The sequence below is a fragment of the Anomaloglossus baeobatrachus genome, chromosome 5, assembly GCF_048569485.1.
Source record: "Anomaloglossus baeobatrachus isolate aAnoBae1 chromosome 5, aAnoBae1.hap1, whole genome shotgun sequence".
Classification (NCBI taxonomy): Eukaryota; Metazoa; Chordata; class Amphibia; order Anura; family Aromobatidae; genus Anomaloglossus; species Anomaloglossus baeobatrachus.
The window spans coordinates 530,656,271-530,881,189 of NC_134357.1; the positions used below are offsets into that span (position 1 = coordinate 530,656,271).

Sequence of the window (224,919 nt, forward strand, 5' to 3'; positions counted from 1 at the left end):
GTGCCTATGGGGCCTCAGGACTCGGTCCATCAACCTTTGAAAGGTTGCCGGTGCCCCGTGTAGTCCAAACGGCATATACACATACTGGTATAAACCTTCCGGTGTAGAAAACGCGGTTTTCTCTTTAGCGGCCTCTGTTAGCGGGATCTGCCAATAGCCCTTCGTTAAGTCTAGGGTCGTGATATACCGGGCTTTTCCAAGCCGATCTATTAATTCGTCGACCCGTGGCATAGGGTATGCATCAAATTTGGAGACCGCATTTAATCTCCTGAAGTCATTGCAGAATCTAATGGAGCCGTCTGGTTTCGGTATTAACACAATCGGACTCGACCAGGCGCTATGCGATTCCTCGATTACACCTAACTCTAACATGGTCTTCACTTCTCGGGAGACAGCTTCCCGCCGAGCCTCCGGTATTCGGTAGGGCTTTACCTGAACTGTTACCCCAGGCTCTGTTATGATGTCATGTTTAATGAGAGTGGTCTGCCCGGGCTTTTCCGAGAAAAACTCGTGATTGTTGATTACAAACTGCTTGACGTCGGTCTTTTGCCGCTCCGACAGAGTCTCCGCCGTCCCGACATCCGGTATGGTCTGCTTGCAGACCGGAAGGGCCAGACCTGCTGACAGAGCTGGACGGTCCTTCCAGGGTTTTATCAGATTCACGTGATAAATCTGTTCAGGCTTCCTTTTACCAGCCTGGTACACTTTGTAGTTTACCTCACCCACCCGTTCCTTAATTTCAAAGGGGCCTTGCCACTTTGCCAGAAATTTGCTTTCTGCCGTGGGGACCAGGATCAACACCCTATCTCCGGGTGCAAAAGTACGGATCTTGGCCCCCCTATCATAAATCCTTTTCTGTGCTCCTTGAGCCTGTATCATATGCTCTTTAACGATGGGCATCACCGCCGCAATACGGTCCTGCATTTGGGTTACATGGTCTATTACGCTTTTGAACGGGGTGACCTGTCCCTCCCAGGTTTCTTTAGCGACATCTAACAGTCCACGGGGACGTCGGGCGTACAGAAGCTCGAAAGGAGAGAACCCAGTGGAAGACTGGGGCACCTCCCGGATGGCAAAAAGCAAATACGGGAGTAAGTAGTCCCAGTTCTTCCCGTCCTTGTCTATCGCCTTACGGAGCATCTGTTTCAAAGTTTTGTTAAACCGTTCGACCAGTCCGTCCGTTTGAGGGTGATACACGGAGGTGCGTAACTGTGCTATTTGTAACAGCCTGCAGAGTTCTTTCATTACTTTAGACATAAAGGGGGTTCCTTGGTCTGTGAGTATTTGTTTTGGGACACCAACCCGACTAAACACATGGACCAGCTCCTTGGCAATGGTCTTGGTGGCCGTGTTACGCAAAGGGATGGCCTCGGGGTAACGAGTGGCATAATCCAAGATGACAAGGATGTGCTGGTGTCCTCGTGCAGACTTGGGGAGGGGTCCAACTAAATCCATCCCAATTCTCTCAAATGGGATCTCGATGATAGGCAGAGGTACTAAGGGGCTACAGAAACGGGGCCTAGGCGCAGACATTTGGCAGTCGGGACAAGACTCGCAATAGGTGCGAATATCGTGATGCATGCCGGGCCAAACAAAACAGTGTAATATCCTTTCGGTAGTTTTCTGGACCCCCAGGTGTCCCCCCATCATGTGTCCGTGTGCCAGGTCCAGCACTCTCCGCCTGTAGGCTCTCGGCACAACCAATCGTTGTACTGTGTCATCCCCCTTCTTCTCTATCTGATAGAGAAAGTCATTCTCCAGGGCCATGTAGGGGTAAGCCAGCCTAGTACCTGCATCCACCTGCACCCCGTTTATCATTTTAACATTTTTTATAGCCTGAGTAAGGGTAGGATCTCTCATTTGCTCACTTTGGAAGTCATCTTTCTGGACTTCCAAATTCAGCCAAGAGGAAGGGGGACAGCCACCCGTGTCCGCCTCTGCCCCGGGTTCATCGGAATCACCCGCCAGAACTGAAAAGGGGAACTGGGGGTTGTTTTCAGCGGATTCCTCCTCTGAACCCTCTTGTGGGGCATCCTCTAGTGGCTCCGGGCCCACACAAGGTGTGGGAGAAGGATCATCCGTGCGGCTACCCTGGGGTACTAATTGGTTCTCCCACAACTGCCAGAAGTGGGGAAAATCCCTGCCCAAAATGATATCATGCAATAGTGCTGGTACTAGTCCCACCTTATGATGCACAGACCCATAGGGCGTAGTAATGCAGGAGACCGTTGTGAGGTACGAGCAGGTGTCTCCATGCACACATGTCACAGAAAATTTATCTGACGGTCCCATCGGGACTGTTACCAGACTGGCCTTTACCAGAGTCACCACACTCCCCGAGTCCAACAGCGCAACAACAGTATTGCCATCAATGGACACTTCACACAGGTGTTTTTTCATATCGCCTTGACATGCAGCAACACACACTACCCGTGCAACCATAGCCCTGCGTTTTTCAAAGTCCGTGACATCACACTGCATCGGTTCTGCAGTTACTGGACAGTTTGCAGCAATGTGGCCCAACTCCTGGCAGCGGAAACACCTCACGGGCCCCTTGCTGAGACCATAGTTTGGCACCTTAGCCCTCACAGGGCCAGCAGTCCTGTTTTCCTCCTCCACTGCCTTAGGATATTTTCCTCCTCCCCATGACCCTGGAACAGTCTTACCAGATCCTCGTCGAGAAGGGGAAGAGCGAGGATGTGTAGCATCGTCCATAAGTCTTTCTGCCAAGGAATAACGCTCCACTAGATCCACTAGCTGATCCGCTGTCGTGGGGTTTCCATGGCTTACCCACCTCTTCAGAGATGGCGGTAGAGCTCTTAGGTATTTATCCAGAACGATTCTTTGTACCATCTCTGGCGCCGTCAAAACCTCGGGCTGTAGCCATTTCTTGGTCAAGTGAATGAGGTCAAACATCTGTGACCGCGGTGGTTTATCGGGCTGATAAGTCCATTGATGAACTCTCTGTGCTCGCACGGCCGTCGTCACTCCCAGCCGGGCAAGGATCTCGGCTTTTAGTTTATCAAAGTCATGCGCTGCTTCAGGCTCAAGATCAAAGTAGGCTTTTTGGGCCTCACCTGCCAGAAACGGTGCAAGCAAGTCGGCCCATCGCTCCTTTGGCCACTTTTCCCGCTCCGCCGTCCGTTCAAACGTGGTCAGGTAAGCTTCCACATCGTCCTCTGTGGTTAATTTCTGCCAGCACCGACTCACATGAATCACCCTCTGGTCAGCCTCCGCATTACTCTCCGGTACGGTCGCCAGACGCTGCGCCACCTGCTGCAAAAGTTGGCGGTCTTTAACCGTCGATTCCACCAGTTCCTTCAACTGTGCCGACATCAAGCGATTAGCCTCCTGCTGCACAGCTGCGGATTGTACCAGCGCTTTCACCACGTCATCCATTATGATGCGCTGTAACGTGCTGCCCGCGTTCTCCACCACAATGTGATAACACGCTCCGGGATCGCCTTTGCTGGGTTCAAAGGGCACGTATTCACCTCAGGCAGACAGCCGAATTCAAGGTGTAACTGACGCTTGGTCAGGTTTATTGCAGTGAAGCATAAACAAAAAGAAAAAAAAACACCAACAAAATAAATCCTTGCCTGTCCGGCACTAACTATACACAGTGTTATCCTAACTACCAACTGGAGGGCTTCTCCCTTCCAGCTAAACCATACAAACATCAGGCACTGCTCCTCACAAGTGTCTCCTACACAAACAGGCTTACTGTGTTCCCAGATGGAGACCCTCCCCCAACTTCCCAGATTCCTTTTACCTCCGTCCTTCACCTCCCATTAATCCATTAGTAGCCAGGTGATCCTGGCCAGGCTAAGTCACATAGGACCGATACCGGGGTGAGATATACCTGCCCTCATCCACTAATCCCACATGAGTCTCACAGGGGCCATTAGTATTACACTAACCGGAGGGATAATACTCTGTACTACAGTAGTGCAGGGCGTCACCGCAGCAATAACAGGCCAGATGTTATATAATGTGTATGGGGCCATGCGTATCCCAGTGCCTACTTAAGGGTACACTCACACGAGCGTATGAATCGGACGAGTGAAATCCGAGAAAATCTCTCATTGCACTTGGAGCAATGTTGGTCAATTAGGCAGTGCAGTTGGTCAACTTTTTTCTCAACCAGATTCTGTATGAGAGAAAAGTCGCAACATGCTGCGATTTGCTGCAGAAATCGTCTGAGATTTGCCAATAGAAGTCAATGGGTGCGAGAAAAAAACGGACGCCACACCGACCATCCTAGTGACCTTCATTTTTATGGATACATTACTATCATGTAGCACAGAAGACTGTCAATGGTCGTGTAAATGACTAATAGCTGCTGAGAAAAAAACAGATTGCAGACTGACAGCACACTGAGAACACACGGATGACAAGTGAGAAAAAATTGTCCTACTCTCCTGGATGAGAATGGGACTGTTTTTTCATACGTTCGTGTGAGTCCAGCCTTATATTGAGACACTGCACTAGGAAAACACTCCGGGACACAGCAGTAACAGCACCACCGTGAGACCAGCGGCACTGATGATGCTTCATTTCAGGGAGAAGCAGAGGCTGTGACAGTGACCACAGCCTCTGCCCCAGATGATTCTTTGAATATCCCAGCATACACTGGGGTACTCAAACGAATTGTCCTCAGACAAGAAATATCAAACAAAACACAGTAGCTGTTAGATAGTATAGTTAGTGAGTGGTTAAAGCAAGTGTATTAGAAAATAGCTTAGATTATGGGACTAAATAGCTAGAAAGTTAGGAGAAAAATGCTTTGCCTTCAGACCACTCCTTTAACACTCCAAATCTCTCCCATCTCCTCTATGAGATTTAGGCCACTGAATTTAGGCTCTATAGAAATAAAGGAGAAAATGGCTGTCTGCGTGTGGAATACAAAACCATAGTTTTTGCCCAATGGGCTTGTGAAGAATATGGGAGCTATAATGTCATGCCCAGCAACTGTATCTTATCTGGTCTGAGATTATAGACCTCCTATTCACAACTTGAAGCTGAAACAGGACAGCTGGCTCAGCATATGGTCCAGCATAACCAGCTTCAAAGGGAACAAAGCTCACGCCTCCAGCAGATACTGTAGTTAGGATATGTTTCTTTCTAGCAGAGTCAGCCTGTTCTAGAAGCTCAAGCTTCGAAGAAGCTCTTCAGACAGGATATGTAATTTCATAATTTCATAAGGAGTCATGGAATTACTGTGTATTTGAGGCCTACACAGATTATAGTTCATGGACCACTGGGACAGGACATACATGTACTTGAGTCCCGATTCTTCCTAGCACCATGGGGTAGGGAGTAGAGATGAGCCACCCCCCTAGAGTTCGGCTCGTCGAACTGAGGACAAGTTCGTCGAACATTCGACGAGCCAATTCGAACCCCATTGAAAACAATGCAAACACAAACACATACAAACACATAGAAAACACCTTCTAAGGTGTAAAAAAAGGTGACAAACAACTCACAAGACACCACAAACACATGGAAAAGTGACAAAGACATATACTCATGCGAAAACAAAAGAGCTGGATGAGTAAAAAGAGTAGGAGACACAAATATAGGCATGTCATGCCCTTCTAAGATCATGTAAAACACAGCAAGGGGACTCCAAGCAGAGTCTCCCTTTTTTCCAAAAATTGGGCCACACATACCACTTCAGTGGCATCACTTGTGCCCCAGTTGCAAACTTGACATGTTGATTTGCATCAAGCACATTCAAAAACACGCCAGCCGTAACTGTCCCCATGATGACACCGGGGTAGCAAAGTCCTTGCTGAACCATGACTTGTTCATCTTGGATCATTTTTAAAAACACAGCAAGGGGACTCCAAGCAGAGTCTCCCTTTTTTTCCAAAAATTGGGCCACACACCACTTTAGTGGCATCACTTGTGCCCCAGTTGCAAACTTGACATGTTGCTTTGCATCAAGCACATTCAAAAATACGCCAGCCTTTACTCTCCCCAGGATGACACCGGGGAAGTATAGTCCTTGCTGATCCATGACTTGTTCATCTTGATGAACGTTAGTCTGTCCACATTGTCACTGGACAGACGCGTGCGCTTATCTGTCAGCACACACCCAGCAGTACTGAAGACACGTTCCAAGACAACGCTGGCTGCGGGACACGACAAGATCTCCAAGGCGTAAGTGGCGAGCTCAGGCCATTTTTCAAGATTGGAAGCCCAAAATGAGCAAGGCTCCAGTTGCACAGTCATGGCATCGATATTCATTTGGATATACTCCTGTATCATTCTCTCCAGCCATTATGTGTCAGACTTCTTGTCTCTTGTGGCCGTGCAAAGGATGGGCTAAAAGAATTATGAAATGATTCCATAAAATTGCTGTTACCACCAGATACGGTGTTGCTGGTACGGTTTGACTGATGATGACGAGACAGTCCCATGCTTGGCAAGTTACAACTGGGAGATTCACTCTGTACACCACTGGTGTTTGGTGGAAAAGCCGAGCTAAGATTGCATAACAGCTTCTGCTGATACTCCTCAATACGTGCGTACCTTTCTATGGCTGGAATTATTTCGCCAAATTTGGACTTGTACCGGGTATCTAAGAGTGTGGCAACCCAGTAGGCATCATTACTTCTAATTCGGACAATCCGAGGGTCATGTTGTAGGTAGTGCAGCAAGAAGGCGCTCATGTGTCTTGCGCATCCATGCGGACCAAGTCTTTGCTGTGTTTGTGGCAGCGAGGTGATAACCGTGCTTCCTTCCTCTGACATCTCCCCCCAACCTCGAACAACCGAAATTTGACTAAGGTCTCCCTCATTTGCTGAGTCTACGTGCCCATCGACAGTTCGTCCTCCATTTCTTCCTGGGCTCCTGCACCTTCCTCAACAGTTTGGCTGCTACCATGCGCCCATGTTAATCCCTCTCCCCCATCGTCCCATACCTGCCGCCTTGGTGATGCTGAACGTCTGGACCTTGTAGATCTTGGTATCCCTTCCACATATGAATCCTCCTGTACTTCCTCCCCTTCCTCTTGTCCCACCACCTGACTCCGAATAGTGTTTAGCGTGTGCTCCAGCATGTAAATGACTGGAATTGTCATGCTGATAATGCCATTATCAGCGCTAAACATATTCGTCGCCATGTCGAAACTGTGCAGAAGGGTGCATATTGCCTTGATCTGAGACCACTCCAGCAGCGTGATCTGCCCCACCTCTGCATCTCGTTTGGCCCAGGCTATACGTCATAACGTATTGCACCAGGGCTTGGCGGTGCAGCCACAGTCGCTGAAACATGTGGAGAGTCGAATTCCAGCGTGTCACCACATCGAATTTCTGGCGGTGAACCGGCAGGCCGAAAGACTTCTGGAGCGATGCAAGTCGGTCAGCTGTACTGGTTGAACGGCGGAAGTGAGCAGAGAGTGACCGTGGCCTGTGCAGAAGCCCATCTAAGCCGGGATAGTGGGTTAAAAATTGCTGGACAACAAGGTTCAACACGCGAGCCATACAAGGCACGTGTGTCACCTTGCCCTGCGAAGGGCCGCACCCAGGTTTGCAGCATTGTTGCACACGGCCTTCCCTGGCTGCAGGTTGAGTGGAGACAACCATTTACTAAGCTCGGTCTCCAGAGCTGACCACAACTCCTCAGCTGTGTGACTCTTATTTCCCAGACATTTCAACGTAAAGACCGCCTGATGCCGTTGAGCTCTGCTGCCAGCATAGTAAGAAGGTGTGCGGGATTCCTTGTGCGAAGTTACAACACGGGTGGCCAGACCAGACAGGCTTTGGGTGGAGGTGGAGGACCCAGACGAGGTTGAGGAGGCAGAAGCAGTGGAGGAACTTCGACATACAGAGGGCTGACGCACAACTCGTGGGGACGGCAAGACTTGTACAGCAGACCCTTCTCCATCTCTCACCATAGTTACCCAGTGCCCAGTCAGCGACATGTAATGCCCCTGTCCATGCTTACTGGTCCAAGTATCGGTGGTGAAATGCACCTTGTCACACACAGAGTTTCTCAAGGAAGCGGTGATGTTGTGTGCAACATGCTGGTGTAGCGCAGGCACCCCTTTCTTAGAGAAGTAGTGGCAACTGGGCATCTGGTACTGGGGCACAGCGACGGACATAAGGTCTTGAAAATCCTCTGTGTCCACAAGGCGGAAAGGCAGCATTTCTGTAGCCAACAGCTTGCAGAGGGTGAAAATCAACCTCTTAGTTTTGTCATGGCTAGGAGGTAATGGTCTTTTAAATTGTCCACATCTGAGGGACCGAGATCTGGCTGCTGTGCGGAGACGGCATTGAGTAGGGTGTCCCTGGAAAACTGCTGGTCTGTGAGGAAAGTGCAGAGGGAGACATGATGTTGCCTTCATCCAAAGTTGGTGCTCTCGATGTCTGAGAGAGCTCTACAGCAGCACCTGTTTCCCCTTCCAAAACAACTGACGCCCTGGCAATCAAACTGCCTGTTGCGGTTAAAGAGATGGAAGGTCTGTGTCGAAAAGCATGTGTGACAGCTGTCCCCACAGTCAGAGGATGAAGAGCGCGCAGATGCACTTGAAGGGGCAGACGGTGGTTGGCCGTATTGTAGCACAGTGAGCTTCCCACTGGGACTTATGCTTGTTATTCATGTGACGGTTCATGGACGAAGTAGTCAAACTAGTACGTTTTTGGCCTCTACTTACAGATTTGTGACAAATCCTACAGATCACATGAGTTGGGTGATCCTTTGAATGTCAAAAAAGTACCAGGCTACGCAACTATTAGAGCCCATGCGACCTGCAGAGCCATCCCGACTTGTGCTCAGAGGCAGAGTTATAGCTGAGGATGCAGTTGTTGACGTGCGTCCAGTACTCCGTTTGTGTCCAGGAAGGCACAAGCTAACCTAGTCGTCAGTCGCATCCTCCTCCACCGCCTCTGCTGACCTCCTCGAGTGCCTGACTGTGGGTTGACAGTAAGTGGAATCTACAACCTCATCATCAACCTGTGTGTTTGCACTCCCCTCGCCCTCAGACCTAACCTCTTCCTGCCCTGACTGAGTAGTTAAGTTGTCATACCAATCAGGTATCTGAGTCTCATCGTCATCAGAGTGTTCCTCATTGTCTCCACCAAGAGGTGTTACAGTTTAGGAATGAGGGTCTACATTATACTCTGACACTTGGTCAACAGGGCCTGAATCTGACTCCCAAAGCTTCTGGGCATCACTGCAGATCATTTCCTGGTCTGTACTCACTGTAGCTTGGGAGCAGACCTCTGATTCCCAGGCTATAGTGTGACTGAACAGCTCTGCAGACTCACCCATCTCTGTTACATCATACTCTGCAGGGTGGGTGGAGACTTGAGAGCTGGTAGAAAGCAAATGCGATTGGAGTGACAACTCAGAGGACTGTTGTTTTTTGGATGTTGAAGTTGAGGTGGAGGAGAGGCCACTTGTTGAAGCACTTGAGATCCATTCAAGCATGTTGTTTTTTGTGCATCATCTACTTTTGTTACAGTTGTTCGGTTACGTAAAAAAGGGATTACATCAGATTGTCCACGATAAGTAGTAGACATCTTACTTTTGCTGGAAGATGGCCTTTCTTCAGCAGATGTTACTGTAGCTTTACCACCTTCCCTTTCCAACATGCCTGTTCCCCTTTCCACCAGCATCTGTCCTTTTGACACTCATTTTGTTTGTGACCAGATTGGACACTTAAAATGTCTTAGCAAAAATGGAGAGGTGGTGTACAATGCAGAGGTGGTCTAGCTTTATTGACAGCTGGAGAACCAACACTGACTATCCCTGACAATGAAACTATGGCCCTAAAACTGGCAGCACTTTTTGCAATTTAAAATAGCGTAGCAAAAATGGAGATGTGGTGTACAATGCAGAGGTGGTATAGCTAAATTGTCCGCAGAGGAACCCTAACGTACTATCCCAGACAATGAAAGTATGCCCCTAAAAATTTCAGTACTTTTGTCAATTAAAATTGCGTAGCACAAATGGACAGGTGCTGTACAATGCAGAGGTGGTATAGCTAAATTGTCAGCAGGGGAACCCTAACGTAGTATCCCAGACAATGAAAGTATGCCCCTAAAAATGGCAGCAATTTTGGCAATTAAAATTGCGTAGCACAAATGGACAAGTGCTGTACAATGCAGAGGTGGTATAGCTAAATTGTCAGCAGAGGAACCCTAATGTAGCATCCCAGACAATGAAAGTATGCTCCTAAAAATGGCAACACTCTTGGCAATTAAAATTGCGTAGCATAAATTGACAGGTGGTGTACAATGCAGAGGTGGTCTAGCTTTATTGACAGCTGAAGAACCAACACTGACTATCCCTGACAATGAAACTATTGCCCTAAAACTGGCAGCACTTTTTGCAATTTAATATAGCATAGCAAAAATGGAGATGTGGTGTACAATGCAGAGGTGGCATAGCTAAATTGTCAGCAGAGGAACCCTAACGTAGTATCCCAGACAATGAAAGTATGCCCCTAAAAATGGCAGCACTTTTGTCAATTAAAATTGCGTAGCACAAATGGACAGGTGCTGTACAATGCAGAGGTGGTATAGCAAAATTGTCAGCAGAGGAACCCTAACGTAGTATCCTAGACAATGAAAGTATGCCCCTAAAAATGGCAGCACTTTTGGCAATTAAAATTGCGTAGCAAAAATGGACAGGTGTTTAGAATGCACAGGTGCTGTAGCTAGCTGGTCAGCAAAGGAACACTAAGTTAGTATCCCAGACAATTTTAGTATGCCACTAAAAGTGTCAGCACTGTTTGCAATTAAAATTGCGTAGCAAAAATGGACAGGTGTGTAGAATGCACAGGTGCTGTAGCTAGCTGGTCAGCAAAGGAAGCCTCACTTTCTATCCCTGCCAATGAAACAATGCCCCAAGGAATTGCCTGAGCTGATGTAGCCAGACGCTGTGATATAAACCCCTGCACAGCGTTGGCACAGACTTGCCTAGCAACAATGGCTATGAACAGCTGTAATGCAGCCCTGAAAAGGGCTGAAATTACAAGTAATCCCTAATCCCTAAAGCGCTGTGTAGATTGCACTGTATGTCTATAGCGCACACAGCAGCAGCAGCAGGAGCGGGAGCGGTGACTGTCACCCACCCGCAGCAGACAGATAATGGCAGCGACGGGGAAAATGGCTGGGTCTTATAAGGCAAGGACATGTGACATGCACAGCCTATGACACTTTGCTGTGTGTGTGTCTGTGATTTGCTGACAGCCAGGCCCGCTCCACTGTACGCGCAGTTAGGGAATAAAAAAAATGTCGATCGCCATTCTTTCAACACTCAGCAGCAGCACTGATCTAAACTCCGTCCCCCCGCACACTATACGCAGAATTTTGATAATATCATGATTCACAGTGACTCACACTATTACAGTGAAAAGCCAGCTAGTAACTAGCTACGTTTTTTCCTGATCGAACCGTTCTCGAACGTAACTCGAACTGCCGAACTTTAAGCAAATCGTTCGAGTTCGTCGAATGACTCGAACATCCCCCAAAATCACTCGAACATGAAATTGGCGAACCATTAGAATCGAACATATCTCAACTCTAGTGGGGAGATATGTACAATGGCTAGTAGAAGCAAGGCTGCAAAGTAGTGTTTGGTCTCATGTGTTTCTCAACAACACGTGATGGTGTCTCCGCAGTGGTGGATGTTGATCTCCCTAAGGTCAACCATCCTTGCTCACATTGTCCTGGGATAGGGGGAGGAGGATTTAGTTCAGGGCTAGTTAGGAAGGAGGCCCAGTCACACCCACCTTCGGCAGTATCCCTGGATTAGGGATAGCTAAAGATCCCCTAGCCTGAGGGTCCACCTAGGAGCCCGGGTTCCTGCTATCCCCACAGACCCCATGACATTTTAGTTGACCATACTTTACCCTCCAGCATGGACCCAGTTGCTGCGCTATCGAGGTGAATGCAGACTTTGTGTCTTCGGGTGACTGAATTAAAGGGATGCATTTAGCAACAAGCACAATCCGCTACACTGGAGCAACCTGTTCTGGTTGCTGGATCACCCAAACCGAAACTGCTCCTCCCAGAAAGATTTTCGGTGGAGCCCAGCCGGTGTGTTACCTTTAGGAAAGAATGCAGATTATAATTCCATCTACGTCCCCACCCCACTCTTCTGGTAATAAGACACAGCGGATGGGAATTGTGGTCTCCTTCTTGACTGGGAACCCACATGCATTGGCTTTTTCTTTACCCTCAGAGTCATCAATTTGTTTTGTCGGTGGACGGATTTTTCTCATCACTCGGGCTCATCTATAATGATTCAGACAAAATATCTCTAGCAGAGTCTAAAATCCATTCACTGCAACAGAGAAATAAAAAGGCTGAGGATTATTGCGCCAAATTCTGGCAATTGTACGTGGACACTCAGTAGAACGACCTTGCGCTCAAAAAAACAGTTTTTCCAAGGTTTATCCTAGAGGGTAAAGTTGTTGATTAAGTATGAAACTCCTCCATCTCTTGAGTGTGCCATTGAAGTGCCCCACGGGGCAGACAGTTAAGCTACTTGTCGCCGGGCTGTTTCGGGTCGGGTCAGGCGTTGTCCCGGGGTAGCGTTGCCTGGTTCTGTTGCCCCGAGGCATATAGCAAATGGTGGGGGGAAGCGGGGTATTGGGGAGAGTTTGTCGTGACACCACCTGTGGTATGCGGCCAGTAGGAGCCGCCGTTGCAGGGTTCCTCTCCAGGGCAGGTGTTAAGGCTGCCGGGATGGTATCGCTCCCCACAGTAGGAGCGGGCCCCGGGTGGATGAAGAGGGTTATAATGGGGGGGGCGTGGCCTGGACGGCAATGTGAGTAGATGTGTTTGTGGAGCTCTCCTGCAAACACCCATGATAAATACCTGAACACCGCTGTTATCACTGCCTTAGCCAGCTGTCTGGAAGATAAGGTGGTGAGGACTTGTCTGGGGTGAGTCTGGGGGATGCAGAGCGGTGCCATGGTCCGTCGCAGGCAAAAAGATAATGGAGGTGGGAAAGTCCCAGGCTCTCAAGATGGTGCCATGATAAGGGAGGACGCTGAGAAAGCTAATGCAGCCTGTCAACAAAGAATGCAGGTCATAGCAAGGCTGGAGAAGTTTGCCTGGACTCCAGAGAAATCACTTCAGCATATAGATAACAGAGGTGAGAAAGGAGAGGAGGGGGAGGACAATGCCAGCTCTGATAAGATGGGGGATGGTGAAGAGCAGCAAGATAATACAGGAGAGATGGAGAAAGCACATAGTGCAGAGGAGGCTACAGAAAACCCCACTTTAAAGGACGTTTTTGCAGTGGTGTCTTTTTGTAAAGAAGCTCTGACTACCCTGACAAAGCAAATTAAGGGATTACAGGCAGAGGTTGCTGGCATTAACAAAGAGCTCAAAAAAGCAGACCTGAGAACAGGAGCTGTGGAGGAGAGAGTGGGGATAACAGAGGATCATATTACAAAACTACAAAAGTCTGAAAAAACATTTGCACAGCAGATAGCTGAAATCATGGCAAAAAATGATGATTTAGAGAACCGCTCTAGAAGGAATAACATCAGGATTGTCGGCATCCTTGAGAAAGCGGAAGGAAGAAACCCCACTGAATATGTAGAAGACTGGCTTAGGGAAAAAAATTGGGCTAATGTCTTATGCAAGCTCTATGCAGTGGATTGTGCACACAGAGTCCCGATGCAGCCACAACCAGCAGGCAGGGGCCCTCGCACTATGCTAGCCAAGCTCCTCAACTACAGGGACAGGGACACTATACTGCGAAAGGCAAGAGACATGGAGGATCTTATGATTGACGGCCAGAGAATTTCCATATACTCGGACTACTCCCTTTCTGTCCAAAAGCTACGTATGACTTTTATTGGAGTAAAGAGGCGCCTGCGAGAGATTGGGGTGTAATACTCAATGATGTTCCCAGCAAAGCTAAGAGTGACGACGTTGGAGCGGGTGCACTTTTTTACAACTCCGGAGGAAGCCATGCAGTGGTTGTACGCAAACGAAAAGCGGATCCGTTTGAAGGAATGAGCTGACTGAATCTGCAGTGTGTTGGAGAAGGCCGGCTGAGGCTCTACGACATCCTTAGGAGCTTACAGGGGACCCTTCTTTTTTTTTTTTTTCCCTCCTTCCCATTGGGATTGAGGTAGTATGCAGGGGGAATGCGAAGGGTTTGATGTGAGCTTCGCAGGACATGGGGACTGCCTAATTAGGCGCGGTGGTGGTGTTTACAATTTGAGATTCCAGTTTAATTACTGTTCGCCATTTTACTGTTATATTGGTTGAGTGGAATGTGATTATACATAGAAAGGGTGGGAATGGAGAATTGTTGGAAAAGGGACGAGTTTTAAAATGTGTCTAAGAGGGGAAGTCGAGGGAGGTGGGGGGGAATTTAGTAGGGATTATGGACCCGATGCTTCACGGGAGTACTCAAAAACAAGAAGGGGTGGGGAGCAGGAGGGGAGGTGAGCAGGGGGGTAGAGGCAGCATGGGGAGATACTGCAAGGTTTGATGGTTTTACTGGGTGGGATAATGGGGGATAGAATTAAGGTGTTGAGTTGCAATATTAGAGGGTTATCAGATAGGTCTAGGAGAGCGGCAATAATTAAATATGTTCTAGACCAGAACCCGTCAGTAATATGTCTACTAGAAACGCATCTAACAAAGGAGACAACGCATGTTTTAAATAGGAGATGGGTGCAGAAGGCCTATCATTCCACCTTTTCCAACTATGCAAGGGGTGTATCACTGCTGATCCATAACGCTGTACAATTTGAAGAGATAGAAGTGTATGTGGATAAAGAGGGACAGTGTGTGGCCGTCAAGTGTAAAATATTTGGCAGACTCATGTGTATAGCTGCAATATATATACCACCTCCATATATCAGTGCACCAAACTACGGGAGATAAGGGAGTTATCTGAGAAGGGGGGAGTAATTCCTTTTTTACTGGTGGGGGACTTCAATAATGTGATAGATCTGTACTGGGATAGGAGTAGTAGACATCCAGGATAGTTGTATGACTTCGTTTGGCACTCTTATTGGGGAACTTGGAATGGTAGATGCCTGGCGAGTGAGGAATGGGAGGGTATCCTGCTTCTCTTGTTACTCGGCTTCACATAACACTCTGTCCCGCATTGACATGGCTCTAGCTAGTGATCTGATGGATGCAATGATAGGCGACGTGCAATATCTGACAAGAGTGATTTCAGATCATAGCCCGATTCTAGTGTCCATACAACGGGGGATCCTGACAGGGGGAATGAGGGGAGAGTGGAAGCTTCATCCAGCATGGATCCGTCATATTAATATGGGGAATATAGAACGGGATCTCGGGGAATTCTTTATCCACAACGAGGGTAGCACTGGTCCCCTGGTGGTATGGGATGCGATGAAGGCATACCTCAGGGGGCTCCTGTTCAGGGATATCTGTAAACGTAAAACACACACGAGGCAGGATGAGAAAGATAGCCTGGAGGCCTTAGATAAGGCAGAGCTGGAAGCAATTCGGAGTAATACTACGGATGCGAATCAAAATCTTAGGCAGGCGCATGAACAGGTTAATAAGATGCTTTTGGAGAAGGCGGTAAGGAAGCAGGCATTCCAAAAATTACATTTTTATGAAGAGGGAGAAAAAGTTGGTCATTATTATTGGTCATAGCTGCAGCTCAAAGGAGTAGTTCATTTGTGCATGGTATGGACACGGTGGAGGGGACACAGGTCACTGAGGTTGAGGAAATCCTTGGGGTCTTTAAAGATTTCTATCGCATGCAATATTCTTCTAGCGGAGAGATGAGGGTGGAAGAGGTGGACTCATTTCTTGAGCGAGGTGAGCTTCTGGTGTTGTCTGTGGCGGATAGAGATTAACTGGAGTCACCTATTACTATTGATGAACTGGAGGGCGCTCTGCATGGCATGAGCAATGACAAGGCACCGGGAGCAGACGGGCTACCAGTTGAAATTTATAAACAGTTAGAAGAAATCCTATTACCCAAACTATTGAAAGTCTTTGAGGTGGCGGAGGGGGAAGGTGTATTGCCTGAATCTATGAGAGAAGCAATAATAGTAATTCCTAAGGAGGATAAAAATCCGAGGCTTCCAGACTCATATAGACCAATCTCGTTATTAACAGCGGACGTGAAGCTTCTGGCTAAGGTGTTGTCAAACCGGCTGACTGGAGTTATATCTAACCTAATACATATGGACCAATCAGGGTTCATGGCCAATAGGTCGACAGCTGCTAATATCAGGAGATTATATCTTAATCTACAGTTGCTGCCTGACAACCCTGGCAGGAGGGTGATCGCTTCGCTAGATGCCAAGAAAGCGTTCGATAGTCTTGAGTGGGGGTATCTGTGGAAAGTGTTGCAGCATATGGGTTTTGGCCCACGGTTTGTAAAGTGGGTGCAGCTGTTGTATAATAGGCCTATTGCTAAAGTTAGAGTTAACGGTATGACCTCCGCAGAGTTCTAGTTGCACCGGGGAATGAGACAGGGCTGCCCACTATCGCCGCTCCTATTTGCTATTGCAATAGAGCCTCTGGCGGCGGCCATTAGGAAATCGAAGGAGATCCATGGATTTAGGTATGGGCATTTAGAGGAGAAAATAGCTCTTTATGCTGACGATTTATTACCTTTCTTGGGGGATCAGTCAGCCTCATTGGATCATGCCATGCAGATAATAGAGAAATTTGGAGAAGTTTCGGGACTGACCATTAATTGGTCTAAATCGAGCCTCTTTAAAGTGGATGGGGAAGTAACCTGGACAAATGATGATACTGGGGCTAACAAATTGAAGAGTGTGGACGAATTTAAATATCTAGGTATCCAGATATCTCTGCCAATAGAAAAATACATACAGGTGAACTTATGGCCGCTTCTTAAAAACTTGAGAGCCAAAGTGAATGCCTGGAACAAGCTACAGTTGTCAGTTGTTGGAAAAGTTAATTTACTAAAGATGGTAGTAATGCCTAAACTCCTATACATACTGCACAATGCCCCTGTTTGTATTTCAAAGAAAAGATTTAAAGGGATAAACTCGCTGTTTAGGGACCTGGTGTGGGGTAAAAAGCAGCCTAGGGTGCGATTAGAGACTTTACAAAGGCCGAAAGATAAGGGGGTCTAGCAATCCCAAATCCGGAATTGTATTATATGGCGGTGCAATGTCAAGACCTCAGGGGCTGGTCTGATCGAGGGAAAGATGGGGGCATTAAAGAAGTGCTGGAATACATAGTGGGCAGAAGTCCATTGGTAATGGGACTAGAGGATGGTGCAGTGGGGATCTTGGGTGGAACGTCTCCTACAATGGCACTTATAAACAAGACCTGGGATAGGCTGAAAAGGGTGAGAGGGGTGACCCGGTTAACTAAGTTTACACCTATCTGGGATAACAGTAATCTCCCGGAGATTCAGAAAATGGGGAATATTGAGAAGTGGAGACGCAAGGGTGTAATATACATGCATCAGATATTGGACGGAGGAATTCTGAAATCGTTCCCACAGTTACAGAGTGAGTTTCAGTTGCCGGCGTCTGGCTGGCTCAACTACAGTCAATTAAAACATGCGATTGCAGCCCAAGCGGCTAAACAAAATGTGGACATACAGACTGACCTGGTGCTGGAGTATGTGTGTAAGGGGGGAGGAAGCACTAAAGGGATCATTTCTGGCAAGTATAAAGATATATTACATACCTTTCTTTTAGACTACCCAATTAAAACTAAATCTAAATGGGAGGAGGAAGTTGGGCCGATAACGGAGGAGGTGTGGGAGAGTATCTTAGAGTATGTCCCTAAACTTTCCATGAGTGAACCGGCCAGACTATCTCACCTATATGTGATTCACCGGGTATATAGGTCTCCTTTACTGATGTTTAAAATGGGGTTGAAAAGGAATTCGGAGTGTCCAAGGTGTCAGGGACCTGACGCAGGTATTTTTCATATGATGTGGTCTTGTCCGAGATTGGCCTCCTTTTGGACTAAGGTTATCCACAAGATAGGAAGAACATATGGGTGTGTCCTTCCCAGGGAACCATTGCTATGCATATTGGGATATGTTGAGGAGCTTGGGGTGGAAAATACTATGAAAATTGCCATTGCTAGGCTGCTGTATGCGGCAAGAAAGCTAATCGCCAGGTCCTGGATTAAAAAAGACCCCCCCGACCAGGGGAGAGTACATTTGTAAAGGGTGAAATGTATTCTTCAGCTGGAACAGGGAGTGTATGAAAGAAGGGGGAATGTTAAAATGTTTGAGAAGCTATGGTCTCCTTGGCTGCAATGTGAATAGGACGAGTGATGGACCAGTAAACTGGTCTGGGATCGGGATAGCCGTCGGAGACCTCTGATGTGTGTGTTTTGTTTTATTTGTGTTACTAGGTGTTCCTCCTGCACGTCGGGGTGAACGGGATGGTTGCTATACTGCAGTTGGAGGGTATTCTAAGTGTGTACTAAATGGGATGTAGTATCAGGGAGAAGTGTTGCTGCCGGGGTGGGGGAGGGGGCAGGAGGGGGAGTTAAAGGGGTAATAGATGTGATAAACTTAATTTGGATGCCGATTTGTTATTCTGTTATATGTATTCTGTTTTAATAAAAAAGTATCTGATTTAAAAAAAAAAAAGAGGGTTATAATGGCCGTTGGCGCCTAAACGCTGGGCGGCGGCGCTGGTAAGGACGAGCCAACACAGTCTCTGCGGGTTCAGGGTGTAGTTTACTCACAACTTCAGCTGCGAGCCCGGTCACACTGGTCACTGACGTGATGGGCTCTGATCAATCCCAGATCCGGTAAGGGGTCACCACCAGGGTTTTGAGAGAGAAGGACTGAGAGTCCTATTTCTAGGATGTCAGCCTCCCTAGCTAGGTACCCCGGCTGAGCTTCCGCTCCAAGCCCCTGGGTCCAGCAAAGTCCAAGTTTTCCAGAGGTGTGTTGCCAGAACTATGGTCCTGATGGGTCTGACCTTGATGTGCATGTGTTGTGCCTATTTCTACTCCAAGTGGAGCCCGCCCCCCAGGTAGCTGGCTTCAGTGACTGGGAAGTCCATGTTCGTATGGCTACCCCCCTGCCTACCCTGAGCCAACCCACTCTGTGTGAAGACTCCTGAGCTGTATGTAGTGTGTGAATGTGGAACACCGGTGATTAAACCCCCCCTTACCTGAGATAGATACCGCACCTTAATGGAGATGCAGTACCCTGTGGCAACCAGAGCCTCAGGGGTGCTACACCATGTCTCTAGTAATCCATATTGATCGCCGTTTACGGCAGAGGTCTCAACACGAAGGCTCTGGAAGGGGATTACTAATCACCATTATCTCCGGATGCCTCATCCAAGTCCATGTAGCTGGGATTGATGTCCCAAGGGGGAAAATTATCCTCTACTCCTGAAACTGGAGGATTTTAGTTTTTTTTTCTGTGGCAAAAAGGGACACTTTGTTGGTACTTGACCCTCCATGCCCAAGGAAAAATGGCTGTTAGGACACTTTTAGATCCAGGTGGGTTGGTAGATTCCAACCTGAGTCTACATATTTCCTCCAGGTGGTATCTTAACCCCTTCACCCCTGGGTGATTTTCTGTTTGGTTTTTTTTTTGCTCCCCTTCGTCCGAGAACCGTAACTTTATTGTTCCGTCAATCTGCCATATAAGGGCTTTTTTGCAGAACGAGTTGCACTTTTAAATGAAACCATACGTTTTACCATATAGTGTTCTGGAAAATGGCAAAAAAATGTAAAGTGCGGAAAAACTGCAAAAAAAGTGAGATCGCACAATAGTTTTTGGGATATTTTATTTAGCTTGTTCATTATATGGTAACACTGATTTGTCTGTGTGATGCCTCAGTTCGGTACGAGTTCGTAAACATCAAACATGTACAGTATATTTTTACTTTTATCTAAGGGGTTGCAAAAAAAAATTCACAAGATTGTCCAATAACAGTGGCATACTTTTTGCATTTTCTGAAACCTGTAGCGTTCTCATTTTTCGGGATCTATGGGTCAACTTATTTTTTGCGTCTCGAGCTGACATTTTTAACGGTACCATTTTTATGCATATGCTACGTTTTGATCACCTATTATTTCATTTTGTGCAAAATTGGCAGTGATCAAAATACGTAATTTTGGCGTTTGGAATTTTTTGTTGCCACTACGGCGATTACCGATCAGATTAATTGATTTTATATGTTGGTGGATCGGGCATTTCTGAATGCGGCAATACCAAATATGTGTATATTTTTTATTTTTTTAACCCTTTAATTTTCAATGGGGCGAATGGGGGGTGGATTTCAACTTTTAGGTTTTTATATTTTTTTTAATTTTTTAAAACTTTTTTTTTACTTTTATTTTTATTTTACTAGGTTCCCTGGGGACTATAAGGATCAACAGTCTGATCGCTTGTTCCTTTCTGTAGATCACCACAGCATTGCTCTGATCTGCAGAAAAGCTGCTTTCCTCTCGCACATGGCAGTCTGTCGGCAGTGAAAGTGCCTCATGATAGCTACAGGAGTCATCACGTGATCCTGCGCTACCATGGCAACCATCGGAAGTCACGTGACTTCTGATGGCGCCTGTTAAGTGAATGCTTACCGCAGCACGCTGTTACATCTCGCTGTCAGATTTTGACAGCGAGATGTCAGGGGTTTATATGCGCAGGTGGAACGTGGATCCACTCGTGCCTGGCAGACACACATTTCAGCTTTTCAAATCAGCTGACAAGTGGGCAGCCCGCGGGGATTACAGTGACACAATCCATGATGTACCCAGTACGTCATGTGTCGTGAAGAGGTTAATATTCAATACCCACTGCAGTTAAGGTTGGGGACTTAGATGTGTCCATTATGGTCTTTCTGATAGTCGTTTAGGGGCAAACATCATTGATGAATAGTTTGTTCGTGCTTCTCGGTTAAATGTGAAGGAGTTATCTAATGCAGCATGGATTTGTACCACCTCTTTCTCAGTAGGGTTTTGTTGAATGTGTACAAGGGCCAGAACTCAGCACAGGGGTACTCCATTTGGAGCTCATATCTTGTTACGTGCTTAAGGGAATTCCGGAACAAATATTTTTAGGGTTCCACTGGTTTGCATTAATAATCCCACGGTTGACTGGAAAACCCAAGACATACTTAACTGGAGCACGTATTGTAAAGAACACGGTCTAGACCAGGGGTGGGCAATTAATTTTCCCATGGGGCCGCATGAGAAATTGGGATTGGTTTAGAGGGCCGGACTAATATAATTACCTCAGTTCTACCCAATATACTACATCACTACACCCCCTCCATATACTACACCTGTAATAAACTACACCACTACACCCCTATATACTACACCTGTAATATACTACACCCCCATATACACCTGTATTATACTACACCACTATATAATACACCTCCGATATACTACATTACACCCCTATATACTACACCTGTAATATACTACATCACTACACCCCATATACTACACCTGTAATATACTACACCTCCATATAGTACACCTGTAATATACTACACCTCCATATAGTACACCTGTAATATACTACACCTCCATATAGCACACCTGTAATATACTACACCCCCATATAGCACACCTGTAATATACTACACCTCCATATAGTACACCTGTAATATACTACATCACTACACCCCATATACTACACCTGTAATATACTACACCTCCATATAGCACACCTGTAATATACTACAACTCCATATAGTACACCTGTAATATACTACACCTCCATATAGCACACCTGTAATATACTACACCTCCATATAGTACACCTGTAATATACTACACCTCCATATAGTACACCTGTAATATACTACACCTCCATATAGTACACCTGTAATATACTACACCTCCATATAGTACACCTGTAATATACTACACCTCCATATAGCACACCTGTAATATACTACACCTCCATATAGTACACCTGTAATATACTACACCTCCATATAGTACACCTGTAATATACTACACCTCCATATAGCACACCTGTAATATACTACACCCCCATATAGCACACCTGTAATATACTACACCTCCATATAGTACACCTGTAATATACTACACCTCCATATAGCACACCTGTAATATACTACACCTCCATATAGCACACCTGTAATATACTACACCTCCATATACTACACCTGTAATATACTACATCACTACACCCCATATACTACACCTGTAATATACTACACCTCCATATAGCACACCTGTAATATACTACAACTCCATATAGTACACCTGTAATATACTACAACTCCATATAGTACACCTGTAATATACTACACCTCCATATAGTACACCTGTAATATACTACACCTCCATATAGCACACCTGTAATATACTACACCTCCATATAGTACACCTGTAATATACTACATCACTACACCCCATATACTACACCTGTAATATAGTACACCCCCATATAGCACACCTGTAATATACTACAACTCCATATAGTACACCTGTAATATACTACAACTCCATATAGTACACCTGTAATATACTACATCACTACACCCCTATATACACCTGTAATATACTACATCACTACACCCCATATACACCTGTAATATACTACATCACTACACCCCATATACTACACCTGTAATATAGTACACCCCCATATAGCACACCTGTAATATACTACACCTCCATATAGCACACCTGTAATATACTACATCACTACACCCCTATATAGCACACCTGTAATATACTACACCTCCATAGAGCACACCTGTAATATACACCTCCATATAGCACACCTGTAATATACTACACCTCCATATAGCACACCTGTAATATACACCTCCATATAGTACACCTGTAATATACTACACCTCCATATAGTACACCTGTAATATACTACACCTCCATATAGCACACCTGTAATATACTACACCCCCATATGTCACACACTCTGCACCCCCATATCACACACACACACTACACCCCATACAGCCTGCACCCCCATATCACACACCCTGCCCACATATCTCACCCTGCCTGTACCCCAACTTACCCCTCTCAAACACTCTGCACCCCTTCACATCCTTCTGTCAGTCTGCAGCCCTCATATGCCACTCACCCTGCAACTCCATCTTCCCTCATATGCCTCTCACCCTGCAGCCCCCCTCCCCCTCATGTCCCCTCTTTTCTCATTACCAGTCATCATGTGTCCACATCTCCTTCAGGATTCAGTATCTTGCTTTCTGCCCGGCATCCTGTGTCTCCTCCCACACAGTCACATGGGCGTGACATCATCGCAGGTCCTGCAAGATGAATTATTCCGTCTGCTGTGCTGCTCCTTCTCCTGCAGGGCGGGCGGGAACTTTTGAAATGACACACGCAGCGCAGTACTGACAACGTCAGAGCGCGCGCGTGTGTCACTGACAATTAGTGCCGGCAGGAAACCGAGGAAAGACTCCTGCGTTCCGCTGCCTGCACTGACTGTGCGGACCTGCACAGGATCTCTCCCTGCTCGGCACGCTGCAGCCCGGCTCCACTGCACCGGCTGAAGACGGGCGGGCCGGTCACAGAGAGCAGGCGGGCCGGATGTGGCCCGCGGGCCGCCCCTTGCCCAGGTCTGGTCTAGACACTTGTATTTCAACAGTTTCCCCTAGTCCTCCAGATCTTCTCTCAGATTTTTCTTATGTGTTTTGAAAGGTTGTCAGGACTTGTCGCCGCACAGACCTCATAACTGGTCCAGAAGGTTGAAGCAAGAGGCAAAGTTGTTCAAGAGCAGACTGTATAACCTGTCGGGCCCTAAGAGACTAGCTCTTAAAGAGTATATAACTGAATGTTTGGCTAATGTACACATTAGGGCATCCTCATCTCCTGTGGCTGTGGATTTCTTATTTTTTTTACAATTTAAGATTTTATTGATTTTTCAAAGGAATACAATATTAGGACACACATCCATGCTGTATCAAATGATGCGAATCAAAAGTCAATGCGACACCAAGCCTTCGCAGGCTTCATAATATTCTATGGATGGCAGACATGGTACATAGATAATCATTTAAAACCTGAGATAATGATAAAACAAGAAGAAGAGGTTAAGGCAAGTGAAAGTCATAGAATCCAGAGAAGGAGGGGTAATTCAGAAGAAGGAGAGGAGAGATAGAAAGCAGAATGAGAGCAGACTGAAGCGACCGGGACTGATACAATGTCTGTTGAGCTAAGATTTGTCGAAAGAGTGGCGTAAGCTGTCTGAAAGAGAAAAGCCAGAGTGCCCCCATTCCGGAGATTAAATTAGTTCAAGAAATTTTTTACTAGATAGGAAAGATTCCCACTGGAACCATTTTGTGGCTGTCTCCACTGTCTGCCCTCGTGACTGGGCCATCACCATTTCCATGCGGTGAATCACATTTACCTCAGTTACCCACTAATCCAACGTCGGAGGGTTAGAATCTTTCCAGCGCCGAGGGATCACTGTCTTGGCGGCCTGAAGAAGGTGGCCCAAGATAGATTTCTTAAAAACCCTTTCCGATACGTTAAAGATATACAGTAAAACTGCCTCCGGGCGACTGGGCACTACAATCCCTGTGGTCCCCTGTATGGCTGCCAGTACTTTGTTCCAAAAGACTGACAGGCTCGGGCAGTGCCACCAGATGTGAGACATGGTGCCTCCTTGGGCTCCACATCGCCAGCAGGTGTCAGGTATTTCGGGGCACCATGCATGAAGGGACGCCGGGACCCTGTACCACCTGGAAAGTATTTTATAGCTGGTTTTTTGCATCCTAGTGGCAACCACGGACCTGTGGGTCAGGCGGAAACAATGCTCCCATTGATTCCCGGGAATCGTTTGATTAAGCTCTGATTCCCATGCTTTACAGAAGCGAGGAGGCGACACCTCTACTGCACTCGTCATAATCTTGTATACCCTTGATATTGCGTGGCGCGTATCAGAGGACCCAGTGCAAAGGTTTTCAAAGGGAGTTTGGGGCGAGGGGTGGGCCACGACAGTGTCTTGTGAGGTCAAGAAGTGTTTGAGTTGGGCATATTCAAAATGGAATGGTAGTTCCACTATATCAGGAACTCTTGTGTAAATACATTTACGTAGAAAAGTAAATATAATGGGAAAGATCTTAACTACAAAAACACAGGAGAAACAAAAATACAAAAACTACTGAACAAAACAGGGAGTAATAACTCCCTCTCTTACTTGAATAAATTGCCCTCTAAAAATAATGCAGAAAGAGCATTTATTGACTTGCAAGAAACAAATCGAATATTCTCAAACATTGATTTAGAAAAAGACAAAGATTTAGCAGAAATGCCCTTCAGTGCAAATTCAGCCCTTAACCAAGCCCAGACTACAGTATGAGAGCAAAATACTTATCAGGCATAGCTGCAGACTCAGGATGACATGGAGAATAAAACAATACAAAAGGAATGAAAAAGCCGCTGTAGAAATCATTCCTGAAGAATCCAAAAATAGCAGAAAAAGCAAAAACAAAACCTACAGGGAAAGGCAAAAGGGCATCTTCATATGGAGCAGAAACAATTATCACCGGGAAAGATTAGACAAAAACTTCCTTCCTATATCCCCCTATATCCCCCCAGGCTGGACTCCATAGGCTCCCTGAAGCAGTAATTATCTCCTACACCTGTCTGAGCGACAGATGCAGAATCAGACTCACTACCAACACTAGCCACCAGAGAGAGTCCAGAAACAGTCCCGGGAACAGCATCATCTCTGAGGATATTCACAACAGACGAGCTCTGTATGCAGCTACTGTATACAGCTACTGGAATGATCAGCCACTGGCCAATCAGAGGTCAGCAACTGATCACTGCAGAAGCTGTATACAAAGCTTGTCCCTGCGCAGTGCCTGGGAATCTGTCCTCTGATATAAAGAGCTGTCAGCAGCGGCCTCTGCTCCGGAAGCATTAAAGAAGCAGGAAACAGGCCACCGACAGGACAGGTGAGAAGAATTTGTCTTTATTTTTTTTTTGCGTGTGTGAAGAATGGCACAATAGGGGACAATTCTACAAGATTTAGCATTGATGCTGCATTGATGGAGCATTGATGATAGCAAGATGCTATAAGAAGAGGAGCAGGAAAGTGGACATTACTATACGAAGAGGAGCAGGAAAGGGGACATTACTTTAGGATGAGCAGGATGGGCGCACAATACTATAGGATGGGCATAAGGATTGGCACATTACTACATTATATGTGTGGTGGATGTGAGGTGAGGTGATTGTGCTGTCACCGATGAGAGGTAGTATCACTGCTCTGTAATTCCAATGCTGGAGCGATCAGTACCGAGCAGAATACTGACAGCCAATGAGTGTGCAGAGGGCGGGGCAGGACAGTGAGGGCGGGCGGTGCCCGCTCTGACTGTGAGGTCTGGCAACCAAGGAAAGGAAAAAGTCAGGTTTTGCTGAGCTGCAGGTAAATAAGGTGTCTGCAGAGAATAAAGTGATAATTCAAGAGGAACAAAAGTTAGAAAACAAATAAAAATAATGTAAGAATGTTTTATATGACATGCTCTTCCCTCTCTTCTCCAAGTACGCAACCCCCCCTCCACAAACTTTCACACCCTCTCAGAAATATTAAACACATTGATTTACATGCCCTTTCTCAGTCCCTTCTCCCTCTCACAGACATTGCATTTCTACACGATGCAGATGCTGCTGCAACTTTATACAACACTACAATCTCTGCAGCTCTCGAATCAGCTGCCCCCTCACTCACACAAAAACCCACACAGTCAACAGGCAACCCTGGCACACGAGGCAGACTAAGGAACTAAGACGGGCTTCCAGAATTGCTGAGCGCAGATGGAAGAGGTCTCATTCCACTGAGCACTTCAATGCATATAAAGAGTCCCTCACCACTTTCAAGTCCACACTCACTGCTTGCAAAATAAACCTACTTCTCATCCCTCATATCCTCTCTCTCTCACAACCCTAAACAGCTATTCAATACTTTCAATTCTCTCCTCCGTCCTCCAGCACCACCTCTCTCTCCTCTCATCTCAGCTGAAGACTTTGCCTCTTTCTTCAAGCAGAAGATTGACAACATCAGAGCAAGCTTTGGCCCACAATCACCACAGCCCCTCATCATAGCTACTCAGCCTTCTTCCTCCAAATCCAGCTTCTCCACCATGACAGAAAACAATCTTTCCACTCTACTCTCAAGATCACATCTAACAACCTGTGCACTGGACCCATCACACCTCATCCCCAACATCACCGCAGTCCTCATCCCAGCCCTAACCCATCTCTTCAACCTATCACTAACAACTGGTGTATTCACTTCATGCTTTAAACATGCCTCTATTACACCCATCCTCAAAAAGCCCTCCCTTGACCCATCCTCTGTGTCAAACTATCGCCCCATATCCCTTCTCCCCTATGCCTCAAAACTACTAGAACAGCATATCCATCTTGAATTGTCCTCATACCTCTCATCCTGCTCCCTCTTTGACCAGCTACAATCTGGCTTCCGAACGCATCATTCCACTGAAAATGCCCTAACTAAAGTCACTAATGACCTACTAACCGCCAAAGCCAAGCGATACTACTCTATCCTCCTCCTACTGGACCTGTCCTCTGCCTTCGACACAGTAGACCATTCCCTCCTACTACAGATTCTCTCATCTCTGGGCATCACAGACTTGGCCCCATCGTGGATCTCCTCATACCTAACCGACCGAACTTTCAGCGTCTCCAATTCTCACACCACTTCCTCATCTCGCCCCCTATCTGTCGGTGTCCCCCAAGGCTCAGTTCTTGGACGACAGCTCATAGAGTCCCACGGCTTCCAGTATCATCTCTATGCCGATGACACACAGATCTACCTCTCTGGATCTGACATTACCCCTCTACTAATCAAAATCCCACAACGTCTGTCTGCTATCTCATCCTTCTTCTCTACGCGATTCCTAAAACTTAACATGGACAAAACAGAGTTCATTGTCTTTCCTCCTCCTCACTCATCTCCTCCAACAAGCCTTTCCATCAAACTTGATGGTTGCTCACTCCCCAGTCTCACAAGCTCGTTGCCTTGGAGTAACCCTCGACTCTGCTCTATCCTTCAAGCCACACATCCAAGCCCTCTTCAACTCATGCCGATTACAACTCAAAAATATCTCCCGGATCCGTGCTTTCCTTAACCAAGAATCAGCAAAAACATTAGTGCATGCCCTCATCATCTCCCGCCTCGACTACTGCAACCTCCTGCTCTCTGGCCTCCCTTCCAACACTCTTGCACCCCTCCAATCTATCCTAAACTCTGTGGCCCGCTTAATCCACCTCTCCCCTCGCTACTCCCCAGCCTCGCCACTCTGCCAATCCCTTCACTGGTTTCCCATCACCCAACGACTCCAGTTCAAAACATTAACCATGACATACAAAGCCATCCACAACCTGTCTCCTCCCTAAATCTGTGACCTAGTCTCCCAGTACCTACCTGCACGCAACCTCAGATCCTCACAAGATCTCCTTCTCTGCTCCTGTCTTATCTCCTCTTCCCACAATCGCGTACAAGATTTCTCCTGTGCATCCCCCATACTCTGGAAAGCTCTACCTCAGCACATCAGACTCTCCCCTACCGTGGAAAGCTTCAAGAGGAACCTCAAGACCCACCTCTTCCAACAAGCCTACAACCTACAATAGCCCTCAGTCCAGTAGACCACTGCGCAACCAGCTCTGTCCTCACCTATTGTACCATCACCCATTCCCTGTAGTCTGTGAGCCCTCGCGGGCAGGGTCCTCTCTCCTCCTATACCAGTTTGTTTTGTACTGTTAATAATTGTTGTACGTATACTCTATTTCACTTGTAAAGCGCCATGGAATAAATGGCTCTATAATAATAATAATAATAATAATAATAATAATAATAATACAGGACAGATTAGTTTAAAAAAAATTTGGAATTTATGTCAGACAACCCCTTTAAAAGGGGTTATCCGGCTTATTTTGTCTTTTTCTTGTCATTACACTATTGGGCTACATTGGGGCAGGTAAGTAGATAGTGAATACCTACCTGCCCTGCTGTCAGCCCCTCTCCCTTGACTCAGAGCGGTCATTTGACCGTTCCTGCCATGATTTTGTTACTTCCTGTGATGTCACGACAAGTGTAGGAGCTTATGCCCTCCTTGTAGACGAGCATCACAGGAGACATGTAGCTGCCCTGCTGGTAAGGTGCAGTGCGTGGTGTCCCCGCCCCCTTTCCTTGCACCCTTCCACACATCCCATAGTGTAGGGGTCTCGCTGCCTGTACGCTGCATGCACCCCCAATGCCGCTTACAGCGTGTAGGCCCGTGGCCCCCTTGCTGAATTCTGCCTGTGCCATGCACTCAGCGCTGTATACCAGATGACTGATTCACTGGCGCTGCGCAGATGGGAGCGCTGTATACAGCTATGATCAGCCGCCGGCCACTCAGAGGCCAGCAGCGGATCATTGTAGTAACTGTATACAAAGTTCGGCTCTGCAGAGCGCCCGGGAATCTGTCATCTGATATAAAGCGCTGTCAGCTGTGGCCCCCGATGCCGTTTGTGGCATGCATGCCTCTTGCTAATCACAGCCTCTGCAGGGGGCTGTGCAGTCAGCGCTTTATATCACATGACAGATTCCCAGGAGTTCTGCAGACCCGAGCTCTGTATTCACCTATGATCATCCGTCGGCCAATCAGAAGCCAGCAGCTGATCACTGGAGAAGCTGCATAGAGAGTGCATCCCTGCACAGCGCCTGGAAATCAGTCATCTGATATAAAGCGCTGATTGCACAGCCCCTGCACCAGCAGCAATCAGCAAGGAGGGGGCTGCATCCGCAAGAGGCAGGACACAGGGCACCGAGGGAACGAGGACAGGTAAGAAGGATTTGTTTGTTTTTTTGTGCGTGTGAATAATGGCAGAGTAGGGGGCAATTCTACAGGACAGAGCACTGCTACAAGAAGAGGAGCAGGAAAGAGGCCATTACTACAGGATGGGCACAAGGAAAGGGGACATTACTATATTATGGGGATAGAAATAGGCACATTACTATACTATGGGGACAGGGATCGGCACATTACTAAATTATATGGACAGGGATGGGCACATTACTATATTATGGGGACAGGGATGGGCACATTACTATTTTATGAGGACAGGGATGGGCACATTACTATTTTATGGGGACAGGGATGGGCACATTACTTCATTATATGTGCGGTGGATGTGAGGTGATTGTGCTGTCACAGATGAGAGAAGCAGAATCACTGCTCTGTACTACCAATGATTGGAAATACAGATCAGTGATATCTCATCTGTGCAGCACAATCATCTCACATGCACCGCACATATAATGTAGTAATGTCCCATCTTTGCTGGAGCGATAAGAGGTCATTGCTGGGGCAGAATACTGACAGCCAATGAGTGTGCAGAGGGCAGGGCTGGACAGTGAAGCTGGGCAGTGCCATCTCTGACTGTGAGGTTTGGCACACGAAGATTTCATGTTTGGTTGAGCTGCATGTAAACAAAGAGCTGCAGAGAATAAAGGGATAATTCAAGAGGAACAAAAGTTAGAAAACAAAAAAAATAATGTAGGGGTGTTTTATAGGAAAATACAGCACAGATTAGCTTACAAAAATTTTTAGAGTTTATGTCGGAGAACTCCTTTAAGCAAAGAAAGGCCCAGCTAACTAAGACACAAAAGGATAGGATATATCACTGTGTGCAGCCAGCAAAAACCCTAATATACACCAACTCCTGATGATCAAAATTCCCTTAGAACCACACGATACTCCACCCACTACATCAGGGAACTCTTGTGCAAAGCACCAGTCAGGATTAGCATCCAAAAGAGGTTGTCACAAAAAAACTATATTTGAGCGAAAAAAAATGCAGAACAATGTTCAGACAGAGAGAAAAAAACTCACTATGCGTTTGTTCACTGAGAATAAACAGTTTCCATAGCATTTCAAAACTAATTGAAATAGAATCAAAATAAACATTGTACACAAGAGAAATATGCATGAATACAATTTAGTTACAGGAAAGAAGACAAAGTACTTATCCCAAGCTCCAAAGGCGAGATCAGGATGGCTTATTAAAAAAAAATAAATAAATAAATAAATTAAAAAAAAATAAAAAAAAAGGCAAAAATTGCATCCAAAAAGCAGACAAACTGCAGCAGAAAGCACTGGAGATCTCCAAGAGAAAAAAAAAAAAGCTGGAGGACACTGGCTAAGTATCCAGCGGGTCACAGGCACACGGCTAACATGACAGGAGGACCTGGTGTTCTAGACATGTTCACTGGAGCAAAACTGACACAGGAAACTATACCACTTTTCGTCAGCTTGAGGCAGAATCTCTTCCTTTACACACAAAAGGCTGGACATGATTGGCCCACTAGGGTTAGAGCTAAGCCCCGCACCTGTCTCAGTGACAAGCAAGGAACCTGACTCACTTCCAGCACTGGCCACTAGTGGGAGCCCAGAAACATCCTCAGGAAGAATCTTAAGCCCTTCACAACCAGCAACAACCAAACCAACAGAAACACCATCCATAAATTATATGGATCTGCTAGATGCGTATAGACATACATGACTGCTACATGCCCATAGACATACACGGCTTTGCTACATGCCCATAGACATACATGGCTCAGTTACATGCAAATATATACACACAGCTCTACTACATGAATGCTACATGCACATATAGATACACACAGGTCTACTACATGCACATATACACACATATCTACTACATGCACACTACATGCACATAACACAAACACAGCTCTACTACATGCACACTACATGCATATATACACAAATACAGCTCTACTATATGCCCACAGCTATAGCACCTACTACATGCACCTATAAACACACAGTTCCACTACATGCACCTATGGACACCCACAGCTCTACTATATGCTCCTATAGACATACACAGCTCTGCTACATGAACAGTACATGCTCCTATAGACACACACAGCTCTGCTACATGCTGCTATAGACAAACACAGCTGTACTACTACATGCACACTATATGCACCCATAGACACAAACAGCTCTGCTAAATGCACAATACATGTGTCGCGGGTGGAGGAGGGGACGCAGCGCTCTCCCACTGCTCGGGTCCGGCCGCTGCTGCGGCTGCCGCTGCTCGGTGGTGGCTCAAGCGGTGTGCCGGATCCCGGGGACTCGAGCAGCGCTCCTCGCCCGTGAGTGAAAGGGGTGGTTTTGGTGGTGGGGATTTGGTTATTGTTCGTGACGCCACCCACGGTTGTGGTGATTTTTGGTAACACCACCGCTGCTCTGTAGGGGGATCCCGGGAGCGGTGACAGGGAGCAGCTGAGTTGTTAGTTCTCCCCTCCGTGGGTAGGGGTTGGTTGTCCCGGGGCCCAGTGATGGGGTGGAGGATGGGTGCTGGCAGGCCGGTTGCGGGGCCTGGTGAGGTGCAGGGTCGCGGGGGCAGCGCTGTGCCGCACGGCATGGTGGTACTCACTCAGCCTGAGACGATGACACAGTTCTCGGTAAAACACACGGCTGGAAAGACGGTTCCCACGGACGGCTGCTGTTGCTTTTCCCCGGTAGTTAACGGTGACTGTCTCTTTCCCTGCACCTAGTACTTCTGTTGGTTCCAATGGGTTCCCACCGGTAACCCGCTCCCCGGCTTGGATATGGGCCGGAGGAGCCCCTCTTTGCCCGCAGGCGCTGGCCCTGAGAAACTGGTGCCTTGGCGGTGGCGGTGTCTCTCTCTGCTGGTTGGACTGTTGCCTTCAATCGGGACTTAGTTGTTTGGAAACCCGGAGGTCCGCTTCACTGACGGATTTGGCAAATTCACGGCGACTCCAAGCCTTGCCGGGGTCCGAAAGGCCCCTGCCAATGGTGCTGGCTTCTCCTTGTGTACCGGTCCGGTACCGCCGGGCCACCGCCCGTCCACGGTCCTTACGGCAACTCCGATAGGCCACTCCTGCAGACGGTCACCGCCGTCTGCTAACCTTGCTGTCTCTGTCCGGGGCACACACCCGGACGCTCTCTGTCAGTTGCTCTACTCCACTTCACTTTTTACTCCTTCCACTTTCACTTCCCTAGCTTAACTCCACTTTTCCCGCCTCCAGGACTGTGAACTCCTTGGTGGGCGAGACCAACCGCCTGGTCCACCCCCTGGTGTGAACATCAGCCCCTGGAGGAAGGCAACAAGGATTTTTGGGGTCTAGCTTTGATGTGCCTAACCGGGGTGTAGGGTGTGGTGATGTCATTACCTGTGACCCCTGGCTTGTCCAGGGCGTCACACATGCACCTATAAACATACACATCTTTGCTACATGCACAGTACATGCTCCTATAGACACCCACAGCTCCACATGTTCCTATAGACATACACAGCTCTGCTACATGCACAGTACATGCTCCTATAGACACACATAGCTCTGCTAAATGCTCCTATAGACAAACACAGCTGTATTACATGCACACTATATGCACCCATAGACACAAACAGCTCTGCTAAATGCACAATACATGCACCTATAAACAAACACAGCTCTGCTACATGCAGACAACGTGCACCTATATAGACACAGCTCTACCACATGCTCTATAAAACATACATAGATCTGCTACATGCTATATAGACAAACACAGCTCTGCTACATGTACTTATAGACACAATCAGCTCTACTACATGCTCTATATACACAGGTCTACTACATCCTGTATAGACACACACAGCTCTACTACATGCACACAACATGCATCTATAGACACACACATAGCTCTGCTACATACTCCTATAGACACATACAGCTTTGCTACATGCTCTATAGACACAGCTCTGCTACATTCACCTATAGAAACATACAGCTCTACTACATGCATTTATAGCCAAACACAGTTCTTCTACAAGCAGACTACATGCACATATACACACATAGCCCTACAACAGGCACATTGATTTACACACACTATACATTACCTCATCTTGCAGTTCCTGATTGGTGGAGATGAGGTGAGGAACCATTGGGACCTGCATGGAGGCTGCAGCAGTTCAACAGATACAGGACCTTCCAATTCACCTTTCCGGTCATGTAATCAGGCACATAATTATTCTGATGACCTGGAAAGTCCTGAATTTACTTGGGCAGAAGATTCTTCACCTTCTCAGCATCTACAGCCTCCGTTCTGGTCCGGAAAGATTCCTGTCCTGTTTTGTACCGATCACATAGATCAGTGCAGAGCAGGAGGAGGAAGGACAGCTCTCTATGAGCAGCCCGGGCTACCCTCATTACCCTGATGGCGACCCCGCCCCCTTGGGCCCGGTGAGCAGAGGAATGAAAGGGGAGGGGCACGGGCTGTCAGCGTACCCCATCCTGGCTTCTGCTCACCGGGCCCCATACAGGAATCACGGATGTAATGCCCTGTTGGCGGCCCTAGTTATACGCAAAATTGGAGAAGTGTGTTTTCGCCATTTAGGAACTTTTGGTTTTGGGCGATATAATTTCCACCTCTGGTTTTAGGATGGATCCCACCAAGTTAAAGCACTGCAGCGTTTCTTGGGTTTTGCAAATTATTACAGGAAGTTTATTAAGAATTTCTCTGCCATAGCCAGTCCCATGACTGACATGACTAAAAAAAAGGTAAGGACTTTTCAAAATGGTCTGAGGGTGCTTTGTACACATTTGACTGTCTAAAAAAATGTATCTCGTGAGCACCTGTATTAATACAGCCTGATGTTTCTTAACCTTTCACAGTGGAGCTTGATGTGTCAGAAGTAGGGATGAGAGCTGTGTTTCTCTGGGTCCTTTTGTTGATAAACTGTGTCCATGAGCTTTCTTTTCTAAAAAAAATTCTATCTTCGGCTAAACGTAATTATCATATTGGTAATAGGAAATTACTTGCTATCAAATTGGCGTTAGAGGTATGGCGACACTTTCTGGAGGGAGTTACCCATCCTGTTACAGTAATTACCAACCATAAAAATCTTCTCTACCTTTATTCTGCTAAGCGTCTTATACCGAGATAAGCACAGTGGTCTGTTTTTCAAAAGGCTTACCTTTGTCGTAACTTATCACCCAGGGTCTAAGTACATTAAAGCAAGTGCCTTGTTCAGGAGTTTTCGGGGTAAAGGTCCAGTCACACTAAGCAACTTACCAGCGATCCCAACAACGATAGGGATCGCTGGTAAGTTGCTAGGAGGTTGCTGGTGAGCTGTCACACTGCGACGCTCCAGCGATCCCACCAGCAACCTGACCTGGCAGGGATCGCTGGAGCGTGGCTACACGAGTTGCTGGTGAGCTCACCAGCAACCAGTGACCAGCCCCCAGTCTCCTAGTTACAGCACACATCAGGTTAATTAACCCGATGTGTGCTGCAGCTAAATGTGCACAGAGCAGGGAGCAGCGCACAATGCTTAGCGCTGGCTCCTTGCTCTCCTAGTTACAGCACACATCGGGTTAATTACCTGATGTGTGCTGCAGCTAAATGTGCACAGAGCAGGGAGCAGCGCACACTGCTTAGTGCTGGCTCCTTGCTCTCCTAGTTACAGCACACATCGGGTTAATTACCTGATGTGTGCTGCAGCTACATGTGCACAGAGCAGGAGCCGGCAGCACAGGCAGTGAGAGCGGAGGAGGCTGGTATCAAAGGTAAATATCGGGTAACCAAGGACAGGGCTTCTTGGTTACCCGATGTTTACATTGGTTACCAGCCTCAGCAGAAGCTGGCTCCCTGCTCACTGCACATTAGTTGTTGCTGTCTCGCTGTCACACACAGCGATCTGTGCTTCACAGTGGGACAGCAACAACTAAAAAATGGCCCAGGACATTCAGCAACAACCAACGACCTCACAGCAGGGGCCGGGTTGTTGCTGGATGTCACACACAGCAACATCGCTAGCAACGTCACAAAAGTTGTTCGTTACCAGCGATGTTGCTAGCGATGTTGCTTAGTGTGACGGGGCCTTAAGGGGCGGGTGGGGGTGGGGGGAAGGACTCTGTGAGAAACCTGTCCACATTCTTCAGAAGGGAGTGGTGGTATTAGCGCTCAGTCCTGAGGTGGAATCCTAGATTGCCAAGGCTCAAGGTGAGGCACTGTCTAGAGTTGCAGTTAACAAGTCATTTGTTACCCTGAATATGTCTTTATGTTCTGGGAGAGCATCATGATTCTGTTCTGGCTGGTCACCCTGTGGTGAAAGCTACTGTGGATCTCATATTGCATCGCATTTTGGTGACCCAGAATCCGGAGGGATGTGGTGTCCTATGTGCCTACATGTGCCATCTGTGCGCACTTTCAGGCATCTTATTCTCGTCCCTCTAGATGTCTGCAGCCTTTGAGTGTTCCTAGTCTACCTTGGACACACATTTCCACAGACTTTATTATGGATCTACCTTCCTCTGCTGGTAATACTTTCAATTTTGTTGTGGTGGATAGGTTTTATAAAGTGGCACATTTTATCACCTTACTGTCGTTACCCAATGCTAGTACTTTAGCCCATTTCATAGATCTCTGCTAAAGAAATATGTGGTTTTGGGAACCTTTCTTCCCTTACCTTTGCCTCCAGTCCTTGTCGATGGGTCATTGGAATTTCAGGTGTCCAAACTTACTGATTCTCATTTTGCTTGCTGATCCTTACCGTATTTGTTTCATTGGCAAGGTTTTACGCCTGAGGAGAGGACTTGGGTTCCAGCTGCACATATCCTGGTTAGGGCATCTGATCATCTTCATCCTGAGAGTCCCGTTCCTAAAGATCCAGAGTCCACTCTTAGAGGAAGAGGTACTATCACATGGAGTTTTGCGCAAACCTCACCGCCTGTCATGGCAGAGTTGGACTTAAATGACAGATTTTGATGTTCTGTCCAATAGTTTCTCTGGTGTCTGGGTTCTTAACAGGAAGATTCAGGCATCGACCTGTGGTGTGATGACTCATGGGAACGCTAGCAACAGTTAATCTCTGTTTGTCTGCTTACTCCTTTTATCACGTGTTGTAGGGAAGCCCATCACATCTGCTTACTTGGTTTTTAAGATGGTTGAATCTGTATACCCACGCCATCTATATTTTCAATGTTTGGCTGTGTGGTTTGGTGTCTCAGATTTGGTGGAGAAAATTGTGGTATTTGCTTGGTTCTGTTGTGAAGTTCGCCAACACCTTATTGTTTCCTCACTGATGTTGTTTTCCTCCTACTCTCTTACTGTATTCTGTGTGCGTGCAATGTGACAGAGTTTTGATTTCCCCCTGTCTATCCATTTCTGTGTGGGTTACCACTTTCCTGTCCTGGGATAGGGGGAATTAGATCAGGGCTGGTCATGAGTAGGGCCAGGAGGGAGGCCAAGGCATCCCCACATTCAGCAGTATCCCTGGGATTAGGGATAGCTAGGGCATCCCTAACCTGAGGGTCAGCCTAGGAGCCCCACGTTCCTGCTTTCCCCACAGGCCCCATGTAGATAAGCGCCAGGATTGGCACATCTAATGGATGCGCCAATTCTGGGGTGGCTGCGGGCTACTAATTTTAACCATGGACCTCCCCAGCCTGAGAATATGAGCCCTCAGCTACCTGCTTTATCTTGAATTGGTATCAAAATTGGGTATCAAAGCCAATACAAAGCACACAGCTGGGGACTGCAACCTCCAGTTGTCTGCTTTATCTGCACTGGGTATAAAAATCCAGGGGACCGCATGCCATTTATTTCCAGTTATTTTTATACTCCTTGTCGGGGACTCAGACACTAATGCAGGCGTCACACGAGACGATCTATCGTGCGATGCATCGTCGGGGTCACGGTTTTCGTGGCACACATCCAGCATCGTTTGCAACGTCGTTTCGTGTGACACCTCCGGGCGATGCTGAATCGGTCACAAATCGTGAGTCGTGTACATGTCGCTTATTTTTAAAAAATCGTTTATTTTTAATGGCGCCGGTTGTTTATCGTACCCGGGGCAGCACACATTGCTCCGTGTGACACCCCGGGAACGATGAACACAGCTTACCTGCGTCCCGCCGGCTATGCGGAAGGAAGGAGGTGGGCGAGATGTTTACGTCCCGCTCATCTCCGCCCCTCCGCTTATATTGGCCGATGGCTGTGTGATGTTCACTTATTCTTTGCCCTTGATGAAGTCATCCACGAGGTGACGATACGCGTGGGGCTGGTTCCTTCCCTCCCCCCTGCTTGCAGGTTTTCTTACTTTTTCCATGCAGGCTCCCAGATAGGTTGTCTGATTCTCACTTTCAGCTTCAGGAGGTCTCACTGTCTGAGCAGGTTCTTTTTTTTTTTTTTTTTCCTTCAAACCCTTGTTCTGCTAATGAGAATTATTTGACTTTATTTATTTAACAGATGTCAATTGTGGTGTTATCTTGTCCATGGGTGTTATCTCAAGGTAATTCCTTTAAGGGGTGCTTCACACATAGCGAGATCGCTGCTACGGCACGGTTTTGGTGACGCAACAGTGACCTCATTAGCGATCTCGCTGTGTGTGACACTGAGCAGCGATCTGGCCCCTGCTGCAAGATCGCTGCTCGTTACACACAGCCCTGATTCGTTTTCTTCAAAGCCGCTCTCCCGCTGTGACACACAGATCGCTGTGTGTGACAGCGAGAGAGCGACGAAATGAAGCGAGCAGGGAGCAGGAGCCGGCATCTGGCAGCTGTGGTAAGCTGTAACCAGGGTAAACATCGGGTAACCAAGGTGGTTACCCGATATTTACCTTAGTTACCAGCCTCCGCCGCTCTCACGCTGCCTGTGCTGCCGGTTCCGGCTCTCTGCACATGTAGCTGCAGTACACATCGGGTTAATTAACCCGATGTGTACTGTAGCTAGGAGAGCAAGGAGCCAGCGCTAAGCAGTGTGCACGGCTCCCTGCTCTCGCGGTTATGATCGCTGCTTCGGCTGCTGTGTTTGACAGCTAAGCAGCGATCATAACAGCGACTTACAAGGTCGCTGTTACGTCACAGAAAATGGTGACGTAACAGCGACCTCGTTATCGCTGTCGCTTAGTGAACCAGCCCTTAGACAATCATTTTTTTTCAATCTGTGACCTCCTGCTTACTACTGTCCCACCTTGGTTGTTTTAGACAACAGGTCTGCTTCTATTGATTTGTATATTGCTGCATTAGAGTGGGGGTCTATATTGTACAACTTTATTTGTACAAGGGCAGTTGGACCATGTGTGTTAACTATAGCTTTTTGCTTTTTAAATGTTTTTAATTGTGTTGTCCACCTTTCTTGTGCCATTTTTGCAAAATAAAATAATATTTTTTATGGTGATCCTCCTTGTATGACACATTCTTTTCTCTTTATATGTGACGTCGATCGTCCCTCCCCCTTCAGGAAGAGGATGTTCGCCGCCCACAGCGAGGTCGCTCAGCAGGTAAGTACGTGTGACGGCGATTTAACGACTTTGTGCGACACAGGCAGCGATTTGCCCGTGACGCACAAACGACGGGGGCGGGTACGATCGCTTGTGCGATCGCACGATAGATCGTACCGTGTGACGCCCGCATTAGTGTGAGGGCAACCATTCGCAGACACCAGCACAGAGGATTGGCGGAGGAACTGGGACTGCAATAAATCACAGACACTGTCACAGAGGGTGGGCGAGGGAAGCAGTGAATATTCATAAGATTTAATGAGCGGAACAGTGTGACAGCCATGCGAAAACTCACTAACTATAATTACCCTGCTTTAATTTCCATTTTGGTTCCTTTTGCAGCCTCCTAGCCCATACTTTTTATAAGCCTATGGGTACCTAAACTTTATAGCAGTTATATGGGTTTGAGGCTTGGGTTTAAGTTCGGGTCAATAGTGATCCCAAACTGGACTTTTTATTTAAGTTCTGCTGGAGATGCCGAACTCGAAAATCCGTAGGTTCACTCATTTCTAGTTATGATCAATCATAGATTTTTGCATTTTCAACAAACAGACAACAAACAGGGGAGGGCAATTAAAAACATCCTGGGGGTGGGAAAGGTAGTAACCAACCAAGGGGTTATTTGCTAGTGGGAGGCAGTGGGTTAAGGTTGTCTTCTGAATGGAGGTCACGATGGTAAGTGATTTTATACCTCTTGTTCCATCACCTATATTTGCTTATTTGACCATCATTGGATGGCACGGTGTCTCAGTGGTTAGCACTGCACTCTTGCAGTGCTGGGGTCCTGGGTTCAAATCCCACCAAAGACAGTATCTACAAGGAGTTTGTATTGTGTTTGTGTGGGTTTCTTCTGGGTACACAAGTTTCCTCCCACACTCCAACGACATACTGATACAGAATTTAGATGGTGAGCCCCAATGGGAAAGTGTTGCTGATGTACGTAAAGTGCTATGGAATTAATAGCATTATATAAGTGAATAAATATTATTATTATTATTATTTCCTTTGTGTATATAGTGTTTTGTCTATTGAGCCCCTATGGCAGTGATGGAGAACCTTTCACAGGCCGAGTGCCCAAAGTGTAGCCCTAAACCCAATATTTTTCTCCGAAGTGCCAACATGACAATTTAACCAATTGTATTATGTAAATAATTAATTAATTTTAACCTTATCTTTTCAGTCTTCTTTTCTCCCCAGCAGGATGCATCAAGCTTATGTGTGCTTACCACACATTGAAGCTGAGCCTCTCCCACTGCCCTTTCCAGACACAGCTGTTGGATTGATCTTTATGGAAAAAATGCAGAATATTAGACAGATTTTAGCATCGAATGCAATCAGATTTCACGCTGAAATCCACATCTACGTTTCAAAGTCTGAACATCTCGAAATCCCATAAAAACATACGAGTTGCTACCCTCCCCCTTTATTATGTAGTTATGTCCTCCTTCCTGTACAACGTCCTAGTAAATATGTCCCCCATCCTGATATATATTTCCTACATTCTAGTATATTTGTCCCCATACTAGCAAATGCACACCATCCTGGCATGTCCCCCATCCTGACATGTTCCCCCATCCTATCACGTTCCCCCATTCTGTCATGTTCCCCCATCCTATCATGTCTCCCATCCTGTCATGTTCCCCCATTCCGGTACACAGTGGGGTAACTAGAATCTGATTGCCCCCCATGCAGAGTTTGATCCTAGGCCCCCCCCCCATATGTTCGTCAGATATTTGGGCCATTGTAGCTTTCTAAATCCTATAAATACATACAAGTTGCCCTCCTCCCCCTTCATTGTGTAGTTATGTCCCCCATCCTGTACTAATTTCTCCCATCCTGGGCCACTTCCTAGTAAATATGTCCCCCATCCTTTTAAATATGTCCGTATATATGGTCCCATCCTGGTATGTACAACCCCTGGCAAAAATGATGGAACCACTTGGCTCTGAGGATGTTCATTCAGTTGTTTACTTTTGTTTAAAACAGCAGATCACAGACATGGCACAAAACTAAAGTCATTTCAAATCGCAACTTTCTGGTTTTAAGAAACACTAAAAAAACTCATGAAAACAGTAACGGTTACTTTTCAGGACCAAACAGGGGAAAAAATGATGGAATCACTCTATTATGAGGGGAAAAAAAACGGAATCACCCTGTAAATTCTCATTCCCAAACCTATCACTTGCATCAAATAAGACCTGCTCGTTCGTCTGCATCTAAAAAGGAGTGATCACACCTTGGAGAACTGTTGCACCAAATGGACTGACAGGAATCATGGCTCCAACACGAGAGATGTCAATTGAAACAAAGGCGAGGATTATCAAACTCTTAAAAGAGGGTAAATCATCATGCAATGTTGCAAAAGATGTCAAGTCAGCGGTGTCTAAAATCTTGACCAAATACAAACAACATGGTAAGGTTGTTAAAGGCAAACATACTGGTAGACCAATGAAGACATCAAAGCGCCAAGACAGGAAACTGAAAGAAATATGTCTCCAAAACATGAAATGCAAAACAAAACAAATGAGGAACGAATGGGAAGAAACTGGAGTCAATGTCTGTGACCGAAATGTAAGAAACCACCTAAAGGAAATAGGATTTACATACAGAAAAGCTATATAATAAAAAGATGACTGCCTGAAGAGAACATATAAATTTCCACAGTCATTGATGATATGGGGCTGCATGTCAGGTAAAGGCACTAGGGAGATGGCTGTCATTACATCTTCAATAAATGCCCAAGTTTACATTGAAATTTTGGACACTTTTCTTATTCCATCAATTGAAAGGATGTTTGGGGATGATGACATCATTTAGATGCATCCTGCCATAGAGCAAAAACTGTGAAAACATTCCTTAAAAGAAGACACATAAGGTCAATGACATGGCCTGCAAATAGTCCGGAGCTCAATCCAATTGAAAAACTTTGGTGGAAGTTGAAGAAAATGGTCCATGACAAGGCTCCAACCTGCAAAACTGATCTAGAAACAGCAATCAGAGAAATTTGGAGCCAGATTGATGAAGAGTACTGTTTGTTACTCATTAAGTCCATGCCTCAGAGACTGCAAGCTGTTACAAAAGACAGAGGTGGTGCAACAAAATACTAGTGATGTTGAGGAGGACCTTTACATCAAATACTTAATTAACCTTTTGATAAGGGATTGTGGGAAATATATCGATTTGCCTTACATAATTCAGGTTTCAGATCATATACATGACACAGATATAAAGATGGCCACCATTTCCTGTTATCCACACCTTCCTTGGAATGCAAGGAATGTCCAGATGAAAGAAGACCTCCATATAAGGGAAGACCCCTGGTCAAGCTACAAGACATCACAGACCAAACCATCAGCATGGATGCACCAGATGACGTCCCTCCCATCGTCATGGTTTCATCCACTGGAGTCAGACCTGCCCATCAACAGCAACACAGATCTCCCCATTCGCTAGCCCATGAACTGTCCCACTAAATGGGCATATCTGAACTTGTGTACGCCCCTAGCCTATATCAAGAGGACGCATGAGTCTCCTCTGTCTGTTTGGTGCCTTTTCTACTGTGACCAAGAAAAGATTACATATCCGACTGTGTCTGGTGTGGATTCTTTTATGCATGCACTTGGCCCATATCAATTCGGCCAGGCAGTAGGCAACTAGTGATCTCTGATTCGACACCCGGAAACCCTTGGAATCGGCAGTTGGAACGGCAGGACGAGCTCCACACCTTGAGAAAGGAGATTGATCGCCTCCCACTAAACACGGTGAGTCTGCTGATTTTTATAATCTGTAGTCTTTCCTGTGTGATCTCAGGGTGTGTGGCACTGATTGCCTGACTGTGTCCGGTTTTCAGGGTCTCTGTACACGGCAGACGGGTCTCACGGCTGCTGGCCATATTAATTGCGGAAGAACCATCACGTGTTTAGTTGCCTGTTTTGTGTTGCCTCGAGGGGAGATTGACTGGTAGTTAAGAGAGCAAGTGGGTTTTGAATTCTGTTAGTTGTCGCCTGTGATATGGTTTGTGGTTCTAGTGGAGACTTAAGTAGTTAATACGGTTTGGTACAAGACCTAGAGATAAAGCGCGGTTTTAATTGGCCAGGTTAGGCACGTGTTTTCCACGGACTCACGAGTCTGTGTTATAGAGGCTAGTTAACAAATTCTCCAAGAGAGGCAGGTTAACAGAAGTCTGTGTTATAGAGGCTAGTTAACAAATCCTCCAAGAGAGGCAGGTTAACAGAAGTCTGTGTTATAGAGGCTAGTTAACAAATCCTCCAAGAGAGGCAGGTTAACGGAAGTCTGTGTTATAGAGGCTAGTTAACAAATCCTCCAAGAGAGGCAGGTTAACGGAAGTCTGTGTTATAGAGGCTAGTTAACAAATCCTCCAAGAGAGGCAGGTTAACGGAAGTCTGTGTTATAGAGGCTAGTTATAAGTCCTCCAAGAGAGGCGAATCAGCCGGTATAGACACCTTGTAGTCAGGGGTGATACTAGGTGGTTTTATTTTTTGTATATTACGGAACGCAGAAATCAGACAGGGATCACTAGGCAGAACAAGGACTGGTTTGTAAGTGTATGCTGAAAACCCCAGGCTTTCTTTAGTGTTTCAGTTGTGTCATCTCCCCATCTTTTTGTCTGTTTTTGTCTGTTATTCTTATCTTGGTCTGCATAGAGAAAGATTGTTTGGTGTTGTTTATCTTGGGAGAGGATGGAAAAATTGATGAAGTTTTGTCGTATTGGCAGTAAGCCAAATTCAGATGGCAAATTAGACCCATGCACATTAGTTGCAGATCGTGAAGGGAAGAGTCATATAAAACAATGTAGAAAACTCATGAAATTGTGTGGGATGCCAGCAGGAGGAAGATTGCAGCCTTTAGAGTGGAAGCTTGTGTTAACAGAGAGAAAAGGTGTTTTGGAAGACAATGGATTGCTATCTGCGGCTTGTGCATGGGGAAGAGTTTCTGAAAAATTATATAGAGAGAACTGGGTAGAAGAAGTGAGGAAAAAGAAAGACAAAGTTTTAAATTATGTGTATTACAAGACTATACCTTGTGAGCGACCACCTCCATATAATGCTGATGCTGTGGTATGGACCTGTTCTGGTTGTAGTTGTAGAAATTCGGATGAGAATAAATTTTGTTGTGGATGTGGTGACTCTAGGCCGCAAAATGGTAGACAAAAGATATGTGCTACTTCCAGTGGTGGCCATCTTGGAGGAGGAACATGTGCTACTTCCAGTGTCGGCCATCTTGGAGGAGGAACATGTGCTACTTCCAGTGGTGGCCATCTTGGAGGAGGAACATGTGCTACTTCCAGTGTCGGCCATCTTGGAGGAGGAACATGTGCTACTTCCAGTGTCGGCCATCTTGGAGGAGGAACATGTGCTACTTCCAGTGTCGGCCATCTTGGAGGAGGAACATGTGCTACTTCCAGTGTCGGCCATCTTGGAGGAGGAGCAGGTGCCACTTCCAGTGGTAGCCATTTTGTTGAAGACAAATGTGCTCGACCCGGTGGTAGACATTTTGTTGAAGACAAATGTGCTCTCCCCGGTGGTAGCCATTTTGTTGAAGACAAATGTGCTCGACCCGGTGGTAGCCATTTTGTTGAAGACAAATGTGCTCGACCCGGTGGTAGCCATTTTGTTGAAGACAAATGTGCTCGACCCGGTGGTAGCCATTTTGTTGAAGACAAATGTGCTGTCCCTAGTGGTACCCGCCCAGATTCCCTCTACCCAGTAATGACCATTAACGGTCAATACTACATCCCTCTGGGAAGTGAACAGACATTACCCACATTTCCTGTCACAACGATTTCCAGTGAAGCATCAACTCTTTCCTCCACCACTTCCGCTGTGAATCCAGCTATCCTCCCACCTGGATCATCCCCAGCACCGACACTTTCTACTGTCACTTCCGCTGCTAATTTAGCTGCACAAACACAAGAATCACTCTCAGCACCAACCCTTTCCACTGTCACCTTTGAGGTCGATCCAGCCACACACTCACGTGAGCCACTCCAAGCAGCAACCTTTCCTCCCAACACTTCTGATGCAACAGCACTCTCACGCTCACGCAGTCTCTCTAATACCACTCCCGGTGCCTCGAGGGTCCTTTCACAACCGAGTGCACATCTGTATGGGACGGTAGCCACTGTATCAGATGAAGGCACAATTTGGGAAGGGAACACTAATAACACAGGGAGCATAGGGGGAAGGGAATACTGGCAACCAGTTCTTGAAAAAGAGATTCCAGAGGGACCTTTATTGGTGGTGGGTAAGGGTGACATAACAACAATGGAGACAGACGCTATTGTCAATGCTGCAAATTCTCATTTAAAACACGATGGAGGTATAGCTAGAGCTATAGTGGAGGCAGGAGGGGCGACTATTCAAGCTGACAGTCGAGTCATTGTTGAGTCACGTGGGCAGATAGCTATTGGGGACATAGCAGTGACTAAACCTGGCAGTCTTCCCTGTAGATTGATTATACACGCTGTGATATCTACTTTTGACCCCATGCATCCAGACGTTAGTACACAACAACTTCGCACAGCAATAACTCGCACTTTAGAATATGCGAATACTAGTCAGCAGATTGAAACCCTGACAATCCCCGCTATTGGTTCTGGCATTTTTGGATATCCCATTCATGCATGCGCAAGAGAGATAGTAGGCATTATAATGAACAAATGCAGCCCCCCAAACATTTGCTGTCTCTCTGAAATCAGGTTAATTAGTAATGAAAACCGGATAGTAAAAGCTCTCAAGACTGCCTGCCTCACCTGGACTCCACCTCATGATATAGGAACTGTTCAGTTGGAAACTCTCCTTCCAGGCTTACGACCTCCTCCTGCTCCTCTCATACAAGTGTCAATGCCCACATTCCCGCTGCCACCTCCAATCCCACCGCTGGCGCCATTGCCAATAACAGGAAATCTCACGTCTGGGGAACCCACCCTCTACGTCAAGTTTACACCACAACAAGCTGCTACTTTATTGAACCAGCTTCCAGATCCAGAAAAGCAGCCGATGCCTTTCTACAGAAGTATGCTTCAAATCCAGAGGAATTACTCTGCAACGTGGCAGGATCTTATTTCCCTGGCAAATCTGAAAGCGGGTGACGCGTACTGGCCTGTTATGGAAACTGCATTCAATGATGCTGCACTTGTCAGTGACACCATGTGGGACTCCGGTGTTGAGTTCTGTCAACAACTTAAAACATGGGCTTCAGATAAGCTGGCTGATCAGTCAACATCTTTTAAGGAGGTCACACAAGAACCAGGAGAATCAGTGGAGAGATATCATGCTCGTTTAACCCAAATGTTTAATGACCTCGGTTTCAGTAACCAAATTAAAATTCAACGAACATTGCTTGTCTCCTCTTTTGTTGAAGGCCTTCGAGAAGCCCTAAGGAAGCAATTTCAAGCAATCAGACCTGAATATGCCACATTGGATCCTAAGGATGTCTTAACGATAGCTAAGGGGTTCGAGAAAATACTCCCTGAGAAAACTACAACAACCTCAAACAAGAAAACCCACATTCTATGGACTGCTGTGCAGAATCAAAACCAGGAGCCTTCATTACCTCGTGCCAAAGTAATCTGCTTCAATTGTGGTAACCCAGGTCACTACAGACGTGATTGTAAAGCCCCTTTTCAAGAACTTAGATTGAGACACCGCAATGAGGACAATCGCAGATACAACTATTCTCATCGCAATGATCAATATTACGACCATCCATCACAAGCTCAGACTCATACTAACCACACTGCTGCTCTGATGCATCTAAGTAACCAATAGGACAGGGGCAAGCCCGTGTCCACTACTTTGGCTTCTACGTCTGGTCCAATAGCCAAAGTAACCATCAACGTTCAAGGCAAACCCTTACCGTTTCTTGTGGATACAGGTGCAGCCAGAAGTGTAATCAGATTACAGGAGCTGCCATTTCCCGATCTGATATCCTCTGAAGCAGTAACCTGTGTGGGAGTAGATGGCAAGCCTACTTCTAACAAGCTCACCCGAGAAGTACAGGTTGGACCATACGAAGATGTATTTATGCGCCTGGTGGTATCCCCCACTTGTCCCACTAACCTTCTGGGAGCAGACCTTCTCCAAAGATTGAGAGCGACTATCAACTATTCATCCAATGGTCTTACCATCACCATTACTGATCCGCTCGATCCGAGTGAAGAGTGTCAACTTCAAGCAGCACCTTTGCTTATGATGATGGACGAAGTCATTAATGCTGCCTCGGGTGTTCCACCAGAAGTGATGTCGCAAGTCCCATCTACTCTATGGTCCACTGGTCCTGAAGATATTGGACGTCTTGCTGTACCTCCGGTACGGGTCATTCTTAAACCCGGAGCTCAACTCCCCAAGGTGCCTCAATACCCACTCAAGTCTGCTCAGGAAGAGTCCTTGGGTACTCAAATTAAGACTCTCCTGGATAACGGGGCATTAGTTAAGTGTACCTCTCTCTGTAATACACCCTTGTTTCCAGTCAAAAAGAGAACATTGAAGGGAGAAGCCCCAAAGTACCGTATGGTTCAAGATCTCCGGGCTGTTAACGCAGCAACTGTATTGGAAAGTCCCATCGTGCCCAATCCACATACACTGCTGTCTCAGATACCATCGGATGCTACACGTTTCACTGTCATCGATCTAGCCAATGCTTTCTTCAGCGTACCATTGCATCCAGAAGATTGGTACCTGTTTGCCTTCACTTACCAAGGATCACAATACACCTGGACGGTCTTGCCACAAGGAGCACAGAATTCACCAAGTCATTTCTCTCAAGCCCTTGCCTCTTGTCTGCAGCCTTGGAGAGAGATGAACCATCAGGTTGTTCTCCTTCAGTATGTGGATGATCTTCTGTTGTGTTGTCCTGATCAAGCAGCAGCTGAAAAATCAAGTCTCAGTCTTCTACTTCACCTCGCACAGCAGAACTGCAAAGTGTCCCTCACCAAAGTTCAATGGTGTCAATCCAGAGTCGTGTTTCTAGGACACTGTCTCTCTCCAGGGTTAAAACATCTCACAAGTGGAAGAAAAGACGCAATTGAGACAGTTCCCCTACCAAAAGGAACTAAGCAGCTACAAGCTTTCTTGGGACTTATCACCTACTGCCGGCAGTGGATTCCAGATGCCTCCAAGTTGATGCAACCATTGTATGATGACCTCAAGATGTCTGCTTTCCCACTAAAACCAGAGTCTGTGGAAGCTTTTTATGCTCTTAAACAAGCCATACAATCTGCACCAGCCCTTGGAATTCCGAATTATCAGCTGCCTTTCTACCTGTTTATCAGTGAAGTAGCAGGACATGCCTCCAGAGTCCTAGCCCAGAAACATGGGGGAAAAACAAGACCCATCGGTTATTACTCTGCCCGTCTGGACTCTGTGTCTCAAGCTTCACCAACTTGCCTTAGAGCCGTACATGCTGCACATATGCTTCTGGACAAAACTTCAGACATCATCTTAGGACATCCAGTGCTCTTGATGGCTCCACACGATCTCAAAGCTATACTTGACCAGACTCAACCTAAACATCTGTCACTACAGCGTCATATGAGACTCCAATGTTCCCTCCTAATTCCGGATAATGTCACTCTTGTCCGCTGTACCGTCCTTAACCTGTCCACACTGCTTCCTCTTTCCAGGGGGGATATAGACAATGACAATCATGGTCCAGGAGAAGAGGCCTATACATACTCAGATGATCATGACTGTCTACAACAGATGCAGCAAGAAGCAGCCTCAAAGAAAATTGTGTCCGAAGACCCACTCCCGCACGCTGACCTGACGTTTTTTACCGATGGTTCCAGATTTGCAGATGAAACAGGAAGGTTCCATACAGGATATGCCGTGGTTACACATGACCAGGTTATCTCAGCAGGATCCCTACCACCACACATGTCTGCACAAGAAGCGGAACTTAAGGCTTTGACGCTGGCCTGTCAAGAAGCGGCAGAGAAGGTGGCCAACATCTACACGGATTCAAGATATGCTTTCAGAGTGGCTCATGACTTCGGCAGTATCTGGGCAGCCAGAGGATACCTAACATCTAGTGGAAATCCTGTAAAACATTCTGCTGCCATAAAAGAACTTGTGGCTGCTGTGGACCTACCTTCAGAGGTTGCAGTGATCAAGATTAAAGCTCACGGGAAATTAAATTCTCCAGAGGTGAAGGGAAACTTCTTTGCTGACAAAATAGCAAAAACGTATGCTGTGCACCCACCTGGGAAAGAAAAAGCAGTGGTGTACGTGTCTCAAGATCCTGAAGAGGGACTCCAGAGCTCTCCTATGAAGTTTATTCATCTACACCAAGACAAGGCACCCGATGATGAGAAAAAGCATTGGCAAGAAACAGGAGCAAAAAAAGATGAAGATGGAGTTTGGAGGAAGAACAAAAAGATCTGTCTACCCCGCAACCTATACCCCTCGGTGACAGAATGGGCACACGATATCACCCATAGAGGCAAGAACCAGATGAATAACTTGATTTGGAAGATGTATCTGGCACCAGGGATCTCTACTGTCACCCAAAACTATTGCAAGTCCTGCCTTGTGTGTGCAAAATGCAATCCAGCACCACCCCAGAAAGTTACTCAAAAACATTTGGCCAAACCACTCTATCCTTTCCAAAGAATTCAAATTGATCATATTCAAATGCCAAAAGTAGGGAAGTATGAGTATGTACTGGTAGTGACTGACATGTTCTCAGGATGGCCCGAAGCCTATCCGGTAACCAATATGACTGCCAGGGTGACTGTTAAGAGACTGATAACTGAGTTAGTATGTAGATATGGGGTCCCAGAGGTAATTGAGAGTGACCAAGGACCTGCATTCACGGCAGTATTGACGAAGGAGCTATGGACGTTTGTAGGAGCGGATTTGGGTCTACATACCCCATATCACCCTCAGAGCAGTGGAAAAGTAGAAAGACTTAATGGTACCTTGAAAAACAAAATCTTGAAAGCTAGTCAGGAGGTCAAACTTCCCTGGACAGACATTTTGCCTATTGCCTTATATTCAGTCAGAAACACTCCAAGGGGTCCCACTAAACTCACACCATACGAGATTCTTTTTGGGGGGCCTCCAAGGCTGGGTCAATACTTCCCACAACAGCTAGCTTTAGGAAGTGATACTCTTGTGAATTATGTTGTTGCCCTTGCTAAAGAATTGTCAATAACACATGCACGAGTTTTATCATCCATTCCATATCCAGATTCCAGTGAAGGTGTCCATAGTTTCCAACCTGGTGACTACGTGCTGGTAAAGAAGTTCACCAGAAAGACATCCCTGGAACCGAGATTTGAAGGTCCCTACCAAGTGCTCCTGACTACTCCCACTTCTGTCAAACTTGAAGGAAGGCCAACGTGGATACACGCCTCCCACTGCAAGAAGTTCACGCCTCCATCAGAGCCTTCTGCATAATGCCGCATATCTTTTACCTTATGTGTTACACAGTTCTACACTCCTTTGTAGGAGCACAACAGGCCGCGATCACCAAAGCAGGGGGGGTGATTACGTTCTGGTATAACACCACTACACATGTTGCTTCTTTTAAATTCGATTATTGTGATGTAGTACAGTGTGACACTCAATGGGCTTCCTCACCTTCCTCAATGAGTCAACCAGCACAATTAAGATCAGGACAACAATATATATGTGTTACAGGTGATGGTTGGGGACAAACATGTGGTTCATGGAGGGCAGTCGGGTGGAACACTGGGGGTATAGACCGAAGACAGCCCTAAATAAACTAGACTCCCATGGCAAACCTCTACTCAACAGGATGACACTCTCCCGTATAAAAGTCATCAAGCCCTGTGATACCATTGGCCAATGTAATCCACTAGTCCTTAACCTGGAGAACCCTCAACCTGGCGATAATGGCACCTATCTACTGGGCACATATGTATATGGTGGGTGTGCTAGTTGTGCCCATCTAGGGGTGTTCAGATTAGCGGACATAAGAGAAATGTCGACAAAAGATAGAAACACACACTCAAACTCCCTCTTGTTCCGTATTCAAAAACTTAATAAAATGATGGCCATTGCAAACCCCACATTTGAAGATATCCTTGCCGTCGAAACAGGGTACACTGAGACCAACTTATGGTTGAAGTGGATGAAATATACCGCCAATCAATATAATAAGTCTAATTGCTTTGTCTGTGCAGGGGCGAGACCCCATCTAGGATCTGTCCCTCTAGATCTTCCCCCAGATGTGGAAAAATGTTTCCTGAGTCTGTTCACTAACAAATCCCTTAGTGAATTAAATTGTAAAAACTGGAAAAAGAAATACCCCATAGTCACAGACACACCTAACCCAGGTCAAGGCATCACCATATATCCAGGAAAATACATCTGTTATACTAGCACTGAGGGGAACACATTTGTGGGTAATTTCACAGAGGGATATTGCAGCAGATATAGTAATGCCACCAGAGAGGACCTGGTCAACCAGACCCAGTCCATTTCTGATGTCTTCTGGATATGTGGGGACATGAAGATCAGAACTCATTTAGAAGGTGAATGGATGGGGGAATGCACACTAGCCAAAGCCATAATGCCCTTCTACATAGCAGCAGAAGGAGAGGAAGCCCTAACGTCAGAAGAGCTACACAGAACAAAAAGATAGACAAATCCCGAACCCAAAGGCAGTTTTGACCCCCATGTTTACATTGATGCTATAGGAGTCCCAAGGGGGGTACCAGAAGAATTTAAAGCCAGGGATCAAGTCAAAGCAGGTTTCGAGTCATTCATACTACCTCTAGTGACCATAAATAAAAATGTAGACTAGATCAATTACATCTATTATAACCAACAAAGATTTGTCAATTACACTAGAGAAGCTCTTCAAGGTTTGGCAGATCAGCTAGGCCCCACATCAATAATGGCATTTCAAAACAGAATGGCCCTTGACATGATACTGGCAGAGAAAGGAGGTGTTTGTAAAATGGTGAAATCCGCGTGTTGTACCTATATTCCAGACAATACGGGTCCCACTGGGAAGGTTACGGTAGCCATAAAAAAGCTAGCTTTTCTACAAAAAGAATTAAAAAGGAATTCAGGCGTAGAGGATCCCTGGGACCAATACTTTTCATGGATGAAGGGATGGCAGAGATGGCTGGCTCAGATAGGCATAGTGATCCTTGTTGTCTTAATTGTTGTAGCTATTGTTGTTTGTTGTGTTTTTCCCTGTATAAGGAAGATGATCGAGAAAGGAGTAGAAACGTCAGTCCCCACTTTCCTAGCTCAGGAGGTCAGCTATTCTATAGATATAGAGCAGCTAGGCCCCCTTCAGTCTTTCACAGTCCCCAGCTAGGCAGTCAGGGTAGGGCGAGTACATCAGGCTCCAATCGAAGTCTGTACCAATGGGGGCAAAGGCTTAGCATTGCTCGTATAGCGGGCAGCAAAAAGAAAAGAGTTGCAGCCAGGTATTGGAGACTGATGGGTTAGCAGTAGGGTCAGAAGGTTAATGAAGTATTTAGGGGGGACTGTTGAGGAGGACCTTTACATCAAATACTTAATTAACCTTTTGATAAGGGATTGTGGGAAATATATCAATTTGCCTTACATAATTCAGGTTTCAGATCATATACATGACACAGATATAAAGATGGCCACCATTTTCTGTTATCCACACCTTCCTTGGAATGCAAGGAATGTCCAGATGAAAGAAGACCTCCATATAAGGGAAGACCCCTGGTCAAGCTACAAGACATCACAGACCAAACCATCAGCATGGATGCACCAGATGACGTCCCTCCCATCGTCATGGTTTCATCCACTGGAGTCAGACCTGCCCATCAACAGCAACACGGATCTCCCCATTCGCTAGCCCATGAACTGTCCCACTAAATGGGCATATCTGAACTTGTATACGCCCCTAGCCTATATCAAGAGGACGCATGAGTCTCCTCTGTCTGTTTGGTGCCTTTTCTACTGTGACCAAGAAAAGATTACATATCCGACTGTGTCTGGTGTGGATTCTTTTATGCATGCACTTGGCCCATATCAATTCGGCCAGGCAGTAGGCAACTAGTGATCTCTGATTAAGAGTTCACCTTAACAATGATATATTGGAGGGTTCTTTTGTTTGTTTGGTTTTCATGATTCCATAATTTTTTCCTCTTGTTTGGTCTTGAAAAGTAACCGTTACTGGCTTGCACATTAAGTTTTCATGATTTTTTTTTGTTTCTGAAAGCCAGAAAATTGCGATTTGAAATGACTTTAGTTTTGTGCCATGTCTGTGATCTGCTTTTTTTTAAACAAAAGTAAACAACTGAATGAACATCCTCAGAGCCAGGTGATTCCATAATTTTTGCCAGGGGTTGTATATCTCCATCATGGTCCCATTCAGGTGTATGTCCCCCATTATGCCAATATTCTGGTATATATGTCCCCATCCTGGTATATGTCCCCATCATAGCCCCATACTGGTGTATGACCCCGGTCATGGATATAGCCTGGTACATATGGCCCTATCCTAGTATATATGTCCCCATCATGGCCCATCCTGGTATATATGGCCCTTCCTAGTATATATGGCCCCATCATGTCCCCATTCTGGTTTATAAGGCCCCATCATGTCCCCATCCTGGTATATAGCCTCGTCCTAGTATTGTTATGGACAAGATTATGAGTATATTAGAATTATATGGAGATATCCATAAAGAACAGGATTTAAGATGCTGTTTCAGACTGTGTACCCCACCTAGTTCTGCATTTGGACATAAGACTCAGACAGTCTGGGCTATTCTTGTGACAAGTGAATCATGCTGACATTGCTTAATATAAATGAGGAACCAAGCACATTACAGTAAATTGTATATCACAGAATAAGCTGTTCTACTTTATCCAATAGGAGACGTGTTACGTATTCTTGGCACCTAGCCAATAAGCCCGGTTATATATATTTGTACAATTTCCGGAATAAAGCAGTCTTACTTTCTATTCATATCTGAGCACGTCTCTGGTGTGGGTGAAAGAGGGTGGAATGCATGCTACCACGAGTGACTCATAATTTGGACTGCAGACAGTTTAAGAGGGATGCATGACTGAATGGCATCAACCTAAATTAAGGCCTTATCAGTATATGTCCCAAGCATGTCCCCATCCTGATATATAGCCCCCTATCCTGGTATATAGCCCCCCATCCTGGTATATAGCCCCACCATCCTGGTATATAGCCCCGCCATCCTGGTATATAGCACCCCCATCCTGGTATATAGCCCCCTCATCCTGGTATATAGCCACCTCATCCTGGAATATAGCCCTCTCATCCTGGAATATAGCCCCCTCATCCTGGTATATAACCACCTCATCCTGGTATATAGCCCTCCATCGAACCGTACACAGTAAAAAAAATAAATAATAAACGATTGTACTCACCTACCCTGCGCTCCTGCGATGCTGGCATGCCGGCAACTGACCAGCGTGAAACAACGCAGGGCATGACGTCAGTGTCATGCATGGCCACTTACAGCACTGGCAGCTGTCAGCATATTCTCTGCTCCCCATTCCCTGGATTGTGTGCATGGGGAGCAGTTAATATTCATGGCCTTAATTGGCGGCCGGCACATCGCAGTACAGGGACCCGATGGGTCTCTGGGCTGCAATGTATTTCAGTTGGATGTGTGCCTGAATCAGGGGCTGGGGCAGGTGAGCCCCATGCTCCCCCGGGTTCAGTCATAGTGGCGATCTCTACAACCCTGCTTGTACAGTCGCACATAGTTTAAAAAAAAAAATACCATAGTCACCTTCCAACACCCACTCCGCCACTGTGCGCCGCTGGGTCCTCAATTCCTGTGTGGGCAAAAGACGTCATTACGCCGGGGCCGCTTAGTGACGCTCCCGATGTCTCCTATGCAACAGGCCTGCAGCCTAGGAGAGGAGTGTCAGAGCAAGGAGAAATGTCTCCTCCACTCGAACACAACTATGAACTGCTATCGCGATTGCGCCAACAGTTGAAAGCGGATGGGTGAGGCGATAGCGTGCGTGCCGACAGAGAGGGCTCTGCGTGCCCTAGGTTCGCCATCACTGCCCCAAGGCAATTAAATATCCAATTTAACATTGGTTTGTTTTTTTATCACGATCCACAAACTCATGCGTATGTTATCTTGGTTTGTTACTTGCTACCATGCTAGTTTCTGGGCCGATATAATCACGCTACAGACAGGGCTTACCATATATCTAACAAGGAACTGGTGGCAGCCTTAAAAGCAGACTGGTCTCTGTTTCACTGAGGCTGAGGTACCCCGTTCATTAGACCATCAGTGTTGTGAGTGAGTGTCGAGCCACACTGGAGGTTATGTGGATCACCCCTCTCCTTTCCCGAGCCTGTGTGGACAGGAAGTGTTTGTGTAAAATGGTGCAAAGCTTGCGGGTACCAGCTGTGATGTACAGCAGTCACCGTCAGGAATTTCAACAGTGGGACGGTGCTATTCACTTAATAGTCGTTCAGGGCAGTTATTCATCAGCATCACTTTTTAACGGGTCTGCGGAATAAGTACCCTGAACGACTACCATTAAAACGCGTATCGGTGGTTGTTAAGGGGTAAACCCATCATATATTATTGTTATGCTATAAAGTGTAAATTTTGGAGGGTTCAGGTTATTGAGTCAATTGAGTAACTATTTAAAATCAAAATTCCCTTAGACTCAATAATATGGGTATTGAGGTATAGAGAACGGAAGCAGTTCCCAAAGATGGTGGAAAACCTTCTATATCGAAACGGTTTTAAAAAAAAAATGGATCACATCAGACTTTCCTACAAAAAGGTAATGGAGCGTAGATGTAAATAGTAGCTTACAACATAAGTTTATTATTGTAATATACATGAAGACATTTCTGCTGACATATAGATTGTGGATATAAAGAAAATTTAATAAATGGCAGATCACTAATATTGGGAGTTTAAAAAGGTTTCTATGCTATGTGACTTCTCTGATGTTTAACTAGTCTTGATTTTGCTACAAAACATTTCCCACATTGTGAACATGAAAAAGGTTTCTCCCCTGTGTGAGTTCTCTGGTGTATAAAAAGACCTGAATTATCTGCAAAACATTTCCCACATTCTGAACATGAAAAAGGTTTCTCCCCTGTGTGAGTTCTCTGGTGTATAACAAGAGTTGATTTCTCTGCAAAACATTTCTTACATTCTGAACATGAAAAAGATTTCTCCCCTGTGTGAATTCTCAGGTGTATAACAAGCTGTGATTTCTGTGCAAAACATTTCCCACATTCTGAACATGAAAAAGGTTTCTCCCCTGTGTGAATTTTCTGATGTCTAAGAAGCTGTGATTTCTCTGCAAAACATTTCTCACATTCTGAACATGAAAAAGGTTTTTCCCCTGTGTGAGTTTTCAGGTGTGTAGCAAAAGCTGATTTCACTGTAAAACATCTCCCACATTCTGAACATGAAAAAGGTTCTGCTCCTCTGTGAGTTCTGAGGTGTGTAGTAAGAGCTGATTTCACTGTAAAACTTTTCCCACATTCTGAACATGACAAAGGTACTGCTCCTCTGTGAGTTCTCAGGTGAGTAACAAGAACTGATTTCACTGTAAAACTTTTCCCACATTCTGAGCATGAAAAAGGTTTCTCCCCTGTGTGATTTCTCAGGTGTTCAACAAGATGTGATTTATCTGCAAAACATTTTCCACATTCTGAGCATGAATTCTCTCCTGTATGAGTTCTCTGATGTCTAACAAGATATGATTTTCTTGCAAAACATTTCCCACATTCTGAACATGAAAAAGGTTTCTCCTCTGTGTGAGTTGTCTGGTGGAGAAAAAAATATGATTTTAGAGCAAAACATTTCCCACATTCTGAGCAGAAGAAAGGCTTCTGGCTTGCGTGACTTCTCTGGTGCATAACAAGATATGATTTATCTGCAAAACATTTCCCACATTCTGAGCATGAATATGGTTTCTCTCCTGTGTGAGTTCTCTGGTGTGTAACAAGAAGTGATTTCTTTGCAAAACCTTTCCCACATTCTGAACATGAATATGGTTTCTCCCCTGTGTGAACTCTCTCATGTATAACAAGCTGTGATTTGTAGTTAAAATATTTCCCACACTCTGCACAAGAAAATCTTTGCTTCTTACTGTGAATTTTTTTACGCGTAACAAAAGACATTTTGAGGAACAAACCTTTGCTATATTCTGAACTTGAAAATGGCTTCTTTGCTTTAAGAGCAGCTTGATTTTTAATGCCTCTTTCGTGGCTTTTATTTTTCTTACTAGTCTTGCAGGAATCAGAAGATACGACCTCTTTAAAAGGATCAGATGATAGAACTTTGCTGTGAAGGGATGATGGGATATCTGGAGTAATGGCATTCACTTCAGTTATATCTTGTGTGATCGCAAGGTTAGCTGATTTAAAAATTGCATGTATTAGTTGTCCTTCTGATCTCCTGGTACAGTCACCTAAGAATGAAAATTATTATTTTTGCATAAAATATTTTAAATTATATGTATAACATTTCTAAAATATCCATAGAAACTGAAAGTTTTGTAGAAAAATTACGCTATTAACCAGTTGACAATGTAACAATAGACCTCAGAGCAGGAACACCGTTTGTTCATTCTGCCTCTCAAATATTAGAAAAATAAGCTAGAAAAAAATGTTATGTAGGTCAGAATGATATCAATAAAAAACTTAACCGATCCATAAATAAGTGTTGGAAAATGGCAACACAAAATTATTTTTTTCCCCTCAATATTCAGAATTTTGTTTCTTTACTGAAACAGAAAAAAAAGATCAATGTTTGATATTGCAGTAATCAGACTGATGTGAGAATTAGGTTTCCAACAATTTTTACAGCAAAAAGAACTCTGCAAAAGGAAAACTTAAAATTAAAAAATAAAAAATGGCAGAATTGCTTTTTTCGCCATTTCGTCCCACCTTTCTTACAGTACATTATATAGTAAAAGGAATGGAGTTATTCAAAACTACAACTTGTCCCAGGAAAAAAAACACAAGTGCTAATTAGAGATAGGCAGACCCGGACTCTAAAAGTCCGAATCTGTTTGGTTTCAAAGTTTCCAAGGTGCTGGGCCCTGGATTTCAGCTGTTTGTTCTGGATCCAGCACTCGAGAATTTTAAAAAATAATAAAGGAGAAATAAAGAAAATAAGAATGAAGCAAGAGCTTCATACTTACCTAGGCCCCATCACAGCTGTAAACTGCTCCCGCTCTGCTGTACATTGCTCCTGCGGCCTCCGGTCATTATTGCTCGTCCATATGCACTCAGCACTGCTTTCCTCGCCCACTGGCCGGCCTGGCCTCTGAGATTGGTTGCAGTCAGACGTGCCCCCAGCCTGTGTGACCATGTCTGAATGCAATGCAGTCTGGCTCATTCATTCTCCCCGTTGAACACACAGGGGGCAGTCATGCTTTTTGGCTGCTCGCTGTGACAGAGATGTAGTTGAGCTGGAAAAGCCGTGAGACCTCGTGTGGATTACGTCGGACCTGTAGAGTGTTTAGGGGGTTAATAAAGTGGTGAAAGAGCGTGCTTTTTGTATTTTATTCCAAATAAAGGATTTTTTAGTGTCTGTGTTTACTTGCTTTCACTTACAGGTTAGTGATGAGGGGGCGTATCAGACGCCTGCCATCATGAACCTAGGGCTTAGTGACATCTATGGGCTGTTATTAAGCCCTTTTTACACCGATTGCCGCTGTACCAGGGCAATCGAAAAAAGCTGGTTAAAGCAGCAAACTTGTCACATCTAATGGATGCGACAATCTCGGGCGGCTGCAGGTTGCTATCTTTACGATGGGGAACGGCCAATAACCGTGGCCCTCCCCAGTCTGAGAATACTAACCACCAGCTCTTGGGCTTTATTTTGGCTGGGTAACAAAATTGGGAGAACCACAAGCTACCGTATTTTTCGCTTTATAAGACGCACCTGTTTATAAGACACACCCCCAAATTCGGTGAAGGAAAAGAGAATTATTTTTTTTTTAATGTTAAATGGGGTCCATCTTATAATGCCAGTGTCCGTCTAACAAATCATATAGGGTATATGTCCCTCATAGCCCCCATCCTAAAATTAGCCCCCTTAATCTGGATATGGCCCCCTTATATTGAATATAGCCCCCTTGTGCTGGCACACGTTCCCCTGTGCTGCCTATGGCCCCCTATGGATTGCACACGTTGCCCTGTGCTGCCTATGGCCCCCTATGGATTGCACACGTTCCCTGTGCTGCCTATGGCCCCCTATGGATTGCACGTCCCTCTGTGCTGCCTATGGCCCCCTATGGATTGCACATGTTCCCCTGTGCTGCCTATGGCCCCTTTGGATTGCACGTCCCCCTGTGCTGCCTATGGCACCCTATGGATTGCACACGTTCCCCTGTGCTGCCTATGGCCCCCTATGGATTGCACACGTTCCCCTGTGCTGCCTATGGCCCCCTATGGATTGCACACGTTCCCCTGTGCTGCCTATGGCCCCCTATGGATTGCACACGTTCCCCTGTGCTGCCTATGACCCCCTATGGATTGCACATGTTCCCTGTGCTGCCTATGACCCCTTTGGATTGCACGTCCCTCTGTGCTGCCTATGGCCCCCTATGGATTGCACACGTTCCCCTGTGCTGCCTGTGGCCCCCTATGGATTTGGCCCCCTATGGATTGCACACGTTCCCCTGTGCTGCCTATGGCCCCCTATGGATTGCACACGTTCCCCTGTGCTGCCTATGGCCCCCTATGGATTGCACACGTTCCCTGTGCTGCCTATGACCCCTTTGGATTGCACGTCCCTCTGTGCTGCCTATGGCCTCCTATGGATTGCACATGTTTCCCTGTGCTGCCTATGGCCCCCTATGGATTGCACACGTTCCCCTGTGCTGCCTATGGCCCCCTATGGATTTGGCCCCCTATGGATTGCACACGTTCCCCTGTGCTGCCTATGGCCCCCTATGGATTGCACACGTTCCCCTGTGCTGCCTATGGCCCCCTATGGATTGCACACGTTCCCTGTGCTGCCTATGACCCCTTTGGATTGCACGTCCCTCTGTGCTGCCTATGGCTTCCTATGGATTGCACACATTCCCCTGTGCTGCCTATGGCCCCCTATGGATTGCACATGTTCCCCTGTGCTGCCTATGGCCCCCTATGGATTGCACACGTTCCCCTGTGCTGCCTATGGCCCCCTATGGATTGCACACGTTCTCTGTGCTGCCTATGACCCCTTTGGATTGCACGTTCCCCTGTGCTGCCTATGGCCCCCTATGGATTGCACACGTTCCCCTGTGCTGCCTATGACCCCTATGGATTGCACACGTTCCCCTGTGCTGCCTATGGCCCCCTATGGATTGCACACGTTCCCCTGTGCTGCCTATGGCCCCCTATGGATTGCACACGTTCTCTGTGCTGCCTATGGCCCCTATGGATTGCATACGGTCCCCTGTGCTGCCTATGGCCCCCTATGGATTGCACATGTTCCCCTGTGCTGCCTATGGCCCCCTATGGATTGCATACGTTCCCCTGTGCTGCCTATGGCCCCCTATGGATTGCACACGTTCCCCTGTGCTGCCTATGGCCCCCTATGGATTGCATACGTTCCCCTGTGCTGCCTATGGCCCCCTATGGATTACATACGTTCCCCTGTGCTGCCTATGGCCCCCTATGGATTGCACAAGTCCCCCTGTGTTAGATATCGCCCCCATGCTGCTGCCCATAGTAAAATAAAACACTCTTTCCTTACCTCCTGCAGCGCTGATCTCCCTCCTGTCTCCCTCCGTGCTTCTCTTCCTCCACTTCCTGGTTCTTCGTGCCGGTCATGTGATCGGCACAGCAGAGTGAGATCATCGCTGCGTGCCTGATCACAGTGGAAGCAGAGACACCGGGGAGAAATGCTGGAGGGGGTAAGTAAAGCTTTTTTATTTTAGAATGAGCAGCAGCATGGAGGCCATATTTAACACAGGGGGGGCATGTGCCATCACAGGGGGGCACAGGGACATATAATATGCACCGCTCCCCCAGCCCGTCACTGCGGTGCGGTTTCAGCACCATGGAGATGGACAGCGGCTGTGCATATTATATGAGCGGGAGCAGGAGATCTAACACTGCCGCCAGCTGCCCCCAACTCCCCTGGACCCTGCAGTGTATATATATATATATATACAGTCATATGAAAAAGTTTGGGCACCCCTATTAATGTTAACCTTTTTTCTTTATAACAATTTGGGTTTTTGCAACAGCTATTTCAGTTTCATATATCTAATTACTGATGGACTCAGTAATATTTCTGGATTGAAATGAGGTTTATTATACTAACAGAAAATGTGCAATCCGCATTTAAACAAAATTTGACCGGTGCAAAAGTATGGGCACCTCAATATAAAAGTGACATTTATATTTTGTAGATCCTCCTTTTGCAAAAATAACAGCCTCTAGTCGCTTCCTGTAGCTTTTAATGAGTTCCTGGATCCTGGATGAAGGTATATTTGACCATTCCTGTTTACAAAACAATTCCAGTTCAGTTAAGTTTGATGGTCGCCGAGCATGGACAGCACTCCCACAGATGTTCAATGATATTCAGGTCTGGGGACTGGGATGGCCATTCCAGAACATTGTAATTGTTCCTCTGCATGAATGCCTGAGTAGATTTGGAGCGGTGTTTTAGATCATTGTCTTGCTGAAATATCCATCCCCTGCGTAATTTCAACTTCGTCACTGATTCTTGCACATTATTGTCAAGAATCTGCTGATACTGAGTTGAATCCATGCGACCCTCAACGTTAACAAGATTCCCAGTGCCGGCATTAGCCACACAGCCTCAAAGCATGATGGAACCTCCACCAAATTTTACTGTGGGTAGCAAGTGCTTTTCTTGGAATGCCGTGTTTTTTTTGCCTCCATGCATAATGCCTTTTTGTATGACCAAACAACTCAATCTTTGTTTCATCAGTCCACAGGACCTTCATCCAAAATGTAACTGGCTTGTCCAAATGTGCTTTTGCATACCTCAGGCGACTCTGTTTGTGACGTGCTTGCAGAAACGGCTTCTTTCGCATCACTCTCCCATACAGCTCCTCCTTGTGCAACATGCGCTGTATTGTTGACAGATACACATTGACACCATCTGCAGCAAGATGATGCTGCAGGTCTTTGGAGGTGGTCTGTGGATTGTCCTTGACTGTTCTCACCATTCTTCTTTTCTGCCTTTCTGATATTTTTCTTGGCCTGCCACTTCTGGACTTAACAAGAACTGTACCTGTGTTCTTCCATTTCCTTACTATGTTCCTCACAGTGGAAACTAACAGTTTAAATCTCTGAGACAACTTTTTGTATCCTTCCCCTGAACAACTATGTTGAATAATCTTTTTTTTCAGATCATTTGAGAGTTGTTTTGAGGAGTCCATGATGCCACTCTTCATAGGAGATTCAAATAGGAGAACAACTTGCAAGTGGCCACCTTAAATACCTTTTCTCATGATTGGATACACCTGCCTATGAAGTTCAAAGCTCAATGAGGTTACAAAACCAATTTAGTGCTTTAGTAAGTCAGTAAAAAGTAGTTAGGATTGTTCAAATCAAGAAATTGATAAGGGTGCCCATACTTTTGCACCGGTCAAATTTTGTTTAAATGCAGATTGCACATTTTCTATATTAGTACAATAAACCTCATTTCAATCCAGAAATATTACTGAGTCCATCAGTTATTAGATATATGAAACTGAAATAGCTGTTGCAAAAACCCAAATTGTTATAAAGAAAAAAGGTTAACATTAATTGGGGTGCCCAAACTTTTTCATATGACTGTATATATATATATATATATCCCCCTATATTCGGCTTATAATACGTACCTGATTATAAGACACCCCCCCAAATTCGGTGAAGGAAAAGAGAATTATTTTTTTTTTATCTTATAATGCCAGTGTCTGTCTAACAAATCATATAGGGTATATGTCCCTCATAGCCCCCATCCTAAAATTAGCCCCCTTAATCTGGATATGGCCCCCTTATATTGAATATAGCCCCCTTGTGCTGGCACACGTTCCCCTGTGCTGCCTATGGCCCCCTATGGATTGCACACGTTCACTGTGCTGCCTATGGCCCCCTATGGATTGCACGTCCCTCTGTGCTGCCTATGGCCCCCTATGGATTGCACACATTCCCCTGTGCTGCCTATGGCCCCCTATGGATTGCACACGTTCCCCTGTGCTGCCTATGGCCCCCTATGGATTGCACACGTTTCCCTGTGCTGCCTATGGCCCCCTATGGATTGCACACGTTCCCTGTGCTGCCTATGACCCCTTTGGATTGCACGTCCCTCTGTGCTGCCTATGGCCCCCTATGGATTGCACACGTTCCCCTGTGCTGCCTATGGCCCCCTATGGATTGCACACGTTTCCCTGTGCTGCCTATGGCGCCCTATGGATTGCACACGTTCCCCTGTGCTGCCTATGGCCCCCTATGGATTGCACACGTTCCCTGTGCTGCCTATGACCCCTTTGGATTGCACGTCCCTCTGTGCTGCCTATGGCCCCCTATGGATTGCACACGTTCTCCTGTGCTGCCTATGGCCCCCTATGGATTGCACACGTTTCCCTGTGCTGCCTATGGCCCCCTATGGATTGCACACATTCCCCTGTGCTGCCTATGGCCCCCTATGGATTGCATACGTTCCCCTGTGCTGCCTATGGCCCCCTATGGATTGCACACGTTCCCCTGTGCTGCCTATGGCTTCCTATGGATTGCATAAGTTCCCATGTGCTGTCTATGGCCCCCTATGGATTGCACACGATCCCCTGTGCTGCCTATGGCCCCCTATAGATTACATACGTTCCCCTGTGCTGCCTATGGCCCCCTATGGATTGCACACATTCCCCTGTGCTGCCTATGGCCCCTATGGATTGCATACGGTCCCCTGTGCTGCCTATGGCCCCCTATGGATTGCACATGTTCCCCTGTGCTGCCTATGGCCCCCTATGGATTGCATACGTTCCCCTGTGCTGCCTATGGCCCCCTATGGATTGCACACGTTCCCCTGTGCTGCCTATGGCCCCCTATGGATTGCATACGTTCCCCTGTGCTGCCTATGGCCCCCTATGGATTACATACGTTCCCCTGTGCTGCCTATGGCCCCCTATGGATTGCACAAGTCCCCCTGTGTTAGATATCGCCCCCATGCTGCTGCCCATAGTAAAATAAAACACTCTTTCCTTACCTCCTGCAGCGCTGATCTCCCTCCTGTCTCCCTCCGTGCTTCTCTTCCTCCACTTCCTGGTTCTTCGTGCCGGTCATGTGATCGGCACAGCAGAGTGAGATCATCTCTGCGTGCCTGATCACAGTGGAAGCAGAGACACCGGGGAGAAATGCTGGAGGGGGTAAGCAAAGCTTTTTTATTTTAGAATGAGCAGCAGCATGGAGGCCATATCTAACACAGGGGGGGCATGTGCCATCACAGGGGGGCGCAGGGACATATAATATTCACCGTTCCCCCAGCCCGTCACTGCGGTGCGGTTTCAGCACCACGGAGATGGACAGCGGCTGTGCATATTATATGAGCGGGAGCAGGAGATCTAACACTGCCACCAGCTGCCCCCACCTCCCCTGGACCCTGCAGTGTGTATATATATATATATATATATATATATATATATATATATACAGTCAGGGCCAGAAATATTTGGACAGGGACACAAGTTTTGTTATTTTAGCTGTTTACAAAAACATGTTCAGAAATACAATTATATATATAATATGGGCTGAAAGTGCACACTCCCAGCTGCAATATGAGAGTTTTCACATCCAAATCGGAGAAAGGGTTTAGGAATCATAGCTCTGTAATGCATAGCCTCCTCTTTTTCAAGGGACCAAAAGTAATTGGACAAGGGACTCTAAGGGCTGCAATTAACTCTGAAGGCTTCTCCCTCGTTAACCTGTAATAAATGAAGTAGTTAAAAGGTCTGGGGTTGATTACAGGTGTGTGGTTTTGCATTTGGAAGCTGTTGCTGTGACCAGACACATGCGGTCTAAGGAACTCTCAATTGAGGTGAAGCAGAATATCCTGAGGCTGGAAAAAAAGAAAAAATCCATCAGAGAGATAGCAGACATGCTTGGAGTAGCAAAATCAACAGTCGGGTACATTCTGAGAAAAAAGGAATTGACTGGTGAGCTTGGGAACTCAAAAAGGCCTGGGCGTCCACGGATAACAACAGTGGTGGATGATCGCCGCATACTTTCTTTGGTGAAGAAGAACCCGTTCACAACATCAACTGAAGTCCAGAACACTCTCAGTGAAGTAGGTGTATCTGTCTCTAAGTCAACAGTAAAGAGAAGACTCCATGAAAGTAAATACAAAGGGTTCACATCTAGATACAAACCATTCATCAATTCCAAAAATAGGCAGGCCAGAGTTAAATTTGCTGAAAAACACCTCATGAAGCCAGCTCAGTTCTGGAAAAGTATTCTATGGACAGATGAGACCAAGATCAACCTGTACCAGAATGATGGGAAGAAAAAAGTTTGGAGAAGAAAGGGAACAGCATATGATCCAAGGCACACCACATCCTCTGTAAAACATGGTGGAGGCAACGTGATGGCATGGGCATGCATGGCTTTCAATGGCACTGGGTCACTTGTGTTTATTGATGACATAACAGCAGACAAGAGTAGCCGGATGAATTCTGAAGTGTACCGGGATATACTTTCAGCCCAGATTCAGCCAAATGCCGCAATGTTGATCAGACGGCGCTTCATAGTACAGATGGACAATGACCCCAAGCATACAGCCAAAGCTACCCAGGAGTTCATGAGTGCAAAAAAGTGGAACATTCTGCAATGGCCAAGTCAATCACCAGATCTTAACCCAATTGAGCATTCATTTCACTTGCTGAAATCCAGACTTAAGACGGAAAGACCCACAAACAAGCAAGACCTGAAGGCTGCGGCTGTAAAGGCCTGGCAAAGCATTAAGAAGGAGGAAACCCAGCGTTTGATGATGTCCATGGGTTCCAGACTTAAGGCAGTGATTGCCTCCAAAGGATTCTCAACAAAATATTGAAAATAAAAATATTTTGTTTGGGTTTGGTTTATTTGTCCAATTACTTTTGACCTCCTAAAATGTGGAGTGTTTGTAAAGAAATGTGTACAATTCCTACAATTTCTATCAGATATTTTTGTTCAAACCATCAAATTAAACGTTACAATCTGCACTTGAATTCTGTTGTAGAGGTTTAATTTCAAATCCAATGTGGTGGCATGCAGAGCCCAACTCGCGAAAATTGTGTCACTGTCCAAATATTTCTGGACCTAACTGTATATATATATATATATATATATATATATATTATATATCCCCCTATATTCGGCTTATAAGACGCACCCCCTACTTTCCCCCAAAATTTGGGGGAACAAAAGTGCGTCTTATAAATCGAAGAATACGGTATTTTTTTTTTAATTATTTAAATAATTAAAAGACAAAAAAAAACCCACATGCAGTTCCTCTTATTTTCATACAAAGCCAAGATCAGCGCAGGGCTGGGGCTGTAGCCTGTGGCCGTGGCTTTATCTGTGCTGGTATCATAATATGGGGGGAGCCTTCGCCAATTTTTTTTTATTTATTTATTTTTACTGTATGGGTAGATTCACACTAACTCACACAAGTGCACTCGGCCCCATGTAAGACAATGCTGCAGCTCACATCTGCGAATCACATCTGCATGTTGCGATTGTGGCCGGTGTTACCCTTACGTGTGACTCACGTATTAAGTCGCATCACTCGGCCTGCCACTCTCCAGACACAAGCGTGCAGCTGCATAGAAATACATGCAGATGCACGCTCCTATCCAGAGAGTGGCAAGCCATGATGGGTGATGGGTCTCAATACTTACGCGAGTCACACGCAAGTGTAACACCGGCCTGACTACGAGTCTCCTATTTCTCGCACCCATACAAGTCTATGGATGCGAGAGAAACATCAAACTACACTCAGATGTTATGCAAGTGTGCAGTACGTTATACGCACAGGCTGACAATGGAGGAGATGGGAGGATTAATCCCTCTCTCTCCTCCACAGCTGTGCCCTGATTGCAGGATCGAGTCACAGTCACATGACACTCAGCCCACGCTCGCAGCAGAGCCTGTGCTGAGGGTCATTAGCATATCGCATCCGATTCTCTCGCATCAGATGCCATGCGCCAGTGTGACCCCAGCCTACGATATAGACAAGCATAGTGTCTGTGAATGGAAGCAGTCAGCTGACATGCTGACACTCAGTGTAGGGGCACGGATGACTGCAACCAATCACAGGCACCTGTAGGCAGGAAAAGCAGTGTATACTCAAAGAAGGCTGCTCAGGAAGTGAATGTGCAACCTAGAAGCAGCTTGCCGCCATGACATAGCATGTGTGAGTACAGGGCGCTTGCTCCTATCTCCCTATCCCTTTTACCACATTTTTAATCTCCGGTTTCTGATCCAAATAGACTTTTTCGGAGACCGGATTCCGGATTGGAACCGGGTTTTTAAAAAAAAGATAACAGGGACCAGCCGGTCCCGGTTTCCTATGAGTCCGCCTAGCTCTAATGTTAACACGTCGACGTTGCCAGAAAAAAAAATTATGTCTCTTGGAAGAACACAAGGGAAAAACAAAAGTGAAAAATTGAGAAACACTCTGGTCATCAAAGGGTTAATCTCATTTACTCTTGTAATAAGGGGATGATTTTTATTTTCTGGCCTCTCAGACTTCACAATGGCGGCTCCAGTGAAAGTTCTTATATAATGGACATTTGTAGAATTCTTACAAAAAATATAATTCAGGCTCTTGAAGGTAAAATATTCGACCTTTATGTAATAATTTCTGTCCTTTCATTTTGATATCTACATCTTGAGAGGCATTTAGTAAAGCTCCTGTGGGTGGGCTGCCCGGCCCCATGTACTCACTGTGGATAATACTAATCTCCCGCATTTCTTACAATTACTCTGTACCAAACATTGGATAAAAAAGGGAATTATTACTGTCACAGATATTAAAGATGGACTCGTCATACAAGGAGGATTAGAGAACTCCGATTTCTTTCGTTATTTGGACTAAAACGTTTTATCAGTCTTCAACTCGGCTATTCAGTCTTCACGGGGGTCTGGTGGTAAGACTCCCAAAAGATGAGGTTTGGTGGGGGGGGGGAAACTTCCCCTTGCATTATCAAAGCGGTATACCTGTGGCTTAGTTAGTGGGTGTGATGTCCGTCTTGGTGGGCGTGGCCCGGCATGCAGCCCGTAACAAGCTTTCATTATGCGGGGTGTCTGTTGATCCTGCCCACTTTCTCTACTCCCTTCCACTAACTGCGGTCAGTCATGCCCAGTCACTTCCTGTCCCTGAAACTACAAGTATGCCAATTCAATTGCATTGATACCAAACATGAATATTTAAGTGATGGGAAAAAAAATCTGAAATTTGTAAGAAAAAAAAATCAAATAAGCTGTTTCAAGATTCATAATGTTTTTAGTTATCAGGATCTGAGGCTGTGTGAGGACTTATTGTATGCGCCATAAACTGAAGTTTTCACTCATACTGTTTTGGGGTAGATATAATGTTATGATCACCTCTTATTGCATTTCACTGTAATCTTGCTGCAACTAAAGAATGCGTAATTTTGGGGTTTAAATTTCCTGCTCATTATTCCATTTGCCAATTAAATTAATTTACACTAACAATCAAAAGGGTAACAATGTTTTGACTTTCAGACTCCATATCTCTCATCCACTACAGCTTTGAGCGTGAGAAAACCTTCATTTTACAGACAATCATCTTGGCTATCTCATATATAAATTTGACTTGCAACTTTTTAGCATATGATTTGTTATGTAAATTCTTTTCATGTCACACTTTGCTACTGTTTTGCTGCTGGTGTTTAAAAAAATCTTGTTCCTGTATACTACAAATTACAACCTGTTTTCACATTCCCTAATAGCTCAGTGTTATTAGGTTGATTCCCAAGCGAAAGCCAATGGTTCAAATCGAGGAGCAGCCATTAAGAAGATTTCCCAAGAAAAGAAGAACAGCATCATCCAGTTAAGCGATAGTCGTCTCTCGACCAAGAAAATTGCCAAACTGCATCATGTGGGTGCTATTACAGATGGAAGAATAAAAATTTAAATCCATCCATCCATTCAAAAGCCAAGAGGTGGACGTGCAGACAAAATATCGGAGTCAACAAGTCTGACACAACAACACGGCAGTGGAAGAGGCTCATCTGGTTTCTAGTAGTGAGATCACAGATGTCCTTGCAAGCACTGTGCGACGCTCATTACAGTAATGTGGAATAGTGGCCCGAAAAAAGGTGAAGAAGCCACAACTTCAATATCATCATAAAAATCAAATTGCTAAAAAGTAGGAAATGTGGATAGTAGAAGATTGGAGACAGGTGATTTGAAGCGATGATATGAAAGTCAATAGACTAGGCTCTAATGGGTACAAATAGGTCTTGAAGACATAAGGGGAAAAGAGGCTAACAGAGTGAGAAATTTAAGGAACTGTCAAATTCAGTGGAGGAAGCCTGATGATCTGGGTTGTTTCACAGCCAAAGGCATTGGATACTTGATCAGAATCGATAGTGGCCTCAATGCTCAGGTACACACGTGATCAAAATTGTTGGTACCCCTCATTTAATAAATGAAAAACACACAACGGTCACAGAAATAACATGAATCTGACAAATGTAATAATAAATAAAAAAAAACAACTATTGCTTTTCAACCATGTTTCCACAGAATTTTGAAAAAAATAAAACTCATGAGATAGGCCTGGACAGAAATTATGGTACCCCTGAAAATAATGTGACAAAAGGGACATGTTAAATCAAGGTGTGTCCACTAATTAGCATGTCTACAATCTTGTAATCAGGCAGTGGACCTGTATATATGGTTACGGAGTGAACGGATGCACTCTACATGGCTGGTTCCCACCGTGAAGCATGGAGGAGGAGGTGTGATGGTGTGTGGGGTGCTTTGCTGGTGACACTGTTGGGGATTTATTCAAAATTGAAGGCATACTGAACCAGCATGGCTATCACAGCATCTTGCAGCGGCATACTATTCCATCCGGTTTGCATTTAGTTGGACCATCATTTATTTTTCAACAGGACAATGACCCCAAACACACCTCCAGGCTGTGTAAGGGCTATTTGACTAAGAAGGAGAGTGATGGGGTGCTACGCCAGATGACCTGGCCTCCACAGTCACCAGACCTGAACCCAATTGAGATGGTTTGGGGTGAGCTGGACCGCAGAGTGAAGGCAAAAGGGCCAACAAGTGCTAAGCATCTCTGGGAACTCCTTCTAGACTGTTGGAAGACCATTTCCGGTGACTACCTCTTGAAGCTCATCAAGAGAATGCCAAGAGTGTGCAAAGCAGTAATCAATGCAAAAGGTGGCTACTTTGAAGAACCAAGAATATAAAACATATTTTCAATTGTTTCACACTTTTTTGTTAAGTATTTCATTCCACGTGTGTTAATTCATAGTTTTGATGCCTTCAATGTGAATCTACAATTTTCAGAGTCATGAAAATAAAGAAAACTCTTTGAATGAGAAGGTGTGTCCAAACTTTTGGTCTGTACTGTACGTGGTCATAATTGTTGGTACCCCTTGTTTAATGAAAGAAAAACCCATAATGGTCACAGAAATAACTTGAATCTGACAAAAGTAATAATAACCAACTAGAAAATAAAAGCTCAAAAATTTCTTAATTTAATAAAAAATTCAGAAACAACTCATTAAGGATGCTTTCACACTTGCGTTAAATACCTTCTGGCGCAATCCGTCCTTTTGGAAAACAGCGGAATTCGTCAACGGATTCCGCTATTTCCCATAGACTTGTATGGATGACGGATTGTGCCCAAAGTACCTGCGTTGCTTCCGCTGGCCGACGCTGCGTTGCTTCCGCCGGGCGGAAGGAACGCAACATGTAACGTTTTTTGAGCGGCGGAATCCTTTATTTTTCACTGCGCATGCTCATATTTTTTTTTTTAAATCACAGAAACTTTATTTTGTCTCTCGGTGGCCGAACGTTCAGCTGATCGCCCGGCAGCCGGCTTTTTTATTCCAATAAATTTTTTATTAAGGTTTTACATAATACAGGTTATATACCGCAACAAACATGCGGACAGTTGAAAGATTTGTCCTATAACAGCAGGACAATAAAATTCAAAGTAAAAACAGATAACAACTGAAAATTCTGCATAGTAGGGTTAGGGCATACAATTTGCAACATAGGAAGCAAGGGTAGGGATGATAGGTAATAAGATAACAGGTCCACCAATCAGGACTGGAAGGACGAGAATTTGGACACCACCCAGGGGGACCAGCGATTCCTTATTTTATTTTTGGTAAACAGATCTGAGGTCAGAAGGAGCTCATATTGGTAATGTTTATTGATTTTTTGGATAATTTCCAATTTAGAGGGGATAGTTATTTCTCTCCAGTAGTCTGCCAGACACATACGTGCTGCTATTAGAATGTGTGATACAATTGGTCTCAAATCGCTAGGGAATATATGTAAACCGATCCCCCAAACCGCTAGCGGACCGCTCAAACATCCAGCCAGGCCTGTAACTGAGGTAATAATGTTAGACATTTCTTCCCAAAAATGCCGGATGAGCGGGCAATCCCACCACACGTGCCCTAGGGAACCAACACCCGAGCAGCCCTTCCAGCAGGATTAGGGATAGGAACCACGGAATTTGGAAATCTTCAGCGGGATGTAGTACCAGTCAAAGTGAACTTTCTTAAGCTGCTCAAGATGATTGATACAGGAGGAATATTTCTGCAGGTTGCCAGAAGCGGACCACCATTGGTCTGGGGCTGAGGAGAAACCAAGAGCCCTTTCCCATTGTCTCATATATGCTTGTTTAGGACCATTGCCGGGGGAATTAAACACTTTATATACTACCGAGAGGCTGTGTTTTTGAGAGGAGAAAGAAGTAAAAAAAACGCTGTATTGGCTAGCAAACAGCATTATGACAGGATAAGGGAAATACACATGAATTTAAAAAAATGCCAAATTTGCAAATACTGGTAGAAGTTATTTCTGTGAAGGCCAAATTCATCCATTAGGACAGAGAAAGGTTTCAACTCCTGAATTAAGAGGATATCTTTCATGACCATAATACCATTCCTCACCCAATTGCCTAACGTGAGGCCATCCACATGAAGCTCCAAGGCTCTAATAGAGAGAGACTCAAATTTAAATCACCTGACGAGTAGAGACCAGATCAGACCAGTAAGAAAATGCCACTTTCATTGTCTGCAGGGGAAGAGAGGAGGCAAAGGAACTAAGTACTCGCGCCTCCAGTAGAACTCTCAAAGTCCCACGCGGGGCCAAGGATTTCTCCACAAGCACCCATTTGTGAGTACTAGAATCATCATACCACTCCCTTAATGCCACTAGAACTGCTGCTTTATGGTACAAATAAAAATTCGGCCCCCCCAGACCACCATGTGAATAATCTATAAAATAAGGTAGACATACCAACCCTAGGTTTCTTTCCTGCCCAAATAAATCTGCTCACAACTGCCTGCAGGAGAGAGAAACCACTTGGGGAACCTCAAGGGAAGACAACGGAATAAAAAAATAATTTTTGGTAGGAACATCATCTTAACTATCTGAATGCGCGCCATCCAGGAAAGGGGTAAATGTATTTGATTGTCTATGTCCTTTCGAATGGAATCAAGCAGAGTATTAAAATTCTGTTTGACAATATTGGAAAGTTTACAAATCCTTAGCCCTAGGTACGAAAAGCCGTCCTGGGCCCAAGTATATGGGACAAGTGAGGAGATTCTATCTCTAACAGATGGTGGAACATTAACTGAGAAGAGAACCGATTTTCCTTCGTTTAGCTTGTAATATGAAATCTTAGAAAATTCAAGGAGAGCGTTTTTGATGCCTATCAATGATCTTTCACTATCAGTGCAAGAGAGTATTACATCGTCTGCATATAGACCGATATTATGTTCTACAGGGCCTATTTTAACTCCAGAGATTTCGAGATTGAGCCTAATGGACTCTGCCAAATTCTAGGAGAAAGGGGGCAACTCTGGCGGGTCCCATTATTCAGATCAAATCTATCAGAATAGAAGCCTGCTGCACAGACCGAAGCATTTGTTTTTTTGTATAAGGCCATAATAGCACCCTTTATATTACCAGAGAAACCAAATGTATCCAAAACGGCGTCCACATAGCCCCAGTGTACCCTGTCAAACGCTTTTTCCGCATCTAGAGACAGGAATACATCGGGGATACCACTGGACTCAAGAAAATCCATCAAATCAATCACTCTTCTAGTGCCATCTCTAGCCTGCCTCCCTGGGACAAATCCCACTTGGTCAGGGGAGACCAGGGCCGGCAAAACCGAGAGGAGTCTATTAGCCCAGACTTTTGCGTATAACTTCACATCACAATTCAAAAGAGAGATAGGTCTGAAGTTACCAGGAGAGGTTGGAGGCTTCCCCAGTTTAGGAATAGTAGTGATTGTCGCAGCCAAGCTTTCAGATTGGATATCAGATGAGTCCCTCCATAGTGAGAACGTTCTAACCAAAAATGGAGCCAAGATGTGCGCAAACTGGCGGTAGTAAGAATTAGAAAAACCATCTGGCCCGGGGGCAGAAAGTCTCTTAGAGGAATTAATAACCCGAACTACTTCCTCCTCAGTAAAGGGGGCATTAAGAGCAGCCAAAGGCGTGGGGGAAGGTTTGGTCAAGAAGGGAATTTTGTTTACTTACCGTAAATTCCTTTTCTTCTAGCTCCTATTGGGAGACCCAGACAATTGGGTGTATAGCTTCTGCCTCCGGAGGCCACACAAAGTTATTACACTTTAAAAAGTGTAACCCCTCCCCTCTGCTATACACCCTCCCGTGCATCACGGGCCCCTCAGTGTTGGTGCCAAAGCAGGAAGGAGGAAACTTATAAATTGGTCTAAGGTAAATTCAATCCGAAGGATGTTCGGAGAACTGAAACCATGAACCAAAGAACAATTGAACATGAACAACATGTGTACACAAAAGAACAACAGCCCGAAGGGAACAGGGGCGGGAGCTGGGTCTCCCAATAGGAGCTAGAAGAAAAGGAATTTACGGTAAGTAAACAAAATTCCCTTCTTCTTTGTCGCTCCATTGGGAGACCCAGACAATTGGGATGTCTAAAAGCAATCCCTGGGTGGGTAAAAGAATACCTCAATAAAAAAGCGCCGAAAAAACGGCCCCTTCTTACAGGTGGGCCACTGCCGCCTGAAGGACTCGCCTACCTAGGCTGGCGTCTGCCGAAGCATAGGCATGCACCTGATAGTGTTTTGTAAAAGTGTGCAGACTCGACCAGGTAGCCGCCTGACACACCTGCTGAGCCGTAGCCTGGTGCCGCAATGCCCAGGACGCACCTACAGCTCTGGTAGAATGGGCTTTCAGCCCTGAAGGAATCGGAAGCCCAGACGAACGGTAGGCTTCAAGAATCGGTTCCTTGATCCACCTAGCCAAGGTTGACTTGGAAGCCTGCGACCCCTTACGCTGGCCAGCGACAAGGACAAAGAGCGCATCAGAACGGCGTAGGGGCGCCGTGCGTGAAATGTAGAGCCTGAGTGCTCTCACGAGATCTAACAAGTGCAGATCCTTTTCACATTGGTGAACTGAATGAGGGCAAAAAGAAGGTAAGGAGATATCCTGATTGAGATGAAACGGGGATACCACCTTAGGGAGAAATTCCGGGACCGGACGCAGAACCACCTTATCCTGGTGAAACACCAAGAAGGGGGCTTTGCATGACAGCGCTGCTAGCTCAGACACTCTCCGAAGTGATGTGACTGCCACTAGGAAGGCCACCTTCTGCGAAAGGCGAGATAGAGAGACATCCCGCATCGGCTCGAACGGTGGCTTCTGGAGAGCCGTCAGCACCCTGTTAAGATCCCAGGGTTCTAGCGGACGCTTGTAAGGTGGAACTATGTGGCAAACCCCCTGCAGGAACGTGCGGACCTGCGGAAGCCTGGCTAGACGCTTTTGAAAAAACACGGAAAGCGCCGATACTTGTCCCTTGAGAGAGCCGAGAAACAAGCCCTTGTCCATTCCGGATTGAAGGAAAGAAAGAAAAGTGGGCAAGGCAAATGGCCAGGGAGTGAAACCCTGATCAGAGCACCAGGATAAGAAGATCCTCCAAGTCCTGTAGTAGATCTTGGCGGACGTTGGTTTCCTGGCCTGTCTCATGGTGGCAATGACATCTTGAGATAACCCTGATGACGCTAGAAGCCAGGACTCAATGGCCACACAGTCAGGTTGAGGGCCGCAGAATTCAGATGGAAAAATGGCCCTTGAGACAGCAAGTCTGGTCGGTCTGGGAGTGCCCACGGTTGACCCACCGTGAGGTGCCACAGATCCGGGTACCAGGATCTCCTCGGCCAGTCTGGAGCGACGAGGATGGCGCGACTGCAGTCGGACCTGATCTTGCGTAATACTCTGGGCAGCAGTGCCAGAGGAGGAAATACATAAGGCAGTCGAAACTGCGACCAGTCCTGAACTAACGCGTCTGCCGCCAGAGCTCTGTGATCCTTGGACCGAGCCATGAATGCCGGGACTTTGTTGTTGTGCCGAGACGCCATTAGATCGACGTCCGGCGTTCCCCAGCGGCAACAGATCTCCCGAAACACGTCCGGGTGAAGAGACCATTCTCCTGCGTCCATGCCCTGGCGACTGAGAAAATCTGCTTCCCAGTTTTCTACGCCCGGGATGTGAACTGCGGAGATGGTGGAGGCTGTGGCTTCCGCCCACAGCAGAATCCGCTGAACTTCTCGGAAGGCTTGACGACTGCGTGTGCCGCCCTGGTGGTTGATGTACGCAACCGCCGTGGCGTTGTCCGACTGTATTCGGATCTGCCTGCCCTCCAGCCACCGCTGGAACGCCTTTAGGGCCAGATACACTGCCCTTATCTCCAGAACGTTGATCTGAAGAGAGGACTCTGTCGGAGTCCAGGTTCCCTGAGCCCTGTGGTGGAGGAAGACCGCTCCCCACCCTGACAGACTCGCGTCCGTCGTGACCACAGCCCAGGATGGGGGCAAGAAGGATTTTCCTTTCGACAAGGAAGTGGGAAGAAGCCACCACTGAAGAGAGGTCTTGGCTGTCCGTGACAGCGAAACGTTCCTGTCTATGGACGTCGGCCTCTTGTCCCATTTGCGGAGGATGTCCCATTGAAGTGGACGCAGATGAAACTGCGCAAAAGGAACTGCCTCCATTGCCGCCACCATCTTCCCTAGGAAGTGCATGAGGCGCCTCAAGGGGTGTGACTGACCCCGAAGAAGAGATTGTACCCCTGTCTGTAGTGAACGCTGTTTGTCCAGCGGGAGCTTCACTATCGCTGAAAGGGTATGAAATTCCATCCCGAGGTAAGTCAGCGATTGGGTCGGTGTCAAATTTGACTTTGGGAAATTGATGATCCACCCGAACCTCTGGAGAGTCTCCAGAGTGACGGTCAGGCTGTGTTGGCATGCCACCCTGGAGGGTGCCTTGACTAGAAGATCGTCTAAGTAAGGGATCACCGAGTGACCCTGAGAGTGTAGGACCGCCACCACTGCTGCCATGACCTTGGTGAAGACCCGTGGGGCTGTCGCCAGGCCGAATGGCAGCGCCACGAACTGAAGGTGTTCGTCCTTGATGGCGAAACGCAGAAAGCGGTGATGCTCGGGAGCGATCGGCACATGGAGATAAGCATCTTTGATGTCGATTGATGCTAGGAAGTCTCCTTGTGACATCGAGGCGATGACTGAGCGGAGAGATTCCATCCGAAACCTTCTGGTGCTCACATGCTTGTTGAGCAGCTTGAGGTCTAGAACGGGACGGAATGATCCGTCCTTTTTTGGCACCACGAACAAGTTGGAGTAGAAGCCGTGACCATGTTCCTGAGGTGGAACGGGAATCACCACTCCTTCTGCCTTCAGAGTGTTTACCGCCTGAAAAAGTGCATCGGCTCGCTCGGGGGGCGGAGATGTTCTGAAGAAACGAGTCGGAGGACGAGAACTGAGCTTTATCCTGTAACCGTGAGACAGAATGTCTCTCACCCATCGGTCTTGGACATGTGGCCACCAGGCGTCGCAAAAGCGGAAGAGCCTGCCACCGACCGAGGATGCGGTTTGTGGAGACCGAAAGTCATGAGGAGGCCGCCTTGGGGGCGGCTCCTCCGGCGGTCTTTTTAGGACGTGACTTAGACCGCCATGCAGAAGAGTTGCTCTGGCCCTTCTGTGACCTGTTGGACGTGGAGGAATGGGACCTGGCTGAGGGCCGAAAGGACTGAAACCTCGGTTGAATCTTTCGCTGCTGAGGTCTGTTCGGTTTAGACTGGGGTAAGGACGAGTCCTTTCCCTTGGATTGCTTGATAATTTCGTCCAATTGCTCGCCAAACAAGCGGTCGCCGGAAAATGGCAAACCGGTTAAGAAGTTCTTGGAAGCAGAGTCTGCCTTCCATTCGCGTAGCCACATGGCCCTGCGGACTGCCACCGAATTGGCAGATGCTACCGCTGTACGGCTCACCGAGTCGAGGACAGCGTTCATGGCGTAGGACGAAAAAGCCGACGCCTGAGAAGTCAAAGACACGACCTGCGGAGTAGCGGTGCGTGTGACCGCATTAATCTCAGACAGACAAGCTGAGATAGCTTGGAGTGCCCACACGGCTGCAAATGCTGGAGCAAAAGACGCACCTATGGCTTCATAGATGGATTTCATCAGGAGCTCTATTTGCCTGTCAGTGGCATCTTTGAGCGATGAGCCATCTGCCACTGATACCACGGATCTAGCCGCCAGCCTAGAGACTGGAGGATCCACCTTGGGACACTGAGCCCAACCCTTAACTACGTCAGGTGGGAAGGGGTAACGTGTGTCCTTAAGGCGCTTAGTAAAGCGCTTGTCCGGATATGCTCTGTGCTTCCGGACAGCATCCCTGAAGTTAGAGTGATCGAAAAAAGCACTCCTTGTACGTTTGGGAAACCTAAACTGGTGTTTCTCCTGTTGTGAATCTGACTCCTCCACAGGTGGAGTTGGAGGAGGAAGTTCTAGCACCTGGTTAATGGACGCTATAAGGTCATTTACAATGGCGTCTCCTTCAGGTGTATCAAGATTGAGAGCACCGTCAGGATCAGAACCCTGAGCCGCAACCTCCGCCTCATCCTCCAGAGAGTCCTCATGCTGAGACCCTGAGCAGCGTGATGAAGTGGATGAGGGTCCCCAGCGAGCCCGCTTAGACGGTCTGTGACTGCGGTCCGAGTCGGAGTCCTCCCCGTGGGACCTACGTGTCACCTCAGGAGCAGTTTGCTGCTCCAACTGAGGGGGGCCTGGTGTCAATGATTCAACAGTGCCCGGGGCCTGTGTTACCGGCCTGGACTGCAAAGCTTCTAGTATCTTAGCAGACCATTTGTCCATAGACTGAGCCATGGATTGTGAAAGGGACTCAGAAAGTTTCTCAGCCAACACTGCAAACTCTGTCCCTGCCCCCTGGACAGTGACAGCCGGTGGTTCTACCTGAGCCGAGGGTCCCACCAGTGCCTGAGGCTCCGGCTGAGTGAGTGTCACAGGGGCCGAGCATTGCACACAATGAGGGTAGGTGGAACCTGCAGGTAACATAGCCGCACAAGAGGTACAAGTTGCAAAATAAGCCTGTGCCTTGGCACCCTTGCTTTTTGCAGACGACATGCTGTTATCTCCTCTTAGCAAACAGTGAGGGTATATAGCCAAGCAAATACTGCGGCCGAGCAGAGCAAATGTATACCCAATATGGATATATATACACTGCGGCACCCAGGGGGGCCAGCACCTGTAACAGGTGCGGCTTACCGACCGCGTTCAGCGGTTGTGTGTCCACCAGATTCCCTGCCTGGGCCTCCCAGCGTTACAGAGCTCGTTCTGTATTCCTCCACCGGCAGAAGTGACTATAACAATGGCTGCCGGCGTTCTAAGGGGAGGAGGGAGCCGTGGGCGTGCCCAAGAAAGTGCGGGAATCTGGTGCCCCAGAGTAATGAGTGAGGGGGGAGGAGGACACTAAAGTATGCTCCAGCCCTCACAGTCGGCGTCACGCCGACCATCCCGCCCTTACCCCTGACTGGCAGGCCCGGGGGCGGGAGTTTAATGCACTAGGCCGCAAAAGCCGGGGACTAGATTTAATACCGCGGCCGGCAAGCAGGCGCGGCCGGCGCGGTAGCCCCGATCGTGACACAAAAACAGCAGCCGCTGCAGCATCTGAGATCAAGTGCTCCATGCACCGTCCCCAAGGGGGCACAGAGTACCTTTATGATGCAGGGCCCTGTCCCTGATGATAATCAGTCTCCTGTCCAGCAGATTCCCCCAGGGGCTGCGGAGGGAGCCCGGTCCCAGTGTCTGGATGACCGGTTAGGATCCCACTTCTCCCAGAGCCTCTAAGGGATGGGGAAGGAAAACGGCATGTGGCTCCAGCCTTTGTACCCGCAATGGGTACCTCAACCTTAACAACACCGCCGACATTAGTGGGGTGAGAAGGGAGCATGCCGGGGGCCCTGGGGCCCTCTTTTCTTCCATCCGATATAATCAGCAGCTGCTGCTGACTAAAATGTGGAGCTTGCGTGCATGTGTGCCTCCTTCAACACAAAGCATAAAACTGAGGGGCCCGTGATGCACGGGAGGGTGTATAGCAGAGGGGAGGGGTTACACTTTTTAAAGTGTAATAACTTTGTGTGGCCTCCGGAGGCAGAAGCTATACACCCAATTGTCTGGGTCTCCCAATGGAGCGACAAAGAAATTTAGTTTAGCAAGGAAAGAAGAAATGTCACCCTTCGTGGGCTGATGTGTTGACGTGTCTCCACCAAGGGTCTTATTTCGGACATATATCGCATTTTAATTACTCCCTACCCAGAAGACAAGCCAAATCATACATATATGAGTAAATGGGAGGATTTCCTTGGTGAGACCATTCCTTTATGTATGTGGAAACGGATTTGGGATACTGCCTCAAAAACATCCTCGTGCTATGTCTATAAGGAAAACCAGTATAAATTACTCATGTATTGGTATCACACCCCATCACTACTACATAAACTAAATCCGGCTATACCTGATAACTGCTGGAGATGTGGTACTACAGGGGGAGATATACCACACATATTCTGGGTATGCCCAAATATCCAATGCTTCTGGAAGTTGGTACAATCTCTTATTTACAAAGTAGCTGATCTTAAGATACCCTTAGATCCTAAATTCTATCTATTGAATATTCCACCTGTCCAGTTGGGGAAGAGAATGAAGCGGTTACTGTTACATATACCCAAAGCAACCAGGTGTTTGATTGCCCGTAACTGGAGGTTAGCCCATCCGCCCTCACTTAATGATCTCCATTCTAGGATCCAAGATGTGAGGAGGATGGAGTATCTATCCGCAATGTCAAATAATACGGTGGATAATTTTGAGAGTGTTTTGTCCCTTTGGGATACTTACTGGGCCAATAAAGAATGATAGCTCGACATGGTCCTGATGGAAGTTTGATATACTCATCCTCCCTATTCCGTCCCCTCCTTCCCTATGTCTCTTTGTCTAGTATTATATTGTCTGTCTTGTCACATTCTTTGTTTCTAATTTATTAATGGATAATGTGATGTGGGTCCTGATTTATAGTTTAAAATTACTGCTCACATGTTTGCGGGCCATATCCATGTATTTTCTCTTTGTTTGTTTTGAAAAATTCAATAAAATATTCCGTTATAAAAAAAAGATGAAATATAGTGTAAAAAAGGTCAGATGTAGGTTTCTGCAATATAGCTTACTGTTACTCTTGTCCACATGATCACACATACTAAAAAAACTAACGAACTTTGCCGGTCCCTGTACAGAGCTGTACAGAGCAAGGCAGAGTAAATATATACAGTTATGCCTGTGCTGCTGGGATGATGAGGCACACTAAGTGCTACGTCACAAACTTTATGTGCCACTCAGACTGCCACTGCTGGCCCTTACCTGATTTATCTTCTGCAAAAACTGGCATCAATGTGTACACCGCTCACAGCCAGAGAGACACAGAGGTCACAGACAGCATCTGACCGTATACCGCACATAGAGCCAGAGAGACCAACGTCACAGGCAGAGACTGATGAGGCGAAGCCAAGCGTTGCCCGGCCGCTTCTATTGAAAGTGCAAGAACAGAAAAGCTCCTCTCTCAATGAGAAGAGCTAGCTGCTTCTCTATAGGGTGGGCGCTGGGCCCCCAACCCTGCCGGGCCCGGTCGTGATGGCAACCTCTGTGACTGCAATTGTTACACCGCTGGTTGGCATCTGTCCTCCCCAGTCTTATTTCACCCTCCCAGGCAGGATTTATCAAAGGCCGATCAGCAAAGCTCAATATTAGAAATGTGTTATTGGTTCTGGATAAAATGAATTCTTTTCAAAATAAAAATAACAACACAGGTGCCCCAGCTATGGTAACAACTGATGCGGAGAAGGCCTTCGATAACATTAAATGGAATTGGCTATATAAAGTATTATCGAAAATGTTGTTATCAGGCTCTTTTTTTTTAACTATTTACATAACTTATACTCCTCTCCGCAAGCTCGAGGATATACTCCTGGATACCCCTGGCTTCTTATCAAAGCCCTTCCCATTGGAAAAGGGAACAAGACAGGGATGTCTGTTATCACCCCTTCTTTTTAATCTAGCCGTAGAACCACTCGTACGTATTTTGTCAAACCCAAGCATTTTTGCAGGTATCAAGATAAATAAAAAAACAATACCAACTACTTTTTTGGCGGATTATATCATTTTGTTGCTAGCTAACTCACAAGCACATTTACCGGGGATTAACAACCTTCTTAATGTATTTTGCTCTTACTTGAGGTTAAAAATCAATAATGACAACTGCAAACTACTCCCCTTAACTGAAGGAGGAAAGACTACCCTCCAAAATAGCCCTCTAGGAGGGATAGCCGTTAGACTGACGTTCATAACATACTTGGGAATTAAAATAGGATGAACACAATCATCGCTATATTCCCTCAACTATCCTCCCCTATTGAACAAAATTATTGCTCAACCAAAATCCTGGCAGGATCTTCCATTGACATTTATGGGTAGAGCTCATCCTATCAAAATGATAAGTATGGCCAAGCTGATGTACCAACTACAGACCTTCCCGCTGCTACTAAAACACTCCGATATTAATGCACTTAATAAAGCTTTTAGCCATTTTCTCTGGCAGATGTAAACGTGCCAAGATCAGTTTTATTAAATTCATGGCCTCTAAGGAGGATGGGGGTATTAATCTTCCTAGTGTTAGGAATTATAATCTGGCGTGTCACTTGCTATATCATAGACTGGATGCACAATAGACATACATACTCAGACTCTAATAAGACCATGCTCACCCTCTTAATCTGACAGCGATTTTACACTCTCGTTTTAGCTTTCTACCTCCTGCAATTAAGCACTCAGTAGTTTTCAGAGTTACGATATCTACCTGGAAACAATATAGCCTTTCCTTTAAAATATCAAAGCATCTTCCTTTGTGGTGTAATCCAGAGTTTCCCCATGGTATTGAGAATAAACTCTATGTGGTATAGAGCCGGTATATCTAAGATTTCACTATGCAATCAACAAAATCGAGGTGGTTAACAAACAGGGCGTGCATTGAAAAATACCATTTACACCCTTCCCACTATTTCCAATATGAACAAATTAAGCTCTCCACTATGTCCAATTTAAGGAACGTTATGTTTGAATGAAAACAGAATGAACTTGATACATTCTTCTACACCCAACTCCTTCAATATCAAAGTTATAAAGAATGATGAAGCCTAGATTATTGGGACTACATCCCGAAACGTTCTTCAAATACTGGAGATTACTTATGAACGATATCGATGTTCCTTCTAAGATAAGAGTGGGTTGGTCTACTTTCCGGAAAAGTACGACATAGTGTTCCAGCAGAACAAAGCACCAAAGCAGACGTCGAGATTGGCGAAGAAATGGTTCAATGACAATGAAGTAGAGGTGCTGGATTGGCCCTCAGTCCCCAGACCTCAACTCAATCGAAAAGTTTTGGTAAAGTTGAAGAAAAAGTTGTATACATACCCAAGTAAGTCAACCAGTATGCACTAATATTGAGAATGTGTAGAAGAGACCTGGGATCAGACTTTGTTTGAGAAATAAATACTTGAATCTGATTGAGAGCATGCCCAAAAGGAGTCAGGTAGTGTTGAAAGCCAAAGATGGATTTACAAAATATTAACAAAATATTAAAAATTAAAAATTAGATTTTAACCCCTTCCCGACCCTTGATGCACCATATGCGTCATGAAAGTTTGTGCCTTCCCGACCTTTGAAACACCGTATGCGTCATGGCGGGTTTCCGTTTCTGCAGCGCTGGTGACCGGGTTTACTGAAATGTCACCAGCGCTGCAGGTACATAAGAACTTGTAGTTGAGCCCAGGGGGGGTGGCTTTGCCCCCCGTGGCTAAGATCGCTCTGATTGGCTGTTGAAAGTGTCACTTTCACTTTCACATTCAATCAGAACGATTGTAATATTTCACCAATGAAACTTGGTGAAATACTACAATCCAGCCATGGCAGATGATGCAATATCATCTGCCATTGGCTGGAGCAGGGAGAGCTCCATGTAATGCCCCCCCATCTGATTGGAGCTAGCGTCCATGTGACGCTATCCCTCCAATCAGATGTGGAGGAGCGATGTGACCGGTGGGTGCCCTCCCCCTTCAGATTCATCCTGACCGTGGAGGGTGAAGACGGAGGTCCCCTGCTGCCGTCGCCATTGCGATCAACGCGCTGCCAGGTTCTGCCGCCACCGATCACTGCGCTGCCAGGTAAGATATGCTCCCTTCTGCTGTCCTCCGCTCCCCCTGCCGTCCAATTCCATCTCCCCCCACTCCCACCCCGATCTTTGATCCCCCCCATCGTCCGATTCCACCCCCAACTCCGTCCTCTGCTCCCCCCTGCCCTGTGATCCCTCACAGCTCTGCTTCTGACATCCTGCTGCCAGCGTGCTGATTACTGTGATGACCCCTGCTGCTGCTGCCAGTAATTAGCTCCTCCCGCCCCAGCTCTGTGATCGCCCCCCTGCTCCAGCTCTGTGATCGCGCCCCTGTTCCAGCTCTGTGATCGCCCCCCTGCTCCAGCTCTGTGATCGCCCCCCTGCCCCAGCTCTGTAATCGCCCCCCTGCTCCAGCTCTGTGATCGCCCCCCTGCTCCAGCTCTGTGATCGCCCCCCTGCTCCAGCTCTGTGATCGCCCCCCTGCTCCAGCTCTGTGATCGCCCCCCTGCTCCAGCTCTGTGATCGCCCCCCTGCTCCAGCTCTGTGATCGCCCCCCTGCTCCAGCTCTGTGATCGCCCCCCTGCTCCAGCTCTGTGATCGCCCCCCTGCTCCAGCTCTGTGATCGCTCCCTGCCCCAGCTCTGTGATCGCCCCCCTGCCCCAGCTCTGTGATCGCCCCCCTGCCCCAGCTCTGTGATCGCCCCCATGCCCCAGCTCTGTGATCGCCCCCATGCCCCAGCTCTGTAATCGCCCCCCTGCCCCAGCTCTGTGATCGCCCACCTGCCCCAGCTCTGTGATCGCCCCCCTGGCCCAGCTCTGTGATCGCAGCCCTGCCCCAGCTCTGTGATCGCAGCCCTGCCCCAGCTCTGTGATCGCAGCCCTGCCCCAGCTCTGTGATCGCCCCCCTGCCCCAGCTCTGTGATCGCCCCCCTGCCCCAGGGATCTCGCCCCCTTTCCCCAGGGATCTAGCCCCCTTGCCCCAGGGATCTCACCCCCTTGCCCCAGGGATCTCGCCCCCTTGCTCCAGGGATCTCACTCCCCCCTGCTGCTACTGGCTCCTGCCTCTTAGCCCCGCGCCTGACAGCTCCCCGCGCCTGACATCTACCCGCGCCTGACAGCTCCCCGCGCCTGACAGCCCCCTCCTGCAGTACAACGTTTTGCCAAACACTCGCACATACACACACGCACACTATAATAAAGTTTAGGGGATTTTTTACACATGCACACAGCACACAAAATGTCCCGCTCGTCCCAGTTACAAAGGGTGTACTCAGCTGAGGAGGCACATACCTCCCAAGCTGATATTGAGGGAGAGGACCCCCCTTTTCTCTATTTCTCCCACTCTTCCTCCTCCAGTGACACAGACTCGATGTCGCAGGACAAGAAATCGTCCGGAGGCCGAGAGGAGAAGAGTCGGAGGCCGGGAGGAGAACAGTCGGAGGCCGGGGGGAGAAGAGTCGGAGGCCATGGAGGAAGACATACAGTAACGTGTGAGTAACCCCCAACCTAGCGCTAGTGCACTAAACCACACACACACCAAACTGACGTACATTACACCAAACTAACCTGAAATACACTACGTCAGGTTGGTGTTTGTGTTATAGTGTACATCAGGTAGTGTGTGTGTGTGTGTTGTATACAACACCACACATATCAACCTGACACACACAAACCAGACGTACACTACCTTATACCACACTGCACACCAACCTGACATACACTGCACACCAGTCTCACTTGGTGTATGTTAGGTTGGTGTGGGTTGTATGTCAGAATGGTGTGTGGTGTATACTACACCACACATACCAACCTGATGTACACTACACCACACATACACATCAACCTGACCTACACTACACCACATACCAACCTGACATACACTATGTCAGGTTGGTATGTGGTGTAGTGTAGGTCAGGTTGATGTATGTGTGTGGTGTGTAGTGTACGTCAGGTTGGTATGTGTGGTGTAGTATATACCACACACACCATTCTGACATATACCACACACCAACCTAAAATACACTATGTCAGGTTGGTGTGCGTGATGTAGTGTATGTTAGTTTGGTGTGGGGTGTAGTGTACGTCAGGTTGATGTGTGTGTGGTAAACACCAACCTGACGTATACTACATTACACACACACACCAACCTGACGTATACTACACTACACACACACACACACACACCCCAACCTGGCATACACTACATACTCTCCATACGCCACATGATGTCCGTAAATATTTGTAGCTAATTTTCCATTCAAATTGTTAGCAGGACACCATGTCGCGTATGGAGAGCCCCTGTGTGCCTAAACATTGCTGCTCCCCCACAAGTAACCCCATTTCGGAAACTAGACCTCCAAAGGAACTTATCTAGATGCATAGTGAGTACTTTGAACCTCCAGGTGTTTCAGAAATTGATCCGTAAAAATGAAAAAGTACTTTTTTTTCACAAATTTTCTTTTAGCCTTAATTTTTTTCATTTTCACATGGGCAACAGGATAAAATGGATCCTAAAATTTGTTGGGCAATTTCTCCTGAGTACACAGATACCTCATATGTGGTCATAAACCACTGTGTGGGTGCACGGCAGGGCTCTGAAGGGAAGGAGTGCCATTTGACTTTTTGAATGGAAAATTAGCTCCAAAAGTCAAATGGCGCTCTTTGCCTTCCGAGCTCTGCTGTGCACCCAAACACTTGATTTCCACCACATATGAGGTATCTGTGTACTCATGAAATTGCATAATAAATTTTATGGTGTAATTTTTCCTGATACCCTTGTGAAAAAAAGCTACCTGGTTGAAATAACAATTTTGTGGTAAAAAAAATATATATATTTTCACGGCTCAACGTTATAAACTCCGGTGAAGCCCCCAGGGGTTCAAAGGGCTCACTAAGCATCTAAAAAAAATTCCATGAGGGGTCTAGTTTCCAAAATGGGGTCACATGTGGGGGAGCTCCATTGTTTATGCACCTCAGGGGGTCTCCAAACACAACATGGCATCCGCTAACTATTCCAGACAATTTTGCGTTTGAAAAGTCAAATGGCGCTCCTTGCCTTCCGAGCCCTGCCGTGCACCCACACAAGTGATTTCCACCACATATGAGGTATCTGTGTACTCAGGAGAAATTGCACAATAAATTTTATGGTGTAATTTTTCCTGATACCCTTGTGAAAATGCTAAATTTTATGGCTAAAGTAACATTTTTGTGTAAAAAAGTAAATTTTCATTTTTTCCTTCCACATTGCTTTGATTCTTGTGAAGCATCTAAAGGGGTAATAAACTTCCTGGATATGGTTTTGAGTAGCCTGAGGGGTGCGGTTTTTAGAATGGGGTCACTTTTGGGTATTTTATGTCACCTAGGCCTCTCAAAGTCACTTCAAATGTGATGTGGTCCCTAAAAAAAGTTTTTTGTTAATTTTGTTGGAAAAATGAGAAATTGCTGATGAACTTTAACCCCTTCTAACTTCCTAACAAAAAAAAAATTGTTTTGAAAATTACGCTGGTGTAAAGTAGACATATGGGAAATGTAATTTAGTAACTATTTTGTGTGACATATCTCTCAGATTTATGGGCATAAAATTTGAAATTTTGAAAATTGCGCAATTTTCAAAATTTTTGTCAAATTTCCAAAATTTTCAAAAATGAACACAAAAAAATATTGGCCTAAATTTACTACTTTCATGAAGTACAATATGTCACAAAAAAACGTCAGAATTGCTAGGATCCGTTGAAGCGTTCCAGAGTTATAACCTCATAAAGGGACAGTGGTCAGAATTGCGCAAAATGGCGAGGTCAGTAAGGTCAAAATAGGCTGGGGGCTGAAGGGGTTAAAAAGCAAAAATGCTAACAATGCAGTGACATGACAAGAATCTGCATAACTAATCCTATGCTAAATAGTCCTATTTATATATGAGATAGCGAAAATGATCGTCTATAAAATGTAGGTCCTCTCATGCTCAAAGCTGTAGTTGATGGTGAGATACGGAGTCTGAAAGTCAAAAGATCAAAAAATTGTTATCCTCTTTACTTGTTGCTGTACAGTGAAAATAAAAAAATCACGATCTATGAATGCCACCTCCAGGGTGGCTTTCACAAGAGTCTCGTAATGACAAGCACAGGGGTGACAACTTGATTGTGATATGGCCGGAGAACACCGATGATAAACCAGACACAAATAGTAACTGAGAAAAATCTGTGACTTCTCTACATTTAGTGGTTACTACTCACCTGGGTAGTTATCTTTAGGAATCTTCTCTTTACTCTGCTCATCACCCCTCACATATGTCTCTGTAGTATTAATATGGGTCAGATCTTCACCCTGAACGAAATAATGTAAAAGTCACAGACAGATGGAGAAGTCACATCTATGATCAGCTCTAATCCTGCCATCTCCACCATTCTCATTACACAAGTATAACACATATAATACTGGAGAATAAAAGAAGACTGAGCCCAAGACCTTCACAGCCGTCTACACATCATAGGGAGATTTCATGACACCTTCTCTCCATCTACCTGATGATCCTGAGGAACATTGGGATTTTCTTGTTTACAGTCCTGGGGAAGAAGAGGACGGGGACATCTCTCTGGTGTTGTCCTCTTACTGGATAGAACTGGAGGAAACACATACAGGGACTGAATGAATTCTTTACACACAGATAATTATATGTTGTATGTATTTAGTCCTGTCCATTACCTGGTGATGTGAGGGGCTGGGGAAACTCCATAATGACATCCTTGTACAGATCTTTGTGTTCTTCTACATACTTCCACTCCTCCATGGAAAAATAGACGGTGATGTCCTGACACCTTATAGGAATCTGACACATACAATGATACCGTCATCCCCCGATCCCTTCATAGCGTTACTGTATAATGTCCCAGCATTCCCAGCAGTGTCACCTCTCCAGTCAGCAGCTCAATCATCTTGTAGGTGAGTTCTAGGATCTTCTGGTCATTGATGTCCTCATGTATCAGGGGGTGAGGTGGAGGCCCTGTGATTGGGCTCAGGGGTCTTCCCCATCCCTCAGACACAGGGTCCTGACAACGCTCACTAGAGGTGTTCTTCACTACTGTGTAATCCTGGTTATGGAGACACATTAATAAATCTCACTACAGACATTTCCAGAGTCCTCACCTCTCCAGTTCTGTCCATCTGTTATTCCCATAGATAAGAATGGTGTAATGTGACGTCATCAGAATCTCTCACCTCTCCAGTAAGCCGGAAGAGAATCTCTAGGGTGAGGTGTAATATCCTCTCCACCATCTTGTCCCTGTCCCTATCCATCCTTAACGAGTCAATCAGGAAAATTCTCTTATATCGAAGATCTCCACTGAGAAGATTTAATATTGTAGGGACCTGAAAGGAAACATGAGAAAATTATAAAGAATCTCCTGTAATATACAATTACTAGAGATAATAAGAATAAATATGAGATATCACAAGTACATTTTGTATTCTCTCCTTGTATGGATCGGTACATAGTAATGAAAGACTTGTGTGTTGTATGATCGCATTATTATAAATTGTTGAAAAAAGTTAAAAAAGATTTTAAACAAAAATCTCCCACAAACATCATCATCCTCTATTATCCTCTACATCTGCTGTGCGGTGATTATCTCATATGTTCTGGGGTCATCTGTATCAAAGATGGGGCTGAGGATTTATCACCAGTGAGGTGGGGGGCCATGGGAACATTATAGAGTGTGGAGACAAGAAAGGTGCGCTGTACTATGGGAGGAATATGTGTCTCCATGTTTTAAGTCTTCCATAGTTGGGTCTATTGTATCTATCAGAAGAAAAGGAATAAGAAAGTTATTCTTAGAAAGTAAGAAAACAAAAACTCCTGAACAGTCTCAGTGCTGAATAGTGATGGCCGTTCAACACCGATCCGGCTCCATTCATCGAATGTTATCATTTATATGTATAAATACAAGTGTGGTGAATACAAAGGACGGCTCAGGACGTATTCTCTCCAGAGACAATACAAGGGACAGTCATTATGTGTGGAGGAAAGGCGATTCCCACAGCTAAATAGGAAAGGGTTCTTTACAGTTAGAGCAGTCAGATTGTGGAATGCCGACCACAAGGGGCTGTAATGGAGGGAACTGTAACAGCATTTATACAGGGCCGGACGCTTTCCTCACAACAAATGCTATTGTGGGTTATAAGTAATGTAGAGATAGGGAATGTAGAGGAGGAGAAAGGAGGACATGATGGCGCCAAGTCTAATCCGACCAAAGGAACTACGGGCTCTCACTAGGGACAAAATGGCCAAATTCACATAAGACAAAGCCCCAGAAATGCCCTGTGAGTGGCCGGAGGGCGGACGGGGACTAGACTTCATCAGAATAGGAGGATTTTACCAGAAATATCTAGAAATAGAAACCGAAAGAGCCGGAGCGACCATTACTAGCACTGAAGGGGTTAATGCCCCCTGCTCCAGTAATGGGGAATCTCCACCTACCTCCACCTGCAGAGCCGCAAATGAGCCTAGAAATGTACGGTAAGTGCTAGAGTGTACAGGCTCCTTTCAGGTTTGTGGGTGTGACCAGCTTGGTTGGTGCTTCCAGGACCTGTGATGATGTCACATGGAGGGGAGGAGTCAGGGGTCACATGGTCAGCTCCTCAGTGTTTGCAGGACTCTGCTGTGCTGTAGTGATGGGAAATCTAGTTCATTTTGGTGATTAGTTCAGTATTTCTCTCCACTCTGTCCTATGAGCTGACAGGAAATGCATCATGTGACCTGTGACCTAAATGAACTATATGAGCTGCTGAACTGAATGTTCTACTGAGAATGAATCAGGACAGTCTAGTTCACTGATGGGCAACCTTTTGAGCTTGGTGTGTCAAAATTCGCCAAAAAACCGAACATAACTTGGGTGGTGTGTCACCTTGAGAAAAAAACCATCATTTTGCGACATGTATAGTTTAAATAACAAATATGTATAATTATTTAACTTACCTGCTTAGTGACTTCTTTGTTCATCTGTCAGTTGGTTTCTATTGTTGGTCTTGCTATTATTTAACTTGTGTGGGGTGCCGTGAACTAAGATAAGTGAGGGGGAGGGGGAATTCTTCCAGTGATGGCGAACCTGTGGCACTCCAGCTGTTGCAAAACTACAATTCCCATCATGTCTTCACAGCCAAAGCTTTTGCTTTGAATGGCCAGGCATGAAGGGAATTGTAGTTTTGCAACAGCTGGACTGCCACAGGTTCGCCATCACTGATTATTTTTAGTGACTTTTTTTGTTGCTGAATTTCATTGGCTAAATGTTCAATTGAAGGTTAATAGTTTGTACACTTCAAGCCCAAGCAAGCGCTACTAAGTTCATCTGTCAATCTGTTTCTTTTGTTGGTTTTGATATTATTTAATGCTGAGAATAAGGTCTCACAAAAGTAGGTGGAGGGAAAAATAGTGAGTAAAGCCATAGCTATATTTTTCAGGGTGCTAAAAGTGTCTGGTAACCTATTCCAGGCACTCCAAATTTCCTGTTCATAGTGGCACTCCTCTTGATTCTCCAAGCGGCACCTTTCTAGATTCTCAAGCTTTGACCTCAAGTCAACAAACACCTGAGCCCAGATGCTGTCCTGAAATTCTGCAAGTTGCATCTCCAAATCATCAATTTGTATCCACTGGAAACCATTTCATTCCAAATTACTGTAGACTACTACATCAGGATACTTAATTATTTTCATGGTCTGTTCTAGGCTTCTAAGTTGAATCTATCACTGAACTGGTCAAGTAACGAGTCTAAACATGCTGGTACTTTATATGCAAGGGTTCCATTTCATTTTGTACAGCTGCACTGGCCTTCTCAAAATACTTTGTTACTCGAGGAAAATACTTATAAGTTTTAGTTTCTACATCTCGCTTGAAAATTTTAAGTTTACTTTCAAAAGCTTTTATGTATCCAAACATGACGTATCTATAAGGGATAAACGGGTCTCCAGTGACAAACTTCCCCTTAATTTAAACATATTAGTAACGACACAGACTCCAACTTTATTGCCGAATGGCCACAGCTTTATTCAACAGTATATATGTACCAAACTTGTGGCTCAACATGCCACCCCATTAACACCTGAACCTGTACATATATACATATTCTCCACAAAATGACACCTGATAGGTCCATCCGAGAGCCAAACCATCATTCCTATCCCCCGGCCGTAACCTCCAACCGGCCCAGGGGACCACCTCGGCCGTGACCAACCGACCCGAGGTGTAGGGTAATTAACGTTCCATCGTTAATTACCCCTCCCCAGAACCTGCAGGACCTCCGCCTACAAGTTCCCATCCAACTCAAAGCCACTCCCCCTGAGTGGCTTCATACCAACAAACCTACTGTCGGTACACCAAACCTCTCTGAACGGACCTATCACCCCGCTGTGACAACAACTCAAAAGAAAACAACATCCTTTTTTTTTTTTTTTTTATATATTTCACATTTATTTTCCATTTTTTATTAATTTCTTTTTTTTTTTTTTTTTTATATATATACTCTTTATTCTTTTTATTATTATTATCATTTTTATTTATTTATTTATTTATTTATATATTTCTTTTTTTTTTTTTTTTTTTTATATCATTGCAGGGCGGGTGGGCGGGACACGCTGTCTGTAGGTCAAAAGGGGCAGTGACCTCTGCACAGCCCCCTTTATACCCACACACCAACCCTCCCATATCTTGTCCCTCACCCAATCCCTTTTTCCGACTCTCCCACCAATCAGGCAGCCCCTATGTGCCTCCAACCTTAGCACTTAACTCTTTCCTACCCTAACCCTCCCGATCGTCATGGGCCTGTTCACCCCTATGGGGCTCTCTGGCCGTCTTGACGTATCTATAAGGGATAAACGGGTCTCCAGTGACAAACTTCCCCTTAATTTAAACATATTAGTAACGACACAGACTCCAACTTTATTGCCGAATGGCCACAGCTTTATTCAACAGTATATATGTACCAAACTTGTGGCTCAACATGCCACCCCATTAACACCTGAACCTGTACATATATACATATTCTCCACAAAATGACACCTGATAGGTCCATCCGAGAGCCAAACCATCATTCCTATCCCCCGGCCGTAACCTCCAACCGGCCCAGGGGACCACCTCGGCCGTGACCAACCGACCCGAGGTGTAGGGTAATTAACGTTCCATCGTTAATTACCCCTCCCCAGAACCTGCAGGACCTCCGCCTACAAGTTCCCATCCAACTCAAAGCCACTCCCCCTGAGTGGCTTCATACCAACAAACCTACTGTCGGTACACCAAACCTCTCTGAACGGACCTATCACCCCGCCACAGACCGGCCAAGTGACACCTTACTTGGCCCGGGCCCCCCACACCCCCAATGCTCGTTCCATTCCATCCTTCAAAACCAACGTCCACAAATCCAACCGCCATCCGTGAGAATGGACCCCATCACGCCTCAAATACTGCTCGGTGGACTTCTCCAACTCCTCGAATCGAACCACCAACCTCCTTTCCACGCTCCAAACCTGCCAATCGCCCGGTTCCATTTTTTCCCAGGCCCTGTGAATCTGATCCACTCCTAAAACGCCACTGCCTTCGGGCTACCATATCGGACCTCACAATCACAATGCCATGGAACGCCCTCCACAAATGAAGTAAGTCCAACTTGCTCTCCCTTTTAACTCTCACGCCGTCCACACTCCAAAGTCATTCCCCCCCACATGCAGCATTAAAACAACAGGTTCCTTGTCAATCCGGCTATAATACACCAATTCAGGGCGAACTCTACTCCAATTCATGCCCCGAACTCCGAGCCATTTCACACGGGCTTCCTACATCGCCGCTCCGTACGAAGAGACTGCCCACCAAACCATCCTCAATAAAGGACCCCCCCTGTCACCAAACATCACCTAATCAGATGTGGTCTAATATACAAACGAAACCTGGAGGAATCCCAGCTCCCAATCCACCGGGTCCAATCCTCACTCAGCCCCCCCACTTAGCCGCTTCGGTCGCTGCCCCAATCCGAAAGGAGTGGGACCCATAATCCCTTGGCTACTCCCCCGGCCCTTACTAAAGCCGTCTTCAACACTGCCATACTGGAATCACGATAAGGCAGATCCATCCACATGTCTAAAGAAACACCGGGGTAGCCACCCCACACCTGCAAGAATTCCGCCACCTGAACCACTGGGCATAGGTGGTGCCCTGGCAATTCAAACAATGTCACCAGACGTCCCCCACCTATTTGGTCTGTCTATCGAAAACCATACCGGCACTCGCGCCATCCTTACCAAGCGTAACAACCTCTATTAACAGCCCGCCTACCGCATGCCTGGCAGGGCTACCAAATTCTCTGATGCAGAAAGCCCCGAAAATGCCAATACGAAGGCAACCTTAAACAGCCTCGTACCTAATCGGACGAGCATATATCCCCCAAACACATCACCAACCAATCAACGACGGAAACAATAGTGGCCGTCTCCTGTCTCGCGACCACGCGTCCTTTGAAAACCCTTTATCCCCTACCGCACCAGAAAATCCTTTGCCACGTCCCGAACCCCTTGCGTTTTAACAAGAAGGCCAACACCGCCCAACTTGTAATCATCACCGAAACGGACCGGCCTGCTGAAAACTCCCAGCTAATCAATGACAAAACCCCCAGCATTCGGCCTGTCTAACCAAGCTCCATAAAATCCGCCTTCTCCAATTGCTCCCATTCCCGCCACACAGCCTGGTATCAGCACAAGTAGCCTCAGTCACCGGTCTCCTGATTCCCTCAAATGCTACCCGACGCCAGGTCACACAGGCATGCCGGGCATAGTTCTCCAACCTTGTCCGCTCCTGGCACCAGTCGCCTGAACCTGTGGAACTGAAACCGAGAGCGCATCAGCCACTTCACTTTGCACTCCGGGCACATGCTGCGCCACCACGCACCTGTTGAGTTCTAAGCAACCCAACACCAGATGTCTCAAGTAGCACCCCACCGGGGGCGATTTTGACGACCATGAATTGATCGAAATACACCACTGCCATGTCATTACAATGCACACCAAGCTTCTTGCCCGCAAATTCTGGGCCCCAAAACTCCATCGCCACAATGATGGGGGAACATTTCCACCAGCGCCAAATATGTCACAAACCCCTTTTTCCACCCAAAGCCGTGGCCATTAGCCCACACACCAATGCGTCCTAAAATTGCCCCAAAACCTGATGCCCCCGCCGCATCAATAAACAGTTCCAGCTGGCTATCTGATACTGCCCTGCTCACCCATAACGTCCGTCCGTTGTATCATTCAAGGAATGCAGCCCCACACCAGCAAACCTCCTTTCATTGTCATTGTCACTCTGACAAATAATTTGTAGCAATCACCCCTGCCATTGCGCTCGCCAGACGCCTGTTAAATATTGCCCCATAGGCCTAGTGCGACCGGCAAAATTCAACTTCCCAAGGACCGACTGAAATCCTGTAACCGCACCTTCTTAGCCCAGTGCAACAACTGCACCGACACCTTCAAAACACGCAGCTCGTCCTCCGGCAATCGGCATTCCATAGCTACCGTGTCAATTTCAATGCCCAAGAAACACAGGGACGTCACTGGCCCTTCTGTCTTCCCCCGTGCCACCAGAATCCCAGGCTTCCTGCAATGCGTTCTCATGTAAATAACAGCAAAGAACAAACCGAGGAGCCCACTGGGCCCACGCAAAAGAAATCATCCAAATAGTGTATCACTGAGTGGACACCCGCCACATCCCTGACTACCCATTCCACAAACGAACTGACGCTTCAAACTAAGCGCACGAAATAGAACAACCCATGGGCAGGCACTGATCCACATAGTATTGCCCATCCCACCTGCACCCCAAAGGTGGAAAAACTCTCCGGGTGCACCGGAAGTAACCGTAAAGCTGCTTCCACGTCCACCTTGGTCATCGGGGCCCCTTGCCCACTACCCACACTAACTCCAACGCCTTGTCAAACGATACATAACAGACCGCCGGCACTCGGGTGAAATCCCGCCGTTCACCAACAACCCAGCCGGGTAAGAGAGATGATGAAGGAGCCGATACTCATTCGACTCCTTCTTGGATACCACTCCCAGCAGCGAAAAACCCTCAAGTTGGGGAGTGACGGGTCCTGGACCAGAACCCGCCATCCATCCCGCTCCACCTCCTTCTGCAGCCGTTCCGTCACCACCTCCGGCTGTCCTTTTCCGGACCCCGCATTACCCGGGCGAAACACCGGCGCCCCAAAATCAAACGGAACCCGGAAACCTTCCATAAAACCCGTAGCAAACAGCTCCGCCGCCCGGTCATCCGGGTATCTATTTAAATAGGGACGCATCCCTCGACCCTCACTAGCGTCCTCCCTGTTACCAAAACCTTCCCCCGACTTTTCTTTCCCCCTGTGAAACACCTGGCCAAAGAGTGGGAAACCCCCACAACCGGAACACTCGTGTTTGAACTGACACGCTGCCCCCAAACTTACATTGCCCCTCACTAAATTTCCAACACGCCCCTTTCTTTTTCCCAGCCAAAGACCCGCCACTCGCACCCGGGCCCCTGGCACCACCTCAAAAGGGCTGCGCCGGAGCCGTTATCAAACGCATCCCCAAAACATATAACTTTGTGTTCCCACCAGATGCCCAGCCGCATAGCCTTCCAATGCCAGTTAGTAAACGTCCTCGGGATCAACCTACACCTCCCCCTTTTTTTTTTTTATCCTCCTTATCTTTTAGATTCACTTGCCTTCACTGTATCCAAATTAAACTTTTCCAAGGGAAGCAGTGAAAATATTTCCCCATACTCCCCTTTTCTTATCTTCTCCCTCACCTCCTTTTTTAAATGCACCCCTAACGGACTCCCAAAGCACCAGTAACTTCGCTCCGTGCCCTATCATCCAAACGCACAACCTCATCATCCTTTTCCACGTCCTCACCAACCAACGCCACGGCCGCCACGCCGTCCGCCTGACCTGCAACGACTGCCGGCACAACCTCCTAAGTCTCTACCTCGCGCACCGGTACCACCGGCAGCCACCCCGACCGTGGGACCCACCCACGCCCCCCGCCAGGGACCCAGGCCCGCTTCGACCTGACCGCTCAGCCGACAATCCCTGCAACACCCCTAGCAGCTGCCCCCAAAAAACCGCCCCGGGTAACCCCGACTGACCGACCGCACTAAAACCCCCAGCAAACCACTCCCCGCGGTGGAACCCCCCGTCCCCGCTAACACTACCCACAACATTAAACATATTGGTTGTTCTCTCACCGGGCTGCCTCTGAACCGAATCCGGAGCAGCCGTACCGCGAACATCCTGCTGCCGTTCATCCGTCCTGCCGCCTCCTCCGGTCCTTCTTCCTCGCCCGAATAAGAAGAGCTGCTGAAGTCCGCTGGGGGGACCAGCGAGGGGACAGCCCGCACCTTGCGGCCGTCAACCCCCACGGTCACCGCACCCTGCTCCTCCGTGCACCTCCTGTTTGTCCTCTGTTTCATGCCGCGGCGCGGCGTCCTGCCGCCATCCATCTTTGCTGCCCCCTCCTGCTGCACCGCTGTAATCTCTGTAGCTCCCGGTGGTCCCCCTCCCTGCCGACTGCAGGAAGGCCGTGCCTCTCCGTCCGGATGCCAGGAACACCCCCCAGCCTGATCCCTGCTGGGAGGTACCGTAAATAACAGACCGCCGCAAGGGCCCTGCCGACCGCATGACCCTGCCACCAGCCCCCTCCGACTACCGCTCCGATCCGTGCCGCCCCTCCATCTATGCTCTCTCCCCTGCCGTCTGCAGGGAGTCTCCCCGTCCGCTCTGTGGTGCCGGGCGCCACCCCCAGCCCGCACCTCACTGGGGGCTGCCGCTGCTCTGGTCCGTGGCCGTGCAGGCCGCAGACCGGAAGTAGGCCTCGCATAGGCTCCGCCCACCCCCGGCCCGCGGAATCTCCGACGAGGATTCCTCCCGGCGGCCGGAGACACGTCTGAAGGTGAGGTGCACTCCGCTGCCCCGGAGGGTCCCCGAAGGGGCTCCTAAATCTATCTTCTCCCCCCCCGACGGGGGAGTAGCGCTCCGGCGGTCGCGCCCGCCGAGCGCGCAGCGCAGGTCCGGGCGCAGGAGCAGAGAAGCCGCTCCAGCCCTGCAGACGCGTCCTCGCCGATGTCCTCAGAAGCCCCCCCCCCGGCTCCAGCACCGCCACCATTCTTCAGTCAGGGAGGCGGCAGCGCAGGGGGGACACGCTGTCTGTAGGTCAAAAGGGGCAGTGACCTCTGCACAGCCCCCTTTATACCCACACACCAACCCTCCCATATCTTGTCCCTCACCCAATCCCTTTTTCCGACTCTCCCACCAATCAGGCAGCCCCTATGTGCCTCCAACCTTAGCACTTAACTCTTTCCTACCCTAACCCTCCCGATCGTCATGGGCCTGTTCACCCCTATGGGGCTCTCTGGCCGTCTTAACGTCAATACTTTTGCCAAAACCTTGTAGCTTTAAGTTCAGTTCATTAATATGAACAGAGAAATCTGTAAAAAACATCAGGTTGTTGACCCACTTAGAATCATAGAGCTGAGGAAAGTTTCCCAGTTCCTTATCCTCAAGAAATACCTTAATTTCTTCAAAGCACTCCACAAAGCACTCAAGAACTTTGCCTCGGCTCAGCCATCTTACATTATTGTACATCAGCAGTCCACTGTAGGTGGAATCAACCTCCAGTAAAAGTGCAGAAAATTCTCGCTTGTGAAGGGGGCGAGCAGCTATTAAATTAACTATTTTTGTAACAACTGACATTAAGTCGTTTAAGTCAGTGAATCCTGCTTTGGCACATAAAGCCTCCTGATGGATAATACAATGAAAAGGCACAATCGGATGTCCAATACCTTCCGTAAACAATTTAACAAATCAGACTTTTTTCCCCACCATGTTTGGTGCCCCATCTGTCGTCACTGACACAACTTAAGGCCTCTATCACACGTCAGTGATTCTGGTACGTTTGTGCTTTTTTTTAAACGTACCAGAATCACTGACATACGCAGATCCATTATAATGAATGGGTCTGCTCACACATCAGTGATTGCCGCACGGAGACATGTCCATTTTTTTCTGGCATCACTGATGTCCCACGGAGTGGTGTGGTCCGTGAAACACGTGCCAGAAAAAAACATGCTTTTAAAATAAAAAACATTTTAACTCACCCGGCGTCCAGCGATGTCCTCTGCAGCCCGTGCAGCTTGCTGCTTCTGAGCCGGCTCATTATTGTCGCGCATATTCATGATGCGCGACACAGCCGACCCGGAAGCAGCTGCTGCGGGGGTCAGCGCCGGCCAGATGCTGCACCGCGGGAGCGATCAGCACCATGGCGAGCGGGAGCGGGCGCAGGTGAGTTGATTACTAAGTGCAATCACGGGCCACGGAGAACGGAGCCCGGATTGCACTTAGACAACCCACGTGTGCCGTGATTCACGGCACACGCAGGGACATGTGCATGTTTTACACGCTAGTGAAAAACGTCAGTGTTTTTCACTGACGTGTAAAACGGGCCTTAGAGATATCAATGCTTAGGTCACAAAATGTTTGCATAACAACCTTACATATTTCACTTCCTGATGTACTTGTTGGCACTGATACTAACATTATCAACTCTGCTCTCATTGTGGGACCATCAGAATATCGACCAATAATGGCCAACTGAGCATGTGATGTGACATCTGTAGTTTCATCAAGAGAGATCGAAAAATATTTACAATTACTTATGTCTCTTTTTAATTGATGTTGTACGTTTGTGTTCAGTCTCATTATTCGGTCTTTTATGATATTTCTACTGAGTGGTAACTCAGATATTCTCTTAATAATTGCATCTTTATTCTGCATATCATGAAATAGAACTGGTGCACATCTTAAGAGAGTTTCTTTAATAAATTCTCCCTCACTAAGTGCTTTTCCATGCTGAGCTATGGAGTGAGCAATGCTCAGACTTGCAGATGTTAAATTTGTAGAGCTTTTTACAAATTTAAGGATGGAATTAGATTGGCTCTTATGAAGGTGTAGCTGCCTGGAAATGTATTCCTTCCTTTCATCCTCACTTTTTTTCAAGAGCTGGGAATGATTAGTTTCAAAATGTCTATTATCAATAGAATAGACAATCAATGTCAATATATATTATTGTTTCATATAACTTGTTCTTTTTTTTTTTTTTTTTTTTTTTTTTTTACTGCACTATTCTAAGTCCTGTTGTGTATAAATACGTGACTCTTCAGATTTTGTGTTATACCATGCCTGATGAAGAGACCTGAGTAGTCTCGAAAGCTTGCAATTATTACCATCTTTTCAGTTAGCCATTAAAAGGTATCAACCACTGAGGACTCTCTGTTCTTTTAAACAATTTTTTTATCTCTACTGGCTAACACGGTACAAAGATATATTTTACTTGTATTTATATTCCACGTTCTGCTTACTACCGTTTCACTACATAGAACGCAAAATGATCTGCCATTTTTTTCTATAATGCCATACATCTCAGTCCATGTCTCTTGAAAGGGTCGGCTACTGCTACTACCACTCCCTTTACTTAACTTTGTTTTTTTAATTTTGTGGCTTCTCCATGAGAGGGGCAGTGAGTGAAGATTTATAGTTAGCCCTGCAGGCAATTAGGGGTTAACTAACCTAACTGACCATATGATGGCACATGTAACTGTCTTTTAGGAAAGGGTAGAGTTAATAAGCAGAAATAGGGGTTAATAAGGATGCACAACAGTAATGGTGGTGAAATGGAGTCTGTACTATGCTGCAAGATGGCGTTCCTTATGTAAATTAATGGCGGGAAACGGCACCCATAGCACAGGCCTCTTCCAGCTTCCCCCTCACTTATCTCAGTCATGGCCAATGACACCCCACAGTTCACTGGGTGATGGTTGCTGTAGTAATCACAGGGCCTGCAGACAGCAATCACAGGGCCTCCAGACAGCGATCACCTCAGGCCTCAGAAGTGCGTCCCCCGCGGCATTGCGCTGCTCCCTGCTGCACCAGCCGGAAGTTCGGGCCTACCGGAAGTCCCAGGACTAGACGCTCTGCGCCGGAGCTCTGTTGTTTAGGCAGCATTGCGCTGCTCCCTGCTGCGCCAACCGGAAGTTCGGGCCTACCGGAAGTCCCAAGCCTAGATGCTCTGCGCCAGAGCTCTGTTGTTTGGGCCTACAGACCTCCGGCACAGACCTCCTGCATGGCATCCAATCCGATAAAAAATTGGAACGGCTTGCCATGCTATTTAAAGGATGCTTAATTTCTATGGGGCCGCGGCCGCGTGCCACTGAAAATAACTACGCGTGTCAGCACTGACACGCGTGTCATAGGTTCGCCATCACGGGTCTAGTTCAATCTGATGCATCTCACTGAGCCCAGCAGCGCCACCTGTGGTAGTGCAGAGTACTGACTCATAATGAATGTGTATGAGGGAGCTGAGAAGCAGTTCAGCAGCCACCATTTTGAAAACAGAACAGGAGCCAGTGGAAAATATTTTAGCAAGACTGATCTTCTAGGCTACAGGAGGCTGCTCCTCTACAGGAGGCTAATCCTCTACAGGAGGCTGATCTTATCACACAGACAGGTGAGGGGCATGAACCACACACAGAAACTCTCTCTCATACACACATATGAGCTGTGTCTGTCTACTGTGCAATTTCAGCTTTTATTAATATTATTATTACTATTATATTTGTATTTGATGTGTGGTCTAGTGTTTACTACCTCCTTTTCCAGCATCAGGGGCTATAAAGAGCCAGTGTGAGAGCAGGAGCCTCCTGGAGCTGTAGAGGATCACTCTGTCTCCTCACACTGCTGTTTACTTCATAATGAACTAATCTCTGTCAGGATAGTGACTACATGAACTAGTTCACTCTGAGTAGTTAATTTTGAACTACTCACTCACGAACTACCCATCACTATTGTGCTGGGTGTTATGGGGCTGGATGAGGTGAAGTTTATGTGTGGTGTCAGGAGTGGTTTACAGTGTGGATGTAGCAGCAGAGCCGTGTGTGTGTGTGCGACGTGTATGGAGCAGAGGTTCGTGCATGTACGAGGTGTACGGAGCAGAGCCGTGTGTGTACGAGGTGTAGGGAGCGGAGCTGCATGTGTACGAGGTGTACGGCGCGGAGCCGTGTGCGTACGAGGTGTAGGGAGCGGAGCTGCGTGTGTACGAGGTGTACGGAGTGGAGCCGCGTGTGTACGAGGAGTAGTGCGCGGAGCCGTGTGTGTACGAGGTGTACTGCGCGGAGCCGTGTGTGTACGAGGTGTACGGAGCGGAGCCGCGTGTGTACGAGGTGTACGGAGCGGAGCTGCTTGTGTACGAGGTGTACGGAGCGGAGACGCGTGTGTACGGAGCAGAGCCGCGTGTGTACGAGGTGTACAGAGCGGAGCCGTGTGTGTACGATGTGTACGGAGCAGAGCCGCGTGTGTACGAGGTGTACGGAGAGGAGCCGAGTGTGTATGAGGTGTATGGACCTAAAATAACATTTTAGAGGTGATTTTCACATTCATATTTTTTCATTCCACTTTGTATTCCTTTCTGTCCAGCACGTGAAGGGTTAAACATTCCCGCCCGCAGTTGTGCAGTATATGGCTATGTGTGCACAGTGCGTTTTTCGCAGCGTTTTTGCGCGTTTTTCGGGTGCGTTTTTGGCCTCAAAACTGCATGACTTTGCTTCCCCAGCAAAGTCTATGAGTTTTCATTTTTGCTGTCCGCACACAACTTTTTTTTTAAGCTGCGTTTTTGAGCTTGAAAAAAAAAATGGACATGTCAATTCTTTCCTGCTCTTTTCTGCGTTTTCCGCCCATGCAATGCATTGGAAAAACGCAGCAAAACGCAGAGATCAAAAACGCAGCAAAACGCAGCCAAAAACGCACCAAATCGCGGTAAAAACACATGCGTTTTTGACGCGTTTTTTCGACGCGGGTGCGTTTTTATCGGCCAAAAACGCACAAAAACGCAGCGTCAAAAAAACGCAGCGTGCGCACATAGCCTATGAGGGGCAGATTAAGAATTGTTCTCACTTTTCTGCAGTTTCTCGACCCCCTCAGTCCATGTAAATCTGAATAGATCCTAAAGAAATCTGTTTTGTAAATGCCTTGAAAACATAAATAAATTCTCGCTGCTGAACTTTTAACCCTCTAACAACCAAAGAAAATAAAGCGACGTTAGAAAAATGACTCAGATATAAAGTAGATGGACGGGAAATGATATTTATTGATTATTTTGTGCAGCGTGACTGACTGCTATATGGATAGAAAAATGGAAAGTTTGAAAATTGCAATTTTATTTTTTCAAAATTTTCTTAAAAATTCCGATATTTTTTCAAATACACGCAAAGAAATAATATCTTAATTTACCACTCTTATAGTAAAAATGTATACCTTGTGTTGTTTTATTATTTAAGCAATTTATATTTCTAAATCTATAAATTTATATAGATATAAAAAGCAATAACGCTGGATGTTGTCTCTGTTATAGATGTCTTTGTCTAAAGTTTCTTTGTTACTGAAGGTCCAGAATATTTTCAAGGAATTCAGCAGGATTAAGAATTTACGATTTTGTTATTCACAACTGTCACTCCATTTTTGGTCATCTCCTCAGCCGTCCCCTATTCTTTGTGGTTTTAATAATCTGCTGTTTGGGCATCTGAGATTCAGACAAAGCCTGGTACATGTACATTGGCTGTGTGTTCTTGTCTCCAAAGCATTGCTATTAATTGAACCAACACTGGCAGATCTGGAGATCCCTTGCATCTCACCCCAAATTAGCTCTCCCAGGAAAGAGGTTTCCATGACAGAACATGGTGCCGAAACCCGGGATAGTTAAGTGGACCTCACTGTGACCCGAGTACAAAGACCTTCCCAGGAACCACTGAACAAAATCCACGGTAAGTAACCCTGTTGTGAATGTCATTCGAGTGGGTGCTGGTGTGGAGCTCCCTCTGGTGGCCAGGAATGGTAATGAAGCTGAGTCTGAATCTGTGACTCAAACAGGTGTTGGTATTAATTGGGAATCCAGGAAGTCATATATATATATATATATATATATATATATATATATATATATATATATATATATATATATATATATATATATATATATATATATATATATATATATATATATATATAGGTATATAGGAGAGCAGTTTCTGCTTAGCTGCTGCCAGTGATAAATGTTTGCTTCTGCCTCTGAAGATGGCTTGGAGTTTGTCCTTCAGTTTCCTCTATTTATCCTGCGCCAGAATTCACTCCAGATAAGTCTGCAGGTTTTCTTTTCCTAATTGCTGGTTTTGCACCTACGGGTGTTTGTGTTTTTTTTTTTTTCATTTTGTTCTGTGTTTGTTTTCTTGTATGTGAGGATCTTGCTCTCTGCTATTTTTGAGAGGGCAGTTCCTTCAGCAAAAAAGAAGTTTCTCCCGTTCTGATTTTTATTATTTGCACTTTTCAATATTATTTGTTCTGTAATTTTGTTTCTTCCCATTATATCTGCAGTTCTGTTTACAGTGTCTGTCACAAAAGTACCTAATATAGTGGGGGAAAGACAGTGTGGTCTTAGGTCTTTTTTCTATCAGGAGTTTGGTATTTTTTGCAGGGTTTTTTGCTGGCCGCAATCAGTTATCTTTCCTGTCTTGTTGTATCTAGTAAGTCGGGCCTCACCTTTGTTAATCTATATTTTCTGTGTATTGTGTTTTCTTACATCACCGTCGTTACATCTTGGGGCCTTGCTATTCCTTTGGGGACTGCTCCGAGGCAAAGTAGGATTCCTCATTTCTAACTTTGAGGTGTAGCTAGTTTCTCCGGCAGTGACGAGCTGTATAGGTGTGATAGGAACATACCACTGCTAGTTCTAGTGTTGTCCGATAGAGGATTGCAGTCAGCTTAGTCTCAAACTACTTTTGTGGTTTTTGTTTTTTCCTGATTAATGGGATTTTTTGTTATCTTAGACAGACTCCTGTTGTAGAACCTAAAATTCCCATTCCTGAATTGTTCTCAGGGGATGAAATATGTTATGGTGGGATTTCCTGTCCGTTCGGGTCTTGATGCCTCTATGACCTTAGCCATTCAAATTAGACGTTTACGCAATCGCAAAACAATATGTGCAGATGTATTGCTTGCGGAACAGTCTTCGGAGCTTATGCAGTGTGATAGGGTTCTCTCTAATGCTGAACAGCAAAGTTTTAGACGGAAAAATAAGTTATGTTTCTATTGTGGAGATGCTTTTCACACTCTCTCTGTCTGCCCTAAACGAGAAAAGAGATTTGCTCGTTCATTTACTGTGGGTACTGTGCAACCTAAATTTCTTTTGTCAGTCTCTTTAATTTGCTCATTATCCTCGTTTTCTGCTATAGCTTTTCTTGATTCATGGGCCGCCCTGAACTTAATGGATTTTGGGTTTGCTAAAAGTTGTGGCTTTCCCATGGTACCTTTGCAAACTCCTATTCCTTTAAGGGGCAATGATGCTACTCCCTTAGCTGAGAATAAACCCCAATTTTGGACCCAGGTGACTATGAGGGTTGCACCAGCTCATCAGGAGAATTGTAAATTTTTGGTACCACACAACTTGCATGATATTTTGGTACTGGGATTCCCTTGGCTGCAGACCCATAATACAGTTCTAGATTGGAGATCCTTATCTGTGGTTAGTTGGGGTTGTCAATGTGTGCATAATGACCTTTCTGTGTTGTCTATTTCTGCTTAGACACATGATTGCGTCCAAAAAGGGTGGGTCATTGAGACCTTGTATTGACTATCGCCTCCTTAATAAAATCACTGTTAAATATCATTATCCTTTGCCCCTGAAGGCATTTTGAGTACCTAGTGATGCCTTTTGGGCTCACTAATGCCCCCTGCATCTTCCAGTCATTCATGAATGATATTTTCCGGAAACTAATTGGTAACTTTCTGATAGTCTATTTGGATGATATTTTGATATTTTCTGATGACTGGGACTCTCATGTTGAGCACGTTCGGACCGTTTTTCAGGTACTTAAGAACAATGCATTGTACGTTAAGGGGTCAAAATGTCTCTTTGGCAGACAAAAAATTTCCTTTTTGGGGTTTAGTTTGTCCCCGTCTTCTATTGAAATGGATCCAGTCAAGGTTCAGGTCATTCATGACTGGGTTCAGCCTACTTCTTTGAAATCCCTTCAGAAATTTTTGGGTTTTACAAATTTCTGCCGTAAATTTATAGGCAATTTCTCTAGTATTGTTAAGCCTTTGATGGATTTGACCAAAAAGGGAGCTGATGTTTAGAATTGGACCCCAGAGGCCATTATGGCCTTCCAGGAGCTTAAATAGAGGTTCACTTCTGCCCCAGTCCTGCAGCAACCTGATGTTTCTCTTCCATTTCAAGTGGAGATAGATGCATCAGAGATTGGAGCAAGAGCTATTTTGTCTCAAAGAGATCCTATAACTTCCAAACTGAAGCCTTGTGCCTTCTTCTCTCGGAAATTTTCTCCATCTGTACGAAACTATGATGTGAGTAATCGGGAATTATTGGCTATGAAGTGGGCTTTTGAGAATGGAGACATTGGTTGGAGGGGGCTAGACATCAAATTGTGGTGCTCACTGATCATAAGAATCTGACCTACCTTGCATCTGCCAAGAGATTGAATCCTAGGCAGGGCAGGTGGGCTCTATTTTTTACGCGTTTCGATTTTGTGGTCCCTTTTCTACCAGGCAGCTAGAATACTAAAGCAGATGCCCTCTCTAGAAGTTTAATTGCTGATTCTCTTGATGTTGCGGAGCCATCTACCATCCTGAATGAAGGTGTGGTCCTCTCTGCCATTTCACCCGATTTGAGGTTAGCACTTGAGAGATTTCAGAGGGATAAACCTGAGAGCTGTCCTGTGGGGAAACAGTATGTTCCTGATCAATGGAGGAGTAGAGTTATGTCCGAGATTCATTGTTCCGTCTTAGCTGGTCATCCTGGGACTTTTTGGTACTAGGGATCTAGTGAGTAGGTCTTTTTGGTGGCTGTCTTTATCTCAGGATGTCAGTTTTGTGCAATCTTGTGGGGTTTGTTCTAGATCCAAGCCTTGTTGTTCACGTTGTTCACGTTCTAGCAGGTTGTTATTGCCATTGCCTGTACCTAAGAGACTCATATCGCTATGGATTTTATTTCGGATCTTCCTGTTTCTCAGAGGATGACGGTTATTTGTGATAGATTCTCTAAGATAGTCCATTTGGTACCATTGCCTAAGTTGATATAAAAAAGCAAAAAGGAAAAAATCATTACTTACAGCAAGATGGAATTGCAGCTGTATTGCCTGAGCAATATACAGCTGCAATTCCATCTTGCTGTAAGTAATGATTTTTTCATTTTTGCTTTTTTATATTATATATAGTGTAGGGACCTACAAGCATGAGGTTCCCGTGACGAGGGTTGTAGGCTTACGTCTTATGGCCATAACGCTAACAAAAAACCTCAAAAACTTTTTTGTACAGGATACAGCCAGGCCCCTTTTTGTTAGGCCTTGCTATCAGAGTTTCTGTCCCTACGTAGCGCGCAGTGGGGGTACGGCTTGGCAGCCCGCCTGAGCTAATAGTATGGGCGTCACCTAATAGGCTGCGGGTTTGTGACTGTGCGTCTGCTAGTGTGAACAGTGCTCTATGCAAGCCACCAGTGTGCAGTTTTACCATCCAGCCATCACCTCCTCCATATTTGGAAGTGAGTGTGAATGGCTCCACCTGCACCTGTGTTGCCTCCACCTAGTGGGGGTTTAGCTGTATCCTGCTGGAGTAGTAGTAGTCTTTTGGCCTGAGCAATATACAGCTGCAATTCCATCTTGCTGTAAGTAACCATTGCCTAAGTTGCCATCTTCATCAGAGTTGGTGCCCTTGTTTTATCAACAGGTGGTTCATTTACATGGTATTCCTGAAAATATTGTGTCAGATAGAGGAGCTCAGTTTGTGTCCAGATTTTGGAGAGCATTTTGTTCTAAATTAGGAATTGGGCTGTCTTTCTCTTATGCGTTTCATCCAGACAGAGAGCAAACCAGACCCTGGAAACCTATTTGAAGTGTTTTGTATCTGCGGATCAGGATGACTGGGTATTGTTTTTTTCCATCGGCAGAGTTTGCTCTCAATAATAGGGCTAGCTCTGCTACTTTGATGTCTCCGTTTTTTTGCAATTTTGGGTTTCATCCCAGGTGTTCTTCAGGGCAGGTTGAAGCTTCGGCAGGCTGAGGCTTCGGCCTGTCCGGGAGTTGATTCTGTAGTGGAGAGAATGCAGCAGATTTAGGGTCAGGTAGTGGACAAACAATTAGTCCCAGGAGAATGCCCAAAGGTTTTCCAACCAGCGTAGGACTGTTGGTCCCTGGTTTAAAGTTGGGGATATGGCTTGGTTGCCCTCTAAAAATATTCCTATAAGAGTTTCTTCTCCTAAATTTAAGCAAATATTTATTGGGCCTTATAAGATTTCGGAGATTATTAATCCTGTATCTTTTTGTTTGGCTCTTCCTGATTCTTTTACAATTCACAATGTTTTTCATAGTCTTTGTTGAAGAAACATGTGGAACCAGCAGTTCCCACGGCGGCGCCTCCTGATCCTGTGTTGGTAGATGGGGATCTAGAGTATGAAGTTATGAAAATTTTGGTTTCCTGCTTTAATACATGAAAGCTTCAGTACCTTATTAAGTGGAAAGGTTATGGTCAGGAGGACAATTCTTGGGTTTTTGCTTCTGACAGACAGGTTTGTTTGTGCCTTTCATCATGCCCATCCTGACAGATCCGGTGGCTCTGGTGAGGGTTCGGTGACCCCTCCTCAAGGGGGGGTACTGTTATGAATGTAATCCGAGTGGGTGCTGGTGTGGAGCTCCCTCTGGTGGCCAGGAGTGGTAATGAAGCGAAGTCTGAATCGTGACTCAAACAAGTGATGGAATTAATTAGGAATCCAGGAACTCCTATTGCAGATCAGCCTAGTGTATTTAGGAGAGCATTTTCTGCCTGGCAGCCGCCAGTGATGTTTCCTGCTGCTTTTGAAGATAGCTGGGAGTTTTCCCTTCAGTTTCTCCCATTTATTCTGTGCCTGAATATACTCCAGATAATTTACTAGTTTCTGTGCTTAATTGCTGGAATTGCACTTAAGGGTGTTTCTGCTTATTCCATTTTTCCATTTTGCTCTGTGTTTTGGTTTCTTGTTTGTGAGGATCTGTCTCTCTGCTTTTTTGAGCAGGGCAGTTCCTCCAGCAAGAAAGGGAGCAAGCTCCCTGTTCATGTTTGGATTATTTGCACTTTAGAATATTATTTGTTCTGTGATTTTGTTTCTTCCCATTATATCTTCAGTTCTGTTTAAAGTGTCTGGCACAAGAGTACCTGATATAGTGGGGGAGAGACCGTGTGGTCTCAGATCTTTTTTTCTATCAGGAGTTTGGTATTTATTTTTTTACAGGGTTTTTTGCTGGCCGCAAGCAGTTATCTTTCCTGTCCCATTGTATCTAGTAAGTCGGGCCTCATCTTTGCTAATCTATATTTTCTGTGTATTGGGTTTTCTTACATCACCGTCGTTTACATGTTGGGGGCTTGCTATTTCTTTTGGGACTACTACGAGGCAAGTTAGGATTCCTCTTTTCTATCTTTGAGGTGTAGCAAGTTTCTCCGGCAGTGACGAGGTGTCTAGGTGTGTTAGGAACATTCCACTGCTACTTCTAGTGTTGTCCGATAGATAGGGGATTGCGGTCAGTTTAGTTTACAGCTACTCTTGTGGTTTTGTTTTTTCCTGATTAATGGGATTTTTTGTGATCGTCCATGGTTACCAGTTCATAAAACATAGCTCTGCTACATGCACAATACACACTTCTATAGACATACACAGCTCTGCTACATTCACACTACATGCTCCTAAAGACACACATACCTCTGCTACATGTACACAACATGCGCTGACACATACAGCTCTGCTACATGCACCTATAGACACACACTGCTCTACTACATACACTTACAGCCAAACACAGCTCTGCTACACGCAGAATACATACTTAGTGCCACTGTGGGACATGAATATTTTTTAGTTTCATCACTGATATCATGCACTGCTTTACGGCTGTTGCTGGATAGCAGTATTTAAAGGGTTAATCCACCTTGATTGATTCCAAAAATTGGGTAATAGACAAAAAAACACCTCCTAAAAGATACATTTTATTCAATTATTAAAAAATACAAATGCTAAAATACTATGAGATATATTCAGCACCACTACAATTCAGACAACCGTCATGTAAGGTGGGTACAGAAAAGGAGGGGAAACAACTGGTGTGGTATTTATCTATATCAGCCGAATAGCTAAATAGCCAAAATGTTGTTAAATAATGGCCAGTGGTAGGCTAACAAGGGACTAGCTGTTCCCTCCCTTTCACCTACCTACTAACAGAGGTGCACCATATTTTTTTTGAGTACTCCTCATATAGCCTCTGTGGCGTCCGGTTATTACACCATGGATATGCGGTCTCATCTGAAGACCACCCACTGGGCCACTGCTGTTGTCCTATTGGATGCAGGAGCATTTGCATTTGTTAAGATGGCCCTATGTTTTATGGACCCACTACCAGTCCACTGATCTTCCCCTGATGAACCCCCCCAAAAAAGGGGAGAAATGTGTCGGGATTTTTATCTGGATATATCCCAGCAGTTGAGTTACCCTTTGGTGGGATGTTTACTATTTATTAAGCCTAAGCATATTGTTGCTAACTTTGGTTCCTATCATTATTACCATTTGGTATGTAGCCCTTGATTGATTTTTCTCTCTGGGTGATTGTTTGAGCTTATTGCTTTTATTGATGGAATTAATGTTCGTTGTTATATTTTGACCTGGGATGACTTGGCACTTTATTTATATCTTGGTGACGGGTGCCTACTTTAGGCAACAACAGATAATAGGGATAAAAGATGGAAAGCTGACGAGGAACGGTGGGTACCCAAAAACCTATAGTGCATCTCCATTGGTAGGTGGGTGAAAGGGAGGGAACAGCTAGTGTGGCGCCCCAGCACCTGGTTGCCACAACAGCGTTGCCCCCTCAAAAGGGTTAATACTGAGCCTGGAGGTAATTGGGGAAATCATTGTCCAGTAAGTACCAACATCCAACGCAGTTTCTCCCTCAGGCCAGCAGAGGGAGCTCTAAACCTGGAGTTCCAGGGAGCATTCCTCAAGCCTGACCTGAGGGAGGAGTTAGTGTTCAGTCTGTGAGGAGAGTCCAGAGAGTGAAGACGCAGAGTAGTGCTGTCCTGTGGACTGGGGCCTGGAGCTGGAATAGCATGGCCCAGTAAAGCAGGATTAGCAGAGAGGCACAGAAGAGAATTAGACATCGGAGTCTGTGGTTGCCAGGGTGTAAAACCCTTCCCTGGTAGCCGAATCCGAAGGGCAGGAGGACTGCAGGTCTCCTGGCCCGCAAAATAACCCGAGGTTCCAGCTGCATCCCCAAGGCCCGGTGTGGACTCCAGCAGAGAAGCACCAGAGAGGGCCTGCGCAGCCTACCACGCGGGAACGGGATGCACCACAAGTCCCAGCAGCGAAAGGGCCACTGCTAAACCTCAGACGCAGGGTCCTGTAGAAGCAGAGAAAGAGCAGGGAGTAGGCCTCATACTCGACTGGCCAAAGAGATGACCCCAGCTACTTCCAGGCCAGCCAGAGACCTCTACCACCTGTAACGGTCTCCCAGGACTAACCGTTTACCTAGTAAAAGAGGAGAAGGTAAAGAGACCATTGTTTGTGTCCGGTCCTTTCACCGCCCTGTCGGCCCTGCACTACACCGCAACTACATCGACACTTACAAGCACCAACCGGTGCCCCGGGGCCCAGCTCCACCTGTAGGGAGCAGTACCATCATTGCTGCCGTTCCATCACCCCCGGAGGCCTCATACAGCAGTGGCGGCTTAATAGCCGCAAACCACAGGTGGCGTCACGAATATTATAAACTTTAATCACCCCCAACACTGAAGCCATATTAATTGACTCCCGCCAGGGTCACGGAGTTGGGCCCCGCCACCACTGACGACCCCCGGACTAGTCCGGCCCGGCACCGGGTGTCCCATAGCCCTGGGGTGGGCGAGTCACTAGTCCCTTGTTAGCCTACCCCTGGCCATTATTTAACAACATTTTGGCTATTTAGCTATTCGGCTAATATAGATAAATACCTCACCGTCCTATCACCAGTTGTTTGCCCCCCTTTTTTGCACCCACCTCACATGATGGTTGCCTGAATTGTAGTGGTGCTGAATATATCACATAGTCTTTTAGTATTTTTATTTTTTCATAATTGAATAAAATGTATCTTTTAGGAGTTTTTGTTTTTGGTCTGCTGTATAATTTTCTCCTTTTTATATAATTTTGTATGGTTATTTTTTTTCCCCAAAAATTGTGGAAGTTACCCGTGGGTGACAGCTATGATATACAGCAGTCACCAGCAGGAATTTCAAATGTGGCACGGTGCTATTCGCTTAAGTTGTTTAGAGTTCTTATTTCTCAGCGTCACTTTTTAATTGGGCTGTGCAATAAGTACCCTGAACAACTACCATTAAAAGGCATATCATGGTCGTTAAGTGGTTAACCCATCATATATTATTGTTATCCTATAAATGTACATTTGGGGGGGGGGTGTCAGGTTATTAACACAATTTAGTAACTATTAAAAATGAAAGTCCCATTAGACTCAATAATATGTGTATAGAGAATGGAATCAGTTCCCAATGATGGTAAAAAATCTATATGTAAACTGTTTTAAAAAAAAAAAAAAGGATCACGTCAGACTTTCCTACAAAAAGGTAATGGAGCGTAGATGTAAATAGTAATTTACAACAATTAGGTTTATTATTGTAATATAAATAGACATTTCTTCTGACATGTAGATTGTGGATATAAAGAAAATGTAATAAATGGCAGATCACTAATGTTGGGAGTTTAAAAAGGCTGTCCTGCGTGACTTCTCTGGTGTCTAACAAGACCTGATTTCTTTGCAAAACATTTCCCACATTCTAAACATGAAAAAGGCTTCTCCCCTGTGTGAGTTCTCTGGTGTGTAACAAGAGCTGATTTCACTGTAAAACTTTTACTACATTCAAAACATGAAAAAGGTTTCTCCCCTGTGTGAGTTCTCAGGTGTGTAACAAGAGCTGATTTCACTGTAAAACTTTTCCTACATTCTAAACATGAAAAAGGCTTCTCCCCTGTGTGAGTTCTCTGATGTTTAACAAGAGTTGATTTATCTCCAAAACATTTCCCACATTCTGAACATGAAAAAGGTTTCTCCCCTGTGTGAATTCTCAGGTGTGTAACAAGAAATCTTTTCTCTGCAAAACATTTCCCACATTCTGTACATGAAAAAGGTTTCTTCCCTGTGTGACTTCTCAGGTGTTCAGCAAGACCTGATTTCACTGTAAAACGTCTCCCACATACTAAACATGAAAAAGGTTTTTCCCCTGTGTGAATTCTCTGGTGTTTAACAAGCTCTGATTTCTCTGCAAAACATTTCCCACATTCTGAACATGAATATGGTTTCTCTCCTGTGTGAATTCTCTGATGTTTAACAAGATATGATCTTCTTGCAAAACATTTCCCACATTCTGAACATGAAAAAGGTTTCTCCCCTGTGTGAGTTCTCTGATGGAGAAAAAAACATGATTTTAGAGCAAAACATCTCCCACATTCTGAGCACAAAAAAGGCTTCTGTCTTGCGTGAATTCTCTGGTGGTTAACAAGGTATGATTTATCTGCAAAACATTTCCCACATTGTGAACATGAAAATGGCTTCTCCCCTGTGTGACTTCTCAGGTGTTTAAGAAGAGTTGATTTGTTTGCAAAACGTTTCCCACATTCTGAACATAAATATGTCTTCTTCCCTGTGTGAACTCTCTCATGTATAACAAGCTCTGATTTGAAGTTAAAATATTTCCCACAGTGTGCACAAGAAAAATTTTTCTTCTTTCTGTGAATTTTTTCATGAGTAACAAAAGACATTTTGAGGGACAAACATTTCCTATATTCTGCACTTGAAAATGTCTTCTTTGCTTTAAGAGCAACTTGATTTTCAAAGCCTCTTTCATGACTTTTATTTTTCTTACTAGTCTCTGAGGAATCAGAATTTAGGATCTGTTTAAAAGTATCAGATGATAGATCTTTGCTGTGAAGGGATGATGGGATATCTGGAATAATGGCATTCACTTCAATTATGTCTTGTGTGATCGCAAGGTCATCTGATTTAACAATTTCAGATGTCAGTTGTCCCTCTGATCTTCTGGTACAGTAATCTGCTAAGAATAAACATTATTATTTTTGCATAAAATATTTTAAATTATTTACATAACATTTCTAAACTATCCATAGAAATTGCAAGTTTTATAGAAAAGTTACGTTATTTATGGAGACAAAAACAGTAGACAATGTAACAATAGACCTCAGAGCAGGAATGTGTAGAGCATGATGTCAACTCTGTTTGCTCATTCCGCCTCCCAAATACTGGAACAATAAGCCACAAAACAAATGTTATGTAGGTCAGAATGATACCAGTAAAAGACTTAACCGATTCGTAAATAAGAGTCGGAAAATGGCAACACAAAATGAATTTTTTTCTTTCCAATATTCCGAATTTTGTTTCTTTACTGAAACAGAAAAATAAGATCAATGTTTGGTATTGCAGTAATCAGACTAAGGTGAGAATTAGGTTTCTAACAATTTTTACAGCAAAAAGAACTCTGTAAAAGCAAAACTTAAAACACAATGGCAGAATTGCATTTTTTCACTATTTCGTCCCACCGTTTTTACAGTACATTGTATGGTAAAAGGAATGATGTCATTCACAAATTTCACTAAACTTGACCTGGCAATATGATTGTCCAGGTAAGTTGAATGGTATACTTGTAGTATTGGGGACCAAAAGTGACTGGGTGTGACCGGCTGAAGGTAATGGGTGAGAGCAGAGATAGTCGGAGTGTACACCCAGACATCGTTATCATTAATAATTCCACGTAGTCATGGAGTTCTTTATAAAAAAAGGTGATCTAGGGTAAGTCCCTCACAACGGGAGGGGGGGCAAGCTCCCCTTGCATTATCATACATACTTGTGGCTTACTTAGTGGGTGTTATGCCCGTCTTGGTGGGCGTGGCCCAACGTGCAGCCCGTAACAAGCTTTCATTACTCACGGAGGGCCGACCAGTAATGCCCACTATCTACGCTCCCTTCTACTAACTCCAGCCAGTCACTTCCTGTCCCTAATACTATAAGTATGCCATTCAATTACATAGATACCAAACACGAAGTTATTTTTTTTTTTAATTTATTTAAGTGGTGAAATAAAATTCAGAAATTTATAAGAAAAAAATAAATTAGCCTTTTCGCCATTTTCCCAAGATTAGTATCGTTTTCAGTTATGGGATCTTGGGCTGTGTGTGGACTTAATTTTATGCGCCCTAAGCTGACGTTTTCACTCATATTGTTTCGGGGTAGATATAATGTTTTGATCTCATCTTATTGCATTTTGCTGTAATATTGCTGCGAAGAAAGAATGCGTAATTTTGGTGTATGAGGAATATGACATATCAATACATGCCAATCCCTGGCAATCATCCATATTTATGCACACCCTTACCTATATTCAGAGGTCACTAAAACAGCATAGAAATCCAAGACCAAGATCTTGGAACAAATGGCACGTGGCAAAGTTAATTATAGCAAGGAAGCAGCCCTTGATTACAGCAAGCACCCCTGCTGACAAAAGTAATTCAGCTAGGGAAGTAGAAGTGCAACTGCAAGTTTCAGAGGAGCTTCAAAGGCGATTTGTCAGACATTGAGGCTCCTGTATAAGAAGTATAATATTGATGTGTGCGTAGCTCCCACAAATAGGGCAGACATATTTTCGGCCTCAGGGCAGCAGGATGCACGTCACACATATTTTTCCTTAATACTGGTACGTGCATATCAGCCCAAAATTACTAACTAGCCGAGGGAAGACAATAGACCCATCATATTTCCTAGCCATGGATAGGATAAAATCATAACTGGAAACATGATGGTAATATCTTCTATGTAGGAAACTCAAGAGGCGGAGATATGGGGAAAACTGCCAATTCATAATTTTCTGGAGCCTCAAGGCCCATTCCAGTCATAGGTCCCCAGGTGGGAGGCATGTGATACATGGATTCATAAAAATCAGAGCGGACATTTTGAAGATGTTCCTGTCAGAGATGTCACATCCAGTACACATGTGGGGAGTCCCAAAGGAACCCATGGCTCCACAGCGCCTTCCATGTAACGAGCCAGCACCAGGTCTAGCAACAAGAAAAGGTAACTGATTCATCTGTATATCTGTTTGCAACTAACTCTTATTTGAATCTGCATTCCCGACCATAGTCTCTGTACTTCTCATCTTGTATATAATGTATTATCTAGTGTGCCCTTAGGGCGATTAAATATATTATTTAATCTTGGGCTGTTCTTTTATCTCAATCCATGAATACCATGTGTGTGTGCTTGGTTCAGTATTACATGCTTTCTGGGCTGGTTTCTGGACAAATATAATAATGCTAACGGACAAGGCTTATATCCAACGAGGAACTGGTGGCAGACTACCTTGCAGGCAGGCTCTGTTTCACTGGGGCTAGTGAAAAGGGTTTGTCAGCCTGTCGGGGCTGTGAGCGAATGGGGTGTCGTGCAGCCACCCGGTCTCCCTCCCCATGCCACCCTGTGCTCGCGTGACAGGAGGTGTCAGTGTAACCCTGCGCTAAGCTGACCTTACGTACCCCTTGGGGGTGCTGAACGTCACGTGTTGGTGGTAGTGACAAGGTCATATCGCCTGGCACTGACATATTACAGACGTCAGTGTGGGGGTGCAAGATGAAGTTTCATCACAGATTGATGAGCAGCGGAGGAACATCTGCGTGACCCCCCCCCCGGCTGTTTTGTCACAAAATGCTACCAGTCTTGCATAGCCCTCCCGGCTGGGTTGATCACATGGTGTTTAGATTTTCTTCTCGTTATGCCATTTGCAATTTGGATTAATTTACACTAAATTAAAAGGGTAACAATGTTTTGACTTTCAGGCTCCATATCTCACCATCTACTACCACTTTAAGCGTGATTAAACCTTCATTTTACAGACAATGTTGGCTATCCTATATTTAAATTTGACTTGCAACTATTTAGCATATACAGTAATTAGTTATGCAAATTCTTGTCATGCCACTCCATTGTTACTGTTTGGGTTCTGGTGTTTGAAAAATCTGTTTCTTCCTGTCTACTACAAATTACAACCTCTTCTCACATACCCTAATAGCTCAGTCTTATTAGGTTGATTCCCAAGTGAAAGTCACTGGTTCAAATCAAACTGAAAACGGAGATAAAAAAGGGACGGGTTTTTCAGCCGCGCTATGAACCACTGAATTTATTCCCTGAAGAAGAAGGCAGTGTGCCTTTGAAACGCGTTTTGGAATTGACTCAATAAAAATATCTAAGGAATCTTCAACAGTGTGGTTCATAGCGCGGCTGAAAAACCCGTCCCTTTTTTATCTCCGTTTTCAGTTACTATTTCTGACGGGGCCGCAGCTGGAACCAGCTCAGCACTCCCATACGCTATCATAGGGGTTGTGACTGTCACAACCAGACCAGGTGAGTGCATCTCTCTTTCTTCTCATACCCTTAATATCGGGTAAGACCCTATTGCGCCCTTGTTTCCCCCACTTCAGATTGGTTCAAATCAAGGAACAGCCATGAAAAAGATTTCCCAAGAAAAGAAGAATAGAATCATCCAATTTAATCGATAGTAGTCTCTCGGCCAACAAAATTGCTAAACTGCATCATGTGGGTGCTATGACAGTTAGAGGAATAAGAAATTAAGTCCATCCATTCAAAAGCCAAGAGGTGGACGTCCAGGCAAAATATCGGAGTCAATAAGTTGGTTCATCACAAGGTCTATCAGTTCTGACGCGACAAACACAGCAGTGGAGGCGGCTCATATGCTTCATAATAGTAAGATCACAGATGTCCTTGGAAGCACGGTGCAACCCTCATTACAAAAATCTGGAATAGTAGCCCGAAAAAAGGTGAAGAAGCCACAACTTCAATATCATCATAAGAATTGAGTTTGCAAAAAAGTAGGAAATGTGGATAGTAGAAAATTGGACACGGGTGATTTCAAGCGATGATATGAAAGTCAATAGACTAGGCTCTGATGGGTACGAATAGGTCTTGAAGAAATAAGTGAAAGAAGGGAATTTTGTTTACTTACCGTAAATTCCTTTTCTTCTAGCTCCTATTGGGAGACCCAGACAATTGGGTGTATAGCTTCTGCCTCCGGAGGCCACACAAAGTATTACACTTAAAAAGTGTAACCCCTCCCCTCTGCCTATACACCCTCCCGTGGATCACGGGCTCCTCAGTTTTGGTGCAAAAGCAGGAAGGAGAAAACTTATAAATTGGTCTAGGGTAAATTCAATCCGAAGGATGTTCGGAGAACTGAAAACCATGAACCAAAAGAACAATTCAACATGAACAACATGTGTACACAAAAGAACAACCAGCCCGAAGGGAACAGGGGCGGGTGCTGGGTCTCCCAATAGGAGCTAGAAGAAAAGGAATTTACGGTAAGTAAACAAAATTCCCTTCTTCTTTGTCGCTCCATTAGGAGACCCAGACAATTGGGACGTCCAAAAGCAGTCCCTGGGTGGGTAAAAGAATACCTCAATAAAAGAGAGCCGAAAACGGCCCCTTCCTACAGGTGGGCAACCGCCGCCTGAAGGACTCGCCTACCTAGACTGGCGTCTGCCGAAGCATAGGTATGCATAGGTATGCACTTGATAGTGTTTTGTGAAAGTGTGCAGACTAGACCAGGTAGCTGCCTGACACACCTGCTGAGCCGTAGCCCGGTGTCGCAATGCCCAGGACGCACCCACGGCTCTGGTAGAATGGGCTTTCAGCCCCGAAGGAAGCGGAAGCCCCGAAGAACGGTAGGCTTCAAGAATTGGTTCCTTGATCCACCGAGCCAAGGTTGACTTGGAAGCCTGCGAACCCTTACGCTGGCCAGCGACAAGGACAAAGAGCGCATCTGAACGGCGCAGGGGCGCCGTGCGAGACACGTAGAGCCGGAGTGCTCTCACTAGATCTAATGAATGCAAATCCTTTTCACATTGGTGAACTGGATGAGGGCAAAATGAAGGTAAGGAGATATCCTGATTGAGATGAAAAGGAGATACCACCTTAGGGAGAAATTCCGGTACAGGACGCAGAACCACCTTATTCTGGTGAAAAACCAGGAAGGGGGCTTTGCATGACAGCGCTGCAAGCTCCGACACTCTTCGGAGTGAGGTAACTGCCACTAGAAATGCCACCTTCTGCGAAAGACGTGATAAAGAGACATCCCTCAGCGGCTCGAAAGGTGGCTTCTGAAGAGCCGTTAGCACCCTGTTAAGGTCCCAGGGTTCCAGCGGACGCTTGTAGGGTGGAACTATGTGGCAAACTCCCTGCAGGAACGTGCGGACCTGCGGAAGCCTTGCCAGGCGCTTTTGAAAAAATACTGAGAGCGCCGATACTTGTCCCTTGAGAGAGCCCAGTGACAAACCCTTGTCCATTCCGGATTGAAGGAATGAAAGAAAAATGGGTAAGGCAAAAGGCCAGGGAGTAAAACCATTATCAGAGCACCAGGACAAGAAGATCCGCCAAGACCTGTAATAGATCTTGGCGGACGTTGGTTTCCTGGCCTGTCTCATAGTGGCAATGACATTCTGAGATAACCCTGAAGACGCTAGGAGCCAGGACTCAATGGCCACACAGTCAGGTTGAGGGCCGCAGAATTCAGATGGAAAAACGGCCCTTGTGACAGCAGGTCTGGGCGGTCTGGAAGCGCCCACGGCTGACCCACCGTGAGATGCCACAGATCCGGGTACCACGACCGCCTCGGCCAATCTGGAGCGACGAGAATGGCGTGACGACAGTCGGATCTGATCTTGCGTAACACTCTGGGCAACATCGCCAGAGGAGGAAATACATAAGGGAGTCGAAACTGCGACCAATCCTGAACTAACGCGTCCGCCGCCAGAGCTCTGTGATCTTGAGACCGTGCCATGAAGGCCGGGACCTTGTTGTTGTGCCGTGACGCCATGAGATCGACGTCCGGCGTTCCCCAGCGGCGACAGATCTCTCGAAACACGTCTGGGTGAAGAGACCATTCCCCCGCGTCCATGCCCTGACGACTGAGAAAATCTGCTTCCCAGTTTTCTACGCCCGGGATGTGAACTGCGGAGATCGTGGAAGCTGTTGCTTCCACCCACAGCAGAATCCGCCGGACTTCCTGGAAGGCATGACGACTGCGCGTGCCGCCCTGGTGGTTGATGTACGCGACTGTATACGGATCTGCCTGCCCTCCAGCCACCGATGGAAAGCCAATAGGGCTAGATACACTGCCCTTATCTCCAGAACATTGATCTGAAGGGAAGACTCTATCGGAGTCCAGGTTCCCTGAGCCCTGTGGTGGAGAAAAACCGCTCCCCACCCTGACAGACTGGCGTCCGTCGTGACCACAGCCCAGGTTGGGGGCAGGAAGGATTTTCCCTGCGATAGAGAAGTGGGAAGAAGCCACCACTGAAGAGAGGTTTTGGCTGCAAGGGAAAGAGAGACGTTCCTGTCGAGGGAAGTCGACCTCCTGTCCCATTTGCGGAGAATGTCCCATTGGAGTGGGCGCAGATGGAACTGCGCGAAGGGCACTGCCTCCATTGCTGCCACCATCTTCCCCAGGAAGTGCATGAGGCGCCTCAAGGGGTGTGACTGACCCCGAAGAAGAGATTGCACCCCTGCCTGCAGAGAAAGCTGTTTGTCCAGCGGTAGCTTGACTACCGCTGACTGTGTATGAAACTCCATCCCGAGGTAAGTCAGTGATTGGGTCGGTGTCAACTTGGATTTTGGGAAGTTGATGATCCACCCGAACTGCTGGAGAGTCGCCAGAGCGACGGTCAGGCTGTGTTGACACGCCACCCGGGAGGGTGCCCTGACTAGGAGATCGTCTAAGTAAGGGATCACCGAGTGGCCCTGAGAGTGTAGGACCGCCACAACGGATGCCATGACTTTGGTGAAAACCCGTGGGGCTGTCGCCAGGCCGAAAGGCAGTGCCACGAACTGAAGGTGTTCGTCCCCGATGGCGAAACGCAGGAAGCGTTGATGTTCGGGTGCGATCGGCACATGGAGATAAGCATCCTTGATGTCGATCGATGCTAGGAAGTCTCCTTGTGACATCGAAGCGATGACCGAGCGGAGAGATTCCATCCGAAACCTTCTGGTGCTCACATGCCTGTTGAGCAGTTTGAGGTCCAGAACGGGACGGAATGATCCGTCCTTCTTTGGCACCACGAACAAGTTGGAGTAGAAGCCGTGACCATGTTCCTGAGGGGGAACGGGAATCACAACTCCTTCTGTCTTCAGAACGCCCACTGCCTGAAAAAGTGCGTCGGCCCGAGAGGGGGGCGGAGATGTTCTGAAGAAACGAGTCAGAGGACGAGAGTTGAACTCTATCCTGTAACCGTGAGACAGAATGTCTCTCACCCATCGGTCTTGAACATGTGGCCACCAGGCGTCGCAAAAGCGGGAGAGCCTGCCACCGACCGAGGATGCGGTTCGGGGAAGCCGAAAGTCATGAGGAGGCCGCCTTGGAGGCAGTGCCTCCGGCGGCTTTTTGGGGGCGTGACTTAGACCGCCACGCATAGGAGTTCCTCTGGCCTTTCTCTGGCCTGTTGGACGAAGAGGATTGGGACTTGGCTGAGGGCCGAAAGGACCGAAACCTCGGTTGTATTTTCCGTTGCTGAGGTCTCTTCGGTTTGGACTGGGGTAAGGAAGAGTCCTTTCCCTTGGATTCCTTAATAATTTCATCCAATCGTTCGCCAAACAATCGGTCGCCAGAAAACGGCAAACCGGTTAAGAACTTCTTGGAAGCAGAGTCTGCCTTCCATTCGCGCAGCCACATGGCCCTGCGGACTGCCACAGAATTAGCGGATGCCACCGCTGTACGGCTAGCAGAGTCCAGGACGGCGTTCATGGCGTAGGACGAAAAAGCCGACGCCTGAGAAGTCAAAGATGCAACTTGCAGAGCAGAGGTACGTGTGACCGCATTAATCTCAGACAGACAAGCTGAGATAGCTTGGAGTGCCCACACGGCTGCAAAAGCCGGGGCAAAAGACGCGCCTGTGGCTTCATAGATGGATTTCACCAGGAGCTCTATCTGCCTGTCAGTGGCATCCTTGAGCGATGAGCCATCTGCAACTGATACTACAGATCTAGCCGCCAATCTAGAGACTGGAGGATCCACCTTGGGACATTGAGCCCAACCCTTAACTACGTTAACTGGTGTTTCTCCTGCTGAGAAGCCGACTCTTCTATAGGTGGAGGCGGGGGAGATAGATCTAGCACCTGGTTGATGGACGATATAAGATCATTTACTAAGGCGTCCCCCTCAGGTGTATCAAGATTGAGGGCAACGTCAGGGTCAGAGCCCTGAGCTGCGACGTCCGCCTCGTCCTCCAGAGAGTCCTCAAGCTGGGAACCCGAGCAGCATGAGGAAGTCGGGGAAGATTCCCAGCGAGCCCGCTTAGCCGGTCTGGGACTGTGGTTCGTGCAGGAGTCCTCCACGTGAGACCTAGGGGCCACCCCGGGAGCGCGCTGCGGCGCGGACCGAGAGGGACCTGGAGGCGATGATCCAACAGGGCCCGGGGCCTGTGTAAGGACCGGTCTGGACTGCAAGGTTTCTAGTAGCTTGGCAGACCATTTGTCCATAGACTGAGCCATGGATTGTGAAAGTGACTCAGAGAGTTTCTCAGCAAAAACTGCAAACTCTGTCCCTGCCGCCTGGACAGTGGAAGCAGGGGGGTCTGCCTGAGCCGAGGGGCCCACTAGTGACCGAGGCTCCGGCTGAGCAAGTGAAACAGGGGTCGAGCATTGCTCACAGTGAGGGTAGGTGGAACCCGCAGGTAACATAGCCCCACAAGAGGTACAGGTTGCAAAAAAACCCTGTGCCTTAGCGCCCTTGCTCCTTGTGGACGACATGCTGTTGTCTCCTAGGAGAGTGATCACTGAGGGTATATGGGAAAGGGTAAACAACCCGGCCGAACAGAAAATATATATATATATATATATATATATATATATATATATATATATATATATATATATATATATATATATATATATATATATATATATATATATATATATATATATATATACATACTCCGGCACTCTAGGGGGACCAGCACCGGGTGACCGGTGTGGCTTACCGACCGCCCAAAGCGGAGTGTGTGTCCTCCAGATTCCCTGCCTTAGGTCTCCCAGAGCTGCAGAGCTCGTTCCTGAAAATCCTCCACCGGCAGAATGTTGTGTAAAAATGGCTGCCGGAGCTCTCAGGGGAGGAGGGAGCCGTGGGCGGCGCTATGAAAGTGCGGGAATCTGGGGGCCCACAGTGATCAGTGAGGGGGGAGGAAACATACAGGATGCTCCAGCCCTCCCCACCGACGTCAGGTCGGCCGTCCCGCCCTTACCCCTGACTGGCAGGCCCGGGGGCGGGAGTTATGCTACTAGGCCGCAATGAAGCCGGGGACTAAATTTAAGACCGCGGCCGACAAACAGGCTCGGTCGGCGCGGAAGTCCCGGTCTTCACAAACCAGCAGCTGCTGCAGCGTCCGGGAAACAAGCGCTCCATGCACAGTCCCCATGGGGACACAGAGTACCTTATAGATGCAGGGCCCGGTCCCTGAGGATACATAGACTCCTGTCCGGCAGATTCCCACAAGGGCTGCGGAGGGAGCCCGGTCCCAGTAAATGGATGACCGGTCAGGATCCCACTTCTCCCAGAGCCGCTAAGGGATGGTGAAGGAAAACGGCATGTGGCTCTAGCCTCTGTACCCGCAATGGGTACCTCAACCTTAACAGCACCGCCGACGTAGTGGGGTGAGAAGGGAGCATGCCGGGGGCCCCGTGGGGGCCCTCTTTTCTTCCAACCGATAAAATCAGCAGCTGCTGCTGACTAAAATGGGAATGCATGAGTGGATGTGTGCCTCCTTCCACACAAAGCATAAAACTGAGGAGCCCGTGATCCACGGGAGGGTGTATAGGCAGAGGGGAGGGGTTACACTTTTTAAGTGTAATACTTTGTGTGGCCTCCGGAGGCAGAAGCTATACACCCAATTGTCTGGGTCTCCCAATGGAGCGATAAAGAAAATAAGGTAAAAGACTGAGAAATTGAAGGAACTGTCAAATTCAGTGGAGGAAACCTGATGATCAGAAGTTGTTCCACAGCCAAAAGCATTGGATACTTGATCAGAATTGATGGTGGTCTCAATGCTGAGATATGAGATGAGTTACTTTATATACTGAAGTACTATGGGTATGAAAAGCGCAGCACGTTCCAGCAGAACAAAAAAACGAAGCATACGTAGAGATTGGCAAAGAAATGGTTCATTGACAATGAAGTAGAGGTGCTGGATTGGCCCCCACATTCCCCAGACCTCAACTCAATCAAAACCTTCTGGGTAAAGTTGAAGAAAAAGCTTTATACATACACAAGTAAGTCAACCAATATGCACCAATATTGGGAACGTGTAGAAGAGACCTGGGAACAGACTTTAAACAAGACATGCTTGAATCTGATTGAGAGCATGCCCCAGAGGAATTCAACCAGAATGGAAAGCCAAAAGGTGGATTTACAAAATACTAACAAAATATTAAAATGAAGAAGCAAAGCAGTAACAATGCAGTGACATGACAAGAATCTGCATAATCATATGCTAAATAGTTGCAAGTCAAATTTATGCATGAGATAGCCAAGATGATGGTCTGTAAAATGAAGGTTGTGTCACACTCAAAACTGTAGTGGATGGTGAGATATGGAGCCTGGAAATCAAAAGTTCAAAACATTGATACCCCTTTTGCTCATTACTGTACAGTGAAAATCACAATCTCCTATAAATGCCAGCTCCAGGACGGCTTTCACTAGAGTATTGTAATGACAAGCACAGCGATGTTCAGCAGACTCCTGGCTGTCATGGCATCCCATCCACACCCCGCAATCATGCTACAGATGCACCGAAGGGAGCGTAGAATGACACCACCTTCTGGAACATGTTACATGCAGCTATTAGAGATTGACCGTGCCATTTAGAAGGTTAACAGCTGAAGACAGAGCGCTGCTCCACCCACGGCTGTTAAAGGCAGATGAAGGATGAATAACACAGCCATCATCCAATAGGAACAATGTGAGCATCGGTGTGAGAGCCCGAATAAAAGTTAAGAGGCAGTATATGAAGTACCAGTACCTCATATGTCGGTAATAAGTTAAACAATGGGAAAAAGTTGTGAATTCTGCCAATTTTCTTCTTTATGCTTTATGTCAAAAGAGAGAATATTTCAATTTATGGTTATTCACAGGTTGCACCGTCCCCGGCTTTTATGCAGAAGATCACTCCAACAGAAGGACTTCCAATGCCAAAGTAGTGGGGGCAATTTTGGTTTAGCAGCAGAATGGTGACCACTTGATTGTCATATGGCCGGACTACACCACCGAGAAAGCAGCCACAGGCGGTGATTGAGAAGAATCTGTGACTTCTCTGCATTTAGTGGTCACTACTCACCTGGGTAGTCATATGTAGGAATCTCCTCTTTACACCACTCATCTCCCCTCACATATGTCTCTGTAGTATTAATATAGGTCAGATCTTCACCCTGAAACAAATATTGTAATAGTTACAGACAGATGGAGAAGTCACATCTATGATCAGCTCTAATCCTGCCATCTCCACCGTTCTCATTACACAAGTATAAAACATATAATACTGGTGGATAAAACAAGACTGAGCACAAGACCTTCACAGCCGTCTACACATCAAAGGAAGATTTCATGACACCTTCTCTCCATCTACCTGATGATCCTGAGGAACATTGGGATCTTCTTGTTTACAGCCCTGTGGAAGAAGAGGATGGGGACATCTCTCTGGTGATGTCCTCTTACTGGATAGAACTAGAGGAAGCACATACAGGGACTGAATTCATTCTGTTCATACATATACAGTGGCATGCGAAAGTTTGGGCACCCCTAGTCAAAATTATTGTGAACAGTTAAGCAAGTTTAAGATTAAATGATTTCTAAAAGGCATAAAATTAAAGATGACACATTTCCTTTGTATTTTAGGCAAAAACAAAAATTTTATTTTCATCTTTCACATTTTCAAACTAACGAAAAAGGAAAATCAGAAAATGAAAAAGTTTGGGTACTCTACATGGTTAGTATCTAGTAAACCCCCTTTGGCAAGCATCACAGCATGTAAATGCTTTCTGTAGCAGCCAAGTATCTTTCAATTCTTGTTTGAGGGATTTTCATCCATTGGAAAAGTCTTCCAGTTCTGTGAGATTCCTGGCTCGTCTTGCATGTACTGCTCTTTTGAGGTCTAGCCACAGATTTTCAATGATGTTCAGATCAGGGGACTGTGAGGACCATTGTAAAACCTTCACTTTGCACCTTTTGAGATCGTCTATTGTGAATTTTGACGTCTCTAGGACGTGTGTTTAAGAAATGTGTCATCTTTAACTTTATGTGTTTTAGTGGTTTTTCATCTTCAACTTGCTTATCTGTACGCAATAACAGTAATTTTGACCAGGGGTGCCCAAACTTTTATATGCCACTGTAATTATAGAACGTGTGTATTTAGTCCTGTCTATTACCTGCTGATGTGAGGGGCTGGGGATCCTCCATCATGACGTCCTTGTACTGATCTTTATGTCCTTCTAAATACTCCCACTCCTCCATGGAGAAATAGACAGCGACATCCTGACACCTTATAGGAATCTGACACATACAATGATATCGTCATCCGCTCAATCCCTTCATAGCGTTACTGTATAATGTCCCAGCATTCCCAGCAGTGTCACCTCTCCAGTCAGCAGCTCAATCATCTTGTAGGTGAGTTCTAGGATCTTCTGGTCATTGATGTCCTCATGTATCGGGGGGTGAGGTGGAGTCCCTGTGATTGGGCTCAGGGGTCTTCCCCATCCCTCAGACACTACTGTGCAATCCTGGTTATGGAGAGACACATTAATAAATCTCACTACAGACATTTCCAGAGTCCTCACCTCTCCAGTTCTGTCCATCTGTTATTCCCATAGATAAAAATGATGTAATGTGACATCATCAGAATCTCTCACCTCTCCAGTAAGCCAGAAGAGGATCTCTAGGGTGAGGTGTAATATCCTCTCCCCCATCTTCTCCTTGTCCTTATCCATCCTTGATGGGTCAATCAGGAAAATTCTCTTATATAGATCTGAGAGGATCCGATATTGAAGGGACCTGAATGGGGATAAATTTGAAAATCATAAAGAATCTCCTGTAATCTACAATTACTAGAGATAAGAGGAAATATATGAGATATAACAAGTACATTTTGTATTCTATCCTCGTATGGATCAGCACATACTAATAAAAGACTTGCTTCTAGTAAGATCGTACATTATATTATATTGTTGAAAAAAAAAGTTAAAAGGTTTTAAGCAAAAAAAATAAATAATAAAAAACAGAACTATTACTCTTAGGAATAAGAAGTATCCGTCATAAGGGCTAGGACACACGGCAAATAAAAAGGAGAGAGTGGCATGCGATAAAAAATAAAATCGCATTTCACTCGGACCATTGTTACTCTATGGGGCTGCTCCCCATGTGCGATTTTTTTTATCAGCCCTAATTGGACCGAGAAAACAATCGCAGCATGCTGTGGGTGGAATGCGTTTCATTTTCACTAGCACCCATACAAATCTATGGGTGCGAGAGAAACATCGCACTACACTCACATCAGCTCATAATGTAGGAGATGGAGAGATTAGTTCCTCCCCCTCCCCTGCAGCTGTGCTTTGATCGCAGGATCGCATCACAGTATAATGACACTTGGCTCACACTCGCAGGAGAGGGATATTAGCACAACGCATCTGATGCTTTCACATCGGATGCTTTCACGTCGGATGCTAAATGCCCATGTATCCTTAACCTTAAAGGGAGAACATACTCCCTGCACAATGTTGGTGAAATCCCCTCCATAACGGCCTCATTATCCTCTATTATCCTATACATCTGCTGTCTGGTGATTATCTCATATGTTCTAGGGTCATCTGTATTTCCATAAAGATGGGGCTGAGTATTTATCACCAGTGGGGGGGTGGTACCAGACTGTGGGGGTGGGGATAGGGAACTATGGGTACATTATAGAGTGTGGGGACAAGAAGGGGCACTATACTATGAGAGGAATATGTGTTTCCATGTTTTACGTCTTCCACAGTTGGGTCGAATGTATCTATCAGAAGAAAAGGAATAAGAAAGTTATCATTATTAGAAAGTAGGAAAACAAAAACTCCTGAACAGTCTCAGTGCTGAATAGTGATGGCCGTTCAAGATCGATCCGGCTCCATTCATCGAACGTTATCATTTATATGTATAAATACAAATGTGGTTACTACAAAGAACGGCTCAGGACGTATTCTCTCCAGAGACAATACAAGGGGCAGTCATTATGTGTGGAGGAAAGGCGATTCCCACAGCTAAATAGGAAAAGGTTCTTTACAGTTAGAGCAGTCAGACTGTGGAATGCCGACCACAAGGGGCTGTAATGGAGGGAACTGTAACAGCATTTATACAGGACCGGATGCTTTTCTCACAACAAATGGTATAGTTGGTAATAAGTAATGTAGAGTTAGGGAATGTAAAAAAGGAGAAAGGAGGACATGATGGAGCCAAGTCTATGGGTACTTTTACACTTGCGTTGTGCGGCATCCGTTGCAATCTGCCGCCTTGAGGACGGGCAGATTGCAACGGATGGTCTTGCATTGCATCCGCCCCGCATCAGTCGTTTTGTCAGTGACCGTCGGGAGGAAGGAACGCACAATGTAACGATTTTTGTTTGTGTAAAACAACGCACTCGGCAGGATTCCGTCGGAATCTGTTAAGAGGCATAATGAATGTCTATGGTGCTGGATTCCGTCGCCATGCATTTGGAGACGGATTCCAGTGCAGGATTCCGTCACGTTCTACTGAGCATGCTCAGCATGTCCAGCAGAACGTTCTAAATCGTTTAAAAGCACTCCTGGTCTCTCTCTGTCTGTCTCTCCCTCTCAACCCATCTCTCATACTCACCGATAACCGGCACGGCGCTGCACAGCTGTTACAAAGCTCCTGGTTTTGAAAATGCCAGCCGCTCATTACTCCATTTCGTATTCACTGCTTCCCCCGCCCACCGGCGCCTATGATTGGTTTCGGTCAGATGCGCCCCCACGCTGAGTGACAGCTGTCTCATTAAAACCAATCACAGCCACCCGTGGGCGGTCTATATCGTGCAGTACAATAAATAAAATAATTTTAAAAAACGGCGTGCGGTCCCCCCCCAATTTTGATGCCAAGATAAAGCCATACAGCTGAAAGATGGTATTTTCAGAATGGGGAGCCCCACATTATGGGGAGCCCCCTAGCCTAAAAATATCAGCCAGCAGCCGCCCGGAATTGCCGCATCCATTAGATGCGACAGTCCCGGGACTCTACCCGGCTCATCCCAAATTGCCCTGGTGTGGTGGCAATCGGGGTAATAAGGAGTTAATGGCAGCCCATCGCTGCCACTAAGTCCTAGGTTAATTATGGCAGGCGTCTATGAGACACACCCCATGATTAAGCTATAGTGAAAGCAGGGTGGATTTGATTTAAATCACGATTTAAATCACTAGTCAGTAAGGCTTGATTTAAATCAGTGATTTAAATCAAAGTTTCTACCTAAACTAGTTCTTGCTACTTTAACATGCAAGTAGTTGAAGATTTTTAGAATCACTTTTTATATTACTTTTTTCTCCCCAGTTTAATGGGTTAATCATTCATATTTGGACACCACTGTTCTGTTGTACTTAGGAAGGAGAAAAATAATCCTGACCTTAATAACAATTTAAATAGATTTATTCAACTGAAATAACAACATTACAGCATGTTATTTGCTTAAACAAACATCCATGTTTGTTAACTAATTTGGCTAAACAAAATATATATATATTTTAAGAAACTTAGACTGTCAGCCCAGCCGACACATGAAAAACTTAAATACTACTGTCCCTGCTGTCCTCTGTAGCTCACTTGTCGTCATCTTCATCATCATCATCATCATCTTCTTTGTTCCTATTCATAATCTGGAAAAGAAAAACAAGCTTTCCTGCTTTATTGGGTCCCAACCGATTTCTCAATTTAGAATGAATGAGTCCAAAGGAAGAGAATATTCTTTCAACGCCTGCAGAAGAAGCTACTGCTGTTAAAAGTGAAATCATTACTTGAACAGTCTCTAAATCCAAGCGCTTAAGTGACTTCCACCAGTTTACTGGTGTGACCTTCCTTAAAATATCTTCAGCAAACATATATTTCTTGAATGGTTCCCCCTTAGCTCTGAAGTTTATTATAGTTGGCATTAAAGATGGATGATTGCTGGATACCCATGTCATAGCTAACTCCTCTTCTTCAGCACTTAGGTTTTGACCCTGATATTGGATATTGACAATATTTGCCAAAAAATGAGCTGGAGTCAGTGCTTGTCCCATTCGTTTGTTTACTGCTTGTAATTTAATTCTGTCCATGTGTAGTTCTGTTTTTAAGTGTTCACTCAGTCCCTTCCAAATTTCAACAGCACCCGCAATAAAACAGCTATTTTTCTGTATTTTGTTTAAAGCTTGAGAGATGGGTTTCAGGAAGCTCAGCATATGTTCAACATTTCTCTTAAGCCCAATGTTGAGGATTTTGGCTGTGACAGTGCCATCTATTTTATCTCGATTTTCTTCACAAAGTGTCATCAGAATAGGCCAGTTTTTGATATACTGCTCAAAACAGTCCACCACAGAGTTCCATCTAACATCTTGTGGGAGCGTTAGCTTGGTTCCACCCATCCTTTTCAGAGCTGCTGCAGCAAAATGATTATTACGGAAGTATTTAGCAATTTCAACAACATTAGCCTTTATTTCTGGAACACTTAAGTCTTTGGCTAAGAGGTGCAGCAAATGAGCACTGCAACCATATGTTATTAGCAGCTTTGTATTCCCTCCCTGCTCTTCTAAATCTCTTCTCATCTTGGATACGTTTGCAGCATTGTCAGTGACTAAACTGCGTACTAGACATTTGAATTTTTGTTCACATGTCGTTATAGCTTTTACTGCCACTTCTTGTAAGTATTCTGCTGTGTGTGCATTTCCTGACGTATCAGTTGTTTGTGCAAGGAAGACTTTACCTTCTTCTGTTGTTATACAAGCACATACAATAGGATCATTGTGGACATTACTCCACCCATCAATACTTAGGTTAACAATTTTACCCTCCAGAGCTGTTGCACATTGCTCCATTTCTCTGTCATACACTTGATCCAGCAGTTTCCCTGCAACATCAGCTCTGCTGGGTGGACTGTATCCTGGTCTCAGTGACTGAACCATATTAATGAAATGTGGGTTCTCAGTCAGACGGAAAGAAGAGTTTGTTGCATAAATAAACTGGGCAATTTTTTCATCAATCAACTCTTTTTCTAATCTGATAGTTCTTATCACAAACCTATCTATGGTGGTTCCAGGAGGTAAAGGTTTTTTCTTCCTTTTGGGTGATGGTGATATGTGGCTGTGGGTGTTTGATGATGATGCTGCTGCTAATGAAGCACTATCCTGGATGGATAACTCTGAAACTGTAGAACAGGATGATGGTGATCTTGGAGGTGGATAGTTTCCAGAATCCATGAATTCCCCTAAACAAAAAAGTCAATGCTGTTATTTTATTGTTTATTATACAATTTCTACTTATTGTACACAACACATCACTGCCCCTTCCCCAAAAGGAATATTTGTTTTTCTTCATAACTGTACCAAATGACAGTAACATGCAGTAATAATAAGAAATATAATTTTTCTCACACATGACAGTTCAGTCTTTAGAAATAGGATTCAATAAAAATGTTTACCAACCTGAAGATCCTGCCTGTTCAGAAGTGTTTCTTTGGTCATCGTCATCACCGCACTTCTCATGATGTTGCCTCATTCGCGCCAGCAGGCCTTGCATCTCTTTGTTGCATCGTTTGCATTTTGCACGCATGCCTGCCTTACCGATAGGCGAAGGAGCTTCATTAAAATATTCCCAAACTGGGTCTCTTTTACGGCCTGCTGCCATTATAAGGAAAGAATGTAATAAACCTCAGATCGTACACACAAACAGATCCAGACTTGTCTGTCTGTGGCTATGCTGCAGTATTGTGCTCAAAGTTTCACTTTCATTTTCTTGTCTGCTTGCCCTTCCTCCTCCTCACACTTAGATTCACATTCTTTTTGTGTTGTGCAGCTCTATTCCACTCCAAACAATCAGAAACATATTGTCTAACTTCTTGGACTTGGCACTGAAGGGGTTGATTCTGTATTCATAGGTTTGTAGAACAATAGGATTAAGGTCTTTTTCTCAACTCTGTTCATGTTGTAATATTTTTGCCATGAAGAAGAGGCTGGGACCTCTGCGGAGTCAAATTCAGTTTTGAGAACTGCGTAAATAAAGTGAGCGTCTGTGATAATATAGGAGAGAAACTGCCCACTAATCCTACAGAAACCTCTGGAAGAGCATGGCATTGTGAATGTTACACATATACAGCCTTTATTCTACTGAGTTAAACAACTCAGCTTTATCTCATGATGGAAGAACCTTTGGATGGTAAAATATTTTCCTCAAAAAGCAGTTTATTGAAACAAATCCGATTTAAATAAAAAAAAAAATCCGATTTAAATAAAAAAAATCCGATTTTTTTGATTTTTTTAAAAAAAACATTGATTTTTATCCACCCTGAGTGAAAGTAAGTAAATACATACACCGAATAATCCTTTATTTGAAATAAAAGACAAAAAAACACCCTCTTTCACCACTTTATCAAAATCCCCAAATACCCCTCCAGGTCCGATGTAATCCACAAGAGGTCCCACAATGCTTTCAGCTCTGCTATATGAAGCTGACAGGAGCGGTCGTGGAACACCGCCGCTCTCTGTCAGCTCCACGCAGCAACTGTAGTGAATCGCGCTGTCAGCGGTGACGTCATTCAGGTAGTGCCGGTGTGTGTGCGGTGATGATGGGTTCGGTAGTGCCGGTGTGTGTGCGGTGACGATGAGGGCGGTAGTGCCGATGTGTGTGCGGTGATGATTGGGCAGTAGTGCCTGCGTGCATGCGGTGATGATGGGGGCGCTAGTGCCTGCGTGCGTGCGGTGATGATGGGGGCGCTAGTGCCTGCGTGCGGTGATGATGGGGGCGTTAGTGCCTGCGTGCGTGCGGTGATGATGGGGGCGCTAGTGCCTGCGTGCGTGCGGTGATGATGGGGGCGCTAGTGCCTGCGTGCGTGCGGTGATGATGGGGGCGCTAGTGCCTGCGTGCGTGCGGTGATGATGGGGGCGCTAGTGCCTGCGTGCGTGCGGTGATGATGGGGGCGCTAGTGCCTGCGTGCGGTGATGATGGGGGCGCTAGTGCCTGCGTGCGGTGATGATGGGGGCGCTAGTGCCTGCGTGCGGTGATGATGGGGGCGCTAGTGCCTGCGTGCGTGCGGTGATGATGGGGGCGCTAGTACCTGCGTGCGTGCGGTGATGATGGGGGCGCTAGTGCCTGCGTGCGGTGATGATGGGGGCGCTAGTGCCTGCGTGCGGTGATGATGGGGGCGCTAGTGCCTGCGTGCGTGCAGTGATGATGGGGGCGCTAGTGCCTGCATGTGGGCGGTGATGATGGGGACGCTAGTGCCTGCGTGCGGTGATGATGGGGGCGCTAGTGCCTGCATGTGGGCGGTGATGATGGGGGCGCTAGTGCCTGCATGTGGGCGGTGATGATGGGGGCGCTAGTGCCTGCGTGTGGGCGGTGATGATGGGGGCGCTAGTGCCTGCGTGTGGGCGGTGATGATGAGGGCGCTAGTGCCTGCGTGTGCGTGCGGTGATGATGGGGGCGCTAGTGCCTGCATGCGTGCGGTGATGATGGGGGCGCTAGTGCCTGCATGCGTGCGGTGATGATGGGGGCGCTAGTGCCTGCATGCGTGCGGTGATGATGATGGGGGCGCTAGTGCCTGCGTCTGTGCGGTGATGATGGGGTCTCTCTCAGCTAAAGAAAACTAAAAGAAAGCAACATGTTATTTCACAGGAATCCATTGCCTTTATTATCACACTATTTACAACGCATCCATCACATGCGTCACACAACGCACTGTGACGGATGCCGTTCAACACAAGTGTGAAAGTACCCTCATCCGACCAAAGGAACTACGGGCTCTCACTAGGGACAAATGGCCAAATGCACATGAGACAAAGCCCCAGAAATGCCCTGTGAGTGGCCGGAGGGCGGACGGGGACTAGACTCCATCAGAATATGAGGATTTTACCAGAAATATCTAGAAATAGGAACCGAAAGAGCCGGAGCGACCATTACTAGCACTGAAGGGGTTAATGCCCCCTGCGCCCAGTAATGGGGAATCTCCACCTACCTCCACCTGCAGAGGATAGCGTCTAGTCTAGAATGGAGTTGTTTCTCGAGGTAATGACGTTCCGGAAGGGGCGGGGCCTCAGTGCAGGGCAGATCTGTGAGCAGGAAGCAGTGGGGTTGAGTCTAGAATGTACGGGCTCCTGACAGGTTAGTGGGCGTGACCGGTTTGGTTGGTGGGCGTAGCGATTTTCTTTGTATATGGCTGCTCTGTGCTTCCAGGACCTGTGATGATGTCACATGGAGGGGAGGAGTCAGGGGGTCACATGGTCAGCTCCTCAGTGTATGCAGGACTCTGCTGTGCTGGGTGTCATGGCGCAGGATAAGGGGAAGTTTATGTGTGGGGTCAGGAGGGGTTTACAGTGTGGATGTAGCAGAGCCGTGTGTGTACGAGGTGTACGGAGCAGAGCCGTGTGTGTACGAGGTGTACGGAGCAGAGCCGTGTGTGTACGAGGTGTACGGAGCAGAGCCGTGTGTGTACGAGGTGTACGGAGCAGAGCCGTGTGTGTACGAGGTGTATGGAGCGGAGCCGTGTGTGTACGGGGTGTATGGAGCGGAGCCGTGTGTGTACGGGGTGTACGGAGCAGAGCCGTGTGTGTGGCATGTGTACGGAGCAGAGCTGTGTGTGTACGAGGTGTACGGAGCAGAGCCGCGTGTGTACGAGGTGTACGGAGCAGAGCCGCGTGTGTACGAGGTGTACGGAGCAGAGCCGCGTGTGTACGGAGCAGAGCCGCGTGTGTACGAGGTGTACGGAGCAGAGCCATGCGTGTGTCACATGTGTACGGAGCAGAGCCGCGTGTGTACGAGGTGTACGGAGCAGAGCCGCGTGTGTACGAGGTGTACGGAGCAGAGCCGCGTGTGTACGAGGTGTACGGAGCAGAGCCGCGTGTGTACGAGGTGTATGGAGCAGAGCCGCGTGTGTGGCATGTGTACGGAGCAGAGCCGTGTGTGTACGAGGTGTACGGAGCAAAGCCATGCGTGTGTGACATGTGTACGGAGCAGAGCCGCGTGTGTACGAGGTGTATAGAGCAGAGCCGCGCGTGTGGCATGTGTATAGAGCAGAGCCGCGCGTGTGGCATGTGTACGGAGCAGAGCCGTGCGTGTGTGACATGTGTACGGAGCAGAGCCGCGTGTGTACGAGGTGTATAGAGCAGAGCCGTGCGTGTGTGACAGGTGTACGGAGCGGAGCTGTGTGTGTGCGAGGTGTACTGAGCGGAGCCGTGCGTGTGCGAGGCGTACTGAGCGGAGCCGTGCGTGTGCGAGGTGTACTGAGCGGAGCCGTGTGTGCTGTGTGAGGCGTACTGAGCAGAGCCGTGTGTGCTGTGTGAGGCGTACGGAGCAGAGCCGTGTGTGCTGTGTGAGGCGTACTGAGCAGAGCCGTGTGTGCTGTGTGAGGCGTACGGAGCAGAGCCGTGTGTGCTGTGTGAGGCGTACGGAGCAGAGCCGTGTGTGCTGTGTGAGGCGTACGGAGCAGAGCCGTGTGTGCTGTGTGAGGCGTACGGAGCAGAGCCGTGTGTGCTGTGTGAGGCGTACGGAGCAGAGCCGTGTGTGCTGTGTGAGGCGTACTACGGAGCAGAGCCGTGTGTGCTGTGTGAGGCGTACGGAGCAGAGCCGTGTGTGCTGTGTGAGGCGTACGGAGCAGAGCCGTGTGTGCTGTGTGAGGCGTACGGAGCAGAGCCGTGTGTGCTGTGTGAGGTGTACGGAGCAGAGCCGTGTGTGCTGTGTGAGGTGTACGGAGCAGAGCCGTGTGTGCTGTGTGAGGTTTACGGAGCAGAGCCGTGTCTGTGTGAGGTGTACGGAGCAGAGTCGTGTGTGTCACATGTGTACGGAGCAGAGCCATGTGTGCTGTGTGAGGTGTACGGAGCAGAGCCGTGTGTGTGGCATGTGTACGGAGCAGAGCCGTGTATGCTGTGTGAGGTGTACGGAGCAGAGCCGTGTGTGTGGCATGTGTACGGAGCAGAGCCGTGTATGCTGTGTGAGGTGTACGGAGCAGAGTCGTGTCTGTGTGAGGTCTACGGAGCAGAGCCGTGTGTGTGGGATGTGTACGAAGCGGAGCTGTGTGTGTGCTGTGTGAGGTGTACGGAGCAGAGCCGTGTCTGTGTGAGGTGTACGGAGCAGAGCCGTGTGTGTGAGATGTGTACGAAGCGGAGCTGTGTGAGGTGTACGGAAATACTTGTGTACAACATGTGCTGAGCGGAGCTGCTTGTGTACGGATCCAGGGGCGTGCATAGAAATCATGGGATCCCATAGCAGAGTTTCTAATTGGGCCCACACTCCTTCCCCCTAAAAAAAAAATAAAAAATAATATTCGGGTGGGTCACAGAAGAGCACTCGTACTTCACAACTCTACGGCCCTGATTATAAAGTAATTTTCCTCCTGTTGAAGCCCCTGGATTCCCCTTTTATTGGAGCCGTAAGCTATGATGGCAACAAAAAGGTCCCCATAAACACTGTATGATCCCCCACAGTAACCTCCATAAGCAGAGTATGATGACCCTACTGTACCCCCCTTCAACTACCCCAGCAATGAATGGTGAACTCGACCCAGTAATATCCCCAACTGTGACCCCCACACAGCCCTCCATGCAGTATAATGGAACTACATATAGTATAATGGCCCCTACTATCCCTCCAAATAGTATAATGGCCCTCACACAGCCCTCCACACAGTATGATAGATCCCACACAAACCTTCACACTGTATATATGCTTGCATACAGTATAATGGCCCTCAAATAACTAGATAAAGTATAAAGGCTCCGTCATAGGCCTCAAAATAACATAATGGACCCCACAAAGCCTTCCAGATAGTATAATGGGCCACACATAGTCCTCCATAAAGTAATGGGCCCCACATAATCCTCCATATTGTATAATGTCATCCCCCATAGTCCTCCATAAAGTATAATGGGCCCCACATAGTCTTCAATATTGTCTAATGGACCCCATAGTCCTCCATGTATTATAATGCACTTCATAGTCCTCCATATATTATAATGCACTCCGATTATCCTCCATATAATTTAATGCACCCCATAGTCCTTCATATACTATAATACACTCCCCATAGTTATCCATATATTAAAATGCACTCTCCATAGTTATCCATATATTATAATGCACACCCCATAGTTCTTCATATAGTTTATTGCACTCCTCTTAGTCCTCCATTAAAATTCACCCCATATTCCTTCATAAAATATACAGCTCCCATATAGCATGCAGCCCCCATATAGTAGTATGCATTCCATATATTTTCCCATATAGCATTATGCATCCTTTATATTCCTCCATATAGTATTAAGCACCCCTTTTATTCCTCCATATAGTAATATGCACCCCTTACATTCCACCATATAGTATGATGCATCCCTTATATTCCTCCATATAGTATTATGCAACCCCCATATAGTATTATGGACCCCTTATATTGCTCCTAATAGTATTATGCACCCCTTATATTCCTCCATATAGTATTATGCACCCCTTATATTCACTAATATAGCATTATAAAACCCCATATAGTATTATGCACCCTTTATATTCCGTCATATAGTATTATATACCCCTTTTATATTCCTCCATATGGTATTATGCACGAATTATATTCCTCCATATAGTAGTATGCAGCCCCATATAGTATTGTGTGCCCCCATATAGTAATATGCAACCTCCATATAGTAGTAGTAGTATGCAGCCCCCATAGTCCTCTGGCCACCGTCATTACTTACTCATTTGTTCTCGTTTCCCTGCTGCTCCAGTCTACTCAGCACGTCCACTGTTCTACTGCTCTACACATCTCAGCACAGTGGCGTGCACTAGTGACATCACCGCGCCCCTCTGTGCTGGCAAGTCAGAGAGCCACAGACAGAGCGGGAGAATGATGAGAAAGGGAGTGCTCCGCTTCTTGTCTCATAATTACTTTCAATTGTATCGTGTATTTGAGCAGAGCCACGTGTGTAGGACGTTTACGGAGCAGAGCCGCGTTTGTGTATGGAGCGAAGCCATATGTACTGTACTAGGTGTATGGAGCAGAGTCGCATGTGTAAGATATGCGTGGAGCTGAGCCGCTTGTGTACGACGTGTACAGAGCCGTCTGTGTGCGACGTGAGCGGAGTGTACGACTTGTGCGGAACAGAGCCGCGTGTGTACAGAGCTAAAGCAACATTTTAGAAGTAAAAATTACATTTATGTTTTTTCATTCCACTTTGCACTACATTCTGTCAAGCACCTTAACGGGATAAAAAATTCCCAACAGCAGTTTTAAAATATTTGACAGGTGAGTTTATGAATTGTTCTCACTTTTCTGGAGTTTCCAATATGTCTGCCACTCAAAATCCATTTAAATCTGAATAGATCCCTCTCGAAATCGGTTTTGGAAATGCCTTGAAAACATAAATAAAATCTCACTGCTGAACTTTTGAAAGGGTTATCCGGCTTATTTTGCCTTTTTTTTCTAATTTCTCTATGGGGCTACATTGGGGCAGGTAAGAAGTACCTGCCCTGCTGCAGGGCCGGCGTCAGTACGCGGCGTATCCGGGCAAATGCCGGGGCCCTGGAGAGCTGGGGGCCCACTCGGCCTCGTCAGTTCTGCTGCCCCCGGGCCGAGTTCCGGGGACCGCAGTCCTTGGCACTGGAAACTGTGGCTGCCGGCCCTTTAAGGCCCGCAGACCACAGCGTTCACTGTGTTCTCCTGCATTGAGCATCATCTGTGGGCGGAGCTACCACCCGGCGTCCTGCTCGGTCCCACAGATGAAGGAGTCACAGTGCCAGCCAGCGACCCACAGCACATCGCTTCCCTCCGGCGCTGTGTGGGCCCCATCTGCACCGTGACCTGATCAGTATGTGGGACATCACTCCCTCCCCGCCCCTCCCTGTCCCCCCGTGCGTGTGTGGGCCCCGCAGAGCCGCGTGTGTGGGCCCCGCAGAGCAAGGTGTGTGTTTGTATGTATGTATGCAGCAGAGCAGTATGCGTGTGTCTATATGTATGTATGTTTATATGCAGCAGAGCAGTATGCTTGTCTGTATGTATGTATATATGCAGCAGAGCAGTATGCGTGTCTGTATGTATGTATATATGCAGCAGAGCAGTATGCGTGTCTGTATGTATGTATATATGCAGCAGAGCAGTATGCGTGTCTGTATGTATGTATATATATATGCAGCAGAGCAATATGCGTGTCTGTCTGTATGTATGTATGCAGCAGAGCAGTGTGTGTGTGTGTGTCTGTCTATATGTATGTATGCAGCAGAGCAGTGTGTGTGTGTCTCTGTCTATATGTATGTATGCAGCAGAGCAGTGTGTGTGTGTCTGTATGTATGTATGCATGCAGCAGAGCAGTATGTGTGTGTCTATATGTATGTAACAGAGCAGTGTGTGTGTGTGTCTGTCTATATGTATGTATGCGTGCAGAGCAGTATGTGTGTGTCTGTATGTATGTAGCAGAGCAGTATGTGTGTGTCTGTCTATATGTATGTATGCAGCATAGCAGTGTGTGTCTCTGTATATATGCATGTATGATGTGTATCTATGTATGTCATTGTATATGACTGTATAGATTTGTCTGTTTATATGTATTTTTGTGAGTTTGTCTTTAAATATGTATATGTATGTGTATGTATCTGTGTTTGTGTGCGTGTCTGCGTGTTTATGGGGCCCACTGGGACTCTTCCGCCCGGGGCCCACAAAAACCTGGAGCCGGCCCTGCCCTGCTGTCAGCCCCTCCCCCCCGCCTCAGAGTGGTCATGTGACCGCTCCTGGCGTGATTTTGCTGCTTCCTATGATTTCATGTCAACAGGGGCAGGACCGTGTTGACATGCAAAACAGCCACTGCATGTTACCGCCCTGCTGGGCGGGTACTGTGTGTGCAGTCCCTGCACCCCTTCCCTGAACCCTCCCACATATCAGAGGCAGCAGCTGCTGATGCATCTGAGGAATCTCGAGAGCTGCATACAGAGCTTGCATCTGAGCAGTGCCGGGAATCTGTCCTCTGACAGCGCTTTATATCAGAGGACCGATTCCCCAGCGCTGCTCGGACGGGAGCTCTGTATACAGCTAATGCAATGATCAGCCGCCGGCCAATCAGAGGCAGCAGCTGATCACTGGAGAAGCTGCATAGAGAACTCGTTCTGCACAGCACCCGGAATCTGTCCTCTTATATAAAACGCTGTCAGAAGCAGGACACTGAGGGAACGAGGACAGGTGAGAAGGATTTGACTTTGTTTTTTTTTTTGCGTGTGTGAATTATGGCAGAATAGGGGACAGTACTACATGACGGAAGAAAAGCAGGAAAAGGGCCATTACTATAGGATGAGCAGGATGGGCACAAGGATGGGGCACAGTACTATAGCATGGGCACAAGGATGGGGCACAGTACTATAGCATGGGCACAAGGATGGGGCACAGTACTATAGCATGGGAACAAGGATGGGGCACAGTACTATAGCATGGGCACAAGGATGGGGCACAGTACTATAGCATGGGCACAAGGATGGGGCACAGTACTACAGCATGTGCACAAGGATGGGGCACAGTACTTTAGCATGGGCACAAGGATGGGGCACAGTACTATAGCATGGGCACAAGGATGGGGCACAGTACTACAGCATGGGCACAAGGATGGGGCACAGTACTACAGCATGTGCACAAGGATGGGGCACAGTACTATAGCATGGGCACAAGAATGAGGCACAGTACTACAGCATGGGCACAAGGATGGGGCACAGTACTACAGCATGGGCAAAAGGATGGGGCACAGTACTACTGCATGGGCACAAGGATGGGGCACAGTACTACTGCATGGACACAAGGATGGGGCACAGTACTACTGCATGGGCACAAGGATGAGGCACAGTACTATAGCATATGCACAAGGATGAGGCACAGTACTACTGCATGGGCACAAGGATGGGGCACAGTACTATAGCATGTGCACAAGGATGAGGCACAGTACTACAGCATGGGCACAAGGATGGGGCACAGTACTACAGCATGTGCACAAGGATGGGGCACAGTACTATAGCATGGGCACAAGAATGAGGCACAGTACTACAGCATGGGCACAAGGATGGGGCACAGTACTACAGCATGGGCAAAAGGATGGGGCACAGTACTACTGCATGGGCACAAGGATGGGGCACAGTACTACTGCATGGGCACAAGGATGGGGCACAGTACTACTGCATGGGCACAAGGATGAGGCACAGTACTATAGCATATGCACAAGGATGAGGCACAGTACTACTGCATGGGCACAAGGATGGGGCAAAAGTACTATAGCATGTGCACAAGGATGAGGCACAGTACTACAGCATGGGCACAAGGATGGGGCACAGTACTATAGCATGTGCACAAGGATGGGGCACAGTACTATAGCATGTGCACAAGGATGGGGCACAGTACTATAGCATGTGCACAAGAATGAGGCACAGTACTACAGCATGGGCACAAGGATGGGGCACAGTACTACAGCATGGGCAAAAGGATGGGGCACAGTACTACTGCATGGACACAAGGATGGGGCACAGTACTACTGCATGGGCACAAGGATGGGGCACAGTACTACTGCATGGGCACAAGGATGAGGCACAGTACTATAGCATGGGCACAAGGATGGGGCACAGTACTATAGCATGTGCACAAGGATGAGGCACAGTACTACTGCATGGGCACAAGGATGGGGCACAGTACTATAGCATATGCACAAGGATGGGGCACAGTACTAGAGCATGTGCACAAGGATGAGGCACAGTACTACAGCATGGGCACAAGGATGAGGCACAGTACTACAGCATGGGCACAAGGATGGGGCACAGTACTATAGCATGTGCACAAGGATGGGGCACAGTACTATAGCATGTGCACAAGGATGAGGCACAGTACTACAGCATGGGCACAAGGATGGGGCACAGTACTACAGCATGGGCAAAAGGATGGGGCACAGTACTATAGCATGGGCACAAGGATGGGGCACAGTACTATAGCATGGGAACAAGGATGGGGCACAGTACTATAGCATGGGCACAAGGATGGGGCACAGTACTACAGCATGGGCACAAGGATGGGGCACAGTACTACAGCATGTGCACAAGGATGGGGCACAGTACTATAGCATGGGCACAAGGTTGGGGCACAGTACAGGTTGGGGGCATTACTATACGATGAGTACTATACAATGAGCACAAGGATGGGCATATTACTACATTATATGTGCCCATATTGTGCTGTCCTAGAGGTCTGTGCTGAGGAGAATACGAAAACGATGTGACCTGATAGGGATCGCAGGTAAGCCACTGGGAGGTCGCAGGTGAGATGTCACACAGTCAGATCTTACCAGCGATGCAGGAACAATACAGGTCGCAGCAGCGACCTGTATAATGATCTCAGCGGTCACTGTGACCCTGTCACACAGTGTCAAACACAGCGATGTGTCCTGCCCAGCAAGACATCGCCTTTGAAGAAAATGGCCTGGACCATTCTGCAATGACTAGAGATCTCACAGCAGGGGCCTGATCGCTGGTAGGTGTCACACATAACGAGATCGCTGACTGGATTGCTGCTGCGTCACCAAAACGGTGGCTCAGCGGCGATCTCGCTGGCGATCTCGTTATGTGTGACAGTACCTTAACTCTTTTCTTATCTTTCCCTGCTGTTTAGGCTTACATTGTCTGCATATGAACTAACCAAAACATACATTTACATCCCTTATAGGAACCCTCACTTACTCTAAAATATACAAAGGAGAGCAATACCTGAAGGTAGTGCACAATTTTACCTGCATATTTCCTAATCCTCCTTCCTAATCCTCGATCCTATGCTGACTATATGAGATTTTTTTTCTTTAATTATTAAAATCATCAATGATATTTGTTGAAGCATATGATAAAAACCCATATACAAAACAACTATATAGCCATTTAATTTCAGTAGAGATGGATATTTTATTGCTTGTTTATCTCATGTTATCTCATTTAGTGCCTTAAAATCTGTTCTAGAAATTTATTTTGCACTTACCATGACTTAACATATGGGGAAACCATTATCAAAAACGTACATTAAATCCTTTAAAAAAATATGTTAACTTGCACATATTGTATATTTATGTATATATTTGTAAATATGTATGAGTGTATTTATGTACTCAAAGCATTTTTTCTTTTCCTTCTTAGCGACTACGTGAACAAGGCTATTATTAGCCGAAACGTAGGAATTGGTCGCAATAAGCTTAATGATCTCTCCTATGTAAATAAATATATTTCACTTGCAAAAAAAACCATAGTGTGCAGTATATCTATAATTAATGTTTACTGAGGAGAATACTGACAGCCAATGGCTGGGCAGAGGGCGGGGCCAGCTCTGACTGATGTTTGGCAACCAAGCATAGGAACAAGTCACGTTTGCTTGAGCTGCATGTAAACCAGGGGTGGGCAATTAATTTTCCCATGGGGCCGCATGAGAAATTGAGATTGGTTTAGAGGGCCGGACTAATATAATTAACTTCGTTCTACCCAATATACTACATTACTACACCCCCTCCATATATTACACCTGTAATAAACTACATCACTACACCCCTATATACTACACCTGTAATATACTACATCACTACACCCCCATATACACCTGTATTATACTACACCACTATATACTACACCTGTAATATTACACCCCATATACTACACCTGTAATATACATCACTACACCCCTATATACTGCACCTGTAATATACATCGCTACACCCCCTATATACTACACCTGTAATATACTACATCACTACACCCCCCATATACTACACCTGTAATATACATCACTACACCCCTATATACTACACCTGTAATATACTGCATCACTACACCCCCATATACTACACCTGTAACATACTACACACCCATATAATACACCTGTAATATACTACACCTCCATATAATAAACCTGTAATATAATACACATGTTATATACTACACCTCCATATACTACACCTCCATATAGTACACCTGTAATATACTACATCACTATATACAACACCTCCATATACTACACCCCTATATACTACACCTGTAATAAAACTACATCACTACAGCCCATGTACTACACCACTATATACTACACCACTATATACACAACACCATATACTACACCTGTAAAACTACACCACCAGTGGCGTAACTACCGCGGTCGCAGCGGTCGCGATTTCGACCGGGCCCGGGAGGTCAGGGGCCCGGCGGCCGCCAGGCAGATCAGCAGCCAGCTCCTGTCAGTGTAAGAGGAGCCGCGCTGATCTGTCACAGACCACACGGCCGCTATTTGACCCGCTGCCGCCGCCGACATCGGTCCCCCCTGCCTGGTGTCAGCGGCGGCACCGGGGCCCCCTACCTGGTGTCAGCGGCTGCGGTGTCTCCCCCGTCACCGCGCACAGTAATGATGAAGCATAGCGCGGCCGGTGCCGTGCTATGCATCACCATTCTCCCCCTGTGCGGTGACGTCACTCCCAAGCGACTGCTGTGCTGAGTGCAGAGAGTGCAGGACGGGAGGACGCCGACCGCAGCACTGGGAGAACGAGCAGCAGGGAGGACAGCAGCGGTGGAAGGAAGAGAGAAGGTGAGTACTTGTTGGTTTTTTTTGTGTTTTTTTTAATATAAGTGAGTAAACGGGCCAGAGGCTTGGGAAGGCAGTTCTGGGGAAGCTGCATTATTATACATGGAAGCCTGGAGAGGCTGCTTTATACATGGAGGTCTGAGGAGGCTGCATTATATATGGAGGTCTGGGGAAGCTGCATTATTATACATGGAGGCCTGGAGAGGCTGCTTTATACATGGAGGCCTGGAGAGGCTTCTTTATACATAGAGGCCTGGAGAGGCTGCTTTATACATGGAGGTCTGCGGAGGCTGCATTATATATGGAGGTCTGGGGAGGCTGCATTATATATTGAGGTCTGGGGAGGCTGCATTATTATACATGGAGGCTTGGAGAGGCTGCATTATACATGGAAGTCTGGGGAGGCTGCATTATTATACATGGAGGTCTGTGGAGGTTTCATTATTATACATGGAGGTCTGGGGAGGCTGCATTATTATACATGGAGGCCTGGAGAGGCTGCATTATACAGGGAGGCCTGGAGAGGCTGCATTATACATGGAGGCCTGGAGATACTGCATTATACATGGAGGCCTGCGGAGGCTGGGTGCATTGTTATACATGGAGGCCTGGAGAGGCTGGCTGCTACATTATACATGGAGGCCTGAGGAGGCTGGCTGCATTATTATACATGGAGGCCTGGAGAGGCTGGCTGCATTATTATATATGGAGGTTTTGCATAATACAAAATGAAGGACACCTTATACATGGAATATAGGGGTGCATTATGCATGGAGGAGTATGGGGCTGCATAATGCAATATGAAGTTTTATGGGGTTGCGTTAGAATACATATAGGACTATGGGGGCTACATTATAATATATGGAGGATTATGGAGGCTAACCTATACATGGACTATGGGGGTGCATTATAAAACTTTTGGACTATGTGGTGCAGTATAATATATGGAGAACTATGGGGTGAATTATAATATATGGAGAACTATGAGAAATTCATTATAATAATTGGAGGGCTACTTTATACATGGAGGATTATGGGGGTGCATTATAATATATGGAGGACTATGTGGTGCAGTATAATACATGGAGGACCATGGGGTGAATTATAATGCATGGAGAACTATGGGAAATGCATTATAATACATGGAGGACTATGGAAGTGTATTCTAATATATGGGTTATGTGGGACCCTTTATACTATTTGGAAGGCTATGTGGGTGCCATTATTGTATTTGGAGAACTATATACAAGGGGGGACAAAGATACAAGAAGGGGATGGGAACGTTTTGTTCTGAGGGAAAAAGGCTTTTTCCCTCAGCACCCAGCTTTCCCATGCTCTGCTATACATCATTTCTCAGCACCCAGCTTTCCCATGCTCTGATATCGGAAAGCTGGGTGCTGAGGGAAAGATGTATAGCAGAGCATGGGGAAGCAGAGTGCAGAGGACAAAATGGATATCAGAACATAGGAAAGCTGGGTGCTGATAGAGGGATTTCAGATCATGGGAAATCTGGGTGCTGTGGGTAAGAGCCAAGTGTCAGCATCATTATCCTGTACCCCGAGTGTCAGTGTCATTATGCCGTACCCTAAGTGTCAGTGTACGTTGAGGGGGGGGTCCAGGTCTGAACTTTGCACCAGGGCCCATCAAACTCTAGTTACGCCACTGTACACCACTACACCCCCAGTATTAGTCACCAGTCCCCCCCTCCCCCATTGTCCCCTCATCAGCTTATTAGTCACTACTTACCTCTCCCTTGTTATCGTCCCTGTCCTCCGCCACCTTCGAACGGCCCCCCCCGCTGAGCTGCTCCTTCTCTTGTACGGGCCCTGGCTGATGCTCTTCTCCGAGGGGCCCCCACCGCTGCTTCTCTCTGTGAAGGCCCCCGCTGTGCCGCTCTTCTCCTGCCGGCTGGGTGGGAGCTTTTGAAATTACACACGCACGCAGTACTGATAACATCACAGCGCGCGCGTGTGTCACAGAGAAAGTGCCGGCAGGGAACAGAGGAGATATTCCTGCGTTCCGCTGCCTGCACTGACTGTGCAGAGCTGCAGGATCCCTCCCTGCCCGGCACGCTGCAGCCCGGCTCCACTGCACCGGCTGAAGACGGGCGGGCCAGTCACAGAGAGTAGGCGGGCCGGATGTGGCCCGCGGGCCGCCCCTTGCCCATAATGCCTTGAGCGATGTTGCGCCAAGTGACGAGACATGGTGGCACTGACGAGACATGACGAGACATGGCGGCACTGATGAGAGAGAGAAAAAAAAATACATACACATTCTGTTTATTTACAATAAAAATACACAAAGCCTTTAACACATTTAATTAGCCCCAAAAAATATCCGTGGATAATCCAGAGCAGTCCATGATCTGCTACAACCTCTTGAATAGAGGGAGAACCACGAGACTTCCCGAGTCAGCCTGCTGCCATGACTAAGGTTAACTAAGTTAAAGTAGTTGTCTGAAACACTCTAAATAATGTTTTAAACTAATCTGTGCTTTATTGTCATATAAATCACCCCTACATTATTTTTTTGGTTTTCTAACTTTTGTTCATCTTGAATTATCCCTTTATCTCTGCAGCCTCTTTGTTTACATCAGACCTGGGCAAGGGGCGGCCCGCGGGCCACATCTGGCTCGCCTACTCTCTGTGACTGGCCCGCCCATCTTCAGCCGGTGCAGTGGAGCCGGGCTGCAGCGTGCCGGGCATGAAGAGATCCTGCAGCTCCGCACAGTCAGTGCAGGCAGCGGAACGCAGGAATCTCTCCTCTGTTCTCTGCCGGCACTTTCTCTGTGACACACGCGCACGCTGTGATGTTATCACACGTGTGTAATTTCAAAAGCTCCCACCCAGCCGGCAGGAGAAGAGCGGCACAGCGGGGGCCTTCACAGAGAGAAGCAGCGGTGGGGGCCCCTCGGAGAAGAGCATCAGTGCAGCCAGGGCCCGTACAAGAGAAGGAGCAGCTCAGCGGGGGGGCCCGTATGGAGGTGCCTGAGGACGGGGACGATAACAAGGGAGAGGTAAGTAGTGACTAATAAGCTGAGGAGGGGACAATGGGGGAGGGGGGGGGACTGGTGACTAATACTGGGGGTGTAGTGGTGTACAGTGGCGTAACTAGAGCTTGATGGGCCCTGGTGCAAAGTTCAGACCTGGGCCCCCCCTCCACGTACACCGACACTTAGGGTACGGCATAATGACACTGACACTCGGGGTACAGGATAATGATGCTGACACTTGGCTCTTACCCACAGCACCCAGATTTCCCATGATCTGAAATCCCTCTATCAGCACCCAGCTTTTCTATGTTCTGATATCCATCTTGTCCTCGGCACTCTGCTTCCCCATGCTCTGCTATACATCTTTCCCTCAGCACCCAGCTTTCCGATATCAGAGCATGGGAAAGCTGGGTGCTGAGAAATGATGTATAGCAGAGCATGGGAAAGCTGGGTGCTGAGAAATGATGTATAGCAGAGCATGGGAAAGCTGGGTGCTGAGAAATGATGTATAGCAGAGCATAGGAAAGCTGGGTGCTGAGAGAAGATGTATAGCAGAGCATGGGAAAGCTGGGTGCTGAGGGAAAGAGCCTTTTTCCCTCAGCATAAAACGTTCCCATCCCCTGCTTGTATCTTTGTCCGCCCTTGTATATAGTTCTCCAAATACAATAATGGCACCCACATAGCCTTCCAAATAGTATAAAGGGTCCCACATAACCCATATATTAGAATACACTTCCATAGTCCTCCATATATTATAATGCATTTCCCATAGTTCTCCATGCATTATAAGTCACCCCATAGTCCTCCATGTGTTATACTGCACCACATAGTCCTCCATATATTATAATGCACCCCCATAAACCTCCATGTATAAAGTAGCCCTCCAATTATTATAATGAATTTCTCATAGTTCTCCATATATTATAATTCACCCCATAGTTCTCCATATATTATACTGCACCACATAGTCCCCAATTTCCACCAGGTAGCGTTATAGGTGGTTTCATTGCGTAGCGCATGGCTACTTTACTATACCTAGACACCATTTCTATGCCTATAGCTGCCACCGTTCTCAAGTTAATGACGGTGGACAGGATATGGGTGGACACACTGTATATTTGATATACATCTTTTGGACATAACATTAAATATAGGATACAGCCAGGCCTCTTTTTGTAAGGCCTTGCATATTGGAGTCCGTGTCCCTGAATGGTGTACATATATAGTACTGGGCAGCCCGCCTGATCAAGAAGTATCGGCGTATCTAATAGGCTGCTACCAGATACTGTGCACTTACATGTGTGAACGGTGCCCTGTGCAAGCCATAAGTGTGCAATTTTATCATCAAGTAATCGCCCCCTCCATTTCTTGGAAGTGTGTGAGTGATTGCTCCTTTTGCACCTGGGATGCCTCCATCTAGTGCATTAGTTTTTTTGGCCTGGGCAGCTTTACATCTCCTGCCTCTTTTCTGTGAGTATTTACAACACCTTTTTATACCTGGATGTGGTATTGGTAGCATAATGTTAGCCTGGGAACAGAATTGTGCTTACTGAGCCCACAATTTGGGCTCCGCCTAAACTGTTGTCTCTGGTTACCATAGCTATGATGTAGGCGCAAACTGCAGCCACGCAACTGACAGTGCCACAGTGCATTGTGGGATACGATTACATCCGCAACTGGCAATTATGTATGTATATATATATATATATATATATATATATATATATATATATATATATAAAAAAATCTGGTATCGCTGAAATAACACCTTCCGATCACTAATACTGCACTGTGAACTGCGCGAAAATCAAAATAAGAACTATGTCTGTACTGCGGTCTATTTGTTCATTCTGACTCCCGAAAATCGAAATATGACTGTTGTAAATATCATCCGAGGGGTGATGGTTTGGAGCTCCCTCTGGTGGTCAGGACTGGGGTTGAAGCTGACTGTGACTCAACAAGTGTGGGAGTTAATTGGGAGTTTGGGAAGCCCAATTGCAGATCAGCCTGGGCTATATAGAGGAGCAGTGTCTGCTGGCTGGGGCCGGTGATAGATGTTTTTCCTCAGTCTCTGAATTGGCTTGGAGATTGTCCTTATATTTATCCTGTGCCTGTACCATTCCAGATAAGTTGCAAGTTCTTTGCTTTATTGCCTGATCCACACCTAAGGGTGTTTGTGTTTCTTTTGATTTTGCTTAAAGTCTGTTTTCTTGGAGGAGAGGAATTGTCTTTCTGTATTGATGAGCATGGGGGTTCCCGGTCTGCAAGCCCCACTGCAGGAAAAGGGATAGTCTCCCTGTTCTACTTGATTATTTGCACTTTTGTATTTCATGTGGGGTTTTTTGGTATTTTGTTTCTCCCATTATTTACAAGAGTACCTATAGTGGAGGAGAGACCGTGTGGTCTCAGGGTTTTGTAGATCAGGAGATTGTATTTTTCCGCAGGGTTTTGCACTGACCGCAATCAGTTTTCTTTCCTTTCCTGTAGTATCTAGGAAGTCGGGCCTTGCCTTTGCTAATCTATATTTCCTGTGTATTGTGTTTTATTACATCACCGTTGGCTTTATATGTTGGGGGCTTGCTATTCCTTTGGGTTATAGAGATTACAGGCTCTACCACACACACTATAGGTGCTTAGGGGATAAAGAATCATAGTAAAGCAAACCCCAGCACTCAAATGAAGACAAAAAGTATGCGTAAGTGAATTTATTGACTGACACACTGCAAAGGGAACCCAACCAGAACAACAGCACCAACGTTTCGGCGTAGAGCCTTTCTCAAGGTTGTTGCATCACTGGTCAGAGTAAGGAAACACGGGTCTCGAAGGACAACCGGAGGTTTTGCAAATAGAGGTAAGGTTCCACACGTTTTGCAGAATGTGTTCATAGGCAGAGGGGTGACAGGATCACAATGTGAGGTGAATGGACGCCTGCAGTGGAGGTCCGGAGCTGGCACAAATGGCAGGGAGAGTGGCTGCAGCCAAATAAATGCAAAAAAATCTTAAAATTTACAACTAACATGAAGTACATAGTGTCACGAAAAAACAATACCGAATCATCAAGATCCGTTGAAGCATTCCAGAGTTATTACATCATAAAGGGACACTGGTCAGAATTGAAAAAAATTTGGCCTGGTTATTAAAGGTCAAAATTGGATCAGTCACTGAGAGGTTAACCCATCATATGTTATTGTTAAGCTATAAAGTTTAAATTGGGGCGTGGATCAGGTGATTGAGACAATTAAGTAGTAAAATCAAAGTCTCCTTAGACCCAATGATATGTGCAGTAGTATAGAAAAGGGAATCAGGGCTCAATGATGGTAAAAAAACCTCCTATACTTAACACGGAAACTTTAAAAGTAAATGGATCACATCAGATGTTCCAACAAAGAAGGAATGGATCAAAGAGGTAAACAGTAACATGAATATGTTTATTTATTGTAATATACAGAAACTAAAAGGTGTTTGTTCAGACATGGAGATTGTAGCTATTAAGAAACTAATGAATGGCAGATGACCGAAATTATTTTTACTGTCTCTGTTATATGTTTTCTTGTACAGTTATTGAAAATCTAAGGTTTCTTCCTTGTGTGAGTTCTCTGATGGACAACTAAAGCAGATTTCGTATTAAAACATTTCCCACATTCCAAACATGAATATGGCTTCACACCTGTGTGAGTTCTCTGATGGATAACTAAACGGGATTTTTCAATAAAACATTTCCCACATTCTAAACATGAATATGGCTTTTCTCCTGTGTGAGTTTTCTGGTGTCTAGCAAGACTTGATTTCCTTACAAAACATTTCCCACATTCTGAACATAAAAAAGGTTTCTCTTCTGTGTGAGTTCTCTGATGGACAACTAAATGTGATTTCTGAGTGAAACATTTCCCACATTCTGAACATGAAAATGTCTTCTCTCCTGAATGAACTTTCTGATGTCTAACAAAATTTGATTGATCTGCAAAACATTTCCCACATTCTGAACAAGAAAAAGGTTTCACTCCTGTGTGAGTTCTCTGATGTTTATGAAGAACTGATTTATCTGCAAAATATTTCCCACATTCTGAACATGAATATGATTTATCCCCTGTGTGAATTTTCTGATGGATTACTAAAATTGATTTTCGATTAAAACATTTCCCACATTCTGAACATGAAAAAGGCTTCTCTCCTGTGTGAGTTCTCTGATGTTTAACAAGAACTGACTTATATGAAAACCATTTTTCACATTCTGAACATGAATATGGTTTCTCTCCTGTGTGAATTCTCTCATGTCTAATAAGCTCTGATTTGTTGTTAAAATATTTCCCACATTGCGCACAAGAAAATCTTTTCTTCATTTTGTGATTTTTTTTAATAGTAACAGTAGACCTTTTAATGGACAAACATTTTCTATATTCTGCACTTGAAAATGGCTTTTTTGCTGTAAGAGGAGTTTGATTTTTAATGCCTCTTTTGTGACTTTTATTTTTCTTAAAAACCTGTGATGAATCAAAAGATGGGACCTGTTTAAAAGGATCAGATGATAGATCTTTGCTGTGAAGGGATGATGGGATATCTGGAGTAATGGCATTCACTTCAGTTATATCCTGTGTGATATCAAGGTCATCAATTGTAGATAACAGTTTTCGCTTTGATCTCCTGGTACAGTCACCTGCTAAGAATAAAAATGTATATTTTTTAATAAAATATCTTTAAAAATATATTTATATAACAGTTCTAAAATATCCATAGAAATTACACGTTATGTAGAAAAATTCAATTATTTACAGAGGCAAAAACAGTTGACAATGGAACAATAGACCCCAGAGCAGGAATGTGTAGAGCATGATGTTGGCCTGTTTATTCTAGTATTTGGGAGGCAGAATGAACAAACTGACATTTTTTCTGCAGGTCAAAATGATACCAATAAAACATAACTGACATGAAACATTTTTTTTTTTTTACATTATTCATAATTTTGCTTAATCATTTAAATAGAAAAAAAAAACAAAAAGTTTGGTATCGCGATAATCAGACTGATGTGAGCAATTGTGTCGCCAGTCATTTTTACTGCAAAAAGAACACCGTAAAAGCAAAACCCAAGACACAATGACAGAATTTTTTCACGATTTTGTCCCACTTTTTTTTCTCTTTTTTTTTATGGTACATTATATGGTAAAATGAATGGTGTCTCTTGGAAGAAGACAAGGAAAAACAAAAGCGCAAACATAAGAAATACTGTGGTCATCAATGTAACTTCATTTACTCTTATAATATGGGGAGATTTTTATTTTCGGGCCTCTCAGACTCAACAATGGCATGTGGATAATACTAATTATCACTGTGGATAATACTAAACTCCCGCATTTCTTACAATTACCCTGTGCCGATTGTTGGATGAAAAGGGAATTATTACTATCATATTGTCACGAATGTGAGGAAGTGACTAGGAATCCAGACTCCTAAACTGACCCTCAAGCTAGGGGAACCACCAAGTGTCCCTCATCCCAGAGGTATGCCTGATGCTGAGGTCTGGACCCCCAGTATAGTCCTAACTCCTGAGAAGTCCTCGTCTTATACCCCCTTCCCGGGAGAGGGGCAGAACTGGAGTGATAAATCCCTACACAATTAGACAGGCAGGGAGGAACTAAAACTCTAAAGGCCCTATCACACACACAATGAGATCGCTAACGAGATTGTTGCTGAGTCACAGTTTCTGTGACATAGCAAGGATCTCGCCAGCGATTTCGTTATGTACGACACCTACCAGCGATCAGGCCCCTGCTGTGAGATCGCTAGTCATTGCCGAATGGTCCGGACCATTTTCTTCAAAGGCGATGTCCTGCTGGGCAGGACGCATCACTGTGTTTGATGCTGTGTGACAGGGTCCCAACGACTGCCGAGATTGTTATACAGGTCGCTCATCGTTACTGCGTCGTTGGTAAGGTCTGACTGTGTGACATCTCACTAGCGACCTCCCAGCAACTTACCAGCGATCCTTATCAGGTCGTATCGTTGTCGGGATCGCTGGTAAGTCGTGTGTGACTGGGCCTTTACTCCCAGCAGTCACTCACAGAGGTAAAGACAATATGTGCAAAGGGGGGGGAATTAAGAAAAGGAAGTAATTACAGAATGACAATGGTATCTACACAACACACAAGGTAGTATACAGCAGTGCTCCAGAAGCTGAATCACCATGCACCAAGACTGGTATCGCTTTCACTATATTCGGCATGGAGGGACAGGTTCCACCATCTTTTAACACTAGAAGTCCCAGAGAGGGGTCATTTAAAATTTCTACCATTGGAACCCTATGGAGCTCGAAATTCCTGGGACTTCTAGTGTTAAAGGGCAGAGGCAGCTGTCATAGGTCTTCTGTAATCTGTGACCCCAGCAGCAATTCACAGTCTAGCAGGAATTAACTCCTGCCAGACCGATTACCAGCGAGCACAGAAGTGGTCGACACCCGGCTCTGACTAAGCAACCCAGAAGCATCAAGTGGCGTGTCAGACTCTGCAGTGTGAGCAGAGTTCAAAGTAGCCATGACACCTGGTGCGTATAGAGCAGCACACTGTACGAGCGGCCTCAGGACTGTCAAGACTAGGTCTCTCTGGATGACGGCGATTGAAAGCAAGAATTAATTACAATAACGATCAAAGTAGGTCAATAAGTCTAACATAGAACCCTACCTCTAAAAACATCACATTTTATTATTAATTTTAAAATTTAAAAGGACCAAAATTACATATATCTCAACTAAAAGTGCACAGTAGAGAAGGAAGAAAGGGTAGTCCCTACAATAGATTGCTCCTTACTGTGCACTATCTTTGCGCGGAGATCGGCACCCTAGATATGGCGCCCCAACTCACCGACGACTGTCCCTACCCTTACCTTGTAAACCTCCCGCAAAAGCAAATAGAAAAGTGCAGTGGTCAACAATAACGTGATAAAAGTGCAATCAGCAGGGCTTACAATTGACCTCTATGTAAGGTAAACTGAATAAGGTCATAAAACTAACAAATTCATCAAAAATAACATTTTCTCTTGTGGGACAGTCCCAAATTGAATACTTATCACTCATAGTCCCATGCCTCAACACGTTTCCCCAAGTTTTGGTTCATCAGGAGGTTAATTGTTCCATGTAGTGGCATAGATAGATCTTTAGACCGCAGACATGCTGCTAGATATGGCTGATACTGATAACTGCACTTCTCTATTTGCTTTTGCAGGGGTTTACAGGGTAAGGGTAGGAACAGTCGTCGGTATGTGGGGGCGCCATATCATATATGAGATATATTTAATTGTGGTCCTTTCATTTTTAAAATTAATAAAATTTCATGTTTTTAGAGGTAGGGGTCTATGTTTCACGGCGATGCAAAGCCCTAACCAGGTGCTCAGCATGAATATCTGATGTGGGTACCCAAGACCTCTCCTCAGGACCATAACCCCGCCAGCGCACCAAATACTACCGAGAACGACACACGACCCAAGAATCAATAATTCTGGACACTTCAAACTGAAACGACCCATCCACCAAAACCAGGGGTGGAAAGAGGGGCTCCCGGATCCTCCAATTTTTTTTATAAGAGATTTATTAAACACATTGTAAATTTTATATACTGCAGTTAAGGCCAATGGGTTGATTATGGCCGTAAGTCTGAACGGACCGATGAAACAAGGTCCTAACTTAAGTGAAGGTATCTTGAGCTTGATATTCTTAGTGGATAAACACACCCAATCATTCACGCACAGGTCCGGACCAGGCATACATCCACAGTCAGCCACACACTTATACCTAGAACCCATGCTAAGGAAATGTTGCTGAACCTTTCTCCAAGTAGACAATAATACTGACTCCAACTGGTCCTCATCTGGTACCCCGAAAGGGTGACCTTTACGCAAAGTACAGAATTGAGGATGTTAACCATAAACACAAAAGAAAGGAGACACACTAGAGGATTCATGACGATGGTCATTAATTGCAAAAACTCATATATGTGATAACAGCTAGGGAATAACAATATACATGCACATAAACTGTCCCTATAAAACTTAAATACTTTATTCAATCACTTAAAACCACACAGTGATTACTAAAAGTGCACAGAATAGATTGCTAGCCCTCAATAGCTGTACCTGTGCACTGCCGAACAGCGGGGGTTGGCACCCTAAAAATGCGATATGACGCTCCCACTCCGCAATGACTCTCCCTGCTACCCCTGAAGTCCCTGCCACAAAAAAGGTGCAGTGCCTAAGATAAGTGCAACAGACAAATTGGTGTGGCAGGTGGACAGTAGGGAGGAAAAATCAAAAATTTATCTCACTGATGTGAACAGAATGGTAATTTTAAGCCTCAATGCGTTTCTCCCAGAAGTGGGTTCCTCAGGAGCCCAATAGTAAACTACAATGGTGGTTCAGGAAAACCCTCTGTAGCTAACTGGCTGATTCAAATAGGGGATCCTGTTGATAAATAGCACACTGCAGACCCAAATAGTGCTGGCGTCCAAGGTAAAACACCCTATTCAATGAGATCATCATTTTATATTATAATTTTACCTATATTTTTAGTCTTTTTGGGGACTTGAACCTGTGGTTGTCTGATCGCTTGTACTATGCATAGCAATGCCTTGGCAATGCTATGTATAATGAAAATCATGATCTATGAATGTCAGCTACATACTGACCTTCACAGGAATATTATAGCGACTTGCACGAGGGTGCTCAACAGATTCCCGGCTGTCATGACAACCCTTCTATGCCCCACAATCTCACCATGGTCACGCTGATGAGTGAGGTGTATGACGCGTCTCCTGCTGGCACGTGTTAAATGCTGCTGTCAGAGATTGACAGCAAATTTAGCAGTTTAACAGATGCATAAAATTGGAAATATTAAAAATTCTAAATGTCTCGAGTGTAAAACTCATAGGCGGCAGATCTATTGGGACAGCCAGGAAATTAAAGATTTGTGGGAACCGGTTAACATATTTGTATCGGAGAGGCTGAATATTGTTTTGTCATTTCAGGATCTAATTACTTCACGGTTATTATCTGCCAGGGGAGTTATTTTTAAGGATTCGATAACTTCTACTAACATTTTCTAACAACAGGTTAGGCCGAGTTACACATCCAAATATAATAATTGCTGGGATAAGTAAAAGGAAAGAGTTTTGGAAATATTGGCAAGAATTATTGATTGGAGGGTTTTCTCTTCTTTTCTCTCTACTCTGAATGGGTGGTTGACGGGGATGGAATTAATTAGAAAAAAAAACAATTGTATAATATTTCTTGTGTTAATGTGTCTACTGTCTATATTTGAGCATATAAATAAAATGGACATGGCCAGGTGGCTTGTTATAAAAGGAAGGCACACCATATGGAGTATATTTATGTTCATATGATTTTCTCAGCACTTTCTATGTACGTTGTCATTTGGTTTTCTAGTTTAGAGATCTGGGAAGGTAAGGATCAGCGTCTTCTAATTCCAGAGAGTAGGGTGCGTTCTCTGTGCTGTAAGCTCTGGACAGAAAAGAACTGACTCCAACAGAAGGACTTCCAATGCCCAAAGTAATGGGGACAGTTTTGGTTTAGAAGGAGAACTGTGACCACATAACTGTGACATGGCCGAACTACACCGCCGATAAACTAGACACAGACGGTGACAGAGAAGAATCTGTGACTTCTCTGCATTCAGTGATCACTACTCACCTGGGTCATTCTCTGTAGGATTCTCCTCTTTACACCACTCATCACACCTCACATATGTCTCTGTAGTATTAATATGGGTCAGATCTTTACCCTGAAACAAATATTATAAAAGTTACAGACAGATGGAGAAGTCACATCTATGATCAGCTGTAATCCTGCCATCTCCTCCGTTCTCATTACACAAGTATAAATCATATAATACTGGAGGATAAAACAAGACTGAGCACAAGACCTTCACAGCCGTCTACAGATTATAGGGAGATTTCATGTCACCTCCTCTCCATCTACCTGATGATCCTGAGGAACATCAAGATCTTCTTGTTTACAGTCCTGTGGAAGAAGAGGACGGGGACATCTCTCTGGTGTTGATGTCCTCTTACTGGATAGACCTGGAGGAAACACAAAGGGACTAAATTCATTCTTTATATGCAGATAATTATAGGCTGTGTGTATTTAGTCCTGTCTATTACCTGATGATGTGAGGGGCTGGGGAACCTCCATTATGATGTCCTTGTACAGATCTTTGTGTCCTTCGAAATACTCCCACTCCTCCATGGAGAAATAGACGGTGACGTCCTGACACCTTATAGGAACCTGACACATACAATGATACCGTCATCCCCTGATCCCTTCATAGGGTTACTGTATATTGTCCCAGCATTCCCAGCAGTGTCACCTCTCCAGTCAGCAGCTCAATCATCTTGTGGGTGAGTTCTAGGATCTTCTGGTCATTGATGTCCTCAAGTATCAGGGGGTGAGGTGGAGGCCCCGTGATTGGGCTCAGGGGTCTTCCCCATCCCTCAGACACAGGGTCCTGACAGCGCTCACTAGAGGTCTTCTTCACTACTGTGTAACCCTGGTTATGGAGAGACACATTAATAAATCTCACTACAGACATTTCCAGAGTCCTCACCTCTCCAGTTCTGTCCATCTGTTATTCCCATAGATAAGAATGAGGTGTAACACCCCGGCAGCGGTTGAAACATTTGGATCCGGATGTCACTGCTAGTGGCATGAGGTTCTCCGGACCTGGGGCTAGGGGTCACACCCGAATAAAGAAGGGGGTATTTACAGAGGAGATATATATAGTTCGTTACGCCACCCGTGGTGTACGGTAATTGGGATTACCGCCGCTGCGAGTACCCGGGGTGATGGAGTGGGGCAGCCAGGTAAAGTGACCCTTCTCGGGTAGGGAAAGGCCCCGGGACTCTGGATGGTGGTATGGGGTGCAGGGTGAGCGCAGGCTCGCTGGTTGCAGGGATTAATCAGGTACTCACTCAGCAATAAAGCAGACGCTGACAACAGGGTAAACCAAGACTCTGGGTGCCGCTGCCCTCTTGGGGGAGCTCGTCCGGGTCTCATCCCCTGCAGCACTGCCTGGTGGTCCGTGACCTGCCTCCTGGCACAGAATTTAGAGTGTCCTTTGAGGACCGTCAGCTTGGAGCTTTCCGGGCCCCGCTCCCCACTGTGGCTAAGTAGAAGAGCTTGCTCTTAGGGGCTTCTGCTTGGGATTTCAGTGGGCCGCTTGTTTGGAAAGCCCTATCCCCCTCGTTGCGCTAGTGCCCCCGATCTCTGAGCTTCGTGGGAACAGTCCATAGAGGTCCTGTCCTTCGCAGGTTAATTGGCGGGTTGCCTGAAGCTTCTCCCCGACCTAGGGTCCATGTACCCTGTTGTGCCTTCGGTCCCAGACCGGTGATTAGGCCCAGGCTGCTGACCGTCCTTCAAGACAGGTCCCAGGCACCTAGCCTCAATCCCCTGCGACCGGGGGTCTGACTCCTCTAGGTTCAGACCACCGTCTGCGACCTAGTCTGCTTCTCCCCTGGGAGCTACAACTTCCAGCTTCCTCAGAGCTCCTCACAGCTTGAGGGCTACCACTGCTCTGACTTGACACCTCCCACCTCCCTGCCTGATCCCTAGGTGGGCGGCCCTATTCCTGCTTAAGCAGCCCACTGGTGTTCCTGACAGGTGTGGTGCAAGGTGTATCTAGGATTTGTGAATGCTGGTGGAGGCAGTACTGCGAGATAGGGAACCAGAACTATGGGGGGTTGAGCCCTACATGGGGAGAGAAAGATTGTGCAAAACCCTGTGATGACCCGAATAGTCCACGGCATCACAGATGTAATGTGACGTCATCAGAATCGCTCACCTCTCCAGTAAGCCGGAAGAGGATCTCTCGGGTGAGGTGTAATATCCTCTCCGCCATCTTGTCTCTGTCCAAATCCATCCTTGACATGTTAATGAGAACAATTCTCTTATATAGAAGATCTCCACTGACCGGATCCAATATTGGAAGAACCTGAATAGGAAGATGAGAAAAGCTATCATCATAAATAATCCATGTAATAATACAATCACTGGAGATAATGGGGGAAACATATGAGGAGATATGTGTAGTTGTTGTATTTTTAGATCGTTTACACTGGAACATTAGTTGAATTGGTGACAGTCAGCTTGTCCCATTTACTCGCTATTGTTGGTCGGTGCTTCGGTCACTGATTGGTTGTAGGGATCACATGTTTACCGCGACTGACCAGAAAAAAACAGACTGGTAGGGACCCAAGCAGTAGCGACCCAGGACACATGGGGATCATTAACGCCTTCACAATCTATGATGTAATAGGTCGTAATCCTGACTTGGATGCGCGTTGCACAATGAGCCTACATCTATCTCTGCACTTGTTCCTATTTTTATTATTTTACAGTATTCAATTTTTCTTCTTTACATCTACCATGTTTCCCCAAAAATAAGCCCTAGAAGGAATTTTTAGCTTTTTCGGCGTAAGGTTTAAATATAAGCCCTACTCTGAAAATAAGCCCTAGTTGCAGTTCAATAACGAAGTGTTCATGCAGCTAAAAAAAGTTATAGAATACTGCAGGACACTTCTTTACAGAATGCAGACACCCCCAAAAGAGAGAAGAAAGAAGACCCCGCAATCATATTCACCAGGTGCCGAACAGGAGGACCTGCAGTGGAACGTACACACATAAGATCGCAAACACAATCACACATCAGATCGCACATCAGATTGCGCAACATCCGGTGATACCACTCCCAGGAGGACCTGGGAGCGATGCAGATATCCTGGGTTTGGTAAGTATGATTCTCCTGGGAAGGGGGGGGGTCTGCTTTTTTGGGGGGATAAACTTACCCCCAACTCGCGTTTTCCTAAGAAAAAGCCCTAGCTCATAGGCAAAAAATAATATAAGACATTGTCTTAATAATGAGGCTCCTCCACCTCAAAAGTATCAGTGTCTCCATAAAGCAGTAATGCCGATCACATCTCATATATACAGTGTCTCCATACAGCGGTAATGCCGATCACATCCCATATATACAGCGTCTCCATACAGCAGTAATGCCGATCACATGTCATATATACAGCGTCTCCATACAGCGGTAATGCCGATCACATCTCATATATACAGCGTCTCCATACAGCAGTAATGCCGATCATATTCCATATATACAGCATCTCCATACAGCGGTAATGCCGATCACATCCCATATATACAGCGTCTCCATACAGCAGTAATGCCGATCACATCCCATATATACAGCGTCTCCATACAGCGGTAATGCCGATCACATCCCATATATACAGCGTCTCCATACAGCGGTAATGCCGATCATATCCCATATATACAGCGTCTCCATACAGCAGTAATGCCGATCACATCCCATATATACAGCGTCTCCATACAGCAGTAATGCCGATCACATCCCATATATACAGCGTCTCCATACAGCGGTAATGCCGATCACATCCCATATATACAGTGTCTCCATACAGCATTAATGCCGATCACATCTCATATATACAGCGTCTCCATACAGCAGTAATGCCGATCACATCCCATATATACAGCGTCTCCATACAGAATAAATAACGGCATAACCATCAGCATGTTCATAAGGATATATCAATATATCATATATATATATATCATAGAATGCAAATAAGGACTACTAAATATGGACCAAATCGCTAAAAAGTTACAAGGCAAGCAAAGGAGAGAGGCGATCAGTTGGTACAAAAATTATTTTTATTCACAATAATAGCAAACAGGTGAAGGGATAAGAGGCAAAAAGCGATTTACATCACCACAATGTAAGGTGATATACTATATTTAATAACAAAAATGGCTGACAAGCAGTGCATAAAGGTATGTATGTTGAGTCCATGCTACCGTGTACAGCATCCAATATTCATTATATCCATATCATTATCACATCGATAATATGGGGTCAACACAATACATACCATACATAAACAAATAATCATACACATATATTCATACTAGTATCATACCGCTGTGTCTATGTCAAAAATTATTCATTATTCCATGATCAAAATAATTCCGATCATAGGATATAGCCTGGCGCAACAAGGAAAGCACATATATCAGGGATCAATGAATTACTCCACAGAAAAAGCTCATGATAAGTGTATATGCAAAGCTATCCATGATAGAATACATACAAGCCATCATTGCATATATATAAATATTAAATGGAAACCTATCCCAAAAATATCATCCACCATGGGATCACAAGGGATGTCTAATCAATACTCCAACACATAATCGCAATATAACACATAATGGAGCGCACATCAGACATCACCATATAATCACATGCAGAAAAAAGGGAGCTATCTAACATAAGGTCATAACAGATGTCTCACAGGTAGTCCATTAAATGATTGCATACAGATAAAGAGCCAACATAATTCCCTATATGTCAACCAAGGGCGCAGTAAAACTGCAGCACATGTAGCGCCAGGATACCATAGACACAGCCATACGCTATCAGTACTCACATAAAAGTGCAGGAGATAAGAGAAATGCACCGCTAGCCATAAGTCAACATGGATAACATTACCTAGATGATAATGAACACTGTGGTGGTAATGCGCCCGATGCGCATTTCGGTGTGTACCTTCGTCAGGGGGCGTGACCAGAAAGGAAAGGGGGTGCCGTTTAAAAAGGCCTCAATCCCCAGCTGGTTGGGCAGTCATTGTGACGCATCCGAAGCCGGCCGGGCGGAAGTCCCGCCTCACAGACGCGTCATGGCCACAGAGGGCGCCGGGTAAGAAAACCAGCGTCCCCGTAACCATAGAGACGCGCCCGAGAGACAGAGAAATCCAAGGCCGGCGACGCATGCGTGGACAACCCAACCAGGTGGGGAAAGACAGAAATACTTTATATGGATCATAAACAATAATACATAATCCTTCATCAGTGATATTGAAAATCTCATAATAGGAGAGAGTTCGTCATATATTAAACCCCATAGGACAGTAATATAAACACCATAGCAATCTATACAAAGATAGTTAAAACACATATAGTGTTATATACACGTCCGTCCAAGCTGCACATACATTATTCTAAAATAGACCAATATATAGATCAAAACATGTTGAAAGACATACCATAAAAGAACAATGTATACACACAGCATGTTCACCTACATTCCATGGGGCCACATGAAAGCCACACATGTATACATAACTCAATTTGTGTTACAGCAAGAATCAACAACAACGTCCAATATGATGTAATATGACAATTATACACTAAACAAATATTTATTGAAGACAAACACGTGTTCTTGCAGTCCAGGGCGTCAATTCTAAATCCACTGTCACATATGGGGAAATATTATATATATATATATTTAATATTTATATATATGCAATGATGGCTTGTATGTATTCTATCATGGATAGCTTTGCATATACACTTATCATGAGCTTTTTCTGTGGAGTAATTCATTGATCCCTGATATATGTGCTTTCCTTGTTGCGCCAGGCTATATCCTATGATCGGAATTATTTTGATCATGGAATAATGAATAATTTTTGACATAGACACAGCGGTATGATACTAGTATGAATATATGTGTATGATTATTTGTTTATGTATGGTATGTATTGTGTTGACCCCATATTATCGATGTGATAATGATATGGATATAATGAATATTGGATGCTGTACACGGTAGCATGGACTCAACATACATACCTTTATGCACTGCTTGTCAGCCATTTTTGTTATTAAATATAGTATATCACCTTACATTGTGGTGATGTAAATCGCTTTTTGCCTCTTATCCCTTCACCTGTTTGCTATTATTGTGAATAAAAATAATTTTTGTACCAACTGATCGCCTCTCTCCTTTGCTTGCCTTGTAGCGTCTCCATACAGCAGTAATGCCGATCACATCCCATATATACAGTGTCTCCATACAGCGGTAATGCCGATCCCATCTCATACAGTCATATGAAAAAGTTTGGGCACCCCTATTAATGTTAACCTTTTTTCATTATAACAATTTGCGTTTTTGCAACAGCTATTTCAGTTTCATATATCTAATAACTGATGGACTGAGTAATATTTCTGGATTGAAATGAGGTTTATTGTACTAACAGAAAATGTGCAATCCGCATTTAAACAAAATTTGACCGGTGAAAAGTATGGGCACCTCAACATAAAAGTGACATTAATATTTTGTAGATCCTCCTTTTGGAAAAATCACAGCCTCTGGACAACTAAATCTGATTTGTGTCTAAAACATTTCCCACATTCTATGCTTATCAGCTGTGTGACATTTCTGATGTCTAACAAAATTTGATTTATCTGCAAAACATTTTCGACATTCTGAACATGAAAAAGGTTTCTCCCCTGCGTGAATTTTCTGATGGTTAACTAAAAGTGATTTTTGATTAAAACATTTCCCACATTCTGAGCATGAATATGGCTTCTCTCCTGTGTGAGTTCTCTGATGTCTAACAAGCATTGATTTTTCTACATAACATTTGCCACATTCTGAACATGGAAAAGGTTTCTCTCCTGTGTGAAATCTCTGATGTCTAATAAGATTTGATTTCTTTGCATAACATTTCCCACATTCTGAACATGAATAGGACTTCTTCCCTGTGTGACTTTTCTGGTGTCTAATGAGATATTATCTACTACAAAAGAAATCCTACAATCTGAACAGAAATATGGCTTCTCCACTGTGTCTAACAAGCTCTGATTTCTGATTAAAATATTTCCCACACTGTGCACAAGAAAATATTTCCTCCTTTGTGCAATTTTTTTGATGAGTAACAAAAGACATTTTAAGGGTAACACATTTCCTATATTCTGCACTTGAAAAAGGCATCTTTGCTGTAGGAGCAGTTTGATTTTTGATGCCTATTTTGTGACATTTATCTTTCTTAACAGTCTGTGGTGAATCAGAAGATATGACCTGTTTATAAGGATCAGATGATAGATCTTTGCTGTGAAGGGATGATGGGATATCTGGAGTAATGACATTCACTTTAGTTATGTCTTGTGTGATATCAAGTTCATCTGATTTCAACATTGTAGATGTCACATGTTCCTTTGATCTCCTGGTACAGTCATCTGCCAAGAATAAAAATATTTTTTTTTTAATAAAATATCTTTAAAAATATATATTTGTATAACATTTCTAAATATCAATAGAAAATGCAAGTTAACCCCATAGCGACGGCCTAACGTCTCAAGACGTCGGAAAAACAGGGTACTTATTCTGTTCCGACGTCTTGAGACGTCAGGCCGGAAAAAGCTTGTAGCACCCCCCAGTGACGAAAAATCTCGGGGGTTTCAGCTACCGGAGGTAGCCGAGACCCCCAAGATTATGAATCGGGGTGTTTTTTTTGGACCCCGTTAATGCGATCGCCGGTATACACCGTATACCGGCGACAACATTAAAAAAAAATAAATGGCCGGTAAAATTGATTTATTTCTCATCTGACGTGATCAAACATGTCAGATGAGAAATAAATATGAGCCCTTAGTGCCCCCAAAGCCCCCGGTACCGGAGAGTCCCCCCACCACCCCTACCCCCCCTCCGGAAAATCCAAGATGGCGCCGACGCGCGCTGAAAACTCCCGCCGCCGCCGGCTCTGCATTCATTTCCCTCCGATCTGAAATGATCAAACATTTCAGATCGGAGGGAAATGTCCTCCCCCTGACCCCTCCTCCGGTCCACCGGAGATCTCTGGTCCCCGGAGCCCCCTCCGGTCTCCAGAGCCGCCTCCCCCCTCCCCCCTCCGGAGCGTGGAAGATGGCGGCCGCATTCATCCTGCACTTTCTGCCGCATGTGACACGTCACATGCGGCAGAAAGTTGTCCCCAGGTCCCGCCGTCGCCGTCGCCCCCGCCCCCCCCCTAGCCCCCGGTTTTACGTTACCTGGCTGCTGGTGCTCCTGCTCCGGCCCCGCGATCACAGCACGCCGCCTCCTTCTTGAAAGCTGACGGCGCATGAGCAGACAGCAGCTGTCAGCTGGATCCCTGCAAGCAGGGATCCTGCTGACGTCGCTACTGCACAGGCTACTCCACTGTGGACCGGGGGAGGGTGAGTGCGGTAATCTGCAGTCACACTCCTCACATGGAGAGACTGCTGTTCTAGAAAATGGGGGGTACGTTCTGTGAGCGTGCCCCTCATATTCTAGAATGAGGTTACTGCAGGTCACTCTGCCCTAGGTTGGACCGGGGCAGTGTGAGTGCAGTATTCTCAGATTACTGCACCCACACTGCTCATGGAGAGCTTGCTCTTCCAGAAAATGGGGGATACGTTCCCTGAACGTGCCCCCCATATTCTAGAAGATCCAGAGTGGGCGTGGGACCTCCAAAATGGATTACAGCGACCGAAATTTATTTATTTTCAATAAATTGGTAAAAGAGGAATGTTTCGGGGAGTTTTTTTTTCAAATAATTTTTTTTTTGTCTTTATTTTTTTCTATTACTTGACTGGGTTAGTAATGTCGGGTATCTGTTCAGATGCCGTGACATCACTAACACCAGGGCTTGATGCCAGGTGACATTACAGCTGGTATCAACCCCATATATTACCCCGTCTGCCACCGCACCAGGGCGCGGGATGAGCTGGAGCGAAGCGCCAGGATTGGCGCATCTAATGGATGCGCCACTTCTGGGGCGGCTGCGGCCTGCTATTTTTAGGCTGGGAAGAGTCCAATAACCATGGCTCTTCCCACCCTGAGAATACCAGACCCCAGCTGTCCGCTTCACCTTGGCTGGTGATCTAATTTGGGGGGGACCCCACGTTTTGTTTTTTTTTTAAAAAAACGCCTGGGGAGCCCTCCAAATTGATCACCAGCCAAGGTGAAGCTGTCAGCTGTGGTTTGCAGGCTACAGCTGTCTGCTTTACCCTAGCTGGCTATCAAAAATAGGGGGGACCCCACGTCGTTTATTTTAATTATTAATTTTTTGGGGGGCTAAATACAAGGCTAGGCACCCTTTAGTGCCACATGAAAGGCACTAAAGGGCGCCAGCTTAGAATATGCAGGGGGTGGGACGTTATATTTGTTTGACATCTATCCATTCATCCATTGTAGCATTTTAGGCTGTGTGCCCACGATCAGGGTTTGCAGCGTTTTGGGCGCAGAGTGTTTTCCCTGCGTCCATAACGCTGCGTTGTGCAGTAGAAGCACAGTGGAAGGATTTTTAGAAATCCCATGCCCACTGTGCTTCTCTTCTCCGCAGCATACACTGACCTGTGGTGCAGCTTCCCAAGCCTCCGCATGTCAATTTATGCTGCGGAGATGAGTGTTCTCTGCAGGTAGCATAGAGCTCCACAGCGGCCTGAACCCAAATCGTGGGCATGGGCAGCTGCGTTCTCCCGTGGACAACACTCACATCTCTGCAGGAAGGCTGACACTGTGTACTAGACGCCGTGTCGCTGGATCATGGCCACATAGCCTAAAAGTGAGACATTTGTTGCTACAGCAACATTTTTGTGAAGTACCTGTGGATTCAAAATGCTTACTATACTCCTGAATAAAATCCAGTTTCCAAAATGGGGTCACTTGTGGGGGGTTTCTAATGTATAGGTACCCAAGGGGCCCTGCAAATGTGACATGGTGCCCGCAATTTATCTCAACTTTTCCAGAATTCAAATGGTGCTCCTTCCATTCCAAGCCCTCCAATTTATCCAAACAGAGGTTTTTGGCCACATGTGGGGTATCCCTGTGCTCATAAGACATTGGATAAAAACCTGTTGGGTCCACGGTTTGTTGTTGTCTCTTGAAAAAGTGAGAAATTTGATGCTGAAGCAACATTTTTGTGAAAAAAATGAAAATTTTCAATATGGCAACCTAAGCTTATCAAATTCTGTGAAGTATTCGTGGATTCAAACTGCTCACTATACACCTAGATAAAAGCCTTGAGGTGTCTTGTTTCCAGAATGGAGTCACTTGTGGGGGACAGCCACTGTTTAGGCACCTCAGGGGCTCTCCAAATGCAACCTGGCGTCCGCTATTGATTCCAGCCAATTTTGCAGTCAAATGGCACTCCTTCCCTTCCGAGCCCTGCCATGCGCCCAAACAGTTGATTTCCACCACATATAAGGTATCGCCAAACTCAGGAGAAATTGCACAATAAATGTTATGCTGAATTTTTTCCTTTTACTCTTGTAAAAAAAAAAGCTACCTGGTTGAAATAACAATTTTGTGGTAAAATTTTATTTTTTTTTTTTCATGGCTCAACGTTATAAAATTCTGTGAAGCACCTGGGGGTTCAGAGTACTCACCAAACATCTAGATAAATTCCTTGAGGGGCCTAGTTTCCAAAATGGGGTCACTTGTGCGGGGTTTCTGCTGTTTAGGTACCTTAGGGGTCCTCCAAATGTGACATGGTGCCCGCAATCTTTTTCAGCCAAATTTCCTTTCCAAAATTCAAATATTGCTCCTTTCGTTCCAAGCCCTCCCATTTGTCCAAACAAAGGTTTCAGACCCCATGTGAGGTATCACCGCGCTCATAAAAAAGTGGTTAACAAACCTTGAGGTCACATTTTTGGAATTACCTCTTGAAAAAGTGAGAAAAGTGATGCTAAAGCAACATTTTTGAGAAAATTATTAAAATTTTCAATATGACAACGTAACGTTAACAAAATCTGTGAAGTACCTGTGGATCTAAAATGTTCACTATACCCCTAGATAGAAGCCTTGAGGGGTCTAGTTTCCAAAATGGTGTCACTTGTGAGGGGTTTCTTCTGTTTAGGTACCTTAGCGGACCTGTAAATGCAACATGGTGCCCGCAATCTATTTCAGCCAAATTTGCTTTCCAAAATTCAAATATTGCTCCTTCTGTTCCGAGCCCTCCCATTTGTCCAAACAGAGGTTTCTGACCACATGTGGGGTATAGGCGCGCTCATAAGAAAGTGGGGAACAAGTTTTGGGGTCCATTTTGTTGTGTTATTTCTTCTAAAAGTGAATAAATTTGGGTTAGAGCAACATTTTTAGGTAAAATTTAATTTTTGCTTTTTTTCATTCCACATTGCTTTTGTTCATGTGAAGCACCTGAAGGGTTAATAAACTTCTTGAATGTGGTTTTGAGTACTTTGGAGGTGCAGTTTTTATAATGGTGTCACTTTTGGGTATTTTCTGTCATCTAGGCCTATTGAAGTCACTTCAAATGTGATGTGGTCCCTAAAAAACTGGTTTTGTAAATTTTGATGTAAAAATGAGAAATCGCTGATAAACTTTGAACCCCTCTAACGTCCTAACGAAAAAAAATTTTGTTCCCAAAATTGTGCTGATGTAAAGTAGACATGTGGGAAATGTTATTTATTAACTATTTTGTGTCACAGAAATCTCTGGTTTAACGGTATAAAAATTCAAAAGTTGAAAATTGCAAAATTTTCAAAATTTTTGCCAATATGCAATTTTTTTCATAAATAAACGCAAAAAATATTGTCCTAAATTTGGTACTAACATGAAGTCCAATATGTGACGAAAAAACAATCTCAGAATCACCGGGATCCGTTGAAGCGTTCTAGAGTTATAACCTCATGAAGTGACACTGGTCAGAATTGCAAAATTTGGTCTGGTCATTAAGGTGAAAATTAGCTCCGTCACTAAAGGGTTAAATAGAAAAATTACATTATTTACTAAAAAGAGTTGACACTCTAACAATAGTCCACAGAGCAGGAAAGTGTAGACCATGATGTTTGGTCCTGTTTGTTTGTTCTGCTTCCCAAATACTGGAATAATAAGCTATCAAAATATGTTAAGTAGGCCAGAATGATACCAATAGAAACTTAAGTGATCAGTAAATGGGTCTCAGAAAATGGCAACAAAAAGAAAAAAAAAAGTTTTTTGCAATATTCACAATTTTTTTTTCATCACAAGTTAAAAAAAGATAAAAATATTGAACAATTTTTAGTATCACCATAATCACAGTGATGAAGAATGTCTCCAGGCATTTTTACAATGTTTTGACCATTTAGTTCCAATTAGATTTTTTTCCCTGTTTTTTTTCAGTACATTATACGGCAAAAAGGAATGGTGTTATTCAAAAGTCCAACTTTTTTTTTCTAGAAAGTCAATATGGATTGTTTTACTTAGGGGTACTTTGCACACTACGACATCGCAAGCCGATGCTGCGATGCCGAGTGCGATAGTCCCCGCCCCCGTCGCAGATGCGATATCATGGTGATAGCTAGTGTAGGGAACATTTTTGCTACGGCAGCTTCACATGCACTCACCTGTCCTGCGACGTCGCTCTGGCCGGCGATCCGCCTCCTTATTAAGGGGGCGGGTCGTGCGGCGTCATAGCGACGTCACACGACAGGCGGCCAATAGCAACGGAGGGGCGGAGATGAGCAGGATGTAAACATCCCACCCACCTCCTTCCTTCCGCGTTGCCAGCGATGTGTGCTGCCGCAGGAACGAGGAACAACATCGGGCCGTCGCAGCAAGGTAATTATGGTTTACGCCGACGCTATACCGATGATACGATTATGACGCTTTTGCGCTCGTTAATCGTATCATCTAGGCTTTACACACTACGATGTCGAGAGCGACGCCGGAAGTGCGTCACTTTCAATTTGACCCCACCGACATCGCAGCTGCGATGTCGTAGTGTGCAAAGTACCCCTAAGCCTCTTAACAGGACTTCCTAAGTTGTCAGTGTGATGCCCCTGATGCTTCAGTCACCACAGGGTACTGCATCTCACTTAAGGTGCAGTACTCATCCCGGGTAAGGAAGAGGTTAATTGCTAGTGTTCAGCACATTCACAAACGACACACAGATAGGGGCTTCCCACCGAGGTTGGCCTAGGGTAGATAGGGGGGTGGCCATCACGAGGCATGGGACTTTCTGGGTAACTAGGACAACCACTTGGGGAAAAGGAAGGCGCATCTATTCATATAGTCAGTTACCCCTGGGTACAGCTTGGGGTGAGGAGCACAGTTCAGGCCTCACCTTGCACTTTTGGGAGCACTACAGGACCCGTGGCTTGGAGCAGGCAGCTCAGCCCGGCCTTTACACAGCTACCAAGGATTCCAAGGTCTGCGGAGAGTGCAAGAAACACCCGCAGCCCGTTCCACATACCAACTATGGGATTGGAGGGACCCCCGACCAGAAAGGACACACAGTGGGAACACCGGCGGTGACCTCTGAATTATCCGGGATCGGCTCGAGCCCATCACGGCAGCGGCCGGCACTCCAACGGTGACAACCGGACTTGAGTAAAAGACCTTGAACTGCAACCACTGAGTCAGACCATCATTGCCGTCGCCCCACGCTCTGGCGCCAACGGCCACTACCACCCCCATCATCCTCCCTGGGGCCTAGTTCTACCTGTGGGGAGGTGAACCATCCCGGCTGGGACACCATCCACCCCAGAGGACAGCACCCGCAGCGGCGGCTAATCCCTGGCCGTATACCACAGGTGGCGTCACGAGACAACAACTCCCAAGTTCCTCAACCCCTTCATCCTCATCTCCCCACAACCATCCTCCTCCACTTTCCCTTTCGTGGACACCTCAGCGCCACGAAACCGGGCAGGTCAACCCGTGACAATCCCCTGACCTTCACCGGCCTGGTAACGAGTATTCCCCAGACCCCGTAGGGTGCTCCATCAGCTATATTCTATTCTATTTTGCAGTTTAGAGATCTGGGAAGGGAAGGGTCAGCATCTTCTAATTTCAGAGAGTAGGTTGCGTTCTCCGGGCTGTAAGCTCTGGACAGAACAGATCTCACTCCAACAGAAGGACTTCCAATGCCCAAAGTAATAGGGACAGTTCTGGTTAGAAAGAAAATGGTGACTACATGATTGTGATGTGGCTATATTACACAGCAGATATAACAGCAGCAACCAGCAACTGAGAAGAATCTGTTACTTTTTTTTTTTTTTATTTAGTGGTTAACCCCTTAAGGACCGTGGGCAGTAAAATTACCTCCTAAGCGGTCATAGTGTAATCTTGCGGCCAGCCAACGGGGATCCGCGCACGTCAGCTGATTTAAACAGCTGACATGTGTGCCTTGCAGGCACGAGTGGATCCGTGTTCCACCCATGCCTGATAACCCCTTAAATGGCGCTATCAAAATGTGACAAAGCTATTTAAATCCCCACTGCAGTAAATCTTTACTCACCTGGCTCAATCGGCGCCGCAATGACGTGATCACTGTAAGCCAATGGTTGTCATGGTAGCACAGGGTCATGTGATGACTCCTGTAGCTAGCATGAGTCACTTCCTGTTTCACTCAGCCGAGTGCTGCCAGTGACAAGAGGTAAGTATTGCTGGTGATCAGAGCTGTGATCACCAGAAATATATGCGCAATCAGACTAGTAAACCTAAAAAAATAAAAGTATTAAAAATTTTAAAAAAATAAAAAAAAAAAACTAAAAAGTTCAAATCACCCCACTTTCGCCCCATTGAAAATTAAAGGGTTAAAAAATATACACATATTTGGTATCGCCGCATTCAAAAATGCCCAATCTATCAAAATATAATATAAATTAATCTGACAGGTAAACAGCATAGCGGAAAAAAAAATCCAAACGCCAAAATTACGTTTTTTGGTCACCACAAATTTTGCGAAAAATGCAATAACAGGTGATCAAAACGCAGAAAATGGTACCATTAAAAATGTCAGCTTGGGACGCAAAAAAATAAGCCGTCACTGAGCCCCAGATCCCGAAAAATGAGAACGCTACGGGTCGCAAAAAATGGCGCAAAAGGTGAGCCACCTTTTTGGACAAACTTCTGATTTTTTTTAACCCCTTAGATAAAAGTAAACATATACAAGTTTGGTGTCTACGAGCCTGTATCAACCTGAGGCATCACACCGACATGGAGAAACCAAAAGCAACAGCTGATAAAAGATAGAAAGTACAATAATGTATATAAACCAAAAAAAAAAAACACATAAAATATAAACTTTAATAATAAATTTAAAAGATAAAATGCACCAAACAAAAACCTAATCTAGTGTAGTGGGAGGTATTTTCCTAAAGCCCTCTGACTCTGGCTGCTCTGGGATGCGACACTTGTCATCCTGGACATCTATCAAACTGATGAACCCAGTGAATCCCACAGGGAAAAATGCGTCGGGACAACGTTTTTCTTGAGGACCCTGACTACTGGACCTCCTACCAGATGAGTGACAATGATTTTTTTATGGCATATTAGTGCTCAGTCATATTAGTCTGCTTTTTTTTAATGATTATTGTTTTTCACTGTATTTTTGGGTGTTCACTTGTTTGTATAGTGTAGGATGATTTAGGGACTTTTAGGGTCTCCAGTCGGTGAATGGGGGCGCCACAACTCAAGGGCGTCATACCCTCCATTGCTAGGTAGGGACAGAATTAGGACTCATTAGGGCCAGCTGTATCCCTGTAACATTATATCCCCCCAGCCTGTATCATATTGCAATCAGGCTTCAGCAGTAGCTACTGTCCGTGATTTGGTGGGGGTTGAATGTATATTGTTCTCCTCTGCAGGGGGCTTCCCTAGTACACAATCTCTGGAGACTGTGTCTAGGAACTTCTTTCTAACTAGTAGCTACAAGTAGCAAATGTTAAGGGGGTGGATCTAAGGAGAGGTGGGAGATTCAGCCACATGTTTTTTAGTTTAGTTATGCTTTGTTGGGTGAAGGGCGAGGACCTGTGCTGAGGCCAGCTCCTTTTTGCCCGTACATGAACGATTGGACATTGAGGATCAGCTGCCACGCTCCTGGATTTAGGGAACACATATGAGGACTGTTGCATTCTCCTTGGCGTCGGATTGCCCCAGATCTGTTTCCTTTGTGTGGACTCTAAAGAACCATTTGGATATTGGATGTTTTATGCTCACTGCCTCATTAAATCTTCTTGGATTATTCATCGGTCTGGTGTCCCTTACTACTCTGTCGCATACCCCGTCACAAACTGGTGGCAGCGCAGCTGGATCAGAGCAGAAGAAATGGAGGACAATGGCCCATCAACGTCTGAAACCAGAACCTCAGGATATAGGAACTGGACTGTGGTGAGCCTACAAACAAAGGCCTGTGAATTAGGAGTCGGCTACAAAGGACTCTCTAAGGAGCAACTAATTGAGGCATTGGAAAACGCTTGCCTGCAAGATGGCACCGAGGAACAATTTCCACAGCAAGGGGAGGAAAGACGGGAGCTGGAGGTAAATACCCAAAAAAGTCAATGGGTTGTGTGGTATGAGGAGGAGATGGCACTGCTGGGAGATGAGGTCACCATTGAATATAAGATGGATGCCATTCGCAGAACTCAAGAGAGGGCATTGCTGGAGAGGAGGTTTGCTGTGGAAGCAGCTAGAGGCTCCAGACAAACTGTAACCACAGCACCCACTATGAGGGAATTCTCCAGAGTGTCCCGCAAGGACTTTAAGCCACTTAATGAAGCTGCAGGCAACATTGAGGTCTTCTTCCAGGACTTTGAGCATCAGTGCCGATTAATGGAAGTCCCAGAAAGAGAGCGAGTCAGACACCTGGTTGGCCTCTTGGAGGGTGGAGCTGCCGACGCCTATAGAGCTATGGACCCTCAGTGGAATTGTGAGTATGGGAGATAAAACAGACCATTCTGGAACATTATGCCATGACCCCAGATACTTATAGGACTCAGTTCTGTACGTTAGCCTGTGATGGAGAAGTGTCTTTCAAGATGTATGCCCACAAACTGAAACAAGTATGCCATCGCTGGCTGGAGGGAGAGGGGGCCTTAATTTGGGAGACCTTCCTCCAGGTCATCCTGAAAGAGCAGTTCTATGCCAGGTGCCCTGCTGAAATCAGGAAATGGGTGCATGAGAGAAAGCAGTCACCTGTGGAACAAGCTGCCGCTCTAGCTGATGAGCTTCTCACGATCAAGCCTCAATGGAAAAGGCTACTAGTCAGTGAGAAAAAAAACTACTAGCTCCCCAACACCAGTGGTCCCTTGTACTTTGGCCTCCAATGTTCACCGTCCCACTAGACTACCAACACATGGCGGACCCCGTGTGAATGTGCCTCCTATTACTCCTGCCTCCTCTTTGGGAGTACGACGTGGAGAAAGAATCATAGAACGCAGATGTTATGGATGTGGGCAGCCTGGTCATCTGCAAGCTCACTGTCCAGGTGTTCGGAGGCAAAACAGTTACAGACCCCCTTTGCCTGTCCATTATCTACAGACACCCTCTACAGGAGAAGAGCTGGATTCACTCCCTGATGATTTGCCAAGTGACTCTGATATGTTGACTTCCCTACCAGGAGTCTATGGGGTGCGAGCCACAGCCACCCGTTTTTCTGATCTTCAGCATAAACATCTACAGGAGGTCGCGTTGGATGGCCAAAAAGTTGTTGGCTTTCGTGACACTGGGGCTTTTCTCACCATAGCAGATCCCCGAGTAATTCAACCAGAAGCAATACAAAAGGGACCAGGAATTGCCAATGAATTGGCTGGAGGTACTCAAAGATACATTCCAAGAGCGAGTGTGACCCTGGATTATGGCTTTGGGGCAAAACAATACATGATTGGTGTGATGAGCGGCCTTCCTGCAGACATTCTTCTAGGGAATGATGTGGGGAATCTTCAATGCCACTTTGTCAGTGCGATAACCAGAAGTCAAGCCAAGAGAGCAGCAGATGTGGACGTGTTCAACACATCAATGGAAATGAGGACACCTAAACTACCGTCACAGCCGGTGAGTGATTCTTCTTGTGGGTCTCATATGAATGTCACTTGGGATAAAGTTCAGTTTAGACAAGAGCTAGAGACTGACCCCACCCTGGCTAGCTTTAGAGCTCGGGCTGAAGTAGGGCAGTTAGGAGAAAATGGGGAATAAATTATAAGACAAAATGGACTTCTATATCGAGTTACCAACACTGACTCCTTAGATAAGCCCTGGACTTATAGCAAACAGCTGATTGTTCCTCAGAAATACCGAATTTCCCTATTACACCTTGCTCATGACATTCCTACTGCTGGCCATCAAGGGAAAACCCGCACCAAGAGACTATTGACTCAAATTTTCTATTGGCCTAGAATTTCTCAAGCAGTGGCGCATTTCTGCCGAACCTACGACATATGTCAGCGTAGAGGGCGTCCTGGAGATCACCCAAAGGCACCCTTGGAACCACTCCCTATCATAGAAGAACCCTTTCAAAGAGTAGCTGTTGATATCCTTGGACCTCTGGCTAAACCAAGTAAATCTGGAAAGCAGTACATTCTCACTGTTGTGGACTACGCCACCCGATATCCAGAAGCCGTGGCCTTGTCAAGTATTTCTGCAGCCAAGGTGGCCGAGGCCCTTGTTACCATTTTCACCAGAGTAGGATTCCCAAGTGAAATCTTATCGGACCAAGGCTCCCAGTTTATGTCAGAGTTGGTGCAGTGTCTGTGGCGCACCTGTGGAGTACGAGCAATACGAACCACAGCATACCATCCTCAAACCAATAGACTTTGTGAACGGTTTAATCAAGCACTGACAAATATGCTAAGGGCCTTCACTGACAGGGATTCAGACTGGGAGAAGTCCCTACCCCATCTCCTGTTCGCCTATCGGGAAGTTCCCCAGGAGTCCACTGGGTTTTCCCCCTTTGAACTACTCTATGGAAGAAAGGTCAGAGGACCGTTAACTCTGCTAAAGGAATATTGGGAGGGGCAAGTTGAAGATACAGGAATATGTCCTGAAGCTTCGTGAAACCCTGGCTCAACTTGCTAGTTTGGCTCAGAATCATGTGCGGATGGCTCAAACCAGACAGAAGACATGGTATGACCGCAAAGCACGCTATCGAGAATTTGTAGAGGGACAACAAGTCTTAATGATTGTTCCCCATCGGCAAAATAAACTCCAGACAACATGGGAGGGTCCCTTCCGGGTTCTCAGAAAACTAAACAACACCAATTACCTTCTTGCTCTAGATGATCAGGGTCTAAGACAAAGGACTGTCCATGTGAATATGATTAAGGAGTACCATGACTGGACATTACCTATGATAGCAAGCTGTCGGCTGGCATCAGAAGATGGTCAGGAGGATGAGGACCCATTACCTGATCTTGTTGAAGCAGCCAGAGCCCCATCCACTGTGGAACAGGTTCCTCTGAGAGATCACTTAGAAAAACAAATGCTGGGAGTGCTCCATCAGAGACAGGCTGCTTTCTCATCCCGACAAGGTCGAACCACAGTAACCCAACATCATGTGGACACTCAGGGCATTCGTCCCATACAGCAGGCTCCCTACTGGGTACCAGAATCAGTTAGAAACATCATGCAGCATGAGCTGGAGGAGATGTTACAGCTTGGGGCGATTCAGGCCTCCCATAGTCCTTGGGCCTCTCCTGTTGTGTTAGTACCCAAGAAAGATGGGAGTACTCGATTTTGTGTGGACTACAGACGACTAAATGACCATACCATCAGTGATGCTTACCCAATGCCCCGCATTGATGAACTTCTAGACCGGCTAGCTGGGGCACGATACGTCACCACCTTGGATCTCAGTAAGGGATACTGGCAAATTCCCCTGACGGAGGAAGGTAGAGAAAGGTCGGCTTTTATAACCCGCTTTGGTCTGTGTGAATTTCTAAACATGCCTTTCGGAATGAAAAACACCCCTGCAACCTTTCAGAGAATGGTGGACCAGATCCTCCGGGGATGTGGCGACTTTGCTTGTGCCTACCTGGATGATATTGCCATCTTCAGCCACACATGGGAGGAACATCTGAATCAAGTAGCTATTGTTCTTGACCGGATTCTCGCAGCAGGCATAACTATTCGACCTGATAAATGCCAATTGGGGATGGGTGAAGTCCAATACCTAGGGCATCGAGTAGGAGGAGGGAAGTTACGTCCTGAACCTGCCAAAATCCAGACTATTAGAGACTCGCCTGTACCCCAAACCAAGAAACAAGTTATGGCTTTTTTGCGCACTGCCAGTTATTACCGAAAATTTGTTTCTCATTTCAGCTCTGTGGCCAAGCCCCTTACAGACCTCACAAAGAAAACTATGCCCCGGCTGGTGATCTGGACTCCAGTCTGTGATGAGGCTTTTAACCGGCTGAAGGACGCCTTGGTCTGCGACCCTGTTCTGGCTGCTCCAGACTACAAGAGGAGATTCATTGTGCAAACGGATGCCTTTTCTTATGGACTGGGAGCTGTACTCAGCCAGGTGAATGCAGCCGGGGAGGAGCACCCCATTGCCTACCTCAGCAGGAAACTGCTGGACCGAGAAGTGGCCTATGCACCTGTTGAGAAGGAATGTCTGGCTGGAGTATGGGCCCTTAGGAAACTAAGGCCGTATCTGTATGGGCGAGAATTCACTGTGGATACTGATCACAATCCCCTCACCTGGCTGAACAGAGTCTCTGGGGACAATGGACGCTTACTACGATGGAGCCTGGCTCTTCAACCCTATAACTTTACAATACAATATAGAAGGGGCAGCCAACACCAAAATGCAGACGGATTGTCCAGGCAAGAAGAGCCCTGAGTCAGGTCCGCCATGTTTACGTGCACTTGACAAGCGACCCGTTGAGGTCACTAGTCCGTGCACAAATTGAGGGGGGAAGGGGTTGTAACATTATATCCCCCCAGCCTGTATCATTTTGCAATCAGACTTCAGCAGTAGCTATTGTCCTTGATTTGATGGGGGTTGCATATATATTGTTCTCCTCTGCAGGGGGCTTCCCTAGTACACAATCTCTGGAGACTGTGTCTAGGAACTTCTTTCTAACTAGTAGCTACAAGTAGCAAATGTTAAGGGGGTGGATCTAAGGAGAGGTGGGAGATTCAGCCACATGTTTTTTAGTTTAGTTATGCTTTGTTGGGTGAAGGGCGAGAACCTGTGCTGAGGCCAGCTCCTTTTTGCCCGTACATGGACGATTGGACATTGAGGATCAGCTGCCACGCTGCTGGATTTAGGGAACGCATCTGAGGACTGTTGCATTCTCCTTGGCGTCGGATTGCCCCAGATCTGTTTCCTTTGTGTGGACTCTAAAGAACCATTTGGATATTGGATGTTTCATGCTCACTGCCTCATTAAATCTTCTTGGATTGTTCATCGGTCTGGTGTTCCTTACTGCTTTGTCGCATACCCCATCACAATCCCTACCCCCCCCCTTTTTTTGGTATTGCTAATTTTAGTGTTACTTCTTGTATTTTCCCCTGCACTATATTAGGTTTTTGTTTGGTGCACTTTACCTTTTAAATTTATTATTAAAAGTTATATTTTGTGTGTTTTTCTTTGGTTTATATATCACATGACACATTTTTACCATATAGTGAACACGGTAAATAAAATATCTCAAAAACAATCATGCAATCGCACTTTTTTTTACAATTTTTCAGCACTTGAGGGTAAAGGGGTTAATACTAACGTGGGCGGTTTTCTGTAGGTATTTCCTCTTTACTCCACTCATCACCCCTCACATATGTCTCTGTAGTATTAATATGGGTTAGATCTTCACCCTGAAACAAATATTGTAATAGTCACAGACAGATGGATAAGTCACATCTATGATCAGCTCTAATCCTGCCATCTTCACTGTTCTCATTACACAAGTATAAAACATATACAGTAATACTGGAGGATAAAACAAGACTGAGCACAAGACCTTCACAGCCGTCTACACATCATAGGGGGATTTTATGACACCTTCTCTCCATCTACCTGATGATCCTGAGGAACATTGGGATTTTCTTGTGTACAGTCCTGTGGGAGAAGAGGACGGGGACATCTCTCTGGTGTTGTCCGATTACTGGATAGAACTGGAGGAAACACATACAGGGACTGAATTCATTTTTTACATACAAATAATTATAGGCAGTGTGTATTTAGTCCTGTCTATTACATGGTGATGTGAGGGGCTGGGGATCCTCCATCAAGACGTCCTTGTACAGATCTTTGTGTCCTTCTAAATACTCCCACTCCTCCATGGAGAAAAAGATGGCGACATCCTGACACCTTATAGGAACCTGACACACACAATGACACCATCATCCCCCGATCCCTTCATAGCGTTATTGTATAATGTCCCAGCAGTGTCACCTCTCCAGTCAGTAGCTCAATCATCTTGTAGGTGAGCTCTAGGATCTTCTGGTCATTGATGTCCTCAAGTATCAGGGGGTGAGGTGGAGGCCCCGTAATTGGGCTCAGGGGTCTTCCCCATCCCTCAGACACAGGGTCCTGACAGCGCTCACTAGAGGTCTTCTTCACTATTGTGTAATCCTATTTATGGAGAGACACATTAATAAATCTCACTACAGACATTTCCAGAGTCCTCACCTCTCCAGTTCTGTCCATCTGTTATTACCATAGAGAAAAATGGTGTAATGTGATGTCATCAGAATCTCTCACCTCTTCAGTAAGCCGCAAGAGGATCTCTAGGGTGAGGTGGAATATCCTCTCCACCATCTTGACCTTGTCACTAGCCATCCTAGATGGGTCAATCAGGAAAATTCTCTTCTATAGAAGATCTCCACTGAGAGGATCCGATATTGTAGAGACCTGAATAGGAATAAGATGACAACGCAACATCATAAAGAATCCTATATAATAATGCAATCACCGGAGATGGGGGAAACATATGAGATATAATGTGTGGTTGTTGTATTCTTAAATTGTATACACTGGAACATTTGCTGACTTGGCAACAATCAGCTGGTGCCATTCACTGGCTATTTTGGTTACTGTTTATTTACTAATACTATTTTCCAGTATTTAGTTTGTTCTTTAAATATATTAATAAATCCTATATATTTTAGACCACACACAACAAGCAGTTTCTTCCTCGGAGTCTTCAGATGAATACGTTTCTCATAGACTCATCTTCCATAACGTAATTCTCATCTCATTTACCGACACTGGAATCTGCATTAGCAATACTACAGGAGATATTCATTACAGGAGAAGAAGGGAATTTTGTTTACTTACCGTAAATTCCTTTTCTTCTAGCTCCTATTGGGAGACCCAGACAATTGGGTGTATAGCTTCTGCCTCTGGAGGCCACACAAAGTAATTACACTTTAAAAAGTGTAACCCCTCCCCTCTGCCATACACCCTCCCGTGCATCACGGGCCCCTCAGTTTTGGTGCCAAAGCAGGAAGGAGGAAACTTATAAATTGGTCTAAGGTAAATTCAATCCGGAGGATGTTCGGAGAACTGAACCATTAACCAAAAGAACAATTGAACATGAACAACATGTGTACACAAAAAAACAACAGCCCGAAGGGAACAGGGGCGGGTGCTGGGTCTCCCAATAGGAGCTAGAAGAAAAGGAATTTACGGTAAGTAAACAAAATTCCCTTCTTCTTTGTCGCTCCATTGGGAGACCCAGACAATTGGGATGTCCAAAAGCAATCCCTGGGTGGGTAACAGAATACCTCGATAAAAAGAGCCGGAAACCGGCCCCCTCTTACAGGTGGGCAATTGCCGCCTGAAGGACTTGCCTACCTAGGCTAGCCTCTGCCGAAGCATAGGCATGCACCTGATAGTGTTTAGTGAAGGTGTGCAGACTCGACCAGGTAGCCGCCTGACACACCTGCTGAGCCGTAGCCTGGTGCCGCAAAGCCCAGGACGCGCCTACGGCCCTGGTAGAATGGGCTTTAAGCCCTGAAGGAATCTGAAGCCCCGATGAACGGTAGGCTTCAAGAATCGGTTCCTTGATCCACCTAGCCAAGGTTGACTTGGAAGCCTGAGACCCCTTACGCTGGCCAGCGACAAGGACAAAGAGCGCATCCGAACGGCGCAGGGGCGCCGTGCGAGAAATGTAGATTCTGAGTGCTCTCACGAGGTCTAACAAGTGCAAATCCTTTTCACATTGGTGAACTGGATGAGGGCAAAAAGAAGGCAAGGAGATATCCTGATTGAGATGAAAAGAGGATACCACCTTGGGGAGAAATTCCGGGACCGGACGCAGGACCACCTTATCCTGGTGAAAGACCAGGAAGGGGACTTTGCATGACAGCGCTGCTAGCTCAGACACTCTCCTAAGTGAAGTGACTGCCACTAGGAAGGCCACTTTCTGTGAAAGGCGAGATAGAGAGATCTCCCGCATCGGCTCGAAAGGTGGCTTCTGGAGAGCCGTCAGCACCTTGTTAAGATCCCAGGGTTCTAGCGGACGCTTGTAAGGTGGGACTATGTGGCAAACTCCCTGCAGGAACGTGCGGACCTGCGAGAGTCTGGCTAGACGCTTTTGAAAAAACACTGAAAGCGCCGACACTTGTCCCTTGAGAGAGGCAAGAGACAAACCCTTGTCCAATCCTGATTGAAGAAAGGAAAGAAAAGTGGGCAATGCAAACGGCCAGGGAGCAAAACCCCTATCCGAGCACCAGGCTAAGAAGATCTTCCAAGTCCTGTGGTAGATCTTGTCGGACGTTGATTTCCTGGCCTGTCTCATGGTGGCAATGACATCTTGAGATAAACCTGATGAGGCTAGGAGCCAAGACTCAATGGCCACACAGTCAGGTTGAGGGCCGCAGAATTCAGATGGAAAAATGGCCCTTGAGACAGCAAGTCTGGTCGGTCTGGGAGTGCCCACGGTTGCCCCACCGTGAGGTGCCACAGATCCGGGTACCACGACCTCCTCGGCCAGTCTGGAGCTACGAGGATGGCGCGCCTGCAGTCGGACCTGATCTTGCGTAACACTCTGGGCAGTAGTGCCAGAGGGGGAAATACATAGGGTAGTCGAAACTGCGACCAGTCCTGAACTAACGCATCTGCCGCCAGCGCCCTGTGATCCTGAGACCGTGCCATGAATGCCGGGACTTTGTTGTTGTGCCGAGACGCCATTAGATCGACGTCCGGCGTTCCCCAGCGGCAACAGATCTCTTGAAACACGTCCGGGTGAAGAGACCATTCCCCTGCGTCCATGCCCTGGCGACTGAGAAAGTCTGCTTCCCAGTTTTCTACGCCCGGGATGTGAACTGCAGAGATGGTGGAGGCTGTGGCTTACGCCCACAGCAGAATCCGCCGAACTTCTTGGAAGGCTTGACGACTGCGTGTGCCGCCCTGGTGGTTGATGTATGCAACCGCCGTGGCGTTGTCCGACTGTATTCGGATCTGCCTGCCCTCCAGCCACCGCTGGAACGCTTTTAGGGCTAGATACACTGCCCTTATCTCCAGAACGTTGATCTGCAGGGAGGACTCTGTCGGAGTCCAGGTTCCCTGAGCCCTGTGGTGGAGGAAGACCGCTCCCCACCCTGACAGGCTCGTGTCTGTCGTGACCACAGCCCAGGATGGGGGCAGAAAGGATTTTCCCTTCGACAAAGAAGTGGGAAGAAGCCACCACTGAAGGGAGGTCTTGGCTGCTCTTGACAGGGAAACGTTCCTGTCGAGGGACGTCGACCTCTTGTCCCATTTGCGGAGAATGTCCCACTGAAGTGGACGCAGATGAAACTGCGCAAAGGGAACTGCTTCCATTGCTGCCACCATCTTCCCTAGGAAGTGCATAAGGCATCTCAAAGAGTGTGACTGACCCCGAAGAAGAGATTGGACCCCTGTCTGTAGTGAACGCTGTTTGTCCAGCGGAAGCTTCACTATCGCTGACAGGGTATGAAACTCCATCCCGAGGTAAGTCAGGGATTGGGTCGGTGTCAATTTTGACTTTGGGAAATTGATGATCCACCCGAACCTCTGGAGAGTCTCCAGGGCAATGGTCAGGCTGTGCTGGCAAGCCACCCAGGAGGGTGCCTTGACTAGGAGATCGTCTAAGTAAGGGATCACCGAGTGGCCCTGAGAGTGTAGGACCGCCACCACTGTTGCCATGATCTTGGTGAAGACCCGTGGGGCTGTCGCCAAGCCGAATGGCAGTGCCACGAACTGAAGGTGTTCGTCCCCAATGGTGAAACGCAAGAAACGTTGATGTTCGGGTGCGATCGGCACATGGAGATAAGCATCCTTGATGTCTATCGATGCTAGGAAGTCTCCTTGTGACATTGAGGCGATGACCGAGCGGAGAGATTCCATCCGAAACCTTCTGGTGCTGACATGCTTCTTGAGCAGTTTGAGGTCTAGAACGGGACGGAAAGATCCGTCCTTTTTTGGCACCACGAACAAGTTGGAGTAGAAGCCGTGACCATGTTCCTGAGGGGGAACGGGAATCACCACTCCTTCTGCCTTCAGCGCATTCACCGCCTGAAAGAGTGCAGCGGCTCGCTCTGGGGGCGGAGATGTTGTGAAGAAACGAGTTGGAGGACGAGAGCTGAACTCTATCCTGTAACCGTGAGACAGAATGTCTCTCACCCATCGGTCTTGGACATGTGGCCACCAGGCGTCGCAAAAGCGGGAGAGCCTGCCACCGACCGAGGATGCGGTTTGGGGAGGCCGAGAGTCATGAAGAGGCCGCCTTGGTGGCGGTGCCTCCGGCGGTCTTTTTAGGCCGTGCCTTAGACCGCCATGCAGAAGGGTTTCTCTGGCCCTTCTCCGACCTGTTTGACGTGGAGGAACGTGACTTGGCCGAGGGCTGAAAGGACTGAAACCTCGATTGAAACTTCCGCTGTTGAGGTTTGTTTTGTTTAGACTGGGGTAAGGACGAGTCCTTTCCCTTGGATTGTTTAATAATTTCGTCCAATTGCTCGCCAAACAAACGGTCGCCAGAAAATGGCAAACCGGTTAAGAATTTCTTGGAGGCAGAGTCTGCCTTCCATTCACGTAGCCACATGGCTCTGCGGACTGCCACCGAATTGGCGGATGCTACCGCTGAACGGCTCACCGAGTCCAGGACGGCGTTCATGGCGTAGGACGAAAAAGCCGACGCCTGAGAAGTCAGAGACACAACCTGCGGAGTAGCGGTGTGTGTGACCGCAGGAATCTCAGACAGACAAGCTGAGATAGCTTGGAGCGCCCACACTGCCGCAAATGCCGGAGCAAAAGATGCTCCTATGGCTTCATAGATGGATTTCATCATGAGCTCTATTTGCCTGTCAGTGGCATACTTGAGCAATGAGCCATCTGCCACTGAAACCACAGATCTGGCCGCCAGCCTAGAGACTGGAGGATCCACTTTTGGACACTGAGCCCAACCCTTCACTACTTCCGGGGGGAAGGGATAACGTGTGTCATTAAGGCGCTTAGTAAAACGCTTGTCCGGGTATGCTCTGTGCTTCTGGACAGCATCCCTGAAATTAGAGTGATCGACAAAGGCACTCCGTGTACGTTTGGGAAACCGAAACTGGTGTTTCTCCTGCTGTGAAGCCGCCTCCTCTACAGTTGGAGTTGGAGGAGAAATTTCTAGCACCTGGTTGATGGACGCTATAAGGTCATTTACTATGGCGTCCCCTTCAGGTGTATCTAGATTGAGAGCACCGTCAGGGTCTGAGCCCTGAGCTGCGCTTTCCTCTTCATCCTCTAGAGAGTCCTCATGCTGAGACCCTGAGCAGCGTGATGAAGTGGAGGAAGGTCCCCAGCGAGCCCGCTTCACCGGTCTGGGACTGCGGTCCGAGTCGGAGTCCTCACCGTGGGACTTATGTGTCACCTCAGGAGCAGATTGCTGCGCCAACTGAGGAGGACCCGGGGACGAAGAACGCACAGTGCCCTGCATCTGTGTTGTTGGTCTGGACTGCAAGGCTTCTAGTATCTTCGCAGACCATTTGTCCATAGACTGAGCCATGGACTGTGAAAGCGACTCAGACAGTTTGTCAGCCAAAACTGCAAACTCTGTCCCTGTCACCTGGACAGTGGGAACCGGTGTCTCTACCTGAGCCGGGGGTCCCACCAGTGCGTGAGGCTCCGGCTGAGTGAGTGTCACAGGGGCCGAGCATTGCACACAATGAGGGTAGGTGGAACCTGCAGGTAGCATAGCCGCACATGAGGTACAGGTTGCAAAAAAAGCCTGTGCCCTGGTACCCTTGCTCTTTGCAGACGACATGTTGTTGTCCTCCAAGAGATCAGTAAGGGATCACCGTGAACACTGAGGGATATATATAGCCCCAAGTTACAGTACAGCCGAACCAGCCAATGTATATACAAAGGATATATATATATACAGTTCGGCACTCTGGGGAGTCCAGCACCGGCAGACCGGTGTGGCTTACCAACCGCTCTGTGTGGCCACCAGATTCCCTGCCCCGGGTCTCCCTCAGCTGCAGCCAGAAGTTCTCCACCGCAGACTGTGCTGAAAAAATGGCTGACGGCGTTCTCTGAGGAGGAGGGAGGCGTGGGCGTAGTCACAAAAGTGCGGGAATCTGGTGCCCCAGCGTGAGTAGTGAGGGGGCGGAGGACAGCTCAGTGTACTCCAGCCCTCACTGTCGGCGTCATACCGACCGTCCCGCCCTTTTCCCTGACTGGCAGGCCTGGGGGCGGGAGAATCCAGTACTAGGCCGCAAAAGCCGGGGACTAAAGTTAAAACCGCGGCCGGCCGGCAGTGCACGGTCGGCGCGGTAGTCCCGGACCCATATCCACGCAGCAGTCGCTGCAGCGTCCGGGCCCAAGGTGCTTTATGCGCCGTCCCAACGGGGACACAGAGTACCTGTGGATGCAGGGCCATGTCCCTGACGATACTCCGTCTCCTGTCCGGCAGATTCCCCCAGGGGCTGCGGAGGGAGACCGGTCCCAGTGTCTGGATGACCGGATAGGATCCCACTTCCCCAGAGCCCCTAAGGGATGGGGAAGGAAAACGGCATGTGGCTCCAGCCTGTGTACCCGCAATGGGTACCTCAACCTTAACAACACCGCCGACCTGAGTGGGGTGAGAAGGGAGCATGCCGGGGGCCCCATAGGGGCCCTCTTTTCTTCCATCCGATAAAGTCAGCAGCTGCTGCTGACTAAAACGTGGAGCTTGCGTGAATGTGTGCCTCCTTCAACACAAAGCAAAAAACTGAGGGGCCCGTGATGCACGGGAGGGTGTATAGCAGAGGGGAGGGGTTACACTTTTTAAAGTGTAATTACTTTGTGTGGCCTCCAGAGGCAGAAGCTATACACCCAATTGTCTGGGTCTCCCAATGGAGCGACAAAGAAATGAGAAATAACGACTTCATCATGAGGAAGACATCTTCATTTTCTACTACAGATCTATAAACATTTGTCCAGAATCCATCACTGACTCCATCCCCACCATCCGCCTATATGTAAGTTTCCAGTCTTCTCCGGGCTGTAATCTTCTGTAATGTTAGATCTCATGGCTGATTTACGTAGAAGCTTGGAGGGATTTTAATTTATAGAAACACCCAGACAGGAGGTATTTGAAACAAAGTCTACATATACTGTACAGTGTTTAGTTAAGCAATTTTTTATTATTTTCCCCCCCCTGGGTATTATATTTTTTTCTTTCATTTCCCTTTATGCTTCTGTATATTAAAAGAAAATCGCCAGAAAAAGAAAGGTGTCAAAATGTTACAAATGGAAAAAAAAACATGCAAAAAACATGAGACGTGATTCTTTTTATCAAATGGTAAACATTAGATTAAAAAAAATACTTTTTTGTGTACCACAATGTTCATATTTGAACAGAAAGGGTCAAAAGGCGCTATGACAATTGGTGAGTTTAAAGGTGAATGCCGTGTGACAAGTACATTGTAGTGTCCAGTACATTGTAGTGCTTGTAGATTGTGGCTCATGCTCATGCTTCTGGAAACCTCCACCCTGTAAATTAAGTTGGCCTTCATCAGTAGAACAGTGCCAAACATGTGGACGTTAATTGTGGTTAAGGCTATGTGTGCACTAGAAAAGTGATATTTCTCAAGAAAATTTCTTGAGAAACTTCTGGGAGTTGAAGATTACCGCACCTGCGGTAAAAAACCGCACCAAAACAGCGGGAAAAACGCATGCATTTTTGCCGCGGTTTTTCCGCAGGTTGGTCCCTGTGGTTTTTTTATGCTGTAACTGCAATAAATAATATAGATAATAGATCGATAATCGATAGATAGACAGATAATGGATAGAGGGAAAGATAGATAGATGAATAGATAGATAGATGAGAAAGACATATATAATGTCCCACCCCCCCTGCATATTCTAAGCTGGCACCCTTTAGTGACTTTCATGTGGCACTAAAGGGTGCCTAGCCTTATATTTAGCCAAAAAATAAATAAATAATTTAAAAAAAAAAAATGACGTGGGGTCCCCCCATCTTTTGTAGCCAGCTAGGGTAAAGCAAACAGCTGCAGCCTGCAGACCACAGCTGGCAGCTTCACCTTGGCTGGTAATCCAAAACAGAGGGCACCCCACGCTGTTATTTTACATTAAATAATTTAAAACAAAAAACGTGGGGTCCCCCCCAAATTGGATCACCAGCCAAAGTAAAGCGGACAGCTGTGGTCTGGTATTCTCAGACTAGGTAGGTCCACTGTTATTGGACACTCCCCAGACTAAAAATAGCAGGCCACAGCCGCCCCAGAAGTGGCGCATCCATTAGACGTGCCAATCCTGGCGCTTCGCCTCAACTCATCCCATTGCCCTGGTGCGGTGGCAAACGGGGTAATATATGGGGTTGATGCCAGATGCATAACTAATCCCTGGGGTTGGTGATGTCACGCGTCTATTAGATACCCGACATCACCAACCCAGTCAGTAAGAAATAAAAAAATAGACAACAAAAAAAGTTTTATTTGAAAAACCACTCCCCAAAACATTCCCTCTTTCCCCAATTTATTGAAAAGAACAATCAATTCCATGTCCGGCGTAATCCAATAAGGGGGTCCCACGACGATCCATACCATAGTCACTGTCCCAGTCAATGAAGAACAGAATGTTCCCCATTGGCTGGGAGAGCAATGCAGTGACCTGAGCGAACATCAATAGGTCAGCCCAGGTCACTGCAGGGGATTACCAGCGCTGACTTCAGGAAGTTAGATGAGATCATTACCTGCAGTGACGATCTCCTGCTATGCTGATGTCAGCGCTCTCACTGCCTTCCATACCCGCCGCGTTCTCAGCAGTATCGCGAGAGCCCGTGACGTTACCGCTAGTGACAGTCTCGGGCCGCCCGCGAGACGGGCCTAAACGGCAGTGACAGCGCTGACGTCAGGAGGCAGGAGATCGTCACAGCAGGTAATTATCTCATCTAACCTCCTGACAGCAGCGATAGTCATCCCCGCGGCTGCCAGCGCTGCACACGCTGCTGACACTGCGGGCAGACACTGACATTGCTGTGCTGGCAGCCGCGGGGCTGGAGCGGAACACAGACTGCACGCGCACCTGGAGGTCACACGGAAGTGCTTCCGTGCAGCGTCCAGGTAGTGTGACGTGTGTGTTCACTCTGCTCCGCTTCCTCTTCTGTCATAATGACATCACTTCCTGCAAAACCGCAGGCAGTGATGAGCATTACCACAGGTGAACCACGGCTATACCGAGGGTATACCACACATCGTTTGCTACCTGCGGTATACCCGCGTTATTTCGCGATTACATTACAGTGAATGGAGTGAAGTACCGCAGGTACCTGCGGAAAAGAAGTGACATGCACATTTTCTCAAGAAATCTTCTCAAGAAATTCTGCTCAAAGAATTTTCTTGAGAAAAAAACGCAGTTTGCCAAATGCTATTTTTTTTCCCCATAGGTTTTGCTGGGAAATGTCTGCAGAAAGATTTCAAACATTTCTCAAGAAATTTCCGCGGTAAAACCGCGGGTAAAAAAGCAGTGTGCGCACAGGGCCTTAGGCACATCGTGGGAATCAGAAGGGAGAGGGGCTTTTGGATTTGGGAGCGCAGATTTTGCTGGATTTCGTTTTTGGAGGGATGAGGGGGCATAGCGTTTTTCGAGAGCCTTTGTGTTACCAGTAACGTGGAAGCCCCTATATTTCTGTAAACAGATGATGGATCTGAGGAGGACTTGTGTTTTTATAGCTTGAGTTGAATGCTATTTGGTGGCGATTTAGGTACAGAACATTTTGGATCAGTTTAATTGTGTAATTATTTCAGGGTTTCTATCAACATCTCCGAAATACGTGATTCAGGTGAAACCCCCCATGAATCCTTTCACTAATGAGGCAGCAGAGTTACTCCGGACTTTATTTGGCCTCCGTTTAGCGATGTCCGTCTTTTTAAAGGTGAACAAAACTGATAATGACCGCACTTTTGTGCATGTCTAAAATAAGGCGTAAAAAGATGGACACCGGTGGATCACAGGCCAGACAAGAGGTCAAAGTGACTCCCTCATTACAGTGAATTTTCTTAACCGTAGTCTTAATGGAGATAATCAGCAGCTCTCTCATAAGGAACCCAGGAAATTCAGCCACTTCTAATGTTTGTGTGTATGGGAGAGAGAAATGTCAGCCGACTGTTATGTAATGTGTATGGGGCCATAGCCGGCTTTACCTATGTGCAAGTGGTGCGGTCGCACAGGGCACCGGCAGGCCGACAGCAGAGGGGGCGCCCAGGGAGCAGAGCTGTTTACTTTCACTTTGCTGCTCCTAATGCACAGGCTCCAGCAGGGAGTGCCACCCTCCCCTCCGCGTACAGTCGGCCTCCTGCACAGGCTCCAGAAGGGAGCGCCCCCCTCCCCTCCGCGTACTGTTGGCTCCCTGCACAGGCTCCAGCAGGGAGCGCCCTCCCCTCTGCGTACTGTCGGCTCCCTGCACAGGCTCCAGCAGGGAGTGCCCCCCTCCCCTCCGTGTACTGTCGGCTCCCTGCACAGGCTCCAGCAGGGAGCGCCCCCCTCCCCTCTGCGTACTGTCGGCTCCCTGCACAGGCTCCAGCAGGGAGCGCCCCCTCTCCCCTCTGCGTACTGTCGGCTCCCTGCACAGGCTCCAGCAGGGGGCGCCCTCCCCTCCGCTCTTCATACTGTCAGCTCCCTGCACAGGCTCCAGCAGGGAGCGCCCCTTCTGCGTACTGTCGGCTCCCTGCACGGGCTCCAGCAGGGAGCGCCCTCCCCTCTGCGTACCGTCAGCTCCCTGCACAGGCTCCAGCAGGGGGCGCCATCCCCTCCACTCTTCATACTGTCGGCTCCCTGCACAGGCTCCAGCAGGGAGCTTCCCCCCTCCCCTCCCCTCCGCGTACTGTTGGCTCCCTGCACAGGCTCCAGCAGGGAGCGCCCCCCCCTCCCCTCCGCTCTGCGTACTGTCAGCTCCCTGCACAGGCTCCAGCAGGGAGCGCCCTCCCCTCCGTGTACTGTCGGCTCCCTGCACAGGCTCCAGCAGGGAGCGCCCCCTCTCCCCTCTGCGTACTGTCGGCTCCCTGCACAGGCTCCAACAGGGGGCTCCCTCCCCTCCGCTCTTCATACTGTCAGCTCCCTGCACAGGCTCCAGCAGGGAGCGCCCCTTCTGCGTACTGTCGGCTCCCTGCACGGGCTCCAGCAGGGAGCGCCCTCCCCTCTGCGTACCGTCAGCTCCCTGCACAGGCTCCAGCAGGGGGCGCCATCTACTCCACTCTTCATACTGTCGGCTCCCTGCACAGGCTCCAGCAGGGAGCTTCCCCCCTCCCCTCGGCGTACTGTCGGCTCCCTGCACAGGCTCCAGTAGGGAGCGCGCCACCGCCACCCCCCCTCTGCATAGTGTCTGCTCAGAGGGGGGAGGGGCGGCAGCACTACCGGAGATACTGCTTCAACAGCCCCACTGAAATCCTGCAGCCCAGGAAGTGACTGTATGTGAGCATAATGCTGTGTGTCATCTATAATGTATTATGTGCTGTCTGTATGTGTTATGTATAACATGTGTGTGTCCTGTATACTGTGCAATAGCTAGCTGTCTATCTCTCTATTATATGTCTATATCTATGTATCTCTATCCCTCTATCTATCATATATCTATCTGAGGCTGTGTCTCTGTCTCTATATCAGTCTCTGTGATTCTATGTTTGTGTCTCTGTCTGTTTCTGTGTGTCTCTGTGTGTCTCTTTGTTAGTCTATGTGTGTCTGTCCCTGTGTGTCTCTATATCAGTCTCTGTGTCTCTGTCTGTGTGTGACACTGTCTCTATGTGTGTGTCTGTGTCTCTGTGTTTGTCTCTATCGACATTTTATTATCTGACACATTACCTGTCTTATACTAACAATGTCCTTTGTTGCCTATAGCAACCAATTACAGCTCCTATTAATGACCTGTAGCTCCCAGCTTCATTGATTTTAATGTAAGCAGGTTTTTCGGCAAATAACTGTAAAGCACGGGGTTAAATTTTCCCTTGAAAACATGGACTATGACGTTCCCCGAGTCACATGAGGCGTCTGTGCAAAATTTTGTGATTGTAAATGCGACGGTGCTGATTCCTTTAACGGACATACACACACACACAGCTTTATATATTAGATTATACACCCTACATGTACATGTCACGCATAGTGTGTGATGTAATGTAATTCTGAATATTGACCTGCCATATCCTATAGGTGTGTATAATGCGCTGTGTTAGGATTTCACTTCACTTCGAGTAGTTGTCATCTGATCGCTCACTTGTGATTTGCAATGTGTGGTCATCTGCAGAATGACGTCTCCTTCTGTTTCTCTCAAATTGAAAATTATAACAATGAGAATATTATAACAATGAGAGAAGCAGGAAAAGATATCATTCAGCAGATGACCCCCAGTCTGCAAATCACTGGTGAGCGATTACACGACCACTCAAATTGGCAAATTAAATCCTAACAGTGTATATTACACATTATGGGGGTTCGACTAGTCTATGTGCAGAATGTCAGGGGAGATCCCGGTAAGTCCAGGGCAGCAGAGCAGGGGGAAGCCGTTGGGCACCGGCCTCCCGGGCTCCTCGTCCTGACTGCATCATCCTCGGCAGAGATAAAATGTGTTTTATCTGAAATGTGGAAGCATCAGAGTAAAATATACACGACTGCAATAATGGAGCCGGTGTCTGATTCCTTCCACACAGGGGTCGTGCAGGTGAATCAGTTGTCAGATAACTTATTTTGTAGAAAATACCATTGGAGTCTCATATGTTACATGGCGTCACTGCCGTCTGCACATCACATGTAATGGTTTAGGGTATGTTCACACGGGGCATATTTTTTTTTACCATAAATATGCAGCGTTTTTGTCCCAAGAATGCACCGAAAACGCACCGCGGCAAAAACGCATAAAAAAATGCAATGTGTTTTTGACGCGTTTTACCGCGTTTTGCCCAATGCGGTTTTTAAGTTTAATCTATTGATTGGAGGATTCAAAAACAAAAACGCAAAAAGAACTGACCATGCTGCATCTTCAAAAACGCAGCCAACAAAAGATACCCAGTGTGGACAGCAAAATCGAAATCCCATAGACTTTGCTGGGGGAAGGAAATGCATGTATTTGGTGCATCTTTGTGACCTCAAAAATGCAACAAAAGATGCACTGTGTGAACTTAGCCTTAAGCGGGGTTTGAACGCTGCGACATCGCTAGCATCGGCTAGTGATGCCGCGTGCGATAGCACCCGCCCCCGTAGGTGGCACGATATGTGGTGATCGCTGCCGTAGCGAACATTATCGCTACAGCACCTTCACACGCATATACCTGTGCAGCGACGTCGCTGTGACCGGCGAACCGCCTCCTTTCTAAGGGGGCGGTTCGTTCAGCGTCACAGCGACGTCACAGCAGCGTCACTGAACCACCGCCCAATAGAAAAGGAGGGGAGGAGATGAGCGGCCGGAACATGCCGCCCACCTCCTTCCTTCCTCCTTTTCCGGTGGACACAGGTAAGGAGATGTTTGTCGTTCCAGCGGCGTTACACAGAGCGGTGTGTGCTGCCGCAGGAACGACAAACAACATCGTTACTGCAGCAGCAACGATAATTGGGAATAGGGGGTGATGTCACCAATGAGCAATTTTGAACGTTTTTGCGACGAGTCAAAATCGTTCATAGGCGTCACACACAACGACATCGCTAAAGCGGCCGGATGTGCGTCACAAATTCCGTGTCCCCAACGAGATCGCTTTAGCGATATTGTAGCGTGTAAAGCCATACTTAGTGTCGTTATGAAGGCCATTCTATCAATGTAATGCATCGTCAGCAGCTGAGGTGTATTATTAGGTTCTGCAGCAGCTGAGGTGTATTATGGGGTTCTGCAGTAGCTGAGATGTGTATAATGAGATTCTGTAGCATCTGAGGTGTGTATGATGAGGTTCTGCAGCAGCTGAGGTGTGCATTATGAAGTTCTGCAGAATATTACATTATTCGGCGTGGATTTCTTTTACAAATTTTCCAACAAAATTATTTGCAGCATTGCCAAATGGGGTGAGCCCAGACTGGTTAATAAAGGGATTACAGTATATATGCCATAGTTCTTCCATACACAGCACCCCCCATCCTCATGGTGTATGTTGTGCTGCACCTCAGTCTGTTCAGGTCATTTTAGCTGAGGCAGCGACACATACACACCATAAGGACTGGGGGCGCTGTGTATGTGATGCTGCACCTCAGTGTGTTCAGGTCAGTGGAGCTGAGAGGCAGTGACACATACACAGCGCCCCCCGTTCTTATGGTGTGTATGTGGTGCTGCAACACAGTCTGTTCAGGTCAGTGGAGCTGAGAGGCAGTAACACATATAACCTGAGGACTCTTTATTATGTATAAAGCAGAGCTTTTTTCTAATGTCTTACATTCCCCTTTACCTTCTGTATTTTGGACTTTTTGGTCCGGAGTACACACAGCATCGGCCGCCGACTCCATGGTGCCTTGTCTGGTATCATCTGGTACATTTATCCTCAGGATTCCACCAATGGGACCACTACCTGCGCCGCTCTAAGGCGGGCTTTACACGCTGCGACATCGCTAGCAATTGGTAGCGATGTCGAGTACGATAGCACCCGCCCCCGTCGTACATGCGATATGTGGTGATTGCTTCCGTAGCGAACATTATCGCTACGGCAGCTTCACATGCACATACCTGGTCGACGACGTCGCTGTGACCGCCGAACAATATCTCCTTCAAGGGGGAGGTGCGTTTGGCGTCACAGCGACCATCACCGCGACGTCACTAAGCGGCCGGCCAATAGAAGTGGAGGGGCGGAGATAAGCAGGACGTAACATCCCGCCCACCTCCTTCCTTCCGCATTGTCGGTGGAGGCAGGTAAGGAGATGTTTGTCGTTCCTGCGGTGTCACACACAGCGATGTGTGGTGCTACAGGAACGACAAACAACATCGTACCGGCAGCAGCAGCGATATTATGAAAAGGAACGTCGTGTCACCGATCAACGATTTTTGCCGTTTTTGCGATTGGTAATCGTCGCTCCTAGGGTTTACATGCTGCGATGTCGGTAACGGCACCGGATGTGCGTCACTAATGACATGACCCCGAGGATATATCGTTACCAATGTCGCAACGTGTAAAGCCCGGCTAAGTGTATAGGAATTTATAACATCTCTCCATGATGAGCGGCATTTGGGATAATGCTCTGTACTACAGTAGTGCAGGGCATCACCGGAGCAATCACAGGCCAGATGTTACGTAATGTGTATGGGGCCATTAGTATTACACTGACCAGAGGGATAATACTCTGTACTACAGTAGTGCAGGGAAAAACCAGAGCAATCACAGGCCGGATGTTATGTAATGTGTATGGGGCCATTAGTATTAGGCTGCTTTCACACTTGCGTTGTGAGGCATCCGTCACAGTGCGTTGTGTGACACATGTGACGGATGCAACGCAAATAGTGTGATAATAAAGGTAACGGATTCCTGTGAAAGAAGATTTGCGGTCGGGAGGAGAGAGAGAGGTGACCGCAAATCCCCTGAGTGATCGCAGTGAGCCGCGCGATCAGTGGTGCCGTCACTCAGGTAACCCGTGGCCACAGCAAAAGTCCTCCACCTGAGAGCGGTAGCCACAGGTAACCTGAATGAGGGTACAGCTGATCGCGCGGCTCACTTCAGTTGCTGCGTGGAGCCAATAGAGAGCGGTCGTGTTCTACGGCAGCTCCTGTCAGCTTCATGTAGCAGAGCTGGATGCGTCGTGGGACATCGTGTGGCTTACGTCGGACCTGGACGGGTATTTGGGGATTAATAAAGTGGTGAAAGAGGGTAATTTTTTTGTCTTTTATTCCAAATAAAGGATTTTTTTCTGGTGTTTGTGTTTATTTACTTTCACTTACAGGTTAATCATTGGGGATGTCTCATAGATGCCTGCCATGATTAATCTAGGACTTAGTGGCAGCTATGGACTGCTGCCATTAACTCCTTATTACCCCGATTGCCAGCACACCAGGGCAATTCGGGATGAACCGGATAGAGACCCGGGACTGTCGCATCTAATGGATGTGGCAATTCCGGGTGGCTGCTGGCTGATATTTTAAAGCTGGGGGGCTCTTCATAACGTTGGGCTCCACATCTGGAGAATACCAGCCTTCAGCCGTGTGGCTTTATCTTGGCTGGTATAAAAATTGGGGGGACCACACGCCGTACTTTTTAAATTATTTATTTATTGTACTGCACTACATAGACCCGGCGGCTCGGATTGGTTGCAGTGAGAAAGCTGTCACTCAACGTGGGGGCGGGTCTGACTGCAACCAATCATAGGCACCGGTGGGCGGTGGAAGCAGGGAATACGACATTGAATAATGAGCGGCCGGCATTTTCAAAAGCAGGAGAAGCCGCCAGAGCAGTGTGACAGCTGTGGAGCGCCGCGCCAGTGATCGATGAGTATGAGAGAGAGGGTGAGAATCGGAGAGACCGACCGACAGAGAGAGATAGAGAGACCCGGAGTGATTTTAAGCGATTTAGATCGATCTGCTGGACATGCTGAGCATGCTCAGTAGAACGTGACGGAATCCGTCAGCGGATTCCGCCGCAATGTGCTATCATTAGACACCTTGGCGGATTCTAACGGAATCTGTCAAGGTGCGTTATTTTCACGACCCAACAAACGCTACATGTAGCGTTCCCTCCACCCGACGGTGCGTCAAATTAATGACTCAGCGTCATCCAGCGGATGCAACGCATACACATGCGTTACAGTGCATCGTCAATACAAGTCTATGGAGAATAGCGCAGTGCGTTAACTGTGCGCTATTCTCCACAGCGGCAGATTGCGCTGACCGCAAGTGTGAAAGCAGCCTTACACTGACCGGAGGAAAAATACTCTGTACTACAGTAGAGCAGGGCATCACCGGAGCAATCACAGGCCGGATGTTATGTAATGTGTATGGGGCCATTAGTATTACACTGACCGGAGGGATAATACTCTGTACTACAGTAGTGCGGGGCGTCACCGGAGCAATCACAGGCCGGATGTTATGTAATGTGTATGGGACCATTAGTATTACACTGAGCGGAGGGATAATACTCTGTACTACAGTAGTGCAGGGCGTCACTGGAGCAATCACAGGCCGGATGTTATGTAATGTGTATGGGGCCATTAGTATTACCCTGACAGAGGGATAATACTCTGTACTACAGTAGTGCAGGACGTCACCAGAGCAATCACAGACCGGATGTTATGTAATGTGTATGGGGCCATTAGTATTACACTGACCGGAGGGATAATACTCTGTACTACAGTAGTGCATAGTGCAAGACGTCACCGGAGAAATCACAGGCCGGATGTTATGTAATGTGTTTGGGGCCATTAGAATTACACTGACCGGAGAGATAATACTCTGTACTACAGTAGTGCAGGGCGTCACCGGAGCAATCACAGGCCGGATGTTATGTAATGTGTATGGGGCCATTAGTATTACACTGAGCGGAGGGATAATACTCTGTACTACAGTAGTGCAGGGCGTCACCGGAGCAATCACAGGCCGGATGTTATGTAATGTGTATGGGGCCATTAGTATTACACTGCCCCTTAGGGATAATACTCTGTACTACAGTAGTGCAGGACATCACCGGAGCAATCACAGGCCGGATATTATGTAATGTGTATGGGGCCATTAGTATTACACTGAATGGAGGGATAATACTCTGTACTACAGTAGTGCAGGACGTCACCGGAGCAATCACAGGCCGGATGTTATGTAATGTGTATGGGGCCATTAGTATTACACTGAGCGGAGGGATAATACTCTGTACTACAGTAGTGCAGGGCGTCACCGGAGCAATCACAGGCCGGATGTTATGTAATGTGTATGGGGCCATTAGTATTACACTGCCCCTTAGGGATAATACTCTGTACTACAGTAGTGCAGGGCATCACCGGAGCAATCACAGGCCGGATATTATGTAATGTGTATGGGGCCATTAGTATTACAATGAATGGAGGGATAATACTCTGTACTACAGTAGTGCAGGACGTCACCGGAGCAATCACAGGCCGGATGTTATGTAATGTGTATGGGGCTATTAGTATTACACTGAGCGGAGGGATAATACTCTGTACTACAGTAGTGCAGGACATCACCGGAGCAATCACAGGCCGGATGTTATGTACTGTGTATGGGGCCATTAGTATTACACTGAATGGAGGGATAATACTCTGTACTACAGTAGTGCAGGACGTCACCGGAGCAATCACAGGCCGGATGTTATGTAATGTGTATGAGGCCATTAGTATTACACTGACCGGAGGGATAATACTCTGTACTACAGTAGTGCAGGGCATCACTGGAGCAATCACAGGCCGGATGTTATGTAATGTGTATGGGGCCATTAGTATTACACTGACCGGAGGGATAATACTCTGTACTACAGTAGTGCAGGGCGTCACCGGAGCAATCACAGGCCGGATGTTATGTAATGTGTATGGGGCCATTAGTATTACACTGAGCGGAGGGATAATACTCTGTACTACAGTAGTGCAGGACGTCACCGGAGCAATCACAGGCCGGATGTTATGTAATGTGTATGGGGCCATTAGTATTACACTGAGCGGAGGGATAATACTCTGTACTACAGTAGTGTAGGGCATCACCGGAGCAATCACAGGCCGGATGTTATGTAATGTGTATGGGGCCATTAGTATTACACTGACCGGAGGGATAATACTCTGTACTACAGTAGTGCAGGGCGTCACCGGAGCAATCACAGGCCGGATGTTATGTAATGTGTATGGGGCCATTAGTATTACACTGACCGGAGGGATAATACTCTGTACTACAGTAGTGCAGGGCATCACTGGAGCAATCACAGGCCGGATGTTATGTAATGTGTATGGGGCATTAGTATTACACTGACTGGAGGGATAATACTCTGTACTACAGTAGTGCAGGGTGTCACCGGAGCAATCACAGGCCGGATGTTATGTAATGTGTATGGGGCCATTAGTATTACACTGGCCGGAGGGATAATACTCTGTACTACAGTAGTGCAGGGCATCACCGGAGCAATCACAGGCCGGATGTTATGTAATGTGTATGGGGCCATTAGTATTACACTGACGGGAGGGATAATACTCTGTACTACAGTAGAGCAGGACGTCACCGGAGCAATCACAGGCCGGATGTTATGTAATGTGTATGGGGCCATTAGTATTACACTGACGGGAGGGATAATACTCTGTACTACAGTAGTGCAGGGCGTCACCGGAGCAATCACAGGCCGGATGTTATGTAATGTGTATGGGGCCATTAGTATTACACTGAGCGTAGAGATAATACTCTGTACTACAGTAGTGCAGGGCGTCACCGGAGCAATCACAGGCCGGATGTTATGTAATGTGTATGGGGCCATTAGTATTACACTGAATGGAGGGATAATACTCTGTACTACAGTAGTGCAGGACGTCACCGGAGCAATCACAGGCCGGATGTTATGTAATGTGTATGAGGCCATTAGTATTACACTGACCGGAGGGATAATACTCTGTACTACAGTAGAGCAGGGCGTCACCGGAGCAATCACAGGCCGGATGTTATGTAATGTGTATGGGGCCATTAGTATTACACTGGCCGGAGGGATAATACTCTGTACTACAGTAGTGCAGGGCATCACCGGAGCAATCACAGGCCGGATGTTATGTAATGTGTATAGGGCCATTAGTATTACACTGACGGGAGGGATAATACTCTGTACTACAGTAGAGCAGGACGTCACCGGAGCAATCACAGGCCGGATGTTATGTAATGTGTATGGGGCCATTAGTATTACACTGAGCGTAGAGATAATACTCTGTACTACAGTAGTGCAGGGCGTCACCGGAGCAATCACAGGCCGGATGTTATGTAATGTGTATGGGGCCATTAGTATTACACTGAATGGAGGGATAATACTCTGTACTACAGTAGTGCAGGACGTCACCGGAGCAATCACAGGCCGGATGTTATGTAATGTGTATGAGGCCATTAGTATTACACTGACCGGAGGGATAATACTCTGTACTACAGTAGAGCAGGGCGTCACCGGAGCAATCACAGGCTGGATGTTATGTAATGTGTATGGGGCCATTAGTATTACACTGACCGGGGGGATAATATTCTGTACTACAGTAGTGCAGGGCATCACCGGAGCAATCACAGGCCGGATGTTATGTAATGTGTATGGGGCCATTAGTATTACACTGAGCGGAGGGATAATAGTCTGTATTACAGTAGTGCAGGGCATCACCGGAGCAATCACAGGCCGGATGTTGTGTAATGTGTATGGGGCCATTAGTATTACACTGACTGGAGGGATAATACTCTGTACTACAGTAGTGCAGGGCATCACCGGAGCAATCACAGGCCGGATGTTATGTAATGTGTATGGGGCCATTAGTATTACACTGAGCGGAGGGATAATAGTCTGTATTACAGTAGTGCAGGGCATCACCGGAGCAATCACAGGCCGGATGTTGTGTAATGTGTATGGGGCCATTAGTATTACACTGACTGGAGGGATAATACTCTGTACTACAGTAGAGCAGAACGTCACCGGAGCAATCACAGGCCGGATGTTATGTAATGTGTATGGGGCCATTAGTATTACACTGACCGGAGGGATAATACTCTGTACTACAGTAGTGCAGGGCGTCACCGGAGCAATCACAGGCCGGATGTTATGTAATGTGTATGGGGCCATTAGTATTACACTGACAGGAGGGATAATACTCTGTACTACAGTAGTGCAGGACATCACCGGAGCAATCACAGGCCGGATGTTTTGTAATGTGTATGGGGCCATTAGTATTACACTGAGCGGAGGGATAATACTCTGTACTACAGTAGAGCAGGGCGTCACCGGAGCAATCACAGGCCGGATGTTATGTAATGTATATGGGGCCATTAGTATTACACTGAGCGGAGGGATAATACTCTGTACTACAGTAGTGCAGGGCGTCATCGGAGCAATCACAGGCTGGATGTTATGTAATGTGTATGGGGCCATTAGTATTACACTGACCGGGGGGATAATATTCTGTACTACAGTAGTGCAGGGCATCACCGGAGCAATCACAGGCCGGATGTTATGTAATGTGTATGGGGCCATTAGTATTACACTGAGCGGAGGGATAATAGTCTGTATTACAGTAGTGCAGGGCATCACCGGAGCAATCACAGGCCGGATGTTGTGTAATGTGTATGGGGCCATTAGTATTACACTGACTGGAGGGATAATACTAAGTACTACAGTAGAGCAGAACGTCACCGGAGCAATCACAGGCCGGATGTTATGTAATGTGTATGGGGCCATTAGTATTACACTGACCGGAGGGATAATACTCGGTACTACAGTAGTGCAGGGCGTCACCGGAGCAATCACAGGCCGGATGTTATGTAATGTGTATGGGGCTATTAGTATTACACTGAGCGGAGCGATAATACTCTGTACTACAGTAGTGCAGGGCATCACCGGAGCAATCACAGGCCGGATGTTATGTAATGTGTATGGGGCCATTAGTATTACACTGACCAGAGGGATAATACTCTGTACTACAGTAGTGCAGGGCATCACCGGAGCAATCACAGGCCGGATGTTATGTAATGTGTATGAGGCCATTAGTATTACACTGGCCGGAGGGATAATACTCTGTACTACAGTAGTGCAGGGCGTCACCGGAGCAATCACAGGCCGGATGTTATGTAATGTGTATGAGGCCATTAGTATTACACTGGCCGGAGGGATAATACTCTGTACTACAGTAGTGCAGGACGTCACCGGAGCAATCACAGGCTGGATGTTATGTAATGTGTATGGGCCATTAGTATTACACTGACCGGAGGGACAATACTCTGTACTACAGTAGTGCAGGGCATCACCGGAGCAATCACAGACCGGATGTTATGTAATGTGTATGGGGCCATTAGTATTACACTGGCCGGAGGGATAATACTCTGTACTACAGTAGTGCAGGACGTCACCGGAGCAATCACAGGCCGGATGTTATGTAATGTGTATGAGGCCATTAGTATTACACTGACCGGAGGGATAATACTCTGTACTACAGTAGTGCAGGGCGTCACCGGAGCAATCACAGGCCGGATGTTATGTAATGTGTATGAGGCCATTAGTATTACACTGGCCGGAGGGATAATACTCTGTACTACAGTAGTGCAGGGCGTCACCGGAGCAATCACAGGCCGGATGTTATGTAATGTGTATGAGGCCATTAGTATTACACTGGCCGGAGGGATAATACTCTGTACTACAGTAGTGCAGGACGTCACCGGAGCAATCACAGGCTGGATGTTATGTAATGTGTATGGGCCATTAGTATTACACTGACCGGAGGGACAATACTCTGTACTACAGTAGTGCAGGGCATCACCGGAGCAATCACAGACCGGATGTTATGTAATGTGTATGGGGCCATTAGTATTACACTGACCGGAGGGATAATACTCTGTACTACAGTAGTGCAGGGCATCACCGGAGCAATCACAGACCAGATGTTATGTAATGTGTATGAGGCCATTAGTATTACACTGGCCGGAGGGATAATACTCTGTACTACAGTAGTGCAGGACGTCACCGGAGCAATCACAGGCTGGATGTTATGTAATGTGTATGGGCCATTAGTATTACACTGACCGGAGGGACAATACTCTGTACTACAGTAGTGCAGGGCATCACCGGAGCAATCACAGACCGGATGTTATGTAATGTGTATGGGGCCATTAGTATTACACTGACCGGAGGGATAATACTCTGTACTACAGTAGTGCAGTGCATCACCGGAGCAATCACAGACCGGATGTTATGTAATGTGTATGGGGCCATTAGTATTACACTGGCCGGAGGGATAATACTCTGTACTACAGTAGAGCAGGGCGTCACCGGAGCAATCACAGGCCGGATGTTATGTAATGTGTATGGAGCAATTAGTATTACACTGCCCGGAGGGATAATGCTCTGTACTACAGTAGAGCAGGGCGTCACCGGAGCAATCACAGGCCGGATGTTATGTAATGTGTATGGGGCCATTAGTATTACACTGACCGGAGGGACAATACTCTGTACTACAGTAGTGCAGGGCATCACCGGAGCAATCACAGACCGGATGTTATGTAATGTGTATGAGGCCATTAGTATTACACTGGCCGGAGGGATAATACTCTGTACTACAGTAGAGCAGGACGTCACCGGAGCAATCACAGACCAGATGTTATGTAATGTGTATGGAGCCATTAGTATTACACTGCCCGGAGGGATAATACTCTGTACTACAGTAGTGCAGGGCATCACCGGAGCAATCACAGACCGGATGTTATGTAATGTGTATGAGGCCATTAGTATTACACTGGCCGGAGGGATAATACTCTGTACTACAGTAGTGCAGGGCGTCACCGGAGCAATCACAGACCAGATGTTATGTAATGTGTATGGGGCCATTAGTATTACACTGCCCGGAGGGATAATGCTCTGTACTACAGTAGTGCAGGGCATCACCGGAGCAATCACAGGCCGGATGTTATGTAATGTGTATGGGGCCATTAGTATTACACTGCCCGGAGGGATAATGCTCTGTACTACAGTAGTGCAGGGCATCACCGGAGCAATCACAGGCCGGATGTTATGTAATGTGTATGGAGCCATTAGTATTACACTGCCCGGAGGGATAATGCTCTGTACTACAGTAGTGCAGGGCATCACCGGAGCAATCACAGGCCGGATGTTATGTAATGTGTATGGGGCCATTAGTATTACACTGAGAGGAGGGATAATAGTCTGTATTACAGTAGTGCAGGGCGTCACCAAAGCAATCACAGGCCGGATGTTATGTAATGTGTATGGAGCCATTAGTATTACACTGACCAGAGGGATAATACTCTGTACTACAGTAGTGCAGGACGTCACCGGAGCAATCACAGAAAGGATGTTATGTAATGTGTATGGGGCCATTAGTATTACACTGACTGGAGGGATAATACTCTGTACTACAGTAGAGCAGGACGTCACCGGAGCAATCACAGACCGGATGTTATGTAATGTGTATGAGGCCATTAGTATTACACTGGCCGGAGGGATAATACTCTGTACTACAGTAGTGCAGGGCATCACCGGAGTAATCACAGGCTGGATGTTATGTAATGTGTATGGGGCCATTAGTATTACACTGGCCGGAGGGATAATACTCTGTACTACAGTAGTGCAGGGCATCACCGGAGCAATCACAGGCCGGATGTTATGTAATGTGTATGGGGCCATTAGTATTACACTGAGCGGAGGGATAATACTCTGTACTACAGTAGAGCAGGACGTCACCGGAGCAATCACAGGCCGGATGTTATGTAATGTGTATGAGGCTATTAGTATTACACTGACCGGAAAGATAATACTCTGTACTACAGTAGTGCAGGGCGTCACCGGAGCAATCACAGGCCGGATGTTATGTAATGTGTATGAGGCCATTAGTATTACACTGACCGGAGGGATAATACTCTGTACTACAGTAGTGCAGGGCATCACCGGAGTAATCACAGGCTGGATGTTATGTAATGTGTATGGGGCCATTAGTATTACACTGACCGGAGGGATAATACTCTGTACTACAGTAGTGCAGGGCGTCACCGGAGCAATCACAGGCCGGATGTTATGTAATGTGTATGAGGCCATTAGTATTACACTGGCCGGAGGGATAATACTCTGTACTACAGTAGTGCACTGTGCAGGGCATCACAGGAGCAATCACAGGCCGGATGTTATGTAATGTGTATGGGGCCATTAGTATTACACTGGCCGGAGGGATAATACTCTGTACTACAGTAGTGCAGGGCATCACCGGAGTAATCACAGGCTGGATGTTATGTAATGTGTATGGGGCCATTAGTATTACACTGAGCGGAGGGATAATACTCTGTACTACAGTAGTGCAGGGCATCACCGGAGCAATCACAGGCCGGATGTTATGTAATGTGTATGGAGCCATTAGTATTACACTGGCCGGAGGGATAATACTCTGTACTACAGTAGTGCAGGGCATCACCGGAGCAATCACAGGCTGGATGTTATGTAATGTGTATGGGGCCATTAGTATTACACTGGCCGGAGGGATAATACTCTGTACTACAGTAGTGCAGGGCGTCACCGGAGCAATCACAGGCCGGATGTTATGTAATGTGTATGAGGCCATTAGTATTACACTGACCGGAGGGATAATACTCTGTACTACAGTAGTGCAGGGCATCACCGGAGTAATCACAGGCTGGATGTTATGTAATGTGTATGGGGCCATTAGTATTACACTGACCGGAGGGATAATACTCTGTACTACAGTAGTGCAGGGCGTCACCGGAGCAATCACAGGCCGGATGTTATGTAATGTGTATGAGGCCATTAGTATTACACTGGCCGGAGGGATAATACTCTGTACTACAGTAGTGCACTGTGCAGGGCATCACAGGAGCAATCACAGGCCGGATGTTATGTAATGTGTATGGGGCCATTAGTATTACACTGGCCGGAGGGATAATACTCTGTACTACAGTAGTGCAGGGCATCACCGGAGTAATCACAGGCTGGATGTTATGTAATGTGTATGGGGCCATTAGTATTACACTGGCCGGAGGGATAATACTCTGTACTACAGTAGGGCAGGGCATCACCGGAGCAATCACAGGCCGGATGTTATGTAATGTGTATGGGGCCATTAGTATTACACTGAGCGGAGGGATAATACTCTGTACTACAGTAGAGCAGGACGTCACCGGAGCAATCACAGGCCGGATGTTATGTAATGTGTATGAGGCCATTAGTATTACACTGACCGGAGGGATAATACTCTGTACTACAGTAGTGCAGGGCATCACCGGAGTAATCACAGGCTGGATGTTATGTAATGTGTATGGGGCCATTAGTATTACACTGACCGGAGGGATAATACTCTGTACTACAGTAGTGCAGGGCGTCACCGGAGCAATCACAGGCCGGATGTTATGTAATGTGTATGAGGCCATTAGTATTACACTGGCCGGAGGGATAATACTCTGTACTACAGTAGTGCACTGTGCAGGGCATCACCGGAGCAATCACAGGCCGGATGTTATGTAATGTGTATGGGGCTATTAGTATTACACTTAGCGGAGCGATAATACTCTGTACTACAGTAGTGCAGGGCATCACTGGAGCAATCACAGGCCGGATGTTATGTAATGTGTATGGGGCATTAGTATTACACTGAGCGGAGGGATAATACTCTGTACTACAGTAGTGCAGGGCGTCACTGGAGCAATCACAGGCCGGATGTTACGTAATGTGTATGGGGCCATTAGTATTACACTGAGCGGAGGGATAATACTCTGTACTACAGTAGTGCAGGGCGTCACCGGAGCAATCACAGGCCGAATGTTATGTAATGTGTATGAGGCCATTAGTATTACACTGACCGGAAGGATAATACTCTGTACTACAGTAGTGCAGGGCGTCACCGGAGCAATCACAGGCCGAATGTTATGTAATGTGTATGAGGCCATTAGTATTACACTGAGCGGAGGGATAATACTCTGTACTACAGTAGTGCAGGGCGTCACCGGAGCAATCACAGGCCGGATGTTATGTAATGTGTATGAGGCCATTAGTATTACACTGAGCGGAGGGATAATACTCTGTACTACAGTAGTGCAGGGCGTCACCAAAGCAATCACAGGCCGGATGTTATGTAATGTGTATGAGGCCATTAGTATTACACTGAGCGGAGGGATAATACTCTGTACTACAGTAGTGCAGGGCGTCACCGGAGCAATCACAGGCCGAATGTTATGTAATGTGTATGAGGCCATTAGTATTACACTGACCGGAAGGATAATACTCTGTACTACAGTAGTGCAGGGCGTCACCGGAGCAATCACAGGCCGGATGTTATGTAATGTGTATGAGGCCATTAGTATTACACTGCCCGGAGGGATAATGCTCTGTACTACAGTAGTGCAGGGCATCACCGGAGCAATCACAGGTCGGATGTTGTGTAATGTGTATGGGGCCATTAGTATTACACTGACCGGAGGGATAATACTCTGTACTACAGTAGTGCAGGGCGTCACCAAAGCAATCACAGGCCGGATGTTATGTAATGTGTATGGAGCCATTAGTATTACACTGACCAGAGGGATAATACTCTGTACTACAGTAGAGCAGGACGTCACCGGAGTAATCACAGGCTGGATGTTATGTAATGTGTATGGGGCCATTGGTATTACACTGAGCGGAGGGATAATACTCTGTACTACAGTAGTGCAGGGCGTCACCGGAGCAATCACAGGCCGGATGTTATGTAATGTGTATGGGGCTATTAGTATTACACTGACCGGAGGGATAATACTCTGTACTACAGTAGTGCAGGGCGTCACTGGAGCAATCACAGGCCGGATGTTATGTAATGTGTATGGGGCCATTAGTATTACACTGGCCGGAGGGATAATACTCTGTACTACAGTAGTGCAGGGCATCACCGGAGCAATCACAGGCCGGATGTTATGTAATGTGTATGGGGCCATTAGTATTACACTGACCGGAGGGATAATACTCTGTACTACAGTAGTGCAGGGCGTCACCGGAGCAATCACAGGCCGGATGTTATGTAATGTGTATGAGGCCATTAGTATTACACTGGCCGGAGGGATAATACTCTGTACTACAGTAGTGCACTGTGCAGGGCATCACCGGAGCAATCACAGGCCGGATGTTATGTAATGTGTATGGGGCTATTAGTATTACACTTAGCGGAGCGATAATACTCTGTACTACAGTAGTGCAGGGCATCACTGGAGCAATCACAGGCCGGATGTTATGTAATGTGTATGGGGCATTAGTATTACACTGAGCGGAGGGATAATACTCTGTACTACAGTAGTGCAGGGCGTCACTGGAGCAATCACAGGCCGGATGTTACGTAATGTGTATGGGGCCATTAGTATTACACTGAGCGGAGGGATAATACTCTGTACTACAGTAGTGCAGGGCGTCACCGGAGCAATCACAGGCCGAATGTTATGTAATGTGTATGAGGCCATTAGTATTACACTGACCGGAAGGATAATACTCTGTACTACAGTAGTGCAGGGCGTCACCGGAGCAATCACAGGCCGAATGTTATGTAATGTGTATGAGGCCATTAGTATTACACTGAGCGGAGGGATAATACTCTGTACTACAGTAGTGCAGGGCGTCACCGGAGCAATCACAGGCCGGATGTTATGTAATGTGTATGAGGCCATTAGTATTACACTGAGCGGAGGGATAATACTCTGTACTACAGTAGTGCAGGGCGTCACCAAAGCAATCACAGGCCGGATGTTATGTAATGTGTATGAGGCCATTAGTATTACACTGAGCGGAGGGATAATACTCTGTACTACAGTAGTGCAGGGCGTCACCGGAGCAATCACAGGCCGAATGTTATGTAATGTGTATGAGGCCATTAGTATTACACTGACCGGAAGGATAATACTCTGTACTACAGTAGTGCAGGGCGTCACCGGAGCAATCACAGGCCGGATGTTATGTAATGTGTATGAGGCCATTAGTATTACACTGCCCGGAGGGATAATGCTCTGTACTACAGTAGTGCAGGGCATCACCGGAGCAATCACAGGTCGGATGTTGTGTAATGTGTATGGGGCCATTAGTATTACACTGACCGGAGGGATAATACTCTGTACTACAGTAGTGCAGGGCGTCACCAAAGCAATCACAGGCCGGATGTTATGTAATGTGTATGGAGCCATTAGTATTACACTGACCAGAGGGATAATACTCTGTACTACAGTAGAGCAGGACGTCACCGGAGTAATCACAGGCTGGATGTTATGTAATGTGTATGGGGCCATTGGTATTACACTGAGCGGAGGGATAATACTCTGTACTACAGTAGTGCAGGGCGTCACCGGAGCAATCACAGGCCGGATGTTATGTAATGTGTATGGGGCTATTAGTATTACACTGACCGGAGGGATAATACTCTGTACTACAGTAGTGCAGGGCGTCACTGGAGCAATCACAGGCCGGATGTTATGTAATGTGTATGGGGCCATTAGTATTACACTGGCCGGAGGGATAATACTCTGTACTACAGTAGTGCAGGGCATCACCGGAGTAATCACAGGCTGGATGTTATGTAATGTGTATGGGGCCATTGGTATTACACTGAGCGGAGGGATAATACTCTGTACTACAGTAGTGCAGGGCGTCACCGGAGCAATCACAGGCCGGATGCTATGTAATGTGTATGAGGCCATTAGTATTACACTGGCCGGAGGGATAATACTCTGTACTACAGTAGTGCAGGGCGTCACCGGAGCAATCACAGGCCGGATGTTATGTAATGTGTATGGGGCTATTAGTATTACACTGAGCGGAGGGATAATACTCTGTACTACAGTAGTGCAGGGCGTCACTGGAGCAATCACAGGCCGGATGTTATGTAATGTGTATGAGGCCATTAGTATTACACTGACCGGAGGGATAATACTCTGTACTACAGTAGTGCAGGGCGTCACCGGAGCAATCACAGGCCGGATGTTATGTAATGTGTATGAGGCCATTAGTATTACACTGGCCGGAGGGATAATATTCTGTACTACAGTAGTGCAGGGCGTCACCGGAGCAATCACAGGCCGGATGTTATGTAATGTGTATGAGGCCATTAGTATTACACTGGCCGGAGGGATAATACTCTGTACTACAGTAGTGCAGGACGTCACCGGAGCAATCACAGGCTGGATGTTATGTAATGTGTATGGGCCATTAGTATTACACTGAGCGGAGGGATAATACTCTGTACTACAGTAGTGCAGGGCGTCACCGGAGCAATCACAGGCCGGATGTTATGTAATGTGTATGAGGCCATTAGTATTACACTGACCGGAGGGACAATACTCTGTACTACAGTAGTGCAGGGCGTCACCGGAGCAATCACAGGCCGGATGTTATGTAATGTGTATGAGGCCATTAGTATTACACTGAGCGGAGGGATAATACTCTGTACTACAGTAGTGCAGGGCATCACCGGAGCAATCACAGACCGGATGTTATGTAATGTGTATGGAGCCATTAGTATTACACTGACCGGAGGGATAATACTCTGTACTACAGTAGTGCAGGGCATCACCGGAGCAATCACAGACCGGATGTTATGTAATGTGTATGAGGCCATTAGTATTACACTGGCCGGAGGGATAATACTCTGTACTACAGTAGAGCAGGGCGTCACCGGAGCAATCACAGGCCGGATGTTATGTAATGTGTATGGGGCCATTAGTATTACACTGCCCGGAGGGATAATGCTCTGTACTACAGTAGTGCAGGGCATCACCGGAGCAATCACAGGCCGGATGTTATGTAATGTGTATGGGGCCATTAGTATTACACTGAGCGGAGGGATAATAGTCTGTATTACAGTAGTGCAGGGCATCACTGGAGCAATCACAGGCCGGATGTTATGTAATGTGTATGGAGCCATTAGTATTACACTGACCAGAGGGATAATACTCTGTACTACAGTAGTGCAGGGCATCACCGGAGCAATCACAGACCGGATGTTATGTAATGTGTATGGGGCCATTAGTATTACACTGACTGGAGGGATAATACACTGTACTACAGTAGTGCAGGACGTCACCGGAGCAATCACAGACCGGATGTTATGTAATGTGTATGAGGCCATTAGTATTACACTGGCCGGAGGGATAATACTCTGTACTACAGTAGAGCAGGACGTCACCGGAGCAATCACAGACCGGATGTTATGTAATGTGTATGAGGCCATTAGTATTACACTGGCCGGAGGGATAATACTCTGTACTACAGTAGTGCAGGGCATCACCGGAGTAGTCACAGGCTGGATGTTATGTAATGTGTATGGGGCCATTAGTATTACACTGGCCGGAGGGATAATACTCTGTACTACAGTAGTGCAGGGCGTCACCGGAGCAATCACAGGCCGGATGTTATGTAATGTGAATGGGGCTATTAGTATTACACTGAGCGGAGCGATAATACTCTGTACTACAGTAGTGCAGGGCGTCACCAGAGCAATCACAGGCCGGATGTTATGTAATGTGTATGGGGCCATTAGTATTACACTGACCGGAGGGATAATACTCTGTACTACAGTAGTGCAGGGCGTCACTGGAGCAATCACAGGCCGGATGTTATGTAATGTGTATGAGGCCATTAGTATTACACTGACCGGAGGGATAATACTCTGTACTACAGTAGTGCAGGGCGTCACTGGAGCAATCACAGGCCGGATGTTATGTAATGTGTATGAGGCCATTAGTATTACACTGGCCGGAGGGATAATACTCTGTACTACAGTAGTGCAGGGCGTCACCGGAGCAATCACAGACCGGATGTTATGTAATGTGTATGGGGCCATTAGTATTACACTGAGCGGAGGGACAATACTCTGTACTACAGTAGTGCAGGGCGTCACCGGAGCAATCACAGGCCGGATGTTATGTAATGTGTATGGGGCCATTAGTATTACACTGACCGGAGGGATAATACTCTGTACTACAGTAGTGCAGGGCGTCACTGGAGCAATCACAGGCCGGATGTTATGTAATGTGTATGAGGCCATTAGTATTACACTGACCGGAGGGATAATACTCTGTACTATAGTAGTGCAGGGCGTCACCGGAGCAATCACAGGCCGGATGTTATGTAATGTGTATGGGGCCATTAGTATTACACTGAGCGGAGGGATAATACTCTGTACTACAGTAGTGCAGGGCGTCACCGGAGCAATCACAGGCCGGATGTTATGTAATGTGTATGGGGCCATTAGTATTACACTGACCGGAGGGATAATACTCTGTACTACAGTAGTACAGGGCGTCACCGGAGCAATCACAGGCCGGATGTTATGTAATGTGTATGGGGCAATTAGTATTACACTGACCGGAGGGATAATACTCTGTACTACAATAGTGCAGGGCATCACCGGAGCAATCACAGGCCGGATGTTATGTAATGTGTATGGGGCCATTAGTATTACACTGACCGGAGGGATAATACTCTGTACTACAGTAGTGCAGGGCGTCACTGGAGCAATCACAGGCCGGATGTTATGTAATGTGTATGAGGCCATTAGTATTACACTGACCGGAGGGATAATACTCTGTACTATAGTAGTGCAGGGCGTCACTGGAGCAATCACAGACCGGATGTTATGTAATGTGTATGAGGCCATTAGTATTACACTGACCGGAGGGATAATACTCTGTACTATAGTAGTGCAGGGCGTCACCGGAGCAATCACAGGCCGGATGTTATGTAAGGTGTATGAGGCCATTAGTATTACACTGGCCGGAGGGATAATACTCTGTACTACAGTAGTGCAGGGCGTCACCGGAGCAATCACAGACCGGATGTTATGTAATGTGTATGGGGCCATTAGTATTACACTGAGCGGAGGGACAATACTCTGTACTACAGTAGTGCAGGGCGTCACCGGAGCAATCACAGGCCGGATGTTATGTAATGTGTATGGGGCCATTAGTATTACACTGACCGGAGGGATAATACTCTGTACTACAGTAGTGCAGGGCGTCACTGGAGCAATCACAGGCCGGATGTTATGTAATGTGTATGAGGCCATTAGTATTACACTGACCGGAGGGATAATACTCTGTACTATAGTAGTGCAGGGCGTCACCGGAGCAATCACAGGCCGGATGTTATGTAATGTGTATGGGGCCATTAGTATTACACTGAGCGGAGGGATAATACTCTGTACTACAGTAGTGCAGGGCGTCACCGGAGCAATCACAGGCCGGATGTTATGTAATGTGTATGGGGCCATTAGTATTACACTGACCGGAGGGATAATACTCTGTACTACAGTAGTACAGGGCGTCACCGGAGCAATCACAGGCCGGATGTTATGTAATGTGTATGGGGCAATTAGTATTACACTGACCGGAGGGATAATACTCTGTACTACAATAGTGCAGGGCATCACCGGAGCAATCACAGGCCGGATGTTATGTAATGTGTATGGGGCCATTAGTATTACACTGACCGGAGGGATAATACTCTGTACTACAGTAGTGCAGGGCGTCACTGGAGCAATCACAGGCCGGATGTTATGTAATGTGTATGAGGCCATTAGTATTACACTGACCGGAGGGATAATACTCTGTACTATAGTAGTGCAGGGCGTCACTGGAGCAATCACAGGCCGGATGTTATGTAATGTGTATGAGGCCATTAGTATTACACTGGCCGGAGGGATAATACTCTGTACTACAGTAGAGCAGGGCGTCACCGGAGCAATCACAGGCCGGATGTTATGTAATGTGTATGGGGCCATTAGTATTACACTGCCCGGAGGGATAATGCTCTGTACTACAGTAGTGCAGAGCGTCACCGGAGGAATCACAGGCCGGATGTTATGTAATGTGTATGGAGCCATTAGTATTACACTGACAGGAGGGATAATACTCTGTACTACAGTAGAGCAGGACGTCACCGGAGCAATCACAGGCCGGATGTTATTTAATGTGTATGGGGCCATTAGTATTACACTGACTGGAGGGATAATACTCTGTACTACAGTAGAGCAGGACGTCACCGGAGCAATCACAGACCGGATGTTATGTAATGTGTATGGGGCCATTAGTATTACACTGAGCGGAGGGATAATACTCTGTACTACAGTAGAGCAGTACGTCACCGGAGCAATCACAGGCCGGATGTTATGTAATGTGTATGGGGCTATTAGTATTACACTGACCGGAGGGATAATACTCTGTACTACAGTAGTGCAGGGTGCCACCGGAGCAATCACAGGCCGGATGTTATGTAATGTGTATGGGGCCATTAGTATTACACTGACCGGAGGGATAATACTCGGTACTACAGTAGTGCAGGGCGTCACCGGAGCAATCACAGGCCGGATGTTATGTAATGTGTATGGGGCCATTAGTATTACACTGAGCGGAGGGATAATACTCTGTACTACAGTAGTGCAGGGCGTCACCGGAGCAATCACAGGCCGGATGTTATGTAACGTGTATGGGGCCAATAGTATTACACTGAGCGGAGGGATAATACTCTGTACTACAGTAGTGCAGTACGTCACCGGAGCAATCACAGGCCGGATGTTATGTAATGTGTATGGGGCCATTAGTGTTACACTGAGCGGAGGGATAATACTCTGTACTACAGTAGTGCAGGGTGTCACCAGAGCAATCACAGGCCGGATGTTATGTAATGTGTATGGGGCCATTAGTGTTACACTGACCGGAGGGATAATACTCTGTACTACAGTAGTGCAGGGCATCACCGGAGCAATCACAGGCCGGATGTTATGTAATGTGTATGGGGCCATTAGTATTACACTGACCGGAGGGATAATACTCTGTACTACAGTAGTGCAGGGCATCACCGGAGCAATCACAGGCCGGATGTTATGTAATGTGTATGGGGCCATTAGTATTACACTGACCGGAGGGATAATACTCTGTACTACAGTAGTGCAGGGCATCACAGGAGCAATCACAGGCCGGATGTTACCGTATGCGAGCGCACTAAGGAGAGATTTAAGAAATAGGTTAAATACAGATCGTAAATCTATAAAAAATTAATATACAGTGTTCGTAATAATACGTGTCACTATGGGGACAACAAACTCCCAGAAACCTCATCCACAACGGCCTCATTAGTCTCTATACAACTGTCACGTGGTGACTATCTCACATCTCCGAGGACAACAGCATCAACAGAAAGTGTAAGAGGCTATTATCCCCAGTAATGGGGACTCTCCACATACCTCCACCTGCAGAGCCGCACACAAGATATATGGTAGATGCTAGAGTGTACAGGCTCCTTCCAGGTATGAAGTAATCTGTCATGTGATAGGGGCGTGTTCAAAATGCAGCCGGATGTTTTCCAGTCAGAATAAACATTATTTTTCTAAGTCCATGACGTGATGGAGTTGTTTATATTAAAAGCGTGGGTTTGGGGGTAAGAGCTGCAGATGTGGGGGGAGGGGGGTGCAGGGAGCGGAGCTTGCATGATTGTAGTGGTGGGGAGGAAACATCTCACGCCCACTAACCTGGAAGGAGCCCATACATTCTAGCGTCAACCCTAAATTTCTAAGGCTGCTCTGTGCTTCCAGGACCTGTGATGATGTCACATGGAGGGGAGGAGTCAGGGGTCACATGATCAGCTCCTCAGCGTATGCAGGACTCTGCTGTGCTGGGTGTCATGGTGCTGGTTGAGGGGAAGGTTATGTGTGGGGTCAGGAGGGGTTTACAGTGTGGATGTAGTGGAGCCGCGTGTGTACGAGGTGTAAGGAGCGGAGCCGTGGGTGTACGAGGTGTACGGAGCGGAGCCGTGTGTGTACGAGGTGAGCGGAGCCGTGTGTGTATGAGGTGTACTGAGCAGAGCCGTGCGTGTACGAGGTGTACGGAGCGTAGCAGTGTGTGTATGAGGTGTACGGAGCGGAGCCGTGTGTGTATGAGGTGTACGGAGCGGAGGCGTGTGTGTATGAGGTGAGCGGAGCCGTGTGTGTACGAGGTGTACGGAGCAGAGCCGTATGTGTACGAGGTGTACAGAGCAGAGCCGTGTGTGTGCGAGGTGTACGGAGCAGAGCCGTGTGTGTGTACGAGGTGTACGGAGCGGAGCCGTGTGTGTACGAGGTGTACGGAGCAGAGCCGTATGTGTACGAGGTGTACGGAGCGGAGCCGTGTGTTTACGAGGTGTACAGAGCAGAGCCGTGTGTGTGCGAGGTGTACGGAGCAGAGCCGTGTGTGTGTACGAGGTGTACGGAGCGGAGCCGTGTGTGTACGAGGTGTACGGAGCAGAGCCGTATGTGTACGAGGTGTACGGAGCGGAGCCGTGTGTTTACGAGGTGTACAGAGCAGAGTCGTGTGTGTACGAGGTGTACGGAGCGGAGCCGTGTGTGTACGAGGTGTACTGAGCAGAGCCAAGTGTGTGTACAAGGTGTACGGAGCGGAGCCGTGTGTGTGTACGAGGTGTACGGAGCGGAGCCGTGTGTGTATGAGGTGTGCGAAGCGGAGCCGTGTGTGTACGAGGTGTATGGAGAGGAGTCACGTGTATACAACGTGTGCAGAGCAGTGTGTGCATGACATGTACAGAGTAGAGCCTCTTGTGTACGGAGGGAAGGCATGTGTGTACGGAGCAGAGCTGCTTGCGTAAGACGTGTGCGGAGCAAAGCCACGTGCGTAAGATGTGTGCGGACCAAAGTCGCTTGCGTAAGATGTGTGCGGAGCAGAGCCGCGTGCGTAAGAAGTTTGTGGTGTGGATCTGTGTGTGTACAATGTGTGCGGAGCTGTGTGTATGTGGTTTACAGAGTAGAACCGCGTGTGTAAAGAGTGGAGCTGTGTGTGTATGATGTATGTGGAGCAGAGTCGTGTGTGTACGACGTGTGCGGAGCCTTGTGTTTATGAGCTATGCAGAGTGAAGCCGTGTGTGTATGACGCTTATGGAGCAGAACCGCATGTTTAAAGAGCAGAGCCACGTGTGAATGACGTGTACAGATTTATGTATTTATGATTGTGTGTCCCCCATCGCATCCAGTTTTCCCCTTACTCCCCCATTTCTCTGATCTGAGCTCAGTTCCGGGGTCCGATGCTCTCTCTTATAGATTTGCTGCGTCCGTGTAGAAGTTTCTCCCGGTCTTTTACTTAGGATATTTTCACACTGGGATATAAAAATCTGTTCCGATTCCGCACCTGATAAGTTGGACGAGTGAATTCCTTTTGGTAGCCTTTTGTCATGCGAATGTGTGATATTTTTTCTCATCTACCATCCGTATGAAATGTATTGTTTTTCCTCAGCAGCTATCATTCTATAATCACTTACAGGACCATTCACAGTGTTCTGTGCTCCAGAATAGTGATGTGTCCGTAAAGAACAGATGTCACATGGACATACGTGTGACGTCCGATTTTCGTTTCTCTCATCCATTAACTTGCGTTGAACAATTGTGTCCGATAGATGAGTGCGATCGCAGCATGCTGCAATTTTTTCTTCAGTTTGATTTGAGCTGAGGAAAAACTCACAGACCTGCTCTGCCTCATTTACTAACACTGGTCTGAGTATAATGCTTTTTTTTCCCTCATATTGCACTAGTCTGTTTTTTATGCCAGTGTGAGAGAACCCTTACACCAACTCTTGGTCACTGTTACAGCATTATTTGCTTTTCGTTCCTTGCACAAATAAACATAAAGGAGTGCGTAATACATATTCTGTTAAAATGGTTAGCTAGTGGGATTAATAAAGCCTGTGCACTAAGTGCAAGGGCTACCAAAAATTAGAAGGGGGATTCTAATACACTCTGGAAGACATGTAGTGGAGAGCTTCAGAATTTTGTCCCCATTATTAAGGAGTGGGACTCCTAGTCTGGTAAAGCCTATGCACTGTGTGCAGGGGTTACAAAAAATTAGAAAGAGGGACTGCAATACACCCTGGAAGACGCACAGAGGAGGGTCTCATGAAAAATGTTCTTCCCATTATTAAGGAGTGGGACTCCTGATCTGGTAAAGCCTATGCACTATGTGCAAGCCCTGCCAAAAATTAGAACTATAGAAGGGACTGCAATACACCATGGAAGACACATAGAGGAGGTCCTCAGAATACAATTTTTTTTCCCCATTATGAAGTGGGATTCCTAGCCAATGCGCAAGGGCTGAAGAACATTTACCCCTGACTAGGATAATTATATATAAGGGAATCCTGTGAAAATTATGTAGGATGGCATCATACACACCCTGGAAAAATTAAGAGTGATGGTCGCATCATGATAATGTTAATATGGTGGAGGAGTAGAAGGACACCAAAAAAAAAGAAAACAAGAACTTTATAACCTTGTTTGGGTGGGTTGGGGTGCATGGGAATACAACAGAAAAAAAGAATATTAGAATTGGCTTCGTGTTCTTCAGTTGTCATCCAGTGGGGATGGGAAATCTGGGCCAATCTCCATCTAGACCTTGTTCATTTTAATAAGAGTCAGCTTCTCAGCATTTTCAGTTGACAAGTGGATACACCTATCCGTTATTATGCCCCCAGTGGCACTAAAAACCCACTCTAACAAAACACACCTCCAAGACGTAGTGGGGCAGTTCATGCAACGTGTCCAGCTTGGATACCAAGTAGTTGTACAGCATAGAGGAACAGTGGTGGACGTTAATACGGTTCGCTAGGTACTCCTTCATTACCTTTTCCCTCCTTGTCAGACTACAGACACATAAGGGCCTGAGTGCTGGGAGGGGCTAATGAAATTGTCCAAGACCTTTGATAGTGTTCCCCTGCCTCTGTTGGACTTGGTGTGTGTCTACCTTGTCTCTTTTCCTTGGTTGCCTAAGGAACGATGACCTCTGCTTCCAGTGTTATCAGATGGGAATTTTTCCACTAATTCTTTGGCCTTCTGTTATGGCACCACTTTACTAGCCATCTCTGTAAGGAGAGATGGAAAGTTCTCCTTGTTGCATGGGTCAAAAAGGGTGAACAATCAGTGTTGGCAAAGATGTCTATAACACAAGGGTCATGGGAAAGTCAGCGGGACATAAAGATAGCCATGTATGCCAGCCTCCCAACAGGCAATAATTCCCTGTCCCCATCAGTTGAAAGATTCTCCATCTCCTCCTCCTCATCTTCAGTCCATCCACACTGAACAGATGGGATGAAGCTGGTGTGGGTAATACCCTCTATAGTGCAAGCAACCATCTCCTGTTCCTCCTCATCTACCTCCTCCTCATTATCACCTAATCCGCGCTGAGAAGAGGCAGGGTTGGGTATTATCACCCAGTGTACTTTCTTCCAACATCGCCACAAGGTCCACATTGCAAAGCTTCCTTTTTAATTGTGAGCCACGAGCGTTTGAGCAGACACAGAAGTGGGATGGTTATGGTTATGGGATGGCTTATTATGGTGGTATCTTGGTTGACTCCTCAAAGTTTTGTAGAACCTCACAGATGTCAGATATTCATGGCCACTCATCGGTTTTTATGTGAGGAGGTTGACTGGAATACCGACTGGCATGTTGTAGCTAGTGTTCAGCTACTGCCCTCTGCTGCACACAAAGCCTTGCCAATGTATGTAATGTTGAGTTCCAGCACATGGGCATGTTGCACACCAATTAGTGAGCTGGCACTTGCAATTTTGGTCTCATCACTCCAAATTGCCTTCTCCCAGAAGTTTGGAGGCTTGTCTCTGTGATGTTTGGCCTATTGTCAGTGAGATACTTCGTGGCATTTTCGCAGTAATGGCTTTCCTCTAGTGACTCAACCATGCAGCACATTTTTCTTTAAGTGCCTCCTTATTGTGCATCTTGAAACAACCACAGTGTTTTCAGTGAGTTCTGTATTTCAACTGAAGTTATTTGTGGGTTTTTCTTTGCATCCTGAACCATTTTCCTGGCAGTTGTGGCTGAAATTTTTGTTGGTCTACCTGATCGTGGTTTGGTTTTTACAGAGCCCCTGATTTTCCATTTGTTAATCACAGTTTGAACACTGCTGACTTTCATTATCAATTCCTTGGATATCTTGTTCTATCCCTTTCCTGTTTTATACAGTTCAACTACCTTTTTCCGTAGATCCGTTGACAATTCTTTTGCTTTCCAAATGACTCACAATCCAGAAACGTCAGTGGCTGAATGAAGGATACAAGAGTCTATCTGTGTCCCAGAAACTCATTCAGCTTTTATACACACACTGATTACAAGCAAACAGGTCACAAGTGAGGATGTTACCTTTATTAGCCATTCAAACCCATTTGTGTCAATTTCTATACATGTTATCAGGCCAAAATCACTAGGATATGTGAACTTTTGATGAGGGTCATTTGGATATTTTTGGTTATGATTTAAAAAAAGAAAACACAGTAGTTTGACAATAAATGGCTTCACCCAACCACTAGCCATGAGTGGAAAGAAAGATTTTGTGTTATCATTCATATTCTCTGAAAAAAGGCAAAGAAAGCAAAAAACCTACCGGGTATGTAAACCTTGGAGCATAACTGTATTTATTTTCATTTTTTTACAGCTTTATGAACAAAAATAAAAATAATAACAAAACACATGCAGTGCGGTGCCCTGATGTGAATACACTTAAGGGCAGGCAAAAAAATTATACAACTGGTACAAAAATGGGCACCAAAGTATATTATTAAAAGGGATAAATGACTTTGGGCAACTGATCTCTCACAACCATTATATACATAGTGATGCTTTAATGTGAGATCAGTCATTTTACCCTTTCAATAATATACTTTGATGTCTATTTTTGTGCCAGTTTTATATATTTTTTAGCTGTTTTGAAAAGGAAACCTCTCACCAGATTTGGCCCCTATTAGCTGCAGTTACCACCAGTAAGCTCTTATATACCGCATTCCAGGACACTGTATATAAATGCCCAAGCCACTCTATAACAATAAAGGACCTTCATTATACTCACCTAGGGGGTGGTCCACTGTAATGGGTGTCGCTGCTCTCGGTTTAGCTTATCCTCCATCTTGTGCGATCGCCATTCTCCTTCCCAGCTCCAGGTGGATGACGCATCCTATGCCATTTACACAGAAGCCTCCATTGTGCTCCTGCTCACTTTTTTCTGTTCTGCTGATGGCAGATCAAAGTACTGTAGTGTGCATACTCGAGTGGTCTTTAACCTTTCCCCATGCCTGCGCATTACACTACTTTTCTCTGCCCTCTGCTGCGCAGATCAAAGTGCGCATGCCCAGGAGTGCAATGGAGACCTCTGTGTGGATGACATAGGATGTGTCATCCACAAGGGGATAGGAAGGCGGACAGCGACTGCACAAGATGGAGGAGGCGCAAGACCGAGAGCAGCGATGCCCATCGAACTGAACCGCCCCCCGAGGTGAGTGGCCTGGGCTATAATATATAGTATCCTAGAATGCTGTATCTAAGAGCTCACTGGTGGTGGCCGCAGGTTATAGGGGAAAATCTGATGACAGGATACCTTTAAGTATATTCACATCAAGGCACCTCACTGCATTGTATTTAAGGCCATGTGCCCACGGGAGAAAGTAACTGCGCATTTTGCTGCAGGTATTTCCACAGGTTCACGCAGCAACTCCCCGGAATCTGCAGCTATCATTGATGCGGTATTTCTGCGGAATTGTTACGGTAAACCTGCGGAAACAATGCGGAATTCCTGTGGATTTTCTGCCCTGTACCTCCATAGTGGAAAGGCAGGAATTCTGCAGATAATTCCGCATTAATAATTGACATGCAGTTACGTGTGGCTTCGGGAAATCCGCAGCATTTTCCGCAGCCGCAAAAAATGCAGCATCGATACAGCACTCCCCAAATCCCACAAGATTACATGGGGAGTGTCTTTATGTTACGTCACCACTGGAGTCCGCTCCAGTGACTTCTACTCCGATCGCCAGGCAACGCCGTGTTCGGTGATGGGAGCGGAGTCGATGTCAGTGGCGCCGGTGGGCGCAAGCTCCGCTCATCCACTGGGCTGGGTTTCCTTGGGATCTGCAGTATCACTGGCTGACTATAGGTGGTGTGTGTCTTCCAGCTGAAGTTACCATCATTCAGCTACAGCCAATGGGAAGACACAACACCCTTCTTAATTCCCCTCCTGTCTGCTGACCACTGCCAGAGATAGTTCTGATATTCTGGCTCCTGTTCTGCCCTGTTGTTTTGTGATTCTTGTGTTCTGACTTCTCCTTGTTTCCTGACTACCCTCCTACCTGCTGATTTTGTACCTCGCTGCCCGATCCGGATTTGACCTCTGCTACGTTTTCTGATTACGTCCTTGCCTACCGATTCTATCCCTGTTCTTCAAATCCTGGTTTGACCTTGCCTGACGACTACTCTCTTGGACTGCTGCCTTCCACATGTAGTGATCTCCAGGACCATGTGTAATTCCAAATCCCTGTATAGGGATTAAAAGGTTTCAGGGTTCTGGGGGTCCTGCTTGGTGAAGTGCTTTCCCTCTAGCCTGTCCATTACAGCCCGTCTGAGTCTGTGGATCCAGGCAGGCGTTAAACTGTACTTGCGTAAGCCCGTGATTTATGTGGAAGATTTAGAAAATCCGCTGGTATTCTGCAGCAAAATCCACAGTTACTTTCACCCGTGGGCACATGGCCTTAGTATTGTCTTTTTTTAATTTTTGTTGTTAAAAAATAATTGCTGAGTACAACCCCTGGCAAAAATTATGGAATCACCTGGCTCTGAGGATGTTCATTCAGTTGTTTACTTTTGTTTAAAAAAAAAAAAGCAGATCACAGACATGGCACAAAACTAAAGTAATTTAAAATGGAAACTTTCTGGCTTTAAGAAACACTAAAAAAAATCATGAAAACATAATGTGCTAGCCAGTAATGGTTACTTTTCAAGACCAAACAGGGGGAAAAAATTATAGAACCACTCAATTATGAGGAAAAAATTATGGAATCACCCTGTAAATTTTCATTCCCAAAACTAACACCTGCATCAAATAAGATCTGCTCGTTAGTCTGCATCTAAAAAGGAATGATCACACCTTGGAGAGCTGTTACACCAAGTGGACTGACATGAATTATGGCTCCAACAAGAGAGATGTCAATTGAAACAAAGGAGAGGATTATCAAACTCTTAAAAGAGGGTAAATCATCATGCAATGTTGCAAAAGATGTTCTTCACAGTCAACTGTGTCTAAAATTTGGACCAAATACAAACAACATGGGAAGCAGGGGCGTAACGACCGCGGTCGCAGAGGTCGCCACTGCGACCGGGCCCGCAGGGTTATAGGGGCCCGGCAGCCGCTCTGCAGAGCCGGCTCCTCGCTGTAAGAGAGGAGATGCGCTGCTCAGTGGCTGACCACGCGACCGCCAGGGGGCCGGCCTGTGAGTCAGGGGGGCCCGGTGTCAGCAGGGGGTAGAGGGGGCCCCTGACCTGGAGAAGCCCACCAGGCGTGTCTGAGCTGCGGCAGAGCAGACGGAATCCATTCTGTTAGGACCTGCGATTATGTCATGTGTCCATGTGACTGTGTAGGAGGAGACACAGGATTGCCGGCAGAAAGCATCAGAAGATAGTGATTGCTGAAGGAGATTTGGACACATGACTGTGGTAATGAGAAAAGAGGAGACATTTAGGGGAGGGGGGTGCAGGGTGAGTGGCATATGAGGGCTGCAGACTGTGACAGAAGGATGTGAAGGGGTGCAGAGTGTTTCAGAGAGGGGTAAGTTGGGGTACAGGCTGTGTGAGATATGTGGGGCATGGTTTGTGACATATGGGGGTGTAGTGTGTGATATGGGGGGTGCGGGCTGTATGGGGAGCAGGGTGTGTGACATATGGGGGTGTAGTGTGTGTGATATGTGGGTGCAGGCTGTATGGGGAACAGGGTGTGTGAGATATGGGGGTGTATTGTGTGTGATATGGGGGGTGCAGGCTGTATGGGGAGCAGGGTGTGTGATATATGGGGGTGTAGTGTGTGATATGGGGGGTGCAGGCTGTATGGGGAGCAGGGTGTGTGATATATGGGGGTGTAGTGTGTGTGATATGGGGGTGCAGGCTGTATGGGGAGCAGGGTGTGTGATATATGGGTGTGTGTGTGTGATATGGGGGGTGCAGGCTGTATGGGGAGCAGGGTGTGTAATATATGGGTGTGTGTGTGTGATATGGGGGGTGCAGGCTGTATGGGGAGCAGGGTGTGTGACATATGGGGGTGTAGTGTGTGTGATATGGAGGGGTGCAGGCGGTATGGAGAGCAGGGTATGTGACATATGGGGGTGTATGTGTGATATAGGGGGTGCAGGCTGTATGGGGAACAGGGTGTGTGACATATGGGGGTGTAGTGTGTGATATGGGGGGTGCAGGCTCTATTGGGAGAAGGGTCTGTGACATATGGGGGCAGGGGCGTAACTACCGCGGTCGCAGGGGTCGGAAGGAGAAAAGAGGTACTTGTTTTTTTATTTTGCTGGCTGCATGACACATGAAGGCCTGGAGGGGCCTGGCTGCATGACACATGGAGGCCCTGGGGGGTCTGGCTACATGACACATGGAGGCCCTGGGGGGTCTGGCTGCATGACACATGGAGGCCCTGGGGGGTCTGGCTGCATGACACATGGAGGCCCTGGGGGAGCTGGCTGCCTGACACATGGAGGCCTGGAGGGGCCTGGCTGCATGACACATGGAGGCCCTGGGGGGCCTGGCTGCATGACACATGGAGGCCCTGGGGGGGCTGGCTGCATGACACATGGAGGCCCTGGGGGGGCTGGCTGCATGACACATGGAGGCCCTGGGGGGGCTGGCTGCATGACACAGGGAGGCCTGGAGGGGCCTGGCTGCATGACACATGAAGGCCCCGGGGGGGAGGGCTGGCTGCATGACACATGGAGGCCCTGGGGGGGCTGGCTGCATAACACATGGAGGCCTGGGGGGGGGCTGGCTGCATGACACATGGAGGCTCGGGGGGAGCTGGCTGCATGACACATGGAGGCCTGGGGGGGGGCTGGCTGCATTACATATGGAGGCCCGGGGGGGGAAAGCTGGCTGCATGACACATGGAGGCCCGTGGGGAGCTGGCTGCATGACACATGGAGGCCCTGGGGGGGGGGCTGGCTGCATGATACTTGGAGGTCTGGGGGGCTGGCTGCATGATACATGGAGGTCTATGGAACTGCATAATAAACATGAAGGACACCTTATACATGCACTAGGGGTACATTATACATGGAGGAGTATGGGGCTGCATAATACAATATGAAGGACACTTTATACATGGAATATATGGGTGCATTATACATGGAATATATGGGTGCATTATACATGGAGGAGTATGG

General features: G+C 46.6%; 2 protein-coding genes across 2 annotated transcripts; both read right to left on the reverse strand.

The window, feature by feature from the left end:
- Positions 1–56,059: 56,059 nt before the first annotated feature.
- On the reverse strand, positions 56,060–215,221 carry LOC142312171 (uncharacterized). Its single transcript, XM_075351073.1, has 17 exons — positions 214,928–215,221; positions 180,371–180,520; positions 180,062–180,241; positions 179,865–179,988; positions 179,684–179,781; positions 179,391–179,481; positions 165,010–165,167; positions 159,898–160,047; positions 158,428–158,607; positions 158,222–158,345; positions 158,040–158,140; positions 157,752–157,842; positions 151,635–152,721; positions 113,359–113,651; positions 112,975–113,106; positions 107,801–107,806; positions 56,060–57,337 (listed from the first exon to the last, which is right to left on the reverse strand). Exons 2-17 carry the CDS (start codon positions 180,446–180,448, stop codon positions 56,187–56,189), a joined length of 4,044 nt encoding a protein of 1,347 aa, XP_075207188.1. The 5' UTR covers positions 180,449–180,520; positions 214,928–215,221; the 3' UTR covers positions 56,060–56,186.
- LOC142312153 (gastrula zinc finger protein XlCGF66.1-like) lies at positions 126,572–134,535 on the reverse strand. The gene is made up of 4 exons (XM_075351054.1): positions 134,483–134,535; positions 127,155–127,296; positions 126,882–127,025; positions 126,572–126,798 (listed from the first exon to the last, which is right to left on the reverse strand). Exons 2-4 carry the CDS (start codon positions 127,230–127,232, stop codon positions 126,658–126,660), a joined length of 363 nt encoding a protein of 120 aa, XP_075207169.1. The 5' UTR covers positions 127,233–127,296; positions 134,483–134,535; the 3' UTR covers positions 126,572–126,657.
- Positions 215,222–224,919: the final 9,698 nt, after the last annotated feature.

Excerpts from the sequence above, each read along its gene's own strand:
- LOC142312153 (XM_075351054.1), bottom strand. The coding sequence starts at position 127,232 with ATGGATAAGGACAAGGAGAAGATGGGGGAGAGGATATTACACCTCACC. Across the intron at positions 127,026-127,154 it reads TCTTCTGGCTTACTGGAGAG|GATTGCACAGTAGTGTCTGA; the intron begins GTGAGAGATTCT and ends CTCCATAACCAG. Across the intron at positions 126,799-126,881 it reads TTGAGCTGCTGACTGGAGAG|ATTCCTATAAGGTGTCAGGA; the intron begins GTGACACTGCTG and ends TGTATGTGTCAG.
- LOC142312171 (XM_075351073.1), bottom strand. The coding sequence starts at position 180,448 with ATGGCTAGTGACAAGGTCAAGATGGTGGAGAGGATATTCCACCTCACC. Across the intron at positions 158,141-158,221 it reads CCAGCCCCTCACATCATCAG|GTCTATCCAGTAAGAGGACA; the intron begins GTAATAGACAGG and ends TGTTTCCTCCAG. Across the intron at positions 113,107-113,358 it reads ACGTTTTACAGTGAAATCAG|CTCTTGTTACACACCTGAGA; the intron begins GTCTTGCTGAAC and ends CAGTGAAATCAG.